General features: G+C 29.9%; 37 protein-coding genes and 9 long non-coding RNA genes across 69 annotated transcripts; 16 read left to right on the top strand and 30 right to left on the bottom strand.

The window, feature by feature from the left end:
• LOC123265946 (protein deltex) lies at positions 1-4,122 on the bottom strand. Its single transcript, XM_044729931.1, has 6 exons — positions 3,962-4,122; positions 3,516-3,885; positions 3,244-3,436; positions 2,607-2,888; positions 1,924-2,525; positions 1-458 (listed from the first exon to the last, which is right to left on the bottom strand). Exons 2-6 carry the CDS (start codon positions 3,683-3,685, stop codon positions 104-106), a joined length of 1,602 nt encoding a protein of 533 aa, XP_044585866.1. The 5' UTR covers positions 3,686-3,885; positions 3,962-4,122; the 3' UTR covers positions 1-103.
• Positions 4,123-4,318: 196 nt separating this feature from the next.
• On the top strand, positions 4,319-10,000 carry LOC123265947 (ubiquitin carboxyl-terminal hydrolase 30 homolog). Its single transcript, XM_044729932.1, has 5 exons — positions 4,319-4,638; positions 4,718-4,876; positions 6,304-6,467; positions 6,551-7,297; positions 9,253-10,000. The coding sequence occupies exons 1-5, from the start codon at positions 4,539-4,541 to the stop codon at positions 9,490-9,492; spliced, it is 1,410 nt and encodes a 469-aa protein (XP_044585867.1). The 5' UTR covers positions 4,319-4,538; the 3' UTR covers positions 9,493-10,000.
• Positions 10,001-12,676: 2,676 nt separating this feature from the next.
• Positions 12,677-14,700, bottom strand: LOC123265497 (zinc finger protein 852-like). Its single transcript, XM_044729285.1, has 3 exons — positions 14,388-14,700; positions 14,178-14,325; positions 12,677-14,060 (listed from the first exon to the last, which is right to left on the bottom strand). The coding sequence occupies exons 1-3, from the start codon at positions 14,451-14,453 to the stop codon at positions 13,243-13,245; spliced, it is 1,032 nt and encodes a 343-aa protein (XP_044585220.1). The 5' UTR covers positions 14,454-14,700; the 3' UTR covers positions 12,677-13,242.
• A 515-nt stretch (positions 14,701-15,215) lies between these two features.
• LOC123265254 (zinc finger protein 883-like) lies at positions 15,216-17,823 on the bottom strand. Its single transcript, XM_044728934.1, has 3 exons — positions 17,605-17,823; positions 17,429-17,543; positions 15,216-17,305 (listed from the first exon to the last, which is right to left on the bottom strand). Exons 1-3 carry the CDS (start codon positions 17,665-17,667, stop codon positions 15,300-15,302), a joined length of 2,184 nt encoding a protein of 727 aa, XP_044584869.1. The 5' UTR covers positions 17,668-17,823; the 3' UTR covers positions 15,216-15,299.
• An 856-nt stretch (positions 17,824-18,679) lies between these two features.
• LOC123264994 lies at positions 18,680-26,130 on the top strand. The gene is made up of 2 exons (XM_044728558.1): positions 18,680-18,776; positions 23,333-26,130. The coding sequence occupies exon 2, from the start codon at positions 24,438-24,440 to the stop codon at positions 26,100-26,102; it is 1,665 nt and encodes a 554-aa protein (XP_044584493.1). The 5' UTR covers positions 18,680-18,776; positions 23,333-24,437; the 3' UTR covers positions 26,103-26,130.
• Positions 26,131-33,959: 7,829 nt separating this feature from the next.
• LOC123264547 lies at positions 33,960-35,766 on the top strand. Its single transcript, XR_006509369.1, has 3 exons — positions 33,960-33,995; positions 34,075-34,287; positions 34,354-35,766. It is a non-coding gene; the product is annotated as an uncharacterized LOC123264547 (long non-coding RNA).
• Positions 35,600-40,538, bottom strand: LOC123264541 (zinc finger protein 493-like). Of its 4 annotated transcripts, none has more exons than XM_044727824.1 (4): positions 40,169-40,538; positions 39,942-40,089; positions 38,841-39,332; positions 35,600-37,806 (listed from the first exon to the last, which is right to left on the bottom strand). In XM_044727824.1, exons 1-4 carry the CDS (start codon positions 40,223-40,225, stop codon positions 35,906-35,908), a joined length of 2,598 nt encoding a protein of 865 aa, XP_044583759.1. In that variant the 5' UTR covers positions 40,226-40,538; the 3' UTR covers positions 35,600-35,905. The 4 variants fall into 4 exon arrangements, with proteins under 4 accessions (XP_044583759.1, XP_044583761.1, XP_044583760.1 ...); XM_044727826.1 differs by lacking the exon at positions 40,169-40,538 and adding an exon at positions 39,421-39,548 and having other exon boundaries at positions 39,942-40,031; XM_044727825.1 differs by lacking the exon at positions 40,169-40,538 and adding an exon at positions 39,421-39,545 and having other exon boundaries at positions 39,942-40,031.
• Positions 40,539-40,582: 44 nt separating this feature from the next.
• On the top strand, positions 40,583-60,513 carry LOC123264545 (ribonuclease P protein subunit p25-like protein). 3 transcript variants are annotated; one of them, XM_044727834.1, is made up of 4 exons: positions 40,583-40,619; positions 59,563-59,852; positions 60,104-60,190; positions 60,255-60,513. In XM_044727834.1, the coding sequence occupies exons 2-4, from the start codon at positions 59,563-59,565 to the stop codon at positions 60,439-60,441; spliced, it is 564 nt and encodes a 187-aa protein (XP_044583769.1). In that variant the 5' UTR covers positions 40,583-40,619; the 3' UTR covers positions 60,442-60,513. The 3 variants fall into 3 exon arrangements, with proteins under 3 accessions (XP_044583769.1, XP_044583768.1, XP_044583770.1); XM_044727833.1 differs by lacking the exon at positions 40,583-40,619 and adding an exon at positions 48,399-48,486; XM_044727835.1 differs by lacking the exon at positions 40,583-40,619 and adding an exon at positions 58,963-59,420.
• LOC123264546 (peptidyl-prolyl cis-trans isomerase H) lies at positions 41,764-42,501 on the top strand. The gene has a single exon (XM_044727836.1). It carries the CDS (start codon positions 41,899-41,901, stop codon positions 42,451-42,453), a length of 555 nt encoding a protein of 184 aa, XP_044583771.1. The 5' UTR covers positions 41,764-41,898; the 3' UTR covers positions 42,454-42,501.
• LOC123264543 (tyrosine decarboxylase-like) lies at positions 44,597-47,415 on the bottom strand. The gene is made up of 3 exons (XM_044727832.1): positions 47,035-47,415; positions 46,739-46,946; positions 44,597-46,348 (listed from the first exon to the last, which is right to left on the bottom strand). Exons 2-3 carry the CDS (start codon positions 46,937-46,939, stop codon positions 44,885-44,887), a joined length of 1,665 nt encoding a protein of 554 aa, XP_044583767.1. The 5' UTR covers positions 46,940-46,946; positions 47,035-47,415; the 3' UTR covers positions 44,597-44,884.
• LOC123264542 (aromatic-L-amino-acid decarboxylase-like) lies at positions 47,883-54,327 on the bottom strand. Of its 4 annotated transcripts, none has more exons than XM_044727829.1 (12): positions 54,118-54,177; positions 53,815-54,037; positions 53,621-53,734; positions 53,487-53,538; positions 53,347-53,417; positions 50,597-50,965; positions 50,277-50,515; positions 50,042-50,216; positions 49,810-49,975; positions 48,536-48,782; positions 48,375-48,446; positions 47,884-48,277 (listed from the first exon to the last, which is right to left on the bottom strand). In XM_044727829.1, coding segments are annotated over exons 1-12 (1,866 nt in total). In that variant the 5' UTR covers positions 54,120-54,177; the 3' UTR covers positions 47,884-48,141. The 4 variants fall into 4 exon arrangements, with proteins under 4 accessions (XP_044583766.1, XP_044583764.1, XP_044583763.1 ...); XM_044727828.1 differs by having other exon boundaries at positions 47,886-48,277; positions 48,375-48,449; positions 54,118-54,176; XM_044727830.1 differs by lacking the exon at positions 54,118-54,177 and adding an exon at positions 54,223-54,327 and having other exon boundaries at positions 47,888-48,277; positions 48,375-48,449.
• Positions 60,514-63,250: 2,737 nt separating the features above from the next.
• Positions 63,251-80,325, bottom strand: LOC123266349 (probable serine/threonine-protein kinase kinX). 2 transcript variants are annotated; one of them, XM_044730582.1, is made up of 6 exons: positions 80,043-80,325; positions 79,496-79,748; positions 78,932-79,324; positions 78,126-78,840; positions 75,693-77,918; positions 63,251-63,724 (listed from the first exon to the last, which is right to left on the bottom strand). In XM_044730582.1, the coding sequence occupies exons 4-6, from the start codon at positions 78,140-78,142 to the stop codon at positions 63,589-63,591; spliced, it is 2,379 nt and encodes a 792-aa protein (XP_044586517.1). In that variant the 5' UTR covers positions 78,143-78,840; positions 78,932-79,324; positions 79,496-79,748; positions 80,043-80,325; the 3' UTR covers positions 63,251-63,588. The 2 variants fall into 2 exon arrangements, with proteins under 2 accessions (XP_044586517.1, XP_044586516.1); XM_044730581.1 differs by lacking the exon at positions 63,251-63,724 and adding an exon at positions 73,908-74,473 and having other exon boundaries at positions 75,444-77,918; positions 80,043-80,319.
• On the bottom strand, positions 65,232-66,591 carry LOC123266350 (MOB kinase activator-like 4). The gene is made up of 3 exons (XM_044730583.1): positions 66,361-66,591; positions 65,488-65,996; positions 65,232-65,397 (listed from the first exon to the last, which is right to left on the bottom strand). The coding sequence occupies exons 1-3, from the start codon at positions 66,496-66,498 to the stop codon at positions 65,301-65,303; spliced, it is 744 nt and encodes a 247-aa protein (XP_044586518.1). The 5' UTR covers positions 66,499-66,591; the 3' UTR covers positions 65,232-65,300.
• A 1,531-nt stretch (positions 80,326-81,856) lies between the features above and the next one.
• On the bottom strand, positions 81,857-89,975 carry LOC123265675. Of its 2 annotated transcripts, XR_006509633.1 has the most exons (3): positions 89,347-89,975; positions 82,470-82,621; positions 81,857-82,324 (listed from the first exon to the last, which is right to left on the bottom strand). It is a non-coding gene; the product is annotated as an uncharacterized LOC123265675 (long non-coding RNA). The 2 variants fall into 2 exon arrangements; XR_006509632.1 differs by lacking the exon at positions 81,857-82,324 and having other exon boundaries at positions 82,394-82,621.
• Positions 89,976-97,098: 7,123 nt separating this feature from the next.
• LOC123264724 lies at positions 97,099-101,454 on the bottom strand. 2 transcript variants are annotated; one of them, XR_006509410.1, is made up of 4 exons: positions 101,384-101,454; positions 98,566-99,026; positions 98,154-98,503; positions 97,099-98,067 (listed from the first exon to the last, which is right to left on the bottom strand). It is a non-coding gene; the product is annotated as an uncharacterized LOC123264724 (long non-coding RNA). The 2 variants fall into 2 exon arrangements; XR_006509411.1 differs by lacking the exon at positions 101,384-101,454 and having other exon boundaries at positions 98,566-99,118.
• Positions 99,245-100,631, bottom strand: LOC123264723. Its single transcript, XM_044728156.1, has 3 exons — positions 99,967-100,631; positions 99,840-99,899; positions 99,245-99,480 (listed from the first exon to the last, which is right to left on the bottom strand). The coding sequence occupies exons 1-3, from the start codon at positions 100,273-100,275 to the stop codon at positions 99,391-99,393; spliced, it is 459 nt and encodes a 152-aa protein (XP_044584091.1). The 5' UTR covers positions 100,276-100,631; the 3' UTR covers positions 99,245-99,390.
• LOC123264721 (G-protein coupled receptor Mth2-like) lies at positions 101,437-106,397 on the top strand. 2 transcript variants are annotated; one of them, XM_044728153.1, is made up of 9 exons: positions 101,437-101,509; positions 101,596-101,842; positions 101,930-102,181; positions 102,278-102,460; positions 102,842-103,080; positions 103,200-103,366; positions 103,440-103,670; positions 105,455-105,718; positions 105,820-106,397. In XM_044728153.1, the coding sequence occupies exons 3-9, from the start codon at positions 102,146-102,148 to the stop codon at positions 106,302-106,304; spliced, it is 1,605 nt and encodes a 534-aa protein (XP_044584088.1). In that variant the 5' UTR covers positions 101,437-101,509; positions 101,596-101,842; positions 101,930-102,145; the 3' UTR covers positions 106,305-106,397. The 2 variants fall into 2 exon arrangements, with proteins under 2 accessions (XP_044584088.1, XP_044584089.1); XM_044728154.1 differs by having other exon boundaries at positions 101,930-102,460.
• A 290-nt stretch (positions 106,398-106,687) lies between these two features.
• Positions 106,688-111,574, bottom strand: LOC123264722 (inositol polyphosphate 5-phosphatase K). The gene is made up of 8 exons (XM_044728155.1): positions 111,181-111,574; positions 110,987-111,100; positions 110,685-110,910; positions 110,443-110,618; positions 108,229-108,456; positions 108,005-108,158; positions 107,071-107,260; positions 106,688-106,978 (listed from the first exon to the last, which is right to left on the bottom strand). Exons 1-8 carry the CDS (start codon positions 111,198-111,200, stop codon positions 106,788-106,790), a joined length of 1,299 nt encoding a protein of 432 aa, XP_044584090.1. The 5' UTR covers positions 111,201-111,574; the 3' UTR covers positions 106,688-106,787.
• Positions 111,575-113,814: 2,240 nt separating this feature from the next.
• On the bottom strand, positions 113,815-120,929 carry LOC123265394. 2 transcript variants are annotated; one of them, XM_044729118.1, is made up of 6 exons: positions 120,271-120,929; positions 119,658-119,891; positions 119,318-119,487; positions 116,387-116,820; positions 116,173-116,250; positions 113,815-114,109 (listed from the first exon to the last, which is right to left on the bottom strand). In XM_044729118.1, the coding sequence occupies exons 1-6, from the start codon at positions 120,775-120,777 to the stop codon at positions 113,964-113,966; spliced, it is 1,569 nt and encodes a 522-aa protein (XP_044585053.1). In that variant the 5' UTR covers positions 120,778-120,929; the 3' UTR covers positions 113,815-113,963. The 2 variants fall into 2 exon arrangements, with proteins under 2 accessions (XP_044585053.1, XP_044585054.1); XM_044729119.1 differs by lacking the exon at positions 116,173-116,250 and having other exon boundaries at positions 120,271-120,928.
• LOC123265396 lies at positions 120,688-121,831 on the top strand. The gene is made up of 3 exons (XR_006509567.1): positions 120,688-120,778; positions 120,954-121,411; positions 121,615-121,831. It is a non-coding gene; the product is annotated as an uncharacterized LOC123265396 (long non-coding RNA).
• An 84-nt stretch (positions 121,832-121,915) lies between these two features.
• On the top strand, positions 121,916-126,543 carry LOC123264965 (tetratricopeptide repeat protein 36). 2 transcript variants are annotated; one of them, XM_044728511.1, is made up of 6 exons: positions 121,916-122,177; positions 122,269-122,555; positions 122,635-123,507; positions 123,581-123,942; positions 125,782-125,958; positions 126,041-126,543. In XM_044728511.1, the coding sequence occupies exons 4-6, from the start codon at positions 123,834-123,836 to the stop codon at positions 126,289-126,291; spliced, it is 537 nt and encodes a 178-aa protein (XP_044584446.1). In that variant the 5' UTR covers positions 121,916-122,177; positions 122,269-122,555; positions 122,635-123,507; positions 123,581-123,833; the 3' UTR covers positions 126,292-126,543. The 2 variants fall into 2 exon arrangements, with proteins under 2 accessions (XP_044584446.1, XP_044584448.1); XM_044728513.1 differs by lacking the exon at positions 122,635-123,507 and having other exon boundaries at positions 122,269-122,398.
• Positions 126,544-127,224: 681 nt separating this feature from the next.
• Positions 127,225-129,270, bottom strand: LOC123264964 (translocation protein SEC62). Its single transcript, XM_044728510.1, has 4 exons — positions 129,007-129,270; positions 127,846-128,658; positions 127,595-127,698; positions 127,225-127,493 (listed from the first exon to the last, which is right to left on the bottom strand). The coding sequence occupies exons 1-4, from the start codon at positions 129,040-129,042 to the stop codon at positions 127,319-127,321; spliced, it is 1,128 nt and encodes a 375-aa protein (XP_044584445.1). The 5' UTR covers positions 129,043-129,270; the 3' UTR covers positions 127,225-127,318.
• A 989-nt stretch (positions 129,271-130,259) lies between these two features.
• LOC123265936 lies at positions 130,260-133,609 on the bottom strand. The gene is made up of 4 exons (XR_006509704.1): positions 133,119-133,609; positions 131,233-131,528; positions 130,476-130,571; positions 130,260-130,414 (listed from the first exon to the last, which is right to left on the bottom strand). It is a non-coding gene; the product is annotated as an uncharacterized LOC123265936 (long non-coding RNA).
• An 8,800-nt stretch (positions 133,610-142,409) lies between these two features.
• LOC123265935 lies at positions 142,410-143,156 on the bottom strand. Its single transcript, XR_006509703.1, has 3 exons — positions 143,044-143,156; positions 142,588-142,774; positions 142,410-142,498 (listed from the first exon to the last, which is right to left on the bottom strand). It is a non-coding gene; the product is annotated as an uncharacterized LOC123265935 (long non-coding RNA).
• An 11-nt stretch (positions 143,157-143,167) lies between these two features.
• LOC123265931 (ribosomal protein S6 kinase beta-1) lies at positions 143,168-146,834 on the top strand. Its single transcript, XM_044729915.1, has 5 exons — positions 143,168-143,558; positions 143,639-143,679; positions 143,750-144,782; positions 146,446-146,597; positions 146,656-146,834. The coding sequence occupies exons 1-5, from the start codon at positions 143,469-143,471 to the stop codon at positions 146,726-146,728; spliced, it is 1,389 nt and encodes a 462-aa protein (XP_044585850.1). The 5' UTR covers positions 143,168-143,468; the 3' UTR covers positions 146,729-146,834.
• Positions 146,835-148,294: 1,460 nt separating this feature from the next.
• LOC123265932 (corepressor interacting with RBPJ 1) lies at positions 148,295-151,373 on the bottom strand. Its single transcript, XM_044729916.1, has 5 exons — positions 151,130-151,373; positions 150,930-151,024; positions 150,600-150,850; positions 150,388-150,511; positions 148,295-149,175 (listed from the first exon to the last, which is right to left on the bottom strand). Exons 1-5 carry the CDS (start codon positions 151,199-151,201, stop codon positions 148,548-148,550), a joined length of 1,170 nt encoding a protein of 389 aa, XP_044585851.1. The 5' UTR covers positions 151,202-151,373; the 3' UTR covers positions 148,295-148,547.
• A 1,178-nt stretch (positions 151,374-152,551) lies between these two features.
• LOC123265929 lies at positions 152,552-162,821 on the top strand. 3 transcript variants are annotated; one of them, XM_044729912.1, is made up of 7 exons: positions 152,552-152,836; positions 152,925-154,481; positions 159,383-159,827; positions 159,913-161,007; positions 161,112-161,189; positions 161,266-161,445; positions 162,772-162,821. In XM_044729912.1, exons 2-7 carry the CDS (start codon positions 153,838-153,840, stop codon positions 162,811-162,813), a joined length of 2,484 nt encoding a protein of 827 aa, XP_044585847.1. In that variant the 5' UTR covers positions 152,552-152,836; positions 152,925-153,837; the 3' UTR covers positions 162,814-162,821. The 3 variants fall into 3 exon arrangements, with proteins under 3 accessions (XP_044585847.1, XP_044585849.1, XP_044585848.1); XM_044729914.1 differs by lacking the exons at positions 152,552-152,836; positions 152,925-154,481 and adding an exon at positions 155,233-156,137; XM_044729913.1 differs by lacking the exons at positions 152,552-152,836; positions 152,925-154,481 and adding an exon at positions 156,269-157,919.
• A 1,655-nt stretch (positions 162,822-164,476) lies between these two features.
• Positions 164,477-165,685, top strand: LOC123265934. The gene is made up of 3 exons (XR_006509702.1): positions 164,477-164,668; positions 165,155-165,325; positions 165,481-165,685. It is a non-coding gene; the product is annotated as an uncharacterized LOC123265934 (long non-coding RNA).
• Positions 165,455-167,743, bottom strand: LOC123265933. Its single transcript, XM_044729917.1, has 3 exons — positions 167,605-167,743; positions 165,687-166,433; positions 165,455-165,610 (listed from the first exon to the last, which is right to left on the bottom strand). Exons 1-3 carry the CDS (start codon positions 167,677-167,679, stop codon positions 165,461-165,463), a joined length of 972 nt encoding a protein of 323 aa, XP_044585852.1. The 5' UTR covers positions 167,680-167,743; the 3' UTR covers positions 165,455-165,460.
• Positions 167,744-171,050: 3,307 nt separating this feature from the next.
• On the bottom strand, positions 171,051-177,550 carry LOC123264906 (ribonuclease H1). The gene is made up of 7 exons (XM_044728432.1): positions 177,380-177,550; positions 176,846-177,087; positions 173,614-173,732; positions 173,379-173,547; positions 171,910-172,059; positions 171,559-171,823; positions 171,051-171,484 (listed from the first exon to the last, which is right to left on the bottom strand). The coding sequence occupies exons 2-7, from the start codon at positions 176,950-176,952 to the stop codon at positions 171,401-171,403; spliced, it is 894 nt and encodes a 297-aa protein (XP_044584367.1). The 5' UTR covers positions 176,953-177,087; positions 177,380-177,550; the 3' UTR covers positions 171,051-171,400.
• Positions 177,551-180,818: 3,268 nt separating this feature from the next.
• LOC123264905 lies at positions 180,819-184,427 on the top strand. Its single transcript, XM_044728431.1, has 5 exons — positions 180,819-181,179; positions 181,264-181,619; positions 181,717-181,988; positions 183,134-183,482; positions 183,851-184,427. Exons 1-5 carry the CDS (start codon positions 181,139-181,141, stop codon positions 184,021-184,023), a joined length of 1,191 nt encoding a protein of 396 aa, XP_044584366.1. The 5' UTR covers positions 180,819-181,138; the 3' UTR covers positions 184,024-184,427.
• A 278-nt stretch (positions 184,428-184,705) lies between these two features.
• LOC123266298 (FGGY carbohydrate kinase domain-containing protein) lies at positions 184,706-189,295 on the bottom strand. 2 transcript variants are annotated; one of them, XM_044730472.1, is made up of 7 exons: positions 189,193-189,295; positions 188,789-189,005; positions 186,954-187,303; positions 186,381-186,899; positions 186,095-186,320; positions 185,024-185,301; positions 184,706-184,950 (listed from the first exon to the last, which is right to left on the bottom strand). In XM_044730472.1, the coding sequence occupies exons 2-7, from the start codon at positions 188,963-188,965 to the stop codon at positions 184,866-184,868; spliced, it is 1,635 nt and encodes a 544-aa protein (XP_044586407.1). In that variant the 5' UTR covers positions 188,966-189,005; positions 189,193-189,295; the 3' UTR covers positions 184,706-184,865. The 2 variants fall into 2 exon arrangements, with proteins under 2 accessions (XP_044586407.1, XP_044586408.1); XM_044730473.1 differs by lacking the exon at positions 189,193-189,295 and adding an exon at positions 189,067-189,085.
• Positions 189,296-189,600: 305 nt separating this feature from the next.
• Positions 189,601-192,191, top strand: LOC123266302 (ribonuclease P/MRP protein subunit POP5). 2 transcript variants are annotated; one of them, XM_044730476.1, is made up of 5 exons: positions 189,622-189,754; positions 189,826-189,968; positions 190,051-190,220; positions 191,631-191,751; positions 192,062-192,191. In XM_044730476.1, exons 1-4 carry the CDS (start codon positions 189,735-189,737, stop codon positions 191,745-191,747), a joined length of 450 nt encoding a protein of 149 aa, XP_044586411.1. In that variant the 5' UTR covers positions 189,622-189,734; the 3' UTR covers positions 191,748-191,751; positions 192,062-192,191. The 2 variants fall into 2 exon arrangements, with proteins under 2 accessions (XP_044586412.1, XP_044586411.1); XM_044730477.1 differs by lacking the exon at positions 192,062-192,191 and having other exon boundaries at positions 189,601-189,754; positions 191,631-191,961.
• Positions 192,192-192,354: 163 nt separating this feature from the next.
• On the top strand, positions 192,355-202,005 carry LOC123266297. 2 transcript variants are annotated; one of them, XM_044730470.1, is made up of 5 exons: positions 192,355-192,495; positions 192,573-192,721; positions 196,566-196,892; positions 196,981-199,740; positions 201,496-202,005. In XM_044730470.1, the coding sequence occupies exons 2-5, from the start codon at positions 192,614-192,616 to the stop codon at positions 201,508-201,510; spliced, it is 3,210 nt and encodes a 1,069-aa protein (XP_044586405.1). In that variant the 5' UTR covers positions 192,355-192,495; positions 192,573-192,613; the 3' UTR covers positions 201,511-202,005. The 2 variants fall into 2 exon arrangements, with proteins under 2 accessions (XP_044586405.1, XP_044586406.1); XM_044730471.1 differs by having other exon boundaries at positions 196,981-199,726; positions 201,496-201,728.
• On the bottom strand, positions 192,956-194,172 carry LOC123266299. Its single transcript, XM_044730474.1, has one exon. The coding sequence runs from the start codon at positions 194,018-194,020 to the stop codon at positions 193,514-193,516; it is 507 nt and encodes a 168-aa protein (XP_044586409.1). The 5' UTR covers positions 194,021-194,172; the 3' UTR covers positions 192,956-193,513.
• A 55-nt stretch (positions 202,006-202,060) lies between the features above and the next one.
• LOC123266300 lies at positions 202,061-202,985 on the bottom strand. Its single transcript, XM_044730475.1, has 2 exons — positions 202,264-202,985; positions 202,061-202,202 (listed from the first exon to the last, which is right to left on the bottom strand). Exons 1-2 carry the CDS (start codon positions 202,704-202,706, stop codon positions 202,142-202,144), a joined length of 504 nt encoding a protein of 167 aa, XP_044586410.1. The 5' UTR covers positions 202,707-202,985; the 3' UTR covers positions 202,061-202,141.
• A 344-nt stretch (positions 202,986-203,329) lies between these two features.
• LOC123264770 (myb-like protein I) lies at positions 203,330-203,901 on the bottom strand. The gene has a single exon (XM_044728224.1). The coding sequence runs from the start codon at positions 203,898-203,900 to the stop codon at positions 203,412-203,414; it is 489 nt and encodes a 162-aa protein (XP_044584159.1). The 5' UTR covers position 203,901; the 3' UTR covers positions 203,330-203,411.
• Positions 203,902-204,074: 173 nt separating this feature from the next.
• LOC123264768 (putative protein TPRXL) lies at positions 204,075-206,572 on the bottom strand. 3 transcript variants are annotated; one of them, XM_044728222.1, is made up of 4 exons: positions 206,393-206,572; positions 204,858-205,246; positions 204,361-204,782; positions 204,110-204,214 (listed from the first exon to the last, which is right to left on the bottom strand). In XM_044728222.1, exons 2-4 carry the CDS (start codon positions 205,026-205,028, stop codon positions 204,151-204,153), a joined length of 657 nt encoding a protein of 218 aa, XP_044584157.1. In that variant the 5' UTR covers positions 205,029-205,246; positions 206,393-206,572; the 3' UTR covers positions 204,110-204,150. The 3 variants fall into 3 exon arrangements, with proteins under 3 accessions (XP_044584158.1, XP_044584157.1, XP_044584156.1); XM_044728223.1 differs by lacking the exon at positions 206,393-206,572 and having other exon boundaries at positions 204,075-204,211; positions 204,858-205,367; XM_044728221.1 differs by lacking the exon at positions 206,393-206,572 and having other exon boundaries at positions 204,858-205,389.
• Positions 206,573-213,175: 6,603 nt separating this feature from the next.
• LOC123264765 (kelch domain-containing protein 10 homolog) lies at positions 213,176-215,694 on the bottom strand. Its single transcript, XM_044728217.1, has 3 exons — positions 214,952-215,694; positions 214,528-214,881; positions 213,176-213,565 (listed from the first exon to the last, which is right to left on the bottom strand). The coding sequence occupies exons 1-3, from the start codon at positions 215,675-215,677 to the stop codon at positions 213,398-213,400; spliced, it is 1,248 nt and encodes a 415-aa protein (XP_044584152.1). The 5' UTR covers positions 215,678-215,694; the 3' UTR covers positions 213,176-213,397.
• Positions 215,695-218,832: 3,138 nt separating this feature from the next.
• Positions 218,833-221,037, bottom strand: LOC123264771. The gene is made up of 3 exons (XR_006509423.1): positions 220,425-221,037; positions 220,000-220,353; positions 218,833-219,037 (listed from the first exon to the last, which is right to left on the bottom strand). It is a non-coding gene; the product is annotated as an uncharacterized LOC123264771 (long non-coding RNA).
• A 7,341-nt stretch (positions 221,038-228,378) lies between these two features.
• Positions 228,379-229,698, top strand: LOC123266127. Its single transcript, XM_044730158.1, has one exon. It carries the CDS (start codon positions 228,379-228,381, stop codon positions 229,696-229,698), a length of 1,320 nt encoding a protein of 439 aa, XP_044586093.1.
• A 54-nt stretch (positions 229,699-229,752) lies between these two features.
• LOC123266126 lies at positions 229,753-232,815 on the top strand. The gene has a single exon (XM_044730157.1). The coding sequence runs from the start codon at positions 229,753-229,755 to the stop codon at positions 232,813-232,815; it is 3,063 nt and encodes a 1,020-aa protein (XP_044586092.1).
• A 7,357-nt stretch (positions 232,816-240,172) lies between these two features.
• On the bottom strand, positions 240,173-242,515 carry LOC123264767 (nitrile-specifier protein 1-like). 2 transcript variants are annotated; one of them, XM_044728220.1, is made up of 5 exons: positions 242,327-242,506; positions 241,838-242,283; positions 240,799-240,928; positions 240,578-240,680; positions 240,173-240,489 (listed from the first exon to the last, which is right to left on the bottom strand). In XM_044728220.1, the coding sequence occupies exons 2-5, from the start codon at positions 242,261-242,263 to the stop codon at positions 240,447-240,449; spliced, it is 702 nt and encodes a 233-aa protein (XP_044584155.1). In that variant the 5' UTR covers positions 242,264-242,283; positions 242,327-242,506; the 3' UTR covers positions 240,173-240,446. The 2 variants fall into 2 exon arrangements, with proteins under 2 accessions (XP_044584155.1, XP_044584154.1); XM_044728219.1 differs by having other exon boundaries at positions 241,838-242,515.
• A 658-nt stretch (positions 242,516-243,173) lies between these two features.
• Positions 243,174-245,626, bottom strand: LOC123264766 (kelch domain-containing protein 10 homolog). Its single transcript, XM_044728218.1, has 3 exons — positions 244,742-245,626; positions 243,516-243,851; positions 243,174-243,422 (listed from the first exon to the last, which is right to left on the bottom strand). Exons 1-3 carry the CDS (start codon positions 245,438-245,440, stop codon positions 243,255-243,257), a joined length of 1,203 nt encoding a protein of 400 aa, XP_044584153.1. The 5' UTR covers positions 245,441-245,626; the 3' UTR covers positions 243,174-243,254.
• A 5,398-nt stretch (positions 245,627-251,024) lies between these two features.
• Positions 251,025-252,766, bottom strand: LOC123265517. The gene is made up of 3 exons (XR_006509580.1): positions 251,727-252,766; positions 251,218-251,598; positions 251,025-251,132 (listed from the first exon to the last, which is right to left on the bottom strand). It is a non-coding gene; the product is annotated as an uncharacterized LOC123265517 (long non-coding RNA).
• Positions 252,767-266,816: 14,050 nt separating this feature from the next.
• Positions 266,817-270,325, bottom strand: LOC123265267 (kelch domain-containing protein 10 homolog). 2 transcript variants are annotated; one of them, XM_044728955.1, is made up of 3 exons: positions 269,429-270,325; positions 267,420-267,764; positions 266,817-267,342 (listed from the first exon to the last, which is right to left on the bottom strand). In XM_044728955.1, the coding sequence occupies exons 1-3, from the start codon at positions 270,170-270,172 to the stop codon at positions 267,175-267,177; spliced, it is 1,257 nt and encodes a 418-aa protein (XP_044584890.1). In that variant the 5' UTR covers positions 270,173-270,325; the 3' UTR covers positions 266,817-267,174. The 2 variants fall into 2 exon arrangements, with proteins under 2 accessions (XP_044584890.1, XP_044584889.1); XM_044728954.1 differs by having other exon boundaries at positions 266,817-267,348; positions 269,429-270,320.
• Positions 270,326-274,112: the final 3,787 nt, after the last annotated feature.

The raw sequence follows: 274,112 nt of genomic DNA, 5'->3' as shown, positions 1-274,112 counted from the left end.
AGATATAAATAATAAAATGTTGTTAGTATTTAATAATGAAAAATAATGAGCTAATAAAATAATTAAAAAAAAAAAAATAATAATGTTATGGTCATTATTATTATTATTGTAACTCTTGATAAAGACTATTGGTAGTTTGTTCATCAGTAACACCTTGAGCAGCTAATTCATACAAAACTCTCTCAAGATAACTGACATCTGGATACCCGTGACCAGACGTCGATGGTCCTAGTTCAGTTTTATGATGAATTTCATTCCAGGTAACAACATCTTCACGCCCGGTTGTGACTGATCGACCTACTGTGAAGATAAGACGTCTCTCAAATGCTATTTTGAGCAATGTCAATACTCTACGGCCAAGTTCATTGTCAGGAATGTAACAAACACGAGGAAAACCAACTGCGTAAAAAGCTTGACCCGGATTTGGATGCTCTGGTCCTTGGATACCAGATGGAATGCTGTAAATAAAAATAAACAGATTAGTTACAAGTTAATTGATGGAAATTAAGGTAAATATTTACAAGCGGGGTCAACCATTTTAATTTTCATTTTTTTGAACGAAATTTCTATTTGATTTTAATGATATACTAGAAATCTGAATAGCGCGCTACGCGCGCGCCTAAATTTTAACCAATAATGAATCGTGGCCCGTTTTTTGCGAATTTCGAAATTTGACTAACTTCAAGACTTTCATCTATTTTATAATATAGGATTTTTTTTTTGAAAAATACATAAAAAATGAACAATTAAAAAAAAAAGTTGATTATCACAATTTTAACAAATTTTCAAAAAAATTTATAAATTCAACTTTTTTTTTTTTTTCAAATTGTTCGTTTTTTATGTATTTTTCAAAAAAATATATATCAGAAACACCAAAAAAAGATAAAATAGAAATTTTATCCAAAAATATGAGAGCCAAAATTTTTTCCAACTTTTGAAAGCAAAAAAAGCTATCGAAAATCTTTATTTTTTTCTTTGTCGACATTTTTTATCTTAATTGCGTTGTAGAAACAAGCAGAATAAAAAATGTTAATTATTCATCTAGATATGGCCAAAAATAGGGGGGACCCCACCTGTAAATAATTACCATTTTTTTAATTGTATTGTTTTTTTTTATATATAATACATTTAAAGAAAAAAAAAAAAAAAAAAAAAAAATTAAGATCGCATAATTGACGCTGAAAACTCGAGTTCGATTTCTGCACAAGTCTATTTGAGTAAGAATAATTATTATTAAGATTTTTTCGCAAATGATTTTTTTTATTGCGAGAAACTTTTCTAAATTAAAAATATAAAAAATTCTGGGTTCTTAATTTTTTATAATGAAAAACTTCTTTTTTATTTCTTAATGTAATATTAAAGAAAAAAAAATAAACTGTCGTAGGAATTCCCGTGAAGAAATTTATGCCAAGATATGTACAAATAAATCTGGTTTCGGGCGGCTATGTGCGAGTTTTAATGCGGGTTTTTCTTGTATAAGATTAAAATTTGTAAAATTTCAACAAATTTTATAAATTTTCAAAAAAATTTATAAATTAAAAAAAAATTGTAATATTCAACTTTTTTTTTTTTTAATTGTTCGTTTTTTTATGTACTTTTCAAAAAAATATATATCAAAAAAATCAAAAAAATATAAAATAGAAATTTTATCCAAAAACATGAGCCAAAATTTTTTCCAACTTTTGAAGGCAAAAAAGCTATCAAAATCTTTATTTTTTTTCTTTCACGATATTTTTTATCATAAATACTCTGTAAAAACAAGCAGAATAAAAAAAAATTGAAAATGTTAATTTTTCACCTAGCTATGGCCGAAAATGGGGTTGACCCCACTTGTAAATAATTACCGAAATTAAATATTCATTCTCGAGAGTTAAAACTAGAAAAACTTCTCTCAGAGGTTAATAAATTATAAACTCAACTTACTCATAGGTAATTTGAATTGTATTAGTATGAGGAAATCCTGGAAGAGGACGAGGAATCGTTGTCCAGTTCATAGTTCCGGCCGGTTGGTTACCTCGTTTCTCTCCATAAATCAATCTACAAACTGGGCATTGAATGTACATAGGTTGCATTTGAGTGTTCAACATAGCATTCAAGCAAGCTAAATGAAGTCTGTGATGGCAGCGAGTGAGTTCGACAGTAAGCGGCTCTGGAGTGCCCAAGCAAACTGGACACGAGTCTCCACCCTCGCTCTCGACGACTTTGACATACTGTGAAATAACATCAGGTGTACGCTCGACGTTGACTACAAAATCTTTAAAAGCATCATCACTTCCTACACTGCTGTCCAACAGATCTACTGGGTTCTCGTGGCTCAGATAAGTCGAGACTGTGTCGACACTTGGACGTCTTCCACTCTTGGTGCTACTCGAGTCTACATCCAGAACAGTATCCCATGTCTTGCGTTTGTTAGATGGCTCATCTACAGGAGTCGAATTGCTCTCGGTGTTTTTACTGGTAAAGATGTTCAAGTTGCTAAAAATCGATCGCGCTAGGTTCGAAGGACTATTATCGCTGCTTTTGCTCTATTAAGATTGTAAAAAAAGAAAACAATAAGTTATTGTAATGGCTAGATTAAGTGAATGTAAGAAAATAAAAGTCATTACCTTTTTATTACTTTTTTTAGTGCCACTGCTGCTGCTTCCGCAAGGTTGTTTCTTAGGTAATTTACTTGGAGGCTTAACAAGCGCATTGGACGATTTACGTCCACTTCCAACAGAAGACGGAAGTTCTTCAAGAGCAACTTTGACTAGAGGGTAAGGAGCCTGATTAACACGACGTATTTTTCTTACGAAGCCGCTAGAGCATCTTACTTGAGTTAAATTAAGAAAATTTATAATGTATGGAAATCCCAAGGGTGATTTTGATACATCAATTGATTTACTTCCCTAAAAAATAATTTAACATTAAATTAAAACGAGGCCAAATTACCAAAGATGTGTCTAGAAAATATTGGAAAGTTTCTTAAAAAATTTTCAATCCGTTAATCAATTTCTTAAAGTAATAAAATTCAACTTTCGAAAATATTTTTTACTTGCTCAGACGAATAATTTTAGTCAACAGCAAAACAATTTAAATTACTAAGCAAATTTTTAACAAAATTCTAGTTCAAGTACTTTTTTAATAACAAAATGTCATAAATATACGAGAACTAAATTCTTTTAGTCGCCCATAATTTGAAAATTATTTATGATCCAACATTTACTAGACACGCTATCAGAAAGAAAAATAAATAAAAATTACAGCTGCCCAGGCTTCCTCAATCAAGCATTGAACTTCCATATCATAAGTATGCCAATCATTAGAGTCTCCCGCCCATTCCCATTTAGCACCTCTCCCAGCAGGTGAATTTGGTGAATAAAGTTGTCGGCGTACATTATGAATTTCAGTCCCATCATCGTTACACTGAGTGTTGCTTGTTAAATTGATGGAGTACCTGATAAAAAAAATGAATAAATGAAATTAAAGTTGAATGAATGAAAAAAAAAACAACTGAACAAAAAAAGTGCAATTACTTATCAAGGGTAGGATCGGCATCATGAAGATAAACCCTAGTTAACTTTTTGGTATGCGCTCTTTCGAGATGCTGAGACACATCGGGGCTATAAGGTCTCCAACGAGACTGTCGGTTTTCCCACTCCCACACGACGACAGCGTGCCCGCGTTCCTGTCCTGATGCGTTCATCTTTAGTCTGGAATTTCACATGCACATGATACGTACACTTGTAACCCAAGAACCCCAAGAGCGTGGGAATATTTTCATCATCCACTTCTCCCTCTTTCTCTCTCTCTTTTTTCTTCCAGTTGTAGCCTTAATTGATCGTTCCTTCTCTCTTGTAGACAATATTTTCTGCGGGCCTATTTTTTCTTATCCACTGGTTAGTTCTGTAATTTTATGTAATTAAAGCAAATTATTTATCGAAATAAATTAATTTACGTAATTTTCATTTTAAATAATTACCTGTTACTTGAAGCAATTTTAGAATTATTTGTTTGGGAACTAAACAAAAATAGTTGAAAATTGAAAAAACATCTGATAAAATGAAAACCGACCACCACGGACAACCACAGCACAGACTCTAAATAAGACATGCGCACTTGCAGTTATTCATTTGTTTCGTTTCAATTGAAAATTCGATTCTGAACTAATCGATTCTTGCGGTTAACTTCTCGATAGAAGTGTCTATTCACATGTAAAAAATTTATCGATACTTCAATATTCGACCTCAGAATCGAAATGTCAAATATTCAAACGCTAACTTCAACTCACTGGAATTTGTATAGTTAAAAAATGATAACAAAATAATGATTTTAGTTGATGTAAATTCAATTATTTGATTGTTGATTATCAATAACAAATATTAATTATTATCGTCAACTGTCATTAAAAGTATTTAAATATGACCGAAGTGAATTTTACGTGAAAAACTTTTTCAGTATATTAAAATTTCTGCACGTTCTACAAGTGCGGAACAAATACATGAATTGTTTATATTTATATTAATGAAATTTTATTATTAATTGTCAATCAATCAACGATGGATGTCGAGAGACTTGCGATTGTTGCTGGGGTCGGTTTTGCCCTGGCTGTTGGTGCTTTTGTCTTGTGGGGCCCAGGTCCAAGACCTAGAAAACGGGGTATTTATATAACAAACATTGATTTTGGTTTATTACAATTAATTTAATTAGAACAATTAAATTTTCTTTTTTATTTTAGGAAAAGTCTCTGGTATTTCTAATTTAGGATACACGTGCTTCTTAAATTCTTTATTGCAGGCTCTGGCAGCTTGTTCTACTTTTACACTATGGCTTAATGAGCAAGGAAAAAAAAAGAAATCCAGCAGTTTTATTAGTAATTTAATTTCAGTTATTGATAGTAAGTATATCTATTTTTTTTTATTTAATTAATTAATAATAATCTTGTTTTTTATCTGAAAATTAGTACATTACATATCTGAGGCAGTAAAGTAAGAAATTTCTTATGACATCTATAGATCACCTTTAATTATTAGCTGAGGCGAAGCCGAATAATTACTTTTTATTTAAATAAAAAAATCGTAAAATCATAAATTTTTTTGTAATCCAACAAATCAAGTGTTACATTTGTCACGAACGGAAGGTTGTGACGTTAATTATGTTTACTTAAATCAACAATTTTAATTTTTTTATCACTCGAGGCTACTATGGTCAGATATAAAGATCCTTAATTTTTAAACTACGAGATTCCAATCTCTTAATCGCTCATTATCTCGATGATTTGAATCTATTTTGTTGACTTATCTTGATCAGTATCGAGCAGCTTGTACCGACCAGGAATCCGATAAATGACCCGCGTGACAATAGGGCGTCTCTGATAAGTGTGATGGAAAGATGGGTGGGTTTAGTCAATTATATAGGCACTCGTGAACACCTCGTTTTCTTATGTCTTATAATTACTTTGAAGGTTCGAGATATTTTGAGTGAATAGAATAAAAATCGTTGCAATAAGAGATATATTATAAAAATCACTTACAGTTAAATTGAAGTGTGATATTCAATTGTAGGAATATAATGCTGATACACTGAAATTACACAATATATCGTTAATTGTCTTTATAATATGGTTGAATAGTTCTACAACAAGGGGTATCAATTAACAAGGGTGACAATGCATACTGATAACTCGGATAACTAGCCCCAATTTGGGTGAGCGGTTTACCGTACTAGTAAAACTTTATAATAAATTTATATGAAATTGGTCAGAAAATAGTAGTGATACTATTTGCCTCTAAGGTTCCAAATTATAGGTAGAGACCAGCAGAGTAAACTGTTTTGAAACGATTGTCCGCAGGCTTACAAAGTTTGCCATTTTTCCGGGGTTTATATATTCTTAGGGGGTTTGGTTGTCTATGTTCGATAAGCATTGACGTGTTGATGTCTTTTTAGCTTTGTTACCTGATTTTTCATCGAAAAGTACTTCGAGTGATCTAATTAGTTTATTACATCATCCAGTTTAATTTTCATTTTGTCTTAAGGGATGGTAACAATATCTATTATCGCAAAGTATCGTTTTTATAGTTTTTCTTGGAATTTTTATATTTTAACAGTTTATTATCATGAATATTAATATTACTTTAATTAAGTTAATATTATTTAATTTAATCAATTTGAGTCATAATGCATATGTACCGATCGTTACACATTATATAATGTTTTCAACTTAACCTTCGCCATTATTTTAAAAAAATAATTAAAATTTTTTTTTATAACACAACTATTAATAGATTATTGAGCTCAAATATTTTACATAAATTTATTTTAAAGGAATAAATGGATATTCTGAAGATTTGTACGATGATGTTGCCCCAATAGAAGTTATAACATCTCTAGGACCATTGTGGAATTTTGATCCAGGTCATCAGGATGCTCATGAATTATTTCATGTGATTCTGAGCGCTTTGCAAAATGAAATTCAAACTCCGAATCGAGTAAGTAAATTTAATATCAAAATTACATTAATTAATTAAATAATAATTATCATATTTATGGAATTATTTTTAATTATTTACAGAAAGGTTGTCTTTCTGATGCTCTTCCTGGACCAGAAGTAGCGCCAGACGTTAAAGGATCTGGTGATTCTATAGCGCTACGTAGTGTATCATGCAACGATATTGCTCGAGTCCAAGCACATCCCAACAACATAGATCTCCTTGACAAGAATTCAAACCACTCTTTAGCTTTATCAACACGATCCATTCCTCATTTTTCCCTTTTTAACAAGCCAGGTGTAATTCTTGCACGCTCTTCGGAAATACTAAGCCGAGCACTCGGAGACTCGATGGACTTTCAGAGTCCATCAAAAAACTGGAACTCTCTTTGCGTTATTCCTCAAACAAGCAGTTGTGTCTTGTCACACGAAACTCATCCATTTTCTGGGCTACTCACAAGTCAATTAAAATGCACGAACTGCAACTGGAAGTCAGCGGTGCGTTATGATAAATTGGAAACTATTTCTCTACCGTTACCTCCAGCTAGTGAAACTCTCACATGGAGACGACATACACTTTCTGAGTTATTTTCGCGGCTTGTCACCAGCGAAGTAATACATAACGTCGAATGCAATGGATGTACATCGCACTGTGAAGCTATCAAAACATTGACACTTGGTAAATTACCTCGATGCTTGTGTCTTCACATTCCTCGGACGACATGGAGCGATTCAGGGATTCCTATTAAACGCGATGACCCGGTGATATTTCCTGAAATTTTTGTACTTGATCCATTTACATTTACTGAATCTAATAAACGCAATACTCAGGTTAGTATTATTTAATATTAATTGGTTAAGGGGTTACATGGGTTTCACGACTTCAAAAAATCGATTTTTTTATCTTATAAATTCTACAATATCTCTAGAATATTGTCCTAAAGTTTGAAGTCGATCCGAGTAATAGTCTCGGAGATACAGTTTTAAAAAGTCACGCGCTCGAGGCGCTGTTTCATTGTCACTCAAAACTTTAAACGCGTTTTTCTCAAAACTACACTACTCACAAAAATTAAGGGAATAAAAAAAAATGCAAATTTTTTTTAGATTTTTGACGGGCTGTATTTCAGCGGAAAATGATCGTATCGCAAAAATAAAAAATGCATTTTAAAGCTCTGAGACTCTAGTTTTCAGATCTTGAGGTAAAAATTTTTTAGGAAGCACGGTTTTAACATGATCCGAAAAAATAGAGCGAAAAAAAAATTTTCGAAATTGTTGATTTTTTTTTTTTTCGCTCTACGGGCTCGGAAAAATTTTTCAGATAAAGCGACCTTATGGAACAGATAGCCTGTTTATTTAGCTTCGATTTCATTTTTTATTTAGCTTGATACAACCATTCGTTGCGGAGATATCCGAGATTAGACGAAAAAGGACGTTTATGTCTTTGACCATCAATATCTCTGCAACCAATAATCGCACAGCAAAAAAAAGGACAGTTTTGGAAATTGGAAGAAATTCCCAATAAAATCCCATAAAAAAATTCCAGAAAAAAAATCGATGTACGATACCGTGTTAAAGAAAGTTGAAAAAAGTGACTTTTTCCCTTATTTTGGTTAATCGACTGTATCTTGACAAATATCGACGCGGAAGCTAGACATTGCAGGAATTTTCACACCTCAATGATCCCCTGAAAACCCTGTAAATTTTCAGATTGTTCCATTGAGTAGTTTTTCCGCCCCGATAATTTTTCATTTTTCTGAAGATTGCAGCACGATAATGGATAAAATCTCATTCCTTTATCGTTTTATCCTTTTTTTTGCTGTGCGATTATTGGTTGCAGAGATATTGATGGTCAAAGACATAAACGTCCTTTTTCGTCTAATCTCGGATATCTCCGCAACGAATGGTTGTATCAAGCTAAATAAAAAATGAAATCGAAGCTAAATAAACAGGCTATCTGTTCCATAAGGTCGCTTTATCTGAAAAATTTTTCCGAGCCCGTAGAGCGAAAAAAAAAATCAACAATTTCGAAAATTTTTTTTTTCGCTCTATTTCTTCGGATCATGTTAAAACCGTGCTTCCTAAAAAATTTTTACCTCAAGATCTGAAAACTAGAGTCTCAGAGCTTTAAAATGCATTTTTTATTTTTGCGATACGATCATTTTCCGCTGAAATACAGCCCGTCAAAAATCTAAAAAAAATTTGCATTTTTTTTTATTCCCTTAATTTTTGTGAGTAGTGTATGTTTTCAAAAACGGTTGTCAAGATTTCTCGAGAACTATTCAACTGATCTTGATGAAATTTTAAATTACATTTTTAATTACAACTATTTAAAAAACAAAAATGCCGCGCAATTTTAGCCAAATTTTTCATTTTTTTGTAAAAACCTCAGCCAAAAATCCAATTATTATTTTTTTTTCTTCATTCAAGTTCTGGTTTGAAGTCTTAACTAAAGCACGTATTTTTTTTTCTTTTACTTTAAATGATCCTGCTAGCTCTGCTGTCAACGCGAACGAATTTTTTTCCGAGGATTCGCCGGAAAATATGTCACAATAGCAGAGTTTTTAATATTTTTTTTCAAAAATTTCAGTAATCTGTTATTAAATATGTATCTTTAAGACAGTAAAAAGTTTGAATTAAATATTTCATTTTTGATATTAAAAAAAAATTGTTAAAAATAGGCGATTTTTCCCGGAGGAAGCCCATGTAACCCCTTAACTCAGTCAACGATTAATACGATAATTCTGATAGTTAATTTATGATTTATGATAAATTATGTGATTTTGCAGGCTACTCTACCAATGATGTTAATTAATAACGGCAGTAATCAAGGTAAACATCGTTATAAGCTTCAAGCTGTTGTAGAACACCGAGGACCTGTTGATGCGGGACATTTTGTGTGCTATCGGCGAGGTAATCGTCCAGGTCAATGGCTATACACATCAGATACTATAGTTGAAAATATGTCATTGACAGATGTACTTTGTGCAAGTCCTTATCTCTTATTTTATGAGCGTATTGCTGGATAATGATTAATAATTAATCATTAGACTTCAGTAGATATACACATAATTTAATTGAATAAATAATAGTTGTGTATGTTTGTCATATGAGACTGAATACATGGATTAAATCCTTAGACTGCTTTAAAAATATCATGTAATGATTAAGATTCGTTGGATATTATTCCATGGTATTTAGAGGAGCAATTTTTAATACCAACCGATAGTATAGATTTTATCTTGTTTTATTTTGTGCCAAACTAGTAATGATTTTATTGTCGAACTAATTGTTAAGATTTTTTTCTACATTTGTAACGATAAGTTTATTAATTACTAAGATATTTACCGACGAGCTTATAAATGACTGAAGGCGTAATTGTTCTCAAAAGTATCGTACCATGAAAATTATAAATTTCACTTAAAAATTATATTGTTTATTTAAGACTTTATTCTATTGGATGTCATGAAGTTGTGATATAATGGTTGATTTGATGAATTTCTTTTTAATTTGTTATTGACGTTAATCTAAAATTTAATAGCTTAAATTTTTAATTTGTAGTTATTTTTTATTTATGTTGTCATTATCCATTAATGTTTAAACTAATATAATTAATAAGCTATGCTTATATTATATTAATATAATTAATATGCCATTTTATCATATTATGTTAGAAATTAGAAGTAAGGTAAAATAGATTGTAGATGAAAGATATTAAAAAAAAATTCTTAATCGCTATACTTGTTGTTTTTAATTAGCAATGATATCTTTATTAATAATAGTGAATTTAACAGATATCTAACAATTTTTTAGAATTTTATAATAATTAAATTATAATGAAAAAAATTTAGTAAAAAAATTCCACATGTAGAAATTTTACAAAATTACAAGTGCGATTTTTTTTTTTTTTTTTAATAATTGATGTGTTAAGAAAATTTCGAGAATTGTAAGATATCTGCTAATTTCATTATCATCTTTATTAATTTACTAGACCTGCAATGTTATTTGATATTTTGAAAATTTAAGTGTATATTGTAAAACATGAACTGAAGACGGTGTAAATTAGAATCGTTTATAAACAGTTTTTTTTTATGTTCAGTAGCACGATTTTAAAAATTCGGGTTTAAAAAATCAAAATTTAATTACGATATCTGATTTATCTTTTATTTTATCTTTCAGGTAAATGAAAATTTTAAAAAGCTCATAAAAAAACAAAAAGATTTTTTCCGAACATTAAAAAAAAAAAATCAATACTGCGAGTTATTAAATAAGAAGGAACTGTTACTTCAATTTTTTTTTTTGTAATGAACTTTAATAATTTTTCTTTTTGAAAAGTATAAAATAGAATATACTGTCAATTTTCAGAAAATATCTATACTTAATAAACGCTTACTAGCGTAGGGATCGTTAATTTGAATTCTCAAAAAGTAATAAAGACTCAATCGATTGTTTTTCAATCCAAGATAAAATTTTATCCAGGATAAAATTATTATTGCCAGTATATTTATAAATATGAAATATATAGATATATTTTATCGTTGGATAAAATTTAATCCTGGATTGAAAAACTGGCCGTTAAAAAAATTAAATTTTCAAGAAATATTAAACAGAACTAGGAACTAATAAGATTACTAAAATTTTAAACAATTTTTTTAGTAAATAATTAAGATGATAAATTTAAGATAGTAAACAGTAAATAAAATTTCAAACATCTATCTTGATTTAATTTTTAAATAATAGAAGGGGAAAATTTATTAACTATTATATAGCAAAGAAAAGTAAAATTTAATAGCCTTTCTTACTTGCCACTTCTTTTACTTTAGCATATTTTATCGTTAACATTGAATCAATTAAATCTAAAATTTAAATACTAGCATGAGCTTTAACCCTTGAGTTTTGTATGTCATCAATGAATATGATTGTTATTCTAATAAGATCTATTGTCAATCGTTTTTAATTTTTTTTTTTTCAAACCAGAGAGGTAAAATTCGAATTTCAGTCGAATAATTAAAAGATAATAGGAAGTTTTTCTCTTTATTAAAATTAAAATAGAATTTTTTTATTTTATAAGTATACCAATATATCATAAATTTATTTATACTTTTTACGAAAATTTAAATTTCATTACTTTCTTAAACTTTAATTAATCTATTAAATATTTTTTATTTCTATGGAAGAAATTCTTCTCTCCCAGTTTATTTATTAAAAAAATATATACTGCTTTTAATAAATTTTTTTTAGAGATCTTTTTACTTATAATAGCACATAGTAAAAGTTTTTGCGTAATTTTTTTTGTCATCATGAAAAATTTACGTACACAGAAAAAAAATTTACTTGAATCTAGTAAATAATTTTGAAAAATTTCATCTTCTTGATTTGAGTAGAAAAATTCTTAAACTAAAAAATTTTTCTTGGTTTAAGTAAATTTTATTTAATTCAAGAATCTTCAAAATTGTTTTCTCGGTTCAAGAATTTTCCTTTTGATTTCATTAAATTTTTTTTTCAGTGTATTAATTCTTAATAACGCATTCAATTGGTGATTAATAGCCAATATAATTAATTTGTATGTTTTATACAGTTATAGAAGTTATTCATTGACTTAAGCCTAGATTTTATTAGCCTAAGAAGTGCCATGTACATTCGAATTCATCAAATTTTTTTCTCTTGTTTTAAAATCATTTTTTAAACAATTTTTTTACATTTTTTTCGCATCTTTACTTATTTAAGATTCACGACTGAATCTTTTAAAATACTCTTTTTATTGTATTGTTACAAAAAATATATTTTATAACTTTTCATAAAAATTAAAAAATAAACGGCATCATCAAACTGATGAAACTTTTCACTGAGAATAAAACTTCTCACAAAAATGTTTATCAATTTTTCACATGCTTAAATTAATAAATAAAACAGTTATCAGTCCATTACATGTAATATCAGCCATGATAGCAAAAGAACAAAACATGGTTTAATACCTACTTATTAATATTAATATCAATTTTACCACCTAAATTAAATTAAATTAATTATTTAACTTTTAAATTATTTATAACTAAATTATAATATTAGTTAAGGGGTTACATGGGTTTCCTCCAGGAAAAAGTGGCCTAGTTTTAGCAATTTTTTTTTAACATAAAAAATGAAATATTTAATTCAAACTTTTTATTGTCATAAAAATATATATTTAATAATAGATTACTAAAATTAAAAAAAAAAAAATATTAAAAACTCTGCCATTGACAGTAGAACTCCTAGTAGGATCATTTGAAGAAATAAAAAAAAAAATAAGTGTTTTAGTTAAGACTTCAATTTAGAACTTGGATGAAGAAAAAAAAAATAATAATTGGATTTTGGGTAGAGGTTTTTACAAAAAAATGAAAACTTTGGCTAAAACTACGCGGCATTTTTTTTTTAAATAGTTGTAATTAAAAAAAAAAAATCCTTCGTTCCAGACCTTGTAAATTATATCTCGAAGATCTATCTAAAATTTCATCAAGATCAGTTGAATAGTTCTCGAGAAATCTTGACAACCGTTTTTGAAAAGATAGTTTTGAGAAAAACGCGTTTAAAGTTTTGAGTGACAATGAAACAGCGCCTGGAGCGCGCAACTTTTTAGATGAAATTTTAGGACAATATTTTAGAGATATTGTAGAATTCAATAAGAACATTAATAAAGAAAAATCGATTTTTTGAAGCCGTCAAACCCTTGTAACCCCTTAAATCCACTAAGCACTTAAAAATGCATTAAATATCTTATTTAAAAAATTACATCAACCCTTTTACTCTGGATGAATTCGCCGGTGTCGGGTTAAAAGATATTTCCACTTGAATTTCAAATTGCAAATTTCGCACTGGAATGGTTTATCATCATTATGAGTTCTTAAATGACTGGTTAAATGACGTCGTTCAGAAAATCTTATCGAACAGACATCACATCGATAAGGTTGTTTCTCCTTCTCTGCATTATGAAGTCGCATGTGATTATTGTAATTAAATTTTTTAGTGAAACCCAATGAACAGATATAACACCTATAGGCCTCATGAATATGATTATGCATGTGATTGGTTAAATCTCTTTTATTCGAGAACCTTTCAAAACAAGTGCTACATTCAAAAAGTTTATCACCTTTGTGGGTCCGCATGTGTTTTAACATCTGAGAAATGTCACCAAATTCCGAAAAACAGATACCACAAGTCCAGGGCTCTCCTGCTCTGAGAGTTTGGAAAGGTGCATTTACACAATTAGTCCTCACAAACTCTACTTTACAATCATTGTCTTCAATTAAATCAACATCTTCTTGAGTATTTTCTTCATTTTGTGACCAATTATCATCCTGTTCACTCAGAGATCTTACGTCTAATATTTTTATATCCCTAGAAACGTCTGAAGATTTACTAGGCTCATTTTTTATTGACGGCAACTTTTTTTTATCATTAAGAGGTGAATAATGTTCAAGTTCAACGTAATTAGAATTTTTATTGCTATGTATCTCTTTTGATGAATTAAAATACTCCATTTCAATTATAACATCATCATCTAATTCATTATCTGCGGAATTCGACAAATCACCCAAAGTTGAATTTTCATTTTTCGTATCTAAAAAAGTAAAGTTATGAATTACTTTAAAAAAATGTCTTAGTGCTCTATAAATTATCTAATACTAATTTAATTGCTTCTTTTTTTTTAAACTACAAATGAATATGTGGCTCATACCAGATGTTAATTCAAAATATGTATTTTCATTATCTGAAAGATTGTCAGGAGCCTCTATTTTAGAATCACTGCTCAAGGGTTCCGAAATATTTTTTAATTGAGAATAGTGGTATGTAAAATCATTTTCCAGATCGTCGACTCTGTATTCCTGAAATAAAATTTTAATACATAAGTCAAAAAAATTTTATTAAAATAACATAACCTCATTACCTCAGAACTCTCTTTTTCAGCTTTAAACCCAGATTTTTCAAAAGAAAAGTTATTTAAAATATCCATTGTTATATACACTTTTCAATGAGTTTAGCTTTATTTTATTTATAATAATTTTTGAATAATAATCAATAAGTATGGGTATACACATGTGTTTATATAAATAACTGGTCCTTCCGACTTCATCATCATATGCTTTTTTTTTTTACTTTCACTTTGTAAATAAACAGCTGAACTCACATTTGCACATTTGTATAGTTACCTGAGAATTATATCAGAGACAGAGGAGTCCAATTATACCAACGTGAGATAAATAAAAAATTAATAAATATATAATATATTAATCATCTATAAATAGTTAATAAAATTTTAATTTTATTCTTATACAATTTAAAAATTTTTAACAATTATAAATAAAAAAAATCATGTATGATTATTTTTTAATTATATAATTCATTTAAAAAATTAATATCCTAGTTTTTTCTCTCAGTATGCAATAAAGGAAACTGATAAAAATTTTTTTTTGGTAAATTGCATTTTTTATTAATAGAATGCTTAAATATTTTTTCTTAAACAAAGCAGTTACTTTAATTGTGATAATTTTAATAATTAATAAAATTTTAATTTTATTTTTATACAATTTAAAAATCTTTAACAATTATAATTAAAAAAAAAAATTATACATAAAGATTATTTTTTAATACCTAATTCATTAAAAAAATTAATGTCCTACATTATTTTCTTTTAATATAAAATATAGGAAACTGATAAAAAATTTTTTTTTGGTAAATTGCATTTTTTATTAATAGAATGCATAAAAATTTTTTCTTAAACAAAGCAGTTACTCTAATTATGACAATTTTAATAAATAAAGTTAATTTTTCCTGAAAGCATAATTTATCTGAATGATTTTCACTGACAATGGTCAAGTTTATGTTTATCTAAATCAAACTTCCATCTAAAACCTGTGGAACAAATTTCACATCTCCAAGGTTCTTCTCCTTGAGAATGAAGTACCATATGATTATTTAAATTCCGTATTTCGCGAAACGTTGCTGAACATAATTCACACTGTATAACCGTTTTAGGAGCCATGTGAATTGGTATATGTTCATTAAGATTTTCTACCGAATGAAATCGCTCTGAACAGTGAGGACACTTGTATGATAGCATATCTATGTGAGTAAGTTTATGTCTTGTTAAATAAGCTTTTTGAGCAAATTTAGCAAAACAAATTTCACACTCCCATGGTTTTTCACCTGTGTGAGTCAGAGAGTGAAAATACATACTCCGTTTCCCGGTGAATCTTGCTGAACAAATTTCACATTGAAATGGCCAATTGTCCGCATGGGTTAGTATATGTTTGATGAGCTTTCGTTTTGAAACAAATTTCTGTGAGCAGTGGTCACACGAAAATAAAAGTGGTTGCTTATGCAGCTGCTGGTGCTTGGTCAATGTGGACCTGGATCCAAATTTCGCTGGACAATTGTCACACTGCCACGGCTTTTCTCCTGTATGGGTATTAATATGATTTTGGAGATTACGTTTCTCACTAAATCTTGCTTCGCAAATTTCACATTGGAATGGTTTCTCGCCTGTATGAGAGCGAATATGTCTAGTGAGATTACTATTAGAACCAAACGCTGCTGGACACGTTGGACACCTGTAACGTCGCGCCCTGGTATGTGTTAGTAAGTGTTTCTCGAGATGATGTTTCCACGTAAATTTTTTATTACAAATTGTACATTGCCATAAATTTTTCGAATGAGACTTTTTGTGCTCTGAAAGATTGTCTTCCGTATCAAATCTTTCGGAACAAGTCTTACACTCAAACGGTAATTGTTCTGCATGAACAATTTTATGATTTTTTAAATACAACTTCTGACTAAATTTTGCTGGGCAAATTTCACAGTGCCATGGTTTTTCCCCTGTGTGAGCCATTATATGATTGGTCAGTTCACGTTTTTTAATGAATCTTGCTAAACACATATCACATTCAAACTTCCTGTCGGTTGCGTGAATCGTCATATGTCTAGATAGACTGCGTTTCGTTTCGAATGTCATCAAACAGACGTCGCACTCTAGAACGTTTTTACTTATGTGGTACATTTGGTGTTTTCTCAAGTACGCCTTCTGACTGAATCTTAACGGACATGCATTACACTGCCACGGTTTCTCTCCTGAATGAATTAGTAAATGGTTCTGCAAATTGCGCTTCTCTGTAAATTTTGCTAAGCAGATTTCACATTGGAATGGTTTTTCACCTGTATGAGAGCGAATGTGTCTCGTTAAATTGCTTTTAGAATCAAATCCTGCTGGACATATTTTGCATTTGTGTGGTTTAACACCTAAGTGAATAATCATATGTCTTTCCAGTGTATTTTTATTGTTGAATGTTTTCAAGCATGTCTTACATTTGAAAGGTCGCTCTCCAGAATGTAAAAATATATGACCTTTTAAATTACGTTTCCAAGCAAATTTTGTTCCACAAATGTCGCAAGTATATGGTTTTTTCGGTGAGTGAGTTCGCCTATGTCTTTCAAGGTTACTGTTGTAGTCGAATAAAGCAGGACACCTGTCGCATTTCAAAAGTTTAGCTTTCTTTTTCGCAGGTTTTGAACTTCGTTTCTTTTTACTACGAGACTGTCTTTCCTTTTTGTTAGTAATTTTTGGCCTCTTTGATGATTTTACATTCGTTTCTTTAACATCACTGTTTACCTCAGGTGAGCTGTCGTATTCATTTTTTATTAAAATTAAATTTTCATTAGCAATCAATGTATACTGATTGCTATCTAGAGAACAGTTAGTCGAATTGCTGTCTAATAATCCTTTCAAGTCTGAACCCGTCGATGATTCCTCAGCCTGTGTTTCGGTAACTTCTGCCAATGGATCCGCAGCTTCTTCATTATCAGGCTCCTCTTTAATATTAAAAGGAAAATTAAATATTTTATAATAACAAAAATTTATTATAATAATAATTATTCTTTAATAATAGTTGTAATAACAAATAATTAAAAAATATTTTAATGAATAATTTATACCTGCTTTTATGCTGACAGGAAGATCAATATTTATAAAAACACTTTCTGGAGCACTCATATTATTCGTATCATCAGGATAATTATGTTCCTCCGTAACATTGTTAATTTCTGAGTCCTAAAAGTAGATAATTGTTTTAAAAATAATAATATTTTGATAATCTTTAACATAACCTTACCTCCGGATCATGTTTTTCAATTTTAAATACTTTTTCAAACGAAATGTCATTAACAACATCCATATTTTTATTTATTATATTACATATGAGCTTTTTAAAAATTTAATTCAATCATTGTTTATACTTATACCAGATTTCACTTGCATAAATGAGACTTTTAGATATTTCGAGTTTAAAAAAATGTTCTAAAATTTAGTAAACAAATATCTCTCAGGTCATGAATATGTAATGCCTCTAGATACATCCAGAAGGTGACGCTACCAGCCAGTGCAAATTTAAATGTAATTTAGATTATATTAAATTATTTTATTAATTCATAATTTAAATAGTGAACACTATCCAAATTAGAAAGTTTAGGTTCTGTATCGTAGAATATTTATTATATAGAGTATATTTTGTTTCAAATAAATATAAGCTATTATCGAGTACAAAGGGACATTGTAGTTGAGTTCTGAGAAACGTTAGGTACTTGAGATTCTGAGGAAAAGCCATAAAAGACACGTGTGAGAAAAATTCTATGATCCCTTGTTTCAACGGCTAAATAATAACGTAACAAATATCCGAACAAAAACAGTTTCACTGTAAAAAAATCACGCCAAGTCCACGTTCATAAGACTATAAAGAAAAAAAAATTTTATTTCTTTACAAAAAGATATAAAATTAAAAATTAAAAAATCCAAGTAACCGATGACGGAGACAGCAGTAGCATAAACTATAGGTTGGGAAAGAATTACCTTAATGTACCCTTAATAAAATAAAAAAAATCCGATCCCCAACTTCCTTTATTTTCTCTGTCAAAAAAATTCCCGAAAATCACTTCTTTTTTTCGATCGTCACAGTGGTGTTCACCCTTAACTAAGAATGTATACCACTGTACTTCATTATAATTCTGAATTGGCTCAGTTTATAATTACAATGTTATTTTATATTAACAATTAAAGTCAAAATTAGTTTATGATAAATATTAGCTAATATTTTGAGAAAATATTTCTGATAATTTTATGTTAAAATATGTATAAAAATGGGGAGAGTTTTCTAAATAAATTATTTTGTTTGTAGGAAAAATCAATGAAAAATGAACAAAAAACGCAATAGAGAAAGCGAAGAACCGATGGTTTCAACTACTTCCGGTTACACTTCTACGCTTATGGAAGAAAAAAGATCAGTTAATAGTAAGTAAAGATGAAAATGATTGAATAGTTTGATCTCATTCCCGTGATACATAGTTTTTTACAATTATGCTGATAACTGTCTACTTATGTTCTCTGCACTGTTATGATAAAAATTTTAAAAACGGCTACACATTAACATATCTATTTGGCGACATTGGCCTTATTACAATTCTAGAACTTAAATTTTAATGAAATATCTAAAAAAAACTATTTATAAAATATCTGTAGACAGAAATAAAATTTTTATTTTGAATCTAGTTGATTTTTCAATCTGAGTTTTAAATGAAATTTTGTAGACTGTCAAAAAATTGTTTACAAAATCACAATTGCGTCAGAAAATATTATTGGTATTATTTATCAAATTTATGAATACTTTTATTCAGAAATTTCTATACTTTTAAGGAATTTAATGGATTATATGAAAATATTGATCGTGTATTATCAAATCAACAATTTATATGATATTAAAAGCATTTAGGAAAAAATTGAATTTTGTGAGCTTAAAGTAAAATATTATTTTCTTAGTTATCAGCATTTAAATCTCAATCAATCAGTGATTTACAAAAGATAAGTAATATGAAATAAAATGGCTTGCAAAAAAAATTTTGTCAAATTTTTCGCAAAGACTGAATAACTTCACCTAAAAATTAATTTACGATTGAAATATATCTTAATTTCAAAAATTTCTGACACCGAAAATCTATTAACAATTATAAAGAAATTTTATTGTAGTGAATTTTATTTTCTCCAACGGAGTTATTCTCTTCATATGAACTGTAAATTCACTAACAAGTCACGAAATTCCAAAGATAAAGATTTAAGTTTAAAAAATTGATACTTAAGGTGTGATTTATATGGAAAGGTTTTCTCCAATAAGAATTTATAATTACATTTTTCATGTGGAGTATTAAGTTATCTTTATTTTTGATTGAACAAAAATTAAAAATAGACAATTTATTTTGATCCAGCTTAATGAGGTCAAATGGTGTTTTTTTTTCTCTACTTTTTTTTTTTAAAAATACAATCGAGTCGCGTTATGAGTCCGTACCTGAGAGTTTCCCATTCTCGGTCTGCACTTCTCTACACCTCATTCTCCGAGACCAGATTCATAACAAAATTTAACGGTACATCATAAAAATATCATAAAAGTAAACAAAATATTAATTTATTTATAGGCTTCATTAAAGATCGATAATATTTATATCTAGTTGCACGGAAAAAAAAGTATCGTTATCATCACTAAACGGTATAGAGATTATCACAAACCATTTTGCTATAACAGATACATTTGAATCGTAATAATTAGGATTTAAAATTTCATGAAATAGTCTAGTCAAAAAGTTAAAAAACGTGAAAAATAGAGCTAAAGGTCCTACAAATATGAGCGATAGCTCATTCGATTCGGAATCACCTCGAGAAACATGTTTTGAAAGGATTTTGGTGCAGGTAAAAAATTGCAATTGTTATTAACAAAATGAGATAAAAAAAATGGAATTTAGTTTTTCGTTAATAAATCGAAAAATATTAATATTTAAGCAGTTTTGAAAAAATTTCCTTAAACAGGAGGAAATTTCCGAAAAAAAAGTCCTTACTCCCGGAACTCTATTTCAATTATTTATAATTTTAATTTGACGTTGAAAATAGGGCTCCGCGCGGCAGTTACGGCATGCACGTGCCGCCGCTCAAGAGAGTTCCCCAAAGTAAATAATTTTTTTATAACATAAAATGTGATTTTAAAAATTTTAAGAAATTTCAGTATTTTCTTAACACTTGAAAGAATCGATCCTCGTAGAAAAAAAAGTTTAATCACCATTTTTCAAAAAGATATTCAATTGTGAACTAACAAATTTTTTCCTAATCTCGGTTGGCATAAATAATGGGATGAAAGGTATAAAAAATTAGCCTATAAATTTTAAACTTCGCGAAGCCCTTTTGGTATATATGGGGTATTCCATGCCAAATCGACCACTTTTTAACCTGAACCCTTTAGATTTAGTTGAAACTTTTCTATTCTTTTCTACCCTTTGAAAGACATTTTTGAGAATTTTTTCAAATTTTTTTATCCAACTCAAAAAAAGTTATGAATTTGTAAAAAAAGTGACTTTTTTATTTTCAAATAGCCATAACTTATTTAGACATTGACCTTTGGGTACCTTTTTTTTTAAAAATTTTTGTTTTTGAATGAACTTTACGAAAAAATACACAAAAAAATTAAATATGATCAATTCTATAAAATAATCGGTTTTTTTTTTTAGCAAAATCGTTATTTTTTCAAAGTTGGTCACTTTTTTTTTTTTTAATCTCAAAACAAACTTCAATCAATTTGACAACTATTCCCGCTCATCCCGGGCAGGGCCGATTTTTTTTATATTTTTTTTAATTGAAAAAAAAAAAAAAAACAATTTTTTTTATTTTAGAAAATTTTTTTTTTGATTAATTAAAAAAAATATAAAAAAAATCGGCCCTGCCCGGGATGAGCAGGAATAGTTGTCAAATTGATTGAAGTTTTTTTTGAGAAAAAAATTAAAAAAAAAAAATTACCAACTGAGAAAAAATAACGATTTTGCTCAAAAAAACCGATTATCTTATAGAATTGATCGTATTTAATTTTTTTTGTGTATTTTCTCGAAAAGTTCATTTAAAAACCGAAATTAAAAAAAAAAGTTACCTATAGGTCAATGTCTTAAAAAGTTATGGCTATTTGAAAATAATAAAGCCACTTTTTTGACAAATTCACAACTTATTTTAGGTTGGATCAAAAAATTTGAAAAAATTCTCAAAAATGTCTTTCAAAGGGTAGAAAAGAATAAAGAAGTTTCAGCTAAATCTAAAGGGGTCGGGTTCAAAAGTAGTCGATTTGGCATGGAATATTCCATATACTTTATAAGATCCTGCAATAAATTTTCATAAAAGTTTATTAATTCGTTAATTATGATTTTTTATAACTATTGTAAAATTAAATATCTAAAAAATGTTAAAATTTTTTTTTCAATTCCGCTTTAGAAAAAAAATTTAATGTTGGTCCATATTTGTTTATAACTAATTGTTAAACTAATAAACAATTGAATATTTAATAAAAAAAAATTTTTTTTTGTAGCAAACTATTTAAAAGTGTAAATTATAATTTCTAAAAGCAAAATTATTTCTTAACTAATTATTCAAACAATCGAAATATAAAAAAATGATTTTTAAACAATTAAAAATTAAAATTAAGAGAAAAATTTTTTTCTAAAAAATCATAACTTTCTGTGGACAATAAAATAGCAAAAAAAATTTTTTTAAAAATTATTGAATTTCTCTATTTGTTTAAAACAATTTTATTAATAAATTACGTAAAAAATTCATAACTTATGTTAATTACTGCCATTGTTTAATGTGAAAACAGGCATAGCTAAATATTAATTGAAAAAAAATTTTTAACATTTTTTAGATATTTAATTTTACAATAGTTATAAAAAATCATAATTAACGAATTAATAAACTTTTATGAAAATTTATCGCAGGATCTTATAAAATATATATACCAAAAGGGCTCCACGAAGTTTAAAATTTATAAGCCAATTATTTATACCTTTCATCCCATTATTTATGCCAACCGAGATTAGGAAAAAATTTGTTAGTTAACAATTGAATAACTTTTTGAAATATGGTGATTAAACTTTTTTTTCTACGAGGATCAATTCTTTCAAGTGTTAAGAAAATACTAAAATTTCTTAAAATTTTTAAAATCACAATTTATGTTATAAAAAAATTATTTACTTTGGGGAACTCTTTTGAGCGGCGGCGCGCGCATGCCGTAACTGCCGCACGGAGCCCTATTTTCAACGTCAAATCAAAATTATAAATAATTGAAATAGAGTTCCGGGAGTAAGGACTTTTTTGTAGGAAATTTCCTCCTCTTTAAGGAACTGTTTTCAAAATTGCTTAAATATTAATATTTTTCGAGTTATTAACGAACAACTAAATTCCATTTTTTTTTCATCTTATTTTGTTAATAACAATTGCAATTTTTTACCTGCACCAAAATCCTTCAAAAAAAATTTTCTAGAGTGAAAATTTGGATTCCGAATCGAATGAGCTATCGCTCATATTTTTAGGACCTTTGTCTCTATTCTTCACGTTTTTTAACTTGTTGCCTATACTAAAAATTATGAATGGTTTTGTCCTTATCACGATATCAGATCTGTCTATATCGACCTCATATCAACATTTTGATTTAATTTGATCAGGTCATTTCTAAACTTTTTCCACATATTTTATTTTTAATTCTTCTATTCATTTTTCAAACGACCATCTGTTTCTTTGACTCTCATACACAAGTCTGTTTTCCTTTTAACTCTGAAAAATTGATCTTAAAAATTTTGAATTGTTAGGTAAAATTTTTTTTTACTGTTCCACTCAACTGCTTTCTAAGAGGCTCGTAAAATGTGTCTCATATAATTTCCATTAAAAATTTCTTATTAATACTAAAGCTTAAGAATCTACTAGCTTTCTTCAACAAACACTGCATTTTAATTGTATTCATTAATAATTATATAATTTTTTTTTTTTTCCAGATAAAAAATTACGTGCAGATTCTCCAGAACCTATCGATAAGACGGAAAATATATCTGCGAACATGATGAATACAAATTCAAAAACTGGGAATAACATTTAAGAAAATCACGATGAAATGAATGATAACGATGCAACTATCGAGGTACTGAAGAGCTAGATGTTTCAAGTGTCTAGTTTATCAGTTTGGCAAGTCCTCAATATGACAATGGCAATTGTTTTACGATTTCATTTGTCAGATGAAGCTCATCAAGCTATTTTAGAGCTTATAAAAGTATTAGCTGGACCGGATTTCAAAAATTTGTCTATATCAAAGTATAACATTAACAAATTATTTAGCCAAGTCGATGATTTTGTGAAATACATCTTTTATTGTACTGTATGTAACACACGATTAGCAAATCCAATCCCGATGAATACAAATATAAAGAAAAAAGTGCAATGCAAAAAGTGTAAAAAACGCTACATAACTTCGAAAAAAGCAGAAAATTTCTTCGTAACAGTAGATATTAAATTTAACTCTCACATGTGGATACAAACACTGTCTATTTGTTGCTCTGGCTAAAATTCATTTTTTCTGTGATCAAGTGCTGAATATAATTTCTGTTTTTGGTATATTCATAAACGCAGGGTTCTGTTCTACAAAGTGATATAATAATTCTTATAAATTGGTTGTGTTTTATAGTAAATTTTAATAATTAAAAGGTGAAAATTTATAAGAAAGTGTAAGGTTAAGTTTGAGCTGTTTTCCTGCGCAACTTTCCAGCGCTTCACTTATAGTAACAGTATCTGTGTGTTGATTAAATTAGAAGTGTCATTGGTCATTAGTGTACATCCATGAGTCCAAGTTTCACATATCTTCGGGAGACTGCACTAGTGTAAGTGTACAACTCAACAAGCCACACATTCTACTAATCTGATATCTGCTTTGTTCCATTCACTATACTCTCTGTGTATATATGTGAATGTCATCTATAGTTGACATCAAGATTTTGTATTGTTGTATTTCACTTATAAGCCTAAATGCACTATGTAATTGATGTTAGCTACTCAACAACTCCCAGAGTGAACATGCATTGTTTTTATTGTATGTCTTAATGTTCCGGTATGTCATTGTTGAATGATATCTGCTTCAGATGTAAATCTGCATTCAGAACACCGTACACCTGTGATACATGCAATAAATCTTTCCATAAAAGTTGTATGTGTGGTTACATCAAATCGAGACAAAAGGGTGATTGTTGTAGATTAAAGTTCGCATACTTGCTTGAACTATTGGACACTAATATCAATAATAATAAAATTAGAATTACTAATAATATCCGGGTAAATTCATTAAGGTCGGTAACTTCAAATAATTCGTCAACTTCCAGCTTTAAATCTGCTAAATCAACAAACTCGCCTGCTCAGCGTGATGGAACTAAATTGAAAACAAGTATATTGTCTCCGAGTACTCCTACAGGCTTGCCATCTCCTGCTAGTGACTCAGTGTTTTTTCCGGAATCTGATAATTTCTCAAGGGACAATTTGGATCGAAACTCTGAAGGATCAATCTCAAAGGAAGCTACACCTACTCTGAATTCAGCAATGACTTCTCTTTCAAATGGATGGTCAACAATGTCAACAGATGATAAATTAACTTCGGTCTTGTTTGATCTAACCAAGGCTTTTGATTATGTTGACCATAAAGTTATTTTGAGAACCTTGGTTGAATTAGGCTTCTCTATTGAGACAATCACCTGGTTCTTTTCATATCTGACTAACAGGAGTCAGTCAGTGGTAGATAAACAAGGGATTCCGGTGGGTTTTGTTGAAACCACGTCTGGTGTTCCTCAAGGCTCGGTCCTAGGAGCTATATTATTTTTAATAGTTATGAACCTAGTAATTAAACGGCTGGCATATAGTCGATATGGTCTATTTGCCGATGACACATACATCTACTTACATTTCTATTCGTATCAGCTCCATGAAGCAATAAGGCTGATAAATGTTGATGCCCAAGCTGTTGCTGATTGGGCCAGAGAGAATGGCTTAGAAGTAAATCTTAAAACAAAAGCCATGCTGTTAGGATCAAATAATAGAGTGAAATCTCTTATACGTGAAGGATTACCCCCTATCATCATTGATAGTGTGACACTCCCGTATACGGACTCGGCTAAGTGTCTTGGACTCCATTTATCGAGTGATCTATCTTGGAATTTTCATGTTGTAAAAACAGTAAGCAAAATAAACTCTACATTATATAGTCTGAAACTACGTAAAAATATTTACACTGCTAATATAAAAAAACTTCTAGTCTCAGCAACTATTTTACCCCTAATTGACTATTGCATTATTGTTTTAACAAATTCATTATATGAAAATGATCGTAAACTTCAACGTTCGTTAAACTCAGCTATTCGCTTTATCTTTCACTTGAAGCGTGACGAACACATCACGCCTTACAGACGTGAACTTGGTTGGCTATCTATTAAAAGTCGCCGTATTTATTATGTTGCTTGCTATTTTTATAAACTTTTAGACATAGAAAAACCTTGTTACTTGCGAGATTTATTCTGTAAAGATCTTACTGTTAAGCACTCTGAAAGATTAGCAGCAAAGAAAAACAGTAGTTTCAAAATGCCGAATTTTGCTACAACTCATTATGAATATTCTTTTGTTGTAACGGTCATACGTCTTTGGGATGAACTTCCAGTAGACATTGTTAACTCATCTAGCCTAGAAATCTTCAAGAATAAACTGTTCGATTACTTATTTAATCTGGATATTTAATCTCTATTGTCTTATTTACTATAATTGGTTAAATTGTTTTATTTGTTTACTATTATCAGAATTAAACTCTTATTTTTAACATTGTTACTTGATATGTAAAATCGTTAATGTTTATAAATACTTATTATATCAATTTTGTTATTATTTAGGTATAGCAAATAATCATTGTATAATTAACTGTTAAACAAATTTATGTACTTAATTTCTGAATATTGCCATCTGGCCAAATTGGCTTTGGCATAACAATAAATTAATCTAATCTAATCTAAATCTCAATTAAAAAATTTGCTGTCAAAATCTAATTAGTAACAATAATCGAAATCAAGTGCCTGAAACCATTACGGATGTGTACGATAGTCAAAGGTACATAAATGATGAATATATGAAATCAATAAAAACTGAGGAACATATATCATTAACACTCAATGTAAATCTTGACGGCGCACCCTTATTTAAAAGCAGCAAGAAAAGTTTTTGGCCAATACAGTGTATTGTGAATGAAATTCCTGAAAGTATCCGTCATACATTTATGCTGCTCGCAGGTCTATGGTACACTTCCGTAGAACCTAAAGCAGACTTTATGAATTTATATTTGAAATCTTTCGTAACTCAAATCAAAAAATTAATGAAGAATGGCATAAAAATAGTGACAGAAGCTGGTAATTCAATTACTTATTATTGTACAATATTTACATTTCCGGTACAGTCAACGCTCTCAGTATTTGACTCACCCGTACAGGACCATTCTCTGTATTTGACTCGTCCTTGTCCATAAGAGCTGTGTAAAATCCTCAAATACAGAGGAAGAATGTGGTCAAATACAGAGAGTAATAAATGTAGATTCGGTGGCTCGACCTATATTACAGAATAGGTTACAATTTAATGGCTTTTTTGGATGCAGCTGGTGTTATCATCATGGTATATATAACTCAAGAAGCATGAAGTATCCTCTAACGTCTGAAAATGTACGAGACCGAACTCATGAGAGTTATACACAAGATGTTGAACAGCATAAGAAAATGTTAAAGAAACTCCCTAAGACAAAAAAAAAAAAAATTAGGAAAACGGTTGACCCTGAAGGCCATCCCTGCAACTTCCCGCTAATTCCATACTTAGGCGCTTAAAATTGCACCAATGACGTTTTTGAGCTCTTCGAGCTCAAAAATACAATTTATGGGTTATTTTGAGCTCTCCGAGCTCAAAAAGATTGCTTTCCTATCCTTTAAAGCTCTTCGAGCTCAAAAGTCTGATAGAGATTTAATAAGACACTATTTTTTGAATTTTTAAACCACAATAACTTTTGAATGAATAAACCGATTTTTACTTGGTTAGAAGCATTCGACGCAGTTTTTCAAGCCTCATAAAGAATCTCAAATTTTGAATTGATCGCGCTAGGAATTTTGGAGTTATTCCGAAAAAACACTTTTTTCGGTTTTCTTTCGTTCACGATATCTCTCGAATGAATCAACCGATTTTAACCGGACTGGTGGCGATCGACGTGGTTTTTTGAGGTTAAGAGCTGATTAGTTTTTGGAATTGAACCTTTAAGCCGTTTAAAAGTTATTCCAAAAAAACCACATTTGAAAAAAAAATTTTTTTCAGTTTTTTTAAGATTTCTCAAAATCTATTGATCTGAATCGGTCCAAATAGTTTTCAAAATTTAAGTTTGGTCAAGCTCTTTCGAATGGCACCAACCGCGATGAAATCGGTCAAGCCGTTCAAAAGTTATAAGCGATTCACATACTTTCACACACACACACACACACACACACACACACACACACACACACACACACACACACACACACACACACACACACACACACACCGTGACAACCTCGCGGGGATAGTCAGGGAAGCTTCCTATGACCTTCAAACGTCGAGATCTGATGAAAACTCGATTTTTGCAAAACGGGGTGAAAACAATAACTTCCCGATTTTTGAAAATCTTCGATTTTCTTAGCGGGAAGTTAACAAGAAAGTTACAAGGAAAGGAATCAAAGGATCTACAATATTATCTTCTTTGCCTAATTTTGATTGTGTTTGGGGATTTCCGCCGGATTATATGCATGGCGTACTTTTAGGCGTAACGCGACAACTGTGGGATGAATGGAGTAAGAACTTTTTATCTAATGAATCTAAAAAATTGATAAATGAACGCTTAACTAATATACAATCACCAAATGAAATACATCGAACCCCACGAGTATTACAACAAAAACATTTATGGAAGGCATCTGAGTGGCGTTCATGGTTGTTATTTTATAGTATACCAGTTTTGACAGGAATATTACAACCCGAATTATTAGATTCATATAAGCTGTTCGTTCGAAGCATTCATAAAATGCTATCTAAAAATATAATGGAAGAAGAATTAGTCAACTGTGAAATAGATCTGTTGAAATTTTGTTATGACTGTCAAAATCAGTATGGTTTATCGTTTATGACATTCAACGTTCATTCCTTACTACACTTGCCGGAGAGTGTGAGAAAGAATGGCCCATTGTGGGCATCATCAGCGTACGTTTTCGAAAACATCTTTAATTTGAAGCTGAATGTAAGCAGTCCGAACGAAGTATTGAGCCAAATGGCTACTCGAATGTTGAGGTACAACGCCTTTCAGAGTCGATTGTCTACCGAATCTAATGAACCAAGCTGGGAATATTGTATAAATCTCATAAATAAAAAAAGTTTAAATGCGAAAAATGGTGTGAGATCGGAAGATGGAGCATTAATGTCAAATTTTGAAACAGCATCGATTAATAGTTCAATATCTACTTACGGCCGTTGTATTTATAAAGGTACCGTGTACACTAGTAAATCTTATACGAAATCAAAAAAAACTAATAACTCTTTTATGCTATTGGATGATAATCGCAAAGCAGAGATTAGTGATTTTTTTATTGAAAATAAAAGAGCATACGTGAATGCCAATATCCTTCATGTAATACAAGTACAAGATCTAGACCATCTCTGGGAAATACAAAACTACGATAGTGATGTTACGAAGTTGCCAATATCCAGGATAAAAGAAAAACTTATCAATATTTCGATTAATTATTCAAAATCTGAAAAAAAAAATATGTTTGTATACAGCCGAATGATTTTGAAATTTTATAAATAAATTATTAAAACAAAAAAACGTCAATTTTTTGCACTTTTTTTATTTATCTTTCCTGCATGAGAATTATCTCACCAGCATCGCTAAAAGTTTTATTGAATTAAATGTTGGAATCGAGATTCAAAGTTCGATGTAAACATTCTATTCACTGTATATTGAATCAATATTAATAAAACTTTGAAAAATTATTGCTCAAAAATTATAAGAAATATTTCTTATAAAATTTTAACCAGTAACAGCTGTCGTTCAAAAATAACGACTTATTTATTTGATCGCAACTCTTTTGAGTGAAAATAAAAATTCAATTTCGTAAAATTTACTCTTAATTGATTTCTAACAAAGAAAGAAAAAAAAAATTTGGAAAATGGTTGCCCCTGCAAATCATCTCTCAAACTTCTCGCTATTTTTTAGTTCTAAACGCTTGAAAATAAATATTTGAAGTCAATTCAATTTATTTTTAAGCTCTTCGAATTTAGCGATACAAAATGTCAAAAGTTTTTTTTCTTTTCAAAAGGTTTCAACGGGATTATAGATACTTACATGCTTTTCAAATCATTTCGTGTCATAGAAAGATAATAAAAATTGAATACTATTACAGAATTTAAAAAGATTTGGTAGAATAAAAAATTTTAAATGCTACACAGAGAAAAAAATTTTCTTGGGCCAAAATAATTATAAGGAAGATCGAACTTATTTTGGAGCAAGAAAAAAATTTCTTGGCTCCAGCAAATGATACTTCGTTTGAAAAAATTTTGACTTTGCTCAAGAAATTTTCAGTCTTCCTTTGGATTTTTTTGGCTTGGAAAAATTTACTTTTGAGTCAAAGTTTTATTTCTTTCTGTGGGGTTGGATTCTCTTAGAATTAGAAAAAGTAATTGAATGTAAAAGTAACCAACAAAATGAGCAATTTTTATGTCTATTGAAATCATTATACAATTACCGAAAAATAGTGAGTGACATTCTTTTCGACTCTCTTAGCTTCTTTTAGACTTGATATTACCACAATAGGGTCTGTTATAGTGAGAACCCTCTTATAGTATGTATCATCTAAATGGCTAGTAATGATTTCTCTTACTGCTTGCTTTCTTTTTGTAATTGTTTGTACATCTAAATTATCAGGACCAATGACCGTTGGGTCAATAACATCTAATAGATCTTTTGATGATAATTCAGATTTAAGTTTATCCATCCAAATGTTGATGTCACTATCTGAATTAAGAGTATACTTTCTTGGTACCTGATAATTTTGAGATTTTTTTGTTTGACTCTAATGTACTTTTTAAAGCAGTAATCGAAGCATTAAGAGCCTTAGTTACTTCTATGTTAATATCTTGCGGGCTGGATTGAGCATCTATTCCAACACCCGCATGAGTTGAACTTTCGTCTAGAAAAGTGATCGAGTTAAGTAAATTACCTCGAGTACCTTGCATTCGAAGCCGTTCTGCAGCCAATAAATTTTCAGATGTCTTATTAATTAGGCTCATCAAGGTTTTCATTGCCTCAAAACCTTTGTTTTGAAGCTCGATGTTTTCGCGCTGTTTACAAAGGAACTGTAGTAGTTCTTGTTGTACAGTCTGTTCAGTGGTAGGGGTACTACCACTGCTGCCACTCGATTGAGTTGTTGTGAAAATCGGTGGATTTTCAAAGGTGCTTGACAGAGTTGTTGGTGTACTCGTCTGAAAAGCAGCAATTGACTGAGTCGTTGGTGTACTCGTCTGACTTACACGTGCGACTTACAAATCACACACCAGAGTAACAACCGATTAAATTGAAACAAAGCTTAGTGCTGTACTACAGACTTTACTTTGAGACAATTATTAAATTTGTTATTATTTTTATTTATATATTTGCAGCCTTTTAAAAAGACTACGTAATAACTAAATTTAATGTCGAGATATATTTTATAAATATTTATTTCGGTAAATATTTATTTCAAGTTTAAACTTCTAAAATTTCCTTCTTATCTTAAAATAATTATAATTTTAAACTATAATTATTATTAATCTTACAAAACCAACTATATCTTAAACAAGTCAACTACTTCAACTGTCTTACTCTATTTATTTTCTTGAGAGCAATATTATTTTTCGTCTAAAATATATACATCGATATCCGATTCTCAGAATCTGAGAGTCGTAAACCGTTTAACTTGTACGCGACAAGCGCGCTTTTGTTCTATGATATATACAACTAACACAATGTGTATGGCTATATAATATTACTCGAGCCGGGCGGCTTCAACAAGTTTAAACTTGACTCAGTGTAACATACACAACAGTCAAAAAAAAAATTTTTTTTTTTTTTTTTTTAAATAATTTTTCTCAAGCAACAAAGAAAAATAATTTTTTTTAATTTCTTCTAAAATCAATTTCATCTAAATTTATTTTTTTTTTTTTTTTTTTTTAAATTTCAACTTCTTTTAAATTAAAATTCTTCTAAAATTTAATTTCTATTAAATTTAATTTTCATCTAAATTTATTTTCTTCTAAAATTTCAACTTCTTTTAAATTAAAAATCTTCTAAATTTTAATTTCTTTTAGTTTTAATTTCATCTAAATTTAGCATCCAAAATGCACTTCTTAGGATAAAAAATCAAAAACTTACCAGTTTATTTGATTTTCTTCAAATTTTAAAAAGCTTAAGCCTTTTTAAAAAAAAACTCTTTATGCACAATTCGTTGCACTACACAAAGCCAATCCTTTTTCTAATCCCTTTCGAGATAAGAAAACACGTCCTATGCGTGATGGGTCCTTAACCTGAAGGACTTTTATAATAATTTGTGGAAAATAGGAAGGATGGCTATTCTAGTAATAATATAACACTTTGATTATGTATACGTCTATATGTAGTTGCAGCTTTATTATGTCTTGTACACAGAACTTCTAGATGTACGTGTGATCGGTACAGAGCTATAGTCAAGAGTGAGTATGTCACAATCCGAACAAAAACAGTTTCACTGTAAAAAAAATCGCGCCAAGTCCACGTTCATAAGACTATTAAGAAAAAAAAATTTGTTTTTTTCTTTACAAAAATATATAAAATAAAAAAATTAAAAAATCCAAGTAACCGATATGATTGTTTATGATTTTCGGAAATTAAAAAAAATTTTTTTACAAATTTAAAAATTAAAAAAAAAGTTTGGAACGTATTTAGTGTGCGCGGTTGCAAAATTAAAAAAAATTGAAATACACAATGACGCACACCAAGTACGTTCCAAAATTTTTTTCTTAATTTTTAAATTTATAACAAAATTTTTTTTAATTTCCGAAAATCATAAACAATCATATCGGTTACTTGGATTTTTTAATTTTTTTATTTTATATATTTTTGTAAAGAAAAAAACAAATTTTTTTTTTCTTAATAGTCTTATGAACGTGGACTTGGCGTGATTTTTTTTTACAGTGAAACTGTTTTTGTTCGGATTTTAGTATTTTTTGTAATTATAATAAAAATTTACAATTGGTACCAACTTAATTAAATCTTGCGTTGGTTGCATTTTTTATAGCAAACTATCCCCGTGAAACTACAGTTTATGTAAAAATAATTCCAGCGCAAATAAAGTATGAATTACTGTTATAATATACAATTTAGAAAAAAAAAGTACCGTAGAATTAAATAAAATTTTGCAACCTCAAAATACCGTTCTGCTTACAGTAAACACAGTCGGTAGTCTGGCGCTCCGTTTACAGCAGATTTGAACGGAACTTGGCGCCAGATTCTACCGAATCTGTGGATGTAAGAGACTACTCTAGAGGCCTAGTAATTACTTTAAACGTCTAATAGATGGTGCCTCATGTATGAGCAAAGTAAACTATTTCTGACAATATCCTACTACTCCTTTCGATTATTTTAGGATTAAAAAGTATTTAATATGATTAATCGTGAATTTTGAAACAGGATTTACAGTATTTAGCAGAATTTGGAAGTATTAACATTTTAATTCTTTTTAATTCTGTCAAATTCCTTTTTTTAATCAGGGTATAAACATCATTTTACACTTTTCGTGATTACCAAAAAAAAATTTTTTCTCAAAGAAAAAATTTTTATTTATGTTAATTATATATACTTATATATAATTATACATGGGATTATATATAATCTTGGATGGCTGTATATTGCTCCATATATAGGTCATTTATAATTATATATGATTATATATGACCTCATATACAATTCCATATATAATCATGTATGGTTATATATGGAACTATATAATCTTGCTTGGTTTTATATTGCTCCATATATATAGTCATACATAATTATATATGATTATACATAACCTCATATACAATTCGGTATATAATCATGTATGATTATCTATAATTATATATACTTATATATAATTGTATATGGAACTATATATAATCCTGCATGGCTGTATATTGCTCCATATATAATTATATATAATCTTATATACAATTCCATATATAATCATGTATGATTATATAAAATTATATATGATTATATATAATTGTATATAATTATATATGTGATTCCATATATAATCATATATAGTCATATATGATTATATACAATTATATATGATTATATAGAAACATTTTTTCTCGGGTATGGAAACTTTTTTTTTTTCTTCAACAATAGTAACGAAATATTTATGGATGGAACGTTTGAGCTATTTTTATTTTGATAATATTGATACTTGTCATTTGTACTTATAAGGAAATGAATTGATATTGTCAAAATTCCAGAATACATCGAAGAAACCAAAAATTAATCAAATTTACACAATTCATATCAAATTAAAAATCACGGTATTTTTAAAATAATTAGTTAAAACATAAACATGAGTGCGCTCACAAAAAAATACTAATTTATTTATATTTTGTATAGTATATCGCTGTTGCTGTAATTCCAACGGAAAGATAGACATCTGACATATATGATGCGCGCTGTTTTTAAATGGATAAAAAAAAAGCGGAGGATTTATTAAAAAATAAAAACTTAATTATTCTCACTGATTACGACAATTAAGCGACAATTAAGTCGCTAAGGAAAAATTTTCTTTTTTCAAAATTACATGGATGTTATTTTCACTATATGCATGTAAGTTTATTCAATATTTTAACGTTTTTATTAATTATTTTAACTGTTTTATTTATAATTTTTCAGGCAGTAATCAAGAAGTGGGTCTACGTATTTCAACAGAGGAATGGCATGAAATAATTCCACCCATATCTTGGAGAGAGTTTCGTCCATCCAGGGTGGTGTAAGGGTTATTGTGGTCAACATTATCGAAAACATAATGACAAAAAGCACAATCGTCAATATGAGTATCTGAATTCATTATCGCAGAAGCCTCATACAAAAATACACTTTAATAAGATATGTACACAAACCTAATTTGAAGAGAAGATCGATCAACAACTTCGAGGCTGTTTTTTGATAGATATACGTTCCTATCGCAAGATGTAAAGACGATGTAAATGAATTTGGCCGGCGGCAGCTGCGATAATAGCATGAGACATAAAATCACATTTTACTGCGGTACTGTTTTTATTATTTTGATGTCTAGGCGATACTACTTCATTAATAGAAATTTGCAATAATTCTGGAATTTCGTCTTGGACGTTCTGTATGAAATTCTGTGGTGATGGGTAGTAAGAAATTTCATAATTTTTACCTCGTATTTCAGTCCTAATAAAATTTGCGGCTAACTTGACAATCCGCTTACGTTCTTCATCCACATCATGAAGAACACATTCGAAGATTCCAACAGATGGTACCTAATGTCACGCATGCAGATAATAGGTTGCTTACCAACGTTTTGTTGAATTATGATTTTGTCACCGTAATGATTAATTAGTTTTTATCAGAGTTTCATTTTTCGAAATGCAATTCTCCATAACTGCGTGTAAATCTGATAATTGAAACCGAGTTTCAGTAGAATTCTCCATAAATTCACAAACATTTTAGAAATATTCAGCTAAATCACAATTTTGTGGTCTTTTTTTCAGAACGTTCAACCTGATAAGTTGCTAAAACGTTAGACTATTCCAAAGCTCGAAAGAAAAATTTAGAAAATTCATATACGTACCAGTATATGATCACTCCATGTATTTGTATATCTATATTCACAAATATACTGGTACATGATCATATATCGGGGCTTTTACCTTACATAACAGGAAATAAATTGCTCGAGAAGGCAAAGAGAATTTTTAAACAGCAATAAATAAAGAAGTAGAATTTTGTAGTGGAAATTAATCAGAATTATACGTCAGTACTTAGTTTCCATGGGTATTTTTCCGCTAATAGTAGCTCTTACGTAAGACATAAATTTACTACAATTAATTTACTTACCATCCATTATAAATGTCTTTTATTTATATTTTTCAATGTATAATTTTTATCATTATAAGTTTTATGAAACTTTTTATTGTTTTTGACAGTTTTTTGAGATTATACATACAAAAATATTAACTAATAACAAATGCAAAATACTTTTCCTCCGTAATTGAGACAGGAACCTATCACGGAACTAAAAACTAAAATAAATTTATAAAAATTACTTTTACAAAAGAATTCAATGGTGATGTTGATATTTTTTTCGGTAAAAATAATAATTCGTTAAAATTTTTTTTTTAATATTTTAAGGCACATTTAATAAAGCACTTTTCAATCTACTTTTTTTTTTTAGTTCGCTTTAAGGTGATATCGCCTTTCAATCACCTTTTTCCTGCTTGTGCTGGCACCAATCTGGATGATTAAAGTCTTCGTAACAAATATCACAATCAAATGATCGTATATTAGCATGACGTCTCATGTGCATCTTATAAGTTGATTCCCTGGCGTAGGTTGCTGGGCAAAACTCACACACAAACGGTCTCAGAATATGCATTTGTTTATGAGCTTCTAAATGTTTCATTAAAGAAAACTTAGCCGAGCATACATCACATTGAAACGATTGATTTATTGAGTGAATAAGCTTATGCGTGCGCAAATGATTTTCGCGTTTGAATTTTTCCAGACAAAGATCGCATTCAAAAATTAATTTTCCCGTGTGAATCTCTCTATGTTTATTCAAAGAGCCTACATATTCAAACGCCGCTGGACACTTGTCGCACTTAAATGGCTTCAATTCTCGGTGAGTAAGCTTATGAGTTTTCACATCTTTTCTGTCTTTGAATTTCATGTTACAGATATTGCAGTAAAAAGGCTTTGAATCTGTATGAAGAAGCATGTGTTGACTGAGAGAAGCTATGGTTTTTACTTTCATCGCACAAATATTGCATGCAAAAGCTTGTTCCTCCAAATGGATCCGTTTGTGTACATTCAAACTGTGTATTTTATTAAATTTCGCTGAACAAACATCGCATTTAAATGGCAGTTCTCCTTCGTGAACTTTTCGAAGGTGATCATCTAAAGTACTTTTGCGTTTGAACCCTAATTGACAAATGTCACATTTGAACATTCTTTTGTCAGAGTGAACACGCATATGACTGTCAATATGACTTTTTTGAGTAAACTTCGCTAAGCAAACGTAACATTTGTATGTTTTATCATTTGCATGCGATTGCATATGCTTGTCCAAATCATTCTTTTCATTGAATTTTGCAGAGCAGTTGTCGCATTTAAATTGATCTTTTTCCGCGTGGGTTCTTGCGTGATCATCCAAGTGTTCTTTTTGATGAAATAATTCTGAACAAGTCTCACATTTGAATTCTTCTTTCTCATCGTTAGTTTCCAAAGGATCAACTGAATCATTTTCTTGATTAAATTCCAACGAAGTTTCAGATCCAGCTCGATTATCCATATTATCATTCAAATGTTTTTTTTGATTAAATACGACCGAAAGAATTTCCTCACGTTGTAATGTTTCTTTTTCTGTATGAAACAGCATATGATGATCATCCAACTGATTTTTCTCATTAAACTTTTTTGAACAAATTGCACATTTAAATTCACTCGTATCTGCTTGAGTAAGCAACTGTTCATTTTCAGTAGGAATTTCCAAGGGATCACAATTAATAAAATTACTTTCCTGCTTAAATTCAATAAGAGTTTTACACTCGAGTATATTTTCTGTCATATCTACATGATTATTCAAATGATTTTCTTGATCGAGTAATGCTGAATCAATTCCAGGTTCGACTTTTAATTTTTTTAAATGAGTCTGCATATGAATGTGTAGTTGCTTTTTTTGATCAAATGTAACTGAACAACTCTTACACTCATATAAACTATTTTCTGTGTGAATATTCAAATGATAAGTCAAGTCTTTTTTCTGATGAAATTTTGCTGAGCATTCATGACACTTGAATACTCTTCCACCCATATGACTTTGCATGTGATTTTGAAACAGACTTCTATTAGAAAATTCTGCAAAACAAAATTCACATTTAAAATGCTCATTTTTAAAGTAATCTTCCTTTTCACGCGCATGAATTCGCAGGTGACGGTCAAAATCACTTCTACGATCGAACTTAACAGAGCAAATTTGACATATGGATCGCTTGTTGTCCACGTGAGTTCGTAGATGTGAATCTAAACAGGCTTTCGAAGTAAAAGTCGCTTTGCAATGTCCGCAGTTGAGAAAAGATTCTTTACATTTTCGAATTGACCCTGAAAAATAAAATCATGGTTACTATCTTATATGACTTAATTAAGGTAGTTGTCGTGGTTAAAGCCTAGCGTCAGAAAATTATGAAATTTTTTTTTTATCGAAAGATAAATTTATACTAATAAATGGAGATCCGGTTTTTTTGTCCGGTTATACTGCGAAAACTACTGAACCAATCGGAATAATATTTATACCATAAGATGCAGCGTGTTTCAGAGAAGGTTTTAGTATATGATATGTTGGTAATTACTTATCCGGAACCTATATTTTTTTACTTAGAAATAATTGTTATTGTAACTAAATTTATCATATTCGATTCTCATTTGTTTAAAATAAATTTTTTAATTCTATTGGATATGTTTATATACTAGGCAGATTTCTTCACTTATGATACCTGCAATTACTTTAACTGAAACTTTCAATGCTCATTACAAATTTTTTTTTTATTTCAATTATTATTCATTTTTGTAAGAAAGACAACGGGAATGTTATAATGATTGCACATTGAAAGTTACAATGAATATTAGCTAGAATAATTACATGGATAAAAGGTGAATGCCAATTCGATAGAATTGGGAATCTGTGCAAGTCAAAACAATATTCTAATTAAGTTTCAAGTCTAGAGCTAAAAATGCAATTTTATAAAGCGCCCAGCGGAGCGGGCGAGTAACAGCTAGTATATTAATAATTCACTACCAAAATTTCAGATAAATTCACCACATCATTTTTGAGTAATTAATTTTCGAAATTGCATCTTATACACGTAGAGGTATAGAGAGATGGTAAAGTTAGTATGAAATCTATTTACATCACTCGAGTTGTATGAAATATTTAGTACTAACTTTACCATCTCTCTATATATCTACGTGTAAAAGATGAAATTTCGAAAATTAATTACTCAAAAATGGTGTGGAAAATTGGTCTGAAGTTTTGGTGGTGAATTATTAATATATTTATCTTTCGATAAAAAAATTTCATAATTTTCTGACGCTAGGCCTTAATCACGACAACTACCTTAATTTTATATTATACTCACTTTTTTTTGTGGTAATTTTATGATTGGCTGCTGCAGTCGATGAACTCAAAGTTTGTCTAGGAATCGTAATTCTTTCAAGCAGTACAACAGGATTGTACTTTTTTAAAATAATATCCCAATCCTTGACTATGGATACTTGTTTAAGCTTGTTACTTTTTTTCGAACAGTTAATTTTGTTTTTTAAACTACAAACTTGTTTTTTTATGCTTCTCTTTTTATATTTGTCTGTCCAACGATCTTCTTTCAAGCTAAATGAATTAAAACCGGAAGGTGTAGTATAAAATTCATCTGAATCTTGATTTAAATTTTTAATCACAAATAAACTTTCATCAATATTGACGCAGTTGTCAGTCGATAAATTTGAATCGTATACTTTTTTTATATCAGAAAAAGGATCTATATTCATTGCATCTTCATAATGACAATCATTTCCCACTTCTAAAGGATCCAATGGATCTACAGAAGAATTTTCATCTTCTCTCTCAAGTGGATCTATAAAAAATAAAATAATATTAATTATTAATGATTAATCTCAGGAAATTGGATAAATTAGTTTTAATATAATTAAATTATTATATACTTAAAAATTCATCAATTATATTTTTACTTGAAAATAAAATAAAAGGTAATGAGTCCAACTACTGTCTTATTGATCTTGATTAGAATTGCTAGTGAAGTAACCATGACTTGAAATTATTAAAACTTCTGCTATTTCGGCAAATAAAATATTCTTATTGAGTAATATTTATTACTTTTATTTGAATACTCAATTTACTAAAGTCATTTAACAAAATTAGTTTTAATAAATTTTTCCGAGTATTACAAAGAAACATAAGTGAAAATTATGATACTGAAATTAGCAGACATCTAACAATTTAAAAAATTTTTATAACTAATCAATTATTTAAAAAAAAAATATTTTTTTAAATTCGTACTTATATCTGTTTAAAATTTTTACATGTGAAATTTTTTTGCTATATTTTTTTTATTATAATTTAAATGTTATAAAAATCCAAATAAATTTTAGATATCTGTTAAATTCAGTAGCATGTGAAAATTTTTAAAAAAAAAAAAAGATTTAAAAAAATATAAAAATCAAACCTGATCTGAAAAAAAATTTCTGACTAGATAAGTCATCATTGTTCTTAAAATTCTCATAAATACTACTAGGAGCATTCGAGTCAATTTGTGTTAAATTTGAATAATGGTATGTTAAATCATCTTCCATGTCATCGTCAATTTCGCAGCCCTACAACAAAATTATAAATAAATTGATACATCATTTTTTTTAAATATTCAATAAAATAATATAAGCTTTTATATTTTACCTGAGTATTATTTTCATCAGCTGATTTTTCGAACGAAAAATTATTGGCAGTATTCATTTTTATATAATAATTAACAACTGAATGATTTTCAGCGAACTAGTTATTTTACAATGTATTAAGTAGTGTTTGTCGACAATTGAACTTTTATGAATATCATTATTTGTCGGCAATTCTGAGTATTTAAACCACTGCTCTTCAATTTTAGTCAACAATAAAAAGTGAAAAAAAAAAAAAAAATGAAGCATGGAGTCAGGTTAGAAATCATACTATATATTTACGCCAGAAAAAATAATAATCGGCGCATATAGTAAGTAGTTGCCCACGTGCGCGTATTTATGTGTTGAAACATTTGTGAATTTTATAAACTCTTATACAATTATTTTACAATTTACTAAAAGTGTGTTCACAAATATTGATTAATTGAAATCATTATTGAAATTATTTATTAAAGGTAATGAAATATATTTTTTTATACTTGGGTTATGTTAGACACGTTGTTTACAATTTCATTTATGAACTATTTATGTAAATTACAACAATACAACAGCAATAATATTTATTTAGAAATTAAATTTCAGAAATCGAAACACTTTGTTGGTTTTTTTTCAAGATTACTTCATTGATTAAATTAGATGTATCATACAATTATATATTTAAACTTGAAAAAAATTGTTATTAACATTACAATATTTTGTTTATGACTAAATCGTTTATCAGATGTTTGCTAATTTCAGGATCATTTTTGTATACACATAAAAACTATCATACTGAAATTAGATGTCATTTGAAATTTTTAAGTTTTTTTTTATAGATAAATTTTAACAGGCGAGACCATCTTTTTCTCGCTTTGCTCTCACGGAGTTCAACGGAACTATCTCTGTCGCACTCCTAACAGCAGAGCAATTGCAGTTTCAATTGGTTTGACGAAGCGAATGAAATTTTTGAAAAAACCGCTTTGTGGTGAAATAGTTTATTAAATTATCTATTATCTCTAAAAACGTTTTTTCAAAATTTCCATTCGTTTCGCTAAGCCGATTGAAACTGCAATCACTGGTCTCGGCTGTTAACTTAAAAATATGCCATAAAAAATGTAAATTTTTTAAAATTGTTTATTTACTTATTTGGTTAAAAAAAAATCTCAAAAATTGACAATAGTTCATTAATTTCAAGGACACGTCCATTCACACGTAAAAAGTCTTGATTAATCCACACCCCGTGAATATTAGGGCCTTAAATCCACGCTGCGTGAATATAAAGGTCCTTATATTTACTCCACGTGGATTTATCAGGACTTTTTTTGCGTATCAATTGATACTTCTTAAATTTAATTTCATAAAAAAATGTGGTCTACAACTGTAGGGATTTCTTTACTTTTTGTAAAATTTGATATTTAGTTTTATGTAATAACATTAAATTTTTTTAATTACAACAGAAATTTTTATGTTAAAAAATTATCAATTTAAAAAATAAAATAATTTTTTAATTTTGACATTTCAATTCGCGCCATTATGCGCGCGCACAATAATGCGGCAATTTTAAAAAGATGGCGCCACAAACTAAGCGCGCGTGTTCATTCATCAATCAGGTTATGTTTTTCAACGTTCATTCGTTGTTTATTATTTGTAAGCGGAGCAAATAAGTGCAAAGTAAAAAAAATAATTACTAGTGTTATAAAATTAAAAAATAAAAAGTAAGTAATTAATTATCTAATAATAAAAACAAAAAAAAAAATGCCGTCGTGGAATCAAATTCAAGCTCAACTCCGCAACCCAAACAACCCAGTGGTATTCTTCGATGTATCAGTCGGCACGACTGAGATAGGACGTATGATATTTGAATTATTCGAAGATGTTTGTCCTAAGACATCCGAAAATTTTCGCCAATTTTGCACCGGCGAGTATCGAAAAGACGGAGTGCCTCTGGGGTTTAAGGGAGCTATTTTCCATCGAGTCATCAAGGATTTCATGATCCAGGGTGGCGACTTTGTCAACGGTGATGGTACCGGCGTACTTAGTATTTATGGCGGCAACACATTTGCTGATGAAAACTTCACATTGAAGCATGACTCCCCAGGACTCCTTTCAATGGCCAACAGTGGAAAGGACACCAATGGTTGCCAGTTTTTTATCACCTGTGCCAAATGTAATTTTCTTGATGGCAAACACGTAGTTTTTGGTCGAGTTATTGATGGACTCTTGGTGATGAGAAAGGTGGAAAATGTACCTACTGGTCCAAATAATAAACCTAAAATTCCTGTAACTATTTCACAATGTGGACAGATGTAATTTTATTTAGATATAATGGAATTTAATAAAATTTTTATATTTATTATATTTATTTAATTATTAATTAATTTAAATATTTTTTTATTAACCAAAATTATTTTTTATTTCAGTTCAAATTTTAAAATTGACTGCAGTTTTTACAATATTTTACAGAAGATATTTTGAAGTTTTCACAATTAATTTTTTTTAGGTATGAAAATTAATGTTATTCATTGGAACTATCAGGTTATTTTATACATATATTTATATTTTTCCATATTTAACGACAGTATAACTTGAAAAATAGCGGAGACATCAGCTGATGCACATCGTAGGTTGTCTTCCGACTTAGTAGTTGGTGTGCACTATAGAAGCCACTATTTTTATCTAAAATCAATGGCACAAGAAAATTATTTTTCTTTATACAATTATGCTGAATATGAACCTCCATCATAAGCGATATTTTTATTTAAACTATTTTTTTAAATGAACAATGTATCAAAAAATGATAAAAAAATCACGATTTAATTTCAAAGCCCTCTAAAAAATGAAAATTTTTACTTTTTTTTTTTGGAGTTGAGGTACATATAGAAGATGCACCTATAAAAAAAGTAATTTTTTTGTGCTATTGATTTCAGATAAAAATTGTGTTATCTATTTGTTGAGTTATATTTTTGTTTAATACGAAAAAATACTCATAAATATATGTATAAAATAACCTGATAGTTTCAATAAATAATATTTATTTTTTATACCTTAAAAAAATTAATGGAAATCAGCATGAATGCGGCTTTCTACACGTATCTCCCCCCTTGAAGAAAATAGAAATTTTTAAGAAATCATCAGTAGTACCAAAATTTACTACTATTTTAAAAAGCTGGAGTTTTTTCTCCAGAGCCTATTGATATATTTATAATATTATAATTTTTCAGAAGTATTCTCTCAGAAAATAAAGAAGATGTCAGCAACTTCATGTGGTGGTAGGTCACCTTTAGATAGAACTGTTTGCATACACTCTAAAGATCAGACCTTTTATCTACAATCAACCGGATTAAAATTAGCTGCTAATGTCTTCGACATTTTTCAAGAAACATGTCTAAAAAATTACAATTTTCATTTTGATATGCGTCTAAAATGTTATCAAAGTTTTAATTAACTTGACTGAAATTTTTATTCAATGTTGAATTCAATCTAAATATCTTTTTTTTAATCTAGTAAGTTGAATTACTTGCTGATTTATAGTTCACTTCAGTGAATCTTTTATTTAATGAAACGAGATCAAAGTAAATAGCAATGAAATTTTTTTTCATCTATTCAACCATAAAAAAGTGATATACTTAACTTAGAATAAAATTATCAATACCTTATTGATTACTCAATACAGTAAAAAAAAAAAATTAATAAGTATCCGCAGTTTCAGTTGTTTTTATTGAAAATTATCTTGTTCATTGAGCCGTTGCAAGCGTTGGTCTCATTCCCTATTAGAATTTAAAATCAATTTCAATTATTATCCTTGTGAGTAGCGATGACTAACTAACCACGTTATAATATAATAAAACAAAGCTTTCAAAGTTATAAAAAATTTGTTTGTCACTAAAATAACTTGCGTATAAACCTAATTTTTTCATCACTCCAACTTCTATAATCATCAGTAATACAAAAAAATTTATTATATCCTTAATTGCTATTTTCTTTGAGATTTATTTTATTGGTTTAAAAAATTAGTTCTAGCTTTCAATAATTTATTAATTCAATTTTACAAATATTTTCGGTGTATTGTATAACTATAATTTGTAAATGACATCTAATTTTTTTTTTAAAGTTTAAACAGTTTTTCAATAATTTAATCATATAATTCCACTTGTCATTATAATAAATTACTTAAAAATTAGGCTTTTTTATAGCTAGAAACATTGCATTCTATTTCATTAATTTTTTATAAATATATTAATTAATTAATTAGCTACACATAGAATTAACACATTTATCGATCAATTTTATAATATTGTCATTAATTATCATGCAATACACTTAAAGTTAACATTCAATTATCTAAATATCTACGATAATTAATTCATAATTTTAATTTTTCAGCATTCAATTCGTTACTAAACAATACTCATAAAAAAAAAAAAAAAAAAAAAACAGTATCACGTAAAATCAAAGTGAAACAAAATCTTTTAAGAATGCTGAAAAATTAAATAACAATATTTTATTCATTTAAAAAAAATTAAACAGTAATAAAAAACCAAGCACCAGATAACTAACTAAAAATCGTGATCATTTCCTGAGTAAATTTAAAAAAATGAACCACTAATCAAATCAAAACTTCTTTAGAAGTATTTAAAGACTCAGGATCAACACGATATTCGAAAATCCTATCTACTGGCTTGGCTCACGGTAACGATACTAAATGATTTTTTTTCTTCGGGACCGTGAGTTGGATCGTATTCTACCGATCACTACAAAATACTTCCTCGTCGTTCAGATCAATTTGGGAGTTGTTGTCTTCAACAACCATAATCGGCGTAGCTCCATCATGCAAAGTTGATTTAGACTTAGTTCTTCTATAAACATCTCGAGTAACACTTCTGGTGAAGCTGAACTTTCGTACGAGTTTCTTGTCCAGTGGAACCGGGCTCTTGGGGCTTTTAGCCGACAGCTCGATTTCTGTGCCCTCATAATGAGTGAGCAGGACTTCAGAGGCGTGTTCGTCAATTACCTCCACCGCATAATCAATATCGTCTTCTTTGGCGTTTTCTTTAGTGACACAAAAGCGTATCACGTATTTGCCCATCATTCTCGAAGGTATCATATGAATTTTTCCCGAGGCATTGATGTTGGCCAGCAGTTCTTGGTTTATCTCATCACTGTCTTTTAGACGAAAGCAAACTAATCCTACCCTGACGTCATTGAGTACTTCGAAGCGTTTATTTTTTCTCATTTGAGCCTCGAATTTCTTCGCCAACCGAATGTGGTTGCGTATGTACTTTTGCAGTCCAATAATACCGTAGCTTCTCATTACAAACCAGAGCTTAAGTGCTCGGAATCTTCGGCTCAGCGGAATACCCCAGTGTCGATAGTCTATTGATTCATTTGAGTTAGCGTGCTGAAGATAAAGTGGATCTACAACAAGAGCTGATGTTAATTTAACGCGATCACGTACCCACAAACATGAGCAATCAAAATTTACGAGGAGCCATTTGTTGGGATTGGTATTGAATGAGTCTGCGTACTCTATTCCAGCCATCAGCGGCCGTAATTCCGGGCAGATAAATGCGTTTCCACCATAAGCGCCGTCGACGTGGAGCCATATTCCAGGTTGCTTCTTACAAACCGGACCAATTTCAACCAGATTGTCAAATGAACAGCACCCAGTTGATCCTAGTGTCGTTGACACGAAGAACGGCACCAGTCCATATTTAATATCGTCTTTTATGGCCGCTTCCAGTGTACTGCCTCGTAAACAGCAACGGTCATCAGGTGCCAATACTCGCAATTTTACCAGACAAATCATAGCCGCCTTTTCGACGCATGAATGAGCTTCTGTCGAGCAGTAAGCGACTAATCGCGGTAAAAAAGCACTGTCTTCTATTAATGGCTCTTTTTTCTTCAGCAAATTTATTGCGTGGTTTCGTGCAGCCAGCATTGTTACTAAAATACACTCGGATGCTGATCCTTGGATTACACCGCCGCCTTTAGAATTTTTTTTTTCAGCCAAAAATCCAGACGGCAAATTAATGGCCTTTGCATACCAGTCTAGAACTATTGTTTCGAGCTCCGTGCAGGCCGGACTTGCTGCCCAAGAAAATCCGATGCATCCGATCGCGTCTGATAACATGTCGCCGAGGATTGAAGGGAATGAATTGCCGGCGGGAAAGTATGCGTGAAAACGTGGATGTTGCCAATGAGTTATCTAAAATTCATTTTAAAGTTAATTTATGACAAATCTGGTAATTTAGTTGGTACACTGTTAAAAATATTTTTTCAATGAATTACTTTAAAATTTTATTTTCATTTATTAACTTAGTAAATTAAATTATGGCAATCATCAGCGACGGCCATTTCGGATACTTTTGAAAGCAAACTCAATTTCTAAGTCGTTATTTTTTTTTTTCTTCGTTTTTAACCAAATCTAAAGTCAATTAATTTATAAATATATTCAATGATTTGAATTCTAAAACGTTAATAAAATCCAAGACATGAATTTAAAATTTTATTATATTAATCAATAAATTGAAAAGAATTAAAAAAAAATTTTTTAAGACAAATTTTTAACAGTGTAGAAGAAATATATATTTTTTACTCCAGGCATTATTTTATTTTCAACATCATTCATAATATCATTCCATGACTCTGGCTTTAGCGGTGCTTCGTTGGGTAAAAGAGGCCTCAAATAACCAGGATCAACATTTGCCGTAACTCTTTTACCTTCTAATGTCCTTAGATATTCGCAAATATACTCCACCATTTCTTTACCTCGCACACGAAATTCCTCGATGTTCATTTTGAATCTAAAAATTCAAACAAAAATAAACTTTCAAGAATAAGAAAGCATAATTAATTAAAAGTAAAATAAATAAAAATAAAAATGATACTTACTTTATTAATTGATCATAAAAGTCAACGATTTAATAAAACATTATCCAGAGGTGATTATTTAAACTGGCAGTGACTAATAAAGCACTTCTTATCGATTTTAAATTAATCAACCCGAGCGCGTTCTGAACACGGTCTAATTAAAGAAGAAATAAATAATGGTTTGAATGATTAATTTCATTGATTTAAATCAGTTAAAATTATTTCACTTAATTAACCGATTATTTATTTATTTGAAAATTATGAAGATAATTGAGGATTAAAAGGAATAATAGAAGCGTAAATTAAAAATTCCGGAGTTAACAAGAGTATCACAGCGAGCGGTTGAAAAGCAAGTGATGGAAAAAAGCAACGAGCGACAGGTCCACGGGGTTTTAAAGTGAAGGGGTAGAATACTCCCTCTAGCTATTTTATAAATAGCCACTTACTCTTCCCCGATATTCAACAAACACCTTTTTATAAAGCATCGCTGTACTATATTACTCTGGACAGGTCACTGGTCAATATAAATATATATATATATATATATATATATATATATATATATATATATATATATATATATATATATTTATACACCTATCCGAGTCTATATATACATATATGTATATTACGTGAAGTATATAAATATATGGATGCAATATTTTATAGCCCATACATAACAATTTAGTGAGTAGTTTTATATCACGACACTTCACGGTTGACTCGTCTTCCGCTCGACCACTCGATGTTCATTTCCATCCCTAATAATAAAATCAATTTATTATATATAATAACAAACATATGTTACTTTTAATTCGTTTATTATATATACTCAATGACAGGAATTCGAATCACTAAATATTTAAAAATTAATTAAAACAATAACGATATTAATTTATGAATAAATAATATATTAATTATGATTATAATTAATTACTTTCATCTTTCGAGTAATGTTATGACATTACTTGGAGGCAGTTTATCGATCGTATCATTTACATTGACAATTACCCTTTCAATTAATAGCTTAAACCAACATTTAAAGCCGCCTTCCAAGATGATAACACCGACGTTATATTTTATTAATAATTTATCAATCAATTATCTATAATTTTATTATCAGGTGAATTACGTTCGGCCATTTGGTGATCTTCCTCGTGAAGGTGACACTGTTGGAGATGGTTCTGGGCTGCAGCCGTTACTGCTACCGCGTCGGCTTCCTGCTCCCGTTTTCAGACGAACCATCGTATCCAAATGACGAAATCTGTAATTAATAATTAATAATTACTCTCTTAATTTATAATAAAAAATTACTTAATACTTTAATTTTGATTTTTATAAAAAAATTGATAGATATTTGCCTCAAAGACAATTCACTCGTGTCCGTTGATTCACGGGACATTAAATAAGCCAGTGGCCATGAAATCCACGAACTTCTAGTCATTTAAATCACAAGTTAATTTTATTATTTATGTTAGTAAATTTATTATTTATTCAGTTGTATAATTATAAAAACTCTTACGTAGTACGAGGATTAGAACCAAGTCCACCAATGGTTGCTTGAGTTTCCAATTTAGCTTCAGGTCTGTTGGGCGTTTTAGTAAACCCTGGCTGAATCGCTGGATCAGAGACCATGCGAACAAAAAATGATCTTCGCTGCTCCAAAGTTGCTTTGCGCTTTTTCTCTCGGATGTCTGCTAGTTTGTCCACAACTTCCTTGCCTTCCAAAATTTCTGACAAGTAATCTGTTATCACACTCCATGCGTGTTCTGTGAAGTATAGAAAAATAGTTTCAAAATCGTCCGTAGAGGAATTGAAGTTAATATGAAGAAAAACGAAGATACATTTTTAGTACCGCTGATCAAAACTAAAATACTTTATTTCGTCAAATTTCAAGTATTTATTGATAATTTATACTTATTCAATAATTAGGTACTAATTATCTGTTAGAGACCCAACCTATACATTGAGAGAAAAAAATTTTTTTTTAATTAATATGTTGAAAGTTTTTAACAAATTTATTTCTTAGCTTAAGAAATCAATATTTTTCTGACAATAACTTTCTTGTTGAAAAAATTTTTTTTTTATTTGGAAAAAAACAATTTTAAAGTGATAACTTGGGAATTTCCATCCACAACTATTTTTTCCCAAATCTAAAAAAACTTTTTTTCAATAAAAAAATTACTATGAGAAAAATTTTTATTTTTTCAGCTAAGAAGTAAAATTGTTGAAAATATCCAACAAATTAATCTCTTATTACAACATTGCCCATTGTTTTCAAAATAAATTTTCTCTCCCAGTGTATGCAGAATAGTTACTCTAGAGCGTTCGTTTGTACTAACTGCAATTAAATTGTGAATTCAATTGCCTTCGAATCTTGTTACTTTAAGAATAATGTTTGAAGTATTTAAAGCTCTTTTATGATTTATTTTTGGTAATTATTTACAAATAATTACCAAAATAAAGATAATTATTTACAAGTAGGGTCTACCTTATTTTTGGCCATAAAAAATAAATGAATTGATGGATCATCATAATTTTTTTTTAATTCTTTGTTTTTATGGCGGATTTATGGTGATGATATCGAAAATATCAAAAATTAATATTCCAATTAAAAAATCAACTTTAAAAGTTCAAAAAATCGTTATTTTTGCAAACAATCATAAATAACTTTTTTCTCATTGTCTTCAAGCTTATTGTTATTTTTTTCGCGGTTATTCATAATTAAATAAAATAAAATAAAAAATAATTAATATCTATAATACTCAGCATGTATAAATTAATAATTAAACCTACCAACATCTTCAGATGTTGCATTAGGTGCAGCCAAAGCAAAGCGAATCGTATATTTCTGATTAACTTTAGCTGGTACCATATGAATTTTTCCTGAATCATTGATTACGCTCAACAGTTTCTGGTTCAACTTATCAGAACCTTTAGCTCGGAAACACACCAGTCCTAACTAAAAAAGTTTAATAATTAATAAATTATTTTTATAAATTAGTCATTATAATCATATTTTAATCACCACAACTTCATTGCAGACTTCAAAACGATCATCCTTGCGTATCAATTGTTCAAACTGTTTAGCTAGTTTACAATGATTACGTATGTAATTTTGTAAACCACTTATTCCGTAATTTCTTAGAACAAACCATAGTTTCAGTGATCTAAATCTTCGACTTAATGGGATACTCCAGTGTCTATAAATAAATATTATTAATAATTATATTCCTGAGCATAAAGAAGAAAAAAATACTAACCTATAATCAATAGCAGTATCCGCATGAGTATGTTGAAGATACAGTGGATCAACAACAAGCGCGCTTGTTAATTTAAACCGATCTCTCACCCACAGACATGAGCAATCGAAATTAGTTAACAAAAATTTGTTGGTATTTGTATTTATTGAATCTGCGTACTCGATTCCCGCCATTAGATATCTCAATTCTGGACAAATAAACGCGTTTCCAGCATAAGCAGCATCTGTGTGCAGCCAAATCTGTTAAATAAATACATTTATATTTTCTTAATTATTATAGATCATAATGACAAAAATTAAGAAATTAATTATTTGGTCTACCCCAGGGTATTGACGACAAACTGGTCCGATTTCTTTAAGATTATCAAAGGAGCAACAAGCAGTAGTACCTAGTGTCGTAGATACAAAAAAAGGGACAAATCCTTCAGCAACATCAGCTTCAATGGCTTGTTTGAGAATTTCGCCGCGCATTACACTCTTCTCATCCGGCTCAAGGATCCTTAATTTAACAAAACAAATCATCGCGTCTTTTTCAACGCAGCTGTGAGACTCGCGACTGCAGTAGGCCATCAATTTTCCTAGAAGAGCTGTTTCATCGAGGTGAGTGTGAGCTGGAGACTCTTTAAGACGCGCTATTGCTTGAGCTCTTGCTGCTAACATGCAGACTAAAACGCTTTCTGATGCAGATCCCTGAAAAAATAAAATTAGTGAATTTTTAAGATTAGAAATTTACGGCTGTTATTAAGATGTAAAAAGAGAACTGAAGTAAAATTCAGTAAGAAAGTTGTTTTAAAGGGTTATTCTACTTTGAACGCCTGAAAAAAATGCTATTTCTATTAATTTTTTTTTTTGAGAATATTTGATGTTTAATAATGTATAACTTGTTTAGCTTAATAAAAACACTCATAAACTACAACAATTTTTTTTTATTTTAAACACTTTTTAATTACAAAAGCTACACAGAAAGAAAAATTTCTTGACTGGAGAACCAATTTCTTGGCTCAAGGAAATTTTCGGGTGCCTGAAGGAAGACCGAAATTGTGTTGGCCGAAGTAAAAATTCTTCTTGAAATTCTATTCTTGGTGGAACTAATTTTTTCTTAATTCAAATTATCATAAATACTTGATACAATAAATTTTTATATTTGATCAAGATTTCTAGATACTTTAGAGAAGCAGCGCTACCTACTTCAGCTGAGAAAAAAATTTTCTCACCTTGAGAAATTTTTTCTCTTGAATATTTGATACCCGTTTTATATTATTTTAGCGTGCAATTATACATATTTAATGAAAAAAAAATTAGGAAAACGGTTGACCCTAAAGGCCATCCCTGCAACTTCCCGCTAATTCCGTTAATACCTGAGCGCTTAAAATTGCACCTATGAAGTTTTTGAGCTCTTCGAGCTCAAAAATACAATCTATGTGTTGTTTTGAGCTCTCCAAGCTCAAAAAGATACCTTTTCTATGCTTTTGAGCTCTTTGAGCTCAAAAGTCTCATAAAAGTTTCATAGAACACTATTTTTTGAATTTTCAAACCGCAATAACTTTTGAATGAATGAGCCGATTTTTACGCGGTTGGCGGCATTCTACGCAGTTTTTTAAGCCTCATAAAGAATTTTTAAGTTTCAATTGGTCAAACTAGAAATTTCGGAGTAATTCCGAAAAAACACTTTTTTGGGTTTTCTTTCCTGCACGATATCTCTCAAACGAATCAACCGATTTTGACCAGATTAGCGGCAATCGACGTGGTTTTTTGATGCTAAGAGCTGATTAGTTTTTGGAGTTGATTGATAAAGCCGTTTAAAAGTTATTCCAAAATAACCACTTTTAAAAAAATTTTTTTTTACAGTTTTTTTTAGATTTGTCGAAATCCATCGGTCCGAATCAGTCCAAATTGTATTCAAAATTTAAGTTTGGCTAAGCCCTTTCGAATGGCACCAACCGCGATGAAATCGGTTTAAAGATTAAAAAGTTAAAAAGATTCAATGTTATTTGATCTTCCCATTTGACATATTAATCAATAAAAATATTAATGAAAATTTACTTCTATCGAGATATTTAATTTTTTCGAGCAAGAGAGAAATTTTCTCAAAACAAGAAGATTTTCTTGGCTTAAATAAATTTTCTTGGATCAAGATACGTATTTCTTAAAGCAAGAGAATTAATTTTGTTGAAGTAAGTGAAATTTCTTGTGTCAAAAAAAAAATTTTTTTTCGCTCAAGAAAATAATTAAGAAGAAAAATATTTTCTTGGCTCAGATGAACCTTTTTTTCTGTGTACAGTTTAACAGGAGTCCTTAGAAAATAGATAGATCCGCGCTGTTGAAAAAATCTGAACAATGGTCAATGTGAAACAAAAACGTTAAATGGTTTTATGTTTATTATGACAATGGCTATATTCCATAGCACAAGTGTTAACTTTTGTGGAAAAATAACAAAATTTCAATAAAAAAAAAAACGGAAAAGTACATTTTTTTGCGTGGTTTTTCGCAGAGAAATCTATTAAAAATATAAATTTTGCTATGCTATATAGCAATAAGTTTATAGAATATGGAGTTAAAAATTTTATAAGGATTGGTTCTGAAGTTTCTGAGATTTTTTCAACCAAGTGTTCAGAAACGCTCTGCTTCATGCACCGGCTGGGATAAATAAGCGCGCTCAGGTAGTAGCATTTAACATATGAAAAAGCACACAGAAAAAAAAAAACTTTTTGCACCAAGAAAATTTTAAGGGAGATAAAAGTCATTATGGAGCAAGAAGTAATTTTCTTGGCTCAAGAAATTTTCAATCTTCTTTAATATTTTCTTGAGCCAAAAAAATTTACTCTCCAGTCAAGAATTTTTTTTTTCAGTGTATAGTTAGAATGCTCTGATCTTTATAAAATTTTGTCATAATATTTTTGAATATATTTACTTTCAAAAAATGCAAAAAAAACCTTCATAATCTTGTAAGGTCCAAAGTAGAATAACTCTTTAAAAGTTTAAATTTATTAATAAAAAATGAGAAAATAAAAAATTTAATGATAACAAAAGTCTAAGGACCAGATTCAAAGAATTTAATAAAATTTTCTTACCTGAATTACTCCGCCACCTCTACTACCAGGACTAAAATACAAAAAATCATTCGGAAGATGCATCGCTTTACCTGAAATTATTTATTTAATAGATAAGTTATCAATGAACAAAAATAATAAAAGAAGAAAATGATATTTACCAAACCAATCACAAACTATCGTCTCTAATTCCGTACAAGCTGGACTTGCCGCCTAGAGAAGGACAAGTAAAGATTAATATGTCCATTAATTTGATGGATTTGAATTGATGCAGTGGAATAAAATGATATTTTACCCAAGAAAAACCAATACAACCAATAGCGTCTGACAACATGTCACCTAAAATTGAAGGAAATGAATTGCCAGCTGGAAAGTAAGCGTGAAATCTAGGATGTTGCCAGTGAGTGATCTAGGTAAGTGGAAATATTATTTTTTAGTGCGAATGTAAATTAATGAATAAATAAATAAATTACTGGTTTGATAACTTACTCCAGGCATTATTTTACTCTCTACATCTCTCATGATATCTGCCCATGGCTCTCCATCATACGGTGCTTCTGACGGCAACAAAGGACGTAAATAACCCGGACCAACATCAGGAGTCACACGACGAGTATGGATATTGTTCATAAAATCACAAATGTACTCCACCATTTCTTTACCGCGGATTCTGAATTCGTTGATATCCATTTTTGGATATCTATTATTTTTCCTAAAAATATAATTTAAGTATGTTAAGTATCGTTGGATTAATTTGATGAATTATTAACAGTTATTTTGAATAACAATCACATTCACTTAATGACAATGCTAAAAAATAGCGAATATTTTGCCAGAATAAAGTACACTGGAGTGTAAAGAACTTATAATTAATTAAAACTCAATAAGAAGCCGTACCTGTTGCTTACGACACAAAAGAAAGCTCAACAAATAAAAGGTAAAGCAGACAAGTCTGTGCTTAGAAGCTCACACCAAGAGAACTGACTCAAGACTCTGACTAAAGAAGACCAAAGGACAATGGTAAAATAATATTAAAATTTAGTCGTCCTTGCTTGCGCGCACGCGTTCTTTGGGGGGTGAAAATCAAGAGTCAAGACATCAAACCCTATCCGTATCGTAGGTATATGTATCATCATAGCACCCCTACTATTTACCGAGGAATTCCAGATCATTTATCAAGAATAACTCCATTCTTTAGAAATATTTTTTTTATTAAAGTTTAATATTATTTTTAGGACACGGACTGAAAAATAATTGAGCATGTAATGGGAAATGAAAAAAACCGCGGGGAGATTACAAAAAATTTATTCATAGAAAATATTGGCCAATGATTACAAGGAGCACTTGAGTAAATTGGATGTTTACTTGATGGTGAGGGTGAAGATGCTTTTGGTATTGTTATTAAGAAGTTGTCATCACCAGCAGGAGCAGCACTTAGTATAGAATATGAAATCGGGAACTCAGTTATGCGAGGAGTCCTAGTTTATCAGTATTCATTGATATATCTATTAAACGTTCGACATTTAATTATTATTGAATTTAATTAAATGTTAAAGACCTACTTCTGAGCTTCTTTATAGGAGCTATAGAAATGTTTATAATCATTTTTGAGAGACTATTGTTGAAATTGGAAGAAAATTTTGGCCTTGTCGCAACGGATACTTAAAACTTATAAGCCGATTTTTAATGTTTTTATTAACTATATAATTCTGACAAAAATAATTAGTAGAAAATTTAAACAATGATAAAACAAAAATGGTATCCGACAACTGGAATTGGAATAAATTTTTCGAAATTTATTTAATTTATTCATTTCTTTATTAAAAACCAACAGTTGAGTTGGAGACCGGTGTTAAGGTAAATTGAGACAAAATTACTCAGAAGAAAATTATGACAAAGTCAATTTTTATTAAGATTTTATATACAAACCAAATAACAAGAAAATCTAATTGCTAGTTATCAACTATATTAAGATCATTACAAATAGTGATTAAAGCAAAAAGATTATTGTTTAATAAATAATTACAAATATTTTTGTTCAAGATAAAAATTTTTATAAATTTTTGTAATTTTTCAAGATGATCGTTTAAAATATCAGCTCCCTTAATTTCAATATGATTTGACGGAAATTATAGAACTAGAAGTTTTCTTACTTATAATACAAACCTATATATTAGAAGAAAATGTGGTGAAACTTTATAAAATTAACTATTAGAAATAACGCTGTAATTTACTGAATGTTTAAGAATTCTTAACATAAAATATCGCAGTTCCGAACTTCGTCATTGACATAATTTATAATTTTCTCAACTTTAAAAGTACCTTATCGAAAATGATTGATAGATGCTACTTTTACCATAAAAATAGTACTCAACCTCAGAATCAACAATCAGCAAATTTGGAAAAAAACAATTTTAGATACACAACTTGGGAATTTTCATCCAAAATTGTTTTTTCCCAAATTTAGAAAACTTTTTTTCAACAAGAAAGTTAATTTGAGAAAAATTTTTATTTTTTTAGTAAAAAAATAAAATTGTTGAAAATTTTTCAACAAATTAATTTCTTATTACAACATTGCTCATTTTTTTCAAAATAAATTTTTTCTCAGTGTAAAATATTGACAACATTCTCTAGCTATAAAATTCATAACTTAAATATTATCGTGAATTTTTCATAAAAAAATTAGGAAAACGGTTGACCCTGAAAGCCATCCCTGCAACTTCCCGCCAATTCTATACCTAAACGCTTGAAATTGCACTTATGACGTTTTAGAGCTCTTCGAGCTTATAAATACAATTTGTGTATTATTTTAAGCTCTCCGAGCTCAAAAAATAGCTTTTGTATGCTTTTGAGCTCAAAAGTTTGATAGAAATTTGATAAAATACTATTTTTTGAATTTTCAAATCGCAATAAATTTTGAATTAATGAACCGATTTTCACGCGGTTGATGGCATTCAACGCAGTTTTTTAAGCTTCATGAAAAATTTTTAAGTTTATATTGATAGAGCGGAAAACTTCGAAGTAATTCCGAAAAAACACTTTTTTCGGTTTTCTTTCATCAACGATAACTCACGAACGAATCAACCGATTTTGACCGGACTGGCGGCGATCGACGTGGTTTTTTGATGTTCAGAGCTGATTAGTTTTTGGAATTGATCGGTAAAGCCGTTGAAAAGTTATTCCAAAAAAACCACTTTTTAAAAAATTTTTTTTTGTAGTTTTTTTGCGATTTCTCAAAATCTACCGGTCTGAATCGTTCCAAAGTTGATTCGTTTTTGAGAAACCGTACGACGAAAATCTATTTACACGCACACGCACGCACACACACACACACACACACACACACACACACACACACACACACACACACACACACACACACACACACACACACACACACACACACACACACACATACATACATACATACATACATACATACATACATACATACATACATACATACATACATACATACATACATACATACAGACATAGTGACACCCTGGCGGGAATAGTCAGGGAAGCTTCCTAGGACCTCGAAACGTCGAGATTCGATGAAAACTCGATTTTCGTAAAACAGGATGAAAACAATAACTTCCCGATTTTTGGAAATCTTCAATTTTCTTAGCGGGAAGTTAAAAATCTTCCATATTAATAAGAGACGAATTTTTTAGATGCATCTTATTTATGCTTGTGAAAAATATATGTATAAATTTTATTATTTACGAGTTTTTTTTTCACTATTGCATAATTTTCAATAATACAACGTATCGGTTTATCACGTTTTACTTTGAAATCTATTTTATTTTTATTATGTTTCAAATTACACAATTCTAATCTTTAAATATCAATTGTAAAAAAATTGGTTTCAATCTTCATAATACAAATTATTATTTTGAAAACGAGTCCCACTTTTTGTCTCCTTGCACTCATCGAGAGAAGCCGTACTATCTTTGTTGCACTCGCAACAGCAAAGCTGTTGCAGATTCGTGAATTTTTCTTTGAAAAAATGAAAGTTTCGTAAAAAAACGCTCTGCTAGAAAATAGATAATTAAATAACCCATCGAGTAGCTGAGAGTATTATTTAATACTTTTCTTTGTTTAAGAAAAAATTCACGAAACTACAATAGTTGAGACCGGCTCTTAAAGCCGGTAAACACTTATCAACTTTCAGATCCTTTTTTCAACAGATTTCTACAACCCTTATTCTCATAAATTTTTTGTTTTTATTATGATCTTCAGCATGACCTATTTTAGTAAAATGATGAATATTTATTATTGTTATGTATTTAATAATTACTTTTACATTGCTTATTGTAAGCTAATATTAAGCCGTTAGGTGATTTGTCATCTCACGGAAAAAAGAAAAATTACATTATACAATGTAACGTGGTGCTTCATATAAAAAAAAACTGAAAAAATTACAGTTTCAGATTGTAATTATTACAGATTTTGTAAGAATTACATTTTAAAATGTAAATTTACATTGAAAGCTCTGAAAATTAACATTTAAAATTTGAATTTGTAAAAATGTTATTTTAAACTGCAATTTTTCTAGTTTTTTATATGAAGCGACGCTTATAACTATTTATAATAGTAATAATATAATTTCTAAAATAACAAGATTTCAGGTGTACAAATAGTGATTATAAACTATTAAATAGTGCTTATAAACTATCAGACATATTATGTTTTTCTTTTCTTTCAAATTTTTAAAAAATTTTTTCTTTCAAATTAAAAAAAAATTTTTTTTTTTTAATTTCTTAAATTTATCCTCTCTTTGCACACAGTAAAAAATTTTACGTCATTGCGTCAAAAAATTTTGTGTTAAATATTTAACACTTTTATGTGTAAATTTAACATTTATTGTGTTAAATTAACACAGAAAAGTGTTAAATATTTAACATAAAAACTTTTAACATAAAATTTTTTGACGCACTGACGCAAAATTTTTTACTGTGCAGATGCTAAGTATTGTATAAAATCATTATTACTAAACATTCTACACATAAAAATGTAACATATTGTTGTAAATTGCCGAGGGCGTTTCTTTACAAATAAATAAATAAATAATGTAATTTTTCTCTTTTTCTTTTTCCGGGCAAATGTCGAATACCTTTCTCCATTCAGAAACAACACTGGTTAATAAATTTTATTCTAAATGATTAAAAACAATTTGAAACAATTCAAAATGATTTGAGTTAACTAAAATATAGATATACACTTTTCATGGATTGAATCATTTTAATTTAGATTTCTCAATTAGGAAGTGTAAATGTGTTAAATACAATTATATTAAGAGATATAAACATAATTGTAAATTTTGTTTTGACATGACTTATTAATTATTAGAATTTACGCTAATTTTTCTACGACTTTAATTTGATAAAAACAATAAGTGAATTGAAAACTCGAGGTAGCGAAGATAATTCAAATAAAATATTTAATTTATATTTGGAGTTATGAAGAAAAGAGAAAAATACTTAACAAGAGCGACACATCTTAAGGGATATAAAAACGTTTAGTTCATAATGCTGGAATGCAGGGTCACGGAGATGAGGGAAACGTTTAATAATGCAATATGACGTCGAAGAGCCGTGGTGCTATTCCTGCTATGTCGCATACCAGTGACTATATTCACGTATTGCCTACGTCAACCCCCATTGAAACCCTCCGAACACTTCTATACGTAGTATAGTAGTCTTCCATCCGATGCTGATTGGAAAATATTGATGGCCTTTTTTTATCTATTTATTTTGTTCTACATTTACAATAGTCACTTTTTACTCGTGGTCCAATTTAGTATTATTCATTTTATAATTTTATTTAGTTCAGATTTAATTTATTTAGTTCAGATTCTGGGATTTAATTATCGGGAAGAGTTGTCCTTCGTTTTCTTCTTCTTGGTGGAAAATAAAATTATAAATAGAAGATATAAAGACTTGTAGGGCGGTGGGTAATGAAAATAGGATCGATAAGATGAATGATAATTCTGGTGAATATTCACGAAAAGCCTCGAGATATTGAGGGAAATATTCCTACGTACTATTGACGCCTTCGAGACACAAGTGCTTTGAATGGTTTTGTCTTAGGTATCTGGCGATAGTAAACCTATGAATAAGATGCTGACTATGAACTCATAACCCTACTGACCTACTGTCTAATCATTTTCCTAATCTATGCTATTATTATTGTTATTTTTAATTTATCAATTTATTAATTTTGCAATTACAGATGACCAGGAATAAAAAAAATAAATTAATAAAAAATGACCCAAAAGATGATGATGCTGTTGAAGAAATTCAACCAATCCCAGGATTATCAGAAAAATACTTAAAGATGCAAGTTAACAGTGGTACCAAAATAAGAAATGTTTTAAAGTATGCCTTAAAATATTTCGATGAAGATAACTGTGTTTTGTGGACCGGCGCCGGCAAAGGAATTGAAAAAACTGTAACATGTGTCGAAATTTTTAAAAGGGAAAAAACTGGACTCCATCAAATTAATAAAATTCGATATGTGAAGTAAGTATTTTTTAAGCTTTGTCTAAAATATCGACGGTCTAATTAGCAATTAGTTTAAATCTTTATTTTTTAAAGGATGATTTTTTAACATTTTGATATAGTAATAGTCTAATTATAAATTATTCGAATGATCCAAACCAAAATATTATACGTCTATTTAATATAAAATAGTTTTCTATAGTGATAATGAATTTTTAACTAATTGTTTTTGTCGATATGATCTGATGATTATGATTATTATTTTTTTTTAGGTCCAAAAGAGAGGGAGATAAACCAAATTTAGTGCCTGAGATAAATATATTTTTATCGAAAGCTGCATTAGACACTTCTGAACTTGGGTAAGATATTTTTGTTAAATTTTGAAAAGTAAACGAGAATATTTTATATTTTTTTGAATTTCAGGTATCAAGCACCGGGAGATCTGGGTATGTTTGAAGATTCGAATGTAGTTCAGAGTCAAGGAAGTAAAAGTAGAATGTCAGAGGAAGCTATGAAGGAATTTGCGGAAATGGGTTTGAGGACGGGTCAAAAGAGGTCAAGGAAGAAGACAAATAATGATGGCCCTATTAAAAAGGGGAAGAAAGCGTGAACAGCATCAATTTTATTAACAGAATAAAAAAAAATTTGCTTGCATTGTTTTTAAAATAAAATTTTAATTGTACATTTTTTGATATTCTAATCTTATTTACAGAAATAATTTTCTTGTCAATAAAATTTTTTTTGTATGTAAAAAAAGTAAATACTGATATGTTTTACTAGATAAAATTTTAATATTTGCTTGCTTAGTATTTGTTCCCAATTCACTCTTATTATTGTTCAGAGTAGTCAGCGTTTTTATTTTAACGTAGAGTAAATGCAAAAATAAACAACTTTTTATTCTTCTACATTCTTTAATGTAATGTAATAATTAATAAACCAGAAAACATTGTATTAAAAAGATAAAAATAATCGGTTTCACAATTGGAAAGCTAATATTGTTTCAAATTATGTGTTTGAAGAATTATAAACAATATTTCGATCCTTTGTTGTGGTTTTTTTAATTACTCATATATAATTGTGCAATTTCACTTACGAGCCAAACTCTTGTTGAGTAAAGAAATGTCTTCTTTGTCTTCTGAGTAAAGAAATGTCTTCTTTTTGAGTTGATATATTAATAATCACTTGGAACTCCTTAATCGATAAAATCTTATAGAAAAGTATATGTAATATATTAGGAATGGAGTTTTCAAAGTTACCATTTTTGGCGCTAGTCTTATCCGTGAATCGAATAGATTGTTATGTGGCCTTCTTGCAAGGGCCATAACTGTAAATCTAGCAGTCACACATTTATTTTTAGAATTAAAAAAAATAATTAATTTTAAAAAGTGCACCTATAGACTTTTAAGGGGGGAAATACGTGTAGAAGGCCGTTTTCATGCTGATTTTCATTAATTTTTTTAAGGTATAAGAAATTAATATTATTTATTGAAACTATCAGGTTATTTTATACATATATTTATGAGTATTTTTTCGTATTAAACAATAATATAAGTTAACAAATAGCGGAGATATCAGCTGATACACATCGTAGGTTGTCATCCGATTTAGCAATCTGTGTGCAGTATGGAAGCCACAATTTTTATTTGAAATCAATGGCACAGAAAAATTACTTCATTTATATGTGTATCTTCCATATGAACCTCAATTCCACAAAAAAGTAAAATTTCCATTTTTACAGGGCTGTAAAATTAAGTCGTGATTTTTATCACTTTTTCATACATAGTCTATTAAAAAAATAGTTTAAATAAAATAGCGCGTTCGTTTGAGGTTGATATTCAAGGTGATTGTATAAAGAAAATTATAAGCCATATCGCAAGATGATTGGTTTAAAACTCTTTGAGCTAGACTGCACATTGTTTTGAAAAACTCGTTTCGAGAAAAACGCGTTTGAAAAAGTGACAGAAAAGTTAATGTAAAATAGTATTAAAGTAATTAATAAATCGCTTATAACTTTTGAACGAATGGAAATTTTGACTTTAAATTTTCAATCTATATTTTTGAATAGTTTTACAAGCGATTTATAAAAAAAAAAAAAATTGAATCGTTTTAAGCCTGTACTCGTATTTCCCCCCTTAATTTTTCAAAATATACACTTTTTTTATTTTTCAATTATTATTAAACTTTATGACATTAAAGTTGACAAACGTTAAAAATTTTTTTAGAATTTTATTACAATTAAATTATTATAAAAAAAAAATTTTATTAAAAAACTCCACCTGTAAAAATTAAGAAAAATTATTAGTGGAAATTTTTAAAAGTATTTTGTTTTATTGTAACTGATTTCTTTTAAGAATTAAAAAATTTTAGTCATCAGCTTACCAGTATCAATTGAATTTTCCTTTTTTTCTCTTATTCCAAAACTTAAAGTCTGGTAGATTCATGATCATGGTTAAAAGAACCAAATATTGACTAGGTAGCATAACTTGACTTGGAAAAGTCTAGTAATTCAATTTTACATTTAAAACGTAATTATCAATTTTTATCACACTTGAAATAAAAATTTGCGCATGCACATAAATATATGTAGTTGTTATAATAAAAAAAAAAAAATGTTTGTGTACTAATGTCAGAAAATTGTAAAAATTAGTCATCAGAATAAAAAACCATGTTAATAATTGAATTAACACTTAGGTCGACAATTGGTGTTGTAAATTATCCAACAACAATACCGAACTTATGGTCATGTCAGTGAATAAATTACCTAATGTCGAAACTATTATATATTAAAAATGTCATACATAAGTCTAGTGAGCATAATACTACTGGTCAGTATTTGGAACATAGGTGGTCAATATTTAGTGCGTAATAGTCAATATTCGGTTGTAACGTTAATTATTACAATTAAATGTTTATTATTATGTATTTTATTAACAAAAGTATTATAGTTTGTAAGTTAAAACAATAAAAAAGCAAACACTCTTTTTAACTCATAATCTCTTTCAATAAATTTACAAATAATCTATTTACGTTCATTTTATCTAAACTGGTCAATATTTGGAGCCTTTACCTTATAAAGGACAGATATTATCTTAAAAATGAAAAATAATGTGAAGTCAAACAAAGAAGGCATTAATTGAAACAAAATTTTCAGAAGATCCCAGTGAGTTTGCGTCTCATTGAAGAATGAAGAAATGTCAATAAAATCCAGTTTTTTTTTTTTTTTTGTTTTGCTTAATAGTCTTTATGATAGTAGTTACGTAGTCTACGTAATTCATAATCCTCAAGGAAATAATGTTAAGTAATCTTTAATTAAATTTAAACTTACGATTAATAATTTAGCTTGATTAAATGAGACTTATCAAAAAAATAAACAATTTTTTTTGTGCCTCTGGGGTTCTTCAAATAAGAACCTCGTGAAATTCGTAAAAATTTTATTTGTTTTATTTAATAAGAGTATATACCAATGAAATAATTACACTAGATAAAGTTTTTATAATATAATTTTGCTTACTTAGCATTTGTTTTCAACTCACTCTTATTATTAACGTCAGTAGCCAGCAATTTTTATTTACAGTCTATGTACACTGAATGCAAAGAATGTAATTTTTGAAAATATAAAACACGAAAAGAAATAAAAAACAAAATTGAAATTTATCGGCAGTGAAACATTGGGCACGTACATTGCTTCGCAATTTTTACTAATGATATCAAGAATAGTGCCGCGTAAAAACAATTGTCAAATTAAAAGTTACAGTAATTAAATAATAATTAAATCTACACTGACGCAATAAGAGAGCGTTACAATTTTAGCTACGATGGATAAATTGGTTTGTATTATAACACTTTGTTTATTATTACTTTTATTATTATTATTATTATTATTATTATTATTACTTCAGCTAGGTCATATAAGTTTACTTACTTTTACTCTATAATTCATTAATTTAATTAATCATTATTTCTTCTTTAATTAGTTAGCTTTAGTTGCTTTATTAGTTAATAAATTATTTTCAATAATATTTTTCAAATTCACACAAATTATTTCCTCGTTTATAAAATTTTAACATCTGAGTCTATTTAACAATATTAAAGCTTATTTAAACTCAAATGCACTGATTCCATTTATTAATAGTTACATTATACTCAATCGCTGATAGTATCACTTAAAAAAAAAAAAAAATCATTTCATGAATTCATTATTTTTCTTTTGAATTAGCAACTGACACATAGATATTTACGAATATAAAAAGTATGTACGATTAAACTCAAATTATCCGTTAATTATTAATATTAATAAATATTTATATATAATATATATTATAAAAGTGAAAGGTATTAACGATTTGTTATTTATTATAATAGTCTCATACCTTTTAAATTTATTCATCAGTCAGACATATTATAAGCCTTTCGTTAGTTGCATTTGTTCAATAATTAATTCATCAATAATATTAATAATCCACATTATATGTAAAATAAACTTGTAATTCATAATTTTAAAATGTCCCTTGAAAATTTGAGATTATAAATTTAAATCTACGACTTTACAAGTCTTTTCGAGATTTACTTTTTTTTCTTCTATTTTTAACTTGATACTAAATTTTTATCTTCATACACTTAAATCAAATATTTTGGTCATATTGATATCACTGGAATTCAAGCAATAATTTTTTTTTACTTTAGATGCATTTGGTTTTAATGGCAGTGGAAAAACTTAAAAACTAAATTTATTATTTGAAAAAAAAAAAATTTGTATTTTCACACCGCTGAAATTAATTATACATGAATTTTAAAATGCATCTTGAAAGTAAGTATAACAGTTTTTAGTAGTAGAAAGATCTAACGAAAAATTATTAAATGAAAATCTCTAGTATTCGAGTATTGAACTACCACTTTCAATTTTTTTTTATATTTATACAATTATTAAATAAAAAGTAGAAAAATTTAAGTAATATAATTAACTCTTTAGAATTTTTTGTCAAAAAAATTGTAAATTAGTTTTCTATTTGCATATATTTGAACTAATGAAATGAATTAAATATATTTGACGTTGAATTAAAATACAATAAACATTTTAATGTAACTAAAATGTCAATTGATAATTTTGTTGATGAATAACTAATAAACATTTTATTTTGGTGAAAAATTATCTAGAATTAATTCGGTTTTATTCATTTTTTTATCAACTATACTGTAGTCTAATAATTAAATAATAAATGCTAAAAATTTATTGAGATATAAGTATAATGAAAAGAATTTAAAAATACTGTTTTTTCAGCTAATAAAATAAAATAAACGTAATACCTTGAATTATTCTAATTAGTAAAACAAAAACGAACGCTTAAAAATATGAAGATAAAAAATTTAGAGTTAAATTGTCAATAAACTTCAAATGTCCAATAAGTCAAATAAAATAATTTATCAAATTTGACAATTGTAATTATGACAGATTCTTTGTACAGTTGAGTTCTATGCTTCACTTTCCGTTGTACCATCTTCTTTCAATATCGGAACAATAAGATTATCTTTTGACATTAGTTTATACTTAGTAACGAAAGCCGTGAACCTTAAAAAAATATTAAAGTTTAACATTTAAATGTTTCACAAATCAATAAATCGATGAGTAATAACAATAAATAAAAAATAAAAATGTTACCTTCGACACAGATAAGTCTCGTGCTCAAACGGGTCAAATATCGTAAGATGATGGAAATAAGCGTGTGAAAAAATTCTGTAGACACGACGGCAGACAGATCCAAGTTTAGCGACTGATGATTCTTTAATACTAACACGACTTGGAAAATATTTATTGCTATTGAGCAAGCACGCCGCTCCGTCAAGAGTATGTCGTGTGTAATCAATAGCAGGACATTCTTTAGGTGTTTTGTGAGCAGCACATAAAAATATCCATTGTTCAGTAGCTGTCATTTGCGTACAAGACAGAGGATCGCAGTCTTCTTGCAGTCTTACTGCCAGACCATTTAACTCCATGCAAAATTGCCGGAGATGCTCGTACTTCCAGACTCCCTCGTCTTGTGCTTCTGGCATACTTAAAATCAGATCTATGTTAGTTGGGTCCCGTCTGATCATTTGTTGTATGTACTGCTGGACGGCCAGCGTGCTGTCCATTTCCTCGAAGGGTTCATCAGGCCATCGGCAAAAATCCTGTCAAAATAATATCATCATTAGTATTAATTATTTATAGTACGTGAATAAATAAATAAAATAAATGGCCGATTGGTTTAATTGACATGAGTAAGGTGTAGGTGTCATTTTAAGTGTGATGAAGATGGAGCAACGAGCAAGCTGTCATAAATCGATTTATAAAATTCCCATGAATTATTTTCGTTTGACGTATGACTTTTATATGAGATTTCTGGACGAAAAAAAATAATTCGCTCACAGCTTGGCGATTGCTAGCAAATAGAGTGAAAGTGTTAATTGAAGCGTTAAATAAAAGTCTTAATGGCCGTTCTAGTGGATGTGTTGTGACCTAGGTTTGAGTGAAAATAGTCGGTTAGTTTCTGACCTTAGCTTTGGTTCCGGGTCTGTTCCGACGTATTATTGCTGAGCCGTCTGCCATCTTCATCTTGTCTGGTGTTTCCTCCGGTGTCTCGGTTGTTGTTTCCAAATTTGTTGGTGCACTTACTCGACTTACGTCGAGCATTATCTTTTCTTGATGCGCATGGACCTTGATGCGCAATTTCTAGAGCTGCTTTTTCTCGACTGAGAGGTTACTTACTTCTTTTTACTGTGGTACCTGCAGTGCGCTGGGGACTATTGTTTCTCACTATATGTTACTAGGTTTTTTAAAGTAACTGTCAAATGTTACGGACCCGCTTGTGGTAAAACAGACTTTTAGTGATAATACTAATATAAAGTTAGCCGACGTTTTTAATTTTTTGATTTTTTTTTAATAATTCAATTAGGTAGAATAAAAGAATATTTTTTAAAAATTGCACTTACAGTTTTTAAAGTTTTTTACAAATGAAATTTTTTATTTTTTTGTAATAATTGTTTCAATAAAAAAAAATTCTAAAAATTTTTAAATGTCGGCTAATTCAATTTTCATCTTTTAATGAAGAGCATTTTTATTACTGTAATTAATTTTTTATAAGAACGTAAAAAATTGACAGATGTCAGTTAACTTCAGTATCATTGCTGTGCAAGTATTCCAGTCAAGTTGTAGTAAAGTTGAAAGGAAATTTAACTACAAGTTTGATTATTAACTCGTATTCAAATTACAGCCGTAGATTTTCGTCAATTTGCTTACAACTGTATGAAAATTAATTTAACAGTTATTTGATAATTTTAAGAATTTTTTTAACAAATAAATTATGACAAAAAAAAAGTAGAAAAAAATTGACATGTAGGAATTTAAAAAAATAAAAAATGCAATTTTTTAAAAATAATTTTTTGGAAAAAATGAAAAAGTCTATTTGTTAAAAAAAATTAAAAAATGGTTAAGTGACTGCTAAGTTTAATGTCATTACAACTGTTATTCAGTGAAGAATTACCGCTAACTTATTAATTAAAAATTAACTTAAGTTAATTGTAACTGCTGAAAGTCAATTACTTTCTAAGAAAACGCTGATGGCTATCAGGAAAATAATTTCGGATTAGGATGTAAGTTGTAGTCATCTAAAATCCAGAATTTATTTAAATCTGTTTATTTATCTATTAATTTGAATTTACTATTGAAAACTATAAGATTGAATCAAAGAAATGAAAAAAATTTCGTTTAACGGACTATTTTTCAATGATGAACAGTGATTAAATACAATACGTTATGATACTGAAATCAGTAGACATTTAAAATTTTTTTGATTTTCTTTTAAAAATTCCATTTGGAGTTTTTCAAATCTTCTGCATGTGAAATTTTTTATTTATTTATTTTTCTTTTTTAATTTATTAGATTATAACTATAAAATATTTTTTAAAAATTTCACTTGTAGTTCTTCAAGTTTTTTTTAAATGAAAATTAAAAAAAAATTTTTTTGTAATAATTTTTTGTGGGAGTACTTTTCCACTCTCGGAAATTTTGCGTCAACCACCGTACTCTTTGGGCCATAAAATCCCTTCCCCGGCATTCAAGGGACTCATGACGTAACGGGACCCCAAGAACAACGCTAAGTGTTAGCAAAGGCTAACACCCTCAAGAGTCAAGGGGCACGAGACAGACTTTCCCCAGCCTCTGAGATACACACATCTACGGGTTACTACACTTATCATATTTTCCTTTACTTAACGTATCGTATTATTGTAACCGCGGAGTACCATCTTGACATTAATACTTATACACGAACTTAATCTATTGTATCGTTTTACTGATAGCTATATTCTACGGGATTGATTGATTATTGTGAAACTTTATTAACTTCATTCGAATATTGTAAAGAGTATAGTTATAACTTGAATAAATTATTAAACTAAAGAAATAGACTACTACATTTTTCAATAAAAAAAATATGAAATATTATTCTTTAATTAAATATGAAACATTATTTAATTGTTAAATATTATTTTAATAAGTTATTACTTATTTTTTATGAAACGAAAATAGTTTGTCGGTTTGTTTGGTTTTATGATCTTATTCTTTTTTAACAATTTATAACTTTTTTAAAATGTTTTACGACAATGAATATGTATGTTACTAAGAAAATTTTTGAAGGGAATTAAACTTATTGCATTTCTTTTGTCAGTTATCACAAAGGTTCAGTTGTCGGGTAACTAACTTATTCAAGTATTTTTATAGTTTCTGAAAAGAGTTGACAAAGTTAGTTTTGTTCGTTGTTTGTTTAAAGAAAAGACTATATTTAAATTTATGAGCTACAATGGTTACTGAAATATAAATAACAAAATTCATTATTTAATAGTTAATATCAATCAAATTAAATAATTTAAATTCTAACAACACTAAAGTTAGCCGATGTTTTTAATTTTTTTTTATTTATTAAATTGGAACAAAAAAATATGTTTTAAAAATTGCACTCAAAATTATTCAAGTCTTTTACAAATGAAATTTTTTTTTCTTATTTGTTGTCATAATTTTTCAATAAAGAAAATATAAAAATTTTTAGATGTCGACTAACTTAATTTTCATTAAATTCTAGTGAATTTCCGCGTCAAGCATCAACGACTTTTGTGATATCATCGAATATAACAAAATTAGCGGAAACCTGAGATTTTGTTGTTTAAAGTCATCATTTTTTTTTTAAATTGGGAATGTGAAAAATTGAAAAAACAATAAATTCATTTTTTTTTATTGCACGCCTCATAGCGCGAAGCGCGTGAGGTTGTGCTTTATACTCGACTCGTCAAGGTCAAGCAATTTTGTGATCTTTAAATGTCTCTATCACAACCATATTACACTTATACAATAATATAAGTAGATGTACACGGAGAAAACACTTAAATTAAACCATCTTTTACTTTTTTAAATCATTTCATGTAGCTATTTTGAAAAAAAAACGTTTTGAAAAAAATTTTACGTGGACGTCCGGATGTCACCCCATTTTGGATGTACCAATGATTACTCCCGAACAAATTGATATTTCAAGACCGGACTTTTTTTATTAGTTTACGAATGCGATGAACTGGGTCCGTATTTCATATCAGTAGCCTAGTTTACGTATTTTTTTTTTTAAATTGAATTTTTATTAAAATTTATTACGATATAACCGTACAAAGACAAACGAATTTTTCTTATTTGTCACGTGAAAACTATGGCGCCACTTGATAAAGCTAGATTTTTTTAGACTGCGTGCGCATATAACAAGAAAAAAGGGCGCTGATATTTAAAAAAAAAAAAAATACTCTGTAAGAAATTACTTAATTATAATTTTCTTTTTTTTTATCAGTTCCACAATTTATTTTTTCTTAAAAAATGAATGAGCGTTATGAGGCGTGCACTTTTGGATTTTCCAAACTTTTTTTTCATTAAATTCAGTATTAGGTAATTTTTTAGGTTTTCTTAGCATTCAAATTCAAAAAATTCTAATTTTTAAACATTAATTCACTAATTATTTTATTTCATGACGGATTTACAATAATAATCATGAATATTTGTATTATGCTGTCAAATGTTAACAAATATTTTATGTCCAACGAAATCGCTAATAAAATGTGTTATAAGTTCAGCTATCTCGAGTGTTTTTGTCTTTACTATACATGCAAAAACAGAAAATTAAGAAAAAATTATTTTTAATCAAAAAATTAGCATTTTTGAAATTTTTTTCTTGATGAATAGGAAGAAAAAAAATGATTTGTGAGGTTCCGGCCAATTTTGGAAAGATTAGAAAAATTAAAGGTTAAATTCAAAATATAATTTCAATATTTTTAAATTATTGCTACTGTGTAAGCAAAGTTCATAGTCAGCAAAGTTCTAGAAATCTTATTTATAAGAGAGTCACCGAACTCGAGTCTAAATTCGTGAGATCAGAGCTCCGACAACTTCTCTAGTTAGGGTAACCTGAGATGCAACGTTCGCACTTTTAATTATTATACTATAAATTCTATTGTACTAAATCTGGAGATGCAGAGCAGGTTGTCAGCCGACAAATACCTTAGGCCCCGGACTATGTTCAGAGACTGACTGACTCAAATTTAAGTTTTTACAATATATTAACAATGAGTCAACTTGATTATTTCTTATTCAAACAAAAATCTCGTTAAAATCATTTTAAAAAAAGAGAGAGTTAGCAATAGGCCCTAGATCGATCGATTGTCTAACGAGGCCAGTCTGGAGTTTAAAAGTATACAAACGTTCAACTGGAAAAACTCAAATTTTCAGAACGTTACAGATTACTAAAAAATACTTTGTTTAATTTTTGATACTAAAAAACTAGATGATAGTGGAACTAAACAATTACATTTTTTTAACTTCCCGCTAAAAAAATTTGAAATTTTTAACTTCCCGCTGAGAAAATTGAAAATTGAAAATTCATAAAATTTTGTTTGTCGGTGTTTTTTTAAAAATTATCTTCAAGATTTGTCAACCAATCAATATAAACCTATACGTTTTCTTTTTGTGCTTAAAAAACTGCGTCGAATGCTTTTTTAAAAAAGAAAATAGGAAAAAGACAATATGAGCTCGAAGAGCTTAAAATGTGAAAACGGTGTTTTGAGCAAATATATTAACCAAAAAACGCATTTTAAGGTGTTTTAAATTCAAACTTAGTGGGAAGTTCTAGGGTTGGCCTGCACGGTCAACCGATTTCCAGATTTATTTTTGTGTTTCCAAGCCGATATTTTCTAAAAATAGTAAATGTAGAAATTTCAAAAAAATTATGAATGCAATTTTTTTTTTTATTACAATAATTTAATAATTTATTTGCTAAATTAAAATCATAAAAATTACCAGACGTCTGTTAATTTTAGTATCAATGATAAATATTATGAAAAACAACTGAATAAAAAGATTAAATTTGCATATTTTTTAAAATCTTATTAATACCGTTGAAATTATTGATTGAACGATTACTATTTTTGATAAATCTTTTAATAATATATGTTATCAATCTCAGCTATTGTGGACACTACCTAAGTATTTATGAACTAAAGGTAACTAATACTATTTTTGTATTATTGTTAATAATAACAATATTGACACATTAGAAACCATAAACATGACAATTTTTCAAATGAAATTTTTGACGGTTTGAAATTTTTAGCTCATAGAAGCTCATTAAAAAAAAATTTGTCCATAAAACCAGAAAATAAAATCGAAATTTTCTAACTAAAATAAAAAATCAATAAATAGTAATCAATAATTACATTATTTATTTATTTATTATTTATAATTGACTACAAAAGTGAAAATATACGTTGTATTATTCATAACAATTAAAAATTTTAAACTAGAAATTTTATTTCGTAATATTTTTTCCTTTCATTTTTATTTAACTAACTTTATCTTTACATACTTGCCAAGTTTATTACTCAATTATGCAATAAAAATTAAGATAACAAATAATAGCCGCGAAACTTTTACGCACTGAAAGTTAAAAATAATAAAACTTTGAAAGATCAAAATTATTAATAGTGACCATTATGATTTATTTAATGAATAATGATAAATATTTAATACAATTCTTCTTCTCATTATAAACAATTATTACAATCACTAAATAATAATAAATATAGTTAATAATAATTATATAATTAATGACAAAAGAAAATAACTTATTTATAATGTGCATTTGTTATCAAGTTTTTCACATCTAATTTATCTTGTTACTGTTTTTAATTCACTTATTATTCGCTGTTTTAACTTTGTTAATACCTGATAACGTACATGTACAATTATTTTGATAATTTATAAGTTTTTATGAACCAGACTTATTATTTTTGATCATTAAATAAACAAACAGCTTTTCGATAACTTATTTTTCAACAACATAATTCAATTATCTTTTTTTATTTTAATTATCAGTTTTTAAAAATAAAACGATATTGTTTGTTACGGTCCCTTTTATTTCTTCATTATTTATAGTCTTTTTGATATTTAATTATGTTAAGACAAGATAAAATATAAAAATTCTAATTATTAGCGATACTAATTGTATTTCTTTTTTTAATTGTTCTTACAGTTTTTTTTTTTTAGTGATACAAATACATAAATATAAATACAAATATTTTGTCGCCTATCTAAAAAGGATATCTACAATTTTTTCTTCTCTTTATTTATTTATTTATTTATTACTTATTATAATCTTCCATTTTTACTCTCGTGTTGTTACATCATTGACTACGAAAGATATTGCACGTGAATAATTATTTTTATAATCTTTTTTAAACCGTCTACATTGTAGACTATTGAATAATAAATTCAAATGATAACTACACAAAAGTTAATTAGCACCGGCATAGGAAATAATTCTATGCATCAGGGCACGAAACATATTATTATTATTATTACAATTATTATTATTTTTATAATTATTATTACAAACTCCCTGCTTCGATAAAAAAAAAAAAAAAAAAAAAAAAAAAAAAAAATATGTTATTAATAATTATAATTACAAAGAAGAAATTTATAAAAAACCTACATGGATTTGATTTTATAATTTTCTTTCATAACGAAAGAATATTTTAATTTATCCAGCATAAATTATTTAATTTGATCCCACATTTAATGAAATTATTTTTAAAAACATTATTTACACTTAAATAATAAATTAATTTTTGTCACATAGTTTTATAGGATTATTTTAATTTTTAATAAATAATGAAATATAATTTTTGAGATTTTAAATTGAAACATTGCGAAAAATTATGCAAGGTAAAAAAATATAAGAGAAATAAATTAACTGAGAAATAAAATTTCTTACAAGAATTTATCTACTTTGATATTGAATTAAAATGCCATAAAAATTATGTAAGAGTAAGAAAAAATGTACATAAACTTTTTTCTACATGAGAAAACTTTGAAAATAATAAAAAAAATTTACCTTTAACCGTGTAAAGTCCAAGATAAGAATTTAAAAGTTTAACAAAACATAACTTTTAAAATAATTCGAAGAAATATATTTATAAAAATTTATACTTTTCTTTAAATCAATTAAAGCAAAGACTATTTAATTAAAAATTTTCTTATAAATTAATTTAATAACTATTTAGCGAAGAAAAACAGTGAAATTTAAAACAAAACAAATTTTAGTTACAAGTAACTAATAATTACTCAATCAATAAAGAAAAAAATAATGATCAACAATTTTCGTGTAATTTAAAAAATGAAAATTCAACAACAAATACTAATCTATCACAAATTCGAGTGTCAAATCCAACATTTAATCGTTTCAATGATCACCCTTAGATATAAATAGTCTGGAATAGAAATCGAATATAATAAATCAATCAATTAATAACTCATATAATTGATTAATTAACTAATTAATATACAATTATTTACTGATTAAGCTACGCTAATATATGCATTTGGTTAACGCAGGCCTGCAATCGACAAAGGGATTAATTAAAATCATAAAAAGACAGTTATTAACTTTTAAGTAAGAAACTTAAAGTCTTACTGATATAAATATTTTTCTATCAGTTCTGCGGGTATTGTATATTGTATTACATTCTCTTATTTCATTCCGGTGGGTCAATGCACCGAAATCGATACTCTCCGGTAAATCCCAACACGCAACTACTCTCTTAAGAGTTAACGATTTACTATTACCGCGTGGGTTACACGGGAACCTTTTAAGTGACAGTAAGTGAAAAATAAAACCATGCTATACAATATATTATATAGAATATTATACATAATAATTTAAATCAAACAAAAATCCTTGATAGTCAAATTAACCAAGATAACATAACCTCCCTTTGATTTATCAATTCTTATTCACCACACACGCACTATTGTATTGTATTGCACTACAATTATCATCATCATCATATTTATTTTTTTTGACTACTATTGCACTTGAGTTTGACTGGCTCTCTTTGTCTTATTAGCAGGCTGTTTATTATTTATAAAATTACTATCCATTAACCGTCAGGACGCCAAAGTTGTTCTGTGCCAAGACACTCTATGGGAAGAAGTGTCCTGAGATTGCTGTTGATAATTACCAGCATGAAGTCTGTCGTCTTGGGGTTGATGCAGCTTAGCAGTACTTTTGTCTGGATTTTTTTGCCTAAAAAAATAAAAAAAATAAAAATTGATTAAAAAAATCTTATTGTGCAAGCTTTTAAATTAACAAAAGTATAAACTAGTAGACTAAAGTTAACGCTCTTTGATCTATTACAAAGTATTAATAAAATATGAATAAATCCTATTAGCTATTCCTCAAAAATAAAATATTCATAAAGCCTTGAAAGAAAACAAAGAAGCTAAAGTTTTGTATAACAAAGCAACCGTGTGAACTTTAACATTGCAAGCTATAGCTGTTAGTTGTATTGTACGTTAACGTTAAATATAAATGATGTTCGAGGGAACCCTGGAAAACATGAAACATAAATTGCCGATCGAACTTTTTCCTTACTGGGTAGTAAGTAGTCTATAGCTATATAGTCTTTGTTCAAGACTTTTAAACTAAAAATAATAAAACATTGTCTACACGTAAACGAAGACATCTGCAGTACATCCGGATAACATTGATGACAAACTCCTAAAGTATATTGGTATATATGTTTGAATGAAGCGTTACGCTCGATCCCTATCCTTACTCCCATCCCTTGGATAAAAATCTCTGGGGAGGAGAAATACGACAAGGAAAGTAGACAGGTATCAATTGCAGAAAGTTTAAGAAAGAAGAAGAAGAAAGACATAGTATGTAATATACAGAGAGGGTTGATGAAGCACAGTTGTATATAGACAGAGAGGTGGAATATTTAGCCTCAAGCTGAGTATGAAAGCTCCTGTGCAGCCACTAGTGTATGTTGTGTTATAGAGTTCGAAGTAGATGTAGAGGGTAGAGGGTTTTGAGAAAGAGAAAGAGGGGAATCGATCGAGCCAAGCTAACTTTCCTCATGTTGCGCACGCGTTCTTCATTCTACATAATTCTTTATAGCAATATACTTTGTAAATTATTGTATAAACATATGGAAAGACCTGTAATTACTATAATTAGTTGTAGTAATGATAATGAATAATAATAATAATACCTGCAGCCAAAAAGTGGATGCCATAAACGTGAATCGTCCCCAGGAATTCGTGCTGTTGATGTTACTTCAGATTCCTGTCTGAGAAGGCCACTCCGTACCCTCAGAATGGAATTTTGGCCTGGAGTTACAGACGAGGACGAGTGTCGGGACAAGTCCATTGGTGCTGGCATCAGACTTCCTATTGGCTTGCAAGACAATCTTTTCTTCTCGGAATTAGTCGGTAGCGAGGAGTAGGAATTTTGATTTTTGTTATTATTATTATTATTATTATTACTACTACTGTAACTATGCTGGTGGTTCTGAAGTTGCTGCTGGTACCCCTGCTGATAACGATTATTAGACTTAAAATTTTTATCTTCTGGCACACGGTAACGGGAATCAGGGACAGCATCCAACACTTGCTGGAGATGCGACAGTGAGATTACTAATATATCGGGATCGGAGAGAAGTTCAGGATGAGACAAAGCCTCAGGAAGTCTTAACTCTGGCCTGGTGATAAGCAACCTGGGTATTTCTATCGCTGGCGCGGCAGCTAGACTCGACAGCCGATCTCGCGGGACGAGAAGAGGATCCGGAATAGATCCACCGGATTTTCTTATTAATTCCCTGAGTTGATTAGCTGGTTTCGGAGCTTCTCGTCTTCTCCATTCGGTCGGCTTGACTTCAATCAAATCCGGAGCTTCACGCCGACGTTTCTCAGGTACCGAAGGCGTCACATTTCTCACCAGGTCTGGCCGCGACGCGTCTTCGGAGCAGGTCACAGAGCACGGAGGACTCGGAGGTACTTGTTGCGAGCACGTTCGAGTTATCTGCAACATTTTAGGAAAACGGGGCTTTTCAAGAGAGTCGTTAATAGGCTTAAGATCCGGCAGAGGAATGCTTCCAGGTACTCGTGGTTTGTGGTTAATAATCTTAACATCCTCTTGCACTTCGTCGATGTCTTCCTCAACGATGTCGTCTTCGAGACAGGTCTCTGGTATTTTATTCGTCGGAACATTTCTCGTAACTTGGTAGAATCCAGTCTCCGGAAGCTTATCATCCGGACCAAGTACGTCGTCATCGCGCTCGTGAAGCTCTTCGTCGTCCATCATCTCCACAGAATCACGGTCGTCGTACTCAAATACCGTAGCGTTTTCATCATCAAGCTCCTCGTTATCTTTAATATCGTCCTCTATTTCTTCTATTTCTTCCTCGGTGTCTTCAGCTCTCACCACCGAAACAGAAACAGAATTAACATCAATTTTACCACCCTCAGTACTATTTTTATTTTTATTGTCTTTATTAATATCTTTAACACTTTCTATCTGCTGATCCAGCACTTCGTCATCCTCCACCACCATCTCAATGTCATCATTCAACTTAGAATTCTCAATCAAACTACTAAACCGATATCTTGCGGGATTAAGTGGTTCCAAAACAACACGCGGCTGAAGCAACGAATCTTTTTGCACTTCTTCTAAATCAATTAACCCAAGTGTTGTTCTCCCGCAGGAAAGAGTAAGAAATTTCGAATTCTCGTGCTGTGTATCTTCATACTCGTAATCACCGTCATGAACATCGTGATCGTCAAACCTCTCACGTTCCTCGTAATCGTCATCTCGATCGTCAGTTTCTTCTTCGTGGTTGTGATCATCGTAGGATAAATCAAAACTTATCCTCGAGTTTCTACACGAACTTCGAGTAGCGTCACTCTCGTCATCTGAAACTCGATCGTGATAATGAGATCTGACAGCAAGACATCGTTTAGATTCTTTTCTTCTGACTTCCGGAACCACACACGTGTCTTTACTTTTACTCGGCATGTAAGACGTCGATGACCTGGAGGAAAATGAGGTTGACTCCGAGTAAGACGAGGGCGAGGATGACGAACTTTTCAACGACATCGAACAGGGTACACAGCTCGAGGTGATTGAAGGCGAAGAGGACGCAGGCTTATCTTTATTGACAGAATAATTGGATCCACTAGAACATCGGCAAGAATTATAAATACTTGAAGAAGTTCTTGGTATTGACCTCCACCCGAAAGGAGTTTTAGTAAGTTTTATTCTGTTCCTCTTGTCATAATCTTCACAGCGTACTTCAACTATTTTTTGTTCTCGCTGCAAAGCCCACAAAAAAATCGGATTTACTTTCGGACGTGTTTCACCTTCTTCGTAAGGTTGTTTACAATTTTCAACACCAAGAGTATCCACTTGAGTTTCCGGGCAGTCTGAGGAGTACCGACACTGTTCGTGAAATGCGCCGTCGTGGTCGTTGTTGTCGTGCGGGTGGTTGTTATTGTGGTTATTACTATTATTATTGTTCTTCAGGTGATGATGCCGGCGTCGATGCTGGTGGTGACGATGACGATGTCGGTGGCGTCTCTGACGTCGGGGCGATTGGCCCCGGGTGGGGGCAGCGCTCATCGCTCCATCCAACGGCTCTTCAACCTGCTCGTTTGCATCAACTCGGCCGAGTGTCAATTTAAACGTTAACCTGATTACAATAACACCAATATCATTATCTATTATACAGTTGTCATGTCATGCATACTAATAGCATAATGGTAATTATAATTATAATTGAAATAACAATTGTCAATAGCAATTATAATTATTAGCATCATCATCAGCAGCAATCTATATTATTGGTATGACTTGTAATTTATGAGTAGCATGCTACTGGTATCGATATATTACTTACCTATTAGAATTGTTCATCCACCGATAGTATGTCTCCACATCGGCCCACCCGTGTCCATCCACGGTCCATTTGTCATCGGATTTAATGACAGTGTTATCGCGGGCGTGGCAACGGATAGACACTGGTGAAATTTAACTCGACGTCCAGGCGTCGCGATTTTCATGTCCTCGACTACTCGGCTGAATCGATCTGCTCGCGAGTACTCGGCATGATAAATCACTATCCTCGTTTCTTCCTTCTTTCAGTATCCTCAAACTTTTTAAAACTTATCATTTATTTATAAATAATATATATTTTTTTATAAAAATATTAAAACCACTGAAAATAAAACAGATAACTTATAAGTTGTCACCTTAAAAAAATATTATATTAAAAAGTATCTTATAATAGACAATCAGGTAGTCAACGTTTTTTAAATCCTAAACTTATCATCACTATCAACAAGTTGGTTGACTTGAAACAGCCACGCACTCCGACTGCCAGGGAGCTACTGACCGGCCGTAGAGTTCCGATCTTTTCAGTCCCCGTTCTCTTTAGTCTCCTCGCCACCGCTCTCAATACCATCCTCGACGCCGTCGCCGTCGGCGTCCTTCTCCATCAACACACTCAAAAAGACACAGCTACACGATAAAGATAAAGTACGTGGGCGTGGGTGTGCAACAAAGATGTGGATATTCGCAATATCAGGGGCTCTCATGCTCCAACATGTCTTACACTGTAATAATATAAATACACATACACAAATACATAAATATATGTCCGTGTATATATTAGCTGCGAACGCCGATACGCTACGATGTTCCTACCTGCGGAATGACAAATGCTAAGCGTTATCAGCACTAGAATTAGTAGTAGTAGTAGTGTAGAGACCAATATGCATGCATGGATGTATAATCAAACGCTTACACTATTTCTCTACACAGTTCTGCCACGCAATCGATTTGCTTCATGTCGTCGTTCTATGCCAGAGTACTGAGAAGTGAGAACAGAGTACAGAGCACACAGCACACACAGCACAGAGAGACTCTTTCATACTTACTATGTCTATGTACTTTACTCAACACTCTGACAACTTTTGCCACCATATTCATACACGCACGTTTTATATGTCTGTTATCCTTTTTATAGCTTCATCCATAGCATAATTAAATATACACATTGCTCCTAGCTGTGTACATTCGTGTTATCAACTCTATCATCTGTAGCAAAAAAATCACAAGACAATATTTAACACTCCATTTACTACGTTATTATTATTATTTATAATTATAGTTAAAATAATAATTACATCTACCTTTATCAAAGAACTGAGCATCATTCTCTGTTCTTCAAACAATTAGTTACCTACATTCGACATTTAAAATAGTTACCTTTGTCATTTATATTTACTTTTCATTTAAATAGACGTCTTTGTACTTTTGTTTTATTATTTTTTTTCCTTACTCCTACGACCTACATAAAAAAGTTTTTCAGCCCCACGCAATTTCGACGTAATCATTCAATATGAAGTTTAAACGCACGCAAGCTTCTACCATGGCTTCCCCGAGGCTTTTCGTGTAAAATTCAAGGACTGTCATCGTATATATATATATATATATACATATTTTACTCAGCGTATATTACCTGAAAAATATGAAATAAAAGTTAAATTTATTTCCTTTATTCCAACGTATCACTTTTTATCCGTTTAATCATTTTAAATTGGATGGTGGTTATGTAGTTTTAAGGTTTGAATTTATAGGGTCGGTGTGATAACATTTTAGGAATTTAATCACAGATAACGACTAACTCAAATAAATAATATATATATATATATATATATATATATATATATATATATATATATATATATATATATATATATATATATATATATATATATATATATATATATATATATAAAGAAGCTATTGTTACCACGATCATCCATTGAAGAGTCAAGTTGTACGGTATCAAAATAGGTATCCAGTTGCTATAATCCAAGGCAGGTTTTGGTATAGTAGGGTTGTCGTCTATCTGCTGTGTTTACCAGATGTACATATACATACTTGCAACCATACAGTCGTACGTCTACCTACATAAAATACAATATAATAATACATGTATTCCGTAGGTCATCGAGTTGATGAACAGTGTAACTGGGCAGAGTTGGAAACTACTTGTGACTTGGACACTCATTTCAACTCTTCGTACGCGACTAGTGCACATGTACATTCACACACATTTTCCAACTGTATCTGTATTTGCTGTCCTTCTTCCAAGTGAAGTCAATGAGCTCTCTAGATGTATCTTAGGCTATATCTAGATAACTATACATATATTATATATACCCAAGTGTTGACAAGTAGAGTAGGTACCAATACTTTACTGCATTTAATTACTGACATGAATTTGTAAAATGTTACGGTCTGTGGATACAATGCTGAAAAAAAATTTTTTTTTATTAAAATTAGTTCAATTGTAAAAACTATTATTTACATTTATGATTGATTTATTAATTCTAGGTTGTTTCTTCGACAGAAGCCGCTTTTTTAATATTACAATGTAATATAATTTGTCGTTGAACAAAAATTAAAGAACTTATTGATTGATAAATACATGTATCAATTCTATAACTATAGAAATAGTTTATTAGCGAAAATTTGATGGAAGATAACTTTCTGGTAAAAAAATTTTGTAAAAAAATTTCAACTCTAATCATAGAAGAATTCAAAATGGCGGACGTTTAGATTAAATTTTATTAACCCAATTTTAGTGAACTTTTGTAGTTGATAAAAACTCCAAGTAACTTTATTCAACTGTACTCGGTGAAACTTATTTTATCATAAAGTTTTTAGTCTATCTATTGATAAAATTGTGGTACGGTTAAATCTTCAAGGTTAAATAGAAGTTATATTATGTTGAAATGACCTTAGAATGCTACGAAGTGGTTAAATAATTAGTCAAAAAAGAATTAAAATTAAAGAAATATTGAAAGTAAAAAGAAGAAACGATATTTTTTAAAAAAATTACTTGATATTCTTAAAAGAATTAATAAAATCAAATTTTAATGTAAAAAGTTTCCATTTTAAATCATTCGACATGATGCGCGACATCAAGATGGTGGCTAAAATTTATTGAACCAAATATTTGTTTTAATTGTCAACATAAATACAACTTTCGAATACTTTTTTTTCTACTAGATTTATGCATTTTAATGAAATTTTAAGATAATTATTTATTAATATATAAAAAAGCATTTAAATACTAACAAACATAATTTGATTTTCGTGAAATTGAAATGTCGGAGAAGAAATGTCAATACATATAAAAATAGAAAATTAAATAAAAGAATAACTGGATATACTCGTAAATAATTGATATTATTTATTTATATTTATTGAGTGGTTACATAACATCGAAAAATAAAAGATGAAATGAAAAAATTTTGAGTGACTTAAATATGTCGAAATATTTAAATAGTGATGTATGTTTGCTCAATAAATTCGAATAAATTTCCATTGTGATTAGAATAATTATTGTAACATACAATGTGGTCACACTTAACATACGTATATAACTTGATCTAGATAACATTATATTTTTTTAACTCGGTAACGTTTGAACAATTGTTATGCTGACGATATTAAATATAATTTTTTATGGATAGGATTGATAATGAAAATTTGATAAAGCACATTTTGTCATTTACCATATACTTCCTCTTCCTCTTTGTTTCATCGATCGATTTGATAATCAAGCACTTGATTTGAGTCTTTGAGTCATTTTTTGTTCTTGCGATACAACAGAATTATAGGAAAAACAAATATTGTTTTTATCCGAGTTGTTTGTTTCATTTTTCTTTATCTTATCTGAACAACTTTGGCTGTTTAATTTCAAAATTCGTTTCATTTTTAAATTATGTTATCTTTTTTATTAGTTTTTTTTAGTAAATTGTTATTTATGCTTTAAAAAAAAGTAGTTTAATGCGAGAATATACTCACAATCGGGAATAAGTATTACGCAAGAAAAAAAAATTTAGTAATGCTCGCTTAAAAACTTATCTTTCTTTGTGACCCATTCAAGAAGGTATTGATAAATTTATACACATCTCTTATGTATGAAGAAAAATAAAACAACCACAATCGATAATAAAAATCCTTGAAAAATATATTTCTTTTCTAAATATATATTACAAAGATGTTTATATGTTTATATGTCTATGCAAAAATAAAAAAATTAATTATATCTTCAAATAACTTAATAGCAACATTAAAAATAGTAAGTGGTGAATTTTAAAAATAAATGTATCTATTTTTATCCAGCCTACTATTCAAAGTATGAGTTAAATTCTTAAATAATAACATTGAAGATTTATTTTTAGAATGTTTTTCACGATTACATGCTTTTATTGCTGTTATCTTCTTGAATAGCAAAATATTTTTTTGAATTTCACTGATATTTCGTAGAACGCCATGAATTATTTATCAAACCGCCTATAAGGAATTCGTATATATCTGAAATGTGAAAATAACATTTATTTTTTCATAAAATATCTTTTATTTTTGTGAAATTACATAATTGATTGAGTTTACAAAAAATAATATTTCATTTTTAGAAATCAGAGAAAAATTTTAAGTTTTTAAATAAAATAATTAAGTAATATCAGTGAATTCTTCGTTAAAAAAATAAACTGTTTTTTTAATTCAAGTTTCACTACAATGAATTTATATATTTTGATATTTATATAATTTCCATCCCTTCTTGGGGAGTAGATTATTTTAGACTCGTGTATATAGTATTTATAAATTATAATGATAAGGATAAGGTTATATAACAATCGATAAATGGATCACGGGAAAAAGAAAAATTAGAAAATTAGAGCTTACATTGTAAGCAGCGTCGCTTCCAAAAGAAAACTGTAAAAATTATAGTTTGAAATATAATTTTTATTAATAGATCATTCCATGTCAATACAAGTTAATCTTTTTCAATAAGGACGCAACTTGATAAAAAATTTTCTTTTATTATAAAACAAAGATTTGCTGCAAAAAAAAAATTAAATAATTTTTTCGAATGTCCAAAATTCAAAGTTTTACTATTTTTCCATCTTTTCAACTCAATTTTTTAAAAAATTTAAAAACTATTATAGATACAGAAACGAACTTTTGTCTGTTTTAAAGAAGATAATTGCGGCTATTGGAAAATTCTTCAATATCAACTTACGACATTTGATTTTTTGGTATAATTTTATTATTTCAAAACTAAATTTTTTGATTTCTGCAAAAAATTATTTGTTTCAGGAAATCTCCTCTGAAATATTTAATACAAGGAGATAAGAAAAAATTCTTGCATATAAAGAGGAACCCTAAATATATATATTATCGCAGATTTCTGTTCTCAATTCATATGTATAACATTAAGAAAAACTTTAATTGAACTTTTAAGTTTTGCAACTTTATAATAGCTTATCATTAGAATGAAACTAAAAATATTTCTTATGATTTTTTGACAAATTGAATTTTTTAAAAGTTATTGAACCAAATTCAATTTTTAAATATTGATTTTCACGGTATCGAATTTAATTTAAAATTTTTAAAAATTCAATTCTTACAGAATGTATTATTTTACAGTCTGAAACTGTAATTTTTCCATTTTTTTTTTTTTTTAATTACGGGTACATGGCTTGAAACAAATTTAGTAAAAACTTAACAAGATTTATTCTAAATTAATTGAAAATATGTACTTTTAAAAACAATTTTTTATTATTTTTGAATGCCGAAATTAAAATTAAATTTAATATTAAAAATTAATTGCGTAGAATTTAGATGACTATAACTTCACAGTCTTAAATTTGTATGATTGTAAGACTGTATATTATAAAAGTAATCAATTATTAATAGAGACACATATTAAAAATTCATAATTGACATCACTAATAAAAACCGGATAATTTATTATTTAGTTTGTAAGACTCGAGGTTTATATTTTGTATACCACTCATATTTATTTATACATCTACAAGTAATAATTCGATAATGACTACGGAATGAGACAGTTCATGAAAGCCAATATAATTAAGGGATGACAATGACTGGGTGACGTTGTACTAGGACCCATCGCGTGAGGTCCTCATGAAGGGTGGCGTCGGAATGCCCCTAACAATCTCTCTCGTAGTCCTCTCAACCCTCGTTGAGTGGGAGCGAGTCTTGTCACGGGCTGGGGGTAAGACCTTACGTCACAGATCTCGGGCCTCACGATACTCGACAGCCGTCAGCCTCGGCAATAAGAATAGCGTTGCTTACAGTCGGCCGTCCTGATGATGCTCTCGTCCTCGCGACTAGTGGTCAGCTGCTCGTTCAAGTGACCATGTCACTTTGCCTGCTATATCACTATTTTCGACCTAAAATAATATTCGAGTATTATCAGTATTTGAAAAATATAAGATATCATGCAATATCATGCAGCCATTCCTATTGTAAGATCAAAGCCGTTCTCGTTTTTATCAAAAATCAACAACACATTACAATTAGACAATAATCATGTGCATCCTCTACCTACTGGACTCAGGGCATGTGTCTATACCGCTGATCCAGTCACACATGCTTAAACTTTAGAGCCGACCAATTGGCACCAGTGACTTCGTATCTGACTCAGCCGTCTACCGGATACGAATCACTACTCGCCATATAGCTTGTCTGCAGCTCTAAATTTTAACATTCCATTCAATTTTCATGCGTACAATTTCAAGCTTAACCCATTTACGTCGTTAGTACTCAATAATGATTACATGCTTTGTGACAGATATCACAAAAACCACTAGCAGTACGGAGAAACCACCGCCAACCGACGCTTGATCGATTAAGATCTTCGCAGTTTCTCGACGTAACCACCAGGACGTTGGAGTCGTCGCCCGGTCATTACTGACCGCCCGATCGTTCAACGATCACACGACTCATATCGGCTTTCGCCAATTAAACCACTAGTAGTGCGGAGAAGCTACTCCCATACGGCACTTGATCGATTCCCTAATCTTGCAGTCTCTCGACGCAACTACTAGGACGATGACTCCCTAGCCAGCATTAGGATGCAAATCCTCCTCCATCTGGCCTCCATTTGTAATGAGTTAGGTCATATTCGGTGCACTAATGAAGTATCCTTGCTGCTACGGAGCTCAGGATCACTCCAGCTGTTCACCAACTCCTCCAGGTTTGCACTAATAAGTGCCGATTGTTGCTGCGACCGCTTAATTTTACACTGTCAAGAGTTGAACGGCCAACGTGATAGTCCAACTCAGCTTTTTATCTAGAACAGATTAAGAATGTCGACGATGTAACGTCTTACCACTGAAATCCCTTCAAGATTCCTGGTTTTCCGTCTACAATCATAATGACGGTCCATGACGTACTCGATGCACACGTTCGTGCATCTCATGCACTATCGTCAATTGCTGAAAGATCTTCAACAGCTATCGCTGCCGTCCATACTGACTCGGTAATATCTGTACAACGGTTACTCGAGCAACAGACGTATCCCAGACGAGTTGATACTTCAGCACTCGTCAGAACCACCTTCGAAGCCTAGTCAGAAACTTTGAAGACATGAATTAACATTTTAGCTAGAGACAGATGTAATGCTCTCGACGATATATAAATCTTATCTTCATCAAGCCTTAATTACAATAACTTAATAATTATTTTATTTAATTTTTAATGGTTACTATGCTCACATATTCTATCGCTGAAATTCCAGCTTGAATTTCAATCATATTTTATACAGGTACGAGAAACCACATTTCGTTCACTCAACATCCAAGAAGGACGTATAGCTGATTCCCCTTACTTTAAGATACTCAACGTACTCAATGTTAGACCATAGTAATTCTAACAACCGATACCTCATAGCTGATATGACAATATACTCTAACCAGTATCCACGACCCCTTTTTTTTTGAGGTCCAGTTGACTTGAGTTTACTACCTGACTATTACTTGTCGTAAAATTAACCCGCAGTCTTAAACAAGACTACTATTGTTTAAGGGACAGTAACTGCGCTACTGTACAGATTCAAACCAAACTATTTTGCAATTACGTAAATATCGATCTTGTTGACCGACGTTTCTATTACTTTAAGATCTTAAAATCTTGTTCTGTCGGCAGGGCATTCAATAATTTCGTAGTAGTCCGATACCACATGGTGATTTTAGAAATGATAATTTCAATTACAATTTAAATTTGCAAACTTCATCCGAGTATTGTGCGATATTAATTAACAATGCTCAGTGATAACTCTTCGCAAAAATACCGATATGAATTTAGAATATAGTGCTGAATTATTTAATCGCTCATCTAATTCTTCATCTTTCTAGTATGCAATTAGTACATCAATTAATGACCTAGCATTCACAAATAATCGACTTCAATAATCTATACTAATTTTATAAAAGGGAAAGATTTGATTGTTTGTTGGCATTGAATAGGCTCCGGAACTACTGAACCGATTTGCAAAATTATTTCACTGTTGGGAAGCTACACTATCCCCGGATGACATAGGCTATTTTATATTCTCAAATTATTGTTAAATACCGTGCAAAGCCGGGGTAGACTGCTAGTCATTAATATTATTAATTATTTTATCTTTAACTTTCGTCCATCGACTATATACTCTGTCAATTTATAACTGACAATTCTTCTTTACGATATCAAACGCTTAACAATTTTATTTACATCTTGTGTAAACATGTCTAGCCGATTCAATAATATTATGGGACGTTAAAATTTGTTAAATAACATTTCTTATAAAATTATCTGATTTTCTAACTCAAATGATAGTGCTATCATACTAACGTAAAATTGGTGAAATTAGATAATTATCTTTTGTTTTAACTAGCTTACAATCAATGCTAAGGAGCATTTCAATAATACACTATACAATAATTTTTTACAATCTATTGTAGAACTACTTCGTCCTTTGTGCATTATTCCGATGAGTTTACTTAGCCCGTAATCGACACATGGTTGCCACTCAACTTTTTAGTATTTACAATAAGGTAATAAAACAAGGGTTTCTTGCGAGAAAGACTCGGCTGTGAGAAAACTAAACCCGAGGTTTCCTCGTATAGTAATTCTAATACTATGTCCTTGAAACCATCTGTTTTGTGTTGTTATGTCTTTACAATTTTCTTAAACTCGACTCAACATAATTTTACTACTAACAATGAATTTTACTTATTGAGTTACTGGCAACACACGTAATATTTATTTTCAACGACTAACGAAAAGGATATTTTGAACTTTTCAAAGACTTTAACTAGAAACACTTTTATACCAACATGTGTTATTTAGGCATTTCGAATTTCTACGTTATAACTATTTACTAGTTTCTACTTTCTCCTTTGTGTATTGTTCACAAAATATATGTGACCGCCGGGTTCTATTTTATAGTTTTGCCAAAATAATTTCTTCAAACTTGGTGTCATATATTTTATATATATTATTAACATACTTATTCATTATTTTTCAATCAGATTTGAGTATATATACTAACTATACCTAACAATAAGTTCGTTTTCCGAATTGTTAATCTTTGCAATTTGCAATAACTCCACATTAATAAAATCAATCATTCTACTCTCTTATAGCTAACTAATATCCAATTGTAACGATTAAAAATCAAGGCGTTACTAAATTATATTGTGATTCTGATTAAGACTACTGCTTATTTATTTTGAAAATGTATAGTTACTTATAACCGCGACAACATTCTTTGGAACCGCATAGCGAGTACTCACTACTTGATCGCGCAAGTATATCAATGCTACATCCGGTATGCATAATTCGGAGTTCTGCTTCATTATTTATTAATTTACTATTTCTTCATGTTATTACAATTACTACTTGCAATAACACCTTATTTATTATCGAGCAAGCATTACTAAGCCTACTTGATTATACCTCTTAATATACCAACTCAAGTTGTATCATAATTAATTACTTGTAAATTCTACATTACCAAATTTATCGTTCATTATAACGCTGACACTCAGTGTCGTATTACCAAATGAGCGATAATGAGTTGACCAGCTTTAGGCCCTGATTCCTCATTTGCTGATGATTTAATTTATCGTAATCATTCGTTGTTGATATCGCTCTGACGTTGAATCCAGTAACTTCTTCAGCGTTGAACTCATCATCCATTCTCTGCACCGATTGCTGGTGGACTCGCTGAGAATGCAATTTCGGTTGCAAAACAGATCACCATTGAGTTGTTCTGCTTCTTCATAATTCCACCTTCTCCAGATGCTTTAGTCCTGGTTCCTTCTGCAAGTACGACGCCTCTTCAAAGCCTATCTCGACCACAGCTATGGATATTCTTAACTACTTCAATTTTTCAGAGAAGTTGCAATTTTCGAAGATGTAGTAACATGACCTTGGGTGATCTAACTACGAAGTAGCCAAATTTGAGGATTGAGTAGAGTTGACCCAGCACTCAACGTAATGACCTTGAAACTGATGCGAAACCACAATATTTGCACTAACAATAACTTCTCAATTATAATTAATATATTATAACTTATTATAACATTAATACACCACACTTTCCACGGAACACGGATTTCCAATCCCACTTCTGATCTGTAAGACTCGAGGTTTATATTTTGTATACCACTCATATTTATTTATACATCTACAAGTAATAACCCGACAATGACTACGGAATGAGACAGTTAATGAAAGCCAATATAATTAAGGGATGACAATGACTGGGTGACGTTGTATAAGGACCCATCGCGTGAGGTCCTCATGAAGGGTGGCGTCGGAATGCCCCTAACAATATCTCTCGTAGTCCTCTCAACCCTCGTTGAGTGGGGGCGAGTCTTGTCACGGGCTGGGGGTAAGACCTTACGTCACAAATCTCGGGCCTCACGATACTCGACAGCCGTCAGCCTCGGCAATAAGAATAGCGTTGCTTACAAGTTATAGAATTATTTCGTCATGGAATTTTTTTCGTATCAATGAATAAATTACAAGAATGGTTTAAAGTCATGAAGCTAATTAAAGTGAATCTTTTATTACCGATCGGTAATAACTCGAGTTAAAAAGTTAAAACTTGCTAAATGAAATTCACTAGACAAAAGTTATCGATCCCATTAAATCCCAGTTTAATTAGGGCAAGGATATAATAATCTAGCTTTTTTGAAAACAGTATTTCGAATAGTTAATATTTTTCTGTTTTTATCTACCGGCTTTGGTATGAGCGTACGTAATACTTTTAAAATAAAGTTTTTAAATAACTAGAAAGACCAGACCAAACGTCGCTTCTAGACTATTTCTGTCAATTAATATTAACAGTAGATTACTATAATGCGTTAATAAATATAAATATACTTTTATAAATTGATTGATGTATCAATTATTTTCGTTCTATTTTTATCTTATCAATCATTTTATCAGAGTAGAAAATTTTATTCTGCTTGAGTCACATAAATCACTCTAACTAACGTTTTTTTCTTATTGATTTTAACTTTTAGCGCGTCATTTTCTGATATAAATTCGTATATAATTGATTTCTAGTAATTCTTATCTATATGATTAATGATTTTTAATCATTAACGTAAAACGGAGTTTAATAAACATAAGAATCTTTAAGTTTCGATGGGCGGTACCGTTAGTGAGCTTGAGATTCAGACGATTGGTAGAAAATTATTCTAAGCAGGCAGTAGAAGTTTCAATAAGTTGAAAGTAAATAAGATGATCTAGTCTGGAGAAAGGGCAGACAACCACTGGAGGAACTCAAGTAATCGGTGTATGGTAGCTATCTATATATCAGCCCTGTAAAGAAAGAAAAAATTCAGATTTTTTTACAGTAATGAATTAGAATTATTGAAAAAAAAAAAGAATTACAAATAAATTAGTGAAATATTTTATAATTTTTTAAGAAATTTATAGAAATGTAACAAAAATTAGATAAATATCTTTAAAAGGACGTTCATGCACTACACTAGAGTTAAATGAAGTACTAATTTTTTATGAAATTTATTATAATAATAAAATTAACCGACATCTAACAATGTTTGATTTTTTTCATCAATTAAATTACAAGTAAAAAAATTGCATGTATAATTTTTCAAATCTTCTACATGTGAAATTTTTTATTTCAATTTTTTTGTAATAATTTTTTCAACAAAAAAAATTATAAAAATTTTAAGATGTCGGATAATTTAACTTTCATAATTTATTCGGGTCTTGAGAAAAATATTTAACTATATCAATAATTTTTAATGGTTTATAATTTTCTTTTATTTACCAAAAATATTTTTTAGAAATCTATTTTTAAAAATAAGTACATATAAATTAGTCGTTGATTATAATACTTAAGTTAGCAGACATCTAACAATTCTTGAAATTTTTATAACAGATCAATTATTGTAAAAAAATAAAAACTATTTAGAAAATTTGCATTTATAATTTTTTTAAATTTCTACTTGTGGAATTTTTTCGCTAAATTTTTTTCATTTTAATTTAATTATTATAAAAATCTAAAAAAATGTTAGATGTCTACTAAATTCAGTAATATCGTTGATTTGACGTTTATCTTTATTTTTTATTAAGTTTGACATACATGTCATTTCTAGTATTGTAATCAACTGTATTCATGCACTGAAAAAAAAAATTCTTGACTGGAGAGTAAATTTCCTTGGCTCAAAAAAATGTTAAGGAAGATTAAAAATTTCTTGAATTAAGTCAAAGTTTCTTGAGCCCAGAAAATTTCTTCTTATTCCAAAATAACTTTTGTCTTCCTTAAAATTTTCTTGGTGCAAGAAGTTTATTTTTCTGTGTGTGGTTGTTCTGCGTACGGTGAAAAATGAACTAAAATAATTTTAACTAAGTATAACAAGTAAAATAATAAGTAATTAATTTTAATGGTCGATAGCACCATTTTTTTAATGGAATCAATTAAACTGCATGGTTCAGATAATATTTCAAAGAAATATTTATTATGGTATCTAATAATATAAGTATTATAATTTTAAATACAAAAAAACTCTGTTCTCTTACATAGTTCCATGATTTTTTAATCATTAATAACTTTTTGAAATGATCGATAAAGAGTTTTAAATTTTTGAGGGAAGAACTACACGCGATTAAACGTGCCAAAACTTAAAGATATAAATTTTTGTCTACTATCTATCAAGTCTTATGCGCGAATGTTTTTAAATCTTACAAAAATAAAATTTCATAGACAATATATTTTAAACTCCAATATACTTTATAATACCAAAGTTAGCCAACATTGTTAATTTTTTGAGTTTTTTTTAATTATTAAATTAGAACTAAATAATATTTTTAAAAAATTGTACTTATAGTTTTTAAAGTTTTTTAAAAAAGAATTTTTTTAATAAAAAAAATTTTAAAAACCTATCGAATTTATGGATTAAAATGAACCTATATACCGAAAAAAAAATTTCCCTGCAAGGCAGGATTTTTAGCTGAATTTTGAAAGGTGTCGGTGAGCATTCAAAGTTTCCCATTTTAATAACACGGAAAAAAATCTTATTTCATTAAAAATAATATAATTTTTGAACCGCTTGAGATAAAAATTATTTGACGGCGGATTCTTGAAGGGCATTAAATTTCCTACAAAATCATGCCTAGTTCCATTTTTTAAAGGCAAAAATTCATATATTTACTGGTCATGAGAATTGAGCAAAAAATAAAAATAAGCAATTTTAGGCATTTGTTGTTGGAAATTTTTATATTTAACGAAATAAATTATTTTGAAACGAAATAAGTAGGGGGGGGGGGGGGTATACAAGTATTATTCGAGTAAAAGCGTGGTTTAAAGCTCCTTGTCCGATAAGCGCTCCAGCTCAAGACTTAGATTTTTTGAGAAAAGTTAATTAATTATAAAAATATTAACAAAAACATTTCGAATGCTACTGTTCTAACATTTTTGCGACATTTATGGTCTCTGATAGAAAAACTTGGTGCTATGTCATTTTTCGAGTTTAGTATTAGTTTAGAAGTTAAAAAAAATGGTAAACGCGATCAAAAAGGAAGAGAACAAAATTTATTGCCTTAAATATAAAAATTTCCAACAATAAATGCCTAAAATTGCTTATTTTGATTTTTTGCTCAATTTTCATGACCAGTAAATATATGAATTTTTGCCTTTAAAAAATGGAACCAGGAATGATTTTGTAGGAAATTTAATGCCCTTCAAGAATCCGCCATCAAATAATTTTTATCTCAAGCGGTTCGAAAATTATATTATTTTTAATGAAAAAAGATTTTTTTACGTGTTATTTAAATGGGAAACTTTGAATGCTCACCGACACCTTTCAAAATTCAGCTAAAAATCCTGCCTTGCAGGAAAATTTTTTTTTTTCGGTATATAGGTTCATTTTAACCCATAAATTCGATAGGTTAGTTTTTTTGGCTCACCCTACTGTACATGTCGACTAACTTAATTTTCATATATCACGTGCTTAATGCAAAAAGGGCGCATAGCTACAAGTTAATAGGGATCCATGCTAAAAGAGTGCATAAAAAAATTTTTTTTGTCTTTCATCTTAAAATCACTCAAAACACAAAGGTCTGTAAAAAAAAAAAATTCGAGCACCCTAAAGCTAAAAGGGCGTAACTCAAGACATGCGCCCTTTTAGCTTTTAGAAAAGTAGTGTCTAAAGCTAAAAGGGCGTATAAAAAATGTAAGTTTTTACAAAAAATTTTGATAAATAGCTTCATAAGACATGAAATAAAAAAATTTAATAAATAAAAAAAATTTCTCAATAGCCGGCTCCTACGATTGCAGCTTTATATATCTCTCTTAGACAAAGAAGAATTTTGATAAAAACGCTCTGCTATGTAATAGATTTTTTAATTATCTAATTCGTAGCAATGGATAAATAAACTAATCGAAAACTAATGGAATTAAAGTAATTTTGAAATAAAAATAAATTAATACAATCACCCATATTTTGCAACTTTTTAAAAATATTTTTAATTGTAATTTTAAAAGAGTGTGTGTATAGCTAGAATACACTTTTTTGACTCTGCCGTTTATTTTTCAATTTTTTGGCTAAAAATAAGCATTTTAATGAATTGTTTAGAAAAAAAATTTATAGGCCCTTTAGCTTTAGGTCATAAAATTTTTGAATTTCTTAAGCTAAAAGGGCGCATAATCAGAGACATACGCCTTTTTAGCTTTAGGGAATCAAAGCTTCATTTTTAGGCGAAGAATATGTTAACCAGTCGATTGGTGATAAAAAAAAAGTTATGCACCCTTTTACCTTTTGGTACGTGATATACTTTAGTAAAAAATAATAAAAAACAATTTCAGAAACCTCTGAAATTTTTTCGCAATAAAGTTTATCCAATATTGATTCCTGCAATAGTTAAACTATTTGTAAGTATTTATCGGTTATATATTGGGTATATATGTACGAGAATAACATATTATTGTACATCTGTAATAAAATAAAGAAAATTTATACGGGTGTTGTGGATCGATTTGTCATTACGTTATTTGTCGGTGAATTTTTTTTCCTTACTAGCAGACTTCTCCTTGGCGTGATTATTTTTAGTTCTTGTATCGATTCGTTTACTATTCAAGACTATCCAGATACGGCAGGTCGGTTCGATTACAAATAAAGACATTCAGACATTTAATAATCGTATGAATTACTAATTTAAAAACGGGATTAAACAGGAAATTTTAAATCGTTAATCCATAGCCGTATTAAGTAGTCTAGACTTGTTTTACTCAAAATTAGTAATTATGTTTTATTTCTGAAATAATTTATGAACCGAAATTGCGCATCAGAATTATTTTTAAAACTACTATTCAGGCAGTTAGAAAATGTTGTTCACTTGGCACGGAGGAATATAATGACAACCGACGAGATAGGAATGGTAAAATGTGCGCCGTAGCCAAAGTTATCCCATATATTTTCGACGCACTTCCTGGACTCGAATGTCACTGGGAAACTTTCTTAACAAAATATAAAAGTTTGGCTACCGTAGAACTCTAAAAAAATTTAACAAGAATCATTAATTTAATTAAAAAAGTACCATTCGGCAACACATGAAATGGATAGGTAGATTTCTAGAGTGAATATTGAAAAAGAAAACTACCCATACAAAAAATGAAGATCGGCCCGATACTGGGCCAAAACTGGTAACCGATCTTTAAGTATCCGAACAAAAACAGTTTCACTGTAAAAAAATCACGCCAAGTCCACGTTCATAAGACTATTAAGAAAAAAAAATTTTATTTCTTTACAAAAAGATATAAAATAAAAAATTAAAAAATCCAAGTAACCGATATGGTTGTATATGATTTTCGGAAATTAAAAAAAATTTTGTTGTAAATTTAAAAATTAAAAGAAACAATTTTGGAACGTATTTAGTGTGCGTGGTTACGAAAAATTTCACTTTTTATGAAATTCCTAAAATCTATCTACTAGGACTTTTAAAAAAAATTAAAGTACACAATGACGCACACCAAGTACGTTCGAAAATTGTTTCTTTTAATTTTTAAATTTACAACAAAACTTTTTAATTTCCGAAAATCATATACAACCATATCGGTTGCTTGGATTTTTTAATTTTTTATTTTATATCTTTTTGTAAAGAAATAAAATTTTTTTTTCTTAATAGTCTTATGAACGTGGACTTGGCGTGATTTTTTTACAGTGAAACTGTTTTTGTTCGGATTTCAGTATTTTTTGTAATAATCCTAATATAAAATTGAGATGAAATGTATGTGGCATCAAACTATTCGTAACGTGATTGGTCAAATATATCATAAGCATGAAAATATATGCAAATGCTACAGTCAGGCGCGCGCTTGCGCGCGCAAATTCAAATTCTAGTCACATAATAAAATTGAGATGAAATGTATGTGAAACCAATTTATTCGTAATGTGATTGGTTGAAAATATTTATTCTCATTCTGATTGGTTGAAAACGAATATAATATACATAAACGACACATAAATATATCATGAAAATAAATATGAGGCGCGGCTTGCGCGCGCAAATTAAATTCTAGTTATAATAAAAATTGACAATTTTAATTTAATACATTTCCGGTGGCAAACTATCCCCTTTAAGCTATAGTTCATGTAAAAGTTATTCTTGCGCTGCCTGGCGTGTGTAATTGCAAGCTGTCAAATATCTTTTTTTCACTGTAGTTTCCCATCTATTATAAGATTAGCATGCATTCTTATATTATTTAGTCTCTGGCCGTCCGCTTTTTACATAAGAAAAAAGTTAAAATCTAAAAATCTGGGTCGCTATAGTTTGTGCTGATTATTTTTAATAATTTTAAATATAAATTATAAAGATAATTGATAATAATCAAGTAATACGCGTAATAAAAAGCATGAACTACTATTATAAAATATCATATAAAAAAAAAATCAAAATAAATTTGAAAAACAATTTGTAACCTCAAAAAACCGTTCTGCTTATGGTATATACATACTCGGTAGTCTGGCTTGAGAACGCAACTTGGCGCCAAATTCTATCGAGTCTGTTGATGCTCGGTAGTCTGGCTTAAGAACGCAACTTGGCGCCAGATTCTATCGAGTCTGTTGATCGGCTGAGTATCGTGAAATATCGTTGGGCCAATACAAGACTGGGCGAGTATCGGATGGTAACACCCAGCCGATATAGGCGACTGAGCGTCGGTCGAACATAGTAATCAAGCATTGGCCGAGCATCGGCCAAGCATAGGCAAAAAATCAAATTTTAGGTAAAATAATAAAAAAAAATTTTTTTTCGTTGTTTATTTTTGAATTTTTATTATTCTGAGGTGATGGACTACTGGTTGATAAAAAATTAATTCTGAAAAAATTCGGGTGTGGAGAGATTTAAACCTGATCCGTCTGCGTGGAAGTCTCGAGCGGTATCACGGGCGCTGCTAACTGATCTGAACCCTGATTAAAAAAAAGTATTGAGACAAAGAAAAAAGTATTGAAAAATATTGGTTTTCTAGTCAATCCAATATTTTTCAATACTTTTTTCTTTGTCTCAATACTTTTTTTTATTCAGGGAATGTAGTGTTCTTAGTTTAATCATTTCAATGTTCAACAATCAATTTTTCTCAGTATAATTGAGTTAACTTGATTGTTGTTACGAATTTTTCTATTTATTTCATAATTGAACAATTTCTGAATTTTAATAATAAAAAATAAATTCCCAGTTTTTTAAAACTTCATTTTTTAAGCAAGAAGTTCAAAATTAATTAAAAATAAATGATTTATTAGTAAATAAATCTATATATTTATATTTGTATATTTTTATTTATATTCATAAATCTATTTATAAGTAAATAAATCATTTATTAAAAATCATTAGTTTCTCGCTAAAATATTTTTTTTTTTTAATACTAAAAGAAATAGTTTTAACTGATTGGGTAATATAAAAATTTATCGAAAAAGTCTTCCAAAAAAATATTAATTAATTTATTAAATCTGTTTTAGTGAAAACAAATGTTGATTTAATCCTAATAGAGCTTGTTGAATAATAACTATATTAAAAACTAAAAAATGATCAATATAATATTTATAAAAAAAAAAAACATTATTAATAATTTGAATTGGTGTTTTCTCCTAAAAAAATCTCTTAAGATATTTTTTAAAAATTGATTTACTAATTTTTAGTACATATTAGTTTACAATTTGGTCAATCGTTAAATTAAAAAAAATTGAAAACAATAATACTACATAGTAATGACTAATACGTATTAATTGTTTTCAAGTGTAATAAAGAATTAGCCAGAGCATCGGCCAAGCAATGGCTGATAATTAAATCACATACCATTATATTATAATAAATATCGTGCGGTAGCCGATGGCTTACCTAGACTAGGCCATCAGTACAAATCGCCAATGCTTGGTCGAACATAAAAGCCGATGGTGTACCGAGGCTAGGCCGATACAAAACGCCGATACTTGGCCGAGCATTAGTAGCCGTGCCGCCGAAATAAAAAATGTTTTGAAAATGAAAAAAAATGTTAAACACCCACAACTCGTAAATTAACCCGCCATTTTTGTTTATCTTTGAACTCAATCTTGGTATTGATTCATAGAATAGCTCCAAAAAATTTCATAAAGATATATACTTTTAAGCCAATGCTATTTTTCGTCATAACTCGTCGAAATAACACACATTATGACAAAATTTTCTTAAAATTGCGAAATAAGACCGACTACAATAGCTAAATTTCTTAAGAAATCTACCTAAAAATTACTTATAGAAAAAATACATGTCAGCTCAATTAACTGTTGATGAATATACTTGGTCTAGAAACATACTTTGGATTTTAACCTCACGATATTGACAGTGAAAAACGAGCATATTGCATAGTTATAACCACAACATGAAACAAGTTTCTAAACCCTTGCGTGATTCTCGGAAGAAAATATAACCTAGGCTAGAAAATATTTATAAAACTCGACTATAAACGAATTCAGTAGATCAAAAGACTAATAGCTTTATATGTGATTTTATGTACTGTTGGTCTTTGTTTCTTTTATTATTATCATTACTCATTAGCTCATCATTATTGCTTATTACAACACATCTGTCTATGGTCGTTCATAGACAGTATATGTATCTACCGTTGATATTTAACAGCTTTTACATTAGCAACTGTTCTGACATGCTAATCTCTAGTTCCACGTCTAGCTGTACTTTTCATTTCTCCATTATTTATGGAGATTAATCACTTAAGAAACTTGCTAATTAAAATTCCTCTTCAAAAGATTTAAATAAAATATATCACTGAATCGGTGTTTTATTGTTTGAAAAGTTATTTCATTTTCTTTTTTAATTTTGAAGAAATGGCAGAAGAAGCACTTGTTATTCTTCTCTACGGGTTTCTGCTACCAACTTATTTCCCCTTGATATAAAAGATGTTGGTGTCTACAAAGTCCGACACTAATAACCACTACCTACAACGTAAATTAATCAATTAAAGAATAATCGTTTAATAAATTGAAACTTATTTTTAACTGGTTACGCAAACGCAATTTCTTACTTCTACTTGTAGATCTTCTAATGATTATGAATTACCACGTCGAACTCAGCACTGACAGCCGTAAAAATAACCTGTCACCAAGGAGAAGTGGATCCCTGAAGTACGCTGAAGAATAGACAGCCATTTCGAAGATGAACCTCTTGCACCTTAAGCTGGCTTACACCTAAGACAGCTATTTTTCTGCTGTCTGGCTATTATTCTCTCGAGGTATAAACTTGCCCGATAGAAGTTATTTCCTGGTCTGCTGGAGGCGATCCCTTTTTATGGCTTGCTTCCGATTTGATCAATATACTCCGGGGGATCATTGTATTCCTTGTTGGTTCTTCATAAACGTACAAGTACCTCGGTCACTAAAATTGAAAATAATCAATACATATTTTTAAGATTTAAATTTGTTCTTATTTCTTCTTACATTAATTTTTCTTCTCTAAAAAATATGCAAATTGTTCAGAATTTACATTGAAAAATTTAATTGACCTGAGTGTATACTTCTTTAAAGCCATTCAGGAAATCGTGCATAATATGTAATAGCACAAAATATGGATTTTCCATTTTTAATAGTTCTATAGACAAATTATATTTTAAAGGACATTTTAAATGTTATTATAGTCATTACTTGTTTCTTCTAACAAAGCAATTGAAGCTAACTAAATCAAAGACTCCATAATGTAACACTTTACATGACAAATTATTCAAAATTCATTTATCCGTCATAATAAATTACTTTTCTCAAGAAGCTGATTTACTGCAAAGTAATACTAAATAATCTTGTATATCGACCCGACATAACATAATTCCGGCTCGAAACATTATGTATGATATCCACTATTGCTACGATAAGTAGCTTTATAAAATAAACCTATAAAGAAATACCTGCAAATAATGATAATAACTTCAACAAATTACATGTATTGTAAAAGACATGATATTCTTGGTTATTTTAAAAATAAATACCTTTTATTTTTAACCCCAGTTTGCTTTAACTTATTCATATAAAATTGCTAGAGTTTAAATTAATTTAAATGCACAAAGAATCCATCACTTGATACTTTGTAAGACTTTTAACCCTTTATGAAAAAAATCAATTTAAGGGAGGGGTAAGGGTTTCAGCGTAAAAAAAAAACACTTTTTTTGTGATTTTTTATCTCAAATATCGATTGAGCAATTTTATTCAAACCTTCTATACATTATTGAGCATAGTTTTGACTATGTTCTGTAAATTTTTCATGCAAAAATATTAAACCATTAGCCCGTGACAGAGCTTCCCCCAGGACGTCTTGAAAAAAAAACAACTTGCGGTGTTCACTGTAACTCGGCCGGAAATTATCTGAAAATGAAAAACCATAAAAATTTAGTTAAATTATAAACAAATCTTCCCCCCAACGTTCTCTGATTATTTTTTTTTTAATTTAAAAATTTTTGGCGGCCATCTAAAGTGTGAACCGTTATTTTCGACTAAAATTTCCGCCATTTTGTGGGTGGGAAACACCCTTAATGTTAAAAAAAAAATTTTTACTAAACGTAGGGGGGAGGTATTTCATATGAAAAAAATGTGTACAAAGTTTGAAATGAATCGGTCGAGTAGTTTTCAAATGGCAGTGAACACGGACTTTGAAAAAGTAGTTTTGAGAAAAACGCGTTTAAAGTTTATGAAGCAAAAAAGTGAAGAAAAAAAATTTTTCTTACCTGATGGTCCGGTGTGATTTGCTTGGCATTCATCTTTTCCAACATGTTCTTCGTACCAATCTTGAAATTCATCAGTATTTAATTGATTTCTCCATAATTTGCAAGCCTGGCAGTGCGAACTACTTACGAAAATATCGATAACTTTTCCAGACCAATATCCAATCAAGGAAGTGACGCCAAAGGAAGAGCTAAAGCCTTGCTTCTGCCACGTGCCGTCACCAGAAACGGTCAAAGTGTCTGACTCCGAATTTGCACGTGTTAGCTGTTTTTCTTTGTCTGCGGCGGAGACAAGAAATTTCTCAGCAGTCGTTTCGATGCTGCAGCAAATAGATTTCATGAGATCCAAATAAGATTGTTTTGATAGAAAACTACTTGCTATGTCCATGAGCCCGCAAAATTTATTGCAGCTTGCTAAACCCAAACCTAATGTACGCATTACAAAGGCAAAACGAGTGTTGATTTCATAGCGATGACCAGTTTTCTCACTCGACGGTATAAAGCGTGGATCACAATTTGTACATTTGACTTGGATTTGAAAGCCAAGTCCTTCTTTTTTACAGCTCTTGAATTCGATTGAACCATCACACTGAGCAGCTGCATTGCAATCCCAACCGCCCGTAGCTGTTAGAGTTAGAGCGTTAAAGGCCCCGAGACTAATTAAACAATAACTTAAAGAATATTGCTTAGATCGGATTAAAATTTTGAGGACATATTCTCATAAACAATAAGATAAAACAAAAAAAAATCGATTTTTCGAAAGTGAAAACCCTTACCCCGCCCTTAAAATAATTAAAAAGAATTTAGAATGAATTGAGTTGACTACTATACACTGAAAGAAAAAATTTATTTTGAATATTTTGAAAAAAATGTACAAAAAATTAATTTATTGAAAATTTTAAATGATTTCTTAAGCTGAAGAAATAAAATTTTTCTCACAATAACTTACTTGTTGAAAAAAAGTTTTTTTTTATTTAGAAAAAAATAATTTTAGATAGAGAATCTACGAATTTTCATCCAAAATCATTTCTTCCCAAATCTAGAAAATTTTTTTCTACTGTGATAAAAATTTTCTATTTCTCCATCAAAGAAAAATTAAATTGTTTAAAATTTTAAACAAATTAATTTTTTATTAAAAAATTGCTCATTTTTTTCAAAAGAAATTTTTTTACTCAATGTATAAGATATCCAAGTTGCATGGATTGATAATTTTTGTTGTTTTTCTCAACAAAAGAAGTAAGCTTCTAGAATATCAATGTTTTATAATATTAACAAATTCACCGGTTTATAATAACAATCGTCAAACAAAGGAACCGTTAAATTACAAAGCTTATAAAAAAAATCTAAAGATAATATAATAACAGTAGGAATAAAATTAGCAGTGCATATCGCCATTAAAATGATTCAGTTTTAAAAATAATCCCCAGATATTTAACTTGACTGCTTATGTATCTGAACATCATCATCAAATTTGTAAGTTTGTGGATACATAAAAAAAGGGTGTTTAGCCTCATCTCAGTCTCAATGTTTACATTATTTTTTAATACACTGTGAATCGTTTTCTTTCTTTAGCTCTTCGGTCTTACAAATTGTATAGATCAGATAACTTCAAATAAATGCCAATATCGATAATGTCTACTTTATCTTATCTACCTGCAAAAAATATATTTAAAGTATAAATATTGTTATTATTATTATTACTATAAATAATTAACACTTCCAATATTTATCGATTAATCATTTTATTCTTGAATTTTAGACTCATTGAATATCTTTCCAATTACTGTTCTCGCTGATGACGTCGTCATTCCAATCAAATGCGTCGTTTGTTAGTTTGCGAAGAAGCGACGTCAGGAATTCCCAAAAAGATAAACCACTCATCAAATACGTTGATACAGTGGGATTAGATGGCAAGGCAGAATGTGTTCTTGCTTGAGTGATCCATAAAAAATCAGAGGAATTAAATTTAAACAGGATGAGCTTAAAATTCTCAAACTGCCAATCCGGTGAGTTGTAACATGATAATAAAAATACAACAGTTTTCTTCCTACTATTTAGTATGTACATACTACGTCTGGGTGTTATTTTTTCAGTATCAGCGTAGCTCCACCTGGTCTTGGTTCATCAGCAGCAATACCACGATACCGCGATTACTGTCTTACTCCACCAACTCCATTATATAGTAACTCTTTAAAGCTGTATAGAGTGTCAGTATGTACCGATCGATCCACAAGCGAGTACCTGCGAAATACAAAGCTACTTTTTAAATCTACTTTTACTTTGTGATTAATGATTTATAATTTAAAAGGATGAAACTTTATTATTTCTTCATAATTAAACTAACGGTGTGTAATTATTAAACGTTATAAAAAATTTTAACGAGAGTTTGAAATGGTTTATGTGAAATTTCAAAGCAAGTTATATTATTTATTAAAATGTAGAAAAGTATATTTCACAAAAGATTAAATAAGTGGAATTTAATGGCAGTGACACGTCATATTCTTCAAGAAGAAAATCGGATTTTAAGATCAATCTTCAAGACAATAATCACGTACTTACTTTTATCAAAAATAATTTTTGTTAATTCTCTCCTGGAACCAGCGTCAATTATCTCAATTTCTTTGGTAAGTTATATTCTTCTATATACTTCTCGAAAATATATATGCAATAAATCAATTGAATATTATGCAATAATAACATAAATTTTAGAAGAGTTAAATGTTGAGAAAGAATTTATCATTGGTTGTTAAGAAATTGTATGAATTTCTTTCCTTACAAGCAAACTTCTCCTTGACGTGATTATTTTTAGAGTTCTAATATCGATTCGTTTACTATTCGAGTCCATCCAGATATGGCGATTTCAATTTTAAGCTAGAGGCACACCAGTACATAAAATAATTAGTTTATTTAAAATTCACTGACCCTACACGGAGTATTGTTTATTGTTAGAGCTATTTCTTATTCAAAAGTTGTCTAGACATAATTGTAATTTAAAATTTCTTCAGAATGACTCCTGGACTCTAGAACAATACCCAAAGTTGCCAAGAGTTGGAAAATGCTGCTCTCTAGAAGAAATAATGGCGAAAGACGAGAACGGGATGGCGAAATGTACACCAGCGGATGTTCCAAGTTACCCAATTTTTTCGCCTTACTTCAGCGACTTCAACAAAACTGGAGCGCTCGCTCCAGGTGACAAAAAGGACAGTTTTGTTGCCATAATTGGCGATCCATGTAAGCACAAAAGGTAAACATTGTTGTTATATAATTGAATAGATAAGTAACGCTATCTTATATATTTAATATATTTATAAGATTAGAGTTTAACAAGTAAAAAATAATAAAGTTGATAATAATCATTTACAGATATATGTTAGAACCTGAAATATCGAGTGATGACGAGCATTATTTGTTACTCAACGGCTCTATCTTTAGTCCACATCAAGTACCCTCAATGCTGGCATTGGGAGTCGATTATTGCATGGACATTATTCCTGAGCGCGGTTTAAGGACACTCGTGTGCTTCCAAGAACGTAAGATTATCACTAAAACCCATTTAGACAATTAGAGTCGAGTAATTTAACACTCATCTTTATTCATTTCCAGAAGATCAAGTGACCGCTGACTTCCGTTTGACTTTCTACGCCTCCGGTCTTCTTATTTCAGTGCCCTTTTTAATTCTAACTATCATTGCCTATTGCATCACACCTAAACTTATGGATGTACATGGCAAAGCGCTCTGTCACTACTGTGGATGCTTAGCCGTTGCTTTTACAACTTTAGCGATTGTTCAGTTAGCAAGTGCTCATCTTAATGATCAATTTTGTGTTTCTATAGGTTTGTTGGTCGCTTTTTCGTTATTTACAAAGATTACACTGATAAAAAAAATTAAATTAATTCACGAGCAAAAATATTGAACCAAGAAAATCATTTTTTAAGAATTAGATCATTTTTAATCAAGAAGAAAAATTCTTGGATTAAGGGGTTACATGGGTTTTCTCCGGGAAAAAATGGCTTATTATCAAAAATTTTTTTCAAATAGAAAAAATGAAATATTTTATTCAAACTTTTTACTGTCGTAAAGATACATGTTTAACAAGGGATTACTGAAATTAAAAAAAAAAAAAATATATTAAAAACTCTGTTAATTTGACGTCATTTCCGGCGAGCCCTCGGAAAAAAGATGCGTCCGCGTGAAAGAAAAAAATATGTGCTTTAGTTATGACTTCAAACGAGGTCTTGAACGAAGGAAAAAAAAAATGAAAATTGGATTTTTGGCAGAGGTTTTTACAAAAAAATTAAAAATTTGACTAAAATTTCGCGGCATTTTTTTTTAAATTAGTTGTAATTGAAAAAAAAAAAATCCTTCGTCCCAGACCTTGTAAATTATATCTCAAAGACCTGTCTAAAATTTCATCAAGATCGGTTGAGTAGTTCTTGAGAAATCTTGGGTCAAGATAATCTCACACGTTTAAATAATTTTCTTAGTTCAAGATTGTTGCTATTGAATCAAGATTATTTTTTTATCAATGTGGTCACTAAAAAAATTAAAATCCCTAATCTATTTAATTAAAAGAATAAAGAAAATTTTGTCTCCAGCGTATTTATATTATAAAATGAGTTTTTTAATTAAAATTTAAAATCTTTGGAATGGTCTAGACCTGAATTTGTGTTTTTTCAATGTTTCATATGCTTTTTATTAATAGTTAGTTTATTTGCATAAATTTTTGAAGTAGTTATAAATAGATTTGAATTTTTCGATAAACATCATTTCTTTATTTAATTATTTTATCTTGTACATGTGAATGCGGTTATAAGTAAAAAATTAATTTATATAATTAAGAGAATAAGAAAAATTTTGTAACAGGTATATCTTTATCGTAAATTGGTTTTGATATTTTCTCAGCGATAATCATTTATGATTAAAATATTTTAGAGAGTAAGAAAAATTTTGTGACGAGCATATTATTATTTTTAATGAAATTTTTATAGATAAATTTGATATCATTAAAAAAGTCTTGACATGAATTTGTGTTTTTTCATGGTTTTATACATTTTTTAATGATAGTCAATTTTTTATGTTAAGTTTTTGGAGCAGTTTAGAATAGTTTGTTGGTTTTATAAATTCGTTCAATCACATTTGTCTATTAAATTATTTGTCATTGATCCTGTCATAACACTATTATTTTTAAAATTTATTTCAAAAGTACCCTAACTATGTATAAGGTAAAAGACCCAGTTATTGACACTGGCCTAGTTATAGACACTTGCAATTTTATTTTAATTAAAAAAAAAAAAAAAAAAAAAAAAAAATTAACTCTAATAAATTAATAAATATAATTTTTGAATTATAAATTTTAAGATAATTAACTTTTTGGGAGCATTTTATTTTTTTAATTAGACTAAAATTGCAAGTGTCAAACAACTAGGCCAGTGTCAATAACTGGGTCTTTTACCTTTGTATGATTATAAACATAAAAAAATCATTGAGCCAAAGTTTTCTTATTCATAATCCGTAAATTTCGGCAGTCACCTAATGACTGCAGGTAGCTAGTTAAAATAATTTAACAGCATAGGAAGAAATTGTTTAAAGTAAAATAATTCTAAGTTGAATTTTTTAGCCTTTGTCATTCAATTTTCATTCGTCGCTTGTTTCTTCTGGCTCAACGTTATGTGTCTGGAAACATATCTTCTGCTACGTAGATACATAAACACTGGGAACTGGGCACCGACGAAGCCCAATGAACTATTTTTCTATTACTCCCTGTGGGCTTGGACCCCACCAGCAATTCTTATTATCATTTCCATGATTGCAAACCTGAGCCCGACGGTTCCAATTGCTTTCGTAAAACCTAATTTTGGCTCTGAAAGATGCTGGTTTGAGTGTAAGCTACTTTATTACCTACATATCTGGGTTATAAAAACAAAAAGGAAAAATTTTGTGCAAGTTATTAATAATTTATTAAATTTTTCTTTTATTCAATAGCTGATGTCAATGCAATGCCTTACTTCTATGTACCAGTAGGTCTTCTGGTAATTGCAAACGTTGTATTATTTGCCATGACTGCCGTAGAAATAACTCGCCACCAACGAGAACTGGACCTTCGTCGTCTTCGTGAGAACAGAGAATCTGGACGAGATGAACGTCGAACTCTGAGCTGGCTGAGGCGGCTCTTTCTTGTCTGTCTGGCTTTGTTCTTCCTGATGGGAATAAACTGGGCGATGGAAGTAATCTCCTGGTGTGCTGGAGGCGATCCTCTCACATGGTCTGCCTTTGACTTTGTCAATGCACTGCAAGGAATATTTGTCTTCGGTATCTTCGTACTAAGAAAACCCATAAGGTACCTCGTCTGGTATCAAGTACAAAAATTACGCGGTATTGATACAAATGAACCAGAAGTTGCGAGTATGGATCGCTGTTTATTAACAGTTCTCAATGTTGAAAGGTTTTCTCGTGAAGGAATATCCTGAAATAATCTTATAGTTTTTTTACAAAGACACTAGTTATTTTTTTTATTTTTTGCTTGGTGCTGAGTAAAAAAAAATGTGAATTATTTAAGTGAACAAGAAAATTATTTATTAAATAAAACTTTATTTGTTTTTTTTTTATTATTCTGTAACGAAAAATTTATTTTTCTAAAAGCCACCTCCCGAAAATTTATAAATATTTGATTGCCCTCTCCTATTAAAATATTCATAAATATTCTATAAAAAATAATAAACTTTTTATTAAATATATTAAATATTTAACAATCTCTGTTGAAAAGCAATCTAAAAAATCTAAAAGCTGATAACTTTTAAAAACAGGTACAGTTATAGCTCATATTAAAATCACCGAAGCGCATTTTTCTTTTCTATGCAAAAAATACTATAAAAAAATTCACTGGTTTATTGAACTCAAGTTAACACAAGTGGAGTTTAATATCGCAAGATTTTACGTGATTAATCAATTAACTAGATCGAGTTCTGAGTACTGCCTGGCCTTCGGTGACACGGGAATGCCGGACTGATACCCAGAATGCTGACAATATCACCACGTTGAGCAACATATACCAGACAATACATTCCAGGCATCCTCAATGCTGTATCGCTAAAGTAAATTCGGTCATTTATTGCACAAGGTTCTGACGTAGTAGATGGTCTTCCTAAAAATATTTATAATTTGTTTGTTTATTTATTGCTGATTTTTTGTTATTTCAATCAAACAAATTTTCAAGGTGAAGATGAGCGAAATTACCTCGAGTTACGTATTCATATTGAATATATTCATCTATGCTAGAAAATCCCTGATGAAAAAGTCCTACCCAATCTCCGCTTGTTGGTTTAAAGTCTCCAATTAGTGTATAAGATACTGAATTTTCTTCATCGATGAACCATTGGCTCAAAGATTGGAAATCTACTCCATGGTCTTGGAAATTTGGTCTCACCTAGTATTAGATATTTAATAGTTAAAAAAATTTTTATAAAAAATAAAAAAAATTTTTTTTTGTTAAGGGGGAACATTTTTAAAAAAAACAGTAAAAATAGCAAGAAAATTTGCAATCAGTGGCCATTTTTTTGAAAATTAAAATTTTCAAAATTCCGTACGTGCAATAATAACTACATCCTTACTGATTAAAAAGCAATTTGATAAAAGCAATTTAATAAAAATTTAGGGTAATAATCTTTAATATACCCTTAATAAAATAAAAATAATCCGATCCTCAAATTCCTTTATTTTCCCTATCAAAAAAATTCCCGAAAATCATCTTTTTTTTCGACCGTCACAGTGGTGTTCCCCCTTAATATGAATTAATTAGAAAAAATAGAATTTTTATATTAATGCCTTCAGAAAATTTTCTGTGGGAATTTTTAGAAACTAAATTACTTTCATCATTTTCTATTAATAGATAAGATAATTGCATAATAAATAAAGATAAAGTATCATATCATGTAAAGAATGTAGAGTCTGAAATCCATGTCAAGCAGCATGGTAATAATTAATTACTAAATTTAAATATTTAATCACCCAATATCATTAATTCAATAATTATTTCTAAGCTTAATTTAACTATAAAAATTAGTTTTGAGTCTTAAAATGACAAATCTATTGTAAATAAAGGAATACCCATTAATAATTAAAAATAACTCTTAAAAATAAACATGCAGGAAATGAATAATAAAATAGTTACCACAATTTCAAACTCTGCCGTCACAGGTTTATGATCAGATACTACGTAATCAGGATGACTTTTATAACTAGATTGAGTGGCTGCTAATTTAATATCTTCATAAACATCGCTATTAACTTTGTACAAAATTCTGTCAGTCCAAGCGGGTCGCCGTCTAAAAAATAAATCCGAATTAAAAAATTACATAATCCACAATAAAATTAAATAAAGATATAATTACGTACTTAAGATCGTAATCTTGAGATGAAAATTCAAATTTGTAAGTAGGCGGGAATGTAATAGGACTTTCAAGGAGTTCTGCAAAAGCGTCTCCATTCTCCATCACCATTTTCAACTGGTCCCTCGCTAGCAAAACATCTAGATCTTGTTTTTTAGCTAACGAGTCTATTGTACTTGCGTTCAAGTCTTCACCGTGAAGACGGAAATTTAGATCACCGATCCAAAATACGTAGCTGAAATCAGAGATATCAATCAATCAATAAAATCAATCCTTTACCAAACTAAACAAAAAATAAGGTCATTCAGCGCGCACCAAGATGGAAGGTAAATTTCATATAATCCATGATTTTAATAACAATATTATAAATAATTATGGCTTTAGTTATTGATACAATATTTAAAATGATAAATAATAGATAATTTTAACGTTCCGTTTGCCAGAGACTTTTAACTTGAGAGAAGAATTATTTGAGTTATCGTGTCCACAAACCGTGTTTTGATAAGGTGCTTGTTTGAAACTGATTTAGATGACATTCACCTTCTTACGTTTTTGTTGTAATTATTGAAAAGTAAATTTATTGTAGGTGGAATTAAAGAGAAGTTTATAAGCTTTAAAATGGAATGCAGAAAAACAATCTATCATTTCTCAATGAAAAGTTATTCCCTAGTAAAATTACCAAACACGTGATTTTTTACATTTTCGAAAATTTTAAATGGCGGCCATTTCTAAACTATTTGATGGATTTAGCTCATTTTTGAACTTATTCAAGCTAATTGTCTGTAGAATAAGTCTATCAAGTTTCATGAAGATTCATTAAGAATTGTAGGAGTTATCGTGTCTACAAGCCGCGCGTTATATTATCGCAAATAAAAAATGATATTAATGAAAATAGCGAAATGGAAATTTCACCAAACATAAATTCAGTCATTTATAAAATAGTGAAAAACAAAAATCTGTGGCTACGTGAATTTAGCCAATTCTTACTGCAGAAACTTATAAAATTAGCCGATTGTAAACTTTGTGAATTATAAAATTAGCCGTTTCTAAATCTCTCGTAATTCTTGAACGGATCGACGGATCAAAAAACGATTTGAGGCATCTAAAAGGACTTCCATAAATTTAGCTCTTCTAAAAATTAGAGCAGATTCAACCGACCCATTCAAAAGTTATAAGTTTAAAAACGGCTAATTTTACAATTCGTAAAGTTTACAATCGGCTAATTTTAAAAGTTTCTGCAGTAAAAATTGGCTAAATTCACGTAGCCACAGATTTTTGTTTTTCGCTATTTTATAAATGACTGAATTTATATTTGGTGAAATTTTCATTTCGTTAATTTCATTAATATCATTTTTTATTTGCGATTAATTTTACAAATGATATTATCAACTAATTTTCAAATTTAGAGTTAATAAACGTTCTACACAGTAAAAAATTGTGCGTCATTGCGTCAAAAAATTTAGTGTTAAAAATTTTTATCTTAAATATTTAACATTTTTGTGTGTAAATTCAACATTTATTCTGTTAAATCAACACAAAAAAATATCAAATATTTAACATAAAAAATTTTTGACGCAATGACGCAAAATTTTTGACTGTGTAGGTTACAAACCGTTATTTTCCAGTAATATTAAAAACATACTTAAATTATATATATATATATATATTATACATATATATGGGTGTGCCAAAATGTAACTCCCGTGGAGAATCTTTTAAAATTGGAATTTTGAGTTCCGCTTTTAACAGGGGCTGCGTTTAGGCATTTCCTGATATATTTTGGTGTGAGACGATGTATTTGATTTTCATAGAATTTTTTAACAGAAGCTTAGTTTGGGCATTTCCAGTGAAAATTCAAAATTTGGCCGGAAGTGCCCAATTAAATCTCCGGTTAAAAATCCTATAAATAATCAAATGAATCCTCTCACCCCGAAATATCTCAGGAAATGCCCAAACACAGCTGCTGTTAAAAGTGGAACTCAAAATTCCAATTTTAAAAGGTTCTCCACGGAAGTTACATTTTGGCACACCCTAATATATATATATATATATATATATATATATATATATATATAAATATACATGTATGAACTTCCAAACCAATGTCATTTTTGAACCTTACTCGACTAAATAATTAATACAGTAATGAAATTCTATGTGAATTTTGACACAAGAGCCAATGCAATAGATAAATTTTATGAAATCTACCTAAAAAACTTACTCATGGAATAAGATATGTTTCGTTTCAGGTACCTCGAAAGCATGTTCTCTAAGTATTGTATTATAGTCAGCTATCCTATCATTCATTAAATGATCATGGGGAGTTAGATGTGTATTGATAATACAAATATTAACTCCATAAATATTCAATCGTACACTAACAGCTCCTTTGTTTCCCTGGAATAAAACCAATTAAAATTTATTGAATTTTAAAATGACCTTTCTAGCAGAACGCAATCTTACCCACATCCCACCAAAGCCAGTCTTGGTATAACGCGCTTCAATCAACCTCAAGTGAGTCAAATGCTTTCTCAGGCAAAATACATTAAGTACCATTCCTTGAAGCCGCTGGGTACGTATTTTTACGTAGTCATATTCCTTAAGGATGTCTTTGAAGCTTTTGGTCCATGGGTCTTCGAAAATCATATCCAGCAGCACGTTCTGCGGCTGGGACTTGATCTCCTGAAGTCTTTAATCATAAACATATGTTTTGTCAATAATACGATAATTATAATCATTTTAATTCGCGATTTTATCAGTCTTACCCGATGACGTAGAAATCAGGTGATGGGTCCGACTTCTTGTGATGAATGCCCAACATCTGAGCAGCATCTTGCTCAGGAAACTTGGTAGCAACATTGAAGGTCACAAAATAAAAACTTGAATAAAAAATTATTGATAATCATAATATAAAAAAGGTGAAGATGATGAAATAAAATAAAATAGAGGTTAAACTTACCTAAGTAATTGACTATTCATCTTGTTATTGTTTTAAAAATATAAAGTCAGTATTAATATAATTACACTGGGATTATTATTAGAATTAAATAATTTACTAAGGTTTCAGCTTAGGGTTTAATGCATGATATTTGGATCCTTGTTTTTTAACCAATTACTTTACGAATCCCGCGTAAAATAATTGTTTACAGTTGTTTGGTTTTTAATATTCCGTACGCAACAAAAGAGAGAATCCATCTGAGCCATTTTATTATTCAAGATGTTTATCGAAACCACTTAACTTTTATAAAATATCTCTTTTATTTTTACTAAGCCTTCTGGCTGGTCATTATGACGTTTTACCTGCTAGTGACAGCTAGAATATTCAACTTTCTGTATTTTCACTACCACTACTACTACTGTTATTTATGACACGTATGGAGTATATCACATTTACATAAGTGTGTATAACTGTGTGCTGTGTGTATAACCTTCTTCCGTGACGTCACGTTCCCGCTTTTTTTCAAGCGCAGTCGGGCTCAAAAAAAACTACTATGAAATGAAAAAAAAAATAATACACTTTAAAATTAGGTTAAAGTTAATTACAAGTTTGGATTATCTATTTATTACAATCTAAAGAGTGAAATCATTGATTAATTACTTTCCTTTTGGTTTTTATTACCGGTTTAAATTCATTTTTATTGATATTCAAGATTATTTTGTTAATAAAAAAACTTTATTATCTTGAAAATAAACAAGATTAATTTTTTTATTTAATTTTAATCATTAATCACTTAGTTGATGATTTGAATAAATAAATGTTGATAAATTGTCTCAAATTTTTTAATTCCAGAACTGTAAGTAATAAAACGTCGACTAATTTGTAAAATTGTGTACTTATATAAAAAAAATGACATTGAAATTTACAGATAATTTTTAGGATTTTCCTTATCGAAAAAATTATTTAAAAAAATAAAAAGAAAAATTCCACAAGTAGAAGGTTTGAAAATTTTGAAGTACAGTTTTTTTTTATTTTAATTTAATTAGAAAAAAAAACATGTAGTTAAAAAAATTTGCTAATTTCAGTAATATCATGATAAAAATATATTCGGTAAATATTTATAAGTGAGATTAACGATTTTAATTTTTTTATTTTTTTGAACGAAATCTCTATTTGATTTTATTGATATATTTTTTTTTTTGAAAAATACATTAAAAAAAATAAAACATTAAAACAAACAAAGTTGATTATCACAATTTTAACAAATTTTCAAAAAAATTTATAAATTTTTTAGAAAATTGTGACATTCAACTTTTTTTTTTAAATTGTTTATTTTTTTTATATATTTTTCAAAAAAAAAAATATATCAAAAACATCAAAAAAAGATAAAATAGAAATTTTATCCAAAAACATGAGAGCCAAAATTTTTTCCAACTTTCAAAGATGATTTTTTAATTAAAATATTAATTTTTTGATATTTTCGATATCACCACCATAAATTCGCTGTAAAAACAAAGAAGTTAAAAGAAAAAGTTATGATGATCCATCAATTCATCTATTTTTTATGGCCAAAAATAGGTTTGACCCCACTTGTAAATAATTACCATATCTTCTTTCTCTTCGTGTGTTAATGATATACTATGCTTATTTTTTTTTTATATTTTATTTTTCTTCAGTAACGGAATAATCCTTGGAGTATTGATTAATTTAAAAAAAAAAAACTAATAAAATTGACTTATGTCATAGTTTTCTACTAAAAATTTTACAGAATGAAATCAGTATAAATAAACGACGGAAACTTTCTCACTATAAAATTTGTTAAATGTTCTTATTTTATAAATATTTTGAATTTTTATTGAAAATGACTCTAAGAGAATTAAAAAAAAAAAAAGGTAGAGAACTTTTATTGAAGAAATAATTTTAGAAAATAACCTTATTATTTAACAACTACAAAGAAAAATTTTTAATAATTTTAACTCAACTCACTTTTTGAAAATGATAGATGTAATGAAATTGACAGAAATAATCTTTGTAAAGAATTAGTTTTCTTACGAAAAATTCTTGACAATTTTTATATATTTTCAATAATTATCTCAGAATTAAAATTTTAAACTTTTACAATAAAATTCTAATATTATTGTTCTTTTTTTATTTATTTATTTTTTAATTAAACTAAAAAATATTTTAGTTTATATAAACTAATCAGAAATTTCCTCGGAATTAACCGTGAAAATTCTTAAATTATATTCAAGTATTATTAAGTTCTTATCATGCGAAGAGTTTTTAATTTCCGATTAAAATCATAATTTAATTTATTTTATTTGAATGATCAATCAATATTTTAAGAGTTAAAGATAATACACTCTGGATTTGAAAAAAATTTTTTTTTAGATGTTGAATTGGACAAAGTCCATAAATTTATTATTTCTTCCAAATTTTACATATACATAAATTATATTCGTATAAATTTCAACAACTTTTTAATTTCTTCAATTTTTTTTCAAATAAAATATAAATTCAATTTCATTAATAACAAAAAAATAATGGTATTAAAATTGTAATTTCTTGCTTTAAATTAAAAATATAATTGTCTTTGAATAATTAAACTACTTATTGTTTTATAAACATTGGATAGAAAACAACATAAACAATAAATACAAAAAAATCGGTTATGAAATTTATTAAATTTACAATTGAAAAAAACATCCGTCCTTGCAAAGCACTCATACAAAAATAGAAGAACTAGAAAGCTTATTAGTATTAAAATTAAATCTAATCAATTAATAAATTCGTATTAAAGTTTATCAGTAAATCATTCCTGGATGAGCTCGTTGGAAGAAAACATTAGGATTAGCCGATAACGTGGTGTAAAGATTTCCTGCGTCAAGTTCAGGTCCTTGAAGATACATTCCATGGGGCAGAACAAATGTTTCCACAGGTGTCTGCATATCTACAACATTAATCATCTCATTAATTCGCTCGCTATCTGAAGCTAAAATTAAAAAGCATTAAACTACATTGTAAATTTATTTACACTTATAATATATATAAATAATATAATAAAATATATTTACAGGTATGTATAACGACACTAGCATAAACAATAACATATTATAATATTAATTCCTTTAAGCGAAACCACGTAAAATAGGAAAAGGAGGTCAGTTATTCATGTTAGAGAATTAAAAATCTTGGCATAATTGTCGGGATTACATTTCACGGGTACACGAGCATAGTAACTAGTAAGTATAGATGTTACGGTAAAAGAAAGAAGAGTATTCATTGACGCATTGGCACAAACATTCATATATAAAACACTAGGTCATCATAGCACGCATTAATCATTTTTTATTCGCTTCAAGAGCAACAGAAAACAGAACTAGCATCAGAAGTAACATTTTTTGGAACTTTATTTACAATAAATTGGATATCATTTTTTATAAAATTATAAGATGCATCTTTTATCTAAAAAGTTGGAATTTAATAACTGATGATAAAAATTTTTATAACAAATTAACTATAATTAAAAAAATATGCATTTATAATTTTAAAAAATTTCTACCTATACAATTTTTTTCATCATAATTTAATTGTCATAAAAATCTATAAAATAATTAAGTGTCTGTAAATTTCAGTATCATGTGTATAAATTTAACTCAAAGGAAATAACTATTTACAATTATAATTAATATAAAAAGTAAAAAGTTTTAGTAAAAAATTTAGAAATCGGTTGACCGCGCAGGCCAACCTTAGAACTTCCCGCTGTTTGAATTTGAAGCGCCTTAAAATGCGTTTTTTGATTAATATATTTGAGCTTTTCAAGCTCAAAACACCGTTTTTAACATTTTGAGCTCGAAGCAGCTCAAAGTGTATTTATTGAACAACTATAACTTTTGAATGCGTCGTTCGATTTTAATTTTTAAAAAAGTATTCAACTCAGTTTTTAAAGCACAAGAAGAAAATATATATGTTTATATTGATTGGTTAAGAAATCTCGAAGATATTTTAAAAAAATAGAGAAAAACAAAATTTTGTGAATTTTTAACCAACTATTACTTTTGAATGCGTCATTCGATTTTCATTTTTAAAAAAGTATTCGACGCATTTTTTAAAGCACAGAAAGAAAATGTATAGGTTTATATTGATTGGTTAAGAAATCTCGAAGATATTTTGAAAAAATAGCGAAAAATAAAATTTTGTGAATTTTTAAACTATAACTTTTGAAGACGTCGTTCAATTTTCATTTTCGAGAATGTATTCGACGCAGTTTTTTAAGTACAAAAAATTTATACATGGTTTTATTATGATTTTTCCGCACGCTTTAAAGTTATTTTTAAAAAACAAAAATTCTAATTTTTTTTTTTAATTTCTCCGGAATGGTTCGATGGATTAACTCTCAAATCTAATCAGATCTAAGTTTTGATAAACCCTTTCGAATGACGTGTCGTAGAATTCAATCGGTTGATTCGTTTTTGAGAAACCGTACGGCAAAAATTTATTTACACACACACACACACATACGGCCGGACACCTCGGCAGGAATTGTCAGAATAGCTTCCTGGGACCTCAAAACATGGAGATCCGATGAAAACTCGACTTTCGAAAATCGGACCGAAATCAATAACTTCCTTTTAGTGAAAAATTATTTATTTTTCTCGCGGGAAGTTAAAAAAGACGATCTTGAAGTTAACAGACATCTATCAATTTTTTTTATTTTTATAATAATTAAATTACTATGAAAAAATTTAAACACAAAAATTCCAAATTCAGAAATTAAAAAAAATTACAACTTCAAACTTTTTAAAAATAATTTTTCTTTTATAATTGGTTCTTCTAAGTATAAAAATAAAAAAATTGTTAAATATCTTTGATTTCAGTATTATAAAACATAGCTGCTCATTGTAATTGTAAATAATTCAATAGAAGATGAAAAGAAGAATAAAAATAAAAACAAGAAGATGTTATATAAAAACACTCAAGGTCGATTGCACTGAAAAAAAAACCTTCACCCACCTTCTGAGTAAACAGGACTGCTTCCGTGTCTGCACGCACTGCAGCCGGGCATTCCCGAGGATACCAATGCCACACGATCTGTGGTCAAGTGATTGTTAGTAAGTTTTTTGTCGGTTTAGTAAATATAAAAACATAAACACAAACTCAATGTAAGTACTTGGACAAAAAGCAAGGTTAAGTCAAAAATGAAAAATAAGAACAAAAAATAACAAACCTGCGCTCTGATAATGCATCTTCCTTTTCAGACTGGCCTCAGCAGGTTTGAAATGGAAAAAGGAGGGCGAGTATCCACTGCCGGGTAACGAACTCAATCGATCATCATCATGATCACGAATAACAACAGTTGTACCGCCAGCAACCCCGCTGGGAATCCCACCAGGTCCTTCACGGCCCAGCGCGGCTAATTGTCGTCCTTTTGGCAAGAACATGGTAAGAAAAACAATAAGTGCCGTTGAGAGTAACCCGTAAGCTAGCCAGGCCTCACGATCATTCTCAACAGCAACCGTGGAACCTATTGCACTTGTCAGCCAAATAGGAAGTGTCAGTCCTACTGCTAGACCGATGAAAGCTGCTTCACGGTAATTATCACGTACTCCACGAGCACGTATTGCTAGACAAGTCACGGCGATAAGTAATATGCCTGGATAACTGGATAAAATTATACAATAGAAATTAATATACATTTATTCATTCATTCTGTAAGGTTATGTATAATGTTTTTTTTTTTCGTTTTAGATTTATCGTTTGTTTGTTTCAAATACGGCTGGATTTTTATGCAAGTTTATCATGAGAGAAGTTTTGATAACTCTAAAAAAATTTTCTGTTGTTGAAATGCACTCCTCAGACGCTTAATTTAGTTTATGAAGAAAAAATTTTGGTGATTTATCATTCTCTTTTAATTAAAAAGCACATAATGAAGATGAGGTGTTGATCAAAAAAGTCGGAAGAATTAAAACCGTACTTATTACTAGTTAACTTTGGTAATTATTTATATTTTTGGGCCATAACTAAGTGAAAAATTAACATTTTCAAATTTTTTATTTTTATTCTGCTTGTTTTTGTGGCGCATTTATGATAAAAAATTTCGTGAAAGAAAAAAATAAAGGTTTCGATAGCTTTTTTGCATTCAGAAGTTGGAAAAAATGTTGGCTCTCATGTTATTGGATAAAATTTATATTTTATCTTTATTTGATGTTTTTGATATATTTTTTTTTGAAAAGTACATGAAAAAAAACAAGCAATTTAAAAAAAAAGTTGAATATCACAATTTTCTAAAAAATTTATAAATTTTTTTGAAAATTTGTTAAAATTCTGATAATCAATTTTTTTTGTAAATTGTTCATTTTTTTATGTACTTTTCAAAAAAAAAATATGCCAACAAAAATCAAATAGACATATCGCTCAAAAAAATAAAAATTAAAATGGTTGACCCTACTTGTAAATATTTACCTTAATTTTAAAAATTACAACACAATATTGGTTAATTGGTTATTCACTAAAAACTTGAAGATATCAATCAGAAAGGAATCCATTTACATGCAGATACTTATTATCTTAAATTAATACAGTAAAACTACTCATTTTTAACACAAATAATTCTGATAAAATAATTTTTAAAAGCTATGAAAAATCATTAATTATATTAATTAATGTTTATCGGTGCAATTGTTATAATAAAAAAAAAAAAAAAAAAAAAAAAAAAACAATTTTGTGTACAAATATCAGAAAGCTGTGAAAATTAGTCATTAGAACTTAACTTCACCGTGTTTAGTAAGTACATTTATGATCAATTTTTATGAAATTAAATACTTCATAATCAATGAACAAGTATTTGTCAAAAAACAATTGAATATCAAAAATTAATTATCTATAATTTTTATCAAAAAAACCATGTTAATAATTGAATTAACACTCGGGTCAACAATTGGTGTTGTAAATTATCCAATGTACCTAATATTAGAATTATAAATTATATTAGAAATTAGAATTATAAATAGCTTCGGCTATTGATTTTTATATATGTATACTAAAAATAATATTATGTCAAAATACAAAACAACTAACAACAATACTGAAATTATGGACATGTCAGTGAATAAATTACCTAATGTCGAAACTATTATAGATTAAAAATAAAAGTCATACATAAGTCCAGAGAGCATAATACTACTGGTCAGTATTTGGAACATAAGTGGTCAATATCTAGTGCGTGATGGTCAATCCCTGATTAAGAAATCTAATTTGAAATGATTTAAAATAATTTAAAAGCATCTGATTTGAATACTATATAGATATACAATTAACATGAAGGTAATCATTTTAAATCATCTTTCTGAATCAGGGATATTCGGAGCAACCGGCTGCAACGTTAATTATTACAATTTAATGTTTTTATTATTATGTAGTTTATAAACAAAAGTATTATAGTCTGTAAGTTAAAGTTATGAAAAAAAGCATAACACTCATTTCAGTTCATTAACTCCTCCAATAAATTTACAAATAATGTATTTATTTTCATTTTATCTTATAACTGGTCAATATTTGGAACAGTTACTCTCATTCATTATAAATAACAAAGTTTATCTCGGTGGCAAATAAACAAAAATCCGTACCTGTTATTATCTTATACCAGAATTTCTAGTCTTTAAAAGTGTGTTTGAACATAACTTAAGGTGGCATTAAAATTATAAAGATGGTTTAATAATGAAAACAAGTTGAGATAAAGCATTTAAATGATAATAAATCACATTTAAGACCTCGCGTTTGAGGTGTGCAAATATTTTATGACAACTTTTATAGAGTTATATTTAAACGCTGTAGAAAATAGTCGGTGAGAAAATAATTAAAAAAAAACTTAACATGGTTTTTATTTAAAATTTCTAATCAAAATTTTCAATTCTGATTTAAAGACGAACAATTTAAAAAATTTTCAATACAATTCTGCTTAAGAGTAAGTTTTCTTCAAAAAATAATCTTTTACCGTTATTTGGTTCTTTCAATTTACTAAAAATTCATTAATTTTTTTTCAGTTTCTTTTTACACCAAAAGTCATTATTTTTTTTCTACCGCATAAATGAAGAAATTAAAAAAAAAAAAACAATATACAATATACTTGTATATTTACATGAGAAAAAAAGAAACTTACCCTAATGAAGCAACAGTTTGTCCAAGAGGTGTTTTGCAAAGTGTATGTTGCTGAATGAATGGAGTATTGGCTTCAATAATTCGAGGCCGAATAACAGCCGGTGTTTCTCCGTAAAACCACTGGCCCACAATTGCCACTTGAACGAGCACAGCAAATATAAGAACGAGCGCCTATGATTGATGAAGCATAATTAACATTAAACAAAGATTACACAGGTAATACCAATACATGACACATCGCCCGATAGATCTGAGTAACAAAGATTAGTCTCGAGACTAATGAAAGATGAAAGATGTTACACCAGTGTTCACTATTGACGGCATTAATCAATTTTACTCACCTGATACGGCGCTGGAAGATAGACACCGCTGTTGAGGGAAAGCAGAAAGACACACTTGACGAGAAGCGCGGCAAATACCAGAGCCGCTGGTAGCCCAACTAGTCTAAATGCCGCACACGAAAGTGGATTAGGTGCTAGTGATGCTGCCGCTGATAGTCCAGCCAGTAAAAATAGTCCTAGAAGAAGTGCTTGTCCAAGAAATAGATGTCGTCTACTAGGTGCGGCTGCTCTTGCCTGGATTTAATAATTATAATTATTTATTTTCAGTTTAGTCAATGGATGATTGATAATAATAATTAAAATTACGGGTACGGTTAGTTGGATTTACTTAAATGAATTAAAGCGTAAAGCATGCAAAGTAGTCGGTAGGTTTTGATTGAATTAAAAACAAGTTTCTGGAGTGGAGCTTCGATGAGAGTTTTAACAAAAACATTACGGTATAAGCTCTATTAATTTTCTCTACTCGCGCTAGTAAATAACGGTAACGTTGATACATTATATGATTATTAGATACATATATGAGTATGAGATTGACGTTTTAATCTGTTTCAGGTAGGTGTGCGTACCAACCACATTTTAAAACTAAACAGGATTAAAGAAAAATATGTAAGACCTTGAGGAGTACGAAGATCTCGAAGGCAACCATAAGCAGCATCGCAGCAGCACTTAAAGCGGCTAGTGGTAATGCCCAGGTTCGCTGACGCAGTATCGTCTGATGGGGTGTCACTACTGGATACCCTGGTATTCGTGTATCGTCGATAGGAAATCGTGGTGGTGGATAGATAGATATAGTTTGATTTGGCGCCGGTACGCTTATCACACTAGCTACACTAGCTAAATTATTTTTATCCGGATGGTGTGAATCTGGTATGAGGAAAAATTCAGTGGATAATTCTGGACCAGTTGTCGTTGTTCCTGTTGACACACCAGCAACAGCAGCGGTTATCATCATCGCTTCAAAAGAAATACTTTCTCTGGCTGCTGTTCTTGTTGTTGTTGTTGTTGACAACGAGGATGTTGATGATACTAATGCCGATGCGATAATATCCTCATGGGTCATACGCCCGTCTAGCCAAGCTAGCCGAGCCGCTGCTGAAAGTATTATCGGACTCACTCTCATGGTTTGTTAACTTATAATTTCTTCAACCACTAATTATAATAATTAACAAAAATATTATACAAATATCACCGACACTTTGATGATCTTCGTTTTTTAAATCGCATTTTGTATTGTTTAATTTTATAAATAATTTTTACATTTATTTAAATAAAAAAAAAAAAAATCACTAATTTCAGATTTAATAAGGATGGATTAAAAGGCTGAGAGTAATGACATTGACTATCAAATTCTACCTCGCGTCAAGAGTATCAAGGGAATACTGAAGAGCATGTCTCTCACTTGCTCTCGAGGAACTACGCTTGGTACGAAGCTTATCCGTTACGGCCTGGAGGAGTAAAGATTGAACGTTGGTGATGGTGAGCCCGAGAATAGGTGTACAGGAGTATGCATGAAGTAGAGGTGGAGGAAGAGATGGAGTAGGATAGGTGGTGGATATTTTCTGGTGCTCGTGCTGCTGCTGCTGCTGCTGATGGTGAAGTTCAAGAGGTGCAGAGAGAATAAGAGAGAAAGGAATATCATCAACCGGGTCCTATTCGCCCGGACCAGCTAGTAATCTACATATGCATCTCCCACCTAACGTACAATAACCCCTAAAAATAAAAACGAACATCATCGTCTAAATAAATACTAACAGGTATGTATTTTTAATTTTTTATTTAATAAATATTAAATTAATATACTCGCAAGATAATTTTATAATAATTTTTATAAATTTTAATAAATTTTAATCAATAGTTAAGATTGAACGAATCATTGATAAGTTATGCCATAAAAAGGATGTAGATTAGAATGCATTGTTCTGTTGTGTATTATATCTATATGTATCACGTGTTCCAGGTACGCGTGGGCTGAACGCTTTCTCCTGGGACCACATCCAGGTACAATCTTATAACTCAACTCGAGTTAATGTAATGTTACTTGTAGGCTGTAGGTATTGCAAGTCCTGGTAGCACACGCGAGTTTGGCAAAGATCCTTCCTCGCTGTCTGACTCGATACCAGCTTAGAATGCCAAGTTAAATGCAATATATATATATATATATATATATATATATATATATATATATATATATATATATATATATATATATATATATATATATATGTATATATGGATATATAAAAGTATATATGTATACATTTACAAGACATCACGGATCACGGACGAGAGAACAGCCGCGGGAAGAGGATACAAAGAATAAAATAAGTTTAAGAGTATAAAACGATATGTATTGGTATATATCGTGTAAGACATGAGTATGAGAGGGAAAGAATGATGATAAATAACTTTGGAAAGTTCCAGGAACCCTAAAAGGCTGCGAGAACCTATAACTGGTTGGGACTAGGGTTTTTTAAGTTATTTCAGATAAATCGTACAAGTTTATTAGAGATAAGAAGAAAGGTATTAGATAATTTGTCAAAAGTTAATTAAAAAAAAAAAAAGATAAATGGCTATTTATATTGATAACTAAAATTACTATGGCTATTTATAGTTGTATAGAAGAATTCGTAAAGACCGTGAAGTAGTGGATGTCCGAGCAACGACTCCGGATGTAACGGTGTCCATGAGGAAGCTCCAACGCCCAGGGAATGACATCGCCGCCGCCGCAGCCGCTGTCTTAGGTAGTATCAAACCGGTCCCACAGTCAGGAAAGGGAATTAAATGAGAAAATGAGTGTCATCTAGCGAAATTAATGAGGAAAATAGTAAATTGTTATTACAAAATGAAATAATTGTCATTACTTATTATGATTATTATTATTATTATCATTACGTATGTGTAAGTTATTTAATTTATTTCTCAAGTATTTTAATGACGAAAGTGTTTTCTCGTTAATCAAGAGTTCTTTGTTCTCCAGCAGGTACAGGTAGCATTTTAATTTACAGTACCGAGTAGAGATACTGGTATCGCATCGGGCCGGCTTTGGTTTTTAAACAAGCCTGAAAATAATGAATCGACTTATAAGTATGAGAAGAAATAAAAAAAAAAAAAAAAAAAAAAATGATGGAAAAGAATAAAGAAAGGTTTGTCGTGGTGGAAACAAAAGTTGTCGACCACAAACCACGTCTGGTGTGGTAGTGAGTATGAGTATGAGGCTGTGCTGGACTATTTTATTTATTTTTTTTCATTCGGCATCTCTTATTTCGGAGTCGGAGTCAGAGGCCCTGTAGCCGCGAGCCGCGAGCCGCGTGCACCACGACAGGGTATCGGGGAACCAGACTAACCGGGCAACGTTCTTGATGTTTATACACACATGAGTATAGAGAACGAGAGTTTAAGTTAAGTCTCCTCTACTCGGTGAGTAGCCACAACCAGCCAACGGCTTTTGCAGGCTTTTGTGCGTACATACCACGTGAAAATGCTGGTCAGGTTGGTAGATGCATTCTCTGGCTACCCACCCGCCACCCGCCACCCGCCTCCCGTTTCTCCTCATCCTCCTCCACCCTGTAATGTGGTGGTAGTAGTAGTCTTTCTCTCCATAAACCAGGCGAGGGCCGACGGGTCTTTCCCCTCACATAATATTTATTATACGTCGCGGATGAATTATGGCCCGTTAACGTTGCTTTCGAGACTCAACAGGAGGATGAACACAACCCGAGTTTTATCCATCCAAGGGTACCCAGATTGTTCCCCAGATGTATCAGCTACGAAGCCTAGATTATCTCAGACGTTTCTCTAAATCATTTTATACGTGTATTAATATCTATTGTATCATTAAATTAATCTCACTGTATTATTTTTTATTTTTTATATTATATTTATATACTATATGGTAATAATAATTGTTATTATAATAATTGCAGATATTTTTAAATCAATAAAATGGATAATGATAAAACCAAGTTGATGGGTTCCTCTGGGTAAATTTAAATACTGGTCAAACCACAGGCACAGGAGATTCAGGATTATTTTTCCATGACGCAATACGCTACTTGTTTAAATGCTGAATTAATTCAAATTAAATATTGCTTATACTTTTATTACCTGCAAGAATAACAACTTGCTTGTAGCAGATAGATATTGTTGGTAACCATTTAATTGTGAATAGAAAGTGTCATGGAGCAGTTGAGCGAACACGACAAAAGTATTTTGGACACAATCTTTGATCCGCTTCAGCTCATGTCATCCGGTCAAAATTCTGACGAACCGGAAGACGAAATAACTGGTAAGTTTTCACGATTCTTTGTTGTAATTAATTGTTCATTTTTGTTTTGGTGTTCTTAATTGAAAATTTAATGCCCTTTTAAATGAAAGATAACATCATGTATTCATTTTCATTGATTTTAACGATAAACATATGGAGAGTTTTATCATGAATGAACAATTTTTAAATCTGATCTCTTAAATTTTAAAGCCAAAATTAATTTTGATTTTTAAAAATTTGATAATTTTTTATAAAATTTCAATTTTTTATAAAAATTTTAATTTTTTATAAAATTTTCTATGTAATTTTAGTTTTCACTCTGTTTATTTAAAAAAATATTTTTAAAACTGCGATTTCTTCAATCAAACTTTTGAGGCAAATTTTATTGCACGCCTCATAGCGCGAAGCACGTGAGGTTGTGCTTTATACTCGACTCGTCAAGATCAAGCAATTTTGTGATCTTTAAATGCCTCTATCACAACCATATTACACTTATTCAATAATATAAGTAGATGTACACCGAAAAACACTTAAATTAAACCATCTTTTACTTTCTAAAATCATTTCATGTTGCTATTTTGAAAAAAAAAACGTTTTGAAAAAAATTTTACGTGGACGTCCGGATGTCACCCCATTTTGGATGTACCAACGATTACTCCCGAACAAATTGATATTTCAAGACCGGACCTTTTTTATTAGTTTAAGAATTCGATGAACTGGGTCCGTATTTCATATCAGTGGTCTAGCTTATGTATTTTTTTTTTAAATGGAATTTTTATTAAAATTCACGGATACAACCGTACAAAGCCAAACGAACTTTTCTTATTTGTCACGTGAAAACTTTGGCGCCACTTGATCAAGCTAGATTTTTTTAGACTGCGTGCGCATGTGACAAGAAAAAAGGGCGCCGATATTTGAAAAAAAAATTAAAAATACTCTAAGAAATTACTTAATTACAAGTTTTTTTTTTTTTAATTAATTATACAATTAATTTTTTTCTTAAAAAATGATTGAGCGTTATGAGGCGTGCACTTTTGGATTTTCCAAACTTTTTTTATTTTTTATTCTACTAAAAAAAAAAAATGAACTTAATTTAAGAGAAAAATTATTGAACCAAATAAAATTTTCTTAATTTTTCAATTCAAAAATTTTTCACCTTGATTCAAAACAATAAAACTCTTTAGAATCCCAGAAAAATAGACTGGAAAAAATTTTTAATTTATAAAAAATTCATATTATTTTATTAAAATTATTATAAAATAAAAATAATAATAATAATATATTGTTTTTGTAACAAAAAATGGAGCGATTATTCTGGGGGTGCTTGTTTTTCCGGAAAATTATAGGGGTGAATATTATAATTCTTATTTTATAATTTTAATTAAATAAGGTAAAAGACCCCATTAGTGGCACCTTTAACCCCTATAAATGGCACTTTTTCTTTCAATGAAAAAATGATCTACTTGGAATAAAAATTAAAAATTTTTTTGATCTAATGGCCTTAAAGATTAGAAATAATATATTCATTATTGAAATTGATGATTTAATTAATTGAATAAATACCAAAATCAAAGAAAGTGTCAGTAATGGGGTTCCCGCCACTAACGGGGTCTTTTACGCTAATATGAATTTTTCATAACTTTAAAATTTTTTCCGGGTCTATTTTTTCTAATTACCAACTCTTTAAAATGATTTTCTTGATTTAATAATTTTATTTTTAATCAAGTTAATTTTTTTTTTTTTTTAAATCAATGTCTTGTTAGTACTCTTTCTGAAAGGAATTAAACTTCCGATACATTTACATAAAATTAGTTGGTATCACTATAAGTCATCATTAATCATGTTAAACATTTAAATCAGATAAAATAGAAAATCTCGAGATAGAGAACTTGGTAAAACGAGCAATCGATACAGCGGAATCTGAAGAACTAGATAAAGCTCTTTTACTTTTCGATGAAGCGATTACAAAAGCTCCCGATCGCCCGTCGATTTTAAACGACCGAGCTCAAGCGCTCCGTCTTGCTGGGCGAGTTGGTGGTATTTATTAAAAAAAATAAAAAATAATGTTACAATGAATAATATTCAATTAAAAGCTCCATGAGTATATTAAATGTTCTAGAGGCTTTGAAAGACTTGGATCAAGCTGTGACACTGAGCTGTGGCAGAGGGAAAGCCGGCACGAAGGCGCTGTGTCAGCGTGGGTTACTTCATCGTCTCGAAGGTCGTAAAGATGAAGCTAAAAGAGATTTTGAAATCGCGGCCAAGAATGGCTCGGCATTTGCTCGTAGTCAGTTAGTTGATTTGAATCCTTACGCTGCTATGTGTAACGCAATGCTCAAAGAAATAACTTCAAAGTCTGTGCAGTTGTAAAATAAAAATTTTCCTTTTAAATCCATGCAAAAAATGAAAATTAATTCTATTCTATTCTAAGCTACCCCCTCGAAGGTACATATGTTTTTGACAGCTGCTGCTCCTTGCAATTTAGAAATTATTCTGACAAGAAAACAGTCAAAAACAGCTGTTCGATCCTTTCTAGACATGGTTTTTAAATAGCCTGATTATAAAAGGCCTGTCCTAGAAAAATTAAAAATCTTTAAATAAAAATCTTCTAACAAAAAATTATGTAACGTCGAAAAGTTTTTATTTAGCTCAAAGAGCGGATGTTTAAAGGTTACTCCAAAAAACCATCAGCTTTACGAATTACTTAAAATTTTATTACAATTATTATTACATGATTCCATGTATTATATATTTATATATATAATAAATAAATATATATATATATATATATATATATATATATATATATATATATATATATATATATATATATATATATATATATATATATATATATTAAATTAATACAGTTAATAATTATCATTGGACTGGTCACATAAAAATATAAATAATAAATCTATTGTTCATTAACAATTCTAATGCACCTACCCAAAATTCAAAAATTTAATGGAATCTCTTTATTTACTCTTCCTGAGGCGTAAATAAGGGAATTTATAGCATCATTAATTAGCGTCAACAATTATTTGCGATTTGTACAAGATTCTCTTATAAATTATTTCATTTCATTAATAATCTGTCATATATATATATAAATATTTTTTAAATATATATATAGAATTATAGCAAAAATTGACAATTTGTGTGTACGTTAATTTTAATAAATTTATCATATTCATTAGTAAAAAATCAAGTTATTACTTTAAATGCATTAATAAAAGACACCAGAAAAAGTTGAATTAGCAAATTACCCGTCGTTCATACACTCATAACACATCTATTTTCCTTATCGCATTATTTTTTTGCTTACCATTGATACCAAAACTCAGCTACTATTATGCGCAGTCGTATTAATTAAACTATTGTGTATTTATATCGTCTATTTATCTTCTAATTCTGGATGTTGAATCATCTCAAAATCTTTACCTATATTTGATTTTTCACTTTCGGAGCCCTCTTCACCGCTAATTTCCCCGTCGTTTGTAGCCTCGACTTGTTTATCTTCCTCTGGTTCTTTTTTATCTTCCTCGGGAAGTTGAGATTTATCTTCATCTCTAAAATAAACAGTAAATATTTTTAATCATTAGATAAATATTAAAATAAAAATATTCATTACAAGAGTAATAAAGTTAAACAATTGTTTAAATATATTTACCCTTGAATTAAACAAGTATCTTCACAATCTGAGTCTTTGTCTTTCCTGCGTTTCTTTTTTTTATTTTTCTTTTCATTTTCATATCCTGGTCCGTAATAATCATACTGAAAATATAATACAAGTTTTATTTTATATTTAGTTTAAAACTTTTGTCTAATTATAAAATCCATTAAAGTGACAATAAATTAAAAATAAAAATGAATTAAGTTATTGTCAGTTTTAATGAGCAATTAAATATGAAATATAATTACCTGATACAATGGCCAGAAGGAAGCAAAGAAGCCAACGTCTTCAGCGAGATTAGGAAACAACCAAAAGTGATGTCTTCCAATAGTAATAACCCAAATAAGACAAAAGACAACGACTCTAATAAGAGCTAAAGCTAAAATAAATACAAAAAAACCGGCAGCAGCCACACTAAGATAATAAACACCATGACGAATAGTCAGGGGCCATAGTGGAAACAAGCAAACACCAATAGCTCCAAGTACTACGAGAGCACCGAAGAACCAGTAGTAAACGGGTATAGGTTCATAAATCCATACATAAGCATCATTGCAATCAGAAAAATACTGCTCCATGTGCATTTCTAAACGAACTTTAGGTTTTTTTTTCGGCTCTTTATCTTTATTATCATCTTCTTTTTCTTTAGCCTCATTTTCAGTGCTCTCTTTATCTTTTTCACGCTCCTTTTCCTTTTCTTTGTCTTTTTTCTCCTCTGTAATTTTTTTATCTTCTTTATGACAGCAGTCTTTACCCTTTTTCTTCATTCCGCGCAACTTTATCAGTTCTTCTTCAGTAACGACGATTTTCTTGGCTCGATGGAAAAATTTGTGTGCTAACATATAGTCCAAATATTCAACTACTTGCTCCCTAGTCTCAAATAACGTTTCTTTCCACGGCGAATTCTCCAACAGAGCACCCACGGCCCGCGATCCCGTAAAATATTCAACATTGTGGCTCATGAACTTAGTCTTCTTTGATGGTACATTTTCCCGGATCCATTTAGCGACAGCATACGCTTCTTTTGATGGTTTATCTATCTCTGGTGTTCCCAGTCGGTTCTGTAAATATCAGATATATAAATAAATGGTTATATAAATAATTAACACCAAACATATTTTAAATATAAAAACACGCTACTGTTTAAATAACTATGTACACACATTAAAAAAAAAAATCAATAGTTATACGGAAAATATTAAAGGTCCTAAATAAGACTACGTCATTTATTGAATTTCTGTAACGCACTCCATAAAATTCACCGTTAGAATTCACATAGCCTAAATAAAATATTGATTGACTATTTCACTCATTTTAATAGGATAAAAATAATATCAATTAATGACAAATTAATAGTAATAATCATTTAATAATTGAAATAATTAATAAAAAATAAACAATATGCTTACTTCTTTACGCTTTTTATTTTTTCTCCGTTCAGCCATGTTGTGTGATGTCGTATTATTGTCGTATACTAAAATGATTTGGCGTTTCAGAATCGAATACTCTCATGCGTTAAATATATATAGAGATTTTTTTTACTCTGACAGACACCGCATTTATTTAAAGAAGGCAACGAGATATGCACGCACTTATGTCTGTCAGTCGTGTGGGGAAAACTGGAAAAACTTATATTGGGTTTTATTACGGGACAATAATATTTCTCTTTCTCATTTACAGAACATATAAAAATTCATTTTTATTTGATGGCAAAATAGCTAACGGTATTTCCATCTGATTTCGGAAACATACACTAGCGCTCTTCTGTATCTTCTGTATCTTCTGTATCTTTTGTTCCATCATTCAATAATTCAAAACTTATCCTATATTATAAAATAGATGAAAGTCTTGAAGTTAGTCAAAGGTCGAAACTCGCAAAAAACGGGCCACGATTCATTATTGGTTAAAATTTAGGCGCGCGCGTAGCGCGCTATTCAAATTTCTAGTAACATAATAATTAAGAGTAAGTATAATATTATTAATTAAAATTAAGTTTTTAATTAATAGTTAATTGATATCTCGGCGAAGGAATCGAATTAAAAAAAATATAAATTTGGATATTTACAACTACATTTAGGTATTTGTATTTAAAAAAAAATTTTATTGAATAGAAATTTGAAGTATTAAATTTTGACGAGTGCTCCAATCAACATTTTCTGGCAAAGAAATTAAAAATGAGGTATTTGCATCTCTTTTGCACCGATTTAGACCTGCATTTATTTTTTAATTTCAAAATTATTATTATTATTATATTAATCGAATTGTAACAATTGAAAAAAAAGACTTAGCATAAAAATTAAAAAAATTAAGGTCTTTACTATATCAAAATTTACTCCTGCATTTATTTAGAATTAAATTTTTTTATTCGCTACCAAGTTATCAATTCTTTTCTTATCAGACAATTCTTTATTATAATATATATCTATTTTACTGGATGTATATATCCATTTTCTAATAATGTATTTAATAACATTTTATGCAAGTTTGTTCGTTTCAAATTTTGCCCGCTTTTTTTTCATTTCAAAATACTTCCTCTATCGCTCACTAGTGGCGCTTATGTTCTGACCATAACAGCTTTCGTTGCCGTTGCGAACATTCAATTTTGAAATATCTGATGTTAATGTATCTAATGTTATTTTAAAATCTGTTTTTATATTATTTTCATTCATTACTTCATACTTCATAATTATTAACAATTGTTTCCTCAAAGGTAATGAAAATATTATTGTAATTACCAACTATGTCTTTTAAAGCCTATAACTTAAAATTTTTTTGACATTGTTTTTTGTAGGATTCTTCATTTGACTTTTTCTCTACCTATTAATAAACAAAAACTGTACAAATTATAAAAATGAAATTTAATATCACTAAAACTTACACGGCAATATTATTATATGCTAAAAATATTGAAGATGTTGGTGACAACCCTGTACAGCAGAAAGTACTTTTTCCAAATCTATGTCGACATTTCAACCTAAAAAAAAAATTAAATTAAGAAATTTCACACAAATTTGTATTTCGCTTGGAAGAATGACCAAAATGAGTTTAAGACCAAAGTAATCAGACAGTTAAAAAAACAAGAAAATTGTAACTCATTATTGTTATCATCATCATCATCATCATCAAATTTGAATTAATTTCAAGAAATCTACCAAGATGGACATCAATATTGATTCAGATATTCCATCAAATTCCGAAAAATGTGAAACTGAAGTCGGTGTAGATAATGATGATTCTGAATAATTGATTCGGCAATTAAGTCGCCGATTTGTTATAATGCGAAATTAGCTGACAGTTGTCAATTTTTTCTTATAAAAAATCAATAATAATAATAAAAATGCTTTTAAAAATTTTCACTAATAATTTTTTTTTAATTTTCACATGTGGAATTTTTTTATTAAAGATTTTTCATAATAATTTTATAACTCTAAAATTATAAAAACATTTTTAAAGTCTGTTAACTTCAGTATTATGCCGATTTAGTAACTCGCCAATATCATCGGAGGAGACGAAAATTACTAAATTATAAAACAACTATGATTTTCTTGGGACATCGACTGTATCATCAACTCAGATTGTTTGTAAAGAGTCCATCATTTCTGAACTGGTCTATCAATATTTACGTGAGTACCTACCAAAAAACTTTAATGTTACTTGTTCTTTAATTTTCAGTGACAGTTTTAAGTTGCGTAAAAATATTTATTTTCGTCGTTATGCGGATTATTGTCAACCGTATTGTAAAAAAAGTTTGGAAAATCCAAATGAGCATGCCTTAAGTGCTCATGTCATACACAAATTATTTAGATTGAATATTTACATTATATACAATTTGTTAACTTTTTCATAAAGATTTCTATGCTTTCTTTTATTTGTTTTTTTTTTAATTTTCCCGCGTGTGGGTGTTATCTCCTCTGTAGGTTGAGCTGTCAAGCTAAAAAAAAAACAGATGATAAAACAGTTAGTAATTATACCATCATGTATGTATAGTTTTTGCTTGTTTATAGTTATTTCAATCCTATTTTATGAAAAATAATATAAGGTAAAAGCCCCAATAGATGATCATGTACCAGTATATGATCACTCCATGTATTTGTATACCTATATTTGTGAATATAGATATACAAATACATGGAGTGATCATATACTGGTACGTGATCATCTATTGGGGCTTTTACCTTATATGGCTGCCGAAATTGCAAAAAAAGTCACCGAACTGACAATAAAAAAAAATTAACTGTATTGAAACGAAATTATTTTGACACGCAATTTTCACAAAAGTTCAGCAAATTCCCTAAGGAATAAAACAAAAAAAAAAAGTTAAATCGTGAAAATGATTTTTGACAAAGTTGTGGTGTTATCAAGCCCAGTGCTCCTGAAAATACTGCGCTCTTATTCATTTAAACCGTCAGAAAAACGAGTTTTTCCTGAGAAATCTTATTTAATCGATGAGAAAATCTTTTTAACGCGATCTGCAGTGATTATTATTTATCTCAATATGTTTTTTATACGCAAGTTTTTTCGTTTAAATTATGAAAATCAAGTTTTCATCGAAATCACGATTTTTAGGCGAGAGTAGAGCATACCTGCGCGCTTCGCGCTCAAAACATGCAAACTCAATCCCATGGATAAACAGTTGGCTAAGAATGATGGTCATTATCAAATTACAAGTTCTACAGCCGTAGTTCGCAAAGCTCGATCACAGGAATTGTCGAAAAATGATTGTGATGCTAATGATATAGTTGATATGTTATTCTACGATTAGACAAACACGCTAACAATCGCACCCGTACATCCGAAAATATGAAACGCTCTTTTCAATTTATTTGGGAATCGACGAACAAATCGAATTTTTAAAAGAACATCAGAATCTAAAAGTGCATCTTGATGCGACTAGATCAGTTGTTCGATTACCTTATAAATCTTCTAAACGTATGTACTACTACGCAGCTGTTGTAAATATAAACAAAACTTATCCCCTCTTGGAATTTATTACCAATAATTACACTTTTGCTTCTTTCGACTGTTTAAAATTCTTTAAGAGCTTATGGATTGAAAATGGAGTTAAATAACCGAACGACAGAATAACTATGTAACAAAACGACTGTACAACAAAATACCATTACAAAAATATTTTCGATACTAATGAAAACTCCTTTACGCGCTGTTTTTAATAAATTCGGCTATAAAAAACCCTCTGTACATGTTAAAGTAGCTAAAACAAAAAAAAATCAGGCCAACTAATAAACCAAATAGTAGAGGAGACCGTGGGAGATCGACCTTCACCGATCTGATAACCAGATGAGACATATTTTTTATCGAATATAATTTATAAACAAATATGCCTATAATTACTTGCCTATCTGAAAGTGCTCATGGCTATTTTTAATTAAATTAACTTTAATCGATTTTTTTTCATCACTTTCATTCTTTTGATAACCAAATGAATTTTATTTCACTGTTAGTTTTTAACACACAGAATATGCCTCAGTAGGCTTGCCTACTCATTTTTGTGTATAGCTACCTGGCAAGCCAATGTGAACAGGTAAGTCAATATAGGTGACTCCATCGTTCTGCTAACTTATCGAAAGTTATAACAAATTTTAGATTATTTTATTACAAAATCAGTCATATAGACTTGCCTGCAAAAAATCATACTTAAAGCACTATTGCCTAGCTAAAAACTTTTAGAGTTTTAGCCATCTGATAGGTGCGAGAGAGAAAGTAGAGCGTCCGAAGTCTATGTGGTAGAACAGGACACAACATAGCAGCTGCAAGCTACCTGACCGTTGAATGTATCCGAGTGCGCATGCTCGTGTACATGTGAGTGACAGAGACAGCATTTATTTACACTTGTCATTAATTTTGAACTCCAATTTATTATAACTAATTTCGATCACAATTTTTATATTATTTCACACTATACGTACTTACAGCTATGCAAAACTCAAAAATAAATAAGTTAATATATTAATATTTTATTATATTAATATATTAATAAATAAATAAAAAAAAACTAATTTTAAAATTAATTTTTTTTCAAAAATTCCGAAAAAATCCTTCCAAGGGTCCTTGGAGGCTACCGATTTTTTAGAGCACTCCTAGTACCCCTCCACATAATACAAAAATCATTAGGCCGCTAACACCCCGGAACTACTCTTCCAGCCACCCTAAAGACTTATGAATTTTTCAAAAATTAAAAAAATCCTTTCAAGGGTCCTTGAGGCTGCCGATTTTTCAGAGCACTCCTAGTACCCCCACAATATATATAAAAATAATCAGGCTGCTCTAAAAAATCGGCAGCCTCCAAGGACCCTTGAAAGGATTTTTTTTACAGTTTTTTTCAATTCATAAGTCTTTAGGGTGGCTGGAAGAGAAGTTCTGGGGGTCGTAGCGGGCTGATTATTTTTTATATATTGTGGGGGAATACTAGGAGTACTCTAAAAAATCGGCAGCCTCCAAGGACCCTTGAAAGGATTTTTTCTACATTTTTTTTCAATTTATGGGTCTTTAGGATGGCTGGAAGGGTAGTTCCGGAGGTGTTAGCGGCCTAATGATTTTTTGTATTATGTAGGGGGGTACTAGAAGTGCTCTAAAAAGTCGGCAGCCTCCAAGGACCCTCGCAAGGATTTTTTTAGAAGTTTTGAAAAAAATTCTGAAGTCTTCGGGGTGGCTGTGAGGGTAGTTTTGCTTTTTAGAGGGGTCAATGTATCATTTTTAGGGCTATTTGTATTTTTTTGGAGCCGAAAAACTATTTTCAGTTTCAAAAGCAAAAAAAATTTTTTTTTTATTTTCGTTCATAAAAAAACGATCGGATCTTCAGGTACATGTTAGAACCATTTATTACAAAGTATAAAAAATACATAAAAAAATGAAATTCAAATATTTATTTAGCACGTGTTGTCACTAATAAATGATTTTTGACTATACACGAGCATGCGCACTCGGATACATTCAACGGTCAGGTAGCTTGCAGCTGCTATGTTGTGTCCTGTTCTACCACATAGACTTCGGACGCTCTACTTTCTCTCTCGCACCTATCAGATGGCTAAAACTCTAAAAGTTTTAGCTAGGCAATAGTGCTTTAAGTATGATTTTTGCAGGCAAGTCTATATGACTGATTTTGTAATAAAATAATCTAAAATTTGATATAACTTTCGATAAGTTAGCAGAACGATGGAGTCACCTATATTGACTTACCTGTTCACATTGGCTTGCCAGGTAGCTATACACAAAAATGAGTAGGCAAGCCTACTGAGGCATATTCTGTGTGTTAAAAACTAACAATGAAATAAAATTCATTTGGTTATCAAAAGAATGAAAGTGATGAAAAAAAATCGATTAAAGTTAATTTAATTAAAAATAGCCATGAGCACTTTCAGATAGGCAAGTAATTATAGGCATATTTGTTTATAAATTATATTTGATAAAAAATATGTCTCATCTGGTTATCAGATCGGTGAAGGTCGATCTCCCACCGGCTCTTAGACTAAAATGATTTAGAGCCTGAAAAGATTTGGAAACCTCGACTAGAAAATAAACGAGGAAAGAACATAGAAACAGCTTTAAACAATTTTCGACGGTCATTATTAGTTATTACGACCAATAATTTTACCGTTCAAAATGTGGATTACTATTTTGGTTCGAAAATCACTCGATTTTATTTTTTGTTTTGGCTTCGAAAAACTTCAATGATAGTAATAATGTATTATGTCTTTTCGGTGAAGACTATTCTACATTATTTAATGATCAATAGATATCGAATGGGATAATAGATTATTGTGCAAACATGATCATTTTTCAGTCATCTCCCGAGTCGAAAATTCAGACCCGTTTAAGCTGTACTTTTTTTCAACAATTTTTAGAAAATTGAGTGGTCAGGAAAGACTGCTCAGTTAAATACTATATAAACTCGACGCCTGGTTTAACTGTAAATAGTGGAGTTTTGTCTCATTTTGACAGGATTACAGTCTAACCAGACGTTGAATAATAATTGTAATTGTAATTTATTGAAAGAGGCCGTAGGACGTAGTCCTCTACCGGCCAAAAGTATATACAAAGTATACAAAATATCTTAAAATTAAGTACAGATCAATATAATTTGAAGTAAAAATCAAAAACAAAACAAAAAGTGCTCATAAGCTATTATCGACAATCAAAATAGATTCTTATAATGTTAATGTTAATATTGATAGGTCTCTCAACGTCAACTTTATCACAATAATATAAATTTAATTAATCAAGATTAATAATGAATACTGAAACAAAAACAGTCTACTTCAAGTCTTATACCATATTGCACAGGATAGCAAATAACTAAATTGCACTTGGTCAAAAATGCAGAATACACACTTAGAGATCGGCACGCTCAGTAGCTAATAAGTGTTTATAACAACTTGTTTTAAATATTGCTAGTGAGTCAGCTGCTGTCATTGATGGCGGCAAGGAATTCCAAAAGGAAGTCCCCAGAACCACAAAGGAGTGCTGAAGAATTGAAGTACGTGGAATCGGCGCCAGAAGTGTATCAGTCCGATTATTGTCCCTATGTCTCGCGACATTATGGTTCATCCTTATTCTATCCTTTAACAAAGCATTTTTATTCATGACTAACATTCCGTAATAAATGCAGCCCATCAGGTGAAGCCGACGATGATATGGCGAAAGCCACCCAAGATCAAGCCGCGGTCCATTAATGTGTTCTCCAAGTCGTTTCCGCAGCACAAAGCGCGCACAGTTGTTCAGAGCAACTTTCAACTTTTTCTCAAGGCCCTGATTTAGGTTAGTGAGAACTACGGCACAGTAGTCAAAAATAGGAAGCACCAAACTAGTTACTAATTGACGCTTTAGAGCAATGTTCAGTTCATTAACCGACTGGCGGAGTCTGTATAACACTCTCGAAACTGAATTACAAATCCTACCGACCTGATCAACCCACGATAGTCTCTGATCAATTAAAACACCGAGGTATTTGAAGCTAACAACATAGTCAATATTTTCATTTCCCAATACGATACTCGGTATCTGATCTAGCTTGATCAAGTTCCCTGTTTAAAATTTTCAATAGGATCCCATCAAAAGCGACAAAAGCCACTTAGAAACCCATAAATTTTATTGGTTTCTAAGTGGCTTTTGTCGCTTTTGATGGGATCCTATTGGAGCTTTTCAACAGGGTTAACATTGAATGCACTGCCTAATATCAAGCCTTTGTCTTGGAGGCATTAATCTTCAGTTTATTTAATCGACACCACTCCAACACGGCAGCAAGATCTTCATTCATCCTCTCAATTGCACTATCCAGGTCAGTGATTTTAGATGTTAGATAGAGTACACCATCATCTGCGAAAAAGAGATAACTGCTATATGCCGTAGACATGTAGGAAGATCATTGATGAACAGCGAGAATAACAGCGGGCCAAGAACACTTCCCTGAGGCACTCCTGTAAGGCAATTCCTCCATGTCGACAATTCTGCACCATCTCTAACTGCGTGTCTTCTTTCCGACAAATAACTGTATATCCAGCGAATAACTTCAATCGAGAACCCAATATAATAACAATGTAAATAATAATAATTACTTTTGTTGTACCGTGCCTGGGGACGCAGGTTCGAGCCCAACTAGAGACCGAATTTTTTTTTTGTTTTTTTAATAATAATAATAATAATTTTGTTATTAGTAAAATGATAAAAAAAGAAATTTTTCGAGTTTTTTTTTTTTTTATATTATTTTTAATGTAGAGCTAACACACTCTAAAATTAAAATAGTGAAAATTTACTATTTGGTAGTGAATATTCACTATTTAAAATAGTTAAAAGTATACCACTACTAAATAGTGAATTATTAAAACTATTAAAATAGTGAACAAACCACTAATTGAAATAGTGACCTAGTCAGTACTGGAATAGCTGTTAATCACTCATTGAAATAGTGAAATTTTTATAAACAGATTAATCAAAATGACATTTTTAATGATTCAGGAATTTTCGAATATTTATTTTCGTTCAATTTATCAAAAAACCAGGTTTTATAAAAATTCTTAAATATAATTTAAAAACACACACAAAAAAGCATTTACTTATGCATTGTTATTCACTTTCCGAACATAAATCAGTGTTAAAATTAAAAATATTTGTGTGAATCGAAGACACAATGTTGTACGGCTTCACATCCATGTCGTAAACATAAGATTCTAAGAAATTATAAAAATTACGCAAGCTTTCTGGCTAAAATACTCCTAATTTGTGGATACCTGTTTTTGACCCCAGAGGATTTACTGTTTCCAATTCGTCATAATATATTTGTAATCTTAATGTATTTGGGTATTGTAAAAATAGAGGATGTTCTTGAGCATGCTCTCCCTCTAAAAATGAAGCCAAAATACCATCTGGTGACCTCTGTTCTGCATGAACCACCTCTCGTACTTCTGGTCTTGACATTACTAAAGTTAAAGTACTAACAATAGGTACGTATTGACAAGTTTCCATTACCATTTTTGGTTTATATGTACTGGTTTTTCGATCAAGTACACTATCAGGTCTGTACCCTAAAGGAATTTCTATAGGTTCTATGTAACTAAAGTACTGCTTTAAGGTATCAATTTGTTGTTCTGATATTTTTAATCCATCGAAAGGGCCGTCAAATTCGAAAGCTTTTAAGACATTCTGTGCTTCATTATCGTCTTGCAACTCTTGCATATCAAAAATCGCTCAACTTTATGCTTTAGAAAATTACATGTGTTCACCAGAAGTTGTTCACATTCATCTACAACTTCAGTTAATAAACTTGACGTCATTGAAAGCTTGCATTGAAATCTGGCAATCATTTGAATCACATATTTTTTCAAGTCAAAGTCCATGTCATTATTGTCTACATCACCAGCTACTGATTCTCCATCGCTGTCTTGTTCATTTTGCTCGTCATGTATACCTTCATAGTTCACTTCAAGATCACCGAATTGTTGTCCTCGAATATTATTATCCACTTCAACATCCTCATTTCCAGCTTCATCGTTATCATCCACATTATTCAAATGATTTTTCTGAATATGTCTCCTCAATGAATAAAAAAATCTAAAACAACGCCGACAACCATTTTGAGCACACTGGAACCCTGAATCACCCATGCCCCGATTAATCAACAAGACATGATAGTTAACTAGATGCCTACTTAAACCATCTAATGCTCCAGGAACTGATTGATTGTATAAGGAACAGTTTAATCTTTGCATATTGTTCAAATTTTTTATACTTATAAACCTAGAAAAACATTAATTTTGTTGAATTAAATCAGTTAAAAAATATAAATAATTATCTTTATTATTTACCATCTAAAATATGGTGTTAAAAAGATAAGGTTAATTTCCTTGAGTCAATAAAAGAATATTTCAACGTTTGATAGCTACATGTAAATAAATTAATAAAATAATCCCTTATGCATTTAAAATCATAAAATTTGTTGATCAATATTCACACTATTTTTTAATAGATTATGAATGTAATTCTAGCAAACATTAATTTTTGAAAAATTTAATTTTTTTTTTCTAAGTCAAAAAAAAATTTTTACTTTGGTGAAATATTTTTTTTGCTTTCTGCGTTTTTCACGAAAAAATATCGTCGGTTTCCCAAAAAAAAATTTTTTTCAAACGCCCTTATGGCATCCGAGGTAGGTCCCGGGAGCCATAAAGGCGTATAAAAATAATTTTTTCATTCGGGAATCAGGTATCTTTACCTGAAAAGTCAAAAAATACTAAAAAAAATCTTTCTCAAAATAAAATTTTTTTTTTTTAAATTAAATTTTTTTTTTAAGTCCAAAAAAAATTTTTAATTTGAAGTAAAATGTTTTTTTGCTTTTCTGCACGTTTTCTACAAAAATATATTGGTTCATTTTTTTCGGGAATCATTTTATTTTTGTATGAAACGTGCAGAAATGCAAAAAAAAAAATTTTTCTCCAAACTAAAAATTTTTTTTGGACAAAAAAAAATATTAAATTTGAGAAAAATTTTTTTTGTATTTCTCAACGTTTCAGGTAAAAATAAGTTGATTCCCGAAAAAAAAATTTTTATTATACGCCCTTATGGCATCCGAGGTGGGTCCCGAGAGCCATAAGGGCGTATAGAATTTTTTTTCTACATTTCTGCACATTTCAGACGAAAATTCGTCGATTCCCGAAAAAAAATATTTTATACGCACCGATAGCTTTTCACTGGGGCTTTTTGCCGGAATACGCCTTTATGGTATCTGGAACGCGACATATAAACTTTTGAATGAAAGATATTTTCTGACTCAGTTTGTCAAGCTGATTCAGAAAATGGGTGAATTTTTTAAAAGTTGCGCTATAAGGACGACTGCAATAGTTAGATTATTATGAAATCTACTAATAATGATATTAGTATTATTATTATTATTATTTATTATGCTTTGGATAAAATTTACATTGAAAACGGAACTCAGTGGAGCTGTTTTCACTATGTCCTTAGTTCACCCCGGCTTTTACAGCTAAAACGGGTCTGATGTTTCGACTTTGCATTATTATTATTATTCTTTGGATAAAATTTACATTGAAAACGGAACTCAGTGAACCTGTTTTCACTGTATCCATAGTTCACTCCGACTTTTACTGCCAAAACAGGCATCTTCTAAGGCGGCGAATTGAACTACAAAGGATTTGGAAACTTTTACAGCTTAAACGGGTCTGATATTTCGACTCGGGCTTTTCGACCGTATGTTGGCTTTACTAATTGTGAACTAAGTACTTAAATACAATTGTATTTTAGTTAAGAAATGTTCAAATGTTAGACCAAACTTTTTAAATAATTTAGAATAACTATGGGACAATAATACTACCATTTTTCTACCCCTTAACATAAATAATCAGCACTGGGTCCTCATTTTTATTGATGTTAAGAATAGCCGTTTTTATTACATGGATCCTATGCCGAATAATAACAAAATACTACAAAAAGTGTGAAGAGTTTTTTAAAAATTTTGGATTTCGATACAACAAAATATTTAAAGAATCGCTTAAAAATTAGTCTGTATCGTATAGCAAACACCGGCTTCAGGCAGATTCTGACAACTGCGAAATTGTCGTGATTCATTTCATGCAGGAAATTTTCAAGGGCATTTTACTTTTTATCGCTCAATTTGACCCAATACAATTAAGAGAACAATTGAAAATTGATATTATTGAGTCGTTCAATTTTTCTGATCAGTGCCTCAGATGTGGTCACGAAGAAATCGATAACAATCCTAGCTGGTTCGAATATAATAACTGCGGAAAATATTCTTATTACAGATGTCTACAGCATTTGAATCAAACATTCAAACAAATGCAAAAAGATTTATTTAAATACACCTGCGATTTGTGTAATGAGTGGATAAGTAGCACCTTGTAAATAATTAACAATCGTATAACATAAACAATCAGTTAGTAGCTTGAATTATGTACTAATAATTTAAATAGTTTGTTGTGATTGGAAATATTTCATGTTACTGTTTATTTAGATAAATTTTTATCAAGTAATTAATGTTTTATAAATTAACATCAAATTTAAGAGAGTTAAAATAAATTGTTTGATTATACAAAGAAAATCGGTATTATTATAAATCTAGTTACATACATAGTCCATAAATAATCAATTAATTTTGAAAAAGAAAAATTATTTTTTAATGTTATAGATCATTTTTAAGTATAAAGCATGAATATATATTTAAATGCCGGTGTAGTTATTGAAAAAATAAATATATTTTATTAATTATTTAAGAAAAAGAGCCTGTAAAATGGATATAGGTATATTGAAATAAAAAATTGTTTGATAAAAAAATTGATAACTTGATAGGAAATTAAACAAATTTTATTCTGAACAAATGCAGGTGTAGATTTTGATATAATAAAGATCTACATTTCTGTATTGTTATGCTGTCTTTTTTTTAAGATAGTACGGTTATGAAAGTAATATCGTAAGAAATCCTCAAAACTTTGAATATAAGACAATAAATGTATAATACATATGCTGTTAAAATTTGAAGACGATTTACGTCACCCAACTTGAAATAATTGCAATTGAAAATAACATTTTTAACTTCCCCCTAAGGAAATTGAAAATGTGTGTGTCTGTAAATCTCTCATAACTTTTGAACGGCTTAACCGATTTGATCGCGGTTGGCGCCATTCGTAAGGACTTAACCAAACTTAGATTTTTAATACAATTTAGACCGATTTGGATCAGTAAATTTTGAGAAACCTCAAAAAAACGACGAAAAAATTTTTTTTCAAATGTGGTTTTTTTTTAATAACTTTTAAACGGCTTCACTGATTGATTCAAAAAACAAGTCAGCTCTTAGCTTTAAAAAACCACGTCGATCGATGTCAGGCCGGTCAAAATCGGTTGATTCGTTCGTGAGTTATCGTTGACGAAAAAAATCGAAAAAAAGTGATTTTTTTTTATTACTCCGAAATTTCTAGTCCGATCAATTTTTGTTTGAAAGTAAATCATAGGATTTATAAAACTGCGTCGAATGCTACCAATCGCGTGAAAATCAGTTCATTCATTCAAAAGTAATTGCAGTTTGAAAATTTAAAAAATAGTGTTTTTTTTTATTAAACTTTTATCAGACTTTTGAGCTCAAAATGTCACGAAAATTATATTTTTGAGTTCGAAGAGCTCAAAAACGTTATAAGTGCAGTTTTCAGCGCTTAAGTATGGAATTAGCGAGAAGTTGCAGAGATGGCCTTTAGGGTCAACCGTTTTCCTAATTTTTTTTTTATTGTAATAATTTTCTACGTAGAAATTAAAAAAAAAATTATAAATGCGAATTTTCAAAGATATTTTTTTTATCATAATTGATTAGTTATAAAAATTTCAAAAACTGTCAGATATTTGCTGAGTCAGTATGATATCATAGACCTGCAAAAATATTAAAATAAATATTATACATAAACGTAAAAATTTATAATAATAATATAAATATGTTGAACACTTAATTGTTGCATTACATCTTCAAATGTTATGTGTTGCAATAATTTGAAAAAATTCTTTTGATTTACAGTATAGTCTCTTTAAGAGTCCTATTAGTGTTTCTCATATTAACGCGAGTCTGGCTATAAAAAAAGAAAATAAATTACTCATAACGAGACTCGACCATATTTATTAATAAATTCTATTACCCAAGTTTGATTTGCTCTGAAACAAAAAAAAAAATATTAAAATTGAAAAACGATAAGATATTTAATCGACGCAATTAAATGTAATTATAAACAATAATAAAACAAAAGATATTATCAGTCAACTGCTGATGATAGATACACTGCTAAGTATTCTTGTAAACAATTTCTATTGATAATTCTCTTCTTTAAAGAGTAAAGCAATGACTAATATAAATATCAGAAATTATATTCTTCATATAAATATTCATAGATTTTATTGTTATTATAATTACAATAATTACTTACAATTTTTCCTTCATCTAAAATTTTTTTTGTTGAATTTATTAAGCAAGAATGTTAGCTTAAAAAACCACCAGAGGTCAGGAAGATCGAGTTTAGTGATAAATACTGAGTGGTATTTGATCCGGGCAAAATACGTTCAAGACGAAACTAAAATCTTAACCCTTGTGCTTGGCAAAAAAAACACACATAGTGTGTATATCAGTTGAATAATATAGCGAGAACATTATTGCTGGTTGTGTTAATTAATCGTGAGATTAATTGAGCAGAATTATTATTTTAGTGTTGAGGCGTATTCAAACGACCTTGATAACCACGCGATATAAAAAAAATAATTTAGTTTAGTTTGTTAGAACGCAACGAATCAGCAACAGTCGATGTAATCAGATATAATTTGTTATTAAAAAAAATATTTGCTAATTACCAATAATATGGCCGGAATATTCGACATAGAGCTGCACGACGGCGATAATGTCGATCAAGATGAGTCTGATGACGATGATATTCTCGAAGTTGCGGAGGTAATTATTTATATAATATTCTTATTAATTTTCAATCACCGAGCGAGCTAACATATTTATTATTTTTTTATTATTTACAGAGCGAGTACAACACGCATCCTGATGTGAATGAAATTTTGGAGTAAGTTTATTGTTGTATTTTTAATTTATTTATCTGAGACAAAATATTTATGCTTTTATTTAAACTTTAGATCCGAGGATGTAGAGAGAGTTCAACTCTCAGAGCAGACTGTTAATCCTAGCGATGAAAAGGTCGGCCCTAAGGATTTCGAACTGTGCAAAATTTTAGGCGAAGGTGGCTACGGAAAAGTATTTCAAGTAAGAAAAGTAAGTGGTAAAGACAAAGGAAGTATTTTCGCAATGAAAGTCTTGTGCAAGGCCTCGATTATTCGGAACCAGAAGGATACAGCTCATACCAAAGCAGAGAGAAATATTCTTGAAGCGGTAAAACATCCATTTATTGTTAATTTAATTTATGCATTTCAAACAGGGGGTAAACTTTATTTGATTCTTGAGTATCTGTGTGGCGGTGAACTATTTACTTACTTAGATCGTGAAGGAATATTTCTCGAAGATACGGCCTGTTTCTATTTATCTGAGATAATACTCGCGCTCCAGCACCTCCATAAGTTGGGGATAATTTATCGCGACTTAAAGCCTGAGAATATTCTGTTGGATCGCGAAGGCCACGTTAAATTAACAGACTTTGGGCTGTGCAAAGAGCACATTCAAGAAGGAACTGTGACTCATACGTTTTGCGGAACGATTGAGTACATGGCACCGGAAATATTAACAAGAAGTGGCCATGGAAAAGCTGTAGACTGGTGGAGCCTTGGTGCTTTAATGTACGACATGTTGACTGGCATGCCACCATTTACTGCCGACGATCGTAAAAAAACTATTGAGAAGATATTAAAAGGTAAGTTGGCTTTGCCGCAATATCTAACGCCAGATGCCAGGGATTTGATAAGGAAGCTCCTGAAGAGACAAGTACCCCAGAGATTAGGGTCAGGTCCTGAAGATGCCGAACAGATTATGAATCACAACTTTTTCAAACATATCAGTTGGCAAGATGTTATCTCGCGTAAATTGGAGCCGCCTTTCAAACCATCTTTGAAGAGCGCTGATGATACGTCTCAGTTTGACGAACAGTTTACGGCAACTGTCCCTGTTGATTCACCTGTCGAAAGCACTCTAAGTGAGTCTGCGAATTTAATATTTGAGGTAAAGTATTTTTATTTAACTTTAATGAGTCATTTTTTAAATAAAATAATAATTTTTTGTCACTGGCTGAAACTTAAGGGTGTAGTATAGTTTATCGGATAAAAAAAAAAGCTATTTTTGGGAATTTCTCATGAGCTTGCTATTAAAGATATGTTAGTAAAAGTTGTTAGGCATGATCAATGAAAGGTAATTATTTACAAGTGGAGTCAACCCAATTTTCGGCCATAACTAGTTAAAAAATTAACATTTCCAAATTTTTTTTTATTCTGCTTGTTTTTACGGCGCATTTATGATAATAAATGTCGTGAAAGAAAAAAATAAAGATTTCGACAGCTTTTTAAAGTTGGAAAAAATTTTGGCTGTTATGTCTGGCTTTCGATAAAATTTCTATTCTATCTTTTTTTGATGTTTTTGATATATTTTTTTTTTTTGAAAAGTACATAAAAAACGAACAATCAAAAAAAAATAATTGATCAAAAAAAAATTTAACATGGGCTAGCATGGGTTTACCCCACTTGTAAATAATTACTAAATGAAGTCTTAAATTACAAAAATAAAAATTTTTTTATTAATTTTTTTTCAGTTTTCTTGTACAAAATTCGTATTCAAACGGAATGCCATCATTTTGAGGCAAGTCGGCTCCTACACGATGATTAGGCAACAGCTTATTTAAAACAAAAAAAACCGAAGTGTTTTAGATTTTGTATGACAATCGTTACAAAATACACTGAGAAAAAAAATTACTACTTTTGAGAAAATTTTTTTGTTACAAGAATATATTCTTGATAATTTTCAAGAATATATTTTCTTGTCTCAAGAATTGATCGAATTAATCGAATTATTTTTTGTTTTATTCAAGTGAACCTGTTCATTTGTTAATCTATCAAAATTAATGCCAATAGTTTATTATCATGATAGATATTGATATTCTTTTGTCGAAAAACCAAAATTTATTTTAAACGATTCTTGAGCCAAGAAATTTTTTTCTGGACAAAAAAATTTTTTTTTTCAGTGTAGACTACTGATATTAATTTTTAACAATTGTTGTTAATTTTAGGTAACAAAAACCAAAAAAAATTATTTATTTATTTATTTAATAATGCCAAGGCCGTTGCCAAATGACAAAATTTACAAAATAATTTTTGCAATAGTGGATACAATAATATAAAATTTAGGATATAATGAAGATAACAATATACTTATGTTTAATTATAATATGATTTAAATTTAATTTTAACATGATTTAACTAGGGTAGATGAATTGATATAATAACTGTAAATAAACAAGTAAATAATTGTTTCTTTTTTCACTGTCATTTGTAAAAAACACGATGATAGTCTATTTTGTGAGTATTTATGTGTAGAATACGTGGTTAAAATTTTAGAAGGATCGGCCCACGGGTTCCGGAGAAGTCGTGTTGGCTGTCCGTGAAAACAGTTTTGAGAAAAATGCGTTTTAAATTTTTTTTTAATAAAAAATCTTACCAAAATTTAATTTGCGAGTCTTCACCCGAAATATTTAACACATCCCCGTGAATTCTTAGATACATATCCATTCAAAAAATGTAAAAAAAAAATCGAATTTTCGAAAGTGACCAAATTAACTACACCCTTAAATTTATCTTGTAAAGTGTAAGTAGATTATTGTTACAATTTATTTCAGGGCTTTACTTATGTTGCTCCAAGTGTTCTGGAAGGCTTGTACAGCCAGTCGAAAAATTCTCGTAGCCCACGACATCAGTCTCTGAGCTCGAGTCACAGAAGATGTTATTCTCCGGCAGCTAACAACCGACTAAGTTATCAGTTACAATCCAGGTAATATTTGATCGATAAAAAAGTAAAATCAGAATAATTAATTTATTTTATTTTTCAGATTCACGCGTGGGCGCAATAGTCTAGAAGATTCAGAAATGATGGATGTAGCACAGCTTTCGGAGCATTTATAGTTAGCTCGAGAAAGCAGCACTAGCATAGACGCGTCTTAATAAAACGCCCAAATTATACACATATATATTTTTTTGTTCTTTTAGCTGAGTCAACGAATGCTCGAGATATTATCAAGATCTCGAGCGTATTCACTGCCGCGCGATTGCTTTTCGGTTGTTTAGCATCTGATATTTTCAGTTATTCGTAATATTTAAGGATTTAAAGTATAAAATGTTATAATTTCTTTTTTATAGTTTTCTTTAGTTGAAAATTTACAACGAGAAATATTTTTCACTGAGGATTAAAATATAAACTTTTGACTTCTAACTTTAATCCAAAGGTTTTTGTTGTAGAGATATTAAATATGTCTGTAATTATTTTTAATTTCAAGTTTGTAAAATAATTTAGCGGTAAGAGACAGTCAAATTGTTAAAAATATTATTTTTAAAGTTAAAAGTTTTTATTTTATTCCTCGCAGTCGATCAGTTAAAGTCAATCGATTATTTTTATTTAAACTAAATAGAAATATCGATGTCAATATTTCTGCCGTCTACACAAGATATAACTGTTTAAGTTTGTTTTGTTTGTCATGTACATAAAAACTACGAAACAAAGAGGAGAATTGATTGTACAATTAGTACAAATTTTGCGGAATCATTGTTGCTATTTTTTTTTTTTTTAATTTTTTCTATAAATTATTTAAATGATAATTATACTGTTAATTTTTGCCGATAATACCGTATTAATAAAACAAACAATACAAAGAGTAATTGCAAACTGCCCAAGTGTTCACCGCAAATACCAATAGATAGATATATCTTTTTCATGTAGATTCGAAAAATTGTTGATGATAAAATATTAAATAATGCTGATTATTTAGGCATATATAGATTTAAATACATAAAATAATGCAGTTATAATTGCAACTCCTCTATAAAAAAAAAAAAAAAAAATAACGATTTACATTAGATAATTGTTGTTACTATATTATTTAAAACTGAAAGAAGTGAAAAAAACAATTATTATTTTCTACGTAACTATTGTGTGTAAATTAAAATAGCAAAGCACTCTCTAGCGTTAATGCTAGCGACGTGCAATACGTGCCTGCAACGGTTGATTGTAATAGTATAATACTTTATCCTCTCTATTCTTAATAAATTAAAACAACAAAATTAAATATGTAATTTAAAATTACATAAATCACTGTATAACTAGATTTTTTTACGTATCGAATTTTTCGAAAAATAATTACGTACTATTTTTTTTTTATTTTTTTTTATTTATTAACCAACTAAATAAATTGTAAAAATGAAAAAAAAAAAAAATATATATATATATATATATATATATATATATATATATATATATCTTTCAGCGCAAATTATATAAAAACATGCTCATTGCCTCTATTGTAAATAGTAAATTCATTAATTCGATTTATTAAACGATTATAAATTATATAAATCAATAAAATTTATTTCATGTTTCACTTGTCTAGTGCTCGACAGGAATAATTATATAAAAAAAAAAAAAAAAAAAAAAAAAAAAAAAAATAAACGTAATTCATTTAATTATTACATGACCAATAATGTTTGTCGATTGTAGAGTCTTATTATTATTAATATTATTATTGTACATGTAAATACATTTGCTCATTTATGAAATATAATAAAACAATTAATTAAAAACAGCATTGGTGACTTCGATGTAACATTGTTAATTAGGTTCAATAAATCCTTCATATAATTATCAAATATAAATACCAATTTAAACAAACAATATTATTTAAAAGGTAAACATGTTAGTATTAATATAAAACAATCAATAAAAGTAACTGGATTAAGAATTCCTGATTCGTTTATCACGTCGATATCTTCGTTCGTCTGATTCTTCAGACTTTCGTTTGCGATCATGCCGATTACGATCACGATTATAATCAGTCTTATCTTTAAAACTTTCTTTATCATAATAATGCCCATGATCTCGACGATCAGGTCGACGATCAAATCTCTCGTCTCTTCTTCTAACTTCTTCTTGCCTCCTATCCTTGAACTTTTCTCTGTCTTTCTCTCTTGATCTCTCTTTTTCCTTTACAATCCTTTCTTCATCAGAGGAACTCGAACTCGAGTCGTGTGTCTTTTTAGATTTCTTTTTTTTCCGTCGTTTCTTCTCATCTTCAGAGCTCGAGTTCTCAGACTCGCTATCACTACTTTCGCTGCTGCTGCTACTGCTAGATACACTTTCACGTTTTTTTGATTTTTTCTTTTTTTCTTTCTTGCTCTTACGTTTCTTTTCTTTCTTGGCTTTTTTCTTCTCCATCTTTTCTAATTTCTTTATCAATCGTTTCTTTTCTTTCTTAGACAAAGAGTTGAAAAATGCTTCTTCAGACATTTCATCTTCATCCGCTGATAACAATTGATCTTCATGCTGAGGTATTCGCAAATGTTGCTGAGCTGTTATTGCTGACCTTTAATTAAATTAAAATTAATATTTGATATGAAAATTAACTTGACAAATTTTTTATGATTTTAAGAATTTTTGTAGTAACTAAATTGTGGTAAAAAAAAACAAGAAAAAAAATTGACTGTAGAAATTTTGAAAAATAAAAAATGTAATTTCTAAAAAATATTTTTGGTTCACTGCGTTTTGGGTCTAAAACAAATTATCCCCGAAAATTTATCCCTTCTCTTTTATCATGGATTTTGTGCGTATTTATTAAAATTTTTTTTTCTGAGTCTAGTTTTCTGGGTCTATCTATTCAGAACTTTTTTGGTAATTATTTACAAGTGGGGTCCATCCTATTTTTGGCCATATCTAGGTGAAAAATTAACATTTTCAATTTTTTTTTATTCTGCTTGTTTTTACGGCGCATTTAAGGTAAAAGACCCAGTTATTGACACTGGCCTAGATATCGACACTTTTAATTTTATTTTAATTACAAAAAACAAATCAAGTCTAATAAATCAATAAATGATTTTTTGATATTTTATTTTTTTAATTAGAATAAAATTGCAAGTGTCAAACAACTAGGCTAGTGACAATAATTGGGTCTTTTACTTTATGATATAATATATCGTGAAAGAAAAAAATAAAGATTTCGATGGCTTTTTTGCCTTCAAAAGTTGGAAAAAATTTTAGCTCTCATGTTTTTAGATAAAATTTTTATATTACCTTTTTTTGATGTTTTTACATATTTTCTTTTCGAAAATGTGTAAAAGGTGTGCATGATTGTGTACTTTAATTTTTTTTAAAAGTCCTAGTAGATAGATTTTAGGAATTTCATAAAAAGTGAAATATTTCGTAACCACGCACACTGAATACGTTCCAAAATTGTTTCTTTTAATTTAAAATTTTTTTTAATTTCCGAAAATCATATACAACCATATCGGTTACTTGGATTTTTTAATTTTTTATTTTATATATTTTTGTAAAGAAATAAAATTTTTTTTTCTTAATAGTCTTATGAACGTGGACTTGGCGCGATTTTTTTTACAGTGAAACTGTTTTTGCTCGGATTTTAATTTCCTCAGACATTTTCTAAATTTTTTTTAGAAATATTAAAATTGAATTCCAATAAGAAATGAATTGTCTTGAGCCCAAAACGCCTCATACCATTTGATACTTGTATTTTTATCAATTTACTAAAAATATGTAACTTTAAATCATTTTCAATACTTACTGTTTTAAAGCTATTCCATCTTCTCTCATTTGCTGAATCAGCGTTAAAGCATAAGGAGTTTCTTGTTTTTCTTGATTAGCCAGAACAACACTCATTGCCTGACTATACATCGGACATTCTTTGTCTATTTAAATAAAAAAAAAAAAAAAAAAATTCCAAATAAGTTAAGCTTACATTAATAAATTCATATGAATTAATTTCATTATAATTACCAGTATTGATATGTCCCCATTTGTGACACTTGATACATCGAACATTTCGTACTTGGATACCAAAAGGTTGATCCCTAATTTCGCTGTCTCCTTTACAATAACTTTCCCTAGGTGCATTATATTTTCTCTGCCATTCAAATTTATACTCTGGTTCGTTGTCTTCTTTTTCTCGTTCTTTTTTAGCACCCGGAGGAGGCTCGTACATAAAGTTTACGCTTAATTTGTCCTTACTTTCTTTACTCAGCAGGGCTCTAAAAATTTTAATGAATTAAATGGCTGGATAATTGATTGTGTTCAAGTTGACGAACGTAAACATAACCTAGTACTCACTTGTTATTATGAAGATCCTGCTCTTTTTCATATTGAACTCGTAATTCTTCTTGTTTTTTTTTATAAGCATCAGCCTGCTGTTCTGCCATCCATACCTGTAACAATAAACAACAAACATTTAAAAATATCTCATTACAAAATGTCTGATTTTTAAATAACAGAACGAAAAAAAAATAAATAATGACAACAAAGTTACGTACTCTTTTTAAATTGTCACGTGAAGCTGGATGAAAAAACTTTTTACACATGTAATTATTGAACCCTTTTCCCATTTTTACAAATATCTAATTAACAACAATAGTAAAAAAAAAACTTTTTTTTTTTCGTCACTGACAGCTTGTGAAAAATTCGGCCATTGAATAAAATTATCTTGCATTTCATTTCGGGAAAAGAACTCACTCATTTCCGGTCTGATCAAATTAAAAAAAAATTAACTAAAAAAAAAACTGTTTTTTTTTTAATTTTTTAAAAAATAAATTTCATTGAATATTTTTTTTTATTTTATATTATGAATTTTTTTTCTTTTTTAGAATGAAATAAGAGTTCTTTTTTACATTTTTTAGAAAAAATAATTTATTGACTTGACTTGAAAAAATAAAAAAACATTGTTAAAAGTAGCGCCCTCTTTTTAGTTTTATATTTAAGCGGGAAATTTTTAAACAAGCAATAATTACGTATAGTTTAGTTGATGACATTAAAGTTAGTAGTCATTTGATAATTTTTCAATTTTTTTAACACATTTGTTCTGAAAAATAACTTTTAAAAAATTGCATTTTTAATTTTTTTAATTTCTACATGTCAATTTTTTTTTCATTTTTTTTTTGTCCAATTTATTCGTTAAAAAATTATTTAAATTTAATAAATATGTGCTAAATTAATTTTCATGTTTAGTTGAAATATGGAACATTAAGTGTAAAATTGTTGTACATGATTGTATTTAATGTTTAATTTTTCTTTCACTGATAACCTTTTTAAATGTCATAGTTATGAGTTGTGTAATAACTGAAAAATTAAAAGATACATAAATTTATGTTAAATTATTAGAAATAAAAATAAAAATTTAGTATCTAATAATTACGTTTTTAACAATAACGAAATTGTTAAATATCAGTAAAAACAATTGAAGTCAAGTCAACAATCACCGAAGAATTTTTGCAGTTCCTAAAATATATCATTATAATTTTAAATAATTGTAATCAAACTCTTTAAACTTAAAACTATTTCAATTAATTTTTTTTTTAAATATCAGGAAGAATAACAAATATTACATCTTAAAAAACATCAATAAATTTTGAAGTTTTAATAGATTAAAATAATATTTACAATAATCAAATTACTCATTATCTTCAATAACTTTTGACAACTTATCTTGGTGAATTTTCAGTTTTCCCAATATATTTTTTATATTTCATTGGAATATATACCAACAATTGATATCTTCTGGTTGTCGGAAACAATTTTTTCCATACCTGAAACATCAATAATAACAATAATAATATTTTTCTTACAAATATAGTTAATTTAAAAATAATGTGAAAGTACCTTAAAATATCCCCTCCTTAAATAATAAAAAATAAAGAAAAAAAATAAGAAATAGCTTAGAATACCCCGGTACAGAGGTCACTAGCCCCGAGAGTGCAACGGAGTTTTGCCGACGAAAATTACAGCGGTGTCAACGCGAATCTCGCGACTCGCGGTTTACAATCGCGTATCTAATGAAAAATTTTTAAGTGCTCGTGTTTTAACTAAAAAACGTAATTACACTGACTGAAATGAATAATTATTTTAGTAAACAAATACCTAAAAATATGTTAATTAAAAAATTAAAGTAACTAAGTGCTGTGGATTAATAAAAAATAATCAAGTCACACCTCACCGATGATACGAATATATCTATTCTCCGGCTTGTATGGATTATCTCACTCATTCTCATTATACTTAGTTCATACACTTGTCTTCTTTTATAACTAATGTAATGCGCCATTCACATTTCAGCATGACAATAACATATTTTATCAAGACAAGATATACACAGCATATAAAACCCATGATGATGTCTAATAATTAACTGATGAGTGAGAGCTTGATAAGATGAGAAGGTTATGTTGACGTCAATCAATTCAACGATTTCAAGAAAATAAATATATTAAATGTCATTGGCAGCTCAATAAACTGTCAATTTTATGGTATTTAATCCTTTGACAATTTTTTGCTACTTACCTAGACAATATTTACCATATTGACACATAAATTTACTGTCAGCGATTACTTATCAATGAACTATCGATATTGATTTTTTGTTGATAATTATTTTTAAAAACATAAACATATATATATATCAATTGACTTGATATGTGGTGGAATATAAAAATGTATAACAAACAATGATGATATTTCACAATATTGTGAGTGATTTGCAAAACAACCAGTGAAAGTACTTATGAGTTTGAGAACAATTTAATTTAATGAATGTGAAAGTTTAATAATTTTTTTTTTTAATTTATTGCGGATAAAAAAAAATAAATCAAAAGTTATAATTATCAAACTGTAAGTAGAACGCTACGATAGTTGTCAAGAAATAAATTAGTGAGTTTAATTTTATTCTCATTAAATTACGGAGTAGATAAAGTACTTGTCAGTTAAAGTATTGAATGTAAAAGTTTTCCAGAATAAAAAAGAAAAAAAAAAGGTACATAATATACCTAACCTGCAGGAATTTAGGAAGAGAAAGAGGTGAAAGATGCTGAAGAAGAAATTTATTTATCGGCGGAGTAAAATAAACAGTCGATAAAAATAAAAATACGCCGGTTGGAGTTATCAAGGATAAATAAAATACAAGAGTGTAAGCTCCAAGTTACCCAAGTCGGATCGAGAAGAGTGAGATGTGAAGCAAACAAGAAAACGAGGGATGTCAGAGAACCCGGTGATCAGTAATCCCGAAGAGGGAGATAATACTCTCTACTCTGGGGTGTCTGGTAATAAAAGTCCAGGCAATGGAACCAAGGAACGGCGTATCAGCGTAGAAAAAAAAATCGAGCTAAAAAATTCATCACCAGAGTCGAAAAATTCAAAAGAAAAGAAAAAAGACAATGATTATTCTGCGACACAGTTACGAAGGCCGTCTAAAGAATGCGGACAGGTTGAAGGTGTCCTTGATGAGACGGCACGAGCTAGCCCTGACAAAGCGTCGAAAGTGTCGGAAGAAAAGCAGTTAGATGAAAAGCCCTCAGAGATGACTGAGGCTGAGGAAATTCCTGAGATAAATCAAACGTCATCAACAGTCTCGGGTTGTCGTAGCGAAGACTCTGAGTTGGGAATCGTTGGACCCGCAACAGCTGCTGAAAATATATTGCACGATGATGAATTGCTAGACCCGGCGAAAGACCAGGCGGAGACGGTTGCCGAGTGGATGGAGCGCTCTTCTTTGCACAAGAGCAAAACCACCCTGAAGAACAAAAACAACACAAAGGAATTGTCTGGTCAGGGAGCGACAACGACCACGCGAAAGTCCCAGAGGATCGTGTCGAGCATAATAAAGCGTAGTATAAAATGGTGAGTATTATTTAGTAATTTAAAATCTTGAAATTTTCGTACTTTAGTTCCAGGGTTATTTTAACGAAACAAACGAACGAACAAACGGGTCTAGTGCCTTGGGCGGTTATGGTGTTCACCCTCGTGCAGTAAACGGCGTTCCCCTGATAATGACACGTACACACACAGAGGGAGAGGAAAAGAGACGGTTGAAGAGTTAGAGAGAGACAGCAAGGGAGGGATAATCCGAACGGTACCATAGAAACGGTACCCGGAGTCGCAGGGTTGGTCGTTGTTACGCACCACATCCGCTTGGTGGGTACCAGTGAGACTACGAACCAACATAATAAAGGACAGAGAAGCTGAGATGAAGAGGGAGAGAGAATGTAATCTGGCTTCAGCCACTCTACCACTAGCCGCCATCATTGGCAACGCCGACGCCGGTCTCTTTTTTCCCCCCTTGGACTCTCGGATTTCGCTGAGCAGAGCTTCTAGTTTAGTGTTTAGCAGTGTAGAGCTCTGCTTATGATACGAATTCCAACTACTATTAACTGCCATGATAGACGAGGGGACTCTCAGTTGAAAGAGTCTTTGTCCTGGATGATGCGAGACCAAGTAATACCAGATGTGTCTTCTTTACTCTCTTCACTCCCGTTTTACTCTTCGTGAACTCTCCCGAAGCCAATGAAGACAACGTGGCCTTGATACTGCTGAGATCTTTTATTCTAAAACCTGGTTTTTTTTTCTTCTTTTTTATTCTTCTCTCTTTTAGTTGTTTAGCTTGAAAGGCTGGACTCGAACCGTTTATTATTGCGAACTGTGTGCAAGACTACCTGCATTAAGGTCGCAGCTTTGGTACCTGGAAACCGGATGGGGAACATGTGGTAGTCGGTATTGATGTGAATGAAAATAAGCAGGAGAGAGAACGTAGATAATAACAAAGTTGATGATAGAAAGAGAGATGAGGATTTTTTAAAAATATATTATGGATAAAGAAGAAGAAGGAGAATAAAAAAGGCTAAGATATTTCAGGCTAAAAAAATATCCTAGATATTTTGGATGCCCGCATCTCTCGTATCGGTGGTTCTCCAAGTATTTCCTCCGCACATGTTTGGCTCCGGTAGAAAGGGAGCTAACGAGACACCAGTGGAGGGAGTATGGTTATATAGCCAGAGCCAGGGTTGGTATGGCTTGGACTTGGTAGCTTCGGATCGTGTCGGGTATTGATCCTACACGACACACAGTGGGGTGGCTAGGACCCCACCTCAAGGATGAAGGGAGTCCCCTTCTAGGCAGACTCGCTCCCTCGGCTGGTCCTCTTTCTTGTTTCTTCCCACGTGACTATCTATCACCGAGTGAGACAGAGGATAAATCGAGGGGCTGATCCAATGCCACGTGAAGCAGGGTGTTTGCCCTTCTGGATCTATCAAGGGTATGGCAACGCGTGCACCAAAGAAATCCCGGGAGAGAACCATACCAGCCATCCCAGCTACTTGCCTATTTCAACAGACAAAAATTACTTTTCGAGATGCTAAAAAAAATTATTATGTATACGCAACAGATGCTCCGACCATGTTCAAGGTCATCATTCAAAATAACATATTTTTATTTTTTATTTCTTCACCAGTCAAGCGATTTTAAGCTCACGGCCTCAGCATGTTTTTTCAACAACTCCAAGTAAATATCTATATATTTTTTATTTTTTATTTATTAATGAATAATATATCCCGACAGGTATTACGTAATATAACAGCTAAAAAAATAAAAGAATTAAAATTTTTAACAAGAGGAAAAATTTGAAAAAGGGTCTTTTGGTACTCGGAGCAACATCACGTCAAGCTAATATCCTCGATCTCACTCTCACTCTCAGTGATATCTTCTCCCTTCTTTTGGTCCCCTCCATGAGCTACGACGCCCTTAGCGAGGCTCGCACCATCATTGGTTCACCGGTTCACGGTGTCTCGCGCGGACACGAGGCGAGCACGCAGCTGCTACCACTGTCGTCCTCGCCGTTATAGTGTGTACCTTCGTTAACGTTGACGTATCTAACGCTCTGGACCCATTATTTTTATTCATTTAATTATATATATTAATTCTGTCTTTATAAATTAATTGTAAACAATAATAGCCCACTATTATATACTGGAATATTAATTAATTAATATAAATAGATACATCCATTAAATAGAGTACTGGTTCCCATAGTACTTCCCCTACTTACTGTGTCGTCCTTTCTTTAAAGCAGGGCGGTACCGATGCCCTTTCGACCTCTTGCGGTCGCACAACGTACGAGTGTTTTCGTCTGTCGCGCGCTCCTCACTCACCGGCGAGATCTCGAGTGAACAGTAGCTGCAGTTACTATATTTTATTTATGTACAACAAAATCTTCCAGTAGTTGTGATTGTGTGTTATTAACTGTAAAGAAATAATATATATTACAAGCATACCTGAGACATGTGTCACCGTAATATAGTAATTATAAATAATTAAAAAAATAGTTTAATTTAAAATATAAGGTATTATCGTACAAAGACCTTACACGTACAAGTGCTAACAGTTTAAAGTAAACAGTGGTAACCTAGATTTAAAACTCGAGCGGATATTACTGATACCAGGATACCAACACCGGCAACTTGATTCCAACGTGCTACCAGTTTGTTTTCTCTGCAGTGTATAAAGATGGCGTAGACAGTTAATATATTTATATTTGTTTTTATATAAATATATCAAATGATAATTAATGATAATAATATATTTATACCGTAGATTCATAAAAGTTTTGCGGTGACATAAAAGTTTTGTGAAAAAATAAAAGAAAAGATAAAAAATGCCACAGTGTGCTGTTGCAACGTGTCGCAATAGTCATCGACGAACTCGAGGCCGACGTATCCGTTACCATCGATTCCCGCAGATACCGGAAGTGCGTGCGAGATGGGTACGGGCTTGCGGTCGGGCTCCTCTCTCAAATGGTGACATACCCTTCAACATCCAGACAGCGCGCATCTGTTCATTACATTTCACCAATGACTCGTACGAGAAGGATATGGAGCATCTAGTACTAGGACTTCCGGTGCGCAGTAGACTGCGTCGTGGTGCTGTACCGACAATCGGCGTTCCCGTTAACGTCCAACCGGTAACCAAGATGCTGGTTGAGGACGCCAAAAGATCTATCCTCAAGGTCTCTAATGCTAAAATAATGTTGGACCGCAATAAAAAGGTTGACTCTGACACGGTATCATACTATCCAGGTGGAAATCGTCAGTCAAAGCGTGACGATACTCAAGATCGTTCTACTGTTAAGGATACCGTTTCTGGTGGTCCCGGTGCTGGTCCAACTGCCGGGAGAATCTATGAATACGGGAGTGTTACTGGTAGTAATCAAGACCGAAGGAATAATCTCGAGCAGAAGATGGCGGGGATCGATGTTCTACTTGCTCTTGGATTAAAACCTGCGTCTCGGTGAGTCAAGTCGTCACGGAGGAGAACGGAACTCGCGACCTTGGTGGCGTCACAATCACCAATTGGGTCGAGGTTTTTCTCTACTCAATGCGTGATAGTTGATAAGACGTATTATTTATAATAAAAATTCAAGCGGAACCTTGACGAGTCCAGTACGAGCGTCATGCTCAGCTCAGAAACGGATTTTTTTTTAAATTACAACAATTACCTAACAAAAAAATATTATGGAAACAAATATCACATGTTTCTAGATAATATTTTTTTAAAAAGCTAATTTTTTCTTACATTAGCTTCAGTTAATTATTATTGTTACAAATTTTTTTTTTTTTTTTTTCTTCATGACCTATTCCAAGAGATTTTACAGTCGAAGATCAACTTAACTCAGCCAGCTCGCCTTCGTCTTTGACCTCCTCCTTCTCCTGGTTCTTCTCACGTACCTCCTCCGTTCCCTTCACCCTCAAACTGATGCAACGATGGCGACGAAGCTCTAGTCGCGATTAGACCTGGTCGCCGCGCGCTTGTCACTCTTTCCCTTTCACTTTCTCGTATTTTTCTGTCTTACTTCCACCCGATATCTCCGTCCCGCTTGCTCAGCTCCCAGTCGCTTTTATTCTAACACAACATAACGTGTCGACACATGATCGTAAACACAATCAACTTAAATTAAACGTGAGTGTCAGATAATAATACCATCTTGATTGTCTTGGTCACCATAACCCGTATCAGTATCTATATCTCCATCTCTATTTTCTAAAACAATATACATCATCAATCATCATCATCTTCAATTTATATTTATAAATACATACATATAGATAGATATAACATTGATGTCACAACGAAAGGGAAGTTTTTTGGGGTGAATTATAACACATATCAGCGAGATGACACCAAAACGGCGGGAGTGCGGCGAACGGCACCGGGTGCAACGAACTTTCTAGTTGGCGGCGCTGTCGACCTCTTGTTCATCTATCTTTCTTCATGGTCTCACCGTAAAATTATTCTCTCTTGCTCTTTTAGTAAGCCTACATAGAGTCAACCAACATCCATCCATATACACAGCATACATACGTACGTAGATATATATATATATATATATATATATATATATATGTGTGTATTAAAGCCACGTCAGTGATAGTAAGCAGGGAGACTCTTTCGACAGAATGCGTTAACCCCACGCGGTCACCTTCTATTCTAGAGCATCGACGACGACGCTTCAGGGGCGACGGTTACCTCTTGAGCCCCGACACTCTTTCCTTGTCTTTTTTCTTATTTTATATTGAATATATTTATATTTTTGTCTTGTATCTATGATACGGCACTACACCAAGAGCCATATGACCCTTAAAATTTATCTATGGAACCCTTTACCTCTTAGTAACTAGTAACTATAGTAATTAGTAATTGTTTAGTACAGAAGTATTTGTATGAATAATTAATTTGATGGATCTTTGTTGCAGTTTGAACAAGATGCATGCGATGGAGTGCGCCTCGAGCCCTGGTAACAAAACCGTCAATGACAAGAAAGATGATACCACGGGAGATTCACCAAAAGTGCCGCAAAGTCGTCAGAACGGTGCTGCATTACCGGAGGAAACCGCGACTGCAGCCTCTGTTACGACTGGCCGGGTTAAAGTTGAGAGAATTCAAAATAGTCTTGTTAAAAAGGAACGACAGTCTGATGATGAGGATTGTAGTCAAGTTAAGAAAAAGTCAAGAGTACTGCCGAGCAAAGAAACACGTAAACGACGGTCTACTGACGAGACAAACTTTTCTACAAATGGTAATCCTAAAAGAATATGCTTTGAACAGAGAGAAAGGTTCATTGACTCTCTTGTCGGGTGTGACAGAATCAGCGCCGAGGAATTAGCTACCCGAGCGGATGAATTGAGAGCTGAAGTCCAGGTTTTTATAATTATATTTTAGATTTTTTAAGAATGTTGAAAGTGTCACTGATGGTTTTTTTTTTTTTCTTTTTTTTTTACTTTAGGCGCTGGACGAGCTTGCAAGAGCCAAAGAGATGGAGTGGAATGAAATTTTAAGCATGAGGAAACTTAAAGAAGAAGCTTACCTGAGAGTTGAGAGAAAGAGACAAGTTATGGGTTTTCTAGAGAATAATAACGGTCAGATGTCTGACAGTTTACCACCAGCGAGTCTATCGTTGATGTCTGAGTGGAGTGAATCCCATCGAGAAGCCAGTCAAGAACGCCGAGCTCAAGAGACTCCAAGTGCCAGTGAAGTTACTCATGAAGAGAGAGTAAACTCGAGATTGCGGATAGAGGCCGGACGGGAAAATCTTCAAGCTACAGAGGATGAAATTCCTCTGGCGATTTCAAAGGGCGATGATGAGGTGGCAAATTTGAGTCAAAAATCATCGAGAAATGCTTCCGGAGTGTCTTCCAAGCACCAGCACCAGCAACAACAGCTTGTTGATGGACGAAAGCAAAGACGTTCTGCTGGTGAACAAAATTTAGATAATAGACAGATTGGCGAAGGTCGACAAGGCCCGATCGTTGATGTCAGATCAATAATTGCTGATTACCGGTTACGGCATCCAGAAACGGTACCTCGTCGCGGCAGGAGGATGAGGAATTCTGTTAATGTTAATCTTGGAGCTGGCGGCGCGATGGTTGAAACAGGTCACGGAGATTCTAGACCTTCTAGCACTGACTCGTGCAAAAGTAATTCCAATGTTGGAGACGTTAATAATCCAATGAGTTTCAAAGATGTTCTTGTGCAATTTGCTAAACTTAGCCAACAGCAAGGTGAACCTGTAAAAACCCCACAAAATTATCCGGATGTAACCCTCCATCCTGTCGCACCGACTACGGTTACCATAAATCCGGCGGCTTCTACTCAGCAAACGGGATCGCTTCTCCATGGAATATTGACTAAAAATCAAACGCCTCGACCTACTACATTCTCGCCGACTCTTGCTAGATTATTAACCGCGCCTGAGAGAGAAAGAAATTCCGCGGCGTCTGCTGCTGTGATGACCCAGCAGATAACTCACGGACAAAATCTTATTCAGGCTTATCAAGGAACTAATCCAGTCTCTATCAGTGATCTCCTCTCTTCTTCCAAGGTAAAAACACAGTAATGATATTAAGATTCTATTTCAATCATCTGTAATTAGTTTAATGTTGTTTTATCCTTTATTCAATTAATTAATGATTTTTTTTTTTTCAGGCGCGAACTGAAATTACAATTACTCCGGTAGTGAACACTCAGATACCGTCTACACACTTAAATAACGTTGTTCATGTGGTAAGTTAGTTAGTTATTACAGTTTGAGTACTTTTATTATGAAATAATGATTTTATACTCGTTATTATTGTTATAGGATGACGTTGAAGAGGACAATTCTCTTATTGATGAGAGAGATACCAGACGAGGTTCAAGTACCCGTGATAATCGCGAGGACCGTGATACTCCTCCCCGTTGTCAAGGATGTCACGACCGTGCTGCTCAGTTTGTTTGTGCTGGCTGTGGCAACCAATGGTATTGCAGTCGAGAGTGCCAGGTAATTTATATTTTTAATTGAAAATTTAATACAATTGAAAATAAAATATATTTATTTTTAATATTATTGTTATTTATTAAAGAGCATTTATTATTTTAAGCCAACTTATCCGATCAAATTTGATGGTAGATGATTCAATTTTTATTTATTAATTATTTCACCACAATATTGTCAGTATAAGCACTCATATCATCTTCGGGTAAAAATATAATAATTAAAAATTTTTATTTTTGATTTTAAGACAAATCGTGTAAAGATGTAATTGTTTGCTCAGTGAAACTTTCTTCGGTAACCGAAAAAATAATTCGGACCGCTCAGACGGTTGCCGAAAAAAGTTTCACTGAATAAACAATTATATTTTTACACAATTTGTCTTAAAATCAAAAATAAAAATTTTTAATTATTATATTTTCACCCGAAGATGGTATAAGTGCTTATACAGACAATGGTGTGATAAAATAATTAATAAATAAAAATTAAATATTCTACCTTCAAATCGGATCGGGTAAGTTGGCTTAAAGGGGAAACACCACTGTGACGTTAAAAAAAAAAGGTGATTTTCGGGAATTTTTTTGACAGGGAAAATAAAGGAATTTCAGGATCGGATTTTTTTTATTTTATTAAGGATACATTAAAGATTATTACCCTAAATTTTTATTAAAAAATATTTAATTACTACAAAGTTATTAACAATCTAGAGCACTAGAAAAAATTTCCCAGTCCATGGTCGCATCGATAACTCAAAAACGGATCATCTAAAAAAAAAAATTCAAATTGCTTTTTAATCCAGTAAGGATGTAGTTATCGTCGCACGTACGAAATTTTGAAAATTTTAATTTAAAAAAAAATGGCGACTGATTGAAAATTTTCTCATAATTTTTACATTTTTTTTTTTGTTTTAACCCGGCTGAAAAAAATCTCTAAAATCAAAATTTTTAAAATTCCGTACGCGCAACGATAACTACATCCTGAGTGATTAAAAAGCAATTCGGGTTTTTATTTTTAGATGATCCGTTTTTTGAGTTATCGACGCGACCATGGAGAGGGAAATTTTTTCTAGTGCTCTACGAGATTGTTGATAACTTTGTAATAATTGAATATTTTTTCATAAAAATTTAGGGTAATAATCTTTAATATACCCTTAATAAATAAAAACAATCCGATCTCTAAATTCCTTTATTTTCAATGTCAAAAAAATTACCGAAAATCACCTTTTTTTCTACCGTCACGGTTGTGTTTTCCCTTAAAATAATAAATGCTCTTTAATAAATAAAATCATCGATCTTTAAATAATTTTGATTATTGTTATTGTTATATTTTTTTAAGGTTTCCGCTTGGGACGACCACTCAGAAGTGTGTTCTGGTTAGCATTAGCAGAAAACTTCTCGACAGCGCTCATAGCTCGAGAAGGCAACCCCCAATGGGATTGAATCGAAAAAAGAATCTAGTCAGGGGAAAAAGATAAAAATAATTTTTTTTTCGTTTACGATTCACAAAAGTGAGGATAATTATTATTATCGCGATGTTAATAAGAGTATTAATTTAATTTTATACGGCCTCCAGTTGATACAAAAACTAGATTGTTAAAAAAATCAAGACGTTATTATTTTTTTAATAATTGTATTAACAAACAATATTATTAATTTTAATTTGGATAAATTAATGCAGCCTCAAAATTTATACTAGCAAGTTTCTGTTTATAATTTTTATTTTTATTGTAAAGTAATTTTTATTTGTTAATGGTTATTATTATTAATTCTTTAAGTTAAAATGTAAAAAAAAAAGTATGATCTAGCATTTTTTTGAGGCTGATAAATTCAGCGATGAGACTTATCTTAGAAGCTCATGTGCTTTTAAAAACGATTTAAAAAAAAACTTTCATTTTAGTTTTATTTATTATTATCTCAATATTAATAACATTTGTTACCAACTTTGAATATAGTAATTAAAAAATATTTGTAAGAAGTATAAAGAAAAAAAAAAAAAAAAAAAAAAAAACGATTAAATGGAATTGTCGATGGTAATTAGATTTTAATAAAACTTTTGTAAACTTTAGTATATTTTTAAAAATCGATAATTCTCTGTATAAGTGTTAGTTATTCATAATTAAATAAATTATCTTACAATAAAGAGTAAGATTGAAGATACTTTTTTATAATCTTATAAATTTTGAAGATTATAAAAAATAAAAATTAAATGAATAAAAAAAAATTATGACTCTGTAGTCCAAAGTACCTACAGGTAAAACGTAAGCTTAAATACAAAATAAAAAAAAATATATAAATATATATTTTTTCCCCGTTTAAAAAATGCAAGACCAAAACAAAGTTTTCAATCCTACAATCCGTTTATGTGTAATTATTTTAAATAAACATACTGATGTAATATATAAATAAAAAATTTTTAAATTTATTATCAATGAAAAAAAAAAGAACAAAATAAATAAAATTTAATTCAAATTAAAAATTTTTTTTATTTTTAAGTAATTACATAATAATTTGAGAAACCTTGAAATGGATCTACTACTTATTTTATTTTTTAATTTTTATAATTTTTTTTATTGAAAAATTGAAAGAAAAAAATTTCATGTGTCGAAAATTTGAAAAATTAAACGTGCAGTTTTTTATGAAAATTAATTTAGCAGATATTTATTAAATTTTAATAATTTTTTTAACTATTAAATTATGCCAAAAAAAAAAGAAAATAAAATTAACATGTAGAAATTTAAAAAAATTAAAAATGCAATTTTTTAAAAATTATTTTTCGGAACAAATTTGTTTGTTAAAAAAAATTAAAAAATTATCAAGTGACTGCTAACTTTAATGTCATAGTTTTTTAAAATTATTTGTTTACTTGTAATTTAATTGATAAATAAAATCAAAAATTGTTGAAGGTTGCATTAGTATTAATTTTAGTACTTATCATTATCTATCTCCAACACTAAGAGCGTCAATTTTTAAACCAATAAAAAAACTTGCGATTTTTTCTTACCAACAGCTGATTCTGACAATGATAAAGTTAGTCAAAAACCAGCATAACAAATAACAAATTGTATATAAACAAAAACAACTAATTAAATCGTGTATTATTAATTAATTAAGTAAAATTAAAGTCTAATGTAATAAATAATTAAATGAAATATGTCTAAACTATTAGATAATTTACCGGAGCTCGTTTCGTTTGTAGAAGTTACTGGATTAAAAATATCACCAGCAGTTATAAAGTAAGGTTATATTCGTAAATGTTATGCTACTGAATATGACATTTAAGTTAGCAGTCACTTGACTATTATTTAATTTTTTTTTAACAAATAAATTTATTCTAAAAAATTATTTTTAAAATATTGCATTTTTATTTTTTTAAAATTTCTACACTTCAATTTTTTTTCTAATTTTTTCTACCATAATTTATTTGTTACAAAAATTCGTAAAATTATCAAATATCTGCTAAATTAGTTTTTATCTACTGAATTTAAAAAATATCTAAAATTTTTTTTGATTTTTATAATAATTAAATTATAATAAAAAAAAATGTAGCAAAAAAATTTCACTTGTAGAAATTTTATAAAGTTATAAGTGCGAATTTGAAATAATATTTTTTTTTAAATAGTTGATTAGTTATAAAAATTTCAAAAATAGATGTCTGCTGATTTCATTATCATTAAATTAAAAGTGTATATTTCCTTATACTAATGCCAATTAATTAACAGAATCATTTGTGAGTTATTGGACTTGCGGGTTGCTCCAGAAGACATTTACAAAATTCTAAGAGATTTATCTGTGCCTCGAAAGACCGACGAGGCTGGAAGTTCGACTGTGTGATGAATATTAATTAAATAATTAAAACAAGATATTAAGAGTAAACATAAATTTTATTTTGGGTAAGTTATTAACTCAATATTATTACATAAAATTACATTGAAAGTAATACAAAAAAAATTAAAATAACGGGGATCTAAAATATTAAAAAAAAAGAAACTAAAATAACCCCGATTGTATTGCTATAAATAAAGAAATTATTTTTCTTTCATTCCAGAGATGGTTAAAGGTGGTGAGTTGACGTTAATTGTTTCGAATTTGGAATCATCCATGTCAAGATTATAAGTAAGCAAGCGGCCAAGTACATCACGAATTTTTCTAGCAGGAGTTTTTTCTGGACACTCAGGCTGAAAACAATTAAGCTATTAATTTTCATGTACAGCACTTGATCTAAAAAATATAAAAAATTAACGGAAAATTTACCTTAGGACAGTCCTCTTCTTTAATACAAGCCGTAATTGAGCAGTCAATAGTAATAATGTTGTCTTCACCAAGCTGCTTAGCTGTGTACTCAGAAGTCAACTTTTTATCCTTCTCAGTCCATTGCGGGATCTCGAGATCAGTTGAATTGCAACTGTAATTGATTTCAACTTTGTCTGATTCATTGCTAGTCGAAGTAATAACACATGATTCGACGAAGATCTTCTTGTACTGATCCAAAATTTCCGGAGATCCTGATACTTCAACTTCCAGTTTTATCTTGTCTCCTGCAGTAACTTCTTCAACTTCTATGTCTTCACTGTTGAGTAATTTCAAGTCACCTTTCAGGGCTGATTCACTCGTCACTTCAATAGGAATCATCTCAATTTCAATATCTGATTCTTCAACGCTTGTATCGTTTTTGGCTGGTGGTGCTGCCTTGACTGTCAGGCCTTTTGAAAATGTAAGATTCTGAACAGGTGGCAGATGACAACTACCAGACCCACGGAGTTTTTTAGTTTTATTTGCTTCATTAACGTACTCGACAATAATGCTAAAGTTTTTACTCCTGTCCGGAACACAAGTTTCATAATCCACCTCTAACGTTTCTTCAGCTCCTTTTAAAAATTCTTTTCGACACGCCGGATCTGTAGAGTTTTTAAAATAAAATTTACCAGCTATATTCGCTTCTGGTATGTATTTTACGCTGACGTTTTTTGATGAACAGTGGACAATTATTTTCGTTGTATTCTGAAATCAGGTACGAATTATATATCTTATTAATTATCTATATTATTAAGAGAATAAGCAAAATTTTGTGGCCTATGTATTTATATGATAAAATGAGTTTTATGGTTAAATTTGGTATCATTGGAAAAGTCTTGACTTGAATTTGTGCCTTTTCAAGGTTTCATATCATTCTAACCAATAGTCAATTTATTATGATAATTATTTAGGCTGTATTCGAAAACGCTTTATCTCTAAATAGGGTAGAAGTACCGTTTTTGGCCAGTTAACATTTGAATTAATTTATACAAAATTATAATATTATAACCATATTTTTGTTAAGTTTTAAAAAATTTATATTAAAACAAATTGAGTTTGTAATGGTTTATTAATATAAATTCATTTCTATCGTATATTTAAACAATAAATGGCCATAAATGTTACAGACCACAAAGGTACTTACCCTTCTACCCTACATAATTAATAAATGACCTTGTATCTTGTGAACTATTGACATTTTTAAAGATATAAGCTCATCCCGATATTACACTAATCAAGAGCTTTCATTTGAGTACCCACATCAATTTTTCATATATTTATATATGAAAAATATATCAAAATGCATGTGGGTACTTAAATGAAAGCTCTTGATGAGGGTAACATCGGGATGAGCTTATATCCACGGATCTTAGATAGATCTATCTAAGCTTCGTGTTATATCTTTAAAAACGTCAATAGTTAAAAAAGTACAGTGCAAGTCGAAGTAAGTGTTTAAATCTCATCAAGAATCTCAAAGTGTAAATCAACAAAGACATTTAACAAGACATTTAGGGCCAGTTTTTCAATCCGGGATAAAATTTTATCCAAGATATAATTATTATTGTCAGAATATCTATGTATCTAAAATATATACATATATTATAGCAGATTGAAAAACTGGCCCTTAAGAATTTAAGAATTTAAATAATTTAAGTAATTTAAGTATTTTAAGAATTAAAAATATATGTTCTAGTTTTAAGCTTAATAAATAATTAAGTATTTAAATTGAAGTTTATAATGTAATGCAATGATATGTAGACAATAAGAGAAATGTTAATTATGTATTTTTCTACCAAGTTCATTTCTAGGGCGTCAGGCTGAAATAAATAAATAATAATAATATTAATAATTGATTTAATTAAAAATTTTCACTTACCATTTTTTCTTCTTCAGCAGCTTTGACAGCAGAAGCCAAGATCGCGAGAACAATTAAAGTTTTTAGGAAAACCATTATTGGACTAATTAATTTAGTTCAACGGTTTAGTCGAATATACTAAACTGAAGATGATCCACGGCTTATATACTATCCTCGTTTCCTGATTACCACATATAATATTCTTAATTTTGAATAACTGCACGCACGGAAGAGATTTGTACGTATCTTCGTGCTTTAAATCACCAAAAGATTTTTGCTTTTGCACGATTAGTCATTTTTATCAACAGAATTTATATCTAATGATTAATTCTGTTTAATTAAACAATGAAAGAAGCTCATCATTAAAATATAATTTATGCATGGAATATTTTTTGAACGACATACTAATATTCTTCAAGTATTCTTATAAGTAGAACAACGTCAATTAAATTAATATAATACAAAAATTTTTAATCTAACTTCTTAGGGCCAGTTTTTCAATCCAGGATAAAATTTTATCCAATGATAAAATATATCTATATATTTCATATATATAAATATACTGGCAATAATAATTTTATCTTGGATTGAAAAACTGGCCCTTAGTAAACTTAAATATAATTTTTAAAATAATTAAGGTGTTAAAATAACAGGTAAATATTTTTCAAAACTATTAAATTTATCATTTATTAGTAGTTCTCGCTGCGCCCTTCGGGCGCCCGAATACATCATAAAAATTATTATACTAAACATTTAAAAAAGATAAGGATAACTTGTAGTAAAAAATTCGCTTTTATTTACTCACGGATATTTTTCCTTTACTCATAATATTCCTTAATTCTAATTACAAACTTTGTACTTTTATAAAATTCTTAATTTCTTAATTCTTAATTAAATTCTTAATCATATATTTCTCAATTCTTAATTTTCATAGGAATTAATTAATCAAATAACATAATAAATTTTTTTTCATGTATAATATTAAATATTATATCACCTAATTTACGTTGTAACATCATTTAAAGTACTTAAATTTAAAAGTGTCTATTCACACATAAAAAAGTCCTGATAAATCCACGCCGCGTGAATGCAAGGGCGTTTACATTCACGCAGCGTTGATTCAAGGCCCTTACATTCACGGGGAGTGAATTTGTCAGGAATTTTTTAAGTGTAGATAGACATGTCCAAAACTTTTAATGTTTTTATTAGAAAAATATGACAACTTTAGTAATAATTATGACTTTAATTTTTATATTAAAAAATAAATAATATATTATCATGCTCGTTATAAGTGAATTATTTTAAATATTATTATAAATAATATCACAAATGATATATTACTACTTAAATACGAATCACTTACAAAATGAGATATATATTTATGGCACTTGATACTGAATTTCACTTATAAGATAAATGATGATTATTGTTTTGCTTAAATTATTTTGATAGTTTTTAAAAAACTTTTTTTACATTAATGAAAGTTAATCCTTTAACGTATGAAGCAGTTATTCATTGAGTTTAATTTATTGAGTACGAATAATTTTTCTTCTCCCCATTACTTATCTTTTAATAAAAAAATTAAATATTATTAAATAGAAAATAAATGAAAAGTCCAGAAATTAAGTTAACTTAAAAGATTTATTGATTAATAATTAATAATACCAACAGTACAGAATTAATTAGAAAAAATAAATTCTTAAACTCAAACAATACATAAAATCAATGTAAAATTGATAATATGACACATTAAATTACACCAAGATAACTTTTGAAATACTCTTGAAAATTAAAACAATAAAAAATATAATCTCCTATATATATGCTCTTAGGTACTTTTATATTTTCTTAGGTACTCTTAGGTACTCTTATGTGCTCTTACGTACTCTTATTATAAAATCATTTCTCTTATTTTTGTTATCTCTTAAAAATTAATTGTCTCTTTAAATTTTCTCTCCAAATCCCAATTGGTTGGCTGAAAAAGAAATACATGATCACCAGTTTTTAAATAAATATTCAACTATATCACTTTTTTTTTTTCATCAAAATAAATTTTACGGTTTTCGTACATCTAATTAAAGATAAATCGAGTAATTTTTTTTTTTTATGTAAAACTTATTTATTAGAAAATGAAAGAAATAATATATATCATAACCAAATATTTACGATAAATCGTTATTAGCTTGAATTATATTTTTTAATACACACAATTGAGTTATTTTTTAATTAAAAATATAATTCTATTAGGATATAAATGATAAACAATAACGATGATAACGCTGATTAAGTTTTACAATTTAATAACAAACATCGAATAAATAAATAAACTGATTCCGTATCATAAACATAAAATAATGCGCCACCTAGATTCGAGATGACAAACAACCAATCAATTATCAAACAATCGATAAATAAGGTCATGTGTATAATAATTTTTGTAAATGGTTTTACATAAAATTAAGTATCCAATAGGCGAAACAGTTAATCTTTCATTATTTATCATTAAAATAAGAAAAAGTTTATTTTTCAACATTATTGAAAATTTTATTTAAATCATAAATCGAGAAACAAATTTATTGAACAATAATGTTTAATATAATAATATGTGATAAAATAAATAAAATGAACTAAATAATAACGAAAAAAAAAACTAAATTTGAAAAAACCGCCAAACCGACCATTTTTATTTACAACAACCGCCATAACGAAAACGGACCAATAACAAACCGAATAAAAAGGTTACGGAAATGACGAAACATCCGACCAACCAACTTTTTAGAAAAGGATTATAATGATTTAAAAAATTCAGATACAAACATTTTTTTTAATGTTTAATAAAGTAAACAATATTAATTTGTACAATTACAATTACAGGTTTCATTGGATGAATTATAAATAAACCAATAAAGATACCAATTCCACGAACAATTAGAAGCTTTCGTTGAATTTTTAAGTAATTTCACACTCGAAGTAATCTTAAATTTTTTTTTCAAATTAATTACTTGAGTTGTATTAACAAATGAACATTTAACACTGTATCCAATAGTTTTATTATTATTCGACTTGACAATTAAATTAAATGTTGACCCATTTTTATTTACGGTCGAACAAGTATCATGTTTTATATTAAACATCGGTGTCGTAACATTTTTGTAAGTTTGTTTGCAAATATTTTTGCGATCTTTATTAATGTACATTACTCCAGTGAACGGTTCACTTTGCGTCAATTTTATTTTTGTTCCATAAAAAGTGCAGGTGACATTCAATCGTTCGGTCGAAAGCTGTCAAAATCAAATTTTAGTATAAATAATATTTATAAAATAAATTTATTCAAACACTTACTTGTGAATGAGCGAGTGTTGCAAATAGTATCAGCAAATAGTTAAATGGATTCATCATTAATTATTTAAACTTAAATAATGACTTGAGGCGCCAGTAACAGAGAATATAAATAAGGACGTATTTATTATGTGTATTTTTATTTATTATTTATACCTAAAGTACGTGATAATTAAAGAAAAACAGATATTTAAGTATCGAGTATTCAATTGTTCCTTTAATTGTTTAATTTTTTTAGTTTTAAACTGATAACTCACTTGTTTTCAATTACTTGGGTGAAAAAATTGATTTTATTCTTACGGTAAATATTAAAAAGTTAATTTATTTATTCATTTATTTGACCACATGCCACTGCTATAAATATATAGTAATTTTAGATTAATAATTAACGGGCTCGTAAATTCTTCCGTAAAACTCAGACTCATTTTTTTTTTAATCAAATCGAAGAGTAGTAAAACAAAAAAGGTAAACAATATAATCATTTCGATTGTTTGGCACCAGCTCGGGCTAACTTATCAGCCATTTCGTTTCCATAAACACCTTTGTGTCCTCGAACGTGATTCTATCATATAAACATTGAGATAAGTCAAAAACCAGACAATATAATTAATTAGTATAAAAAAAAAAATCACTTACAAACTCAACATCAAGCTCGGACAGGACTCGGTCCATTTTCTGCAGCTCTTCTCTGTTAGAAACAGGCTCTTTTTTGGAAGTTACCCATCCCGTGGCTTTCCACTTGTTCATCCACTTGGTTTGACAATTTATCAAAAATTGAGAGTCAGTGTTGATTCTTATTTTATTTATGCCATTATTTTTGGCAACAGTCGCTGCTTCGATTACAGCTTCTATTTCAGCGCTGTTGTTTGTTATCCGACCTCGTACTGGCTTCGAAACATTTCTATTTGCCGATAGATAAATATTAGATTTTTAATTAAAAGCCAATTAAATTTAAAATAATTAATACTGTGAAAGAAAATAACTTACGAGGGATGATCATCTCCAAAGTAAACGCCGATACCTGCTCTTGCATTTTTGGAACCATTGGAAGTACAAGCACCATCAGTATAAATATCTACACGACCGTCTCGATCTTTGTTAAACCCACCATTATTGGAGGATGAAAATGATCTTGACCTTAACATAATAAAAAGTTAATATTTAAGTTCTCGTCCATATTAAAAATATTTTAAATAACTTAAGGGGGATAGCCACTGTGAAATTTCAAAAAAAAAAAAATTTTTTTTTTTTATCAAATCAAAGTTTATACATTCAAAAATATGTATCTAGAGTTTTAAATGAAAATTCCGAATATTTTTCGAGTTATGTCATTTTTGTGACTCCGACGAAAACGCATTTTTCTCGAAACTACTTTTTTTTTTAACTGATGAGATCTGTAATTTGCATAAATATGAACCAATTCGCAACTTTTTTTTCCGTATTCGTCTATTCAGTAGCTATAGTTGCACGTAGGGGATTTCGAAAATTTTGATTTTTAAGATTTTTTAGGGCTGTTTGTATTAAAAAAAAAAAGAGGAAGAAAAAACGAAAAAATTTTTAATATGTCATTTTTTTTAAATCCAAATTTTCAAAATCCCTTACGTGGAACGATAACCACATGCATGCAGATTACAACGCAGTTTGGTTTTTTTGTTTTAGATAATCTGTTTTTGAGTTAGAGATCCTACCGTGGTGGGGAAAATTTTTTTGGTGCTCCACAAAAATGCTTATAACTTTGCAACAAAATATTTTTTAATTAAAATTTAGGAAAATGATCTTCAATGTATACTTTATAATACAAAAAAAAAAAAAAACCCGATTCCCAAATTCCTTTATTATCCCAGTCTAAAAAATTCCCGAAAATCACCTATTTTTTCGATCCTCACAGTGACTATCCCCCTTAATCTTGGGAATGTGGACAATAAATGAAGATGTTAAATTATAAAAATTGCAACGTTTAACTGATTTATTTCAGCTTCATCAGGCCAACCATAATAATTAAAATTATCTCACCTGTGAGTTAGTTTTAAACACACTTGATTGACAGACGTTGTTGAATTTCAGTTTATTTTATTCACTTATTGTTGAATAGTATTTGAGAGGAATCTAAGCAAGTTGTTAATATTGTAATTTGTGAAAATGTTTGAGATTATGAAAATGCTATTTTACTCTATCACATATATTGAATATATAAAAATTACACGAGAATGTTAACCATAAGAATAACTATTGTTAATTTCATTTATTTTTGTTTTATATGTCAAATATTTATATTACCTAAAACTTTTTGATTTTCAGTTCGCCTGATGTAGCTGAAATAAATCAGCGAAACGTTGCAATTCTCATAATTTAACATCATTTATTGTCCAAATTCTCAAGATTAAGTTATTTATAATAGAAAATATTAATTTAAAATAAATAAAAATCACAATTTTAGTACTGAAAATTATATTTACCCCGTGGAATATGATTCCGAACTGCTTGAGCTTGATGAATAATTCATATTATTATAATTTACTCTAGTATATTTACTGTTAGAAGTATTTGAATCACGTTTAAAATATTTTGTGACTGAATTCTCACTGGAACTTGATGAATATCCACTGCTGTATGAGCTGTAACTTCCTTTAAAGAATAATTATGTTTTAATAAGCAAAAAATTTTTAATTTATAATGAATAATATAACATACTCTTGTAACTGTAACTTGAACCACTGCGTTCTGCTATGAACGACTCAGCTTCGTCTGCGCTAGCAAATTTTTTGAATACAGCCCCGGGATATTTATTCACTTCATTTTTACAATCGTCCCTGGAAAATTTAATTATTTTAGTTTTTTCTATGATACTTTAAGTTATACATGATAATAAATAAATATCTAAAATTTTTTTTTAATTTTTTTAAGAATGATATTAAAAATTCCAAACTTTTTATCACTTATTAAATTTTTCATCATCAGTTATTCGATCCGTATTTCTATAAAAATTATCGGACGTCTGCTAATTTCTGTATCATTAAGGGGGTATTCTAGTCTAGAGGTCTGAATTTCGAGCGTTTTTTGGCAATTAATATAAAAGAAGCAGTTAATATTTTTACCATACAATTTTTTATCATTTCTTTATTGATATTTCAAGAATACACAAAAATACATTTCAAAAAAAAAAAATAAATTTTCAATAAGATATAAGTCCATGAAGTAGAGAAAAAAAAAAAAAGCCGTGTCCTCGTGAAAAGGATTTCTCCCTTTGTATCCATCTGAAAAAAAAAACAATGCCAAATTATTGATCAGTACAAATGTCATTGTCGCACAAACCAACAAAACTTGAAAAAAAAATTTTTTTTTCACAAAATGGCGGCTGTTTAAAAATAGAAGTCGATTTTTTTACTCATTTTTCAACTTCCTCCAATTTTTTAAAAATATTACAAATTTGAAATTTGAAATTTTTATTGGTTAGTGCGAAAGCGAGATAATTGAAGAATATTCATGCTAAATTTCAAGTAAATCGGCTGATTAGAACCTAAGATATCTGCATCACCGTATCGAAAAAAGTAGTTTCGAGAAAAACGCGTTTAAAGTTTAACGTTCAGTTTCAGGCAGCGTAACTGATAAAATAGTACGTATAACTTACATTCTCTTAATCAGCCATCCCAGCTTCATACATTGGGCCTTCCTCTACTTCATATTGACTGTTTTCAGCATTTCTCTCTGTATAACGAGCAGTTCTTTCCTCTTTTGAAGCATCTGAAGCTCGAACCTCAGACCGTTCAATCCTTACTGCGTTGCGCCTAACAGCAAACCCATGGGATTCTAGACCTATTTTTATTCCCATTAGACTCATTATTTGTAAAATAGGATAAAAGCCTTAATTGAAAATGCAAACTGCTAAACAATTAGCAATCTCAATTGTCTGGAACCCGGGATAGATATGTTTGGGTGCAAATGTCCATATTAAAGAGTTAAGTGACTCGTTGTTATTTTGAGTTTCGCTGCCCAAACAACGTTCTAATACAGAATCATCTGATAAGCATTCGTAAATAGGTTTCATAACTTTTAAAACCTTACTTTTAGCACCCTTACCACCAATTCCACTATTTTCTTTTATTGCCTTCCGGAGACGCGATCCCATACGTTTTTGGACGTGTTCAACACATTCTTTTTTAATAACAACAGGGTTACTTTTGTAAGGATCTATATTAAGAATACCTTTAAAAGTCTTTGAGTCGCCATCTCCAATATACTTCACATATTTTACTACATGCTTTTCTTCGGATCTGCTAAACATTTCCACCACTGCGTCAACTTCCATCTTCCCAGCACTTCCTTGATGATTTATTGCGCAAGAATCTTCGTGTTCGTTATACCAGTCTTCATAAGCACTGATGTCGTCTTTTTTTTTATTCTCCTAATAATTGCACCCTTGGCAAAAACTGGACTTCACGACTGTGTCTATAACTTTCTTACTGTATTTACCTACAAGTGTAGTGACTCCAAAAAGTGAATTGAACCCTCTCTTCTTCCACGTTCCATCGCCGGAAACTGTAAAATGTGTAGGGTCCGCATTCGAATCTGATGCTGTAATTAATTCATTCTCTTCTTTCACAGCTTTAAAAATTATCATGTTATAAATAGTTGACGCAACCAAATGTAAATTATCAAGACAATTATAGTATGTACCAATAGCCAAACCGTGTCCAATATCCATAATACTACAGAATATATTGATACCTTTTCTCCCAACTCCAATGAGCCTCATAGCAGTAACGATCCGACGATTTATTTCAAATGCTTTATTTACAAATGGGCATGACTGAATATAACGTGTATCTTTGCAGCCACATTGTACTCCAATTTTAAATCCTAGTCCTCGTGCAGCTGTCCGAGAAAATGACATTTTTTGCTTACATGTAGCACATATTATCATTAGTGCAAGAGATGAAAAAACAGAACAGAATTCCAATATACAATAACCAAAATTATAGTCAATGAGAATTTCATCGTTATTTGAACTCTTCAATTTTGCAGCTGATGCACTAGTAAAAGATAAATCTTCTTCCAAAGTATGTTGATTACCGCTGAACTTCCGTTTTCTTGGTTTGCCTGGACGATGAGGACTTTTCCTCGAACCTTTTCTATCCATATTAGAAGAATCAGCAAATATTCACTTTGATTTAAAAAGAATATCACAAGAATGCACGCGTAACTTCTCACTTACTTATACTTCTTCACAGCTTCGAGGTTTACATGGAACTAACTCAAACTAAAAACAAATTGAGTATAGATTCTTGTCTAATACGTTACAATGACCTTTAGACTATTGATATAGTAAACTAAAAGTATATGACAAGAAAGAAAGAAAGCTATTCATACTCAGATAGCCCGGACCGCCCGTAGTCTATTGTTGCAGTCGTCCGCTCAACCCGGTCTAGTTGTCACGACACTAAAACGGCTGTAACTTTGAAAATAATTTGAATTTTGAAAAATCCTTTCAGGGAGATATTTTTGAATATATAAACTATCGAATTATGAAAAAAAAATTTTTTCATTTTTTTCAAAATTCTAGACTAGAATACCCCCTTAAAAAAAAAAAAAAAAAAAAATTCTCAATAAAAACGCACGTGTCAAAAAAATCTTATAAACACGTACAGATACGTAGCAAAATTATCATAATACTGAAGTTAGCCGACGTTTTTAATTTTTTGATTTTCCAATAATTAAATTAGAAAAAAAAAATATTTTTTAAAAAATGCACTTATAGTTTTCAAGTTTTTTACAAATGAAAATTTATTCTTATTTTTTTGTATTAATTTTTTCAATAAAAAAAAATTGTAAAAATTTTTAAATATCGGCTAACTTAATTTTCATAAATTATCTTACAAATAAAAAGAAAAAATTGTCAACTATTTTAAAAATTGTTAATAATTACCAAGAATGATAAACTCCTGGATTGCGTCCTTTAGCAACTGCGTAGTAACTCATGTTCCCGGATAAACCTAAATAAAAAGTGCGTAGCACAGAGAAACGTCCTTTCATGGGCGAAAGACGGTTATACTAATCTTGTTTACTGCGTACTTAAAAATCCCTTCCCCTCTTTAAAAAACAAACAAAGACCTTTTCTTAGGCACTTTTAGTTTTCATCCATGTACTTCTTCAGTTCTCGGAAGGAACCTACGGGAAATATAAAATATAAAATATAAAATATAAAATAAAAAATATTATATAAGGCCTCACGACTAGAATAATACCGAAAGCACTAGATATCCAACAGTATTGTATTATTATTTAATGAATTAAATATTTAGAAAATAGAAATTATAAGAAAAGCAATTTTCTTTATATTCATAATTACACGTGCGATTATATTGTTTATAAAATATTTAACCCAATTTGATAATCACAAAAATGGTTGGATATTCAATATTTTCAATAATATCTAAAATTATAAAAACTAAATACTTACTTTCAAATTAAATGACAGATTCGTATTCACTATTCTTTGAAATAGTCATAATCAAATGTATTTATATTTGAATATTAATTTTCATGACATTGCTTTTGTTTATCGCAAGTGTTTTGTCCAAATCATATGTTTATCTTTTTTATTACAAAATTTTTTTTACGTCCGAAAGGTTGATTGCAATGCTCTCTGTACATGATGTCGGAAACTTCAATGAAATATAATAATAATAATAGCAATAGAATAATCTACGGGAGCGGGAAAATCAAAAATATGATGAAATGATTTGTACTGTAAATATAAAGAAGATGATATCGGAATTAGCAGACGTTTAGTAATTTTTATTTTTTTTCATTAATTAAATAATAACCAAAAAAAATTATTTAAAAAAATTGCACTTGTAGTTTTTTAAATTTTTTACATGTAAATTTTTTTTTTATTTTTTTGTAACAATTTTTTCAATAAAAAAATTATTACAAAAAAATTTACATGTAAAAAATTTAAAAAACTACAAGTGCAATTAAAAAAAAATATTTTTTAGTTCTAATTTGATAAATTAAGCAAAATCAAAAAATCAAAAATGTCGGCTAAACTTTATTATTATTTTTAGATGTTGGCTAACTTAATTTTCGTTTCAAGAAGTATGAAAAACCCAGAGCAAATTATGGGAAACTCCCGAAGAAAAATTCGGAGACATTCGGATGTTAAAAAGCTCCTTACGTCTAAAAATAGATATTAAGTTTAGATAGTTTTAATGAAAAGTGATAATGATTGGATAATAAGATAGAATAATAAGTAGCTTATTTTTCAAAACTTCAGTGAGACAATGGATTACTTTTCATAAGTCTAAAATAATAGGGAAAGAGAGACAGGTATTTTCTAAAAGTGTAATTAGTAGATTCCATAGAAATTTTACAATTGCATTTTTCCTCATGATGAAACTTTTTAAAAATTTTTTGATTTATTGACTCAACTCGTCAAGTTGATTCAGAAAAAAACATAGTTCAAAAGCTTATAAACATATGTATATAATATATACAATCGTGGCCATTAATTCGAGTAGGTCATCAAGCTTAGAAATGAATCACCATTTCAACTGAGAATATAATTGACAAACAACTAGAAAAAAAAATTTATACGCACTTTTGGTTTCAGATCACAAAATTTTCAAGTTCTTAGAACGCCAAAGAGAATATAATTTGAGACATACTTTTTTAAGTTTACAAAATTTATTCTTCAGTTTTCAGCTTATAATATGTTTGCAATTAGATTGGCAAAAAAAAGTTTTTATAGGCATTTGCAGAAGGACGTATAAAAAATTTTGCCGATCAAAACTTTCTAGATGAGCGCAATTGATATTCAAATTAAGTAATTCATAATTTTCAGCTTCAGGATCAATAAAATGATGAACAAAATGTTTGAACTGCCGTTTGCAACGATCAACGACGTATTTTATCAAAAAACTATCTGGGGTCCAGCTGATCACTCTCAAAACTTCTTTGAACATTTTATTCTTTCAAAATAGGTTTAGATAAATCTCTGTGACATAATTTTTCATCATCAGTTCAAATACCTGGTCTCTGTCTAATCAAATAACTCTTAATTTTACTTCGGAGAGTTTGAATAGAATTTGGTGTTCCATAATTAAAAGAAGAAGAAAGATCTATTTCTCTGATGCAGAAAAGAAACAGTTCTATTCTGATAAGTAATGTTAGCGCAGTTTCATCATGTTTTTCTAGTGTCAAAAAGAGCGCTTGAAAAATTTCTACATTAAAAAAAAATTAATAATTTAGGTTTCAATTAAAAATTTTTTTCCTAAAAACAAAATAAAAATCAAAGTAAAAATTTTATATTCTATATAAATAAATACCCTAGCGGTTTCGGTGCCACCGATAAAACTCTGTAGAAACTCGTCCGAAATTCAGCGTAACAGCGGAATATAGCCGGCGTATATGGGGAGTAAACTCGGAGTATTGTGTGCAGTTGTGACACATAAAGACGATAGGGGTTACTTGGTGTTTAATTGGTATCGCTACGGAGTTTGGTTGGAGTTTTGCTGGTGTTCTTATAAAGTTTTCCCTGAGCTTTATCAGTGTTTTTTCGGATTTTCTGTCGAGTTTAGTCGGCGTCTTCACCGAGTTTTTGTGGAGCTTTCCAGGAATATTTTGCGAGTTTCATCGGAATTTTCCGATGGATAATGTATGAAAAACGGAAAAAATCATTTGGACAGACCGGGATTCGAACCCGAACCATTTGGCTCCACGTCAAAGGCTCTACCGGTTAAGCTATCCCAGACATCGTCCATACCTTCTATTCAGTCACCTAATAAGACCCACCGAGTAATAAACACCACTGTATATCTTACGGAAACCGATTAAAGTTTTGAATTGCTTCATGTATTAATAAAATTCTAATTTTAGTTATGATAATATTGTTTCAGTGTATTATCAACTGTAAACTTTTGAAAATTTTTTTTTTGATGTCACTTTTTTTATATATCGTATATTTTACTTATAACCTTTCTAATATATTTACAAATAAATAAATAAATTAATAAAAGGTACACCGTAAGTGAAAAATGATTTATTTATAGTCATCTTTGTGAAATCAAAATTAATTTTCATGTTATAAAGTATTATTAATCGCGAGTGAACTCCACAATAACACTATTAAAACTCCGAAAAAACACCAGCGAAACTCTTATAAAGCTCCGCAAAACATCGAAAAAAACATACACCTCTAAAACTCCACGTAAACTCCGCTTATACCCCGATTAAACTCCGAGAGGGAGTTAACTCCATAATAACTCCGCGTAAACTCCGAGTTTACGCTGAGTCGTCGAAACCGCTAGGGTATAATGTAAATTCTATTAGTAGTAGAGTTGTCTAGGACAGGAATTATAAATAAGCAATATTGTATACAAAAACTTGTATCTGTATACCATAAAATATATTAATAAAGATAATATAATAATAAAAATATAATAATTTTTATGTACACTAAAGAAAAAAAAATACCTCTTTACCAGAAAGGACAGAAGGGATGTCGGGATGGGATATGCCCTGATAGCCATCTTAACTCAAACTTTTATTCAATCTACTGCCGAAATTTGTACCCAACTTGATGAAAAAAGTTGCAAACCAAACGTTTTTACATAAGTTGTCTACAAGTTACACTGCAATTTGACGTCAAGACTTGCAGTACAAATATTTTATTCAAGTTGTAGTAAAATTGTAGTACAATTTAACTAAAAGTTCGGTGTTAACTTGTATTCAAATTGGGGCTGTAGATTTTACTCAATTTATTTACAACTGTTGTACTGTAAAAATTTACGGCAAACTTGATGTCAAGTTAACTGTAACTGATGAAATCCAACTACTTTCAATCAAAGCGTGGCTATCAGGGTGTGTCAGCAGACACAGCACGCTTGAATATTTATCAACGGAGCTGTTTATTTTAGTTCAGTAAAACTTCCGCGAGATGGATAAAACTTTTTATTTATTCATGAATAAAGTTATCTTTTAATCATTATTTGGTTCGGTATTATGTGAGTAGAGGTATGAAGGGCGTTGTTTACATTTGACAATCCAACCCTTATCCCGCATGGCCGTCTGACGCTCTAATTATTTTTAATCTTTCATTTTCATTTCATTTTATTTTTTTTCTCCATTTTTTTTTATTTTGTTTAATTTGTTTTAATATCAATATTAATTTTCATTTTACACAAATTGTTTATTTAATATTTTTCGATTTTGCTTAAAAATGACGAATTCTAAAATTGCCACATCAACAACACCAACAAGGTATTTATTAACTGTGAATAATCATAACTATTTTATATATTGACTCTATTATTTTTATTTATTTATTAATTTATTTATTTTTAGCAATGGCAAATGTATGATTGATAAAATTGGAGATTCTGGGGGCTTATTTGATCTTTTAGTGCGTCCGATGTTTCAGCAAGGCCACGAAGGTGAACTTTGCAGTTGGTTGAAAGAGTTTAGCCTCATAAGAACGACGTTAGGATGCCAACAGCCCGAATGTCAGGGTAAAACTCTAGCTTGGAATACAGCTCGGGTTATCGATAGATACACGTGGGTTTGTCCTACGTGTTCTAAAAAACAATCTATTAGAGAAGGTTCTTTTTTTATGGGAGTTAAAGGGGATTTTAGAACGTGCCTTCAACTTATTTTAGCTTGGTGTCAGGATATTCCGACAGACATTGCAGCTAATAATTTTGGTATAAAAATTTTATTTTAGTAAATTTTTAAGTGTTTAAAAAAGTGAAAGTCAATCATTCTTTCTAATACTAATGAATATTTTTATTTTTATTACAGAAATTAAAGAGCATGTAATCAAAAAAGTTTATGAGAGATGTAGCCAAGTCGCTGAATTTTATGTTAACTCTCACCCAGAAGATTTTAAACTTGGTGGCTCAGGTTGCGTTGTTTTAGTTGACGAATTTCCTAGTGGTTATATGACAGACATAACTCCTGATGTAACTACTACAAGGAAACGTAATAATAATTCACAACCAATTATTTGTATTGCTGAAGCAAGTCATTTGCCTCCACGAATGTGGTTGCATATCATCAAAGCTTTACCTGAGGTAACAATAACCTTGTATTGAATAATTTAAGTATTAATATTTTTAAAAAATTTTTTAATCTAGTCAATAAGGTAAAGTATCTAGTAGTTGAACAGGTTTCAAAGTAAGACGTATTTGACCGTACTTTTAATATACAAAGATGTAATTATTAGTTCAAATTAGTGATTTTTATGAAAATATAAAGAATTTTGAATTTATTGAAGCCCAACATAACAAAGATAATTGAATATTTATATTTTGACAACGTTTTTGAGATAGACTATGAAGGGAGTAGTAGTTGAACAATCAATTCTGACAAGCTGCAGTAGTTGAATACTTCGGGAGCAGTAGTTTGAACTAATAAAATATATGGCAATAGGCATAGCAAAAATTTTCAACGTTTTAAATTCAACGTTCTCATTTAAAAATGAGAAATATTTGTATTCAATTTTTTAATTACATTTTTTATATATGACAAAGCAAATTTTCAATTATAAATCAAAAAAACTCAATTCAAAACGTTCAATATTTTTTAAGTACACTAATTTTTAGCTATAAAACTCATTTAATTTGCAATAATTAATACAAATCACAATGCTGATCACTAGTCTATAAACCTATTAGAGATTAGAGTGCTGTTAAAATTATACGGCCCCAGCTTGTTCAAGTTCTGGGTACCGCTTTGAAAATTTGGAGGTAAAGTTAGACGCTAAAATTTAATATAAAAATGATAGTATATGTCTTTGCAAAAAATATGTATCATTTAAAAAAGATTATTTCATTGGGTGGTAAAATTTTATTTTTACTTAAAATGATGATATACCGTTTTTTTTACTGATTGTTCGATTTACGGTTTACTACCTTTTTCATGAAAGAAATAGCATCTATCGGCTATTTTCGACTTGTCAACTTTTAAGTTAACAAAAATATAATTGTTTTGATTTATAATTGAAAAAACTTACAGAAATCAATTACTGTATCATTGAATAATTATGACATTTGCATATTACTCATAATAAAAATACGGATTTTGTATTGCAACAATTCAAAAAGTCTGTTCAAGTACTGGGTACTTTACCTTAATAAATTTTTAAAATTTATTTTTTACTCAATTGGGTAATCTAATAATTATTTTAATTAATTAACAATATTTTTTTATATTTTAGCCACCAAAGATGAAAATCATCAATAATAATAATATTATCAACAATCATATTAACAACATTAGCAGTAACAATAACAATAGTATTATTAATAATAATAACAATAATAATACTATCATTAATAATAATAATAATAATATCGATCCACAACAACAAAAATCTGGAATGATTGAAGAAGCAATAAAACAAATAGTAAATCAAGTCTTACCTGGAAGTTATATTGTAGCTAATTCTCGAGCTCGCTGTTGCAATTATGAAGCACTCCAAGATTTAAAGCAATACAGAGTTTTTAGTGTTGAGCACTTACAAAAATTCGATACTCCGGATACTCATAAACTTTTAAATAATCTTGGTAATTATATTGATTTATATTAGTATTTAAGTAATTTTATAATAATAATAATAATTCGAATCCTGGTCTGGGATGTCCGAATTATTTTTTCGTTTACCAAAAAAAGTTACACTGAATAAAAAAATTACATCTTTACAAATTTTCTAACAAAATTTGTCGCAAAAATTTTAATTGTTCTATTTTCACCTGAGATTGTTTCTGATTGTATGAGATCTCATACTGAAAAAATATTATTATGGTGAAGTAATAATAATAAAAAATTGAACATTCGTCAAGAATTGGATCGGGTACCTCGGCTGAAAATAATGACTATCTCTCTTTATTAAATAATAATAATAATAATATTTACAAACTTTATTTTATTGTAGCCACAATATGGCAAACCGGTCTTGGAGTTTGTGAAGAAATTCAAGAATCAACGCGTGGAGCTGCCAAGCAAATAATAACAAATCATTTATGGAGACAAAGGTATGGATCAATACCTTCAGTAGCCTTTCAAAATATGCTCAATCATATTGTCGAGTGTTACCGTTTCACTTGAATATTTTGATAATTGAAACTTAAAATGAGCAATAGCCTTTTTTTAAGGCATTTTATTTTTACTAAAAATTACCATTTACTTTTTTTATATTAAAAAAAAAGTCTTCCAAGTGAGCTTCGGATGACGTTTGAGACTGACTCAAGTGCCTCTCGTACAGCTAATTGATATTTTATTATTCTGAGAGATTATTTAGTAAAAAGAATATTTAATATTAATGTCATTTTACTGAAATTAATTATTGGATCTATCATTGATATATTCTGTTAACTTTTTAATATTTTATATTAATATCAGCAAGTAATTAACAGATTTATAAAATGCTGATTGCAATTATTTTGAATACAACGGCTTTTATTATTTAATTATTTTATCTATTTTATAAATGCACAATGTTAATTTTATTATAAAGTTATTCTCAAAAATAATCATTGATATTTACAGCAATTTAAGAGGTATGTGACGAAAAAATTTTTTTAAAGTCGAAACTGATTTTACAGAAAATGTTACTCTTCCAAAAAAAATTTATTTCGTTACTTATATCCCTTTAATTTTAATTAATTGGTTTAAAAATTTAATTTAAAACCCATTTAATTAAAATTATTAAATTATTCGTTTTAAAAATATGATATTATAAGTATATACTCATAAACTTTAACAAAATATATTTTGATTAAAATAAGTATTTTACTTAAAATATTTTATTTTATTAAATCGTTACTGCACATATTATTATTACACACGAATTATATAAAAACGCGCATACATTGCTTATTAAAAAATATAAAATTTGTAAATCGTTATAAAGTTATAATTTTAATGTTTTTAAAATAACATTTATCAACTTATATTGTTTCATTCATTATTTTTCTGTATTCACGTTGATCGTCAACCATTTTTTTATAAACTTTGTACTTTCTTAAGTGATACCTAAAGAAAAATAATAAATTAAGTATACAATTAATTGTTGGTTGTAATTATTAAATATCATTTTAAAACTTACTGATAAGAAACAACTTTAGGTTTAACAACATTAACAGAGCCCGCCATAGCTCTGATGGCTTTATTGACAGACGGGAATGATTTTGCGGCACAAGAGCCCAGAATAGCAGCACCTAACAGAACAGATTCTCGTTCTTTAGGAATAAGAATCGGAAGTCCAAGAACATCAGCTTGGGTTTGAACGAATAATGGATTCTGACTAAGACCACCGCATATTAAAATCGTTTCTATTTTATGACCCGCTTGTGTTAAAGCTTCTAGAATGTGTTTAGTACCATACTGAAACATGAAAAAAAATATGTCAAATTATTTATTATTGTGGTCAAGGGGTTACATGGTTTTCCTGCGGGAAAAAATGGCCTATTTTCAACAATTTTTTTCTTAATAGAAAAAATGAAATATTTTATTCAAACTTTTCATTGTCTTAAAGATGTTTAATAAGGGATTACTGAAATTAAAAAAAAAAATATTAAAAACTCTGCTAATGTGACGTCATTTCCGGCGAGCCCTCGGAAAAAAGATGCGTCCGCGTGATCAGCAGAACTCTTAGCAGGATTGTTTGAAGTGAAAAAAAAATATGTGCTTTAGTTAAGACTTCAAACTAGGTCTTGAACGAAGGAAAAAAAAAATGAAAATTGGATTTTTGGCAAAGGTTTTTACAAAAAAATGAAAAATTTGGCTAAAATTTCGTGGCATTTTTTTTTAAATAGTTGTAATTGAAAAAAAAAAAAAAAAAAAATTTCGTTCAAGACCTTGTAAATTATATCTTGAAAACCTGTCTAAAATTTCATCAATATCTGTTGAGTAGTTCTCGAGAAATCGTGGGTTCCATCTTTGAAAACATAGTTTTGAGAAAAACGCGTTTAAAGTTTTGAGTGACAATACATCATCGCCTTGAGTGCGCAACTTTTTAAAACTGTATCTCGAAAACTATTATTCGGATCGATTTGAAAATTTAGGACAATATTCTAGAGATGTTGTAGAATTTAATAAAACAAAAAAAATCGATTTTTTGAAACCGTGAAACCCATATAACCCCTTAAGTAAATTACAAATATTTATAATTATATACTGTGAGAGCTTGCATAGTAGAGAGATAAAGAAGCGCAAGATCTTCTTCGTTGGAAGACAAAGATAGTCCGGAAATCATTCCCAGTAAAGTTGGATCAGCCAGTGGTGATCGGTTGCCATGAAAGTCTGGCCAGACGTGTAAATCTTTTGTAAGAAAAGAAATATCTGGATAATTATTTTGCTCGGCCATGGATTTAAGAAGATCCAAAAGATATTGTTGAACATGCCTAAAAAAATTAAAATGAAAATTATCAAAATTTTAGGGATTTTTTTTAGCAATAGCTCACATTTTTCCGTAAATTTTGGTCCGAATTTCTGCTGCAGCAGCATGATTATCAATAATATGATCAAGTAATTTCCCCGTAGTACTTTGACCTCCTTCATTTAGCCAAAGTGAAGGTACAATTGCACTGTAATAAGGCCCCCAGACTCCTCCAACAAAGATAGCTTTCTCGCTAACTGCCATATGACAAGTTGAGGTCCCACAAATGAGCCCAAGTCTGCTAGTAAAACTCTCAGATACTCCTGGAGCCGAGCAACCAATCATTCCAAGACCGCCTGCATGCGCGTCTATTATTGAAGTTCCAACGGGCGTGCCTTCATTCAATCCAAGCTCCGTCGCTGCTTTTGATGATAAACCTTTACCTACTGGTTCACCAGGAGCCTGCACTTTACTTCCTATTCGTTTCCAATTATCGTCTTTAAGAGACGCAAGTCCGAGCTTGTTAAAAAAATCTTCGCACCAGCCATTCTCTCCTTCGGGATTCACCTGGTAATTCCATTTACACACTAGCGAGCATAATGATCTACAATAAAAGTAATTATTAATCTTTTTAAAAATTTAATTTTTTTAATTTTACCTCGTCTCACAGCCAGTTGCTTTCCAAGTCAAAAAATCCGGCAAGTCGAAAATTAATTTTGCTCTATTCCATGTCTTGGGCAGGTTTTTCTTTACCCACATGATCTTCGGGATCTCCATTTCTAACGATACTTTTCCTCCAACGTATTTTAGCATGTCGTGGCCCATCATGTTGATGAAATTAGCTTCTGCTTCAGCGCGGTGGTCCAGCCAAAGGATAACATTACGGTTGTCGTCGCCAGTTGAACTGGCAGTTACCGGTTGTCCGTTTTCATCACAAAGGACTAGCGAACATGTTGCAGCAAATCCTATTCCTTTTATTAGGTTTTTTGGAGTATCGTGGACAACTGTCTGAAATAATTTTAAGTAATTATATTTAATTTTTTCTAATAAATACTTTCAACATTAAATCGAAAGTTATTTTCTCGGTCAAAAAAAAATTATTGTAAAAAATAAATTTTTCATTTTTAAATGGATTTTTTTTTTTACTATTTATTAAAAAAGTTGGTAATTATTTACAAGTGGGGTCCACCCTATTTTTGACCATATTTAGGTGAAAAATTAAAATTTTTTTATTTTTTTTTATTCTGCTTGTTTTTACGGCGCATTTATGATAAAAAATGTCGTGAAAGAAGAAAATAAAGATTTCGATAGCTTTTTTGCCTTCAAAAGTTGGAAAAAATTTTGGCTCTCATATTATTGGATAAAATTTCTATTTAATCTTTTTTTGATGTTTTTGATATATTTTTTTTGAAACGTAGGTACATAAAAAAACCAACAATTAAAAAAAAAAAAAGTTGAATATCCCAATTTTCAAAAAAATTTATAAGTTTATTAAAATTGTGATAATAAATTTTTTTTTTAAATTGTTCATTTTTTATGTATTTAAAAAACAATATTTTAATAAACTCAAATAAAAATTTTGTTCAAAAGAATGAAAATTAAAATGGTGAACCCCACTTGTAAATAATTACCAAAAAGTTTGATGTAAGAAAATTTCTTAAGGATGAAGTCTAGTTTAGTTGGTCACTTTTGAAAATTCAATTTTTTTTTTTACATTTTTCGAATGTATATTTATTGAAGAATTTCCGGGAATATGTTAACTATTTCGGGCGAAGGATCGCAGATTAATTTTTGGTAAAATTTTTTATTTAAAGAAACTTAAAATGCTATTTTCTCAAAATTACGTTTTCATATTGATTTTTATTATTTTTTTTGTAAAAAAAAAAACTGAAAAAAATTTTTATTTTTGTAATTTAAGACTTCATTTACCATCCCTAACAATTTTTATAAATATATCTTTTATAGAAAACTCCCGAGAAATTCCTAAAAATCGCCTATTTTTTTTTAGCCAACGAATTATACCACATCCTTAAAGAAGAAATTGATCATGTGAATTATTTATAATGAATTCATTCATATTAATTACTTAAAGTAACTTAATTAATCGAATACTTATATAAGTACATTTTTTCTATTTCTTCAGAAGATAATAAAATATACAAATTAATTATCAGTTACTTTACAATTTCAAAATAGCAATTCTTCAACAACTACTTGAATCTGCAATAATTGAAAAGTAAAAAACAATAAATTTGATAATACTGAAGTTAGCTGTCAGCTGTCAATTAAAAAAATTTTAATAACAAATCAATTACAATAAAAAAATGCTTCTAAAAATTTTCACTTATAATTTTTATTAATTTTTACATGTGGGATTTTTTAATTAAATTTTTTTTTATAATAATTTAATTGTGATAAAATTCTAAAAAAGATTTTTAATGTCTGTCAAATTCAGTGTCATTAAATTTGACTCAATTTTAAACATTAAATTACCTTGACAACTCGTTTTACAGCTTGCCAGATATCTTCCGAAGACTGTTCATAAAAATCTGGAATGCTATTGAAAGTTTCAATAGGATTAGTCAATAATTTAATGAGTTTCCCATCAGAATCGAATAACGCAGCTCGAGCACTTCCTGTTCCAACATCAACTCCAACGTAATACTCCATTGCAATGTTTTTTATGTAAAATATAGTTGTTAACTACAATCTAAAACAGACCACAGCAAACTAATATTAATATTAAGTTTAAAATAATTCTGTATTCTTACTAAGATAAAATTACTGAGGGATCAGAGAGTTTGAAAAATGTATACTGATTAACTGACTCGCGATAACAGAGCTTGAGCGTCTAAATAAAAATGAGAAAAAGAATAATGAAAAGTAAACATACTCACACTGATCATACGTTATTTAAATTATCATTTAAGTTTGTATGTAAATTTGTGCATCGCTAGGAAAATTATAAATTAAAAACTAGTTACGTAGTCTCTATATTATCATTCATATTTTTAGTTTACTAATTGTAAGATAAAAATAATTCTAGTTGATGGTTTTTTATTTTTACAGTGCTTGGTTTTGTTATTGACAAAATAAACTTGTCAATTATTGGATGCATTATTTGCAATTGACAGTCAGATTGAAATTGCCTTGGGAATAGTTGTCGTGGTCTTTCCAATATTATCATCGCTTATTTCATATATACAATAATTCATTCACATCCACGTGACTTTGTGTACATATCTTAAATGTAATTAAAAACAGATCACATGGAGCTTGACGTCAGGTTTCAATAAAGTTTATAAGTCAACTAAAGTTTATAATTCATTTATATTTCTGTAATGTAAAAATAATTAAAAATAGTTATTTAATATTGTTTTATTGTAAATACATAAGTTATTTATTTTCTAAAACACACATTCAGTTACTAACCTTCAAAATGGTGCGGTTTAAAAACAGGTTAGATTTATTTTTATTTTTTTTATTATTAGGTAATGTTTTTTTTTTTTAATAATTATAAATTTTTGCAGGTATTTTACTATTGAAGTTATACCGAAGAAAGAGTCAAAGCCGTTAGTATTAAAAACGTCAACATTGCAAGCAGCGATTCAGAAGGAAGTTCAAAATACTTATGGAGAAAAGGGATTATCCACTATTAGCACTGGATTTAATGGTAATTTTGCAATTAATTTTTTTTTTATTTATAAACAATTGATTAATTAATTAATTTGTGTTTTTTTTTTTATTTTTTTAAGCTAAATATTGTAATACACATACAAAAATAGCGTTGATAAGATGCCGGCATGGACCACATAATTACTTAATTAGCACTATTCCTAAAGTAATTGACATTGGAGGTACAACAGTATCTATAAAAATACTTTATGTTGGTGCAACTATGAAGAAATGTTTTGCATTTATAAAAGTACGTACATTTAAAATTTTTAAATTAAAATTGATAATTATTAGAAAATGTTTATTGGTTCAAAAATTTACTCGACGATGTAAATTACCATATTAAGTAGAAAAAGTATGGTAATTATTTTCAAGTGGGGTCAACCCTATTTTGGGCCATAACTAGGTGAAAAATTAACATTTTCAAATTTTTTTTTAATTCTGCTTGTTTTTACGGCGCAATTTTTTTTTTATGGTAAAAAATGTCGTGAAAGAAAAAAATAAAGATTTCGATAGCTTTTTTGCCTTTAAAAGTTGGAAAAAATGTTGGCTTTCATGTTTTTGGATAAAATTTCTATTTGATCTTTTTTTGATGTTTTTGATATATATATTTTTTTTTTGAAAAGTACGTAAAAAAAACGAAGTTTGAAAAAAAAAAAGTTGAATATCACAATTTTCTAAAAAATTTATAAATTTTTTTTTCAAATTTGTAAAATTTGTTAAAATTGTGAAAATTTTAACTTTTTTTTTTTTTTTTAATTCATTTTTTTTGTGTATTAAAAAAAAATTTATCAATAAAATCAAATAGAAATTTCGTTCAAAAAAATGAAAATTAAAATAGTTGACCCCACTTGTAAATATTTACCAAAAGTATCATTTTCATTAAAAAAAACAATTTATTTTGTAAAATCTTAATTAAGAAATTTATTACAAATTATTTTTACTAATAATTACTAATTTTTTAGTTGAAAAAAAAAAAAATAAGTAATCATTTCTTGAATAATTTTTATTCCGTAAAAAAAAAAAAAAACTTTTTAGTAAAAATAATATTTTATAAAATTGATTTTTTAATGTAATAAACATTAAATTTTGAGAAATTTTAATTTTAATTAAAAACTAACTTTAGGATTACCAATAATTTAATTTTTAGGAAGAAATATTACGCCATTATTAGATTGTTATGTTTATTGTTATCAAAACTTTAGTTACATATGTTTATAAAAGTTTTATTAATTCATTGCAAGGCTAACTTATGTCACCAAAATATATTTAACAAAAAAAAATAATCTCTTACTTTTCCTTGATTAACTCCGGTTTTAAGAACTTATGAAAGACTATAAGCTTATAAATCAACAAATAATCTTCAATTGTTCAATTACCTGTGTCATTGAAATGATTACATAACTACTTCAAAAATAAAAATTAATTTTTCAAAATTCTTTTCAAAAAAATTAAAATAAATCGTAACATACTCAAGGATATTTTTTATAATTAGCAACAAGTATAATTTCTAAATTTTTTACTCCAATTTTTGTGTAACTTGCTAGCAAAAAATGAATGTAAATTATCAAAAAAAAAAAAAAAAAAACTGTAATAATTACTATAAAAAATTAGAAAGCTACAAATGATTAATAAATAATAATTTCCTTTTTGATTTCAGAAGTACCAGACAAAAAAATTAGAATCAATGTGGGCGAGTTTGAAGAACGACAATGAGAGAAAAAAAATGATTGACGCTTTAATGACGCTGACTCCCGCGATGAAAAACTTTCAATAACGACGTAAATTACTTAATGAAATAGTAATTACCCATAAAGTGATGAATATTTCACGAGTAATTAAAAATAACGATCAATTAATTCTTATTGTTAATTAAGAAAGACTAATAACCGTGATAACAAATTCTTATACATATTTTCACTCATTTAAATCTCACGATAAATCAAGCATGCTATTCACAACAATAAATTTTATTGGTCTTTATCTTGAAATTGTCAGTGAAAGTAAACAAAGACATAACGTGGAAATTTAAATTCCCTCTCCCTTCCCCTTCCCCAGTTAGTCTCCCTCTACAACTTTCTTTCTCTCTGGCATATGAAAATTGGATCATCAGTTGGTAGTACTTCTTGACCCTAGCCAGAGGTCTTCCGAGCGACCATGCCGCTGGAGCTTAGCCCGCATAGAACATCTGCTATTCAGCAGGGTTGCGCTCGCTAAAACTCCATCTACATCTGCCCTCACTCCATTCCATATAATACTTATACAGTTGTTGTTGTTGTTAGGATACTGGACTGTTGATTGGTGTTGAGTAGCCGATGCCTACTGCTAATAAGTGTATTTGTGTCCGCACCTAGTGTTTGCTTAGTATCTGTGTCTGTGTTCATCACCGATTAGATCGTCTAACAACTCGAGAAAAATTATACATTCATTTATTAATTCGCCAACTCCGGTTCTTTTAACATTTCAGAAGCTGCCTTTATTACAACTCACAGTGTATTTTTTATTTTATTTTTAAAAAAGTGTTTGTACGTTAAAATTACTTATTTTATTGCCAATTTTATTTTCTTTTTTTACTATTATTATTATTCTTACTTTTTATCAGCACCGGGATATAATTAAGATATTATCGAGCACGAGGAGTGAATGTGCTCAGCTATATGCGAGTCAAGGTGGAGTCAGGATCCAAAAGGATCATCAAGATCATCAATGTCTTCCAATAATTTCGACTCAGATTCTCCATCAAATTTTCAGGTAAATTTATTCTATTTTTTAAAATAAATTTACGCAAAAATTATTTTATAAACTTTTAAGTGAAAAAAAAGATTTTTATTTTATTAATTCAATGCTCTCGTTACTGACATAATACTTATCGATCGGACAGACTTTTATGATGTTACGTACAAATGCGATTTATACCTGAATATTTTCTATTTTATTTTATTTAATTAAAATTTTTATTTACAAAAATATAAATAAATAGCTCGAGGACAATTATAATAATGAGTTGATTGTGCGTTAATTTATAATGTAAACGAAAGTGAAGACAAAGAAAGTAAAATAGCGAATTGAGAATGACCTCCTGTGATAATTTCCAGTGCATCTGGATCGTTCCCTCTGTTAGATCTCCAAGAATTTGGTATGACACCCTCTTACACATTACGCGGCGTAATAATAGCGTATGTATAGACCGCGAATGTATGTGACATTAAATTCGTGTTGATGGCATCTGTCTGACGGAGTTGCGGTGTCCGCGATAGAATGCAGTACGCGTGCCGTCCACCCGGGGCCAAGGGATATATTTAAACATAGAATGTCTCATTAATTTTCTTTTAAACATCTATACACACATTACGAGTCTACGTGCTTTTAAATACAACAAAAAAGGTGGGCTATGTAATATCTTGATTTATTTATAAATACTCATTGTCGTATAAATAAATTACTTTTTTATTTTTATCATTATTATTATATACTTATATGTATATAACATAGAATAAGCAAACTTGTCTACTCCGCAGGTCGAGTTTCTTCTTCATAAACATCTTAATCAGGTGTCGTCATTTTTACAACCGGTGATTTTAATTTCCTCGTTGTTTTTGTACCAATGCCGGTGATTTTTTGGAACCCACCAGAAACTACTGACAACTCCAGTCCATTGATAATTTTTTTATTATTTACCTGACCACCATCACCAACATACTGAACTTTCTTCAAATTATTATTTTCTCCAAGTAAAATTTTTCCACCGTCGCCGTAGTACACAAGATCACCAAAATTATCTCCAATTATTCTCAACACTCCACCGTCACCGATTATTTTTATTTTAGCATGATTATTGACGATTGTAACTTGACAACCATCACCAATTATCTCTAATTGCCGATGATTGACCTCCATTTTAATAATTAGATTATCTCCGTAAAAAATACCGTTCTTAGATTGGTCTATCGGTCTTCTGTCCTTGGATTTGTAATTGTTAAAACTTGAATTGACATTATTATTATTTATATCACTAATATTATGACTATCCAATTGATTTTTGATATTCATTGTCGTACTTTCTATTAAGGTCTCGAAGAGTGTCCTGAGCTATTGAAGGTCTTCTTAAGAGGGTCGCGTACTTCTTTTGACACTTATTGACTTTAAATAAGTGTTTCCTGTGTCTCAGTTGACGCCTCAGTGCTTCCATAATCGGCAAGCGCGTTCATATAAAGTGTCCGGCCCCTCGACGACGTATATTTTTTTTTGCTAGCCAATAAACTGCAATAATCCTCGGTTATTCCCTCGGTTATATCATTCGTTAAATTATAACTATCAGGCTCTATCTCTCCCTCCCACTTTATTTTGTTACACTCATACTTTCGTTGAATCTTATGTATTGAAAGACGCTTATTTCATCACATGGGACTTGTTATCACTTAGATACAAACATTTATATCTATTATCTGAATCAATCAAATCATATTGAATTAATCTAAAAATTTAAACTTCAACTATGACCTTTAAATTTATTATCTTACTTTGTAAATAATTATATTTATCAATGGTAAATACAAATTATAAATATTATTAGTTAATGATAAGGACATGTGAATGAATTATATATTAGATTTATATTTTAATTTTTTATTTTCATATACAAAGACTTATTGTAGTGCACGTTATTGAATGATATTATGATAATAATAAAGTGAGAGTGAGGAAGTGGGAATGAAGCAAATAGAATATAATCGTCGAGCGATAATGATTTAACTGTTTTGACAGCAATGGGAAGTCCCGACAACCGAGTTTATAATATCAGTATGACGTGACGATAGTTTTTCTAAGATACATAGCTATAGATGATGATCGTTAATAACACGTGGTAATTGGATTTCGAAAGTGAAATTCGATTACCATTTAATTTTATCACCTTAAGAGTAAATTGTCTTCGTTAATAATCTTTCATAGCCAATTTCCTGATTTAAACAGTCAATTCAATTATTTTACCTTTGCCGAATAATTTACTCCATTACTTGTCCATTCGCTTTACAAATTTTTGGTAATTGTTTCGTTTCACGTTCACGTGATTTTTTTGGTAAAACAATTATGAAAAATTAACATTTTGATACATTTTTTTTTTTTTTTAATTCTATTTCACTGTGAATTTACGAGCTCAATTATAAAAATTTTTGAAAATAAAATTTTTAATTAGTTTTTTATATTGAAAATTTTAAAAAATCTTTCATAAAATATATCTACAATTGTCGACCGATTTCTAAATTTTTTTTTCTGTACTCTACGAGCAAAAACAAATAATTAAAAAAATTTTTAACTATTTTTATCATTTAAAAAAAAACTTTTTTTTATTTTTCTATTTTTATTTAAATTTAAGAAAGAAATATGTGATGTTACGTTCTTAAATTTTGGGTTAATAAATTTTAAATAATTTAAATACAGGTTTTGACCTCATTAGGAAGTCGATAGACTCCAGGTGGGTCGTGTCACTGATTCCTCCGCGAAGTAGCTTTTTAAGATTAAATTTATAAATTTTTGAAATCACTTTTAATTTACTTACCCTCAGGTAGGTGATGAATAGAGAGCCTGAACGCTGGCTAGTGCTCCAGGTAAAGGAACCAGGGTGGAACGCTGATAAGCGCTCTCAACCCTGGGTTAAGGTTTTAATAAATTTCCATTTTAATTGATTGACAATTAAATAGATTTATTAAAAAAGAATTGGCAGGTTCAGCCTCGGACCAGCAGAGATTGTTCCTCTGTTAAGTCCTCAGACTGACTGCTCCAGAAGAAGTCTGAAGACAGAATGCATGAATAATAATTTTTACAATGGGTTTTTATAATGATTTTTAGCAACGTTGCATCTCAGGTTACCCTATGAGAACATCAACGCAGTCCAAATCCTACAACGTAGACTGTTTAGTCTACTAGGCTGCGTTTACGTTCCAGAAATTTCTCATCTTGAGGTATTTCCGTTACGAAATACTTCGATTAATAATCAATTGATTTAAATAATAATTTTTTTAATTTAAAATAAATTTAAAATTTGCGAGAACGTAACAGTGAGTGTTAAAATTTTTTTTTGAAAAATATAAATTTTTTAAATAATTTTTCCATCAAAAACCATTTTCAGTTTCAGGAGTAAAAAAATTTTTTTTTTGATTTTCGTTCATAAAAAAACGTTCGGAACTTCAGGTACATCAAAAAATTTACATTTTTGAAAAAATCTTTTTTTTTAATTAAAAAAATTTTTATAAAATAAAAAAAAGGGTGATGATAAAAAACAACTCTAACTATTATTTTTATCGGTTGAATTATTGTGTACCGTAGAACTAACTAGTTACTTGAATTTTTTTATAAAAAATAATACAGCTGTTAATTATAATAATTTTCAATTTATTAATTTAGCTTATAAATAATCATAAAAAGAAACATAAAATAATCAATCAAAAGATATTTTTTTTTTTTCTATAAGACCATAAATCTAGATTTGAATAAATTAATGTATCTCTTTCATATTTAATAATAACTGACATATCTGATATCCTTGCAGACATTAAAAAAAAAAATTGTAATATAATATTTATAATTTTTTTGGCAGGACGCGCAAGAGAAAGAAGCCAGAATATATGATGAATTAACCAAGGACTCCGAAATAAATAAAGAGATTGATAATGATAATATTAAAAAATTGGAGCTGATGCCAGTACCGCCTTCATACGTCACTCGACAGGACTCCGGTGTGCCTGAAGATCTTGCGTCACCATGCGCGAAAGATTCAGCGCAAAACGAGGAGAACTTGGATGACACAGCCAACAGCGACTGCAATGTCACGGTAATTCACGTGTCAGAAGCATTAGCGGAGAGTAAGGATAACAAGGATGGCAGTGATAGCGGAGTTGAAGGATGTACGACAGAAGTAGTCCAGGTAATTTAAAACCTTAAAATAATTTATGCAGTCAAATCTGTTTAATAAATATCAAGAATATTATTAATTTAAAATTTATTTTTAACAGACAAACGGTTACTCGGGAAGTTGCAACGGTCTGGATGAAGTTAGTTGCGATTCGAGTCTAGTGAGTTGCTGTTCAGTTTACGAAGACCCTTGCGGACAACTTCCAGATGACTTGAGGCTAACTCCAGGTGCTGGTAGCAGCGGGGAAGCCAGTGGGTCATCCCGGATAGTTCCTCGAGGAAATGGAGAAGCTACTAGTGAAGGAGGCAGTGAAAGCTCATCTGTCGCCGGGAGTACCAGCGCCCGGGTAGTTTGGACGACTCCAAAGCGAGCTCCAGCGAGTACAAATATCACGTCGTGTAAAAAGAAGATTATTAAAGTAGAAACCTCCCCAAAGAGCTCTCGAGGAAGATCGACTTTGCCTGAAGATGCCTCCCACCGACTTCCTTCAACCGCTAGAAGTAAAACCCGCTCGCAAACTCCCCGAGCGACTCCTTCCAAGCCGCAGACCAGCAAATCTCGTGACAAATCTGTGGCTCGAGGTACTGCGGATTCTAAAGAACTCACTAAGTCCTGGACTGCAACAGGAACCACGCGGATGAGAACGAGAACACGCCCCATTCCTGATTCACTGACACTCTCGGGTACTTCTGCGCTGGCTAAGGAAATTGATAAAGATCTCGCATCCAGAGGAAGCTGCATCGGTCGTGGTTCATCTAGCTTATCACGATGTCCTTCTACGGCCTCTCGAGGAAGAAGCACTGCTGGCTCGACACCTTCCGAGGAGTTCAGAAGACCTTTAACCACTCCCAAGACAAGCAAAACTTTTACAAGGTCTGTACAAGAGAGCAAAAAATCAAACGAGGTCAAGTGCGCTGAAAATAAAACTCTAGAGACTTACGGAACTTTTCCGAGGAGAAATAAGTCAAGGATGTCCGTTTTTAAGCCAGAAGAAATTCAAAAATCTGTCAATAGAGACTCGAGTCTTGGCAGAGGCGATAAAGGAAAGAAGCGAGTTAATTCTCGGGAGTCTACGCTGATTCACAAAAGCTTGCCGCCTAGGTCCAAAGGCTCTGATAAAATCGTTATTTACCATGAAATGAGTGTACAAACAGGTTTAACAGGACAAGATATTGAGGGAGCGATGGCGGGTCTTCCAACTAAACATTATGGCCCTGAAACTCCTGACAGTGTTGCAATTGAATGCCAGACTGAAGCAAATGTTGTTTCTGAAGAAGAATTGAAGAGCGCGTTAGATGAAGCTAAGCGATTTGCCGCCGAAATGGCAGCTATGAAGCAAGAAAAAGAGAAGCTAGAATTAAAATTATCCGCTACGGAACGTCAACTGGCTAAAGAACGAGCCGATCATTCGTTTACGCGGCAAGAACTACAGAGTAACTCTAGGAGAATTCTTGCGATACTTGGTACTCCGGCTTCAGAGCAGTCTGAAGGTGGTGACAGTCTTTTGGAGCTCGAGTCACACTTCCAAGAGTCGGGGCAAGTTGTCGCGAACCAGCAGTTGGAGATACAGCAGTTACAAAATCTCTGTCGAATGCTTAATCAAGATCTTGAGAAGAGTTTGGCGGCTCAGAAGACCCTGTTTCAACATCAGCAAGAAGTCGAAGCTGAATCGATGGAGCTTCAGGAGTTTCTGCAGCTGGAGAAGAATTCAATTGCTGAAGCTATGAAAGAAGTCGAAGCGGATTTGAAGATCAAAGAAGAAATGCTCGTTGCAAAAGATAAAGAACTGGAGGTAAAAACCGACGAATGCAAACATCTTGTTCGGCTGAGTGAACAAAGACGTCAGGAAAGTATGACGCTCGAGTTTAAATTGAATGCAGTCGAACGCAAAAGCCGAGAATTGATTCTTACTCAAGGCGCAGCTGTTTCAGGAGCCGCTGTTGCACTTTCTGGACTCGGTTCGCGACTTGAAGGACTCGTGGAACAACTTGTTAAGTCTTACAAAATTTCAGAAAAAGATCTGGAAGATGTGGTTTATCACAACGAAGCTTACAGCAGGAGTAACAGCAGCGGCGAATCCAGTCCAGTGAGCTCAAAGCAATTCAGCTTGAAAGATTGCACACCCAGTCCTAAACATAACTCGTTTGTATCCGCTGTGATTGGTGCCATCAGAAATGCGGCGACTCATCCATTTGTTTCCCGACCAATTAGCAAAAAATCAGACGCAAAGCAACAAATTTTCAAGGAATTGAGCATGGAATCTTCAGCAGACATGCTGGATTTTGAAACCGAACCGTGTCTTATGATGGAAAGCGTTCTTGAGGATGTCTCTATACCCGATACTTACTCTAGGAACATGGTTTCGAGTAGCGACTCTTTGAGAAGAGCTTTGAGTGTTCCTGAACCTATTACTGACGACGTGACATCACTTTACAAGAGTGACGAGTGCTCTAGTCTTACCAATCTCTCCCAAGCCATTTTAAACCGACGACAAGCCGAAGAACAGGACGTTGAAGATGATGACGATGACTGTGAATCTATTAGCGAATCCGAAGCCACCGGACATGCTGACGTAACTGTGCCAACAGCTGATTATTGCACTGCCGTGAATCTTGTCGACCAAGTTATTGATGTAGATAATCTCGTGACAAAACTACTCAAGGTATTGAGAATTATTCAACTTGATAATGACACGTGCATCCGGGAACTTCGTGATATGAAAATTGAATTAGAAGGGCGACTTGCTGTAGGCATTAAACAAATTGACGACGTGAAAAAATTTGATTCCAATGAGTCTTTACTTCAGGATAATGATCAAGAGATGAAGGAAAATATTCCGGATAATTGTAAATCTATTGAAGTAAGTTTGTTGTAAATTTAATTTTTTTTTTTTTCAATTTTATTATTGAGGAAGTGTTCTAGTCTAAAAATGCGGATTTAGGATATTTTTTAAAGAGTCACTGAATTTATTATAAGTATGAATAAAAAATTTATTCAACTCAACAAATATACTCTTGAATAATACAAAAAATATCTAAATTTATTTTTTTTTTATTTTTTATAGCAATAATTAAGGTAGTTCACTCCGGACATACTTATATTTTGTGCTATTTTTTTTTTTTTTTTTTTTTCCCCATTCGTTAATGCTGCCTTTCTTACGAGTTATCTCTTATTCGCTTTCACTAATAGTTATTTTTGTTTGACTAGCCAGTTTATTAACAATTTATAAAAAACTATATGGTCAAAATTTTTAAAATTTCTTTGGATTATTTTAAGTATATTTTTCTAACAGGTATTAGTTTTTTGAAACGATCTTAAAATTCTTTCAATGAAATAATCATTAATATTTGTGATTTTCTCATTCTCCACCCATACTGTTTGTGTTAAAATGTTATTTTTAATTACAATTAAGCTAAAAGCCCCAATAGAAGCTCATGTATCAGTATATGATCACTCCATGTATTTGTATATTTATATTTGTGAATATCTATTGGGGCTTTTACCTTATCTCATTTCTGGTATGGTCAATTGATTTCAAGTTTTAACAGTATATGTAATGCGTATTCTATTACCCATATTTTAAATTTCGAAAATTTCTTAAAATTTTGCATTTATGACCAAACTACCTTAAGGGTGAACGAAAATCTTCCAAAAGTTGGTATATCGCTAACGTTAAATATATAAGTAGTTATTGCACCAGCTACAGAGATTAATATTTATTCACAAATAACGAAATGGCGAACGTTTAAAAAAAAAAAAAAACTGAAAAATAAAGATTTTTTTCACAGTTTTTAGTCATAAAAAAATAGTAAAAATCAAAATTTTGATTTGGTTGCAGCTGATGCAATAGCTATTACTATATAGAATATGCGGTTTAAATTTCATTAAGGTCTTGTATGTGGTTATGGAGGTATCATGTACGTCAACCAGAATAACATTGTTCCGAAATAAACGCGCTTAAAGTTTTTTTAAATTAAAAAAAAATCTTACATGAAGTCTATTAGAGATACCACACCATACAAAATCCTTTCAGCCTTTTCTAAAATTTTATTTAAAAAAAAAAATTTCTATGGAAAGTTACAAACCAGAATGACTCCTTGAAGCTCAATAAAAAAAAATAACATATTTTTCATCCAATTTTTTTCATCATTTATTTATTCATTTTTTTATAGTCTAAAGAAGTAAAAATTTATTTCGCAAGTGATTGGTTAACAAAAAGAAGTTGATTTTTTACTTAGCAAGATTTAAAAAAAAAAATTAATAAAAATTAAAATTTTTACTTAATTCTGGTAGGGGTTATCGAAGGATGTCTTGAGAAAGTTAATATCAAATTTTGAGTGAATTGGTTCATTAGAACAAAATATTTGAGGATAAAATTTTGAATATATAAATTTTGAAAATATGCAAAAAAAATTTTCGGATTTTTTTTTTTTTTTTTTTAATTTTTAGACTAGAATATCCTCTTAATATTTACTAAATAATAAGTACTTAATTTACAATTTGGTACAACTCAATTGAAAAATACCAATTTGTACACTTAAAAATTGTCATAAATATAATTAATATCCAATTTTCAAAATACAAAATAATAATTATTAAATTTTTTATTTTCTAGAATGGAGTTTCTTAAATTACAAAGGCTCAATCAATTAAACAACATAAAATAGCTCATAATTCCCGTCCTGGAGCGATTTTAATTAGCATTCTAGTCTATATTTCCTTGGACAATCGACGCTAAGCTTAAAATGATCTCGTGTTAAGTTCATAATAGCTTAAAGATACGCTTACCTTTGCACTTTATAAAAACTAAATTTATAACAATAACAATCTTATTATATTATATTATATTTAAATGTCTAGAGGAAATCGCTGTCTTCTCTTTTAAATCGCATTTATTTTTTAAATATTTTTCTCAATATAATTTTGCATGATTGGAATTAACTTAAACAATTACAGGACAAATTGGGAAATTGTATTATAGAAAAAAACAAATGAAATAAACGACTTCTGGGCTAGCAGTCAAGTAAAAAAAATTTAATGTTTTGCCAGTAATTGTACAGATAGACTCTTTAGGAATTTTTTTACGTAAAAAAAGCATAAATATTATTAATAATAAAATGAATACAAACCAGAATCTATATATATTTGTCTGTATTCAAATACCAAATAAATATCATTTTAATAAAAAAAAAAAAATTATCACTTTTAATTATCATTTATAAGTAATTAGAATTAATTAAGAAGAAATCTTCAGAATAAATTCAATGCTGTGCAATTTTTCGTAGGAATGGTGTTAAGAAGCTGACAAGTCTGACGTGAGGCCTAAAATAAAAAATAAAAATTATTTAATAAATAATTAAAGAAATAATTTTTAAAAATTTACCTGGGTACTGATTTTTTGATTAGCGTATCAGGTTTTTCTTCAATAGGCTTTTGCGTTGGTTTCGGTTCTTCAGGTTTAGATTGTGATGGCTTACTAGCAGCTCCCGCAAGTCCAGGAAGAAAATCATTGTTACCGCCTCCAGAAACCGCATCAGCCAGCAAAAGAGCTTCCACCGGTGCAACGACGATAACAAAACCATCTACATGAATTTGATAATTTTCCGTTCCATTTTGACGTTGATCGTAAGTGTCCTGGGACGGTGAAGTCGTTGAACTGCTGTTGGTAGTAGAAAACTCCAAATTATCCATAGGAAGTAGAGAATCATCATCAGTCCTATGTTCTAGCCGTAAAAATGAGGCTGGCCCAGCTTGGACTAAACTCGTAACCGCAATCAAGAGAGTAAATATTGTTTTGAAGACTCTCATATTTATGACGAACACCATGATGCTGATAGTAATAGAACTTGCTTGTCTCGTAACTGACAAAAGACTACGGAAGATGAAGATCCAGCCTACCAGTTTTTACTCCTTCCCCACTCTCTTAGCTTTATTTCTTTCATTCTATCTTCTCTCAACTACGGTCACTTCCGATCGGTGCACTCAAACGTACCATCAGCCAGGTTCAAGGACCCGCCATGAACTTCAACAAGCTTAAGAATCTCTTACTTAACATTCTATTTTTGCCTTCCTGCTTATACTTATGTAATCCCAAGCCATTTAAATAAAAATAAAATAAAACTATTACTCTTATTACCACTTAAAACTTTTATTTGTTTAAATGATTACAATCATTAATTAAAATCTAGATTTTTTTATAAAATAATCTTGAAATTAAAACAAAAATTTTTATAAAGGTAAATTTTTATTGTAAATTATGACATTTATTTATTGATTAATTTTACATTCAAAAATTATTTTTTTAAAAGAAGAAATCAAAATAAATCATAATATTTTTTTCAGATGATTTTATAACAATTAAATTATGATAAAAAAAATTTACAAGTGCAAATTTTTTAAATATTTTTCTTATAAAAATTTATTTGTTATAAAAATTTTAAGAATTAGTATTATTTCTTCCATTAAAAAAATTTTACAATTTTTCTTAAAAATTATTTTTTTCTAGTGTATTGAATAATAATAAAAAAAAAATTAGTTTCTCAATGAAGTGACAAATTGACAAATACCAAAGCGATCGCGAAATCTGTCAGGGCCACAATTTTCAATGCCATCTCCGAGTAACTTAGATTCTAAGTGATCAGTCACTTGTTCAGTATCATTATTATTTTTATTTTTTTTGTCTGAATCTTCATCATGCGAATCAGTATTATTATTAGTATTAGCGTCACGTCCATGCTTTAAACCATTCTCAGTAAAATTTTTGTCACCACTCTCCGTAATTCCATTTCTAGTCGAATCTCTTTTGAACTCCAACAATTGTTCGAGGACACTTGGCCATGAATCAATCTCCTCGGAAGCAACTGATGGTTTGGGTGGTTCGACACTTGGTACCAAGATTACTAAATAGAGATTTTTGAGCAGCGCGTGGACATTTAGGGTACCTTCTTGACGCTGGTCGTAATGAGCCGGAGATCCTGAGACCGCAAGGATACATAACACTGAGTACACTATCAACTGCATGACTTGTTCGTTGAGCAAAGACGTCTGAGATACTGAGGAATATCAAGAACAACTACCGTTATTTGGGAGATGCATACGTGGACGGAGAAACTGACCAAGAGAGAGAAACAAGTTGAGGTCAAGGTCCTCAGCAATCACAGGTTAAAGAAGCTTATCTTTGAGATAACATTTTAATTTTAACAGGATCTAAGTCGATTTTTTTGTTTAGATTTGGATGCTATGTTGATAAAAATTATTGTGTTTTAGATACCTAAGATGCTGCGCGCAAATCTTTGCTTGTTCCTTCTTTTTTTGGCCCTAGTTTCATTAATCTGCTGGATTAAAAATTGATAATTAGAGAAGAATATAATTTTTTACAAATCAAAATTAAATATTTAAAAATAAACATGCAAGATTTTAATTAAAACTAAATAAGTTTTTATTGAAAAAATTGAAGTGAATAATTATAAAAATTACTTACGGCAAAAATGATAAACGCCTCCGAATTATTTTACGGCAACGTCCTTTTGCATCTGAACTATACCCTGAAGGACAGTCAAATTTTGAAAGAGAATCTCGGCGGTTTATTTTTGAAGAATTTTTATTTGTTTCAGTTGAAGAAGTTATTTTTTCAGTTTCTAAATAATCGTTTGAAGTTATTGAAGATATTGTTGGCGTTGTTATTGTTGAAGAAGAAGAAGAAGAAGAAATAGCATCTGGTTCAAAAGAAGAAGATGATGGTAAGGATGATGATGAAGATGATGACAAAGTAGTTGAAGATGATGGTGGAATTGTTGGCCAAGTATGCCAAGGTTCAACTGAACTTGTAGGACCTGCAGTAGTCGTAGGCTTGGAGGCTGGTTTTATTGTAAAATCAGCGTAGTCATAAGAGTAATTAAAATCCTGTAAAAAAATATTAATGACTGTAAGTTATGCATTACTAATTTTATTTAAATTATTATTATTAAAGAAGCATACCACATAATCACCAAAAAGGTCTGTGTCCATAAGCGCAACGACCTGGATGTCCTTAAAGCCGAGTTGAACGTTGAGATCACCCGTTTGACGCTGATCATAGCTTGCTGGATGTGCATCGGTAGATTGCCAGATGAGCGTACCGGCAAGTAAAAATAAAAAATTAAGCTGCATGATATTTCCTGGTACTTTTTCACGGGGTCACACGAGCCGAACTGCCTACAGTAAAGTCAGAGCTTGTTCTTCTGTTGGGCTGTTTAAACCAACAAGCACCAACGGGTGAGAGTGACTGAGGTAGGAGAATAACCCAAGATACATATAAACTTTTATTGTTGTCTATTTTGCCTCAAGAATCAAGAACCGGTATTTTGCCCACATCCTTTGGCGTTGTCCTGCCAAGAGAAAAACTTCCATAGGTTCATAGAGTCTTCAGTTTATCGACCGGACATTGGCCTCGGACTCCCGTACAATGGCCTCGAGGTTTTAGTTCGTGAATATTAATGTAGTCTCATTTTATAAAGAGATCTTTTGGGAATTTAAATTTAATCCATGTCAAGTTTTTTTTTTTTGTCAACAATCAACAAACTGTAAATTCTAGCTTGTTTTGACAAATAAAAACAAACTTTAAATAAAGTATATTTGATATTCATAAAATAATAAAGTTTGGTATCAATAATATTAACGAATAATTTTATTTCTTCTTTTAAATTATAAAAAATTATTAGTAATATAAATTTATTATTAATATTAAACTTCTGTAATATTTCTTCATTGATACCTTCATGAACTCGCAATAATACAATTAAAAAAACTTAAAAAAAAAACGATTCATTAAATTTTTTAGTATAAGTACTCAGTGTTTCCTTATTTACAAGTGCACTGAGAGAAAAAATTTATTTTGATAAAATGGGTATTGTTGTGACGAGATATTAATTTGTAGAAAATTTCAAACAATTATGTTTCTTAGCTGAAGAAATAAGAATTTTTCTCACAGTAATTTTCTGCTTGAAAAAAAGTTTATTTGATTTGGAAAAAAACAATTTTAAACTAGTGAAGTTTCATTCAAAAATTTTTTTCCCAAATCTAAAAAATTTTTTTTTAACAAAAAAGTTACTATGAGAAAAATTTTTATTTCTTCAACTAAGAAATAAAATTATTTAATATGTTTAATAAATTAATATCTTGTCACAACAATGCCAATTTTTTTCAAAAAAAAATTTTTTTTTTCCGAGTATTTTAAATACTTGTCTACTGATTTTAAATATTTTAGAACAAACAAATTAAGTTTTCAGAAATTGCTTCGAGTATTTTCGGACTTTTCTGTTTATCGTTATAATTATTGTTAAATGTTATAATTACTATGAACTCAAGAGACAAACAAATTATATTTTTAATTATTATAAACTTATTTGAAAAACAAACGTTAAATGAGTAAACATTAATATTTTCAATATATAATGATAAGAGCCAATACTTAAGCGTAAACATAAAAAAATGATCATTAATTAAAAAAAAGGAAACGTAAAAACAATACTTACTTATTAGTTAATTCTCGATTGGAAAAATTTTCATGAAATACTGAGATTTTCAACTTGTTCTTGAGACATTGAAACCAAGCTCGTCAAGTAGTGAAAAACAGACTCCCAACAAATGTCTGTGAGTTTCGGAATAGTAATCCAAATTGAGTGAACACGAGAACCACTGAGAACCTGAAAAAAAAAAGTTATTTTTAATAAAACCACATAAATACGTAATCTATTATATTAATGTAATAAAAAAATTCTATTCATCAGTCAAAATTGAAGTTGAATTCCTATTTTAATAAAATCACAACTGCGGTAATATAAACACTAACGAATAGTTTGGAAAATACATAAATAAATTTACATAGTAAAATGTAAAAACGAATAAAGAAGTAAAATTTCATCAAATGGACCGGAAAATATAAAATTTTTAACAATAACTTTCCTGCCCTAAGTGTGTAATATACTATTAATTTTTTTTTTCAAGTATATTAATTATAACCCCTGACAGGCAAACTGGGTAAAAAGTACCCACCCCTAAAATGTAACTTCATTGGAATTTTACAGACTTTGTTCATGTTAAATGTTATCTTTATATTATTCAATTATTTAAAAATTATATCTGTATTACGCAGAATTATTCGAGCTTTAATTTAAAAAATTTTTTTGCCTTCATTGGATACTTGAAATTAAATCGTACTAGTCTTTTTTACTCTCATTGCTGTTAGAGGAATACAGTTTCAATGTTTGCCTATCAGAGGTTAATGAATTAAATAAGATCCTATTTAACAAGCTTTTAGATGCAGTTTACAGAAAATTAATAAATTATCGAATTCAATAGTCATTGCGCTAAGAACCAGTAAAACTGAAAACTTTCTCAAACGTTTAAACTTTTAAATTGCTTTAATTTTGAAATTTAACAATCTAGCAAAATATATGGCTCTGGAAATTCAAGCTCATTTAATAAGCTTTCAGATAAAATTTACAATAATTTAGTAATTTATTGTATTCAATAGTAATTGCATGGAGAGAAAACAAAAGTTAAAATTTTTCACAAGTTTTGAAAATTTTAAATTACTGTAATTTTTAATTAACCGACCGATTCAGCTCATGTTCGAAATAAAGATCCGATAAGAATTGTGTGAGCTATAGTATATACAAATATAAATTTTTCAATTAATAGTATTTTCTAAACTAGCATGAGCTGAATCAGGAAATATCAGAGTTTTTGAAAAGTTGCTTTATGAGGACAAAAGCAATAATTAGATTTCTATATCTACTAAATTTAGTTTTAAAATATGAATTATATACTTTATTTCTCGGGTCGATCCCGGCGATCCACCGAATGTAAATAGTTGACCAGCAGGGGACACTGTCACTGAGTATGTTTCAAACGCTCGTGGAATTAAACTTCCACGATTGTCAATATTCTTCCATGTCATGGTACTGAGGTTTAATTCCCATAAATCACTGTAATAATCTTTATAAAAAGCCATTTGTCCTGATAAAATGTGAGACGCACATTTCAAACAGCTGGAACAAGTGTCAGTAATAAATTCGATCCACTCACTGACTCAGATCTTACAGACAGTGAAAATCTTTTAACTAATAAAAGAATCCATAATGGCAAGAGAAAATTAACTTCAAAATTAAATAAAAACAGCAATCAACAAACTAATAATCAAAATGACACATTTAATCAAGTGATTAAACGGAGCAAAACAAAAAACCTAAAGGCAGACCGCCTCCTATTTTTGCCAAAATCAATGGTATTAAAGAAACAATTACGCTACTCACTACTAATTATATCTCCAAAACAAGTTTCATAGTCCGTGAATTCGACGAAACATTTACAAGAATTTATCCTAATGACATTGCAACCTATGACTTATGTTTAAACATATTAAAAGAAAAGAAAACCGAATTCTTTACTTATACTCCCAGACACCTGAAGATAAAAACAATTGTCCTGAAAGGTGTACGTGGTGGCTACGACGAAAAGGATGTCAGGACTAATCTTTAACAAAAGCAAACCTGAGCTTTACCACTTTCTTGTCTCAGTGTCTCACGACAGCAAAACTGCTTCACTGACGCGTCTAAAAGCTTTATTATCGCAACCCATCAGATGGGAAAGATTAAGAAGACCTACAATCTTTATGTGCAAAAAATGCCAAAATACGGGACATTCAAGTTCTAACTGTCATATGGCCCCGACCTTTGTTAAATGTGCAGGCGACCACGAAGCCAAAGATTGTTCTTTACAGGCAGGCACCGATAAAAAGCTTCTTAAATGTACCAACTGCGATGAAATAGGTCATCCAGCCAGTTACAAAGGCTGTCCAACACTTAAATTTATGGCCAAAATCAAGGCTCAATATAAACAGCAACAAGAAGCCAAAAAGCGGAACATATATGTAGCTATAGCTAAAGCAATTAACAACTACACCAGGCCTGACCAATAATACGCCAATATGTGCAACATTAACCAAAATAACAGCTTTCCACCTCTTCCGAGGCCGAAATTACCTCCCACAGGGACACATACACCAAGTCACGTGAAATCTACAGCAACGGTGGACACTAATGACTCCAATAATATCACAATCAATCTGGAATCACTTCTCAACTCTTTTAAAAACGACATCTTAAACGAAATTAAGCATCTTAATCGCAAAATTGACTCAAATACTAGAAGAATAAACATAATAATGTCTGCAATTGGTCTGGATGAATAATGGCACAGCTGCATCCACCAAACTAAATACAACATTCAAAAAAATTGTATTAATCACCGCATCAATACTGACTCCAGCGAGTACATCAACCTAGACTTTCTGTGGCGTTACCACCAATAGATACAACATCAAACTTCGAATTATCGAACGACTATTGGTGGCTATCGCGAGATCCAACTCACATTGATGAAAGAAGTAGAAGAATTCTGTGGGAGCACCAGCTCATTTAACTCTGCAGGCCAACTACAGTGACTTAAAAGTGCATTTAATTCTAATACAAAGTACAAACTATATTATTAAGTGTTTACTAATAACATAATACTGTAAAAATGTAAATATGTACATATGTATATATCTGTCCCCTTCAACCTTTCCCATCGTCCCACCTCCTTTACCCTCACCCATTCCCTAAAATATTGTCAGATGTATTTTTCCATACCATAATTTTTGACATCTAAAAAACCTCATATGTTAACATAAAATGTTCTAATTTAAAGCTATGTAATAAGAAAATTATATTATTTAATATTTATAACTAACGAGATCAACAGCTCGTAGCCAGTTAGTATAAATTACACTAAGTATTGCCATGTTAAAGTATTTTTAAGTAATTTTTATACTTATTGAAATTCTGTTATGTATTTTGAGAGAAATTAATAAACTTACTTAAAAAAAAAAAAAAAAAAAACAAGCGTTGTACCGCTTAGCCATGGGACTGGCTTATTGTAAATAATAAGGAAAAAAATTAAACTTCGAAAAACGGGCTTCCAGGTTTTTAAAAAAATTTACGTAAAAACGGAACACCGTTTTTAATTATGATTACTATTGCAAAAAATAAGCAAAGAAATTAAACTTCAAAAAACGGAACACCGTTTTTATTTGTGATGATTATTGCAAAGAATAAGGAAAGAAATTAAATTTAGAAAAACGGGCGTCCAGTTTTTTAAAAAAATTTATGTAAAAACGGGACAACGTTTTTATTTGTGATTATTATTGCAAAGAATAAACAAAGAAATTAAACTTTGAAAAACGGGCTCCCGGGTTTTCACAAAAAAATTAAAGTAAAAACAGAACACCGTTTTCATTTGTAATTGTTATTGCAAAGAATAAGCAGACATTAGATTCGGAAAAACGGACTTCCGTTTTCTCACAAAAAAATTTCAGTAAAAACGGAACAACGTTTCAATAAGTGATTTTTTTGCTTATTTTTCGCAATAATTATTATACTAATAAGACGTCGGTCCGTTCTTACTTAAATTTTATAAAAAAAAACGAGAGCTCGTTTTTCGAAGTTTAATTCCTTTGCCTATGTTGTCGAAAATCGAGGATCGTTGGATCACTTCCACGGTAAATATAAAGATTATGACCCTTACAGAATATATTGCTTTCACATCTTCCTTCTGGTTCTTCATCATCATCATATCTAGCTATGTGTTCCTTCAAAACGAATGGCTTAAACGTGTACAATTGTTTTGTCAGATTTGACATTATTAGACAATTAAATTTCAGTAAGCCTAATTTTAAATAATGATGTGGGGTAAGTATGTAGATTATCTTAACCAAAACAAAAAAATGATTAAAAATAATTGTCAAACGATTTCAGCGCGTCCTTTGTGTACTTCATATTATACTTATAATAAATAAGTATATTTAATTTTTATAACTGATATTAATTTTTTAATTTATATCTTAGTCAGGCAGTGAAAAAATTTTTCAAAATTTTTAAATATTAAACTGGGCAGAGATTTTTTCTGTTACGGGTAACTTCGATAAAGACAGAAATAGAAATAATGCAATTATTACCCCGGAACTAGAAACAGAATGACTATTGAACAATCGATTATCGATTTCAACTTTTATCAAAATCGATATTTATTTTTTTATAAAATCGATTAAGCTGTCAAACGTCATTTTTTAAATTTCAAATGTGGATACTCAAGGGGTACAAAAATTTTTTCACTAATGTTTTATTATGATATTCAAGATAACTGAAAACTGTCAATTTTTTCATTTTTTATATAAAATCAATTGCTATAAAAAAATTCTCTAAAAATTTTTCTCTAATAATTTCTTTTAATTTTCACATTCGGAATTATTTTAATAAATTTTTTTAATAACAATTTCATTTTGTTATGGAATACTCAAATAATTTCTAATGTCAGTTAACTTCAGTATCATAATGTTTAATTTAAGTTGACAATGATTAATTTTTGACTTCTTGTTAAATAAAATCTTACAAGAACTCAATCTTTTTTTTCCGACGTTTTAATACTAATATTAATGTTACCTTTCAAGTTAAAAATATTATCGTTCCCTCAACGAAGTTTTCTTAAGTAAAACATTCAAATTTTAGTTTTGTTAAATAAATTATTAAAAATACTAAATTAAAAAAAAAAATTAAATTTTATTTTTGAAATTAATAATTAGATGTAAAGATTATTGTCATTCATCTTTTTTCAATTTTTCAAAAAAAGATTTTTATTGCTGATGTACGTCAATGATTTTGATAATAAATCAAGACGAATTTTTTAAGTTTTTGAATATATAAAAAAATTGATCATCACTATTGATTCTTTAAAAAACTAAATTAAATTATCAATACCTACATTAATGAAATTACATAAAAATATAGATAACTATTTATCATAAAAAATTTTATTCATAAGGTTTTGTATATTTACAACCTTGCTAAATATTTATATAGTAGTTTCAATGTTTTAATAAATTCGATTCATAGAATTTTCGATTTTTTACAAAAATAAAAAAAATCAAATGTTTATCATCACAACACATTATTTCGTCAAGTTTATAGTCATTCGAAGAAATTATATTAGTGAAAGTTCAGTAAATATAAGTAGTTTAAAGAAATCCATTTAATTCATTGTGAATCAATTATTTATTAAAATATAAAACTACAAAAGTTCAGAAGTTATTCTTACCACAGTTAACAATGGCGTATTAAAAATATAAATAAAATACTAAGTAACCAAAACATAACAAAAATAACATTAATCTAAGCCACTATCATTAATAGTAAGTAAAGTTTTTATATTGTATTTAATATAATCTAAACTCATTCAGCTATCATTTATTTTCTAAATTAAATTAGATGTTTTTAAATGTATATAGTTTATCAAATAATATGAAATATTTATCTATCTTAATTTTAGATATCTTGAAATTTTATTTCCATCTAATATTAAGTTACAAGAAAATTTTTAATATTTATGATTAACAATAGAGTAATAACTATATATTGACTTTTGCAAGAGATTTTTTAAAAGCTAAAAAATTCAATGGTACACACTGAAAGAAAAAATTTCTTTTGAAATAAATTTGTATTGTTGTGACAAGAAATTAATTTGTCGAAAATCTCTAACAATTATATTTAATTCTTAGCTGAAGAAATAGAAATTGTTCTCACAGACATTTTCTAGTTAAAAAAAAATTTTTTTTTGATTTGGAAAAAAAAAATTTTAAATGAACAACTTGCGAATTTTCATCCAAAATTTTTTTATCCAACTAAGAAATTTTTTTCCAAAGTTACTATGAAAAAAATTTTCAACAAATTTGTTTCTTATAACAACATTGCACATTTTTTTCAAAATAAATTTTTTCTCTTAGTGTGTTTTAAATACATGTTTAATGATTTTAAATATTTTAAAACAAACAAATTAAGTTATTTTCAGATTGTAAATTCACAAATTGCTTCGAGTAATTTCGGTCTTTTCCGTTGAGTGTTTGACGGATCACCATACAATCCAAGTGTGAATAGGCCTGTATGAAGAGTAGGACGTCCCAAAAAGTGCTTTGATCATATGAATATCCACTTGATCAAGCTCAAACACAGAAGAAATCAATCGGATCTTATTTTTGTAAAATATGCGTTCAAAAATTGACAAAATTGTGAGAAAAAGATCGATCTATTTATGAAAATACGATAAGAGCTAATGTTGTAATAAAAGTTATTAAAATAATAATAACTTCTTAACTTGATTTTTTGTTTTATTTTTTTATTTAATATAAAAAATATCAATTTTTTTTTCAATAAAAAGTACACACGCACTTTTTTTAAAACTAAAACTGTTAAATGTTATGATTACTATGAAATCAAGAGACAAACCAATTATATTTTTGATTATTATAAACTTATTTGAAATACAAACGTTAAATGAATAAACATTTACACTTTCGATGTATAGTGATAAGATCCTATACTTAAGCGTATACATAAAAAACTGAATAATTAATTAAAAAAAGGCTACGCAAAAAAAATACTTAATTATTAGTTAATTCTCGATTGGAAAAATTTCCATGAAATACCGAGATTTTCAATTTGTTCTTGAGACATTGAAACTAAGCCCGGCAAATAGTGAAGAACAGACTCCCAACAAATGTCTATGAGTTTTGGAATAGTAATCCAAACTGAGTGAACACGAGAGCCACAGGGAACCTGAAAAAAAATTTTATTGTTAACACAACCATATAAATACGTGAGCAATTACATTAATATAATAAGAAAATAACTACTCGCCAGTCAAAATGGGAATAGAATTACTATTCTAATAAAATCAAAATTGATAATATAACACTAACGCATAGTCGAGAAAATACACGAATAAATTTATGTAATAAAATATAAAAATGAATTTAAATACATAGATTATGCCCCCTGACATATTATTAATTACATAATTAAATTATTTCAAAATTATGTCCATCTTATGCAGAATTATTCGAGATTTAATTTAAAAACAAAAAAATTTTTTTGTCTTCATTGGATTCTTAAAATTAAATCGTACCATTCCTTTTTACCCTCATTGCTGTTAGAGGAATACGGTTTCTCTGTTTGTCTGTCAGAGGTTAATGAATTAAATAAAATCCTATTTAATAAGCTTTCAGATGCAGTTTACAGGAAATTAATAAATTCTATTATCGAATTTAATAGTCATTGCGTCAAGAACCAGTATAACTGAAAACTTTCTTAAACTTTTAAACTTTTAAATTGCTGTAATTTTTAAACTTATTGATCTAGCAAAATATACGGCTCTGTAAATTGAAGCTTATTTAATGAGCTTTCAGATAAAATTCATAATGCTTCAGTAAGTTATTGCATTCAATAGTTACCGCACGGAGAGGAAGTAAAAGTTAAAATTTTTCACAAGTTTTGAAAATTTTAAATTGTTATAATTTTTAAACTAATCGACCGATTCAGCTCATCTTCGAACCGATAAGAATTATGTGATATATAGAACATACGAATATAAACTTTTGAGTTAATAGTATTTTCTAAACTAGCATGAGCTGAATCGGGAAATATTAAAATTTTTGAAAAGTTGCGTTATGAGGACAAAAGCAGTAATTAGATTTTCTATGACACCTGCTAAATTTAGTTATAAAATATGAATTAGATACTTTATCTTTCGGTTCACCGATGAATCCACCGAATGTAAATAGTTGGCCAGCCGGGGACACAGTCATTGAGTATCTTTTAAACGTTCGTGGTATTAAACGTTCACGATTGTCAATGTTCTTCCATGTCATGGTACTGAGGTTTAATGTCCATAAATCATTGTAATAATCTTTATGACCAAATTGTCCTGATAAAATAACTATAAAATCATTGTCAGAGTTTCGGTAGTGCGTAATTTGAAAACAAGCTCCGTTAGGTCCGTCTCTATCCATTGGATAATTAGGTACGTGATCAACATCTCCATGAGTATTGATCATTCTCCATCGACGATTATGTACATCAAAAGCTGCAAGATTCTGAAGAAAAAAAAAACATTTTGTTAGTTTCAAATAAATACAATATCATTAATTTAAAAATTTCAATTACCAAAAAAGAATATGGAGTGAAATTATCCTCATGCTCATCATCATCATCATCATCAAGAGAAAAAAAAGTAAAAATCGTTTTTCCATCAAAAGCTAGGTAATAAGGAATACATTTCCAAAGTTCATTTTTATATTTTCCTTGACATTTATAGACACATTCCCAAATTCCACTCTTCATATTTATCCTGTAGACGTTGCCAACACGATTGTTTTCATCATCAACATCTCCAACCAAATAATAATATTCTCCATTGCGAATGACATTACATCCCGAAGGATATGTAGGTACCTCTCCTTGAAGAGGCTGATTGATCATATGTTCATTGAGAATATTAAAAATATATAAGTCTGTAAGTTTATCAGAATAAGGTAGTCGCATAGTGCAAATGGTTAGCAAATTCCCTTCGAAGATTACACCAATCTCATTATGCTGCCAAACTGGTAATTGAAATTCAATGTCAATGTACGCCCATTCTCTTGATAGTAAATTAAATACCCACATGTCACGAAATTCAGGCTTTGTGACAAGACGAATTACGCCATCTTCTAGTTCTTGAACATCGAGGATCGTTGGATCACTTCCACGGTAAATATAAAGATTATGGCCCTTACAATATATTTTACTTCCGCATCTTCCTTCTGGTTCTTCATCATCATCATATTTAGGTGTATGTTCTTGCAGAACAAATGGCTTAAACATATACAATTGTTTTGTCAATTTAGACATTTTTAAACAATTAAATCTCAGTAAGGTTAATTTCAAATAATGATGTGCGGTAACTATGTAGATTAACTTGGCCAAAAAAAAATGATTAAAAATAATTGACAAACGATTTCAGCGCGTCTTCTGTTTACTTCATATTATACTTATACATACGGGTATTTAATTTTTATTTACTTATATTAATTTTTTAATTTATATTTTACAGTCAAGCGGTGAAAAATTTCTTGGAAATTTTTAACACTTAACTGGGCTGAGGTTGTTGCTGTTACGGGCAGTTGCAGGTAACTTCGATAAAGACAAAAATAGAGATAATGCAACTAGCCCGGAACTAGAAACAGAATGACTATTGAACAATCGATTATCGATTTCAACTTTTATCAAAATCGATATTTGTTTTTTTAAAAAGTCGATTAAGCTGTCAAAGTTCGTTTTTTAAAGTTTAAATGTGGTTACTCAAAGGGCACGAAAATTCTTTTGCTAAAGTTTTGTAATATCGAAATTAACTAAAAACCGTCAATTTTTTTAATTTTTATAAAAAATCAATTACAAAAAAAAAATTCCGTAAAAAATTCTTAAGGTAAAAGACCCTGTTATTAATACTGACCTAGTTGATTGACACTTGCAATTTTATTCTAATAAAAAAAATAAAATATTCTCAAAAATTCAATTATCTTAAAATTTATAATTGAAAAATTATATTTATTAATTTGTTAGAGTCGATTTGTGTTTCATATAATTAAAATAAAACTGCAAGTGTCAATAACTGGGTCTTTTACCGAACTGATAATTTTGCACGCCTCATAGCGCGAAGCGCGTGAGGTTGTGCTTTATACTCGACTCGTCAAGTTCAAGCAATTTTGTGATCTTTTAATGCCTCTATCACAACCATATTACACTTATTCAATAATATAAGTAGACGTACACCGAAAAACACTTAAATTAAACCATCTTTTACTTTCTAAAATCATTTCATGTTGCTATTTTGAAAAAAAAAAACGTTTTGAAAAAAATTTTACGTGGACGTCCAGATGTCACCCCATTTTGGATGTACCAACGATTACTCCCGAACAAATTGATATTTCAAGACCGGACCTTTTTTATTAGTTTAAGAATTCGATGAACTGGGTCCGTATTTCATATCAGTGGCCTAGCTTATGTATTTTTTTTTTTAATTGAATTTTTATTAAAATTCACGGATACAACCGTACAAAGCCAAACGAACTTTTCTTATTTGTCACGTGAAAACTTTGGCGCCACTTGATCAAGCTAGATTTTTTTAGACTGCGTGAGCATATGACAAGAAAAAAGGGCGCCGATATTTAAAAAAAAAATAAAAAATACTCTGTAAGAAATTACTTAATTATAATTTTTTTTTTTTAATTAATTATACAATTAATTTTTTTCTTAAAAAATGATTGAGCGTTATGAGGCGTGCACTTTTGGACTTTCCAAACTTTAGGCGTTTTAGTACTAATATTATGTGACCTTTCAAGTTAAAAATATTATCATTCCCTCTGTGAAGTTTTCTTAAATAAAACATTTAAATTTTAGTTTTGTTAAATAAATCGCGTTACTAATGCCAAAAGCGCGCATCTCAACATCTACGCCTTTCTGGCTCTGCAGAGCCAAAAGGGCGTATAAAAAAAATTTTTTTCACTTCAACCAACCTAAAAATGTTTATAACATTTAAATCTGTAAGAAAAGTGAATAAAAAATTTTTTTTTGTATATGTCCTTTTGGCTTTAAGACAAAAAAATTTTAAAGCCAGAAGGGGTATCATTTTTTTTTAATCATAATCAATTGTTAGCCTTAAAAAAAAAAGAAAAGTTATAACACTGGTAAAAATAATGACTCTTCTACTCATTTTATTTTCAAGAGAATATGTATTTGATTAAAGAAGAAATTAAAATATCAATTTAGTTAGACACTACTCCGATGCAGTCTCCATTATCATTATCTTTTGCTTCTCACAGTAAAAAATAATAAATATATATTGCTTGTAAATCTAAACTTTGAAAAAATACTTTAATCTTAAAACAAATTCATCAGTTGTTACCATCATCAAAGCACAGATTTTTGTAATATCGATGGTATTTTGTAATTTGTACAATTAAACATAATTCATTACACTTAATCAGTGGAGACATCATTATTGGGTCAATAGAAATGAAAATTTTGTACTTGAGTTGAATACATTTTTCTTCAAATAGAATGTTACTGTTATTTTGGTTTTTTTTTAATTCAAATCCATATTCTTTTTAAATAAAATGAGTTCAAAAGTCATTATTTTTACCGGTTTTATAACTCTTTTTTTAAAGTTAATAATTATTGATTATTAATTATAATTAATTATGATTGAAAAAAAATGATACGCCCTTTTGGCTTTAAAATTTTTTTATCTTAGAGCCAGAAGGGCGCATAGAAAAAAAAAATTTTTTATTCACTTTTGTTACAGATCTAAATGTTATAAACATTTTTAGGTTGATTGAGGGGGAAAAATTTTCTTTATACGCCCTTTTGGCTCTGCAGAGCCAGAAGGGCGAAGATGTTGAGATGTGCCCTTTTGGCATGAGTGACGCGACTTGTTTAATGATTTTTAATATTTTAAAATAAACAAATTAAGTTTTCAGATTGTAAATTTACAAATTGCTTTGAGTATTTTCGGTCTTTTCCGTTGAGTTTTTAACGGATCATCATACAATCTAAGTCTGAATAGGCCTGTACGAAGAGTAAGACGTCCCAAAAAGTGCTTTGATCATATGAATATCCACTTGATTAAGCTCAAACACAGAAGAAATCAATCGGATCTTATTTTTGTAAAACGTGCGTTCAAACATTGACAAAGTTGTGAGAATAATATAAATCTAGCCATCAAAATAAGATAAAAGCTAATATTATAATAAAATTTTTAAAATGATAATAATTTCTAAATTTGATTTTTGGTTTTATTTACTTATAATAATAAAAAAAATATCAATTTTTTTTTAATGAAAAGTGTACACGCATTTTTTAAAATTAAAACTGTTACATGTTATGATTACTATGAAATCAAGAGGCAAACAAATTATATTTTTAATTATTATAAGCTTATTTGAAACACAAACGTTAAATAAGTAAACATTTACACTTTCGATATATAGTGATAAGAGCCAATACTTAATTGAAAAAAGGCAACGCAAAAAAAATACTCAATTATTAGTTAATTCTCGATTGGAAAAATTTCCATGAAATACCGAGATTTTCAATTTGTTCTTGAGACATTGAAACTAAGCCCGGCAAATAGTGAAGAACAGACTCCCAACAAATGTCTATGAGTTTTGGAATAGTAATCCAAACTGAGTGAACACGAGAGCCACAGGGAACCTGAAAAAAAATTTTATTGTTAACACAACCATATAAATACGTGAGCAATTACATTAATATAATAAGAAAATAACTACTCGCCAGTCAAAATGGGAATAGAATTACTATTCTAATAAAATCAAAATTGATAATATAACACTAACGCATAGTCGAGAAAATACACGAATAAATTTATGTAATAAAATATAAAAATGAATTTAAATACATAGATTATGCCCCCTGACATATTATTAATTACATAATTAAATTATTTCAAAATTATGTCCATCTTATGCAGAATTAGTCGAGCTTTAATTTAAAAACAAAAAAATTTTTTGGCCCTCATTAGATCCTTAAAATTAAATTGTACTAGTCCTTTCAACCCTCATTGCTGTTAGAGGAATACGATTTCAATGTTTGTCTGTCAGAGGTTAATGAATTAAATAAAATCCTATTTAATAAGCTTTCTGATGCAGTTTACACGGTATTATTGAATTCTATTATCGAATTTAATAGACGTTGCGTCAAGAACCAGTAAAACTGAAAACTTTCTCAAACTTTTAAATTTCTGTAATTTTGAAACTAATCAATCTAACAAAATATATGGCTCTGTAAATCGAAGCTTATGTAATGAGTTTTCAAATAAAATTACAATTATGTAGTAAGTCATTGTATTCAATATTTATTGCATGGAGAGAAAGTAAAAGTTAAAATTTTTTACAAGTTTTGAAAATTTTAAACTGCCGCAATTTTTAAACTAACCGAACGATTCAGCTTATCTTTGAACTGAAGATTCCGATAAAAATTGAGTGAGCTACAGTCTATACGAATATAAACTCTTAAGTTATTAGTATTTTTTAAACTAGAACAAGCTAAATCCGGCAATATCAAAATTTTTGAAAAGTTGCGTTATGAGGACAAAAGCAATAATTAGATTTTCAATGACATCTACTAAATTTATTTTTAAAATATGAATTATGTACTCTAGCTTTCGGGTCACCGATGAATTCACCGAATGTGAATAATTGACCAGCAGGGGACACAGTCATTGAGTATCTTCGAAACGTTCGTGGTATTAAACTTCCACGATTGTCAATGTTCTTCCATGTCATAGTACTGAGGTTTAATGTCCACAAATCATTGTAATAATCTTTACTATCAATTTCTCCTGATAAAATAACTATAACATCACTGTTAGAGTCTCGGTAGTGCGTAATTCGAAGAGACGATCCGCTAAATTCGTCTCTATTCATTGGGTAATTCGGTACATGATCAACATCTCCATGAGTATTGATCATTCTCCATCGAGGATTTTCTACATCAAATGCTGCAAGTTTCTGAAAAAAAGAACATATATTTTGTTAATTACGAATAGATACAATATCATTAATCTAAAAATTTCAATCACCAAAAAAGAATATGGAGTGAACTTATCGTCATGCTCATCATCATCTTCAAGATAAAAAAAGTAAAAATCGTTTTTCCATGAAAAACTAGATAATAAGGAACATTTTTCCAAAGTTTATTTTCTTTATCTTTACGTTGACATTTATAAACACATTCCCAAATTCCACTCTTCATATTTATCCTGTAGACGTTGCCAACGCGATTATTTTTATCATCAATATCTCCTACCAAATAATAATATCCTCCATCACGAATTATATTACATGGAAAAGCATAGTTGGGTACCTCTCCTTGAAGAGGCTGCTTAATCGCATGTTCATTGAGAATATTGCAAATATATGTCTGTAAGTTTATCACAATGTTCAGAATCAGGTACTGGCACATATGCTCTAGTGCAAACGGTTAACAAGTTCCCTTCGAAGATTACACCAATCACATTATGCTCTGGACCTGGTAATTTATATTCATTGTCGATGTACGCCCATCCTCTTGACAATAAATTAAATACCCACATGTCACAAAATTCAGGCTTCGTGATAATATGAATTACGTCATCGTCTAGTTCTTGCTCATAGATGATCGTTGGATCACTTCCACGGTAAATATAAATGACTGTGAACTTAGCCGACAACCGACAATCGAAAATTTTGACAATCGATATTTCAGCGAGGAAATCGATTTTTTTTAATTAAAAAAATGGCAGTTGTTCTTTTTCTGAATACTTAAAAGTGCATTTATTTGTTAATGAAATATGATTTTTTTTTCGCGATGAAATTTTGAAAATAAAACTTTGACGAGTGCTCTAATCAACACTTTTAGATAAAAAAATCTGAAATTGAGTACTAACCTTTTTTTTTAATAAATTTAGACCTGCATTTAATTATTTTTTTTTGAAAAATCACTAGAATGTTGGGCAAGCAATAAGAATTAAAAAAAGAAAAAATTAGGAAAAATAAAAAAATGCAGGCCTTTATTACACCCAAATCTACAACTGCATTTTTTCAGAATTCAATTTTTTTTATTTCCTACCAAATTATCAATTTTTTTCTAAATAAAAGATTCTTTTTTTGGATATATATTTAGTTTACAAGCTCACTTTACTTAAACAATACATAAAATTCACTCAATTTTCGAAAAACTACACCTGCATTTTTATAAATTTAGGTTTTATTCATAAAAATTATATTTTAAACAAAAAAAACTTTTTTTTGTCAATTTAATTCAATATATATATATATATATGAGTGGCCCAAAAAAACTGACTATTTTTTTTTTTTGAGTCTCGAGTCAAAAAATGTTAGTTTTTGATGTTTTAAGAGCCCTCACCAAAGGACAGCTTAAAAAAAAATTTTTAAGAGGTCACTCCAAATTTTTTAAAATTTCAAAAATCGTCAATAATCGAACTTTTTTTTTTTTAATTTTTTTTCTCGTTACGGTATAATTTTATAGACCAAAAAAAAATAAGTTTCTGAAAGTTTCAGTTCAAAATTTAAATTTTGAAAGGTCGCTCATAATTTTTTTTTTTAAGCTATAGCTCCTACCGACTCCGAATTTAGTAGGAATCTTTCATTTGTCAAAGGCTCTCTTTAAATTAATCAGTGGAATTTCACTGATTCCAACCAGTGCATGAGAATTTCATTCGTGAATCAGTGAAATCCACTGATTAATGCTTCAAAATGCTTGCCGTAAAATGGACGGTGTGGCTTAATGTATATAGAATAATCGAAAGAAAATTTAGTATAGACCGGATAGCTCAAATGGCAGAGTAGCCGACAGTTCGCTTACGGCATTGAATGTAGCAACATCGAGTTTTTGTATCTCCTCATAAAGTACTGCTTTCATCAAAAATAACCGTGCTAATTGATCAAATTTAGTGTATGAGTGGTGATAATTATAATATAAATATTATTATTACCAAATTTCCAATATTAACGACTATTTTGTAACTAATCAAAATACTGTTGGTCTGAGGACCGCGTGCTGCGGCACGCCAGCTAAAAACAAAGACATGAAAAGAAACACCGGTCTAAGCAAATCAACCGACAATCTTTCGTTGGCTGATCTTAAAAAACAAGCAAAAAATCTTAATAGATTAACAAATACTTCAAATTTCGATTTTTTATTTGACAAAAATAAAAAAAAATATGTGCCTAACCTTAAAAGTACTAGATCACGATCAAGTTCGACAGAATCATTAAGAGATGGCGACTCTTCCATGGATACTACCGAAACGCAAGAGCCAACTAATGATGGATTCATCCAACCAAAAAACAAGAGAATAAGAAGATCCAAACCAAACGTCGATACTCCAGATTTCATTGATACCAACAGATTTGGGACCCTTGAAACGACAGATGGCGACAGTCACTTCACCCAAATCCCTCAAACTTCACAGCCTAGTACAAATAGCAGTAAACAAATCAACATGACCGGTAATTTTAAAAATTTACAAAAAAATCTCAGCCAAACACAACCAGGAACATCCCAGTCTACAGAATTGAATACAAGACCTGATGGTTTTAAATCAAAACCACGCCCTCCACCTATTCACGTGTACAACGTCAACATTAAAAACACCACAACCATGATCATAACTGCGGGTGTCAAAGAAAATGATTTTTGGGTTAAATCAAACAAGGAATACGTTAATATTACATCTCTTACTCTTGATGTTTATAATAACATTAAAAAAATACTTGATAATAACAAACTAAAATACTATACATATACCCCAAGAGAAAATAAAACTAAAACCCTAATCTTAAAAGGAATTACAGCCGATTACTCCGAAGAGGATGTTTTAACACATATCAATAACCGAAATCTATCGGACACCCATGTCACTAGGGTAACAAGAATTCCATTTGACAAAACGGACCCAAACAGAATATTTTTTCTCATCCAACTCGCACCTGAGAGTAAAACTGTAGCTCTTACCAGACTAAAATACCTCCTTAATCAGCCTGTAAAATGGGAAAGGCTCAAAAGAAAAGAAGTTTTCCAATGCAGACGCTGCCAAAGAGTAGGACATGCGAGTAAAAATTGTACTCTTGACTTTAGATGCGTTAAGTGCGGAGGCAATCATGGACCAGCTAAGGAGGGCAATGAATGTCCTGTTTCAAAAGACAAAAAATTATTAAAGTGCATTAACTGTGGCAGTAATGAACACCCTGCATCTTATGGAAAATGTCCGTACCTCGTATTAGCCCATAATATGAAAAGTGAAGCTAAAAATATCAACCAAGCCATCAAAAAAGCTAACATTAACAAGATAAGCCGTGCAATCAACCCAAATGCATCTTTCGCCAACATAGTCAATAATAATGATAGTAATGACTTCCCTCCACTCCAAACACCGAAAAAGACCATGTTTGCAGGCACTAATTCTATAAGTGCCCAGTATCCTACTGACACCAACCTCAACAACAACCAAGGACTCTCACAATTTGAAGAAATTCTTGCTAACTTGCAAAACAAAATGATCACAGTACTCAAAGTGGAGCTGGGAAAAATTAACCAACAAGTGCAGGAAAACTCAAAAAAAATTGAGCTTCTGTTCTCTCAATTTGATGAATAAAATGGATTTAAATACCACAAATTCTCAAAATAATTTACCGTCACAGTCACCAGACTCAGTTAATATAATCAATTTTTGCGCCATCAATGTTAACTCTCTTGGTGCAAATAAACGCAGATATGACTTATATGATTTTGTTGTTAAAAATAATATTGATGTAACTTTAATTTCAGAAACAAAATTAAATAACAGGCATAAACTCAGTTTCGACAACCACGCATTTATAAGAACCGATAGACCTAACGCCAAGAATGGTGGTGGCACTGCAATACTCATTAATAATCGCATCAGCTTTACTGTAATCTCCCATCCAAATTCTCGGAACAACAAAGTAATTGAATACACTGCAATCAAAATACATACACAGGCAAATATTACGCTCCTGATCATAAGCATATACGCTACTTGTAATAATAAAAACACCTTTGTAGATGAGCTATCAAAGCTGTTCCAAGATTTCAAGTTAAATGACCCTAAAACATTTTACATTATTGCGGGGGACCTAAATGCACGACACACCATGTGGGGAGATCATAATCAGAATTATAGAGGAGTCCAATTAGCTAACTGGATAAACAACAATGCAGACACACTGAAACTCTCTATATACCCTGCAGCGAATCCAACATATCCTAGTTCAGGATCATACTTGGACTACGGACTGCTAGACAACAGATTGACAGTACTTGATGCCAACAATAAAAAACTTCAAACAGCTCCATATGACAGCGATCATAACGCAATAATTTTCTCTATAGATTGCATCACAATTCTTAATGGCCTCACACCTCCAACTATAACCTCAGACAGATACAATTTCAAGAGAGCAAACTGGAAAAAATTTACTCAGCACTTGCAAGATAACCACACTGACCAGATACCCTACGATAGAAATCTAACATTAGACGAAATCAACGAGTATATATTGAACTTGGAAAATAAAATATTAGAAACAATTGAAGCGGTAATTCCTATTGTTGAACGACGAAAAAACAGTGGTTGCATGCGATTTGTTAACAACAAAATCAAAAAACTTCGAGTACAAATCAAAGCTGCGCTCTGCACTCTCCAAAGTAGACCGTCATAATAAAAAGCTGAACATACAACTCAAAACACTGATTAAGTTCACCAATAACCTACTTGCTAATGAATTCAAACGTACTGAATCCTCCTACTGGGAAGCAAAAGCGAAAAGTGTAAACTTTCGCGATCCCAATAAATTCTTTCCTAAAATAAACACCTATTTTAGGTTTAAGGAACCTCCTCGAATTGATGACCTGCTACTGGATAGAGATAATAACTTGATCACTCCTGAAGTTCTCGGACCAGAACCTTGCACCATCGTTAACAATAAACTACTCATTACACAACCTTCAGCAAAACTAAACATCATCGGAAAATACTTTGAGTCAGTAAATTCTCCACGCTATACGAACTATGGTACAGAAATAAAGCGCTTGGCAGATGAAGCAGCTGAGAGGATCAAAACTCAAATACAACACAACCGGGTGAACTCTCATACACACACTGAATTTTCTAATACTAATCGTGCTTATTACCCACAACAAGACGCTGATAAACCAAAGTATTTTCATTCCCATTTAGTTGTTGAAATTCTGTTGAAAAAAGCAAAAAATAAGACATCTAGTGGACTTGATAAGATACCTATGATTGCACTCAAGCACTTACCTCCAGTATTCATCAGAGATCTCACAACAATATTCAATAATTGCTTGAATCATTCCTACTACCCGGACAGATGGAAAAAGGCCAAAGTGATCCCAATCAGGAAAAAGGACAAGAATACCGCTGACCCTTCGGGATACCGCCCCATAAGCCTCACGAGCAACGTCAGTAAGATCTTCGAAAAGCTGATTAAAATCAACATCATGGATCATGTTGACAAAAACAAAATAATCCCAGATAACCAGTTTGGGTTCAAACAAAGTCACTCCACTGTGCATGCCATACACAAGTTTGCATCAGACCTGAATAATTATCTCCTGAATGGTATGCTTATTGGCGCAGCGCTACTGGACCTGGAGAAAGCCTTTGACTCAGTCTGGTTAAATGGACTGACTTATTTACTGATCCAGCTCAATTTTCCAACTGAAATGATCCTGCTAATTTGTGACATGCTCCACGGCAAATCGTTCGTGGTCTGGAATGGATTAATATTATCCTCACTCACCTTCAGGGTATTAGAGGGAATGCAACAAGGCACGGTGACGGCCCCAGTGCTTTTTAATATATATAACAGCGAAATACTGAATCTCTTCGATCTTAATTCAGGTAATCAAACGCATTCTGGAGCATATGCAGATGACAAAGTAGTATATGTAGCCGATAAAAAAGTGCCCATCATCCAAAATAAGCTTGAAAGTCTGGTCAATAAAATATACAAGCACTACAAAGAATGGAATCTGAAAATAAACATCCTCAAAAGCGAAATAATATTATTCCGTAAAACTGTTGATGAGATTTCCCCATTGACAGTCCCATTTATAAAAGATTTCGATATCAACATCACGGATGAAGACACCGGTATAATAACCGGAATACCCCGGAAAGATCTTGTAAAATATCTTGAAATAAATTTTGATTATTTGCTGAGAATGAATAAACATCACGCGATCCAACTAGCAAAAGCTAAAAAAGCTTTCTTTGCTAATGCAAGAATCTTTTACAACCGACACATGGAACCTAAGGCTAAAATTATTTGTTACCAGCTTCTTGTCCGGCCTATTATTTCATACGCTGCTCCAATTTGGTGGAACATGGGTCCATCAGTCATGGAACACTACAGAGAATTCGAAAGGTCATGTCTCAGGGCTTGTCTTCGGGCTTGATCGCTCCAACTCGTGTAAATTCGTGTCACACCATGGCTGTCGCTCATGCGCGCCCTGGTTAGCGGGAGAGAAGCCGGCTCGCGTGGCGGGCGAAAAGCAGTTGTGCTTGGACGCTTGTACTAGTACGACTACTCTGAGTCTATCGTTTTCTGATTTATCACGTATAATACGCATTTACTTTAACACTTAAAATTTTCATTAAATATTATTAATTTCATTAATTTCAATTACCAATTAAATTCTCGAATCATTAAATTTCATTAGTAATTATTCAGTGAGTTAAATAAATCAAATTAATAAGTGACGCCACGCGGTTATTACGCGCCATATTGAGAAAGGATTGCATCAGCCACGCGGCTTTAGTCAATCCATAGTTAATACGCAATACTTATAATAAATTACATTAAATATGTAAATTCATCGTTCGACATTTAACCATCATTCTATCAAATCAAATGTCATCAATTATTCAATTCTGACGTCAAATTATCTAATTAGTTCCTACACTAATAATTATAATCTATCAGTATTTACACTGACGTTGTACGTCGATTAATTAGTATTGCACTATCAATCGACTCTAGTTAACTTAAAGGTTAGCGTCAATTCACGAATTCTGAATTAACACATTTTGCGTTTCTAAGAAGGTTGAGCTCACCTCGTGTTGATTGCGACGGCAATTTACACATAGTCTTATTCGCACTACACGCTTTGCGTTCTTACTTGTACATTTTTTCATTCGAGGAGGTTTTTTCTCAGTGCAACTGAGTTTTCCTCCTCTGGGGATAAATAAATCTTCATTTTATTCCCCTACAAATCGACGCACAATTTATTTAATATCCTAATCCCAAATTAACTATAATTTTTAAAACAATTACGGAAACTATCCTAAGTGGATAGTTTTCGACAAAACATTTGGTGCCTCCTGTGAGGTTTGAAGTGCACACGAACCCTGATTTGCGAAGACGAGCAAGACGATCCAAGGATCCAATCACTACACCACCCAGCTGCTGCCAGCATCGTTGGACTTCAACACATATGAGATAAGTTTTGAATTATTAAAATTTATTCAATACTAACTATCATATCATTTTATCACTTGACAATATATTCAACTTATTCATTTGTAATTTTAATTAATTGTCTAAGTTTGACTGACGGATTGGTTGTCACTAGGCAATCAATTTATCAATCGAATAGTGCAATTGGTTATCATTTAAATATTTACGTACGTTATTATTCTTATTATTTACGTATAATTTAATTTAATTAATTATTTAATAATCGACAATTAATTGGTCATTGTATGATGACTAGTTATTGTTCGACAGAATAATTAATTATTAGTTAATCTCTAACTTCATTATTAATTCTCAAATTATTTATTAATTATAATTAAGTGTTCAAGTCGTTTCTTAGATAAATTGATCACCACAAGTAATCTATTTATTATAGAAATAAGACAATTAATTATCAATTGATATTTATCACGATTATTCTTACTATTATTTTTATAAATTTATCACAAAATGGATAACCCAAGGGTTTCTTTAGAACAAAAACGCGTAATGATAGCTTCGAAAATTACTAAACTTCAGGATGAACTAACAGCTGAAGGTGTTAAAACTAAGTCCATTAACTATCGCTTTACAAAAGTAAAGGAATTATTTGAACAATATGAAAAACTTATTGAGAAACTCGAATTAACTACACCAGAGGATAATGAAGTAAATCTCGCGGAAGACGTTCGTACATTATTTTACGATCTTATGGATCAATTTGAAAGGTTAACTCAATTGAATAGGACTAACCATAATAATTCACATAATGCAAACATTAGTACGAATAATACTACAGCGGGAAATACTACCTTTGTTGAGACTCAACGACTTGCTAAACTCCCTACTACTGATTTACCTAAATTCGATGGTAATTTTGAAAATTGGCTATCTTTCAAAAACACATTTAAAACACTTATTGATACACGTAATGATCTTGATGATCTAAACAAATTTTTATACCTCCGCGGATGTTTAATTGGCTCAGCAACTAACAAGCTAGCGCTTTTTGATGCGAGTGCAGAGAATTATATTAAAGCTTGGGATTTTTTAACTAAAACATATCAGAAGAAAAGAGCATTAATTTGTAAACATTATGACTCGATACTTAATCTTAATACAATTTCGATCCCAACAACAGATAATTTAAACAAGTTGATAGATGATGCTCGGCAACATATAAATAATCTACAGTCATTTCAAATTAATATTACCGAATCCTTACTTGTACGAATATTAGAAAATAAGTTACCATCAGAAATTAAAAACAAATGGCAAGAAACGTTCACTGACAACGACACTCTCCCAACATTCGAATCATTTTGTGAATTTATCTCAAACTTTGCCTTCAGACTTAATACACACAGACCCGATAAACATCGCGATTCCGATCATTCTTCCAAACGAAGACGTAATGAGCACTCGAATAATAATTTGAAGAAACAAAAAACTGACACGCCAGTTCGAGCTTTAGTGACAACCTCCTCTTCTGCCTGCCCATGTTGCAAACATTTACATCCACTCTATAAATGTCACACATTCAATGCATTAACTGTAGGAGAACGCATAAAATTCGTAAAATCTAGTAAACTCTGCAATAATTGTCTTCGCGTACACCAGGGAAACTGCACTTCTAGCAGATGTCGAGTCTGTAAGAAATTCCATCATACTGCATTGCACATTAATCAAAATGCAACTCAACAAACAAATAATGCTAACGTATCAAAACATGATTCTGCCAAAATCGAATCACCCGCTATTGTAACAACTGATAAGGGATCTACAGCTTGACTAGTCGTTCATAATTATACAACCATACTTAGAACACCGCGTTTTCAATTGATGATGAGTGCTCTCATCCAGATGCGTGATTCAGCAGGTAAATTCATACAAGCTCGCGCTTTACTTGATACCTGTGCAACAGCTAATTTTATTACTGAAAATTTGACTAATAAATTAAAACTTCCTATGCAAAATTGTTCTATTCCAATCGGGGCTGTTAATGGAATGCAAACCCTTTCAAAACATGTCGTACAAATAAATTGTCAATCTTTAAACGATAAATTTCAAAGAACATTGTCATTTTTAACCGTTGATGAAATTGCAGAATTAAGTCCGAATGAAATGTTTCCACGTAATAAAATATGCATACCTAAAAACATAATACTCGCTGATCCACAATTTCACATACCAAGACCTGTAGATGTCCTTATCGGTTCAGGTACCACACTTTCTCTTCTATCTGTCGGACAGATTAATCGCTCACAAAATGATTGTGATTTAATACTACAAAAAACACAACTGGGCTGGGTCGTAGCGGGGGGAGTCAATAATGATAAAGATGTATTTCCTGTAACTTGTCAATTAACTGATCTATCGAGTCAATTAACCAAATTTTGGAATATTGAAGACCTAGGTTCTAATGATTCTCGATCCTTTGATGATTCTACGTGTGAGACCTATTATCAAAATAACACTACTCGCGATACTGACGGTAGATACGTAGTAAAATTACCCTTTCGCGTAGACGATGTCGATTTCGGAAATTCTAAACAACTAGCTTATAAAAGATTTCTATCCTTACAGAGGAGACTAAATTCAGATTCCTCATTAAAGGCTGAATACATTAAAGTCATGAACGAATATATCGATCTTGGCCACATGGTACACGTACCGGATGATAGTGGACCTGGGTATTATATGCCCCATCATCCGATAATTAAAACATCTAGTACTACCACCAAGGTACGCGTTGTATTTGATGCTTCAGCTAAAACCGATAAAGGTATCTCATTGAATGAAGTTCTACTAACTGGACCTACTATACAAGACAATCTCTTCACTATTATTTTGCGTTTCCGCACCTTTGTTTATGCTATGACTTCTGACATCGCTCAAATGTATCGGCAAATCTGTATTCATCCGGATCATCACAAATTTCAACGAATTCTTTACTATCATAATAACAATATTAGCACTTTTGAACTTAAACGAGTTACGTTCGGGGTTTCTGCAGCCCCATTTTTAGCTATACGCACCGTAAACCAACTTGCTGATGACGAATCTCATAATTTTCCTGTAGCTTCAAAAATATTAAAACGAGATCTTTATGTCGATAATCTATTAACTGGATCTAATTCTTTGACCGAAATTTTAAAATTGCGTGATGAAATCATTCAACTGGTGCGAAAAGGTGGATTTGAACTCAGACAATGGGCTTCAAATCATCGACATGCACTGGATAATTTCGATCAAAGAACTTTAGATTTAGATTGTGCTATCAATGATGATCCAATTTCTAAAACTTTAGGCATTGCATGGAATTCTCTAACGGACGAATTTATTTACACAGTCAAACCAATTGACTCGTCGCGAAAAATAACTAAGCGAACCATCTTATCTGATATTGCAAAAATTTTCGACCCTATCGGAATTCTGGGTCCTATAGTATTAGCGGCAAAAACTATCATTCAAGAATGTTGGAAATTAAAGGTCCACTGGGATGAAGCGGTCCCACAAGAGCTACATTTACACTGGTGTAAATTTGCTGAACGATTACCTCTGATTAAAGATTTTTCTATTGAGCGCAATATTTTACTTCCCAATCCGACTGACATACAATTGCACGGATTTTGTGACGCTAGTAAAGTGGGCTATGGTGCTTGTATTTATATAAGATCAGTAAATAAACGCGGAAACGTACTCACAAAATTAATTTGTTCTAAATCCCGAGTTGCTCCCATCAAAGATGTTACAATTCCAAAATTAGAATTATGCGGAGCATTATTACTTGCTAAATTATATAAAGACACAATTCCCTCCTTTGACTTTGATATTTCTAAAGTTACGTTTTGGTCTGATTCAACTATTGTACTTCAATGGCTCAAACGGTCTCCTAACTCTCTGAAGGTCTTTGAAGCAAATCGCGTAACAAAAATTCAAACTCTTTGCAGTAAAGTCGAATGGCGACATGTTAGAACCAAAGACAATCCGGCAGATTGTTTATCTAGAGGTCAACTTCCTTCTGAATTCTTAAATAACAAAATGTGGTTAGAAGGTCCCACGTGGCTCTCACAGGACTCTCTTAATTGGCCTAACTTAAAGCCTGCTGTTCCTTCCGAACTTCCAGGTACTCGAAAAATTACCTGTTTATTAGCCACTACTGAGAATTTGTTTAAACGATTTTCATCATATTCCAAACTTATAATTTCCCTTTCTTATTGTTTACGAATGTTAAAAAATAATGCCTTCAAATACAAATCTTTAAGCGTAGAAGAAAAATTATCAACTGAAATAAAAATCTTGACTATGATTCAAAACGAACAATATTATTATGAAATCGAACAAATTAAGGAAACCGGAGAGACTAAGAACTTACGATTGCGATGTCTCAATCCATTTATCGATTCAGACGGACTACTGAGAGTAGGAGGTCGTTTGAAACATGCTCCTATATCTTTTTCAAAGAAACATCCTATTTTATTACCTTCACGTCATTATGTTACCGATTTAATTATTAGAGAAACACATGAAAAATTATACCATTCAGGTATACAGAGTACGCTTTCAAATCTTAGACACAAATTTTGGCTACTAGACGGTAAAAACCAGATCCGTAAAATTGTAAAAAATTGTGTCACATGCATTCGACATCAGCCTGTAATACTGCAAGGTAAAATGGCTAATTTACCTAGATCTCGAGTCACCGAATCAGCGGCATTTTCCCACGTGGGTGTAGACTACTTTGGACCGCTCTTTATTAAAGAACGTAAATTCAGAAACAGAACAAAAATTAAAGTCTATGGATGCGTCTTTGTTTGCATGGCTACTAAAGCTATACATTTAGAAATTGCTAGCGATTTAACAACAGAAGGTTTTCTCGGGGCATTTGGTCGTTTCATTGGTTGACGAGGAGTTCCAACTCACGTCTATTCGGACAATGGTACTAATTTTGTAGGCGCAAATAATCAATTGAGAGAATTGTATGTGTTATTTAATTCAAAATCCCATCAAAATTCCGTTAACGAATATGCTGTACGCAAAAACATTATCTGGACGTTCAATCCTCCACTATCTCCTCATTTTGGTGGTATTTGGGAAGCAGCTGTAAAATCGTTCAAACACCACTTTAAACGAGTGGTAAAAGACCAACTTCTCACTTTCGAAGAATTGAATTCTCTAACCATCCAAATAGAATCTATACTAAATTCTCGTCCTCTCTGTTCTCTATCTAGTGATCCTAATGATCCTATTGCCTTGACGCCTGCTCATATTTTAATAGGACGTCCTCTCACAATGCTGCCTGAAAATGATTTTTCTGATGTTCCAGATAACAGACTCAATGTTTGGCAATTCATTATCAAGGCTAGACAAGACTTTTGGAGACGTTGGTATTTGGAATACCTCCATGAACTTCAAATTCGGCAAAAATGGCATTCCTCTCAAGGAGAAATTTCAATCAATCAAGTCGTCTTATTGATGGATAAAAACCAACCATGTATGCGGTGGCAGCTGGGAGTGGTGGTCGACATTCATCCAGGAGATGATGATGTGACAAGAGTAGCTTCAATCCGAATGGCTCAAGGGATATACAAACGAAATATCACTCTACTATGTCCTTTACCAATCAATTCTTGAATTTTATAAAATCAAACATTGTAATCATGTAATGTAACTAATTGTAAACACTATTCATACCATCTTGCTCAGCCTTCGCAACGGGGGGAGTATGTTTAACCGATAGAAAAAACATTCAATAGAAATTTATACGAGGAGTTGCGCCTTCGGGCTTGATCGCTCCAACTCGTGTAAATTCGTGTCACACCATGGCTGTCGCTCATGCGCGCCCTGGTTAGCGGGAGAGAAGCCGGCTCGCGTGGCGGGCGAAAAGCAGTTGTGCTTGGACGCTTGTACTAGTACGACTACTCTGAGTCTATCGTTTTCTGATTTATCACGTATAATACGCATTTACTTTAACACTTAAAATTTTCATTAAATATTATTAATTTCATTAATTTCAATTACCAATTAAATTCTCGAATCATTAAATTTCATTAGTAATTATTCAGTGAGTTAAATAAATCAAATTAATAAGTGACGCCACGCGGTTATTACGCGCCATATTGAGAAAGGATTGCATCAGCCACGCGGCTTTAGTCAATCCATAGTTAATACGCAATACTTATAATAAATTACATTAAATATGTAAATTCATCGTTCGACATTTAACCATCATTCTATCAAATCAAATGTCATCAATTATTCAATTCTGACGTCAAATTATCTAATTAGTTCCTACACTAATAATTATAATCTATCAGTATTTACACTGACGTTGTACGTCGATTAATTAGTATTGCACTATCAATCGACTCTAGTTAACTTAAAGGTTAGCGTCAATTCACGAATTCTGAATTAACACATTTTGCGTTTCTAAGAAGGTTGAGCTCACCTCGTGTTGATTGCGACGGCAATTTACACATAGTCTTATTCGCACTACACGCTTTGCGTTCTTACTTGTACATTTTTTCATTCGAGGAGGTTTTTTCTCAGTGCAACTGAGTTTTCCTCCTCTGGGGATAAATAAATCTTCATTTTATTCCCCTACAAATCGACGCACAATTTATTTAATATCCTAATCCCAAATTAACTATAATTTTTAAAACAATTACGGAAACTATCCTAAGTGGATAGTTTTCGACAAAACAAATTTGACGGAAATTTTCAATCATTGGCTCCTTGTTGAGCAGCGGCGCGACCCAGAAATTAGTAAGATAATAATTGATTTATAAAATGATGAAATCGCGTCCGATCTTGTTAAAACCTATGAAGTACGGCAGGGATTATTCCACCGAAAAATCCCTAGGCGAGGTAAAACATTATGTTTACCTATTGTTCCATGTGCTTTTAGGTGGTCGGTAATAAATCATGTGCACGAGTCAATCATGCACTTAGGATGGGAGAAAACACTTGACAAGGTTTGCGAGTATTATTAGTTTGAAGGAATTACGAAGTATGTTCGTAAATTCATTGATAACTGTTATACCTGTAAAGTTTCCAAGTCAAGCTCAAGGCAAAGTACAAGCAGAGCTTCATCCTATTCCTAAGACCAGCATCCCTTGACATACTGTGCACATGGATATTACAGGTAAATTAACGGGTAAAAACGATTTAAAAGAATACGTTATTATTTTGATAGATGCATTTACCAAATTTGTTTTATTATGTCATTCTCGAAAAATAGATAGTTTCAATACTATTAAGTCTCTGAAAAATGCTATATCATTGTTTGGCCCACCGACCCGTATAACTGCAGATCAACGTAGATGTTTCACAAGTAAAGAATTTCAAGAGTATTGCACCTCATAAAACTCAAAATTACATCTTGTAGCTACGGGTTCAAGTCAGGCTAATGGCCAGGTAGAATGCGTAATGAGTACCCTAAAAAGTATGTTTACTGCAGCCGAAACGAGTGGAAACTCTTGACAAGCAGTTGTAAACGAAATTCAATTAGCAATTAATTTTACTACTAATCGAGTTACTAAAGCTAGTCCGTTAGAATTGCTAATTGGCAGAGTAGTTAGACCTTTTGGTATGATAGTTGATCAAGACGATAAAGAAATTGATATCTCTGACGTACGACAAAAAGCGATTGATAACATAGAAGTTAATGAAAAATATGATAAGATTAGATTTGATAAAAATAAAGCTAAAGTAAACAGGTTTAAAATAGGAGATCATGTTTTGATTAAAAATGAAGAACGTAATCAAACGAAACTCGACAGGAAATTTAGAGGTCCATTCGTAGTAGCAGAAATACTTGATAACGACAGGTACAAACTAAAATCTTTAAGTAATAGTAGAAGTTATAAGTATAGTCATGATAATTTGAGAGAAATGCCTGAGAATTATATTTCTAATGAGTTGGATGTTTCCTCGGACAATGAAAGTTGTGCCGAGGAGACTGTTGGTGTTGGTCCTGAAATAGGGACTATGGTTGAAAATGAGACCACCAATGACGCAATGCACTGATGGCTGGCTGCAGGTCGTGGACCTGGACTGTTTTTGGTATTTCTTATTTCGCGCATGCATCAGTGTGTAGTCGCAACTGCAAACTAAATTAGTGGCTAATGTTAGTTTGATCAGGGTGCGATGGGCAGCTGATGATGTGGCGGGCAGGTAGTTGTGGCAACTACGAAATATGTTTGATACTGTATGTGGCATACAGGGTAGCCTAGAGATAGTGCAGAGGTCTATTGGTGGAGAAAATAAAACCTTGTTTGATTATTAAATAATAAGGAATACTGATTGATGGCTTTTTCGATCTCTTGAGTACTATACGATAACTATTGGGGATAATTAATAATTTATGGATTTTTGTTACTCGAGAGGACTTCTGAATCTATTTTTTTTTTCTGTAATTTCACTGTTGTAAAGTGCTTTATGATAACCGATCGATGTTTTAGATACACCCAAGGACGTGTGATTGTCAGAATGGCCGTGTCGGAGAGTAAAGTACAGTGGAGTATTTCTCTGGCAATCTGATGGGAATATTCTTTAGAATAGTAATATTTTTGTAATCCTCAATAATTAAAGAATGTACCCTTACTTCGAGTATGGTTGTAAAAATAAGTTTAACTAAATTGTTTTATTGCGGTAGGCTTAGACCTAGGTCGACACATGGTTGTCAACGTAGTCGTGGTCACATTACGATAGGGGTATCATAAATTACCAAGGGAAAAGGAAATATGCAGTTGTCATATTTTTTGAGAATCTTTGAGAAAACAGTCTTATTCTGGAATCGAGATCGTACAGACGTCCTGGTGATCACGAATTCGTTATCCTCCTAAGTCTGAGTGTATTGCAAAGCAATTTAACATCGTATCGTATTTTGTGTATTGTTGTGTTAGTGATAAGTGATAATTAATGATTGTGTTTATTCCTGCAATACGAATCTATTTTACTCATTTTTATTAATTGACATATTGTAACCCCGCATATTAATTTGATTGTAATAACAAAAATGAACGTACACGATAATTCTGATACTCCAACAATTATTCCTGACTTACCGACATATATATATATATATATAGATAAATATTGAATTAAATTGACAAAAAAAAGTTTTTTTTGTTTAAAATATAATTTTTATGAATAAAACCTAAATTTATAAAAATGCAGGTGTAGTTTTTCGAAAATTGAGTGAATTTTATGTATTGTTTAAGTAAAGTGAGCTTGTAAACTAAATATATATCCAAAAAAAGAATCTTTTATTTAGAAAAAAATTGATAATTTGGTAGGAAATAAAAAAAATTGAATTCTGAAAAAATGCAGTTGTAGATTTGGGTGTAATAAAGGCCTGCATTTTTTTATTTTTCCTAATTTTTTCTTTTTTTAATTCTTATTGCTTGCCCAACATTCTAGTGATTTTTCAAAAAAAAATAATTAAATGCAGGTCTAAATTTATTAAAAAAAAAGGTTAGTACTCAATTTCAGATTTTTTTTATCTAAAAGTGTTGATTAGAGCACTCGTCAAAGTTTTATTTTCAAAATTTCATCGCGAAAAAAAAATCATATTTCATTTACAAATAAATGCACTTTTAAGTATTCAGAAAAAGAACAACTGCCATTTTTTTAATTAAAAAAAATCGATTTTCTCGCTGAAATATCGATTGTCAAAATTTTCGATTGTCGGTTGTCGGCTAAGTTCACAGTCATAAATATAAAGATTGTGGCCCTTACAATATATTTTACTTCCACATCTTCCTTCTGATTCTTCATCATCTTTAGGTGTATATTCCTTCAAAACAAATGGCTTAAACGTGTAAAATTGTTTTGTCAATTTTGACATTTTCAGACAATTAAATTTCAGTATGCCTTATTTTAAACAATGATGTGCGGTAAGTATGTATTTAGATTAACTGATTAACTTGACCAAAAAAAAATAATCGACAAACGATTTAAGCGCGTCCTCTCTACTTATATACGTGTATTTAATTTTTATTTACTTATATTAATTTTTTAATTTATATTCTAGTCAGGCATTGAAATAATTTTTCGAAATTTTTTAACACTAAACCGCGTGCAGAGGTTGTTGTTGTTGCGGGTAACTTCGACAAAGAAAAAAATAGAGATAATGCAACTACCCCGGATCCCGGAACTAGAAACAAAATGACTATCGAACAATCGAGAATCGATTTCAACTTTCATCATAATCGATATTTACTTTTTTATAAAATCTATTAAGTTCTCAAAATTCATTTTTTAAATTTCAAATGTAGTTACTCAAGGGGCACAAAAATTTTTTCGCTGATGTTTTAAGATGTTGAAATTAACTGAAAACTGTCAATTTTTTGATTTTTTATATAAAATCAATTACAATAAAGAAAATTCTTTAAAAATTTCCACTAATGACTTTTTAATTTTCACATTCTGAATTTTTTAAATAATTTCATTGTTATGAAATACTCAAATAATTTCTAATGTCAGTTAACTTAAGTATCATAGTGTTGAATTTAAGTTGACAATGATTAATTTTTGACTTCTTGTTAAATAAAATCTTCCAAAAACTCAACCTTTTTTTCCGACGTTTTAGTATTAATATTAATGTTACCTTTCAAGTTAAAAATATTATCATTCCCTCAGTGAAGTTTTCTTAAATAAAACACAAAAATTTAAGTTTTATTAAATTAATATTCAGAAATACTAATTAAAAAAAAAATTAAATTTTGTTTTTGCAAGTAATGTTTAGTTGTAAAGATTATTGTCATTTATTTTTTTTCAATCTTTCAAGAAAAGAAATTTTTATTGTTGATGTACGTCAATTATTTTGATAATAAATCAAGAATTTTTTAAGTTTTTGAATACACAAAAAAATTGATCATCACTACTGATTTTTCAAAAACCTAAACTAAATTATCAAGTAATACCTACATGTATTGTAGTTTACCTACCTAAATCCATCAATGAAATAACGTAAAAATATAGATAACTATTTATCATAAAAAATTTTATTCATAGTTTTATATAATTACAACCTTGTTAAATATTTATCAAGTAGTTTCAATGTTTTGCTAAATTCGATTCATGGAATTTTCGATTTCTTACAAAAAAAAAATCAAATGTTTATCATCACAACGCATTATTTCTTCAGGTTTATAGTCATTCGAAGAAATTATATCAGTGAAAGTTCAGTAAATTTAAGTAGTTAAAAGAAATACATTCAATTCATTGTGAATCAATTATTTATTAAAATATAAAACCACAAAAGTTTAGAAGTTATTCTTACCACAGTTAACAATGGTGTATTGAAAATATAAATAAAATGCTAAGTAACCTAAACATAACAAAAATAACATTAATCTAAGCCACTTTTATTAATAATAATAAGTAAAGTTTTTATATTGTATTTTATATAATCTAAACTCATCCAGCTATCATTCATTTTCTAAATTAAATTAGATGTTTTTAAATGTTTATAGTTTATTAAATAATATTTATCTATTTTAATTTTGGATATCTTGAAATCTTATTTCCATTGAATATTAAGTTGCAAGAAAATTTTCAATATTTAGGATTAACAATAGAGTAATTATATATTGAATTTTGCAAGAAATTTTTTTAAAAGCTAAAAAATTTAATGTTACACACTGAGAGAAAAAGTTTCTTTTGAAATAAATTGGCATTGTTGTAACAAGATATTAATTTGTCGAAAATTTTCAACAATTTATTTCTTAGGTGAAGAAATAAAAAATTTTCTCAGTAATTTTTTTTTTTGAAAAAAAAAAAAAATAAATAACTTTAAATAAACAACTTGTGAATTTCCATCCAAAATTGGTTTTTCCTAAATCTAGAAAATTTTTTTTTAACAAGAAAGTTACTGTGAGAAAAATTTTTATTTTTTCAGCTAAGAAATAAAATTGTTTAAAATCTTCAACAAGTTAATTTCTTACTGAGCAACATTGCTCATATTTTTCAATAAAAATTTTTTCTCTCGGTGTAAATATTAATTAAAAAAATAGACATTTTTTTTGCAAAGGCAAAAACTATGTTAACAATTCTTTAAATATCAATCCAAAACTACCAAAATTTTTTAGAGTCTAATGAAACTGTTTTAACATAAATTTATAATATGAAAATTACTATAACTATAATTAAGAGTTTGATTGAATATCTTTGGCTGTTTAACAATATTTCATATCATAAAAATAATTCAAACAAGTCACAAATGATTATATGAAGTAAAAATATATTTAACCTCTAAACTTTTAAGGGTTGAACATTTAATCAGATTTTAAAACTATTAAAAATGTAAATAATTAATAAAAAAAATTGGCATCAATACTTAATCACTATTATGATCACGCTGTTTACTTGATCATAAATCATACAAAAGATCTACAAAATTTTATGAAGTCTTGATTCGAAAAACTTCCATGGTAATTGTAATCGAGCAACCTGTCTCCGAGACTTAGCAGCCCAATCTGGGTGGTGATGTTGCAAAGCTTTCCAGCACAAGTATTCAAGCTTCGGAACTGTCACCCAAGCGCTGTGTACTGCTGTAGAACACGACTTACAGTCCTACATAAACAAAATTTTAATATCCAATAATGGATAGCTCCAATTCCGAGTTATAATTTGTAATTAAAAAAAAATTAAAAACAATTACCTCTCCACACCGAGTATTTTGATCACGGAATCCTCCGTACACAAACAACTGTCCTTCCGGAGTAGCATACATTGAATGAAAATCAACAGGAATCGGTAATACAGTTCCGAATCTTGCGAGACTCGTCCATTTTTTGTCATTCAAATTTAATCTCCAAACGTCACTGTAAACATTGTAATTCATTTCTCCGCCAGAAATAATAATATTTATGTCACCGGACACCGGATCTGTGTACTGCGTTAACGCAAAGGCTCCTCGGTTATTCTTCGGGTATCGCGGCTTATGTTTCTTATCTCCGTAAGTCTCAACACTCGTCCATTTGCGTGTAGTTAAATCAAATGCAGGAAGTTTCTGTTAAAAAATAAAATAATTCAAACTAAAATTAATCAATACTTTATAATAAAGTCAAAATTATGATACTGAATTTAACAGACATCTAACAATTTTTTAGATATTTATAACAATAAAATTTTAATGAAAAAAATTCGACTAGTAGAAATTTTTAAAAATTATAAGTGTGAATTTTTAAAAATATTTTTTTATAATTCATTTTTTATGATACTAATATTGAGAGACATCTGATAATTTTTAGAATTTTTTTAGCAAATTAGTTACTAGCAAGAAAAATTTAGTTAAAAAATTCCATCTTTAGAAGTTGTAAAAAATTATAAAGGCAATTTTTTAAAATTAATTGTCTAAAGTTAGTCTATTCAAAAAAAAAATAGGAAAAATTGTCAAGTGTCTGATAATTTCAGTGTCATGAATTGTTACAAAAATTAAAAAATTCTAAGAATTGTTAGATGCCTGATAATTTCATGAAACTGAAGTTATCAGACATCTGTAATTTTATGATACTAAAGTTAGCCGACGTTTTTAATTTTTTGATTTTTTTTTTTTTTTAATAATTAAATTAAAACAAAAAAATTTTTTTTTTAATTTCACTTGCAATTTTTGAAGTTTTTTACAAGTGAAAATTTTTTTGTAATAATTTTTTCAATAAAAAAAATTCTAAAAATTTTTAAACGTCGGCTGACTTAATTTTCATTGTAATTTTTTGGACTTTTACCACAAATAAATTACTACTAAGAAAACATTTTTTAAAAATTTACAACATTAATCATTTTTTGATATATCTTCTACAAGTGGAATTTTTCAGAAAATTTTTTTTTATAACAATTTATTTGCTGAAAAAAATATTAGAAATTATATATGTCAGCTAACTTTTAGTATCATGGAAATTTCAGTATCATTCAAAATTACCTGAAAATTATCGACGGCTTCTGCCTTGCCAACGACATAACTGAAGTTTAGGGTCTCACGAAAAATATAAATTTTACTTCCATCGTATACTAAAGTATGACCTCGTCTTCTTTTAGGTTCATTACGATCCAACCCAGTGCATTTATACACAGATTCCCATTTAAAAGTCGTCGTATTGAGTCGATAGACGTCAGAATACTCTTTGTGATCTCTGATAGCTCCAACAGTGTAATAATAGTGATCATGAATTATGAAATTAAATGGTTTGGTTGACAGAGGTATGTCTCCAGTTAGAGGAGTGACAACCATAGTTTCCTTGTCCAAATCGAATGTTTGCATATGACTTGTACGATCTAGCAATGATTCCATGAATGTCAAAATAATCAACTTTCTTCCGTGAAAAGCAACACCAACCAGCGAATTCATTCGAAGAATGAGGCAGCGTCCTTCATACATATACCGCCACAATCTTGTTTGCAAGTTGAATACCATCAAGTTTAAATGATGAACACTAAAACTGTACAAATTTTCTCCGTCGCAATACAGTATTGGTTCCGTGCGACATTTCGGCAAAACAGCACTGTTGGTGACGTATTCAACGAACTTGAATGGATTACTCGAATACATATTTAATAATTATTATAAATTACAAACTTAAATAATTATTATTGAAATATTTTCACTGTATAGGTTACCAATTCGTTGATATATGAATAATATGATTCATAGCAGTTGGAAGGTTGGAACGCAACAAGTGACGCGGTAAAACCTGCGTCTGTTTTTTATATACATGTGACAATACACACAACGCCACCTGGTAACTACACTCATTTGAATCATGTGATAACACTTGATCGTTTCTTATCTTCATCTTATCTTCTATTTATGATACTGAAGTTAACTGACAACTGTCAATTTTTTAAATTTTTATTTCAAATTAATTATAATAAAAAATTAAAAAATTTCCACTAACAATTATTGATAAATTTTCACATGTGGAATTTTTTTCTTAATAACTTAATTGCTATAAAATTATAAAAAAATTTCTAATGTCGGTTAACTTCAATATCTTCTTCTATATAAGACTACAATTCAAGTATAAAGAAATAAATTACTCATTTCTTTTAATTATTGAAATTTTGTATTTGTTTTTTATTTTAAAGCTTTGGTAAACAATTTGAGATACAAATTTGTTATTTGGAACCAAAGAATTAATTATTTTCTTTTTATCTTTTTCTCTTTGTTAAAAATAAAATTTACAACAAAATACAACGTGATATAATCTATACAAAAAAAATTTAACTCTATAATTCTATTATTTTTCGATTAAATAAGTTTCGTGTAAATGAGAAAATAATTAAAATTTTTTAAATAACATTAAAGTATGTAAAAGATTATATGGAATCAAGTAATGAAATTAATGAACACGTGATTGGAATATTTTCCATGAGATTCCAAGTGACATTACTTCTTCTTTAGTTTTTAAAGCTAAATTCGGATAATAGTGCAGAACAGCTAGCCAACAAATATCTTCTAACTTCGGAATAGAAAGCCAGGTTGAATAAACCGCAGATGAACATGTATCCTAAAACATAAATTTTGTAAAACGTTCATATTTCCCTACAAAATTTATCCATAAGATTAATGAAGATTAAATTACAAGAAAATAAATACATACGACACCGTTCGAGTTTCTTATTACTCCTCCAAAGACAAATAACTGACCATAAGGTGAAACGGTCGTAGAATGTTTATCACCTATTTCAGACGGCATCAATCCTAAGTATTTCCATTTGAAACTTGTGAGATTTAGTTTCCATACATCACTATAAATACCATTACTCTTACTATATCCCCCTGTTAAAATGGCATTCATATCACCAGTTAGTGGATTCCTGTACTGAGTTACATTGTAATCCAATATTTTTTCTGGAAAATGTACTACTTTGCTTTCATCTCCATGAGTGTTTACCATTTTCCAGGTAAATTCTTTTAAATCAAACTGCGGAATCGTCTATAATAATTTAAAGTATTCAAGGATTAAATATTTAATCAATATTCTTAATAATCGATGAAAACAATGTGTTACAATTGACAAGTTTGAAGTATTAGAGAATGTTATGATAATGAATAACTAATATTTATTAATTTCAAGTCTTAATTAAAACGAAATTCAAATGTAAAGGGTATGAATATGCGTTAACGGATTATTTGAAGAATTGTTTTGTTATTTAATGTAATTGTGAAATTGTTTTTAAATTCTGTTATTAATTTTATGATACTAAAATTAACACACATCTATCAATTTTTTGGATTTTCATAACAATTAAATTCTTATAAAAAAATTTGAATAAAAATTTCCACGTCTAAAAATAAAAAAAATTATGTGCAAATTAAAAAAAAATATTTTTTTTTACCACAATTGAATTGTTATAAAAATTCTAAAAATCTTCAGATGTCTACTGATTTCAGTATTTACATTGTATACGGTAATATATATAAATAATATCATTTGATTTTAATACATTTTGTCTGTTATATCTAGATACCTGATAATGTCGGAAGAATACTTATAATACTGAAATCGATAGACATCAGACAATTTTTATAAATTTTTTAACTAATAAAATATAGAAAGAAATATATATTTAAAAAATTCCATCTTTAGAAACTCTAAAAAATGATGAGTGCAGTTTCTTATAAATAATTTTTTAGATCTAGTGTATTATTCTAGAAAAATTAAAAAATTGTAAAGTTTCTGCCAATTTCAATGTCATATAATACTTTCGCAATGTTGTATTCATAAGTCATAAAAAAAGATCAACACTAAAGTTTGGTTTTTACACTTGAATTTGATTGAATATATTATCAATAAAAAAAATTAAGTTAGTTAATAATAATTACATCAAAAGGAATTATCGCCATTGCCTCATCCAGAACAAAATGTTTATCAAATATAAGAATTGATTTTCCATTGTAAACTAAAGTAGGTAGAGATGAATTCAGAAGACGACTCTCGAACTCTTCGCTTTTATACACAATTTTCCATACTTGAGTGTTGGTGTTCAGCTGATAGACAGTAAAGTTGTCTTCTCCAAATTTATCAAATTGTACTGTGTATAAAAAATTTTCATGGCGAATCATATTTTTTGCTGTTGAATGTTCTGGTATCTCTCCGCTTGTATTATGAACAAGAACACTTTTGTTTTTCAAATCACATATATGTAAACAGGATTTCAAACTTGGATGTATATCATCAAAATTAAAGTGAGAAGTGCAAATAATCAGAAAATTTTTTTCATACATTACACCGATTATTCTCTGCATTAGATTATCTGATAAATTAATTTTGTCTTTATTCATCAACAATTTCCATTCTTTTGAAGACAAATTATAACTCCACGTATCTTTAATAAGAATGTTCATTTCTAGAGGAGCAGTCTGATTATCAAATTGACGAAAAAAAGCTGTTACTGTACCCATTCCACCGAAGATGTACAAATCATTGCCATTACTGTAAATTGTTGAGCTTACTCTACCTTCTGGGCGTGAAATACTCTTCGCAAAATGCCGATTAAATTCAAGTGGTTTGAATTGATACATTTTAATAATACGTAGATAATTTTTTACAAAATTATTTATTTAATCACTTCGTTGTCAATACAATCCGTTATTACGTAAAAGATATAACAATTGAATCGTTGAGAGGTTATTGTCAAGATATATTCGGGATCCAGAGAAATTAGAACCGATGGAAATCAATATGTAACTCCATCTATGTTGAGTTTTATTACAAATATTTTTTCTCAATGTTTTAGATAAAAAGTGGAAAATATTTTACAAATAACAAAAATATAAAAATTGTAATAATAAATATTTTAAAAGTTTATTGAATCGGGAAGCAATTGAAAAAATTCAAATTAAAAAAAAATATTAATTTGAAAATAGATTTACTTCATCTTATTTTTCTAGAACATCTTGTAATTGTTAAAGAATTTTTTACAGATCTGATGAATCAACTTACTGAGAGAACAAAAAAATATTCAGTGTGTTTACATAGAACCATAGAAGTTAACCCTTCGTTGGTCGGGTGCCACAACTTAGTCCTAACAGAGACTATACAAAACGTAATGTTTTTAGCAAGGTGCAATATCCCAAACGTCTGATATCAAGATAAGCACATGTAAGAAATGTGACACTTGCCGAAAATTAGTTTTCATAAAGGTTACTTAATCCTAAAATGTATATGCTAGAAATGAGATGTCTAAAGAACGTTCATGTTAAGAAACGTTATACTTCAAAAATGTAAAGCTTCTAAAAGCGATAGCATCACAAGTGTGCCATTTGTAAATCGTTCAAGGTTCTAAACCTGATCTTTCCCTAACGTCATACGTTTAAAAGAATTCAGCCGCGTTACCGACTGCAAAACAAGTCAAATTCAATCGATATTATAGATTTCTTATGATACTATACCTGGAAATTTTCGTCTATAAAATCACACTGTCATATGTACAAACGTCAAAAATTTTATTTGACAAAAATTCAAATCAGAATGATATTGATGAGCAAACTTAAATCCTCTTTGAGTTGTGAGAACAATGACATTAAAGTTAGCAGTCACTTGACAATTAAAAAAATTTTTTTTAACAAACAAATTTGTTACAAAAAATTATTTAAAAAAATTGCATTTTTAATTTTTTTAAATGTCTAGATGTCAAATTTTTTTTCTAATTTTTTTTGCCATAATTGATTTGTTACAAAAATTTAAAAATTATTAAATGTCGGCTAATTTAATTTTCATGTGATAACACAATAGTTGAAAGTCACAGGACCATTTGATTGTAGCATAGAGAACACACTTAATTAATTAAAAGTTTCAATAATTTCGAAAAAAATAACCAATGCAACAGCGAATTTAATAAAAAGATAGGAGAATGTAATTTTTATTTAAACATATATATACATACTTATATAAACTTTTAAGACATATGTATTATTTTCTAAATTAGTTGACGAGCTGAGTCAAAATATATCCAAATTTTTCAAAAGTTTCGTCATGAGGACCAATGCAATAGTTAGATTCTCATACGATTCTCTACTATTCAAACACTACATCAATTTCATAAAAAACTTCCATTGCATAATAGTATTCTGGTGGCTGTAGAATCACGCCTGGAAAAATAAGTTTAACACTTTTAGTTAATGCTATTTCTATAATCAATTTTTTAGTTTTACATGGTGATATTAATGCCATCGAATTTATGTACACCATCTTTTTATCGTCTTATTTTATTTCACAGAACATAACATTTTTGGTAGCTTTGATTATTCGTTATGGTACAAATTTTTCAAATATTGTCTTCAAAATTTAAACAATCTATCTATCAGATCTCGATTAGATCCTTTGAATAATGGACTACTATATCGCGTTACTAATGCCGGAAGGTCGCATCTCAACATCTACGCCCTTCTGGCCCTGCAGAACCAAAAGGGCGTATAAAAAAATTTTTTTTTACTGCAATTAGCCTAAAAATGTTTATAACATATAGATCTGTAAGGAAAGTGAATAAAAATTGTTTTTTTGTATACGCCCTTTTGACTTTAAGACAAAAAAATTCTGAAGGCATAAGGGCGCATAATTTTTTTTTTAATCATAATTAATTATTAGCCTTAAAAAAAAAAGAAAAGTTATAACAGTTATATAGACTCCTCTGCTCATTTTATTTGAAGAGAATAAATATTTATATTTATATTTATATAATTATTTCAAGAAAATAAGTATTTTATTAAAGAAACAAAAATATCAATTTAGCTAGTATAGGCACTACTCCGATGCCGTCTCCATTATCATTATCTTCTGCTTCTAAAAGTAAAAAGTAATAAATATATATTTCTTGTAAATCTAAACTTTGAAAAAATACTTTAATCTTAAAACAAATTCATCAGTTTTTACCATCATCAAAGCATAGATTTTTATAATATCGATGGTATTTTCTTGGCATAATCATATATATCGAGAGTTTTCTAATGCAACCACGTATCACGATTTTTGAAGATGAAAGGGTTCAACTGAAAAATTAATAATTAATTATAAACGCGTTACTGAAAAAAAAATATTAACCAGATTAATAATAAATTCGATAGTATTTTTAAAAAATACATTTGATAAATATTGCTTTTAGATGAATATTAATTTTTTATAAGTTATTTTTCACCTCATCTCTAAAATTGACATTTTTGAGATACGAGGTTGCGTCAGAAAACCATCGACATATGATTTTGTAATTTGGAAAATTAAACATAATTCATTACACTTTATCAGTGGAGACATGATTATTGTCAATAGAAATGAAAATTTTGTACTTGAGTTGAATACATTTTTCTTCAAATAGAATGTTACTGTTATTTTGGTTTTTTTAAATTCAAATCCATATTCTTTTTGGATAAAATGAGTTAAAAAGTTATTGTTTTTACCGGTGTTATTTTTATTGATGAAATTGTTAATAGTATTATTATTATGATGATTATTATTATTATTACTATTATTACTTTATGACATTTATCAAATACTTTTTTTCCAATCAAAAATAATTATCGTAGTAATTAAACCCGCGAGTGGATTCCAATCGTGATAATGTCTAACTAGTTTTACGTTTAATTTCTTAGGTATAACATGATTGAGCCAAATATCGAGTTACAATAGTGTAAAAGAGTTAGCGGCTGTTAGATTAAAATGATAAGACTAATTATAAAATTATGCATTGAGAGAAAAAAGAGCTCGATTCAACGCGACTTGGCTCAGTTTCTTTACATGTTAGATTTTTATTAACAAAACAATACTGTCTATAAAAATGTTAATTATTATTTAATATTTAATTTTCGAATTATGTTATTATTATTATTAATTTTTATTTATCAAGTTATTGTTACTAGTATTATTATTATTATTGATAAAATTTCTAATAATATATATTAGACGATGTGACTTTGGTCAGATTGGTCAGATTGAAATTCATATAGGTTTTTTCATTATCTGAAGAAATCTACTGCATCAACGGAACTCCTACAGTCGATATGGCCGATTGACTTTTTAAACGTATGACGTTAGGGAAAGATCAGGTTTAGAACCTTGAACGATTTACAAATGGCACACTTGTGATGCTATCGCTTTTAGAAGCTTTACATTTTTGAAGTATAACGTTTCTTAACATGAACGTTCTTTAGACATCACATTTCTAGCATATACATTTTAGGATTAAGTAACGTTTATGAAAACTAATTTTCGGCAAGTGTGTCACATTTCTTACATGTGCTTATCTCGTGTTGTATAGCCCCAAACTGGCTATAGTAAATTTATTTTGTTCTTTTAATTCGCCCGTTGGAACGCGGTAGGGCGTTCAACTCGCTGTAAATTGATAAAAGCGGGAGAATAGGTTTAAATTTGAATAGGTTAAATCGAACAATATACGTTTAATAAATTTAAATCACTCTGGTTATTTTAGTTTAATTTAGATTTGCTTTGCGCGCGAATCTATTATTTATTATTCAATAGGTTACAAAAAAAAAGGTACCGACAATAATTTTGGTTGAAGTAAATATTCGCGTGGCGTGCTAAGGTATTGCTTTTTTTTAATAAGTGTCCTCCTGTTCCTTGGTTTTGGACTCCCTTGGTTGAGATCTTCGTGCTTTTGGAGTGGGAGAGTCCTAGAGGGTAGTGAGGGTAGTTGCGCGCGCCTCTACAACTCTCATCTTCAGCTAGCATCCCTTCTCAAGTTTGTAAAAATGGGACCATGCAGTAATGACGTCACGATGACCCTTGACGTTCTCAGGTAATTTGCACCCTGCCCGGATGTCTGGATTTTATGACCTAGTGTTGGTTACTCGAGTAATCCCTTTTTTAGTGAACGTTTTGGAAAATAAGCTTCTCAAAAGATTATGACAATAAAAATTAATAAAATAAGGATTCTCTGGGTTTTCTCAGAGTCGTAAAGAATATTCCAAAACGTTCAGTATTTTATTCTAAGTGACCATTACCTTTAACGTAACTTATTTTAACATAGTAATTTTTTTCCGGCATGTCTAGACTAAAAGGACTGTACTAAAAGTTTCGTGAACCTTGCCTTGGGAATTTTCGGTAATTATAATTCGTCTATACCCTAAAATTTATGATAGAAAAATTCCCATACTTAACAATAGAACTTAAAATAGAAAAGGTTTACAATATTTTAGAGATTCTTATTTTTCTTACTGATTCTATTACAAATAAAAATACATATATTTTAAATCTTACTGGGTTTTTCCCGCTATTATTTATTGCAGCTATCTGCTCATATGTAATTCTATATTAATATACAGAGAGCGTTGTGATAAATCCTTTCGGATTCACAACACTCGATATCAGACGTTTGGGATATTGCACCTTGCTAAAAACATTACGTTTTGTATAGTCTCTGTTAGGACTAAGTTGTGGCACCCCGTTGGTCGCGCTATGAGCGAATCGCCGCCTAACAACTACTCAACCTATAGAGACTCGCTATAGTGCGAGCGAGAAACTAAAAAAAGCGCGACCAACGAAGGGTTAAATTTAAGTTACAAAGAACGACTAATTATTCAAAAATTGTTATTTGAAACTAAATGACCAGACCATTCCTTTGATCTAACACTAATAAAAAAAATTAACTTGATTCAAGAAAAAAAATCTTGAACCAAGATCATTATTTTGAAGAGTTTGATAATTTCTATTCAAACAGAAAAATTCTTAAACTAAGAAATTTTGTTTGATTCAAATAAATTTTACTTATTTCAACTATTTTTTCGCTTGAGTCAAAATGATCAAACTCTTCAAAATAATGTTTTTGGTTCAAGATTTGTCCTATTAAATCAAGTTAATTTCTTAATTAGTGTATATTTTCTATGTTAAAAACTATAATCAACTTTCAATGATCTTAGAAACAAGTACAATTTATACAAAAAGATTAATCCAGGAGTTCAATTATTTTTCATTCTAATTAAATTCTTTTCAAAGCAATAATAATTTCAAATGTATTATTAAAAATTTGAAAAAATTATCAAAATCAAAAAATATTGGAACATTTAAAGTATCGTATAAAATCTAGTAATCAATTTAATCATTAGTTAGTGATTTGAAAACCTTCCATGTGAATCCAAGTGCTATTACTTCAGTATCAGTTTTTGAAGCTATATCTGGAATATGTTGCATAACAGCTTGCCAACAAATTTGTTTTAGTCTTGGAACACAGAGCCAGGTTGAATAAATCTCCGACGAAGATTTATTCTAAAATAGAAATTATTTAAAACATATATATTATTTCCTACTAAATTTAGTCAGAAGATTAATTTAGAATGTGATGAATACATACTACGCCGTTTGAGTTCTTCATTATTCCTCAAAAGATGAATAACTGACCATAAGGTGAAACTGTCGCAGCAGGTTTATCACCTATTCCAGACGGTATCACTCCCAAGTATATCCATTTCATACTTCTGAGATTTAATTTCCAAAAGTCGGTATAAACATTATCATTTCTACCTCCTGTTATTCTTTCTGTTTGTTTCCAAGGGGGTTGGGTTCCTCCAAATATAACAACATTTACGTCACCGGTGTTTGGGTCTGTAAATTGTGTTATGCTAAAATTTACTCTTTCCATTGGAAAGACTGGAAAATGTGATGTTTCATTCTCATCTCCATGAGTATCCACAATTCTCCAAGCTTCGCTTTCAAAATCAAATACTGGAATGCTCTGTAATAGTTTAAGTTATTTAAGCATAAAATATCTTATACCTTACTTTAATTAATAGTAAATTTATCTGTTACAGTTGACTACTCTCAAGAAACAACAAATTATATAACAATAATAATAATATTTACTCTCAAAGGGATAAATGTTTCTCCAGTATCCAGATTAATATATCCACCAATAACAAAAATGGACTTTCCATCGTAAGCTAAAGTATGTTGAGATGATACCAAATAATTGCAGTCCTTGGAGTCATCATACTTAGAGAAAACTCTGAATTCGAAAGTATGCGAATCTAATTTATAGATATCAAAACTGGTTTTTTTTTAAATCCGGCAAGTTTTATACCGTAAACACAATTTTTATGGCAAATCATGTTAGTTTGCTGCTGAATCAATTGGTTGTCTTCCAATTTTATATCGAATACCAACTTTTTGGCTTTTATAATTATATCCAATAAGACCAATTTTATGACTTGCACGCTTCTAACCAGGCTGAGTGGCGTAAGTGTAAATCATAAGGAAATGTGGAAAAAATATTGTGGTAATTATTTTGTCACTAAACTAGATCTGATAAATGTAATCCCTCCTTATTTATCACTAAAGACCACGTTTTCTTTGACAAATCGTAAGCCCATAGATCAAGAAAATCAGGCTTGTGTCTTGGGGGAGGTACACTGTTGAAGAATTCTTGAAAACGGGCACTAGTAGGATCAAATCCACCGAAAACGTACAAAAGTTTCCCATTGCTGTAGATTGTTGAGCTTATTCTACCTTGAGGTCGTGTGGCACCTATAACAGTATGTCTCTTAAATTTGTACATTTTTTTTAAACACTTTAGATTTGTCTATTTCACTGATATGTTAACTGCAAAAAGTTTGTATTAGTTACACTAAACAATATGTGTGATTTGTGACGGCACTAAGATTATAATGAAGCAAAATTACTTAGGCTACAGTTAGAATTAGATCCAGGAATTAGTTATTCAATACAAATCAACACAATGCTCCCTCTACAAAGTTTTATACTTTGCAAGTGTTTTTCAATGATTTGGACAAGAAATAAAACAATATTTTACTAAATTACAAAAATGTCACGATGATAATTATGACAAACGAAGATTTAGAAAAGTGACTGAATTAGAAGACGAAACTTAAGAAACTAACGATTTGAAAAGAAATCATTAAGAAGAAAAGTTTTGTAGTGGGGATTTTGCAATTAAATAAGCCTCATTTTTTTAAGCATACCTATAAATTCTAAGAAATTCCATCGATTCGTCATTTCATTGTGTTCATTCTTTGAAAATCGATAGTAATTTAAGATATAATTTTGTCACTTCATAACTACTTATTAACTATTTTTCTTCTACAAATCCGATAAGCTAACATATTGGAATAACAAATATATTCGATAAGCCTACTGTATTAAAATAAAATTAAATTCATGAAAAAAAAAAATAACTGTTCTATGAAACCAAATGATTAAAGTGGTTTTGAGATTTTATTTTATTTATTCAAAATAAATGAATTTGCAACGAATTTAGAATACAATATTGTTGACCTTGATACAATTTATACGCAAATTATAATCAAAGAATCCAATTATTTTTCAATTTATATAAATTCTTTTTAATACAATAATATTCAGATTCGGGTAGGGGGCGTGAAGGTGTACGGACGCGTGTATAGGCAGGTGTGACGTTTTTTACTGAAAGCATAGATCTAAAAAATAAAAGTGACGCAAAACAATAACAATTAGAAAGCTAAAAAAGCCCTGATCACAGATAGCAAATAGAAAAGTGCGCAAATCGAGGCAGGAGTTCCCTGAACATATAATTATCTAAGAATATCTTTGAGGTTAGGTTTAAGTGAGATTTCGAGCTCCAAGGAAGGAAGCTACCTTTCCCAAGAGCCCGCCTGCAACTATGACAATTAAATCACAGAGGGCGACACTGGCCGCAATCGTGAAGACGAAGAATCAACAAGCAGAAGATCCAGGTGAACAAGTGCAAAAGCGAAGAGGCAGGAAAACAAATGCTGAACGGTTCCAACGGAGTAACAACAACAACACACAACCGATATTCAGCTTTCTTGCACCCAACAGGGATATGACTATGAGCAATGACGGAATCATGACTCGCAGTCGCTCACTACAGCAACTTACTGGAGCGGAGGCGACAGGTGATGTTCAGGTGGCTCCAAAAGCCACAAGTACGCCTCGCAAATCAAAAAAAGTACGAGAAAAGGACAACCAGGCGGATGTTGGCACAGACTCAGAAGAATACGATGAGGAGGAAACAGAAGAGGATGCAAACGCTACGATCATCTCGGCCGGAGAAACTTTTAACTCTCCTCACGTGTGTGAATGTTCCTGTGGGTTGATAAATATACTTGAGAGTAACAGAGTTAAGCAGGAAAAGGCTATCAGCTTGCTCCAGCAGGAAATCGCGGAGCTACGCACAGCTATGGCAGCATTAGTCCAAAAGCAGAACAAGAAAAATAAAACGCAGGCACAGGTAAGCCAGAGACACGATAACAACCCTGTGCCGTCAAATCCCGATGGGCAGAGGCTCTTCAACGAACTCACAGGGAGGTAGGCAGACTCCAAGGTACAGAGTCAAGAAGCTAACAGCATGAGGAAGAGATCTGGAAGCTCAAACAGGTATGTTAGTAGACACTCCGTCTCAAGAAGCACGGAAGAACCTCAGACAGCCAAAAAGGTAGCTCGATAGTTGCAACAGGTAATATGCAGCACTCGGTCGAAGATGCAAGTGTAGCTCCCACTGCAGAAACTATCAGTAGGCCGGGTAGAATGAGCCAAGGTGAGCTGAGACATGAGATACAAGAAAGAAGATATAGGAGGAAGAATATTGTAATCAGTGGTGATCTTGATGGTGACTGGGCATCACCAGAGACTGCAGGAAGAAAAATCAAAAAAATGTTTATGGTGGAGCCTGGAATAAGAAGGATTAGACAAATCAAGAGAGGCTACCTCATTACTCTTGACCTGTTGAACACCAAAAAGGCAATAATGGCTCAAAAGAGCAAGTTGAAAGGCTCCAACATTTGGATTAATGATGACCTGACACCTAGGCAGGTTGAGACGCAGAAACGGTTAAAAAACCTCGCAAAAAAGCAGCAAAAAGCAGGAAAGAACGTTTGCAGCAGGTACATGAAGCTCTCTATAGACGAGGCCTGGTGGAGGTGAGATGACGTGGAAGGAGACTTAGTGCCCTTTCGTGTCACCAACTAAGCGCTGCAAAGATCATACGAATATCACCCTATGGAATATAGCAGGAGCAGGGAAAGCAATCAGCGCAAGAGAATTCATCGAGAAGTCGGACATTGTCATCTTGCAGGAAACATGGATGACAGAGAAGCAAGAAGAGAGTGTTAAAGGTAGGCTTAGTAAGAATTTTAATTGGTGGTCTAAAGCAGCAGTCAAAAAGTTGGGAGCAAGAGGAAGAGCAAGCGGCGGGCAACTGATAGGAGTTAGAAAGGAGATCAAAGAGAGCTGGAAAGTAAGTGAATGGGCCTCTGGTCTCTGCTTGCAGTCCGAAGAGATGTACATCATCACGATATACAATAATTTAGGATTACGCAAGATAATCAAGGAACTCAGAAGCAAAATCTTTGAGGGGGTGGCTGAAGGTCTACTGACCTACATAATCGGAGATTGCAATGCTAGAGTTGGAAAGAAGCCAGGTTATCATGCCGGCGATGGTGAGATTCAAATGCAGTATATAAGGAACTCGCAAGATCAGCAAATTAACTCCGAAGGCCGGTCTCTTCTCAGTCTGTGTGAAGAATTAGGCATCTGCATAGCCAATGGATGCGTAAAAGGAGATACAGAAGGTAAAGTGACGTTTGTTGGAGGGAACGAAGAGCATTGCTCGTCTGTGCTTGACTTGGTCATGTATGTTGGAGTAGAAGGGCTTCAAAAAATCAGGGAGCTAAAGGTAGAAGAAAGAATCGAGTCAGATCACCTTCCAGTTACGGTGGTATTCGCAGCAGGGAAGAAAAAGAAATCACTGGAGACAGATCTCATGGCAGGTGGAAAGCAGCTACCAAAAGATAGAAGAAAAGTGAGCAGCCTAGTGTGGAAACCAGCCTCAGCGGAACAGTATCAAGAGCTCATAGCTGAAGCGTGGGAGTATATGGACTGCGATTAGAACGCGGTGAACTGGGAGAAACTAAAGGAAATCATTAAGGAAACGGCATACAACTGCAAGATGACTAAATCTACTGGTCAAGGCAAACGGGACGACAAGCCACCCTGATACAATCAAGAATGTACGCTAGCTAAGAAGCAAGTTTGGGCTTGTTTTAAAACATACCTAAGAGACAGAAGTGTTAAAAATAAGAGTGAGCTATATCGGAGCAGACGACAATTGCGGAAAATAATGAAGGAGGAAGAGAAAAAATGGAGAGAGGACAAGTGGAACAAGCTGACGGACGCCAAAAATATGTCTGAATGGTGGAAGACGATGAACACTTACCGCTGCAAAAAACTCAAAGCACCAAGTACAGACATCAGCATACAAAGATGGCATGAGCATTTTGAAAAGCTCCTAAATGAGGGAGAAAATCAAGGTGAACATAATATATCGAGAGAAATGTCAGGAAAGGAATCTGCATTCCATGATAATGAGAGCCAGGAAGACCACAGTAGCGAAATGGACACAGAGATAACAAGAGCAGAATTCCTGAGCGCACTGAGAGCCATGAAGAACAACAAAGCAGCTGGAGAGGACGGGATCCAAGCGGAATTCCTCAAGAATATCCCCAAAGAAAGACACGGTGAGATGCACAGGATCATAAATGATATCTGGGTACAAGGAGTAATGCCTGAGGAATGGAACATTGCAAGGATCGCGCCAATTTTCAAAGAAGGTGACGCCAGTAACACCTCCAACTACAGAAGTATCTCAATACTTGATGCTGGATACAAGATTCTTTCAACCATCATGGCAAAAAGGCTAAACAGATTCCTGGAGGAGAAAGCAGTATTAAAGGAGAGCCAAGCGGGCTACAGAAATGGTCGCGGGACAAGAGACCATATATTCCTGCTCAATTCTGTCATTAGTAACAGGTTGAAGCAGAAAGGAGGCAAAGCATTCATATATTTTGTCGACTATGAAAAAGCATTTGATAAGGTGCCCAGAACCAAGCTAATTGAAAAAATCGAGAAGGTTGGTGTAAAAGGCAAGATGCTCCAAATGATACGTCACATATATAGCAGCACATACAATTAGGTCACCGTCAACGGTGATAGCACGCCAAACTTCTTGTCATGCAGGGGAGTGCGTCAAGGATGTGAACTTAGTTCCGCCCTCTTCAATATATATACAAATGACGTAGACGACGTCTGGTCAACAAGGAACATTGGTGGCGTTGTAATGGGAAGCAAAAAGTACTACGTGACTAAATATGCTGATGACATGGCCCTGCTCTCAGGCACGAAGGAAGGTCTGAAAGATATGTTGGTGGCATTGGAAAAGTACGCTGATGACAATGACTTGGTGGTCAACACCAAGAAAACAAAAGTCATGATCTGCAGTCAAGGAAACCACACAAAGGACGAGAAAAACTGGATCTACAAAGGGGAGAAGCTGGAAACAGTGAAGGAATTCAAGTACCTTGGATATTGGTTTTCTCGTAGCGGGAATTACAAGAAGTACACAAAGTGGACTAGCGGAAAGGCACACCAAGCCCTGAACTCAACTTGGGGGGTCGTAAAAAGGTCTGGCCGAGCTGCGCTGAGCGATCGTCTCTATCTGTACAACACTTTGGCAAACTCAGGAGCGTTGTATGGAGTTGAAGTCTGGGGCTGGTCCCAAAACCCTGAATTTAATAGGCTCTATGCTGGTGCACATAAAATGGCCCTGGGAGTTGCCAAAAATACGCCAGATTACTTATAGCAGACGGAGGCAGGAGTGCCAAGCAGCCTATACGTCACCAGAAGGAGAGCGGCTATGTACCTGGTAGATATTCTTCTAAAGGAAGAATGTAGGAGCATATTGAATGGAAAAGCTTCAAAATGGGGTGAGGCGCTGGTTCAGGCTTTAGAAGAGATGGAATGTCAGGATATTCCGAGACTGATATGGCAGGAAGCTGAGGTAGAGGAAGTGCAGCAGAGACTGGAGGAAGGGCTGCTGATAATGAGAAACAAGCAGGAGAATAATAACTACAGTAAGATCAGTACATCGACCTTTAGCCCTCATTACAAGTTTATCAAAACCTGTGAAGGCAGCGAGCCATACTGGAGGGACCATAACATAAAACCATGGATGAAGGAGATCTGGACGAAGCTAAGGTGCGGAAACATCAGCAGGCACTTGAAAAAAGGATTCTCCAAGGACTGGTCGTGTAGGCTTTCCAAAGGGGAAGCAGAGACATTGCCGCACCTATTTATATGCAGAGAGGCCATGAATGCTTGTGACAGGAAAGTTGCGCAGCATATGAGACAGCTGGTTGACGGAAAATTTGAGGTGGACCTTGAGTATGGTATTAAAGACATCTTGAGAGGCCCGCCAATCAAGGAAGTATGCATGTACTTTGAAAAAGTATTGAACCGAATAAAATTCGGAACTTCAGAAGCTGAGCCAAAGAATGGGGAAGAAGAGTCCAGGTAGACAGTGCAATTACAAATAACCAAAATCTGAACAAAAACAGTTTAACTGTAAAAAAATCGCGCCAAGTCCACGTTCATAAGACTATTAAGAAAAAAAATTTGTTTTTTTCTTTACAAAAAGATATAAAATAAAAAAATAAAAAAATCCAAGTAACCGATATGATTGTTTATGATTTTCGAAAATTAAAAAAAATTTTGTTGTAAATTTAAAAATTAAAAAAAAAATTTTGTAACGTATTTAGTGTACGCGGTTGCAAAATATTTTACTTTTAATGAAATTCGTAAAATCTATTTACTAGACTTTAAAAAAATTGAAATACACAATGACGCACACCAAGTACGTTCCAAAAATTTTTTTTTAATTTTTAAATTTACAACAAAATTTTTTTTTAATTTGCGAAAATCATAAACAATCATATCGGTTACTTGGATTTTTTTATTTTTTTATATCTTTGTAAAGAAAAACAAATTTTTTTCTTAATAGTCTTATGAACGTGGACTTGGCGCGATTTTTTTACAGTTAAACTGTTTTTGTTCAGATTTTAGTATTTTTTGTAATTATAATTTACAATTGGTACCAACTTAAATCTCGCGTTGGCTGCATTTTTTATAGCAAACTATCCTCTTAAAGCTACAGTTTATGTAAAAATAATTCCAGCGCATCCTGGCGGGTGTAGTTGCAAGCTGTGAAATATCTTTTTTTAACTGTAGTTTCCCATCTAATGAAGGATTACAAGGACACCGTGGATCGGCTGCTCCAAGTCCAATGACTCGCCGAGCCATTCAAGTGTCAAATAATGATCGCCCATCTTCTATTTCATTACCAGGGCCATCTGGCATGTCATTGACCCGAGAATACCACACTGGAGATCACTTCGAAGCTGCTCGAGCATCAACGCCTGGACCGAGTACAGCCATTGCGTGGAGTTCAATGACTCGTCGAGGCACTCAAGTTTCAGGCTATGACCAGGAATCTTCCTTTTCAATTCCGGGGTCATCTGGTATCAATTATAGCCGAGAAGACTCAACTGAGGAGGATCACCAAGCTGCTCAAGCATCAACACCTGGACCGCGTACAGCCATTGCGTGGAGTTCAATGACTCGTCGAGCCACTCGAGTTTCCAGCTATGATCAGGAGTCTTCATTTTCAATACCGGGGTCATCTGGTATGACTTATGCCCGAGAAGACTCAACCGAGGGAAATCCCGAAGCTGCTCGAGCATCAACGCCTGGACCGACTACAGCCATCGTTTCAAGTCCAATGACTCGTGAAGCTATCGAAGTTGCGTACAACAATAGGGAATTTTCTTCTATGTCAACACCAGGGCCGTCTGGTATGACATCAACTCGAGAAGGCACCACTGGACAAGTCGATGAGACTTCAACGTCATCTGAAAATGTCCAGGAAGCTTCATCACCCGATTCAGACACTGAAGTTAAATGCATTTATTGTCTCACCGATCCGCCTATCGCAGCTTTTGTAAATTGCGGACACTTATGCGTCTGCGGAAAGTGCCTTCAGCACTTGTTCAAGCATGGCGTCTCGGAGCGGTGCCCAATATGCCGTGAGTATTCCCCAAAGGCTATAAGGATATTCCAATAGTCAGAAAAGTCAGATGTTACAGAATAGAAAATTTATTTATCCGTAACGTTTTTGCCAAAAAAAGATTAATGTGAAGTTGTGATTTTTAATATATATATATGATAAAGGCTAAATGAAAATAGAATTAAGATTTTTTTTAAAACATGTTTGTTGAATGAAACTGTTTATGAAACATTGCTTAATATCTAAATTTAGAATTTAAATCTTAAAAATGTATGTCTAATGAATGATCTACTATGTTAATGAGAATAATTATTTTTTAAGTTGATTACTATTATTTTTTGTTAAGCTCAATTTAATTTTTTTTTTTTGAAAAACAAAATTATTTCACTTTAAGTTTTGTTTTAATATGATTTCAACAATTAAAAAAATTATACTTACGTATTTTAAACATATTAATCATAACTTTGTATAATTTAAATTTTAAAAATGTATGACTAACGAATGTTCTACTATGTTAATTGGAATTGTAACAGGGAAAATCGAACTTCCCGGGGTCATTATCGACCCCGATAATTGACGCACGGTAGGTAAGGGTTTTCCCTTACTTTTCGATTTTTGACAAGAGTTTCGACTTGTCACCGGGCGTGCTAATCAAGATTCCCCACTACTGTTCCCGGAAAATGAAGCGGGGCGTAACAATAGGAAAGTTCGAGAGCCTGAGCTGAGGGTTATAAAAGAGCGAGCACGAAAAACATCGAGGCTTTTTCCCTTCTGGAAGCCAGTGGCCTTTTGCCTTTTGTGAATCAGTGACCTTGTTGAGATTAGATAAGTCAAGAGAGTGCAGTTTTGAACGCCGACGATAGTAAGCAACTACTGAGGAGTTTATTACGGTATTTGGAATTGGACAAGCCCTGACCGGAAGCTAACATAGTGGTTTGAGACGACAAGATGCCAAGCGGCGGAGCCAGCCAAGTTGGACCGGAGTATCAGTCGTCGTTGGATAAAACAATAATTGAGTCTCCAGGTATTTTCGATTAATTTAGGCCAAAATTGATTATTAATTTAATTAAGAGGCTGAAATAATTAAAATTAATTTCTCGAGCGGTCATTTTTATATTAGCAAGTTTTGTACTTTAGAAATTCATGCGCCAAGGTCATTTAGCTAGTTTTTGTTATTGGATATTTATTTTAAAAGAATGAGATTAATAGTTTATTTGTGAATTTACTGTAGAGAATTTATAAGTAATTTATTATAGGCCTGTTGGCTATGATAAATTAATTTTAGTTAAGAATTTTCGAGATATAAAGAAAAGTAAATTTGAATAAGAAATGAAAATGCGTAATTAAGTCAGTGAAGGTCATTCTAGAATGTATGTAGTTAAGAGTTGTATTGAGACGCTTAGGATTCGAATAGTTGATGTTTAGAATTTTGTTTAGGAAGATTAAAATTAGTAAATCCTGTAATGAGTTCAGTAGAATTTATTAATTGAAAATATTAGTAGAAAATTTAGTAAGTGAACTAGTACAGAAATTTAGCGATTATGTAATGTAGTAAAATTTATTTGCAGTAAACAAGTGTTGGCGTAAAATTTAGTAGATTATGATAGTATTGTAAAGTTTTGGAAAATTAAATTTAGGCCGGTGGATAAATGTAATTGAATTGTTTAAGTTAGAAAAGTGCTAAATCAATTATTAAATAATTGATTGAATTAAGGATAATTTATTAGATAAATTCGATAAGAAAATTTGGTGAATTTGGTAAATTTAGTTAATCTGGAGATTAAATTTATTTAAGGAAAATTGGTTAAAATTTTATTTAAGAAAATTTGAGAAATGAAGTTAACGTCCGGTGGATGATTTTATATGGAATTGAATAAGATTATATGGTATTCCGTCAGGTAGACGAGGTTGTTTATGTGAAATTAGTTCAGATAATTGAATAATTAAGAAGTTTTTATTGGGTAAAACATGTTGTTTGTTATTCCGTCAGTTGGACGAGGGTTTAAGAAATTAGGAATCTAGATGCGTAATGGTCTATGATTAAATTTAGAAATTAGGAATCTAGATGCGTAATGGTCTATGATTAAATTTAGAATTTAGGAATCTAGATGCGTAATGATCTATAGTTGAAAGAATTTAAGGATATTTAGTTGTAAGTTTTGGCAAGTGCCTGCGTAGGTGAGAGGTCCTCACAATTAAGTAATTGATAAGTTAATTTTAAGGGTAATATTATTAAGGAATTTTGTTAAAATTAAATTGTTTATATTAAATAAATAATTGAATTGTTAATTGTTAATAATTGTTTCTCAGTATTAATTTTTCAGCCTTTCTCAACTTCTCACGACCCGATCTTTCCTTCTCATGCTCCCCGGTTTCTGGGACACCGAGTATAAAATCCCAGTGGCGCCCTTTTCAAAGAGGAAAGGGGTGACCAATTGGACAGGGCTAACCACCCCGTTACAGAATTATTATTATTTAAGTTTACTATTATTTTTTTTTGTAATGAGCTGTGAAATATTTAAAGATTGAGCTCAATTTAATGTTTTTGAGTTAAAAAGCAAAATTACTTCACTTGAAGTTTTGTTTTAATATGATTTAAACAATTGAAAAACATTATACTTACGTATTTTTAAGATACTTATCATAACTTTTTTATTTTTTTTAATTATTCTTATCAATTAATAAACTCATTTCCTCTTTCTTATAAATTCAGTTTTCTTTATTATTCTTTTTTAAGCAATTTTACCATTGAAACTTATTAATAATTAATTTTAATATTATTCATGAAAGAAACGAGATTGCGAAATGAAAGTTTGTAAATTGTCAGATAATTGTTAGGATGATTGTTGCTCTTTCACTTGGTAGAGATATTTTATGGGCGTATTTTAATTTGGCGGAAAATTTTATTGGTACAGTTTATTAATGGTAGTCTAATGTTTTGTTACAACCCTCGCGGTTTTGAGAATGCCGTAAAAATACCGTAATTTTTCGGCATTTATGCTCATGCCGTATATTTACCGTTATAATTCGGTAATAATGCGGTTAAACTATAGTTGTTTTGGCCAGTTTTTATACTGTAGTTATCCAGTATATATACTGCACTTATGCTGTACAGTTACCAAAAATATACTATACAATTACCGCATTAATGCCCAAATTTTACCCAAAAAATTCCAAATAATTACCGTAATAATACAGTAATTTTGCCGAATATTTTCTGACATAATGGACAATTGTTAAAGATTTAGTTTTATTTTAGTTCACTTCTATGTTAGAAATGAATAAAATGAAAAATTTTAAATTTTGCTTTTTATTCTCCATCGCTACTTTGCAAAAATAAATACTGTTTTTGAATAAAAAATATGTAGAATATTATTTTTTAATTAGGAATTTAGCAAAACTTAATATACAATAATACATATGTTAAGTAAATATATTCTAATTTTAATTTCAATTTTAATTTCTCACTTAGAAAATTGCAAATTTTCTAAAATCGAAAAGTTATATTATTTCACATATATAATTATATTATTTAATTTTAAATATGCTTATCGTAAGATGGACGGTGTGGCTTAATGTTTATAGAATAAGCAAAAAAACAATATGGTATAGACTGGGTAGCTCAAATGGTAGAGTAGCCGACATGTCCTCAGGAGGTTCTGGGTTCGAATCCCAGTCCGAGCGTTATTTCATTTTACACAATTTTTAAATATGGTTTTAATACAATCATTTTGTACCGCCTTTTATTACCAGCGTAAATATGCCGCATTTTCAGCGTAAATATTCTAAATTTTTAGCGTAAATGTATGGCATTTTTACGGTAAATGTTCCGTAATTTTTCGATAAAAAAACTGACCAAAACAACCGAAAAAATGCTGAAAAAATACCGCATTAATACTATATAATTGCGACATTTTTTCAGCATTTACAAAACCGCTAGGGAAATTTTTATTGATAGGCTTTTTATATAATAAAGATTTATTTAGGTTCAGTTTTATTATGGTAGAGATTACATGTTATATAAATGATATGGCACAGCTAAAATTGGCATAGTTATGCTCTTGGTAGACTTTTATATGGCACACCTGTAAATACGCCATAAAAAGATATAAATGCAATTTTTATGAAATCCTTATAAATTACATTTTTAACACGAAAACTATAGCTAGAAAATTTTATTTCATCTTTGGAAGTTCTAAAAAGTTATAAATAAAACTTTTTTTTAATTTTTTAACACAAATAATAGCTAGCAAAATTGATTTCATTTTTAGAAGCTGTAAAAATTATAAATGCAATTTTTCAGATTTTTAATAAATTTTTTAACAAAGAATTACTAGAAAAATTAATTTCATTTTTAAAAATTCTAAAAAATCAAATGCAATTTTCATAAAATGTTTATCAATTATTTAAAAAAATAAATTATAGCAAGAAAAATTTATTTTCTAAATTCCATTTTTATAAGCCTTGAAAAATAATAAATGCACTTTTATTTGAATAGTTTTCTAAGCCTAGTTTATTATTAGAAAAAAAAAAAAAAAAAATTTCATATCACTTGATTAATTGAAATATAAAGCATTCAGTTTTTATAATTAGCGATTTAAATTAAGAAAATTTAATAAAAGATGAAAATTTGGTAAAGATGAATCTCGAAATTTTTTTTTTACAATTAATTAATTTATTTTGAGAAAATATCTTAATTTTCATAAAAATTACTAATTTTAATAAAAAAAATTTATCAAAACCAATAGTTTATTTTTTCAACTAAATTGCTACCAATATATTGAATTATTTATTTATTTAGAAAATAATTGCTTTTCCAGCTAAGCTTACAGCAATGGAGATCATGTAACACAATTATATTACATGATCTCCATTGCTGTAAGCTTAGCTTGAAAAGTAATTATTTTCTAAATAAAAATATTGAATTGTTATTTTGAAGTTACTTGGAAAAAAATTAATTTTCTAAGAATTATTAGCAATTTTATAATTTTTATATTTTCTTTCCTCCAAAAAAAATAAAATTGAGAAATTACACAAATTAAAAAAATTATACTATAAAAATAACAAAAAATTATAAATAAAAATTTTCTTAATTAATTCATCTAGTCTCAATTTATTTATAAAATAAAATCTTTATAAATGTTTAAAAATTTTAACTAACTGCCATCTATGATTCAGTAATCGTACTTGATCCTCATTCCTTTTTTACCTAAAGTCCTTGTCTTACCATCAGTACTTTTGAGTAAAGTTCGAATTGAGTTCAGACATCACTGAGTAGAGCCAGCATAGAGTACAGCTCGCCACGAAGTAAACAAACAACTGAGTAGAGGTTTGATTTTACATTTGTTGCGCGTATACTCGAATATTGAATAAAGATGGCTCTGAGTCGAGAAATTCTGAGTAGAGTTGTCACACTGCCAGGATTACTATGCATTCTCTAATTATTTAGTCTGTGGCAGATCACTTTGCCCATCGAAAAAAAGTCAGGATCGAAATTTTTGCGTTGCTATAGTTTGTGCTGATTAAATTTAGTAATTTCAAGTAGATTAATTGTTATAAGTGAATATAATTAATTAATAACAGTAAAATAAAGTATTAATTACTGTTATAATATACAATTTAGGAAAAAAAAGTACTGTAGAATTAAATAAAATTTTGCAACCTCAAAATACCGTTCTGCTTACAGTAAACATAGTCGGTAGTCTGGCGCTCCGATGACAACGATTTGAACGGAACTTGGCGCCAGATTCTACCGAATCTGTGGATGAAGCAAATTATTAAAGTTTTACTTATAATTGTTAATTGAATGTAGCATGGGATGGGACAGTATTAGTTTTTTTGTAAAAGCTGTACTTAAGAAAATAAATAATAATAATACAATAATATTCAAATTTATTATTATAAATAAAAATAAATTGGAGCATATAGAATATTTATGTAAAATCTAGTATTCAAATGAATAAATTTGTGATTAGAAAACCTCCCGTGAGATTCTGAGTGATATTTCTTCTTCAATTATTAAATTTGGATAATAGTGAAGAATAGTATACTATCAAATATCTTTTTCATCATACACTGAGAGAAAAAATTTCTTTTGAAAAAAATAATCAATGTTGTAATCAGAAATTAATTTGTTAAAAATTTTAAATAATCCTATTTCTTAGTTAAAGGAATGAAAATTTTTTTTGTTGAAAATAAATTTGCTAGATTTGGGAAAAAATAACTTTGGATGAAAATTTGCAAGTTGTCTATCCAATTGTTTTTTTCCAATGCCCATTTTTTTTCAAAATAAATTTTTGAACAAAAAAATAAACAGCTAGATATTTGCATTAATCTTCTTACCAAAACAAGGCACCAAATAATAATAACAATGACACAAACAGAGATTTAAGAAAATCTAAAGTTTTAATACTGTCAATATTTTCATTTAAAAATATGTTGTTAAAAAGTAGTGTTCACTTCAATTTGTTTAGAATAGAAAAGAAACAAAATAAAATGAAAATTAACTGTAAACGTAAATTGTAAGCTACTTTTGATAATTTATTTAATAAATAACGGCCTTGGTGATAATTTTAGTATCAGTGTGTGAAGAATTACCGAAATTATAAATAAAATAAGAAGAAAGTAGTAATGAAAAAAAAAATAGACACTACTTGTTTACGTGAAAAAAAAAATAAAATGAACTAGCTAATTAATTATTATTCATTTATATGATATTAATCATTTATTTATTTGTAACGATAATTAAATTGAAACATTTGATAACTTTAAGAATTTGTTTAATAAATAAATTATAGCAAAAAAATTTATTTAAAAAATTATAAATGAAATTTTTTTTAATTGTATTTTAGACCGAGTTTATTTTTAAAGAAAAATAAAAAAATTGTAAAATATCTGCTAATTTCAGTGTTATTCGTTTGGAAACATTTTCACAAGCAGTTGCATCGGAAATGGTCAAAAATAACTATATCAATCTCTTCTCTTAGTAACTTTTATTTCTTCGTAACTTTATAAGTTATTACATATTTACAGTTTGTTCTCAGTTCCATACAAAAAATTTTTACGCAAATTTCTTAATTAAATCTTAGCTTTAAAGTTGTGACTACTAATTAAAGATCATAACTTTTATATTTCAATTATAATATTGTATATTATTAAAAGTACTCTGTACAACAAAGTAATAATATAATGTATAAAATAAATTATTTTTTATTCAAAGGTATGCAGTAATTTAAAGTAACAAAAAAATCGTAAATTATAAATTTTATAAATATAAAAAATTTATCTGATGAGCTTGCATAGTAATGTAATAAATTTATAAAATAAAAAATCTTTTAAAATACAAAATTGACTTAGTACGGTAAAGTGTAAAAAGGAAACGAAATGTCTATAAACATTTCATCATATTATTCGCGACTTGAGTAATTGTAAGGGAATACCAAGAGCGTTGATTTCTTTGTCAGTCATAGATTTCAAATCTGGATAATAAAAAAACAGAGCTTCCCAACAAATTTCAGTAAGTTTTGGGATTGTGAGCCAAGCCGAATGTAATGTAGAAGAACATGACCCCTGAAACTAAATTACAATAAATATTGTTGGTGGAGTTGATCTTGGTGATGATGATCGTGAATTAAATGAATACTTACATGTGCCTTCTCATCTGCAATAAATCCACCAAACGTGAATAGCTTTCCTGTCGGAGAAACACTCATTGAGTGGCTATCAACGGAGTGGGGTAACGCAGTTCCAAATTTCTCAAGACATGTCCACTTTAAACTTGTCAAATTAAGCTGCCAGACGTCATCAAAAGCATCGTTATGATCAACAGTGCCGCCGGATATAATTACATTTATCTCTCCGCTGTTAGGATGTGTATACTGTGTAACTCCAAAATCCTCTCGTGCAGTTGGAAAATGTGGCATAGACTCTTTGTCTCCTATAGTGTCCACAGTCGTCCATCGATATTTTTCTAAATCAAACGCTGAAAGTTTCTGAAAAATAAACATTCATATACTGAAAAGAAATTAACTTGAATCAAGAAAATGATTTTGAAGAGTTTCATTGTTTTGAACCAAAATAAAAAATTTTTAAATCAAATAAAATTTACTTGAACCAAGAAAAATTTCTTAGTTTCAGAATTTTTCTACTCAAATCAAGACTATAAAAAATAATTAAATAAGACAACATTTATCTAAAATTAAATAATCAAACACGGTTTCTCAAGCTGAAATGATATTATATAAAACACTGAGTTCGTGTTTAATTATTTAATTTTAGATAAATGTGGTATTATTTAATTATTTTTTATATTTGTATAATTGCAACGTTAATTTATTTGAGCCATTTTATTATTTAGTTACAAGACTATAAAATTTTTCAAAATTATTTTCTTGATTCAAGTTGACTTTTTTTCTGTATACACTTAATAGTATTATGACGGGATCAATGACAAATAATTTAATAAACAAATGTGACGGAAAAAATTTATAGGACAAAAAAATTTTCAAAACTGCTTCAAAATCTGAACATAAAAATTGGACTATCACTGAAAAATATATAGAACTGTGAAAAAACACAAATTCTTGTAAAGACTTTTTTGATGATACCAAATTTAACTATAAAAATTCCTTTAAAAATAATAATAAGCTCGTCACAAAATTTTTCTTACTCTCTTAATTATTTTAATCATAAATGACTATTGCTGAAAAAATATCAAACCCAATTTACGATAAAGATATACCCGTTATAAAGTTTTTTCTTAGGGCCAGTTTTTCAATCTGGATAAAATTTTATCCAAGATATAATTATTATTGTCAGTATATCTATGTACCTAAAATATATAGATAAATTTTCACTAATACACATACTAAGCTGTGAGGAAATAAAGGAAAAAATAAGTGAAAAAGGGCAACAAGCAAGAAGCAAGTGGATAGTCGAACTAGAGGGGGAATTAATAAGGGAAAAATTAATTGCAATGTTAAAAAGGGATATAAAAAGGGAACTGTATGTATGTTGGAGAGATTGAAAGACTGTTTAAAGAGAATAAATGTTACAATATAGAATGTCAGAAAAATCCTGAAATCGAAATACATGTATAGATACTATGTTAATTTAAGTATGAAAAAGTATAAAAATTATTGTAACGCAACTGTGATAAGTGAAGTAATAAGTGTGATAAAGATAAAAAAAAAAAGAGTACAAATATGTAGAAAAATAAGTCAAAATTAGTGTAAAAGCAAATGTAAATAATTAGTATGATACAAATGAAAACGCTATTTTATTCTATATAGATATATTTTAGCGTTGAATAAAATTTATCCCTGATTGAAAAACTGGCTCTTAGTCTCTTAATTATATAAATTAATTCTTAACATAGAACCACTTCACATATACAAAAAAAAAAAAAATAAATAAATAAATGACTTGTTTAGCGAAATTCAAATCTATTTATAACTACTTCGAAAACTTATAATAAATTAACTATTGCTAAAAAGCATATGAAACAATGAAAAGACACAAATTCAGATCAAAGCCTTCCTAATGATACTAAATTTAATTTTAAAAAATCATTTTATCTTATAAATATGCCGGAGACAAAATTTTCCTTATTCTCCTTATTACATAGCTTATTTAATAAAATTAAGAATAAGCTTACAGTGAAAATGAATGCATCAAGTCCAGGACTGTCAGTGGATCCTCCAAATATATAAATCATTTTCCCATCATACACCAAAGTATGTCCGTTTCTTCCTAAAGGTTCATTGGGGTCCAGCTCTCTACACCTGTAAACTGCGTTCCATACACCATTTTCCATATTTAATCGATAGACATCTGAAAAATTATCAAGGTCTCTAGTGACTCCTACAGTAAAAAAATATTTCTTATGGCGAATTAAATTATTTGCAAACGAAGGGTATGGAATTTCCCCACTAGTTCCTTGGACCAAGACACTTTCGTCGCTCAAATTACAGATATGTAGCCGGCACTTACGGCTCGAAGGTGCATCATTAAAAGGTACTCTTATTGAACAAATTACCAGATAATTAGATTCAAAAATAGTCCCAAAAACTTTATCATTTATATCCGGCAAGCACTTTTCATTTCCCAATAATTTCCATTGCTGTGAGGGTAAATTATACATCCAGATCTCACGAAACTCTGGTTTTGTTGCTACAAAAATGTGATCATCAGCTAATTCTCGATAATCCATCACAAGAGGATCTTTTCCACTGTAAATGTATAAATTTTTTCCATCACACCGTATTTTTGATTTTGTCCTTCCTTCTGGTTTTGCGATGCTGTTTGGAAGATGTTCATCGAAAACAAAAGGTTTGAATACATACATTTTTTTATAAATTATTAATTCAATCTTATTTATAAAAAAAAATTTTTTTTTCATCCAGTTTCAATAGTTACTTAATTAAAAATATATTTTAATTGTCTAGCACTAATATTTATCAGTACAAAGGTTAACCCGATGTTTACTGTTTATATCTTGAAATGCGTACTACAACTCTACAGCTGTTACGCCTGCAGCGCCAAGTTGTCGAACCTTTATTCATGAAAAATAATATGATCCTAAAATTAAAAGACATCTGTCAAGTTTATTTTTTATTTTTATAACAATTAAATATGACCCTGAAGTTAGCACACAGCCGATAAAAATAATTTTTAGTTACGGATATCTCGAGTAGGAATGGAGCTACGGTAAATGGATGCCGGATGCATATGGAATTATTTGGCGCGAAAAAATCTATATGTACAAAATTTAAAAATTTTGAAATATTTTTCAAAAATTTTTTATGTCCAAAAATAATTTTTGGAAAGCTCTCTAAAAGTTCTGAATCATCCAAATTTCTCAAAAACTCGTCATTTTCATTTATTTTCAATTATTTACAGTAGCGCTCAAAAGTATTTTGACAAATATATTTAATGGTTTAATTAAAAATAAATATGAAACACAATAATCATTTATTTATTTTTTTAACACCTTTTGAATAAACTACAGAATAGTGTCAAAGAGGTTCTTATTCGTAATAAAAGAAAGTTTAATTTTTAAAATATTAGGAAAATGGTGGCTCAAAAGTATTTTGACATTTTTGAAAAAAAAACTAATTTAACGCATAATTATAATTTACAGCAATAAATATATTAGTATTTAGTAGCATATCCCTTGGCCTTTATGACAGCCTTGCATCGCTCCGGCATTGAGTCGATTAATTTTTGTGATCGACTTATTGGAATTTGATCCCACTCATTTTTTAGAGTTTCAAACAAAGCGTTTTTGTTTGAATAATTTTGGGTTTTTACACTACGTTTCAATTCTTCCCAGAGATTTTCTATCGGATTCAAGTCGGGACTTTGACTTGGCCACTCAAGAACTTTAACTTTTTCACGATTTAATAAGTCACTAATATGCTTTGATCTGTGTTTGGGATCATTGTCTTGTTGAAAATACCACTTAGCTGGCATGTGATGTTTAGCATATGGTAACATCTGAGACTTTAATATATTTGCATACATGAACCGATCCATTTTTCCTTCTATTCGAACTAATGGTCCAACTCCAGACCGTGAAAAACATCCCCAAACCATCGCACTACCACCTCTATGTTTAACTGTGGTTATTTGATACCGATAATCGTATTTTTTGTTTACTGGACGCCGAATGTACTTGATATCATCAGATGACATTAAATTAAATTTACTTTCGTCACTTCATAAAACTTTAGACCACTCTAAACTTGACCACGATATATGCCGTTTCGCGAACTCAAGACGAGACTTCCTGTTTTTTTTCGATATTAAAGGTTTTTTAGCCGGTCTTCGGCCATATAACCCTAGGACCTTTAAGCGTCGTTTAACAGTAGAAATATGAATATCTACGTTATATTTTTCTTTTAATTAATTTTTTATCATTACAGCGGACATCCGTATATCATTTGCTGATAACTTTTTTATAATATGATCGATGTAAGAAGAAGTTTTTCTTGGGCGGCCTGTTCGAGGCTTACTTTCGACAGTTTTTCTTTTGTTATAGACTTTATTCCATAAGCTAACTAACTGTCGAGACACTTTAAACAAACGAGCAACTTCTGTTTGTTTCAATCCTTGTTTTAATGCATTAATAACGGCTTTTTTAAAATCACTAGCATATTCCTTGCACATAGGCATATTGAAGTAACCACAACAAGTAAATATATGTAATAATAAAAACTAAGGAACAAGTAATCTGCGAGAGTTTTTCAAGTCAAATGCGTGTCAAAATACTTTTGAGCTCACGGTAAGTCAAGTACGTTCGGTGGCGCGGTGTGTAAACAAACAAGTTGTAATTTGATACGCTTAAATAGTCGCAATTACACTACTCTACATTATACTCAATACATTTTCCGATAGGCTTTTATTTTAAAAAAATATTAAAAAATTTTATGTTGTCAAAATACTTTTGAGCGCTACTGTATATGTAAGTACATTTTAACGAATTGCGTTTTTTGTGCTGGGAGCTTTGGTTCAAAATAACTCCTTAAAAAATAATTTTATCCTTAAATCAAAAATTGTACGCACAGTTACGGATATAAATTTGAAAAAAAATTTTTTTTTAACTACAAAAAAAAGTACTTGTTAATTTTTATAAGATACACATGTACATTTTTTGGATTTTTTCTAATTTAGATATTTTCGAAAATATCGGTATCCAAAAATTTTTTTAAATTTTTAGATACGGATATGAATTTGAAAAAAAATTTTTTCAGGAAAAAACAAAAAAATACTTGTGTATTTATCAAAAAACTGTATGTACATTATTTTTCTTTGTAGTTTTTCCATTTTTTTCAAAAATATTAAAAATTTTTGTCGGCGAGAATACAAATTTAAAAAAAAATTTTTTTCGTCTAAACGAAATATGAACCTACTTATTTCTTAAAAATCTTCATGTACGTTTCCTAAAAACACCGATAATACCTAATATCCATTAATAATTATAAATAACATTAGTTTTTAACTTCTTAATTTAAAGAATCCACAGAGTGTGTCGTAGAACTACTTATTATTTTATAAATAATTCTCACAAAAATTAAGGTCCAAGAAAAAAATCCAAATTTTTGGGGGAATTTTAACAAGCTGTAACTTATCGAAAAATGGTCGTACGGTAAATAAAAAAAGCAAATTGTAGCTCTGAGTGTTTAGTTTTTGGATCTAAGTTTCAAAATTTTTGTTTTTCATTTTTTTTCGAGTAATGTTAAGAAAACCATAAAGAAAAAAATTTTCGAAATGTTTTTGGTTTTTTTCTTTTTTAGTTTACGGACTTAGAAAAAATTTTTTGAATGAACCACTTCATGGATCAGATAACTTGTTTGTTTAGCTTCAATTTGTTTTTTTTGAAAGACGTCGATACAAACATTTCTCGCTAAGATATCGGTGATAGAATGAAAAAAGATCATTTTGTCTTTACTTTGATTATCGATATCTCAGCAACCAATAGTCGTACAGAAAATACAAAAAATGTAGTGACTCATTTTCTCACCGATTTTCATTGATTTCAAATTCATTTTCATTTTAATAAAAATTGTGACCTTTTCTGAGCAAAAATTTAGGTCCCTTAATTTTTGTGAGAAGTATATATAAAGTAATAAGTAGTTCTATGACACACTCTGTGGATTCTTTAAATTAAGAAGTTAAAAACTAATGTTATTTATAATTATTAATGGATATTAGGCATTATCGGTGTTTTTAGGAAACCTACATGAAGATTTTTAAGAAATAAGTAGGTTCATATTTCGTTTAGACGAAAAAAATTTTTTTTTTAATTTGTATTCTCGACAAAAATTTTTAATATTTAAAAAAAAAAATGGAAAAACTACAAAGAAAAATAATGTACATACAGTTTTTTGATAAATACACAAGAATTTTTTTGTTTTTTCCTGAAAAAATTTTTTTTCAAATTTATATCCGTATCTAAAAATTAAAAAAAATTTTTGGATACCGATATTTTCGAAAATATCTAAATTAGAAAAAATCCAAAAAATGTACATGTGTATCTTATAAAAATTAACAAGTACTTTTTTTTGTAGTTAAAAAAAAATTTTTTTTCAAATTTATATCCTTATCCAAAAACTTAAAAAAATTTTTGGATGCGGATATCTTTGAAAATATTCAAATTTCAGAAAAATCAAAAAATGTACATGTGTATTTTTAGAAAAGCTATGCGTATAATTTTTGATTTAAGAATAAAATTATTTTTTAAGGAGTTATTTTGAACCAAAGCTCTCAGCTCAAAAAACGCAATTCGGAAAAATGTACATATAAATAATTGAAAATAAATGAAAATGACGAGTTTTTGA

The sequence above is a fragment of the Cotesia glomerata genome, linkage group LG5, assembly GCF_020080835.1.
Source record: "Cotesia glomerata isolate CgM1 linkage group LG5, MPM_Cglom_v2.3, whole genome shotgun sequence".
Lineage (NCBI taxonomy): Eukaryota > Metazoa > Arthropoda > Insecta > Hymenoptera > Braconidae > Cotesia > Cotesia glomerata.
Note: the sequence above shows the minus strand (reverse complement) of the source record. Positions and strands in the feature narration are given on the sequence as shown.

Bases quoted from the DNA above. Each gene is read 5' to 3' on its own strand.
- LOC123265932 (XM_044729916.1), bottom strand. From the start codon at position 151,201: ATGGGAAAAGGGTTCAATAATTACATGTGTAAAAAGTTTTTTCATCCA. The intron at 151,025-151,129 runs GTACGTAACTTT...TTATTGTTACAG, and splicing joins CACGTGACAATTTAAAAAGA to GTATGGATGGCAGAACAGCA. The intron at 149,176-150,387 runs GTAAGTATTGAA...ATTTAATTAAAG, and splicing joins GATGGAATAGCTTTAAAACA to GTCAGCAATAACAGCTCAGC.
- LOC123264723 (XM_044728156.1), bottom strand. From the start codon at position 100,275: ATGCGTACATTAGGTTTGGGTTTAGCAAGCTGCAATAAATTTTGCGGG. The intron at 99,900-99,966 runs GTAAGTAGTTCG...ATGAATTTCAAG, and splicing joins GAAAAGTTATCGATATTTTC to ATTGGTACGAAGAACATGTT. The intron at 99,481-99,839 runs GTAAGAAAAATT...TTTCATTTTCAG, and splicing joins AAATCACACCGGACCATCAG to ATAATTTCCGGCCGAGTTAC.
- LOC123264545 (XM_044727834.1), top strand. From the start codon at position 59,563: ATGACCAGGAATAAAAAAAATAAATTAATAAAAAATGACCCAAAAGAT. The intron at 59,853-60,103 runs GTAAGTATTTTT...ATTTTTTTTTAG, and splicing joins AATAAAATTCGATATGTGAA to GTCCAAAAGAGAGGGAGATA. The intron at 60,191-60,254 runs GTAAGATATTTT...TTTGAATTTCAG, and splicing joins TTAGACACTTCTGAACTTGG to GTATCAAGCACCGGGAGATC.
- LOC123265254 (XM_044728934.1), bottom strand. From the start codon at position 17,667: ATGGATGTTGTTAATGACATTTCGTTTGAAAAAGTATTTAAAATTGAA. The intron at 17,544-17,604 runs GTAAGGTTATGT...ATCTACTTTTAG, and splicing joins TTGAAAAACATGATCCGGAG to GACTCAGAAATTAACAATGT. The intron at 17,306-17,428 runs GTATAAATTATT...TTAATATTAAAG, and splicing joins TCCTGTCAGCATAAAAGCAG to AGGAGCCTGATAATGAAGAA.
- LOC123265946 (XM_044729931.1), bottom strand. From the start codon at position 3,685: ATGAACGCATCAGGACAGGAACGCGGGCACGCTGTCGTCGTGTGGGAG. The intron at 2,526-2,606 runs GTAATGACTTTT...CAATCTTAATAG, and splicing joins CTAAAAAAAGTAATAAAAAG to AGCAAAAGCAGCGATAATAG. The intron at 459-1,923 runs GTAAGTTGAGTT...TTTTATTTACAG, and splicing joins ACAATTCAAATTACCTATGA to CATTCCATCTGGTATCCAAG.
- LOC123265929 (XM_044729912.1), top strand. From the start codon at position 153,838: ATGTCAGAGAACCCGGTGATCAGTAATCCCGAAGAGGGAGATAATACT. The intron at 159,828-159,912 runs GTTTTTATAATT...TTTTTACTTTAG, and splicing joins AATTGAGAGCTGAAGTCCAG to GCGCTGGACGAGCTTGCAAG. The intron at 161,008-161,111 runs GTAAAAACACAG...TTTTTTTTTCAG, and splicing joins ATCTCCTCTCTTCTTCCAAG to GCGCGAACTGAAATTACAAT.
- LOC123264994 (XM_044728558.1), top strand. From the start codon at position 24,438: ATGTCATTGTTGAATGATATCTGCTTCAGATGTAAATCTGCATTCAGA.
- LOC123266302 (XM_044730476.1), top strand. From the start codon at position 189,735: ATGGTGCGGTTTAAAAACAG. The intron at 189,755-189,825 runs GTTAGATTTATT...AAATTTTTGCAG, and splicing joins ATGGTGCGGTTTAAAAACAG to GTATTTTACTATTGAAGTTA. The intron at 190,221-191,630 runs GTACGTACATTT...TTTTGATTTCAG, and splicing joins AATGTTTTGCATTTATAAAA to AAGTACCAGACAAAAAAATT.
- LOC123265933 (XM_044729917.1), bottom strand. From the start codon at position 167,679: ATGGTTTTCCTAAAAACTTTAATTGTTCTCGCGATCTTGGCTTCTGCT. The intron at 166,434-167,604 runs GTAAGTGAAAAT...ACCTGATTTCAG, and splicing joins CTGCTGAAGAAGAAAAAATG to AATACAACGAAAATAATTGT. The intron at 165,611-165,686 runs GTAAATTTTCCG...AATTGTTTTCAG, and splicing joins AAGAAGAGGACTGTCCTAAG to CCTGAGTGTCCAGAAAAAAC.
- LOC123264906 (XM_044728432.1), bottom strand. From the start codon at position 176,952: ATGAAAGGACGTTTCTCTGTGCTACGCACTTTTTATTTAGGTTTATCC. The intron at 173,733-176,845 runs GTAATTATTAAC...TAAATTTTCCAG, and splicing joins CCAGGAGTTTATCATTCTTG to GGACGATTGTAAAAATGAAG. The intron at 173,548-173,613 runs GTATGTTATATT...TATTCTTTAAAG, and splicing joins TTCAAGTTACAGTTACAAGA to GAAGTTACAGCTCATACAGC.
- LOC123266349 (XM_044730581.1), bottom strand. The intron at 74,474-75,443 runs GTATTATTATTA...TTATTTTTTTAG, and splicing joins CATCCACTTTTTGGCTGCAG to GCAAAAAAATCCAGACAAAA.
- LOC123264905 (XM_044728431.1), top strand. From the start codon at position 181,139: ATGACGAATTCTAAAATTGCCACATCAACAACACCAACAAG. The intron at 181,180-181,263 runs GTATTTATTAAC...ATTTATTTTTAG, and splicing joins ACATCAACAACACCAACAAG to CAATGGCAAATGTATGATTG. The intron at 183,483-183,850 runs GTAATTATATTG...ATTTTATTGTAG, and splicing joins TAAACTTTTAAATAATCTTG to CCACAATATGGCAAACCGGT.
- LOC123266127 (XM_044730158.1), top strand. From the start codon at position 228,379: ATGGATAACCCAAGGGTTTCTTTAGAACAAAAACGCGTAATGATAGCT.
- LOC123265497 (XM_044729285.1), bottom strand. From the start codon at position 14,453: ATGGATATTTTAAATAACTTTTCTTTTGAAAAATCTGGGTTTAAAGCT. The intron at 14,326-14,387 runs GTAATGAGGTTA...ATTTTATTTCAG, and splicing joins CTGAAAAAGAGAGTTCTGAG to GAATACAGAGTCGACGATCT. The intron at 14,061-14,177 runs GTATGAGCCACA...TTACTTTTTTAG, and splicing joins ATATTTTGAATTAACATCTG to ATACGAAAAATGAAAATTCA.
- LOC123266297 (XM_044730470.1), top strand. From the start codon at position 192,614: ATGTGCTCAGCTATATGCGAGTCAAGGTGGAGTCAGGATCCAAAAGGA. The intron at 192,722-196,565 runs GTAAATTTATTC...TTTTTTTGGCAG, and splicing joins ATTCTCCATCAAATTTTCAG to GACGCGCAAGAGAAAGAAGC. The intron at 196,893-196,980 runs GTAATTTAAAAC...TATTTTTAACAG, and splicing joins GTACGACAGAAGTAGTCCAG to ACAAACGGTTACTCGGGAAG.
- LOC123264768 (XM_044728222.1), bottom strand. From the start codon at position 205,028: ATGCAGCTTAATTTTTTATTTTTACTTGCCGGTACGCTCATCTGGCAA. The intron at 204,783-204,857 runs GTATGCTTCTTT...ATTTTTTTACAG, and splicing joins ACCTTTTTGGTGATTATGTG to GATTTTAATTACTCTTATGA. The intron at 204,215-204,360 runs GTAAGTAATTTT...TTTTTAATCCAG, and splicing joins AGGCGTTTATCATTTTTGCC to CAGATTAATGAAACTAGGGC.
- LOC123266298 (XM_044730472.1), bottom strand. From the start codon at position 188,965: ATGGAGTATTACGTTGGAGTTGATGTTGGAACAGGAAGTGCTCGAGCT. The intron at 186,321-186,380 runs GTGAGCTATTGC...TAATTTTTTTAG, and splicing joins ACCAAAATTTACGGAAAAAT to GCATGTTCAACAATATCTTT. The intron at 184,951-185,023 runs GTAAGTTTTAAA...ATTTTTCTTTAG, and splicing joins CCTAAAGTTGTTTCTTATCA to GTATCACTTAAGAAAGTACA.
- LOC123266300 (XM_044730475.1), bottom strand. From the start codon at position 202,706: ATGGTGTTCGTCATAAATATGAGAGTCTTCAAAACAATATTTACTCTC. The intron at 202,203-202,263 runs GTAAATTTTTAA...TTTTTATTTTAG, and splicing joins ATCAAAAAATCAGTACCCAG to GCCTCACGTCAGACTTGTCA.
- LOC123265947 (XM_044729932.1), top strand. From the start codon at position 4,539: ATGGATGTCGAGAGACTTGCGATTGTTGCTGGGGTCGGTTTTGCCCTG. The intron at 4,639-4,717 runs GTATTTATATAA...TTTTTATTTTAG, and splicing joins TCCAAGACCTAGAAAACGGG to GAAAAGTCTCTGGTATTTCT. The intron at 4,877-6,303 runs GTAAGTATATCT...TTTATTTTAAAG, and splicing joins TTTAATTTCAGTTATTGATA to GAATAAATGGATATTCTGAA.
- LOC123266126 (XM_044730157.1), top strand. From the start codon at position 229,753: ATGAGTGCTCTCATCCAGATGCGTGATTCAGCAGGTAAATTCATACAA.
- LOC123265931 (XM_044729915.1), top strand. From the start codon at position 143,469: ATGGCCGGAATATTCGACATAGAGCTGCACGACGGCGATAATGTCGAT. The intron at 144,783-146,445 runs GTAAAGTATTTT...AATTTATTTCAG, and splicing joins CTGCGAATTTAATATTTGAG to GGCTTTACTTATGTTGCTCC. The intron at 146,598-146,655 runs GTAATATTTGAT...TTTATTTTTCAG, and splicing joins AGTTATCAGTTACAATCCAG to ATTCACGCGTGGGCGCAATA.
- LOC123266350 (XM_044730583.1), bottom strand. From the start codon at position 66,498: ATGCTCGACGTAAGTCGAGTAAGTGCACCAACAAATTTGGAAACAACA. The intron at 65,997-66,360 runs GTCAGAAACTAA...TTATTTTGACAG, and splicing joins GACCCGGAACCAAAGCTAAG to GATTTTTGCCGATGGCCTGA. The intron at 65,398-65,487 runs GTAACATTTTTA...TATTTTTTTAAG, and splicing joins GAGACTTATCTGTGTCGAAG to GTTCACGGCTTTCGTTACTA.
- LOC123265394 (XM_044729118.1), bottom strand. From the start codon at position 120,777: ATGAGAGTGAGTCCGATAATACTTTCAGCAGCGGCTCGGCTAGCTTGG. The intron at 119,488-119,657 runs GTGAGTAAAATT...CATCAATCATAG, and splicing joins ATCTTCCAGCGCCGTATCAG to GCGCTCGTTCTTATATTTGC. The intron at 116,251-116,386 runs GTTTGTTATTTT...ACTTGACCACAG, and splicing joins GATGCATTATCAGAGCGCAG to ATCGTGTGGCATTGGTATCC.
- LOC123264722 (XM_044728155.1), bottom strand. From the start codon at position 111,200: ATGAATAGTCAATTACTTAG. The intron at 111,101-111,180 runs GTAAGTTTAACC...TTTTTATTCAAG, and splicing joins ATGAATAGTCAATTACTTAG to TTTTTATTTTGTGACCTTCA. The intron at 108,457-110,442 runs GTAAGTTTTTTA...CTCTGATTTCAG, and splicing joins AAACATATCTTATTCCATGA to CTACGTATTTTGGATCGGTG.
- LOC123264965 (XM_044728513.1), top strand. From the start codon at position 123,834: ATGGAGCAGTTGAGCGAACACGACAAAAGTATTTTGGACACAATCTTT. The intron at 123,943-125,781 runs GTAAGTTTTCAC...CATTTAAATCAG, and splicing joins ACCGGAAGACGAAATAACTG to ATAAAATAGAAAATCTCGAG. The intron at 125,959-126,040 runs GTATTTATTAAA...TAAATGTTCTAG, and splicing joins TCTTGCTGGGCGAGTTGGTG to AGGCTTTGAAAGACTTGGAT.
- LOC123264770 (XM_044728224.1), bottom strand. From the start codon at position 203,900: ATGCAGTTGATAGTGTACTCAGTGTTATGTATCCTTGCGGTCTCAGGA.
- LOC123264765 (XM_044728217.1), bottom strand. From the start codon at position 215,677: ATGTCTAAATTGACAAAACAATTGTATATGTTTAAGCCATTTGTTCTG. The intron at 214,882-214,951 runs GTAATTGAAATT...TTTTTTCTTCAG, and splicing joins TCACTCCATATTCTTTTTTG to AATCTTGCAGCTTTTGATGT. The intron at 213,566-214,527 runs GTATCTAATTCA...ATTTTTTTTCAG, and splicing joins TCGGTGAACCGAAAGATAAA to GTTCCCTGTGGCTCTCGTGT.
- LOC123264767 (XM_044728219.1), bottom strand. From the start codon at position 242,464: ATGTATTCGAGTAATCCATTCAAGTTCGTTGAATACGTCACCAACAGT. The intron at 240,929-241,837 runs GTAATTTTGAAT...ATTTTTTAACAG, and splicing joins AAGCCGTCGATAATTTTCAG to AAACTTCCTGCATTTGATTT. The intron at 240,681-240,798 runs TGTCCGGTGACA...AAGATTCGGAAC, and splicing joins AACGCAGTACACAGATCCGG to TGTATTACCGATTCCTGTTG.
- LOC123266299 (XM_044730474.1), bottom strand. From the start codon at position 194,020: ATGAATATCAAAAATCAATTGGATAGTCATAATATTAGTGATATAAAT.
- LOC123264541 (XM_044727824.1), bottom strand. From the start codon at position 40,225: ATGAATACTGCCAATAATTTTTCGTTCGAAAAATCAGCTGATGAAAAT. The intron at 39,333-39,941 runs GTTTGATTTTTA...TATTTTTTATAG, and splicing joins GAAATTTTTTTTCAGATCAG to ATCCACTTGAGAGAGAAGAT. The intron at 37,807-38,840 runs GTGAGTATAATA...TTTATTTTTCAG, and splicing joins TAAAATTACCACAAAAAAAA to GGTCAATTCGAAAATGTAAA.
- LOC123264766 (XM_044728218.1), bottom strand. From the start codon at position 245,440: ATGTATCAATTCAAACCACTTGAATTTAATCGGCATTTTGCGAAGAGT. The intron at 243,852-244,741 runs GTAATTATTATT...AAATTATTATAG, and splicing joins TGGCGATAATTCCTTTTGAT to ACGATTCCGCAGTTTGATTT. The intron at 243,423-243,515 runs GTATGTATTTAT...TTTATGTTTTAG, and splicing joins TAAGAAACTCGAACGGTGTC to GATACATGTTCATCTGCGGT.
- LOC123264543 (XM_044727832.1), bottom strand. From the start codon at position 46,939: ATGAACATCGAGGAATTTCGTGTGCGAGGTAAAGAAATGGTGGAGTAT. The intron at 46,349-46,738 runs GTAAAAAATATA...AATGAATTTTAG, and splicing joins AAAATAAAATAATGCCTGGA to ATAACTCATTGGCAACATCC.
- LOC123264546 (XM_044727836.1), top strand. From the start codon at position 41,899: ATGCCGTCGTGGAATCAAATTCAAGCTCAACTCCGCAACCCAAACAAC.
- LOC123264721 (XM_044728153.1), top strand. From the start codon at position 102,146: ATGAAACTTTATTATTTCTTCATAATTAAACTAACG. The intron at 102,461-102,841 runs GTAAGTTATATT...AAATTTCTTCAG, and splicing joins CAATTATCTCAATTTCTTTG to AATGACTCCTGGACTCTAGA. The intron at 103,671-105,454 runs GTTTGTTGGTCG...TGAATTTTTTAG, and splicing joins TCAATTTTGTGTTTCTATAG to CCTTTGTCATTCAATTTTCA.
- LOC123264542 (XM_044727828.1), bottom strand. The intron at 53,418-53,486 runs GTAAATATCATT...AAATAATTTCAG, and splicing joins GATAGTTTGTGATTGGTTTG to GTAAAGCGATGCATCTTCCG. The intron at 49,976-50,041 runs GTGATTAAAATA...AAACTTTTTTAG, and splicing joins AAGTCTGCAATGAAGTTGTG to TTAGGACTGGTGTGTTTCCG.
- LOC123264964 (XM_044728510.1), bottom strand. From the start codon at position 129,042: ATGGCTGAACGGAGAAAAAATAAAAAGCGTAAAGAA. The intron at 128,659-129,006 runs GTAAGCATATTG...TGATATTTACAG, and splicing joins AAAATAAAAAGCGTAAAGAA to AACCGACTGGGAACACCAGA. The intron at 127,699-127,845 runs GTAATTATATTT...TTATATTTTCAG, and splicing joins CCTTCTGGCCATTGTATCAG to TATGATTATTACGGACCAGG.
- LOC123265267 (XM_044728954.1), bottom strand. From the start codon at position 270,172: ATGAAAAAAAAATTTTTTTTTATAAATAAGATTGAATTAATAATTTAT. The intron at 267,765-269,428 runs GTAAGCTTATTC...TTTATTTTTCAG, and splicing joins TTGATGCATTCATTTTCACT to AAACTTTCAGCGTTTGATTT. The intron at 267,349-267,419 runs GTAAGTATTCAT...ATTGTAATTTAG, and splicing joins TTGCAGATGAGAAGGCACAT to TTTCAGGGGTCATGTTCTTC.